Genomic DNA, 223,630 nt, shown 5'->3' with positions numbered 1-223,630 from the left:
TATGCAGATAACACCACCTCTTATGGCAAAAAGCAAAGAGGAATTAAAGAGCCTCTTGAAAGTGAAAGAGGAGAGTGAAAAAGCTGGCTTAAAACTCAACGTTCAAAAAATGAAGATCACGGCATTCGGTCCCATCACTTCATGGCAAATAGATGGGGAAACGATGAAAACAGTGATAGACTTTATTTTCTTGGGCTACTGCAGATGGTGAGTGCAGCCACGAAATAAAAGATGCTTGCTCCTTGGAAAAAAAATCTTTGAGAAACCTAGACAGCATATAAAAGGCAGAGACATTACTTTGCCAACAAAGGTCCATCTTGTCAAAGCTATGGTTTTTCCAGGAGTCATATGGATGTAAGAGTTAGACCACAAGAAAGCTGAGCACTGAAGAATTAATGCTTTTGAACTGTGGTGTTGGAAAAGACTCTTGAGAGAGTCCTTTGGACTGCAAAGAGATCAAACCAGTCAGTCCTAAAGGAAATCAGTCCTGAATACTCATTGGAAGCACTGATGCTGAAGCTGAAGTTCCAATACTTTGGCCACCTGATGTGAAGAACTGACTCATTGGAAAAGACCCTGATGCTAGGAAAGATTGAAGGCAGGAGGAGAAGGGGATGACAGAGGATGAGATGGTTGGATGGCATCACTGACTTGATGGACATGAGTTTGAGCAAGCTCTGGGAATTGGTGATGGACAGGAAAGTCTGGTGTGCTGTGGTCCATGGGGTCACAAAGAGTCAGACATGATTGAGCAACTGAACTGAACTGAACAGCCCCTAACCCAGGTCCTCAGCTCCTCAAGCTGGGATTACATTGGAAGAACCTCCCAAATATCTAACTACCTGCAGGATTTTCCTGATCCATCCTGACTTGTACTCTGACTCAGTCTGTCACTGATGTTAATCACATGCTCACCTTTTCAGTCTAATTTCACACAGCTCCCCTGTTTCAAGCATACAAATTCCTTCATCTGTGTTCAATTTGGGTCTTTCAGGCTCTTCACAGCCACTGTATGGGCATTATTGGGGTCTCCATCCATCCAACTGCCTCCATCTAAGTCACCTTCTGCATGTCCTTCCCCATTGCTCTTGTCCGCTGACTTTCATCTGGTGTGACAGGAATAACTGACTGTAGGCACTGGGAGGACCATCCATCACCTCCCATGGATGACCATAGGAACTTGGACATGCTGCTCTTCCTGCCTGCATCTCAGCTTCTTCCTCAGAAAAATTGGGAGCATAATGTCTATCTTATCTTCCAGAAAAAACCACTGAGAAATGTTTTGCAAGCATACCACATTCTTTAGTTATCTCTGTGCTTGTGTCCACACCATAGAGACATATCCTCCATGATATCATGAATTCCGTGTTGCAAAGAGTCAGACATGACTGAGTGACTGAACTGAACTGCTGAGCTATCAGAAATCGTATCTTAAACCCAGCCCTTTTTATAAACCAGTGTCTTAAAGATTAAGGAGCTCAGTTCTTAAGTTAAAAATGTTCCTCAATTGTCACATTTCAAGTGCTTTGTCACCATCTGTGGCCTGTGGCTACACAAACATATTCAATAGAGCATTCTCAGCGTTATGGAAAGTTCTCTTGGATGGCATCGAGGTAAGCAACCACTTTTTTGGATGCACTGGAATTGCCCTCCCAGAAGGGTAACAAGGGTGGCAGAAGGAGCCCTGCATGGTCATCCTAGCAAAGCTCGAAGCTGCATGTGACACTGACTTCCCCTCCTTCAGTTCTATTCTCTCTTTATCTCTTGGGTCTCCTCCCACTTCTGTAACCTGCTTTGTTCCTTTAGGAGGAAGAATTGCCCTGCCTTCTCCCCTCTCCCTTTGTTCTTCTTGCCTGGATTCTTTCACTCCCAGCAGCCCAGTGACAGACCTTCAACTATGGGCTTGGCCTGTCTTTAGGACCAATCTCTGCTGCCTGCTGAGCGCCTCCACTGAACATCTCCCAAGCCCCTCAAACAGCCTTTTGAAAATCAGTGTTCCTGGTCTTAATTAGTGGCTCCTCTGACTTCCTTAAGTCTTTCAGGCTAGAAGCCTTTAGTTGTATCAGTTCTCCTGCTCCTTCCTAATAAACCCAGTCACTTCCAGTCCTATGCATCACCATCACCACCCACTTCTCTCTCCTTTTGTCATAATTTAGACTCACCTCCCTTTCTTTTTTTAATTTTGTAGTTACAGCCTCATTGCTAGTCTCCCTGCCTCAGTTGTCCTCTCCAAATCACTGTATATACCACTTCCAAAATACAAACCAAAATGCAAGTTGATCAAATATTTTACCTTCCAAAAGTCTTCAGGAGACAATTACCTGTAGAGTGGCCTATATTCCTGAGTTTGGCAGTCAGGGTATTCATTATCTGGCTCCAACTCTCCTTTTCTACTCAGTATTCCTAAAAATAAGCCAATATTTTATTTTTAAATTTTATTTAGTTTTGGCTGTGTTGGGTCTTCATTGCTGTGAAGGCTTTTCTCTAGTTGCAGCAATTGAGGGCTACTCTAGTTGCACTGCACAGGCTTCTCGCTGAGGTGGTTTCTCTTGTTTTGGAGCACCAGCTCTAGGCACACAAGCCTCAGTAGTTTCTGAATGTGGGGGGCAGCTCCTGGGTTCAACAGCACAGGCTCAGTAGTTGTGGCGAAAAAAAAAAAAAAGTAGTCGTGGCTCACAGGCTTGGTTGCTTCAAGGCATGTGGGATCTTCTGGGATCAGGGATCTAACCCATGTCTCCTGCATTGGCAGGTGGATTCTGAGCATCAGGGAAGCCCAAGTCGATATTTTCTAAATCTTTACTATTTTCTCAGCCTGGAATCCCTTGATCTTCTCTTGTCAAACAAATCCATGTTTTCCTTCGTAGGCTTCTCTGGTGGCTCAGATGGTAAAGAATCTGCCTCCAGTGCAGGCGACCTGGGCTCCATCCCTGAGTCAGGAAGATCTCCTAGAGAAGGGAATCTACCCACTCCAGTATTCTTGCCTGGAGAATCCCATGAACAGAGGAATCTTAAATTCAGTTCAAATACTATGCCTTGCACAAAGCCTTTGTCTTAAAACCAAGTTCCTCTTGGTTCCTACAACACTTTGCTCACAAATCTATTTTAAGGTTTATTTCCTTTTGCTTTGTATGTTATAGCTGGTTATTTCCTTGCATTTCATCCCATGAATATAAACTTGAAGGCAGTAAATAACCTTATTAAATATACCCTTAATTGTACATTTTGTATACCTTTTAATTTCTGGCTTAAATATTATGTTTTACATACAGAAGGTGCTTAATAAGTATCACACTACTTAGCCGTCTCTTGAATGGTGCCTCAGTGAATATTTGTTAATAGAAGTCAGTGGAACAGACTTTCTTTATGGTCATGGCAAAAAAAGAATTTGATTTCTTCAAAGGCAAAGAAGTGGCATTGAGGGAAAGAGGCCTTATATAGAATGACGGGAAATACCAGAAAGTCAGAATGCCCAGCATTTGAGGTGTGGCTCAGTGATGTGACTGCTCCTCTCCTACCCCTTTCCTGATCACCTAGAAATAGGGCCCAGACTGAAAGAAAATGAGCCATGGGGTGTGGGGGCGGTGGTCACAGAAAGGCTCAGCTACTGAAAACTGACCTTGCACTGATGGTTGCCTGCTGATCATGTGCCATATTTTCTAAAGAGCTTTTTCTTTTTTTTCTGATTATAAAAGTAATGCATGCTTCTTTTACAAAATTTGGAAGAATGCAGACAGATGCAGTGAAGAAACCCAAAATTGCCTGAACCCTGCCATGGCAGTATGTTTTACAACCATGGCCGTAGCAGTGTCTCCTATCTCACGGGCTCTCCTGGCCTGTGACCTTGCCACTGTCCCATGAAGAGATGGGGTCTGTTTCTCCACCCCCTTGAGTGTGGGCTCTGTGACGACTTTAACCTGCAGAATGCGGTGGTTCTCTGCTAGTTCTGCACAGAGCCCCTTTGTGGCCTAGAAGCTCACGCTTCCTGCCTCTTGGAAGCCAGCCACTGTGTCAGGAGTGCAGCTATTGGGAGACCAGCATTTTGTGAGATTTACAGAGCACACAGAAGGTTCCTGGAGGATGAGGGAGCGTGTGGAGATAGAGTGAGGCCAGGGAGTACTGAGGCATCCAACTTGTGTGTGAAGAGGCCATTTAGGGAGTGAAACCTCCAGCCCCCATCCCAGCTGATGCCTCGTGGATTAGAGACAAGCTACCCCACTGAATTGTCCCCAGATTCCTCAGCAAAATTAACTTTTTTAAAGCCATTACATTTTGGGGTGGTTTTACAACACTACTGAAGCATCCATCACCCCAAAGTAACCAGTTTTACCTTGTATTCTTTATAGCTTTTTCTAAACATGTATTTTTTTTCTTTTTAAAAAAATTATCAAAAATATTATGGATGCATTTTTGTTAGAAATTAAAAAAGCACTTAAACAAAAAATATAGACAGTGGAAATGCATCTTAATCACATCCTACAAAGAAGGTAAGTAACCACTATTAACAATTAGATCTATATTTTTCCAGGTTTTTTCTAAACACATAACAGCATTATTCATTTAAAATAGAACTCATTAAACACAAAATTAGGATAACTTACATACAGTTTGTATGATCTCAACTAATATATTGTGGATATTTTCTCTTGTCAAATATTCTTCAGAAACATGATTTTAATAGTATTATAGTATTTTCTTGTAGAGGTTCATTTATTTGTTTCATTCAAAAAATACTTATTGAGCATATAGTATAAGGCAAGCACTGTTCTAAGAAGTGATAATAAGGAGGAGCCAAGATGGCGGAGGAATAGGACGGGGAGACCACTTTCTCCCCTACAAATTCATCGAAAGAACAATTGAACGCTGAGCAAACTTCACAAAACAACTTCTGATCGCTAGCAGAGGACATCAGGCGCCCAGAAAAGCAGTCCGTTGTCTTCGAAAGGAGGTAGGACAAATATAAAAGATAAAAAGAGAGACAGAAGAGCTAGGGACAGAGACCCGTCCCGGAAAGGGAGTCTTAATAGAGAAAGTTTCCAAACACCAGGAAACCCTCGAACTGGTGGGTCTGGGGGAGGTTTTCAAATCTCAGAGGGCAACCTAACTGGAAGGAAAAATAAATAAAACCCACAGATTACGTGCCTAAAAGCAACTCCCAGCCGAAAAGTACCCCAGACGCCCGCATCCGCCACCAGCAAGTGGGGGCGGAACGGAGAGGAGCGGGCAGCATTACTTAGGGTAAGGATCGGCGGAAGGCCCTGAGAGCAATCAGAGGGAGCTTTCGTGAGATAGAAGTGATAATACAGTAGTGAGTAAAACAGAAAACATCCTTGCCCTCATGGAGTTTACATCTTATTGGGAGAACTGGTAATCAGTAAGATATGTGGAATATTAGAGAATGATAAGGAAGAAAAAGAATACAACAGGGAAGGGCACCAGAGGGTAAAATTTTAGAGAAGCTGGCCAGTCTTACTGAGAAGATGACTTTGATGCGCTATTCATATGAACAATCCAATTTTCTTGGATATTTGGGTTGTTTCCGTTTTCATTTTTCAATATGTTGTCTTAAAATTTATTTTTTTTGATGGAGGAGAAAAGAGTGGCTTTATTTCTTTGCCAGGCAAAAGGGGAATGCATTAGGCTAGTGCCTTAGGAACTGTGCCTTTTAAAAATTTTCAGTTTTCACATCACCATTTAGTGCTCTCCCAGCTCATAATTCCCTGAATCCAAATAGGTAGAGCGTGCTAACTGCTCTAACCAGCCAAGCTTTGAGCAACTTATCACCATGACCACACACCTGTCCCAGAGCAGTGTTGTGCTGGAGCTGTGGAGTGAGAGTCCTGCTCCTGTAGTCACTCTGAACCCAGGCTTCCTCCCTCCAGTCATTCTGCCGACCTCTAGACCTCAAAGTCCTCAGCCAGCTCCTCTGTGTAAGGCTAGTAAACCAGAGAGGAAAGAGCATGGAATGTTGAACAGGAAGCTTTTGTGGGCCCTGCCTAAGGATGGTATATATTGCTTCCACTCAAATTCCGTTGGTTAGAACTCAACTTCTGTAGCTGCACCTAGCTTCAAGGGAGGCCAGGCAGTGTCTAGCTGTGTGGCGAGGAGCTGAAAACTGCTTTGAGGACAAAGCAGCTTTGGCAAACACCTAGCCACCTCGGCCGCAGGGAATTTGTGACCTGGCAAAGCCTGTTTCAAAGTATAGAAACAAACTACTTGTCTCAAAAAATCCTCTATTTCATAATAGGTATTGATTTATCATGTTTTAATTAAGGTTTTAAACATAATGATCCTTATAACCTATCAATGTTTTCACCTTCGACTGGGAGCGAGAGTACTCAGATTATCTGAGCACCAGTGTGCCAAGCACTGCAGAGGCACCTGCAACATGACCTTATTTAATTTTCTCAGTTATTATACTGGGTGGTGGTGGTAATAGTCTAGTTGCTAAGTCGTGTCTGACTTCAGACTCCATGGACTGTAGCCCACCAGGCTCCTCTGTCCATGGGATTTCCCAGGCAAGATTACTGGAGTGGGTTGCCATTTCCTTGTCCAATTATACTGGATAGGTGTCATTAAACACATTTTTCTGATGAGGAACAGGTCCATGGAGATTAAGTTCTCTCAGGTCACACATGCAGTATGTGGTAAACGACACAGAATTCAAACCCACATGGTTTGACTCCAACTAATGGTGGTCCTCTTTCATCTCACAATTGACATTGTGAGTCAATTGCTTGTGAAGCCTCAGTTGCTTCAGAAATAAATGCACATGCTGGACCATATGGTCTCTAAGATTCCTTCCAGCTACAATTCTTTTTTTTTTTTTGGTCACGGCCACCCAGCACACAGAATCTTAGTTCCTTGAACAGGGATCAAACCCTTGCCCCCTGCAGTGGAAGTGTGGAGTCCTAACCACTGAACCACCAGGGAAGTCCTTCCAATTCTGGTTACTGTTGATCAAATACGCCCTGAAAACCCTGGGTTCTGGTAACCTCACTTGAAGCATAGCTCCAGAACTGCGTCCCTCCTCCTAGCTCCCACCAGGAGGATGAAGTGTTTCTGTAGGCAGGCAGTCACCTCTTTCCCTAGGAGCTTCTCCCGCTCCTGCTGCTGTCTCCTGCCTGAGCCCAGGCCAACTCCCACCCGCCCCCTCAGGTGGACTCAGCATAGGAAGATAAAGCCAGCTGCTGCCAAGTGAGAACAGTCAGCACTGGGAACTGGTCTCCCACAGCCCCCTTCCTGAAGAGAAGCCCCACCTCTCACCTGGGACTGGCCCAGTGCCAGCCAGGGAGACACTGTGGGCACTCTGTTTTGGGGCAGAAACACTCATCTTGCCCAGAACAGCTGGTTCTAGGGGCTGAGGGACACTGTTCTGACCTGGGACAGATGTCCTGACAGCGCCTGAGCTTCCTTTGTGTCCTGGACAAAGAATCTAGTAGGCTGCGGTCCTGGGAGCCAGTCTAACCACTGATGACAGAAAACGTGTCCCTTTCCCATGGGCCTGTGAGAGACCTTCCCTCCAAGCCCTCAAGGATGGCGAGCCCTCACTTCTCATTCCCGTGTTACTGACCCGGCTGCTCTTCCCTCCCAGCGTCCCAATACCTGAACTCAAGCTTCTACCAGATTCTTCCCACCGCCCCACACACCCTCCCCACTGGGAAATCTGTTGAGCGCTGGAGATCAAAAACAGACATAGGGAGTTTAGCTGAAAAAGAAGAAACAATGTCTCTCTGTCTCTCTTTTTCCCTCCCTCCCTCCTCTGGGATCCTCTGCTCTTGCTCCAGGCAGCCAGCACCGGAGAGCAGCCAGCACCTTTCATCACCGGGGAGGTGCCTGGACCAGCTCTGCCCTGGGCTCTACAGACACCCTTTCCTCCTGTCAGCACTGTTCTTTACCTTGAGGCCATGCATTCTCACCTTGAATGTGGAAAGATCTAAAGGTCTAATACAAGGATGTGAGCCCAGGACCTCGCCAAAAAGGCCTCTGGGTCCCCCCTGAGACCAGCCACAGGAGTTCCCTGCCCCAAAATGTCCAGACTAGCCCACCAAGCTGCCTCGCAGAGGCGAAAATCTTGAAGCAATCAACGGAAGGGTTTTCCCCAGAGCCATGCTGTGCTCAGTCACTTCAGCCGTGTCCGACTCTTTGTGACCCCGTGGACTGTAGCCCGCCAGGCTCCTCTGTCCATGCCATTCTCCAGGTAAGGATACTGGAATGGGTTGCCATTTCCTTCTCCAGGGGATCTTTCTGACCCAGGGATTAAACCCACATCTCCTGTGTCTCCTGCATTGGCAGGCAGATTCTTTACTTGCCTAGAGGAGCCTTGGGGCCTATTTCCTTGGTGCTCAGCAGTTGATCAGGACTGTAGGCACTCTGTCCTGGCCACACACCATGGGATACAACCACTGGCATTCATAGGTAGATAAGAAAACAACGCTTGCCAACACATTGCAGGGAGCTTGCCTGAGATAAGTGATACCACCCATCCTTAGGTGTGGCCAGGTTTTCCCCGTAAATCACGCTGCCTGAGGTGAGCCGCCTTGTACCCACAGAGAGACCACCTCTCTCTGCTTTCAGTACTTTGTCCTTGGTCAGTACTGGAGTCACCCTTAGAGCTGGGCCCATGAGGAAAGCTGCTCATCTTCCAGAAAATCTCTGTTGACAACTTTGTCTACTAGGTAGCAGACTCAGGAAACCCCTTTCAGAATCTGCTACTGGGAGGACTCTCGGCTTCTCGATGGAGTTTCTGGAGCACAATGTGTCTCCACTCTTACTCCAGCTCACAGGAAGCTCAGGCTCTGTCAGGACACCTGTCCCAGTTCATTTCCAGTGTCCTTCATAAGATTTTGGATCTTTCCTTTTGACTGCTTAAAACACATTTGGTGTTTTTAATAAAAACTTTCCTAAATCTTGTTTGCATGAAAGGAATAGGCTGAGTCTAATAAAGACATTGGTCCAGTTTGTGAGTAATTCACCTGCTCCCGGAGCTCTGTGGAGGCAGAGGGTACTGGATGTGGGTGTGCGCATGTGCTTTCCTGTGAGGAGGGCATTGACTGCCCTTTGCCATGCTCTTCAGACACCAAGCCTCCTCCTGAGCCCTGGGATCCTACACCTGGGCAAGCAGTGGCATGGAAGTGTCTTTTGCAGCTTCACTCACCCTCTTCAAATTGAGGTTGAAAGAAAGCAACTCCCCGTGGGAACTGGAACACTGAGTAGTATTCTCAAGGCTGAGACTTCATTGTAGTGAGATGTCACGTCATCATTTCCCCACGTGCAAAGCCTGGAGACTTTCAGAGTTGGAGGCTGGAGGCTGTTTGCGGGGAATGGTCAGACAGGGAACCTTTGGAGAATGAAAGAGACATTATTATTATTATTATTATAACATGCAAAGCAGGGCATATCCCTGAGGGCTGGCCTTTGCCCAGGTTGCCTGGGTCTGGTCTTTGAGTCTGACCCTCCTTTAGTTAGGGATCTGGGGGTCTCCCAACCTTTACCAGAAATAGTTCCAGTTCTTTGGGGACCTCCCCTAACTTCCCAGAGCCCACTGCATTTGTTCCCACTCACTTTCAGTGGGCACCAGGAGCATTGTGCAAATTCAAAACAAATATCAGAAGCACAAGTCCCTCTCTTTGTTCATGTATACAGCGATAAACTTAGGGACCTCTCCTCCCTCACCTCTTCCCATTTCTTTTATATCTCGTGGTCTCTGTTCCTCCTTATTTTTGTCTCCTCCCCTCTAGAGTGGAGGGAGAGGTGGGCCTGGGGCTACAGATAGCCCAGACCTTGCTGGTGTGTGTGGAGTGTGTCTGTGAAGTGGAACACCCTCCAGGCGCTGAGTGCAGGTTAGGCCCGGGTTTGGGTGGATCTAGAGATGAAAGCAGTCTTTTATCTGACATCTGTCACATTGCAGGGAGCAGTCTGTTTTGGGAAATAGCTCCTGCCTGGGGCACAGGGCCCTTAGCTGAGGCTGTGATATATAGTCCTTATCTACTTTTCTTCAAAAGGCTTTGAAGGCGGTCCCCCTGTATGGGGGAATGCAGGGAAAGGAAGAGTGAGTGGAAAGGGCATCTTAGTTCCGAAGAAAAGGTTTCTGGGTGTAGCATAAGACAGGATGCAGAGGCAGGCCTGGGGCCAGCCTGGTCCTGGGAGGGAGGCCTCTACAACTGCATCAGGACCTCTGGAAGTGTGACTGCCTCAGAGATTCTCACTTCTGTTTTTCTCCTGGCCTTTAATAAACTTCATTTTGAGTGTGTTGGCATCCTGCCAGATGGGAGGCAGCTGTGGAAAAAGAAACCTGAACTTGGAGACAGAAACCTGGGTTAGAATCGTAGCCCTACCACTTTCTTGAGCAAATCGGTTCATCCTTTCTTTCTTCAATCTTGAAGCAGAAGCAGTAAACATTAGCCCAACCTGGGTTTGCCTTGTGGTGGCTGTAGAGCCAAAAGATACAACCCAAGCCAAAGAGCAGGAGAGGAGAAGGAGGTGTTAACTGCAGAAGTAAGGAGAACACTGGGGAATCTTTCCCGAAGCAGTGTCTCCTCAACAGCAAGACTGGGAAAATTGAAGCTAAGGATACATGCAGATTCATGAAGGGGCTTGGGTGGTCCTCAGAGTCCAAGCTTCAGTTGACTAAAGTCACGAGGGTCAGGAAAGGGCAACATCATGGTCCCTCGGGCTTCCATTGATCTGGTGGTTGAGCCCCTCAGGCTAGTGTTTACCATCAAAACAGAGACACAGAGCTGGGAGTCTTTACAACCCATATATTACCACTGCTATTTATACTTCTCTTGCCTGATAACACTTGTTTGTTTCTGTATTCTTTTGTTCCCCGTAGATCATTAATTACTGAAACCTATTCAAGGGCCAGTGTTGTGGCCAGGCTTAGACTATAAGATGGCTTAGGCCAAAACTGGCTTCTCTATGTCAAGAAAGCCATGCTTGATTTTCTTTCTCTGGGGATTCCATACCTTAATTGCTAAGTGGAACATCCTCCATAGTACTGTAGAAAGAACTGGTTTAGGGATTCGATGTGCAAACACCTCACAGAGGGAAGGTGCTTAGCCAAGACATCTTTAGCTGATTTGAGTTGTTCATAGAGGAACAAGAGGCAGGAGTCTGAGTTTTGTCCACCCTTGGCTTAGAATTCTAAAAAGGAAACAGGGAGCCTGATGGCCTGGGTGGCTATGGTGACTGGAATCATATGGAGGCCAGTTAGGAAGGTACAACTTGAGGGTGGTTTACCACAGGGTCAGACACTCTGCGTGGAAACTTCCTTCTAAGTGGGAACCTCCTTCCTCCATCTTCCTGGGGAGCCCACACCCCACAACTCAACACTGAGGACCTGGCTGAGCACTGAGAAAGGGGTTGGTGCCCTGGGCCCGCCTTGCCTAGAATCTGACAGCAGTCTGGGCCCCTTGCTGGGTGTGTCTCTTCCAGGAGCCGCATCCCCCCTCAGGAGCCAGGGGGTTAGCGGGGGAGGGAGGGGAGTTTGTCAAAGTTCAACACACTTAGGAATGTTGGCCAGGCAATCTCCCATCGGGGGAGGTTGTCTGTCTCTTAAATAAAAGCCTTCAAAGGATATATCTGATGTCGAGGAGGCTCTGAGAAACATTCCTGGCCAAGACACCCAGAATATATCTGGACCTGACTGGACCCAGAATATATCTGGAATGTGGTCAGTGGGTCACAAGGCAGATGACAGACCCATTTTTCTATCCTACCACCATTTCCAAAACCAGAGCCACCACCACAGCCACTGACCAACTCCCTGCATCTGTGCAAAAGCCTCTGCTAAAACCCTCATGACCACCAGCACCACCCACCACAGCCACCCCCAGAACACCACCCTCACATGCCCAAACTGCCAAAACCACCTGAATTCACTTAGAAGGGAGTACTAGGTTACATGTGAGGTACTCCAAGCCCTCCCCCTAACTGCAGTAGGGAGAGAAGGGAGTGAAGCAGAAGTCTAGACGTGTGTGGAAGGACCACCATGGAGGAGCTGTCCCACCATGCAGGGGACACTGGTGTGCTCACACACAAGAACGTTAAGTGCCATGGGACTGGCCTCGGGGGCCGCCAGTCCTTCTGTTAGTGAGTCCACACCACCTAATGGCAACTCGGGACTCTGAGCAATCAGGTGACACTGTTGGAGAAACCCAAAGAGGGGGTGATAAGGCACCTGCCCTTAGGAACATGTCATATTGTAGAAAAACTGGAGTGGATGTCCACTTAGTTAGCAGAGCCAAGGAGTCAAGCCAGAGCAAGATGAAGACCATCGTGGGCAATGGTTGGGTATCTGGAGGGAGTAGATAAGAGACTAGGGAGGTTGGTTCAAGAGGCATTTAGAGAAGTATAGTCTCTTAAGCAATAATTTGAGAAAGAAGGAACGTGACATGCTGGAGAGGGGAAGGCAATGTATAAAAAGCAGAAGGTGATAGTTTTGTGGAAACTGCAGCAGTAACAATATTTGTACTGGCATGTACATTATTCACAAGCACTTTCATCTCACATTGTCTCAGCTCATCCTCCTAACAGCCTTGTGGGGGGAGCATCCTTGTCATCATATCCAGATGAGATAGTCCTTGAAGACAGATGAAACTTCCAGAGGAGGAGACATGGGGGAAGGGCCTCCAGGCAGAGGGAACTGTGTGAATGAAGGCATAAGAGATGAAGAAGCACTGACTGTGGGGACGGAGTTAGTGAAGGGTTTCCATGTGCAGAGTGAGGTCTGAGGACCATTCATCAATTGATGGATCATTCATCATTTTGGGTCATTACAAATGATGCCGCCATGGACACTTATGTACACATCTTGGTGTGAACAGATGTTTTCATTTCTTTGGGGTATATATACCTAGGGAGTGGAATTGCTGGATCATACAGCTATGGCAAACCATTTGGGGACCTACTAGATTGTTTCCAAAGCAGCAGCACAATTTTACATTTTCTACTGGGTTTCTGGCTCTACAGTTTTTAATTGGATTTGACCAATGGGAAACTGGGAGGCACATTACTTTATAGACATCAGAGGGTGGAGCAGAGTGAGGATGGGGTATTTATTTCCTGCAGGGTTGCCATAAACCAGCTACACCCCACTACTGAAGGCCAGAGCTCTGGTCAACGACCCACCAAGAATTACTGGGGGGTCTCCACCAAACGATGGGCCCCAGGATCTGCTCATATCTCCATCCCTTGACTTTTTTTAAAATTGGGGTAAGATGTACACAACATAAAGCTTACAATTTAAATCACTTCTAAGTGTTCATTTCAGTGGCATTAAGTATATTCACACTGCTGTGCAGCCATCTCCCCCATCCATCTCCAGAACTTTTCCATCTTCCTGAACTCAAAGTCTGCACCCGTTATTCAAGGCCCTTCTCCTCTCTGGGCTCTAGTGGGCAGGACTCCCCCACGTGGCTGCCCTGAGCACTGCACTGTGCCTTGTGATTCCCCTAACCCCTGCCCACACACTTTTGTAAATCTTTTTTTAACTTTTTATTTATTTTTAACTGGAAGATAATTGCTTTATAATATTGTGTGGGTTTCTGCCATACATCAACATGAGTCATCCATAGGTATATACATGTTCCCTCCATCTTGAACCTCCTTCCCGCCTCCCACCCCATCCCACCCCTCTAGGTTTTCACAGAGCACCTGATTTAAGGTCCCTGCATCATCTCTTCATTAAACTATCCTCAGTTTACTCGAGCATACCATTTATCTCCTGCCTCACCTGGCACAACAATTCTCTGAGGCAGAGCCTAAAATTAACATCTCCATCCTATGAATGAGAAAACCAAGGCAGGGGGAGGCTGAAAACTTGCCCAAGGTCCTCACCTAGTGAGGGAAAGACTAGGATTTAGACTCCACCATCTGACCCCAGGATAGCTGAGATAAAAGCAGAGGTTACAGAACACGACAAGTGACAAACGTGGTCACCCCTGGGCAGGTAAAGAGTCCCAACTGACTAGAGGATGGAGCTGGGATTGGGAGGTTGGTGGGGCCTCCAGAGAGGCTGCTTAGCACCTGGGCAGAGGGGAGCAAGACAGTCAAGGCCCAGTTGGTGGCGTGCTGAGCCAGAAGAGCATCTCCTGGGGGGGAAACCATGCCGCAGCCAGTGACTGCCCTGTCTTTCTTGGATTGACCTGGGCAGTCAGCTGAGAGGGGCTGAGCTCCACAGGCCAGGGATGAGGCTGCTCTGGAATGAAGGTGTCCCAACCTGTTGCAGGCCAGAGCCTTGTGGCCCTGCTGAGTAGCGGGCCGGGTGTGACCGGTGTGACCAAATGGATTTATTCCATCGTGAGAAGATTCCTGGGGTTGCCTCCCTCCATGACACTGCCTGAGAGTGCTGGCATAAAAGCAGAGGTCAGGCAGTGGAGAGAGGAGGATGGCCAGGGAGGACTAAAGAAACAGCTGGGGCGCACTGCAGCCAGGGCTGGAGGACAAGGGGAGAGGGGTTCCAGGCTTGAGATGTGCCCCCTGCTCAGTTGGCTGGCTTAACTGGCCGCCTCCTTCCTGCTCCTGAAATTCAGCACCATCTACTGGGAAAGGAACCACCTTCCTCCTGGTCCCTTCTCCTTCCCCATCCTTGGAAACCTGTGGCAATTAAGCTTTCAGCTGCACCCAGCAATGCTGCTCCAGGTAGGGAATCTGTCCTGAGTTGGAGGCCCTCTGGAGGGGTGGGCTCATGGACCCTCTCCCTCAGCCCAGGGACACTAGAAGTAAGGAACTGGGCTCAGACACCCATCAGGGTGAATCCTGCTCCTGCCATTCACTCGCTTTATGGCCTCGAGCCTTGGTTTCCTCATCTATCCAGTGCAGGGTTGTTGAGGGACTGCAAACACTGACTATAAGGACTTTGCCCAGAGCTCACCCAAGAGGATTCTGAGGCAGAGCTCCACAGCCAATGTAACGTGGTAGAGAACACTATCTCACCAGACTCTGCTCCAAGGGGGCGCTGTTTGTGGCTGGAAGCCATTTTCTGAAAAGCCACTTGGGTTGGGAACTGGGGAGATTGGGACCCCCAAGGGTACACTCAAGTAACGCTGTGGCACTAAGGCCCTTTCCAGGTTGGGTGGATCCCATCAGTAGAAGGGCTTCTGTTGCAAGGAGAAGGGTTTGAAATCCAGGCCAAAACTGATTTATTGCTGAGAGCTAGAGTTCAGTTCAGTTCAGTTTAGTCGCTCAGTTGTGTCCGATTCTTTGCGACTCCATGAACTACAGCACGCCAGGCTTCCCTGTCCATCACCAGCTCCTGGAGCCTACTCAAACTCATGTCCATTGAGTCGGTGATGCCATCCAACCGTCTCATCCTCTGTCATCCCTTTCTCCTCCCGCCTTCAATCTTTCCCAGCATCAGTGTCTTTTCAAATGAGTCAGTTCTTTGCAACAGGTGGCCAAAGTATTGGAGCTTCACCTTCAGCATCAGTCCTTCCAACGAGTACTTCCAATGAGAACTAGAGGGCTGGAGACAATTCCCTTCTCCATGACAATGCTCAGCTCTCATCGATAACAACTGAGTATTCTTTAAAATTCTGGTTGAAGATATGAGATGACCATGATTCCCAGACTCCCCAAAAAGCACTGCACTGAGAGTCATGGGGCCTGGGTGTGAGATTCTGGTCTTTTGCTTCTTTATTGGCCTCCATTTTCTTTTCTTTCTCCTCTTCTTTTTTTAATTGGCTGTGCTGAGCAGCTTGTGGGATCTTCATTCCCCCACCAGGAACTGAACCTGGCCCCCAGCAGTGAGAGCATGGAGTCCTAACCACAGGACCACCAGGGAATTCCCTGGCCTCCATTGCCATAAAATAAAGATAATGATATGTACCTCATACCCACATTGATGGTACGCTAAAGCTAAAGTAACCTGTGTAAAGGCCACACTGGACACTAAGCTCTGGAGAAAGTATAGTGATAATTTAATACCATCTGTGAAATGGGTGGAACATACCCAACTCCCAGGGTCGTTGAGGTTCAACGATCAGACACCATGTGTGTAAGTCCTGGGCCCTGACTAGGCTAAGCCCACAGGGAGCCTGTGACGTGATCCCCGCCGGCACTAGTGCCAACTGTGGGAACCTGGGGTTTGGCTTGTCTGATGAATGGGTAGTGAGCGCTCTGAGAAGGTGAGTACTGGGTGTGAGAAGGGGGTTCATGCCAAAAGGAAGGTGCAGGGAATGGGGTCAGCTGAGCTCTCTCTGCAGCCTGGGACCCCGTCTCTCTGCAGCTGGCCCAGACTCAACGGCCATGTGTTCACAGTGTGGGTGGGCCCCGCGCCGGTGGTGGTGCTGAGTGGCTTCTGGGCGGTGAAGGAAGCCCTGGTCTCCCACTCAGAGAAGCTCTCAGGCTGGCCCCTCACCCCACTCTTCCGGGACCTAGTTGGAGAAAGAGGCAAGGCTGCTCTCTCTGCTGGGGATGGGGTGGCTGGGTGGGGACTGCACACGGGGCTCCAGTGGGGTGACCCAGAATTGTTGGCATGGAGGAACCTGCTGGGAGGACTCGGCTCTCCTCAGATAACCCTGTGCGAGGGGCAGGCGTGGCATGGGGAGGAACCAGCTCCAGGGGTTAAAAAGACCTGGGTCAAGTCTCAGCTCTGCTCCAGATGAGGCACTCACTCTCTGTCCCTCAGTGTACCCGTCTGTTAGATGGGGAGACTGACTGCTCTCACCTCCCAGGGACAGGGTTGGGGGGAGGTTAAGTGAGCCACTCAGCCGAAGGAGCCCAGTACAGCACCTGGCTCAGCGAACGCCCTCCGCCCCCTGTCTCCCCTCCAGGCCCTGTCCTCCGTTCCCTTCTTTATCTCCTCCTCCAGTTCCTATGGGAACTCTTAAAGGCAAAATCAGGTTGGCAGCCTGGGAGGAGGGCACAGCTGAGCCCACCTGGACGGCACCAGGCTTACGGACCCCACGAGCTGCAGATGCCCCTCACTGGCCGGCTGGCCAGCCAGAGCACCATCCCAGAGCTGACTGGGAAGGCCGCCAGGGGTCTGCCCTCCCCACTGGGGTGCGGGCCGGGCGGCCTTGGCCAGGGAGGCTGGGAGGGACTGCTGAATGTGCCGCACCCCTGGTCCAGGGGTCATCTGCAGCAATGGGCACACATTTGGCGGCAGTAGAGATGCTTCTGCCTGGTCTGTGGGGGCTGGGCCGAGGCCCACTGGCGCTGGAGCTGAGGCTGCAGGAAGAGGCGGCAGAGCTGGTCGAGGCCTTCCACCGGGAACAGGGTGAGGAGTGGCCTGGACAGCCCCCCAATCCCCACAGCACACAGCACACTCCTGCAGGGAGGCTGAACCGTGTGTGTGTGGTGTGTGTGTGTGTGCACGCGCGTAAGGGTAGAGGAGTGGACCCTTTGCAGGTCCAAGAGGGGACTTATGCTACATCAGTAAATCGGAAATTTCTATAGTGTGGGCAGGTGAGTGGACACAGGCCCAGAATATCCAGTCCTTGAGGAAGCCTGAAGCCCTTCTCTACAGATGGGGAAATGTCCTCCCCCCAACATCTCGGGCCTTTTACACCACAGACCCTTTGCACATGCTCATCCTCCTCTAGAATATCCTAATCCACATCCCTTCCCTCCCTCTGAGAAACCCCAGCTCCTCTCAGACCTGGCTGACATCATCTGCTAAGCAGCCCTCCCCGAATCCCAGGTCCCTGCATCCTTTGCTCCCAGCTGGGACACACCTACCCCACATTCTAGTGTGTTTAAAGTGGTGTGTGTCTCCCACCCCTCTCCTTGCAAACCCAGCACCTGTATCACCAAGCCTGGCCCGTAGACGGTGCTCAGTGATCATTTTCTGAGTGAACAGCTGAGGACTGAGAATGAATGAATAATGCAGTGAGCAGCTGTGTACAGACTGGAGGAGTGCTCAGGGCAGAGCTCTCTGCCTCTTCACCCTGAGCCCTGCCCCTCTGCTCTCAGGTGGACCCTTTGACCCTCAGGTACCCATTGTCTTCCCGGCTTCCCTGGTGGCTCAGATGGTAAAGCGTCTGCCTACAATGCAGGAGACCTGGGTTTAATCCTTGGGTTGGGAAGATCTCCTGGAGAAGGAAATGGCAACCCACTCCAGTATTCTTGCCTGGACAATCCCATGGACGGAGGAGCCTGTTAGGCTACAGTCCATGGGGTTGCAAAGAGTTGGACACGACTGAGTGACTTCACTTTCTTTTCACCCATTGTCATATCCACAGCCAGAGTCATTGGGGCCCTTGTGTTCAGCTGCCACTTCCTCTCGGAGGATCCCTTCTTCCAGGAACTGATTCAAACCGTCAACTTTGGCCTGGCCTTTGTCGGCACCATTTGGTGCCGGTTAAGTTGGCGCTTAAGGAGGCAGGTGTGCGGGTCAGTGGACCCCTGAGGGTCCGATACAGGCATGGGCCTCAGCCAGGGCATAACCGGGTGAGTGTCACTTAGGCAGGGGGAGGGCCACAGGGCCTGTTTCTGGGTTCCTCCTGGGATGCCCACCTCAGAGGTCTCAGCCCCCTTCAGCGTCCCCAGCAACGTTCTCAGTTCCCCTGACTCAGTGCTGGCACCTGAGTGGCCCCTGGGCGGGCCTCTTACCCCACAGCTAAACGATCTGTTCCCCTGGGCCTTCTGCTGCCTGCCTGGCCCCTACCAGGAGATGTTTAGGTACCAGAAGGCTGTGTGGGGCTATATCCACCGGGAGCTCAGCAGGCACAAACTCAGGACATCTGAGGCCCCCAAGGACTTCATCAGCTACTATCTGGCCCAGATCATCAAGGCAGGCCTGAAAGGGCTGCAGAGGGCCAGAGGTGAGGGGGAGGGCCAGAGCAGGGGGAGGGGCCGGGTGGGGGGAGGTACGGAGGGGCAGTCTTCCCAGCTGCATCTCGTTTCAAAGCCATAAACTCAGTTCCTCACCCTGGCCTCAAATCTTTCAGAGCATGCCAAAGTAGCAGCCGTTTGGGTTTTTCCTCCGTTCTTCTCCCAGGCCAGCGCTGGCTCCTGCAGACATGGGTAGGGTGGGAAGCAGGGGACCTAGCTGATGTCAGAGCCAGCACCCCTGGGGCAGTTCCCTCTACCCAGAGAATTCTGGTCACAAGTCTAGGGACTGGCCAGGCCTCTCTCAGGGAGACCCCAGGGCTCTGTTAAAGGAAAGCTTTAGACCTGGAGCGGCTCTCCCCACCGCCTACCCACTAGGCCACGGACGACCCTGTCTCCACATTCAATGAAGAAAACCTGATCCAGGTGGTGCTCGACCTGTTTCTGGAAGGCAGACACCATGGCCACCACTCTGTGCTGGGCGCTCATCTACATGGTCCAACATGGAGCCATCCAGGGTAAGGGGGCCAATGGGTACACCCTACTGACTGCCCTGGGCTGTGGGCCTCTGGGCTGAAGGCACCAGCCCCTGTCACTGGCTTTGGTCTGTAGCCCTGGGAGAGGGGCCTGCTCTGACCCCTGTGATATGGGAAATGTTCATGGCTTTGAATCAGAAGGGGGAGAGGGGGCAGGGAGGGGATTTCTATTCCTGGCTACTTAGTGAGTAATCCTGGGTAAGTAATTCAACCACTTAAAACCAGTGTGAGATGAGGTGGTATTATTTCACTCATTCAGTACTGATTCAGTACCTCTAAGTGCCAGGCCCTGTGTTAATGCCCACTCAAGATCACAAAGAAAATGTGGCTAGAGTTCTCTCAGGGACCGACTAGCCATGACCTAAGTTCACATCCTGGTTCCACCAGTTTTGTGACCTTCAGCAGAGTACCTGTCTGGTTGCAGCCTCAGTTTTCCTGTCTGTAAAACGGAGAAGACAGTTCCTACTCCATAGGACTCCTTGCATATAGGAAACCTGGTACACAGTGGGTAACCACATATGAATCCTTCTCCTTCCCTTGGAACCGCTGGAGAAGAAACCCTGCAAAATCTTGTTCAGGAGCTCTGCCTTAGAGAGAGCCTGTCACTGTTGGGATCAAGGGTGGCTGAGTGAGGTGGGGCGACCCAGGAGCCCCGAGCCTCCGCGGTTATCTCCGGGTGTGGACCAGGACGGTCGGGAGGCTGAACTGCAGCACCTTCCTGGGACCCACGTGGAGCTGCCGGCAGAGAGGGTGCAGCAGGAGCTGGACGCCGTGCTAGGCACCTCCAGAGCCACCCGTTGTGAGGACCGCAGCGACTGCTCTACACCCGCGCTGTCCTCCAGGAGGCGCAGCGCCCCAGCAGCGGCGTGACGGTGGGCGCCGTGCGCCAGTGCGTGACCTCCACTCGCGTGCACGGCCACCCTGTGCCCAAGGTAGGTGGCCCCCGTGTGACCTCACGACCGATCCAGCGCCTGCAGAATACACCTTTTGCGGGGCAGCCACCCGCTCCAGCTTCTGCCTGTCTGCCGGCTGTCAATCATCCATGCATCCATCTCTATCTATGGCATTCCAGACAAGAGGGTTATGATTGTGAAAGAATATACTCATTTAGGGATATTTTTAAATGTTCTGTACTGTTCAGAAGTAACCCCTGCACATATTTTAATGTTCTTCTTTCCAATCTTTTCTGTCCACATATCTTAAATGTATCTATGATTATGCTGAATATGTAATTCTGAATCCTTTATGTCATGACCATTGAGTCGGTGATGCCATCCAACCATCTCATCCTCTGTCGTCCCTTTCTCCTTTTGACTTTGATCTTTCCCAGCATCAGGGTCTTTTCTAATGAGTTGGCTTTTCACATCAGGTAGCAAAGTATTGGAACTTCAGCTTCATCAGCAGTCCTTCCAATGAATATTCAGGGTTGAGTTCCTTTAAGATTGATTGATCTCCTTGCAGTCCAGGGGATTCTCAAGAGTCTTCTCCAGCACTACAGTTTGAAGGCATCAATTCTTCGGTGCTCAGCCTTCTTTACTGTCCAACTCTCACATCTGTATGTGATTACTGGAAAAACCATAGCTTTGACTATAATACAGACCTTTGTTGGCAAAGTAATGTCTCTGCTTTTTGATATACTGTCTAGGTTTGTCATAGATTTCCTTCCAAGGAGCAAGCGTCTTTTAATTTCATGACTGCAGTCACCATCCTCAGTGATTTTAGAGGTTAAAAGGACAAGTACTGAATAAGAAGAGATAGAGAAATAAAGTTAAAAACTACTTAGGTTGAAAACAGCTACTGTATATGTACATAACTTGAGTCTGAGCTACCTTGGGGTCAAGGCAAAAGAGGAAATCCAAATTAGTTATGACTCTCATGTAATTAAAGCAAGCATACCCGTATGAGGAAAACTTTGGCTTATCACCCTCCAAGAAATTATTATGAAGCTCATCATTCATAACACACTTTTGAAGGCCAGTAGACAGTATATATTGAGTGGTGCCTTAAGTAGGAGTTTTTAAAAAATACAGGAATATTTTTCCAAATGGTAGCTTCTTACCTCCAACTCATTTTAAATGATGAAAGTTGACATGAATACATTTTTGTATGGAGTAAAAAAAAAAAAAAAGATAAGAGTTGAGGTTTATAGCTCTCTGGTGATCCAACTTGAGACAGGTTTCTGACATGAAATGGGTTCTAATAATTTCTAAAAACTAATAACCTGCTCTCTGCCAAGCCTCACTGTGTTAAGGGATTTGTGTCCACTACAGCATTCAGTCTTCACAATGACTGACTGCTATGCAGATCCTAAGTAAAAGATGTTTATTGAATTAACTGTCTACCTCTCTTTGCATGCTCATTGCTTCAGTCTGTTCGACTCTTTGTGACCCCATGGACTGTAGCCCACCGTGCTCCTCTGTCCCTGGGATTCTCTAGGCAAGAATACTGGAGTGGGTTGCCATGCCTTCCTCCAGAGGATCTTCCTAACCCAGGGATTGAACTTGTGTCTCTTATATCTCCTGTATTGACAGGTGGATTCTTTACCACTAGCACCACCTGGGAAGCCTACCTCTCTTGTTGTGTAATAAATTACCCCCAAACTTAGCAACTTACAACAATAGCTTTTCTGAGAGTCAGAGATCTGAGTGTCTGTGGGTCAGGGGCCTAGGTGCTGCTTAGCTGGATGGCTCTGATTCGGTATCTCTCATGATGCTATGATGAAGTTTTTGGCTGCAGCTGCAGTCTTCCCTGAAGGCTCCATAGGGAGGTCCCACATCTTCAGGATTCAGTTGATTCTGGACAGTTGGCTGGAGGCCGCCCTCAGTTTCTTGACACTGGGAATCTACAGAGGGGAGCTTAAAACAGCTGAACTCCATTAGAGCAAGTGAGAAGACAGAAGCCTTAGTCTTTTTGTAACCTAATCCCACATGATATCATGACTTTTGCCATATTCTATTTGCCAGAAGCGAGTCACTAGAGCCAGCCCACCCTCAAGCAGAGAGGGTTTCACGGGGAGTGGATGCCAGGTACCAAGAATCATTTGGGGAGTGGGGTGTCATTTTAAAGAAGCACAGATGGTAAGGCTGCCGATTTTAATGACGATGTGGCAGAGTCTCTCATCTTGGCACCCAGTGCATGGAGGTGATGATCAGAGCCCCAAGCCTTCACTCAGAAAGGGGCTTTGGCTCAGCACTGATGCTCCAGCCTGTTCTTGCTAGAAGCCTTGGTACAAGATGGTACACCATGGAAATGATGGCTAGAGAGAAGGTATGGGAGCCCAATCTTCTCCATCATGAGATTCTTTGTTCAACTCTTACAACCGTGGTTCAGGGCAGATTTGATTGCAAGGGCCTGGTAGGATGTGATCATTAAATTCTTATTAATTTGATCAGACTTGAGATCCCTGCCTCCATACATTTTCTTCTTCATAATAATCCTGTCCTTTTGATGTTGTTGCTATTGTTATTATTTTTTTAAACAGATAGCTGATGAGAGCTCATGTAACTGCCCCGAACATACAGTTAGTAAGAAACTTAACTGAGTTTAATTCATGCCCTTCTGATTCCAACTTTTTTTTTTGTCCCTTTTATCATACTCCTGCCATTCATATTGTTCCAAAAACCCCATTTTAGTAAAGTAAATGAGCCAGCATGTTGGATGGAGATGCTTTGCATTGTCTGTTGTTCTGTTAGGTTGGCTAATACTGAACAGTCTTTGGCAGTATTTGATCATCATGTTCAGAGGTTAAATGTCTCCTGGATTGTAAGGATAGGACCATGTCATCAACTCATTCTGCTGTTAGTCTGGTAGGAGGCCCCAGGCCCTGGTGGTCTAAGAGTTATACCAAATTAGGTCAAGTTGACAAAGAGGGAACTAGAATTCAGCTCTGTTTTATGCCATCTGGGATTAGAAATTTCCTTATTAATAGCCCATTCTTGCCAATTGATTCTAAGAGTTTTTTCTGTGATAAGAGCTCCAGGGAACCATTAACAGCCTGGAATCAATATCCAGCTTTCCCAGCTTGGGCAAGAGATGTCTCCTGAAAGCAGAATTAAAGCTTGACAGTAGATCATTAAATGTTACAGATATTCCTAAACTGTTCTTAACCATTCCAACAGTCGAGTGACAGTGATAACAGCAATGGCCCCTAATACAGAGGTGGCACTTCAAGCCCATTTCCTCAGACATTCTATTTGATTATAAACTCCAATCTGCCATTTACAGGGAAGAAGTTGGGCTAGAGTCCTCAGGAGGTACCCAGCAGGCAGATGGTTCTATAATTTGGAGGAGAGGGAGGGTTGCCCTTGTTGAGTACTGGCTATGTCTGAGCCAGTCCCACGAGTTAAGGTCGCTCAGTCACTTTGCAAGAAGTCCAGAACATCACCCAGAACAGGACATAAATAACTCTGAAGGGAAAAGAGCATCTTGCCCAGAGCCTTTGCATCCAAAGGAGATTGTTAAGAACTGCCGTAACGCAGAGGTTTCTTTATCCCAGGGAGGGAAAACAGAGTGTGGGGTGGAAGTCCCAGGACGATAACTAGGAAACAGCTTGCTCAGGCAGCAGCAGGAACATGTGCTTCCCATGTAAAAGCCTCTGCCTAAAGCCGTGGAGTGAAGAGGCCTGGGTACCTGTCGGTCTGGATGGCTAGGGTCAGGCCCCTCCCTTTAGGCTTCAGTAGATCAACTAAAAAAAGAGGGGAGAGGGCTTCTGAAAAGATACATGTTATCTCTTTTCTGCATTCCTCATTGGCTTCTCTTTGATGTGCAGGCTTCAAACTGCTGGGGTTTTGTCTTTAATTTCAAGATGTCTTTGTCAAAGCCAAGAATCATGTGGCCAGTTATCTAGTCCCCCAGGGGTGACCAATTTGATTCTCTGGTGTTGGTTAAGGAGCCGCAGAATAAGAGGCCTGCTTCAGAGCCCTGGGGCTGTGTGTCCCAGGTCCCGGGGCCACAGCAAACTCCTTCCTGCCTCCTCTGGGGCCTCTTGCTCAGCCCAGGGCCTGCGAGGTGTGGAGCAGAAGTCACCAACAGGAGGCAGGGGCTCCCATCTGCTCCCATCTGATCAGTCTGATTCTCTTTCCAGTCACTCTTCTTTGCGGTAGAGTGAGGGCTTGGGTTAGGGTTAGAGGTCACCCTCTCCTCTCCCTAATTCTAAGGAGTGAAACTTTCTGTCTCTTCTCTCTCTGCCTCCTTAGTCAGTTTTCCTTATGCTTTGTCTGTCTGCCATTCCATTTCTCCTCTCTCTCTCACGCACACACCCAGTCTCTCTCACACACACCACCACTGTTTGTTGCCCTGCTCAAGGACTTGGTCCCCTCTGGTCATGCCCACCAGCCACTGGCCCTCTTCCTCGGAGGCGGGAACTGTGTCTCTAGCCCGGGCTGGGAGTCTTTAGGATAGAGGTGGGTGCCCCTTAGCCAAGAGAGTAATGCCCAGCAACTTCACTGCTGTCAGGGTCTCTCTGCTGAATCTCTTTGGGGCTCCCTGGCCCTAGATGACTCTCACCTGCACACCTAGTGTTCCCTGAGCTCATGTCAGCCCAGCATCAGGGTTGGGTGCTGGGTCAACTAAGCTCCTTGAGCTACACCAGCTCATCTCTGCAGGGCACCATCCTATTGCCCAACCTGGTCTCTGTGCCCTGTGCCCCTGAGAGTTGGGAGACCCCCTGACAGTTCAACCCTGGCCACTTCCTGGACAAGGATGGAAACTTTGTGGTCAAGGAAGTCTTTTTGCCATTCTCCGCAGGTATGGGGTGTAGCACTGGTCGTGGGTGGTGGGTGTGATGGGACCACTGCAGGACTACCTGCTACCTCATGACCTTTCCTTCTGCTTCCAGGGCATCAGGTGTGCCTAGGGGACCAGCTGGCTCAGATGAAGCTCTTGCTGATGTTTGCCATCCTCCTCAGGACCTTTTCGTTCCAGCTGCCAGGGCGGAGCCCAGGGCTCAGGCTGGAGTACAACTTTGGGGGCACCCGGCAGCCCCAGCCCCAGAAGATCTATGCCGTGCCCCGTCTAAACTGCCCCCATCCAGGTCCTAGAGAGGAGGTCCTGTAGCAGACCGGAGTGTGGAGGCTTGTCCCCCACAAAGACCTGCCTCAGTTTCTCTCAGCTCTTGAAAAGTTGGAGAAGAACAGAGTTTACCAGCTTAGTGGCCTGTGGTTCTCCCTAACACAAGCTCTGATGCGTGACATTGGAGGGTATACTTATTAAGGATTCTACCAATGTGGTTCAGTTTTGGTAGCTCAGTCCCTAGGATTTTATAAAGTTGGTTAAGAGGTTTGGCCTTGAATCATGTCACAAGATTAATCTGGGGAGTCAAGTCTCACGAGGTAGCCTCCCAGGAGTTCACAGAGAAAAACCATAAATGCAGTGAGTGAAGTCGCTCAGTCGTGTCTGACTCTTTGCGGCCCCATGGACTGTAGCCTACCAGGCTCCTCCCTCCATGGGATTCTCCAGGCAAGAGTACTGGAGTGGGTTGCCATTTAAATGCAGTAATGCATCTCAATACTATTGATGCAGCCCCTGACAGTCAAAGCCTGGAAAGCTCATTTTCTGTCCTCTCCTGCCCTCTCCTGACCAGAGGCAAGAAGTGCATGCCCCTGCAGCCACATGACTGGGAGAGATCTCCCCAGCAACCTAGGATGCCTCAAGTTTTAAAACATTGTGTTTCCAGGGACTTCCCTGGTTGGCCTGTGGTTAGGACTCCATGTTTCCACTGCAGGGGTCATCTCTTCAATCCCTGATCGGGTAACCAAGATTCTGCATGCCTCGTGGCACAGCCAAAAAACAAAAAAACACCCCACCGTGTCTCTAGACAAATATTGCCTATTAAAATAATTTGATTAGAATTTGATTAGAATAATTTGATTAGAAAATTCAAATTAAAGTCAAAATGAGATACCACTACACACCTATTTGTATTGCTAAAAACAAAGTCTTGAACCTAAGTACTGGAATTCTCACACACTGATGATGGGAATGTAAAATGGTTCAATCACATGGGCAATTTCTGGTATAATTAAACATTATACCATACAATCCAGCTGTTTCACCCCTAGCTATTTAACCAAAAGAAATGAAAATATATATTCACAACAAAACATACTATATGATTCCATTTCTATGATATTCTTGGAAAGGCAAAACTATAGGACATAAAACATAAGTGGTTGGCAAGGTCTGGGAGTAGGGTTATGGGTTGACTATAAAGGGACACAAGGGAACTTTTTGGGGTGAGGGGAATGTTCTGTATCTTGATTATGGTGACAGTTACACAACTGAATGTGTTTGTCAAAAATCACTAAACTGCATACTTACAAGGGTGAATGTTGTATATAAATCATATCTGAATAAATCTGACTTCTAAGAAAGAAATATCTTTTATCCTTTGACTTATTTAAAAGATGTACCTATGACTGGTAAACAAAGTACAGATATAGAAAACTTATGGTTACCAGGGGATAAGGTGGTGGGGAGGATAAATTGGGAGATTGGGAGTGACATATATATAGTACAATTTATAAAATAGATAGCTAATAAGAACCTGCTGTATATCACAGTGAAGTCAGTACTCTGCAATGGTCTGTATGGGAAAACAATCTAAAAAAAAAGTGAATATATGTATAAGGGTGATTCACTTTGCTGAACACCTGAAACTAACACAACATTGCAAATTAACTATACCCAATAAAATTATTTTAAAAAGAACAAAAAGTGTCACTCATCATCTCCTTATATAAAGGGTTAAGTCAAGACCCACTTACAGTGGGTAGTGCAGTCACCAGTGACAGTGCACCCTGAGGGGAATTCAGGATAGAAAAACAGGAGGATGCATTCTGCCTTTTGGATGTAAGGGCCCCTAGGTAGTTAAGATGCATATCTAAGGAAGGATTTCAATGACCCCAGATGCTTTCATCTTCCCTTACATAGACAGATAAGCACTAAAATCATTACCTTGAGATATCTATTCTTTTTGATTAGTAGTAAACTTTTCCTGCTTCACTACCTGTGTTTTCCCCAGTAGCTCAGGGGTAAAGAATCCACCTGCAATGTCCGAGAGGCGAGTTCGACGCTTGAGTCAGGAAGATCCCTGGAGTAGGAAATGGCAAACTGCTCCAGTATTCTTGCTTGGAATATTCCATAGACAGAGGAGCCTGGCAGACTACAGTCCACAGGGTCTCAAAGAGTTGGACACAACTGAGCGTGTGCGTGCACACACAATTTCCCACAAAAAAATGCGTGTACATACTGACCCCTCCCCTACCTGTTAGGAGCAGTTCCTTGAGGCTCTCTGAGAGGCTGTCTTCTGGGCCACAGTCCTCAGTACTGTCCCTGAATAAAACGGAAACTCACTGCTCTTATCTTGTGTTTTTTCCAGTGGACAAAATGAACCAACATTTCTAATTAGTAGCATATCAGTCATCACTGTGATTAAATAAAATTCCTATTTTATGGCAAGACAGGAAAAAATTTAACCAAAAAATTTCCTTGCAGCTTTCAGTCTCCCCACTCCCCTTGAGAGTGTGTGGTGCGTCGGCAGTAACCAGACCTCCTTAAGAGATAGCTGTCCTTCTTAATCTTGTAAAGGGCCATAATGACACAGGACCCACAACTCCCTTCATAGGTGCAGATCTGCACTATGTAAATTGTCAATAATACATCATTTGATGTACATTTGTCTCAAAAGCTTACATAACTATGCTTTGACCTCTAACGGGTGGAAAGTCCTCAGAGCTTTCTGAAAGACTGTCTCCCAGGTTAGAATCCTCAGATTGGCTCTAATAAAAGTTTCCATTCCTTTCTTAGATCAACTATTAATTTTTTCATCCACATCTGTTAAACTGAGCTGGGAAAATTGCAGCCTGAAATGAGGAAACTTGTATTAATTAGCCTCTAGTTTTTCTGCAAGCAAATGTACAAGTTCTTCTAGGCTTTTTTTTCCTTCTTTTTTGAAAATTGAAGTGCAGTTGATATACAACGTTTCATATGTACTGCAAAATGACTCAGTATGTGTGAGTGCCTGTGTGCGTGCTCAGCTGTATCTGACTCTTTGAGACTCCATGGACTGTAGCCCATCAGGCTCCTCTGTCTATGGAATTTCCCGGGCAAGAATACTGGAGTGGCTGCCATTTCCTACTCCAGAGGATCTTCCCAAAGCAGGGATCAAAACCGCGTCTCCTGTGTCTCCTGTGTTGGCAGGCGGATACTTTACCGCTATGCTGCCTGGAAAGCCCATCAGTTCAGTTCAGTTGCTCAGTTATGTCTGACTCTTTGCAATCCCATGGACTGCATGGGAAGCCCATATATGTGTGTATATATATATTTTTCTCAGATTCTTTTCTGAAAAAAGATGATCACATTATAGGTTATCACAATATATTGAATCTAGTTCCCTGTACTATACACTAGGTCCTTGTTGATTATTATATGTATATAGTAGTGTGTATGTGTTAATCCCAAGGTCTTAATTTATCCTTTCCTACCCCGTTCCCATTTGGTAACCATGAATTTGTTTCTGTGTCTCTTCAGTCTGTTTCTGTTTTGTAAATAAGTTCATTTGTATCGCTTTTTTTAGATTCCACATACGAGTAATATCATGTATTTCTCTTTACCTGACTTCACTTGGTAAGATAATCTCTAGGTCCATCTATGTTGCTGCAAATGGCAATATTTCATTCCTTTTTATGACTGAGCACTATTCTCTTACAGGCTTTTTGAGATCTTGAAACTTTCTTGCAGACATGTTATTTTCTGTGTGGAACCATACCCAGGGCCTGGGGAGTCCAGAATGGGCCCCATCGGGCATGCAGGGTCCCAGAAAGTGGCAAAAAGCCTAGAGTTCTCTTGCCTGGATGACCCCCTCACAGGGCTGGCAGCTGTTTGTGACCCAGCAGCCTCTAAGGTTGCTTACTGGCCTCCTGAGAAATCTGTATGCAGGTCAAGAGGACACAGTTGGAACCAGACATGGAACAACTGACTGGTTTCAAACTGGGAAAGGAGTATGTCACCTTGCTGGATAAAGCACAAGCTGGAATCAAGATTGCAGGGAGAAATATCAATAACCTCAGATATGCAGATGACACCACCCTTATGGCAGAAAGTGAAGAGGAACTAAAGAGTCTCTTGATGAAAGTGAAAGAGGAGAGTGAAAAAGTTGGCTTAAAGTTCAACATTCAGAAAACTAAGACCATGGCATCTGGTCCCATCACTTCATGGCAAATAGGGAAACAATGGAAACAGTGACAGACTTTATTTTCTTGGGCTCCAAAATCACTGCAGATGGTGACTGCAGCCATGAAATTAAAAGACATTTGCTCCTTGGAAGAAAAGCTATGACAAACCTAGACAGCATATTAAAAAGCAGAAACATTACTTTGCCAACAAAGGCCCATCTTGTCAAAGCTATGGTTTTTCCCGTAGTCATGTATGGATGTGAGAGTTGGACCATAAAGAAAACTGAGAGCTGAAGAATTGATGCTTTTAAACTGTGGTGTTGGAGAAGATTCTTGAGAGTACTTTGGACCGCAAGGAGATCAAACGAGTCAATCCTAAAGGAAATCAGTCCTGAATATTCATTGGAAGGATTGATGCTGAAGCTGAAGCTCCAATATTTTGGCCACCTGATGTGAAGAACTGACTCACTGGAAAAGACCCTGATGCTGGGAAAGATTGAAGGCAGGAGGAGAAGGGGACAACAGAGGATGAAATGGTTGGATGGCATCACTGACTTGATAGACATGAGTTTGAGCAATCTCTGGGAATTGGTGACGGACAGGGAAACCTGACGTGCTGCAGTCCATGGAGTCTCAAAGCATCGGAAATGACTGAGAGACTGAACTGAACTGAACTGACAAAAGCAAGGTTAATTTATTTTAGTTTTTAAAGTAAGGCATGCCCTGGAAGACATCACAAATGCTATTCTCTCTACCTAGAATATTTCAGCCCTTCTCTTCTCCTGGTAAACTCCATCATTTTCTCTGGGAAGCCTTCTGCCCTACCCCCCATTTCTTATCCCTTGACTGCATTATTTCTCCCTCCTCTAAACCCCCAGAGAGCCTTCTCCTTCTCTGACCATAGCACTTCTTCCAGTGTATTGCAATTGCCTGTTTATTGCCTTGCTTCTTTCTTCCTCAGTAGAGCAGGATCTCTGTGAGGTCAGAGATAGTGTCTTCTAAAATATATCCCAGATTTAGTATACTGCCTGGCTTTACCAGCTGAGCCACAAGGGAAGTGCAGGAATACTGGAGTGGGTAGCCTATCTCTTCTCCAGTGGATCTTCCCGACCCAGGAATCAAACCGGGGCCTCCTGCCTTGCAGGCAGATTCTTTACCAACTGAGCTATCAGGGAAGCCTATACTGCCTGGCATTATGTGTTTAATAAGTATTTATAGATTGAATGTGGTGTTATTACAGCACTCAAGGTTACCTAAATCAGAGTGAAGGTCTAAGAGGAAGGACTTAATGGGAACCAAAATGTCACCTCTAACTATGACTCTTTGACATAAAAGTTATTTTGAGCTGAAGGCAATTAAGAAGCAGTAAATGCAAATATAAAATATAACATAAAAGCAGCAGCAAATGCAGACCCTGCCCCCCTCTTTTTCTTTCTAAAGGCAGAAAATAAATGTTTCCTTTCAAGGAGACAGATCCTTATCAGTCCAAAGACTAGACCAATGTGAAAGTAAAATCAAAATGGATTCAGTATTGCTAAGAGACCTCTATAGTTTAGAGAGTTGGGAAATCATTGAGGAAGTGTGACCTATGCACTTTTCAGCCTTCTCAGATTCTTCTTAGCCAAAGAATCTGATCTTTGGACAACTTATTGTCTTAATGGCAGGATCCAGAAGATCTATTCAATGTTCCAGAAACTCAAGATAATTATTTGACTCAGCCTAAAATTAACTCATGACAGCCTACCTGTTTATTAAACTCTTACCCTAAAATAACTAGCAAGAGTCCATCCCTTAAGGAAAATTGCCTTATTGGGGAAAATCTCAGTTCCCCAACCAGGTGTTGAACCCAAGTCATGGCAGTGAAAACCCAGAATCCTAACCACTAGGCGACCAGGGAACTCTCTAATTCTTGAACAACCTTGCAGCTTTTGCCTTTATAGGCCTCTGATTCCTTCTCTTACCTGGAAGATGTTTCATTTTACCCTAATCTGTGCCTCTGAATTGCAATTCTTGAGACCCTAAATAAAGCTCTTTGTTCTTTGCAGCCTCCATATTGATAATTATGAGTATTTATTACTAATAATTATTAATATTATTGTTCAACAAGAGACACTGGTGCAATCTGCAACAAACTCTGTTAACCTAACATTTCTCTTCCTACTAAGGAAGATAAGCACTACCTAATCCTGGTTGGACTACCCCTAGCCCAAGCCCCATCATCTGGATAGTTCTTCACAGATTGTTTCTTTGTAGTTGTTGCTGTGTTGTGTTAGTCGCTAAACTGCATATGACTCTTTGTGTCCAGTGGACTGCATCCTTGTCAGGCTCCTCTGTCCATGGGATTTCCCAGGGAGAACACTGGAATGGGTTGCCATTTCCTTCTCTAGGGGATCTTCCCAACTCAGGAATCAAATTCACCTCTCCTGCATTGGCAGGTGGATTCTTTACTGCTGAGCCACCAGGGAAGCCCTGTTTCTTTGTAGAAAAGGTATAAAAACTTCCTGTTCTAGCCTCTTCTGATCTTCATTCCTTTCTGAAGACTTCCATGAGCATGTAAAAATTTAATAAAATTGGTGTGCTTTTGTCCTGTTAATGTGTTTGTCACTTTAACTTTCAGACCTGGCCAGGATGGAGGAGAACTTTTTCCTACAGCTTCCTAGAAGAGGTGATGCTCCAAGTTGGTCTGAAGGACAAATTATTTAGGTAGGAAGAGAAGGGAAAGGTGGTTTGGGCAGTGAGGATGGTAACAGGAACTCCAGAAAAGGAGGGACTGGAAAAGTTGTGCTTTTCAGAAACTGCAGATGATTCAGTATGATCACAGCTAGGGTAAGAGGGAGGGATGGAGTGGCAGAAAATAAAGTTGACAGGTGGGAAAGAGCTGATCAGGAAGTTTGAGTTTTATTTAGAATCTAGATTTTCATGCCAGATTTGGACCTTTTGTTACATGCACAAACTCTTCAGTGTAACATTACATGAAATGGTGAAGTGCAGTAAAAAGAGTAGTAATTTAAGAAAACTTGGGTTGCAATATTGGTTCCTCCACTCACTTCCCTTCGGTAAAAAACAACAAACCAACAACAGTAATAACATCTATCTTAAGTGTTTTGCAGTAATTTTAAGTAATAAATGCAGTAACTTAGGTAAAGTGCCTGGTCCATGGCATCATTCAATAAATTCGTTTTCCCTCCTCGTTTTCCCCTGGGCCTGTAGGCTGTAGGCCCGGACGCTAGACCACGATCCTCCCAGGTCCAGACCGAGCGGTGCCAGGAGACTGACTGTCGGCTTGCGGGTCCTTGTCTCTCCGTAGGTCGAACCTGGGCTTCACCGCACGGGGGCGCTCTAGGCTACTCCTCGGCACTCTATGGTTCTCCCTCGCCCCGGAAGTGGTTTCCGGCTGGGGTTGGTAAGGTCGGGCCATGGTGGGGCAGAGGTTGGGAAGATGGCGTGGCGAGGCTGGGCGCAGAGAGGCTGGGGCTGTGGGCAAGCGTGGACTCCGCCAGCGGGCGGCCGCAGCTACGAAGAGCTCACTGCGGTCCTGGCCCCGTCGCGGCTGCTCCGGCGCAGGTAATGACCGACCTCTGGGCTTCTCGCGTTTCAGAGCTGCGATTCCGGCCGCGCATCCTCAGGTGTGGAGGCCGTGTGGGCCTCTTGTGCCTCCCCTGCCTCACCCCCTCTTCTCACGCGTCCCTCCTCTCTCTCTTCCCCGTATCTGCTCCGTCCAGTCTTCGCTTCTCGTCGTGCCACCTCGCCCCGGGTCCTCAGTGACCAGCCCCGGCCCAGCTCTCCGTGAGCCCGCTGTGGCCTCTTTCTCGGGAGGGGCGTGTCGGGAAGGGGAAGTAATCTGTAAAGGGCAGATTGGGCACTATACCTCATAATCCCGCGAGCAAATAATTAACACAGCTGGTAGAGTGGCAGGGCCGAGATTTTATTCTCTTATCAGGCTTTATAAAAGTTTGTTTTTCTACAGAATACTTCTTTAGAGGAATTTATAAGGGAAGGCGGAGTCAGAGGAGGGCATCACTTTGCCTCTTGCAAAGTTGTGGGAGAGGCTTTTCTGTTAAAAGGGTTGAGACAGTGGAGTATTTGGTTTTCAGATGACTTGGAAAGAAATACTCGATTTTTCCTGAGTAGCAGCTGTGTGAAGAGTATGGTCTATCAGTATTTGCTGTTTTTGTATTAGAATAGTTCAACTCTAAATTGAGAGAAATCCCTTAACTAAGGTTCTAGTGTGTATTTGGCTCTGAATTTTCTTTCTGTTGTTTAACAGAGTTTTAATTCCCCGTTTTCTTACTTGGTCAGATGAGTGCCTGAAGTCTACCTGATAGATGATAGCAAGAAGCCTTGTGTTTAGTTTAATACCAGCTCTAGCCAGTGGTAAATAATTGAGGCTCCAATATGGTGGAGCCATCCTTGATTTTCTTTCTTTTTTTTTTTTCAAACACCACAGAAACTTTATTTACACAATCCATGTGAGATTTCTGAACCTGTGCCCCTGAGGCAAGACAAGTCCTTTTCTCTCAGGCATGTAACTGACATGTAAATTAACACAAATGCAAGTCAGACCTACACACTGTTGACAAATAACTTGTAGTACCTATTTTAGTATTATCATCAGGGGGATGCTCAAAGGGCATCCTTAATTTTCAAATCATCTGGAGTGTCTGTAGACTGTATTTCCCAGGCCTTACCTCAGTCCTGTCGACTTGCCCGGTGGGCAGGAGGTGGGTTGGAGGAAAGGATGTGGGTTGTGGGAGAAGCGGGAAAGAACCTGTAGTTCTAAACAAGCCCTGAATGCAGGATCGGAGATTAGTGGTAAAATGGCTTACATTGTACTTAACTTCGTGATACAGGGGAACGTGGAGCCTCAGCACTAACCTAAAACTCCTAAGGAGATGGGAGAATGAGGAGGTCAGGTGGAGGTGGTAATTTATATCAGTGGTCCTGATTCCATTCTTTATTCCAAACCCCAGTTGAAACTGCATAGTTTGAGAGGGAAGAAGAGTGAATATAGCTATTAGGAACCAACAAGTGTTCAATATTCAAGATCTGTGTTAGGAAGGGAAAGGAAAAGAAGAACAACTTAGTTAAAGAGGAGGCTCCAGTAAAAATTGGAGACCATTTGAAACAAATACATGTGGTGTTGAAGATTACCATCACAAGTTTTTAGTTTGTCATTCATATGCAGAGTTTGAAATTGACATTTTTTGCGGTGACATTGAAAAAGAGATTGTAGGTAAGCCTGAAATCTAACTTCTAGACAGAAGCAAGTTTCTTTGTATGTAACTTTATTAGATCTGCTTTCACTTCTCAAGGTTCTAAAATTAGTATATGGAGGAATGAAGTCAGTGATATGGTTAAAAAACAGAGGTCTGGGCTTAGTGCTTGTGGTTTTTTGTTGTAACAGGAGTGAAGTGTGGCTGAGAATTTGCTTTTTTTTTTTTTTAACAAGAACTACAGGTGGTGATATTCCTCAAAATTTCTGCAAACTATAATGGCAGGCCCAAGACAGCCTGCCAGCCAAAAATGGTTTCTGTGCTTTAAAAGACTAAACAGTATGCCACAGAGATTTAAGTTGTTTTCACAAAGACTGAAATATTTATTGTCTGGCTCTTTACAGAAAATGAAGAACATCTCACTTAGAGTTTTTAGAAACTTTACCATCAGCAAACTATTGGCAGCACTTCTGAAAAATGGTTTAGGCTTGAAAGAAGCCTAAAAAAAAAAGGAAAGAAGCCTGCATAATTTGTCAGTTGTATGTATCATTTATACGGAGCATAAATCTTAAATTTAGACTGAGATGATAGTCTTAAGATATATTTAGGTTAAATACTTGACAAATTAGTAAATCTGGTATATTTATTTCCCTTTTAATTTTCCACCTATTAACTCAAGATGAGTTTTAAGAAAATAACCGTGACATGCTTACGCCAGTCAGGAGCTTGGTGTACCTCCTCCAACCAAATGGCTGGAAATTCCAGGGTACTCTTTCGAGAGAGAGAGTGTGGATGCTATGCTGGGAATGAGCCAAAGAAAGAGGGTGTGGATGCTATGCTGGGAATGAGCCAAAAAATGCTCACTGTCAGTCTAGTTAAACTTTTGTATTGGAATTCTTCGTTTGGTTACAAATCCTATTTTTTAAATTCTAGTCAGTTAGGATTAACCTGTAGATAACTATTGTAATTTAAGTGGAAATATTGTTGGAAGAGTGGGGGATTAGGTTCTAGCTCCTGCTATTCAAAGTGGTTCATGAACCAGCAGTTTAGGACAGGGGTTTGTCAGACTTATTTTATAAAAGTCTAGATAGAAAATAGGGCCATGTAGGTCTTTGTCAGATATTATTTTTCTTTTAAACAACTCTTTAAAAATGCAAAAGGTATTTTAAGCTGGAAGACCAAATTCTCTCTGCAGGCCATAGTTTGTCAGTCTGTAATTTAGGAGCTTGTTTAGAAATGCAGCATCTCAGACTCACCCTAGACCTACTGAATTAGAATTTTTTTTTTAACAGGACCCCCAGGTGATTTGTGTAGAGACTAAAGCTTTCCTGACATCTATGGTAAATCACAACTTTTCAACCCTCCCACACTTGAGAATTACCTGGGAAGCCCTTAAAAAATACTGATGCACTGCTCCCATCCCTGGAGATTCTGATTTAATTGGTCTGATGTGGAGCCATGGTGTCCTATTTTAAAGAGCTTACCAGGAAATACTAAGGTATAATATGGGAAAGGAAAAGCTCTTTTCCCTCTACCAATCTTAGATTTATTGGCTGGGACCCTGCCAGACTAACAAAAAAACAGGTTAACAAGGGGAAACCGTGCTTTGCACGTATACCTGGGAGCACTCAGTGATGAGTAACTGAAAGGGATGGTTAGAACTTGGTCTTATATGGGATTTTAACAAAAGAAAATTTAAGTTGTAGAGAAATGAGAATGCAAAGGGAAAGGACTTTGAGTTTCTAGGGCAGCAAATAATGGGAAGTTAATATGGGGGCGAGTTAGTAAAGATTGTTATGTAGATTCCTCTGATGCTTTCTCTGGATTCATAGGGTCTTGAGTTGTCTTATGATTAACTTCTGTCCTTCCTGGTAGAGACGGTGGGGTTGGGGGGGGGGGGCGCGGGGCAGGGAGTGGGTACACCTTTACAAGTGTGTATCCTGCTTCTAGGCCTATAGGGGCAGGGCAGAGAGTTTTTCTTCTATCTGCTGCTTCTCAGTTGCCTTCAGCTCAGAATAATCCCCATGCCAAAGTGGCATATTTGGGGGTGGAGTATTCTACTCCTCTTCAGGAGCCAGGTGTAAGAATTACTGTTCGAGACTACGCTTTCAGAGTCATAGCTGCCTCTGCCACAGTTAATGTGGTAGATTTTAAAACATGGCCACAGTCATTTACAGCTTTTCTCATCTGGAGCTGGAATCTATTTCCCTTTTTCTTGAAGCAGGGTTGGCCTTGTGACTAGCTTTGACCAGTGGCATGTGGAAGAAGTACTGTCCAAGGTTCATAGTCTGGATCTCAAGAGGCCTTGCAGCTTTATCCTTTTCTGTCTTGGAACACTTTCACTGTTATGGTTAAAGCTCTTGTTAGACTAGACTAGAGATTACTGAGACCATTTAGAAATAGAGAACCAGCTAACAGCCAATATTGAGGCTCCAGATATGGCAGGGAGGCCATCATAGCCTCTCCAGCTCCAGTTAAGCAGCCAGACGACTGGCTGCTTGAGTGATTCCAGATGAGACCAGCAGAACTGCCCAGCCAAGGGCAGCTACCTCACAGAATCATGAGATGTCATTACGCTTTTAGGACAGTGACGTCTTGGGGCGGTCTGTTATGCAATAATAAATGAGGCAACTGGGGAAGCTGCTACTAGATATGAATCTGCTGACCAGAGTAAGAACTGTGTCGCCTCCACCACTCCACAGGAGTGATGCCTATGTCCTGCCTTCTCACCGAACCCAGTTCTGACCCAGTTCTGGCTAGTGAATCTGATGAGAAGGCATTGGTCACATCACAAACTCTAACTGAAAGGATATCTGGAAAATAGTTTTTAGCTTCCCAGTCCCTGCATCATGTGAATGTACCTTAGGTGAAAGGAATAGGTGTTCAGTGAGCCAAGTCACAGTACTTAATTCTCTCCAAGTTCTGTATGTCCACCTGTAGCATATATATTCTGCATCTGAACTGTCCCTGGGGCCAGTTTGTGTAACATGTTCTTTGTGTCCTCAGCCCCACACTTTTGTTGAGATTCTCAAGATAAATATTATTCTAGGCAAAAGGTCTGGCTTTGTGTTAAAGCCAGATTCCCAACCTGGCATGTTTGTGTTCCTTCTCAGGCATTGTGCTTCAGAATTGTAAATGAGTTGAAGAACTGTTGAGGTAGTCTTTCATTAGAAGTGATTGAGTACATATCCTGTAGTATTAAGCTATTGGAGATATAAAGAAATCTCATCCTTCATATATCATGGTCTAAAAAGAGAAAAATGTGGCCTGGTGGTTAGGTTAGGATTCCAGGAGCTCATTGCCATGGTGTGGGTTCAGCCCCTGAACAGAGAGCTGAAGTTCTGGAAGCCTCCTGGCACAGCAGGAAAAATAAACAAAACAGTCACCAGCTACACTGGGTTACAATTTGTAACCATTTACAAGGAAACATTTAAAGGAAATGTATTCCTATGATACATAATTCCTTTATGTCACACATTTTGTTTCTTGACACAGAGTGGTGTTAACTTTGTTTACTAGACTTAGCTCTAAATTAGGGATTAAACCTGGTAGCTCTGACAGTAAAGAATCGGCCCACAGTGCAGGAGGCCTGGGTTCAATCATTGGATCAGGAAGATTCCCTGGAGAAAGGAGTGGCTACTCCAGTATTCTTGCCCAGAGAATCCCATGGACAGAGGAGCCTGGTGGGCTGCAGTCCATGGGGTCATAAAGAGTTGGACACAACTGAGAGACTAAGCACATTAGTCTACTTTGGAGTTTTAAGAAAAATCAAATCCAATTGCAAAGGATTAACACACTTTTAAAGGTGTTATCAGTTAGGAATGACCTTGGTTGTAAGTTAATTGTTGCTTAAATAAATGAGAGAAGTACTTAGCTTAAAATGATTGGAGGTAGGTAACTGTTGTCTTTGCTCAGTAGCTCAAAAAATGTCAAGGTTAGTACCTGAAGTCCTTGGCCTTTCTCTTGACATTCAAGATGACTGCCCTGTCTCTAGAGACTTAGGTCCTTTTTCAAGGCAAAAAGAAATGGGAGGGATGTGACGTTAGTGATACCTCCATTTTTACTGGATAAGCAAAACCTTTTCAAGAGGTTTCTAAATAATTAAGTCTCATTTTGTTAGAGCTGTGTAATATGGCCACCCCTAGCCATAGGAGAGCCTCATAAAGTGAAGATATTTATCTTTCTTAGCCTCTGCAGAAAAAGCAGGCAATAGAACAAGAAATAGAAAAGTAGATTTGCAATTTACCATTCAATAGTTATTTGCTAAAGGATATGGTTTTCCCAGTAGTCAAGTATGGATCTGAGAGTTGGGCCATAAAGAAGACTGAACACTGAAGAATTGATGCTTTCAAATTGTGGTGTGGGAGAAGATTTAAGAGTCCCTTGGACAGCAAGGAGATTCAAACCAGTTAATCCTAAAGGAAATCGACCTTTAATAGTCACTGTAAGGACTGATACTGAAGCTCCAATACTTTGGCCACCTAACGCGAAAAGCCAACTCAACTGGAAGAGACCTTGATGCTGGGAAAGATTGAGGGCAGGAGGAGAAGGGGCCGACAGGATGAGATGGTTGGATGGCATCACTGACTCATTGGACATGAGCTGGAGCAAACTCTGGGAGATGGTGAACGACAGGGAAGCCTGGCGTGCTGCAGTTTATGGGGTCGCAAAGAGTTGGCTACTACTTAGCAACTGAACAAACAACAAATTCATAAGCCTGTTAACAGATTCTGAAGTCCAGAGCCATTCTGAGTAACAATTGGCAGTGTTTGAATAAGTGCATTGCTTTCCAACATAGATTTTGTTGAAAAGAGTAACCCTTACTGTAAGTACAAATCTGACTGACTAGAAGTTTTAAGGTGAATTACTTTATCATTACCCATCCTCACAATGTGATGTCTGAGAATTTGAGCTGTGGTGTGGACTCAGCATTGAAGAGCATGTTAGATGAGTAATAGTAGTAACAGTAGCTATTCCATTTTTCTGAGTTTCGTGTTTCCAGATGCCTGCTAGATATCACCTGGGTGCTTAGAATACTTTATTGCAATATAACTTACATATGGTAAAATGTGTAAGTATTAAGTGTATAGCTGTTAGTTCTGACAAATGTATACACCTGTGCAACCGTCACCTAAAAATAAAGTCCATCGTTCCAGCAAGTTCCCTCTTGCCTCTTTCCAGTCAAGTCCCACTTTAGGCAACCACTATTGATTTTGATCACCACAGATTATTATTTTTTAACCACAGATAATTTTTGCCTATTTTTCAACTTCGCATATATATATATACATGCAATCACACAGTCACATTATATGCTCTTTTGTGTTTGACTTCTTTTGCTCAGTAGTGTTTTTGAGATTCATCTGTGATGTGTGATCAGTAGTTTTTCACTGAGTAGTTCAGTTAGCCATGTGTATCTCCAGGTTTCTTATCCATGGATTCAACCATGTTGATGGGGAATGTCAGCTATATTTTCTATAAGGGATTTGAACATCCAGAATTTGGTATCTGCAAGGGGTCCTAGAACCAATCTCCCATAGATACCGAGGGACAACTGTATTCTGTCATATAAATATACCAGAGTTTCTCCTTCCCCCAGTTGATAGCAATTTAAGTTCCAGTTTTTTAGCTGATAGAATTGTGCTGCAATGACTGCAAGCATTTTAAACAGTGCCTAAGATGGAATTATTCATCTCTCCTTCTAGTTTCCTATTTTGGTGCTTCTGATTTTCCTTGTCTTAGTGAATAGTACCACTTTCCTTTCAGTTATTCAAAATAAAACCAATAATTATTCTTGATCCCTTCTTTTTTCTGAAGTAATTGTTGACCCTTTCTTTATTAGGGATTGGCCTTGGTGGTAGAGATATAATGAATACAGAGGTGAGAATCTAGTTACAGTACAGCCAGTGAATGAGAGAAGGTTAAGAGTATATACAGGATATTTTAGGACTCTAGGAGTACGAAGAATACACTCAGCCTGGGGGAATTTAGGAATGCTTCTTGGAGGAGGACATACATGAACTGAATTTTGAAGGGCACAGAAAAAGTTAGAGAAGTACATCCTGCAACAAAGGAGTAGCATTGCTAAGTTTAATAGGATGATGAGAAATTTACTATGTGGTTTGAAGCAGGGGAATGATAAATATATTTGTGTTTAATAAAATGTGGAGGGTGAATTGGAGTAGGGCGGTATTAAAAGCAATGAAATCTGTTAGGAAATGGTAAAGTATTCCAGGCCAGAAGAGATGAGCTAAGGGATTGTGTTGGAATTAAGGAGAGAATGTTGGTCCTCTGAGAGAGCATCTGAGGAGGCGTTGAATGTTTGTGGAAGAATAATATGAGGAAAGAAAAAGAAAATGCAACATGTTAAAATGTTTGAACTTAAATAAGCTGTTGACATAAACTAGGCATGAGATAAAGGACTAAATGAAGAATGGAAAGAATGTTATTTGCCAGAGTTGATTTTTAATTAGATGGTAAGAATTAAGGAGATGGTAAGAATTAAGGAGAGAGAATAATAACTTTTAGATTTTTAATCTTAGTGGTTCATAGAACTGTGGGACCACTGAAGGAGTAACGAAGTTGGAAAATGGAGCTGTTTGTAGAGGGGGTTGAATTCCCTCTTGAATATATTGGTTTTTGAAGTAATGAGGAGCATGCCTGCATGCTTAGTTATGTCCAACTCTTTGTGACCCCATGGACTGTAGCCTACCAGGCTCCTCTGTCCCTGGAATTCTCCCGGCAAGAATACTGGAGAGGGTTGCCATTTCCTTCTCCAGCCAAGTAGAAATATTCAATATACAGTTGGAAATACAGGGTAAGAAAATTGAGGCTGGGACTCGAGACATATATTTGAATCACTTTCTTGTTTGGATGTCATCCAGGCCACAGAAATGAAATTTTTCTTTTTACTCAACCAGAGTGTTTCAGGGTGTGGGTTACAAAGATGAGAAGACCTGTCTGATTGCTTTCAAGCAGTTTTATGAGTGTAGAAAGGTAGTATGTTTAGAGTATAATGAGAACAGTCAGGAAGAGGCCTCTGCCTGGTCTACCTGGGAGAAATTACCATTTGACAAAGGAAAAAAGCTTTTTATAGGATTGTAAACTGTGTGGAGGATGAGTACAAATTGTTTTATTTATTGATACACAGTAATAACCCAAACATGCCCTGTAAAGCTGCTGTAGTTGGTCTCTCCTTCTCCAGAAGAGCGTAGTTCATTGTCTTGACTGAGTCCTAGCTGGGAGTAGGCGTCTTGGTGGCTTTGGGGCTGCAGAGTGAGAATGAACTGAGTCGGTGATTTGCAGGTGAAGAGGGGAGGCTCGTAGAGGTTGCTGTTTGCAAGATGCAGTTCAGTTTCTAATCTGTCATTTTCTTCTGTAGGTTTAACTTTTTTATTCAGCAAAAATGTGGATTCAGAAAAGCACCCAGGAAGGTTGAACCACGAAGATCGTCTGATCACTACACAAGTAGTGAAACATACAAGAGAAGTGCTTTGATTCCTCCTGTAGAAGAAACAGCCTTTTACCCTTCTCCCTATCCTATAAGGACTCTTGTAAAGCCTTTGTTTTTTACTGTTGGGGTAAGAGCTCACATTACTACTAGTTACCTGCATTGCTTCAGGTGTGGTGGTAAAGTACTATTTGCCTTGTTTGGGCTCCCTTAATGACACATGGAGGGGCATCAAAAGGATCTGGAGCCATGATTATAAGAGAACATGAATTCAGTAATTGCTGTTAGCACATGGTTCACTCATGTCCGCCCTGGAGAAGAAACTCATGGGCCTCTTATTTGGTATAACATTACAGGTAATACTGAGTTGATATTTTGAATTTGAAAAAGTTCTCATTGTAAACAGGTCCCAGGGTACTGTGAAGTTAATAAAATGGGAAACAGTGAAATGTTCACCTAATAAGTTCCAGTATACCCGATGTTCCTTATGTTCATAAAAAGCAATGAAAATGAAATAATATCCTTGAAACTATGTATAGGTCTATTTCTGAAAAAAATTTTTTGTAATATATTTGTTTTATGTAGTTTACAGGCTGTGCATTTGGATCCGCTGCTATTTGGCAATATGAATCACTGAAATCCAGGGTCCAAAGTTATTTTGATGGTATAAAAGCTGATTGGTTGGATAGCATAAGACCACAGAAGGAAGGAGACTTCAGAAAGGAGGTAAAGATACACATGGCTTTTGTTTATTCTAGTTGATAAGTTTTTGAAGTCTGGTTATTATGAAGTGTGTTTAATAGCAACATTAGGTCAATAGATATGATATCATTGCACTTAATATTCTTCTTTATTCATTGTAGTAGTTTTAGTCACTAAGTTGTGTCCAACTCTTGGGACCCCATGGACTATAGCCCACGAAGCTCCTCTATCCAAGGGATTTCCCAGACGAGAACACTGCAGTGGGTTGCCATTTCCTACTGCAGAGGATCTTCCCAACCCGGGGATTGAGCCCTCGTCTCCTGCATTGCTGGCGGATTCTTTACTGACTGAGCCACCAAGTACTAACGTTTTATATGGCTGGCACTGTTTTAGTTAAGTGTTCCAAGAAGTTTGTCTCTCTACCCACATATATCAAGAATCACCACAAATAGTTGTTAAAAATTACTGTTTTGAATTTTCTTCCGACTCTACTAATGGCCACTGTTTTTACTTGCATCATCTGGATGGATGATTTTGGAATATATATTGGAATCAGAGGGCGTTTTATGTTTGAGGGGTAGAGATACTGTGTGGATTTTAAAAACTTCATAGTGACATGATGTTTATATCTCTCTGATAAATACCTACTGTTGATGTTTCTAACTGTGCTTGGATTGAGGATGCAAGAAGGGTATAAATGCAGAACTTTTAGAACTTTTCATTACTTTGTATGCATGTTAATGGCCTTCCTCGCCTTTTAGAGAAAGCATATATTTTATTTCATTTGACAGTTTATTGAGCAGAGCCCATAGGCTAATTTGTGGATCTTTCATTTTCAGACACCTCCTTTTTTTTTTTTTTAAATGACAACACACTGCCCTTCCAATTTGGAGATGAGTCAGTGTCCTTTTCCGTTTTCTTCCACTTTTTTCCTGGCCAGTGAGAAGTTGAGAGGTCAACCATAGGTTTTCTTTTTCTTAATGATAGTTGAGGTTACTCTGAGTAGGGAGGATTCTTTCCTCCTTGTTTCCCCATCAACACAAGAAGCATGAGCCCTACCTGTTCTAGAGAGGCTTTATGTCAGAAGAACAATTGATGTAATTTTGTAGGTAAAACCTGCAATAATGAGCAATAGTTTTTATTTAGTACAATATGTTTGAGAAGATAGTAATGCTGACCTATTCCACATTTCTGGATCCCTTTAAAAGCTACAGGCTGCTGAACTATAAAGTTTTGGTATCCAAATTGTTCCTTGAAATGGTGAAAATGACACAAATGGTATACATAATCTTCATCCAAAGATGAATTTGTTTGAGATAGGTAAATGATAGGATATAAAATGTAAAATCCTGTTAAAGTTGAAATAACGCATAAATAAAACATGGGAAACAAAAGTCTGGGGAACCCATGCCTCACTACTACATATGCAGCAAGTAAGGTGTGAGAGCTCACATACATTTAATTTTACAGTTGATCCTGGAACAATACAGGGGTTGGGGCACTGATCCTCCACATAGTTGGAAACGTGCATATAACTTTATAGTTGGCCCTCCGTAACAGTGGTCCCACATCGGTGGGTTCTGCCAACTCCAGATGGTATAGTATATATGGTGTAGTACATATTTACTGAAAAAAATCTGCGTTTAAGTGGACTAGTGCAGTTCAAACCTCTGCTGCTCAAGGGTTAGCTGAATTACAAAAATGAAATCATTGTTGAATATGGGTCAAATATATACTGATCTGTAACTTTTTTTTAACCTTGGATTTCTTTCAGTATTAGTATACAAAGTCTGGCTCAAGTTTCATAGTGAGAACATGTATATATTTTTTTAATTAAAAAGCTTTAATCATGGAGGGAATTCCCTGGTGGTCCAGTAGTTAGAACTTCAAGCTCCCTCTACAGGGGACATGATTTCAATCCCTAGTCAGGAAACTAAGGTCTTGCATAACACATAGTGTGACCAAAAGTCAATAAATAAATTATACATGAATAAAACTTTAATCATGGAAAATTTCAAAAGTAAAGTAAAAGAGTAAAGAAGATAAAGAAAATAGTATAATGTACCCCTGTCATCCTGCATCAAGTTATTGACACACAGGAACTTTGTTTCATCTAGTTCCCTTTCTCTCCCATCCTTCCCCACCGCTGATTACTGTAAAGCAAATTCTGGACATCAGCTCAGCATGCTCAGTCACTAAGTCTTGTCCAACTCTGTGACCCCATGGACTGTAACCTGCAAGCCTCCTCTCTCCATGGGATTTCCCAGGCAGAATACTGGAACTGGTTGCCATTTCCTTTTCCAGGAGATCTTCCTGACCCAGGGATTGAACCCGCGTCTCCTGCATTGGCAGGTGGTTTCTTTACCCACTGAGTCATTGGGGAAGCCCCATTCTAGGCATATGTCAATTATAAAAATTTCACCGTGTGTCCCTGATAGATTAGGATTCTGTCTTTTTCTAAACCTCAATCTAGTATTATACCTTAAAGTAAGGTATTTTTTTGGTAGAAAATATTCTTGGTTGGAATTTTAAAACTAGATTGGGCCTTGGTGAATAATCACTTATTTGATAGTATGCTAGGTGCTTTACATATGTACTGATATTCCTCACAATAATACTGCTAGGTATCTGTTACTATCTCCATTTTATGTATCAGGAAACTGAAGTTTGGAACTAATTTGTCGAAGGTCATAGACGTGCTCAGTGGTTCTGTGTAGAGAATGCAGGCTGTCTGACTGTAAAACACCAGTGCTTCCCACTCTACCACATATTTATTACATCTGTTCAGTAGAGATTTTTACTGATGAGGACTCTCATTTATGCACAAAGCATTTTCATTCTTGCTTTTCATTTACATAGACTGAAAGTATTTACCATATGGTGATAAGCAATTTTCCTTCTGTTTTAGATTAACAAGTGGTGGAATAACCTAAGTGATGGCCAGCGGACTGTGACAGGTTTGTGTTAGCTTACACGTTTTAGCCATTCAAGGGAAGAGAAATCAAACCAAAAGGTACAGTATGTCATAGTCAATGGCTTTTGTACCATGCTCATCAGTGGTTTAGAAGACAGAATTTCTGTACCTTCAGGCTAATGTAATGGTTTGAAAATATTGTGGCATAAAGGTACTGTATATATGAGGCTCTGGGTTATTTTCTAATTTTGATCTAGTATGATAATTATCAAATGATCTCTGTTGTAAAGTCCTAGCTTGTGAATAGCTTATGAGTAATTATTACTGTCCTATTAAAGTACTCAAAGGGAACACTGATTTAAGTACCTTATTTATGCAGCAGACTTTATACATATTGTCTCCCTACCTCACAGGGTTGCTTGCAGGGTAGTTATCTCCCCTTTTACAGATAAGGAAACTGACTTTCAGAGAAGGAACTTTTTGAAGGTCACACTACTAGTAAGTAAGAACTGAGTTTCAAAATCCAGGTCTGTCTCATCCTAGAGCCAGTTTTCTACACCATGCTGTTTATAAGATCCTCTTTAAATGAGAGCATAACATGTATATCACCATGATAATTTCATTTGTTTTTGGTAAGCTTTTATGGAAGACAGCTGGAGAAGGAAATGGCAACCCACTCCAGTATTCTTGCCTGGAAAATCCCATGGACAGAGGAGCCTGGTAGGCTACAGTCCACTGGGTTGCAAAGAGTCAGACATGACTGAGTGACTTAACTTTATGGAAGACAGTTCTGGCTCTTCAAGGTAAAACTTGTGCAATATTTAAAAAATTGTGAAAAAAAAATTGTGCAATTAGTTATTTGAGAAATTCAGGAAGTGGATTTGTAAGTTAACAATTGTATAGATAAAGGAAAAAAATCTTCCTAGAGAAATAGCAAAACACTGCTTTCCCTCAAATATGGTTAGACTTAGTGGTACTCTTAATTTTTGATACCTACTTTAGTGGAGAAAAGATGCATTCGTTTCTTCATTCAGACTATTTCATATGTCTGGAAGGTTTAATTTTCCTGTCTCTCTGGTGGAACTGATCCAGTCTTCAAGCTTATGGTTTAGACATTACTTCCTGCAGGAAGTGTTTTTTTTCTGAACTCGTTGCACTTTTTAATAACTTACAATGCATGCAGATGACACCACCCTTATGGCAGAAAGTGAAGAAGAACTAAAGAGCCTCTTGATGAAAGTGAAAGAGGAGAGTGAAAAAGTTGGCTTAAAGCTCAACATTCAGAAAACTAAGACCATGGCATCCGGTCCCATCACTTCATGGCAAATAGATGGGGAAACAGTGGCTGACTTTATTTTGGGGGGCTCTAAAATCACTGCAGATGGTGATTGCAGCCATGAAATTAAAAGATGCTTACTCCTTGGAAGGAAAGTTATGACCAGCCTAGACAGCATATTAAAAAGCAGAGACATTACCTTGCCAACAAAGGTCCGTCTAGTCAAGGCTATGGTTTTTCCAGCGGTCATGTATGGATGTGAGAGTTGGACTATAAAGAAAGCTGAGCGCTGAAGAATTGACGCTTTTGAACTGTGGTGTTGGAGAAGACTCTTGAGAGTCCCTTGGACTGCAAGGCGATCCAACCAGTCCATCCTAAAGCAGATCGGTCCTGCGTGTTCATTGGAAGGACTGATGTTGAAGCTGAAACTCCAATGCTTTGGCCACCTGATGCGAAGAGCTGACTCATTGGAAAAGACCCTGATGCTGGGAGGGATTGGGGGCAGGAGGAGAAGGGGACGACAGAGGATGAGATGGCTGGATGGCATCACTGACTCGATGGACATGGGTTTGGGTGGACTCGGAGTTGGTGATGGACAGGGATGCCTGGCGTGCTGCAGTTCATGGGGTCACAAAGAGTCAGACATGACTGAGCGACTTAAGTGAATGCAACCTGCTTTATATAATTGTACATGTGTCATCTTTGAGAACAATGTTGAGATTTTTCATTTTTGCTGTAACTCCTAGCATATATCTGGCACACAGTTCAGTTCAGTTGCTCAGTCCTGTCCGACTCTTTGTGACCCCCATGGACTATAGCACGCCAGGCTTCCCTGTCCATCACCAACCTCAGAACTTGCTCAAACTCATGCCCATCAAGTCGATGATGTCATCCAACCATCTCACCCTCTGTTGTTCCCTTCTGCTCCTGCCTTCAGTCTTTCCCAGCATTAGGGTCTTTGCCAGTGAGTTCTTCCTATCAGGTGGCCGAAGTATTGGAGCTTTAGCTTTAGCATCCATCCTTCCAATGAATATTCAAGACTGATTTCCTTTAGGATTGACTGTGATCTTCGTGCTGTTCAAGGGACTCTCAAGAGTCTTCTCCAACACTACAGTTTAAAAACATCAATTCTTCAGCTCTCAGCTATCTTTATGGCCCAGCTCTCACATCCATACATGACTACTAGAAAAACCATAGCTTTGACTAGAAGGACCTTTGTTGGTAAAATAATGTTTCTTCTTTTTTAATATGTTGTCCTGGTTTGTCATAGCTTTTCTTCCAAGGAGCAAGTGTCTTTTAATTTCATGGCTGCAGTCACCATCTGCAGTCATTTTGGTGCCCAAGAAAATAAAGTCTGTCATTGTTTCCCCATCTATTTGCCATGAATGATGGGACCGGATGCCTTGAGCTAAGTTTTTTGAATGTTGAGTTTTAAGCCAGCTTTTTCACTCTTTCATTTTCATCAAGAGGCTCTTTAGTTCTTCACTTTCTGCCGTAAGGGTGGTGCCATCTGCGTATCTGAGGTTGTTGATGTTTCTCCCAGCAGTCTTGTTTCCAGCTTGTGCTTCATCCAGCCCAGCATTTCACATGATGTTCTCTGCATATAAGTTAAATAAGCAGGGTGACAATATATCTGGCACATAGTAAAGACATTGAGTTAAAATCTGTTGAGTGACTCAGTGTTGATGAGATCTTGAATCAAAAGGTTGAGATTTTTCAAAGTATATTGCCAGCTGTATAATTGATTAGTCAGTGAAGTCTTAATAATTAATAAATGATAACTTGCAAAAGTAGCTCTCCGGTAACACTTGGGTTTCCATTGGAACTAATTGGGATTTTTGGTTTGTTTGCTTGTTTTTTTAAAAATTAATAGCCTTTAGGGTAGCAAAGTTTTGATTTCTTTTAATATTTTTAGAGTGCCTCACAGTTGATACCTACTGTTCTTTGAAGATTATAAAGATTTTGTCATTTAACATTTGAGGAAACCTGGGATCAGAAATTAAAACCTCTTTCATGCCAGGAAATAGTTTATTCAAAGAAATTGGTATTTGGAGGTAGTTAAAAATCAGAATTCTTTCCCTTAGATGACATTGCAGTCTGACTAAGAGCTTGAGTGTAAAGTACTTCAAATCGAATAAATGTGAATGGTCATGCTAAAGACCTTAAATATTTCTTGTCAGGTTCATTAAGTGACTTTTAAAGGCTGAGGAAATGCTCTTTGATCTGTTCAGTGTTATCTCAGACTCCTCTTTTGGGACCTAATTATGCTGATAGCAGTGAATCTAGCCTTGCAACACTTGTTCGTGGCGCTTTATAATCGGTTAGCTGCATACTAGGAGTTCAGTGGTTAATAAACTTATGCTTTAGTTATATCTTGTCTCTTTTCAGAGGTGCCAGTTCATTCCGCTGACTTGCTTATTTAGTGCTTTGGTTGCTTCCTTTAGGTTGATCTGAAGTGAGGTTGGCTCAGCTGGCTTTTATTGAGGATTGATTTATGGGGTGACAGATTTATTCTGTGCTACCTTTTCCTTGAATTGTGGATGTTCTCTGAGTGGTTTTCTTTTTTCTTTTTGTGTTTTGAAAGAACTTAAGTCCTTAGGAGGCCAGTGACCTAGGGAGTCTCAAAGGTCTGTGAGACAAGTGTGCTTCTTTGCTCTGTAGTATTCATACCTAGACACTGGTAGCTTGAAATCTCTAGCAGGTTAAAGGTTTTGCAGTTTTACACCAAATGTTTCATGTAAGAATTCCTTGCTGTCTGAATCTGGGTGGCAAGATTTGGGTTATAGCAAATTCAGACAGCAATATGTTTTATCCAGATGCATTTGTTTCCTTAGCTTTAGATGTAGCAAGGGGTATCTCAGGTTTATTCACATCTGTTTGGATTCTTAGGTTTGGATAAGAACAATTTAAATCAAAAGGGATTTACTTTACCAATATGTACTTTATCACTGAGGTGAAATTCAGTGGCGAGGTGAGAAACCTTCCTTAGAGCCGATCGCAGCTGATGGCTGGCTGCCCCTGGCTTTTGACCCTTCTACCTCAGTTCATCCCGGGAGTCACTGTGTCAGTATCTACCAGAGAACTGGTCTTAATCCCTTAACTTTTTTTTTTTTTTTTCTTATCTACTTTAGGACTTTTTTTGGGTCTTAACAACAGTTACATCTTAACACAGATACATCTCCCTAAACTTCACATTGCTCTGAAAAAATTGTTAAAAGTTCAGTTGGTGTTTGTAGGATGAAGGGGGTTCAAGTAGCAGTCTTCAAAGTTAGACTCATCCCTGGTGCTTTTATATTTCAGCTCCTCTCCTGTATTGCCTTACTCTGCAAGACTTTTAAGCCTGTACCCCAGGCAACCCCCACAGAGAGTATTTCCCCTCCATTTCTAGCTTTTAGAGGTGCCTGTGAGACACTTGTCAGGTTTTCCTGTTAGCTCAGCAGAATACTGACTGTTGGGATTCAGGTAAAGCTGAGAGGGAAGAACCCACCAAATTATTGTATCTGAGCGAGGAGGGGACAGGGAGAAGGAATATGGGGAGCAGAATCTCAACAAGATGGTGGCCAGTTCCTTTACTAGTTCATATCTACTGTCAGCTCCAAAGTTTAAGCACGGCTGCACCCCAGGCCCTTGATCCTTGTGTCCCAACCTCTAAAGTCTATTTTTTTCTTCTTTGCTCTTCTGTTTATACCAGGATTAGTTTATTTTTTAGTTTTAGTTCTAGGGGAAAGGATAACAAAATTAATGCTCGAGTGCCAACTAAGCTGCAAGTACCATGTTAGTAGGTACTTTGCAAATACACATATTATTGTCAGCCCTTATTATTAATCTTAAGTAGAAGTGTCCTCATTGTTCAAATGGGGTAACTGAAGCTCAGAGAGGTTAAGTAACATGTCTGAGATCACACAGCTAGAAAGGCTGGAGATGGGAAACAAACTGTTTAGTTCAGAAAATATGGCTTTTATTACGTCCTTTCACTTTCTGCTATAGCAAACCTCCACTCATTACTTTTCTGATAAACCACACAGCCTTCCCTGATCCCAGGTGTCTGGATGCTGATTCATAGCCCAGATTGCAGCAGATTGTCCCAAGGCAGCAAGCGTCTATCATTGTGAAATGAATAAATGTGCATGGTAACATTAGAATAGTGTTAAAGAATATGTAAAATAAAAAATAAATCTCACTATAGACTTCCAGTTCCATTCCCCATCCATAACTATTGCCTTTTTAGTTGCTTATGTATTCTTCCAAAGCATCTGTTTTATACGCATTTATGTTTACATCTAACTATGGCTTAAACAATAAATAGTAGCATGTAATACATGTTACATCTTTTTTTTTTTTCACATAGTATTTTAAAAGGACGTTCCTTACTGATACAAGTAGATCTATTGTATGCTTTTAAAAAACATTTTATTGAGCTATTTTTATACCACTTGCCCAGTTGTTAATTAAGCTGTTTCTCTCTTAGTGATATTTGTGAAATTTGACATTTTCACTGTGAGATATGTATTATAAATATTATTACTCAATTAAAAAAAATAAAAAATAAAAAATGTTTTATTGAAGTGTACCCAGAAGAACATGCACATGTCAGATGTGCAACTAATTTTCACAAACTGAGCACATCTACATAACTAGCACCTCGATCAAGAAATGGAAATTACCAGCATCCCAGATCAGTCTTTTGAATGGTGCTTTGGTAGTCCATGCAAATGAATACTATTGTAACAAGTTTTCTATTAATGGATATTTAGGTTGTTGTTAGTCTTGCTTTCATAGGAAGATGGAAGATGGATAGTCTCTTTGGATTTCCCCTGATTCCAGGATGCTGTGGGACCAGTGCTTAATTTGTTTTGTGGATATTTTCCAGGAGGAGAAATTATAGCCACTGTGTAAGGCCGACAGAATGATGCTTGTGCCTGTAGGCCTGGTTATCAGGGAACCTGAGGTAGGGACTACTGGAACTCAGTTCTTTGGCTGCTGTGGATGTATGTGCTTGTCAGTGTCTGGGCTGGCCACGTCTGGCTTCAGTCAGATAGGAGAGCTATGGAGGGGTGAACTGGCCCATCTCAGAAACAGAAGGGATGCTGTAATTAGCTACTGAACTCCACTGGGATAGTCTTTTTTCAGGAAAATAGAGAAAGAGGTTGTATCCCCTTCCTTGGCTAAGGAGGAAGATAGACTTGAAATCATTGAACCCCAAGCAGTGCTTCCCAAATCAGTGTATCCTTTTTTAAATTCATCATTAAAAATAAAAGCACAGTTCGTCCTTGGACACCAATGTAGAAGTTAGGGTGCTGACCCTCCACAGAGTCAAAAATCTAGGTATAACCTTATAGATGGCATTTTGTTGGATGTTCTGCATCTGTGGAGGACTTCCCTGGTGGTTCAGATGATAAAGAATCTGCCTGTGGTACAGGAGATCTGGGTTTGATCCCTGGGTAGGGGAAATCCCCTGGGGAAGGGAATGTCTACCCACTGCAGTATTCTTGCCTGGAGAGTCCCATGGATAGAGGAGCCTGGTGGGCTACATACAGTCCCTGGGGTTGCAAAGAGCCAAACACAACTGGAGCAACTGACACAAACACTCCATCCGTGGATTCAACCAACCATAGCTCATGTAGTAACATCGTATTTATTGTTGAAAAAAATCTTCATATAGGTGGATCTGTGACGTTTAAACTCATGTTGTTCAGGTATTACCTTGAACACAAGTCAGTGGTTTTTATTATATGCACAAGTTTGTGCTACTATCACCATCACCTAAGCCCAGAATATTTTCATTATCCCATAAAGATACCCCATAGCCAGTGGCAAGTCTCTCCCTGTTCCTCTCCTCCATTCATCCTTAGACAGCCACTTTCTTTCTCTGTGGATTTGCCTGTTCTGGACACTTCATAAAAATGGAATCACATAATATGAGGTATTTTGTGGCTGCTGCTTTCACTGATGTATAATGTTTCACTTCTTTTACTTACGTGTAATGTTTTCAGAGTTCGTTTACAGTGGCATGTGTCAGTATGTGCTTCTTTTTATGGCTAAATAATATTCCATTATATGCATATATCACATTTTGTTCATTCATCTGTTGATGGACATTTATTTCCACTTTTTGGCTTCATATTATGATAATGCTGCTGCCGAACTTTCATATATGTGTTTTGTGTGGACATATGTTTTCATTTCTCTTTGAGTATACCTGGAAGTGAAATTGTTGGGTCATATGGTACTCTGTTTAACTTCTTAAAAATTGTAAAAAAAAAAAAAAAAAAACCACATAAAATACACCATTTAAACCATTTTTGAGTGTACAGTTCAGTGGAGTTAAGTATGTTCACATTGTTATGAAGCATCTCCAGAACTCTTTTTTGTTTTGTGAAACTGACACTCTGTACCCATTATACAATGATTTCCCTTTATACCCCTTCCCCAACCCTTGGTAAATATCATGCCACTTTCTGTTTCTATAATTTGACTACTTTAGATACCTCATGTAAGTGGAGTCATACAGTACTTGTCTTTTTTGACTGGTTTATTTCACTTAACATGTACTCAAAGGTCATCCGTGTTGTAACATGTGACAGGACTTCCTTTTTTAAAGGCTGGAATAATTTGTTCCAGTGTGTGTATGCACCACATTTTGTTTATCCTTTTGTTCTTTGATGGCCTTTTGCTTCCACCCCTTGACTCTTGTGAATAGTGCTACCAAGAACGTGGGTGTGCAGATCTCTTTGTGTCCCTGCTTTCAGTTCTTTCGGATATATACCCAGAAGTGGGATTGCTAAATTATATGGTAGTTCCATATTATTTTCCTTACTGAGTGGACCATTTTACAATTCTACCAAGAGTGTACCAGGTTTCTGATTTCTCTGCATCCTTGCCAGCACTTGAAAATTTCTGTTTATGGTTTTTTTTTTTTTAAATGGGTGCCATCCTAATGGGTGTGAGGTGACACATTATTGTGACTTTGGTTTCCATTTCTCTAATGGTGTTGCATGTCTTTTCATATGCTGGTTGGCCATTTGAATGTCGTCTTTGGATAAATGTTCAAACTCTTCTCTCACTTTAATCAGTTTGGCTTTTGTTGAGTTGTAGGAGTTCTTTATATGGTCTAGATATTAACCTTTTATCAGATATGTGATTTGCAAATATTTTCTCTCATTCTGTAGGTTGCCTTTCATTCGTGTTCTTTGCACAAAGGCTTTTAGGTTTGTTGTCACATCTGTCTATTTTTGCTTTTTTGTTTGTGCTTTCCGTGTCATATCCAAGAAATCATTGCCAAATCTAATGTTATGAAACTTTCCCCCTATTCTCTTCGAGGAGTTTTATAGTTTTGGTTGTAGCTTTAGGTCTCTAATCAATTTTTAGTTAATTTTTGCATATGGTGTAAAAAAGTGAGCAAAGTATTTGAACATTTATCCAAAGATGACTTTCAAATGGCCAACCAGCATATGAAAAGATGGTGTAAGGTAAGAGTCCAGATGCATTCTTTTAAGTGTGGATATCTACTTTTCCCTGTATTCTTTTTGTAGAATTGCCAGGTTGTTTTCTAAAGTGAGTGTACCATTTTATATTCTCTTAGCAATGTATAAGGATTCCATATGTTATTACTTGTCTTTCTATGAGCAACTGCAGTTTTTTTGGTATTTTTTTATTGTGATAAAATATACAAAACATACAATCTATCATTTTAGCCATAAAGTGTATAATTCATTGGTATTAACTGCATTCAGTGTTGTGCAACCATCATCACTATCCATTTCTGGAACTTTTCATCATCCCAAACAGAAATTCTGTACCTATTAAACAATAACTTCCTGTTGCTCTACCCCTTAGCCTTTGGTAACCACCATTCTACTTTCTGTCTCTATGAGTTTGCCTATATTTCATATAGTGGAATTATAAAGTATGTTTTTATGTATGGCTTCTGTTTAGCACACTGGTTTCCAGGTTCATTCACATTTTAGCAAATATCAAAATTTCATTCTTTTTTAATGCTGAATGTTGTTTTTTTTTTTCAATTAAAAAAAAACTAGTTGATTTACAATGCTGTGTTAATTTCTGCTGTACAGCAAAGTGATTCAGTTATATATATATCTATACACATACATTTCATTTTTAAAATACTCTTTTCCATTATAGTTTATTGTAGAATATTGAATACAGTTCTCTGTGCTATATATACAGTAGGATGTTGTTGTTTATCCCTTCTGTATACTAAAGCTTACATCTGCTAACCCCAACCTCCCAGCCCACCATCCCTCCTCTAGCTTCCTCCTGCTTGGGAACCACAAGTCTGTTCTCTATGTTTGTGAGTCTGTTTCTGTTTCGTGTGTGTGTGTGTTGTTCAGTCATGTCCGACTCTTTGCAGTCTCATGGGTTGTAGCCCAGCCAGGCTCCTCTGTCTATAGAATTCTCCAGGCAAGAACACTGGAGTGAGTTGCCATGCCCTTCTGCAAAGGATCTTCCTTACCCAGGGGTTGAACCTGGGTCTCCCACATTGCAGGCAGTTTCTTTACCTTCTGAGTCATCAGGGAAGCCCTCAATAGGTTTGTCAGGTGAGTGTATGCTCCTCGGTTTTTGTCTCGTCACAACAAAGATTTGGAGTGACGGACATTAAACCCCCTTGGCGTGTCACAGCTCTCGGGTCTTGGACAGACTGTGTTATAGCTCTCAGGTCTCGAACGGACTGTGTTACAGCTCTTAGATAAATCAGTGTTACAGCTCAGTGTTACAGCTCTATTTTATTTAGATAATAGCAGGAAAATCCATCTTCGAGACATGAGGGCATGTCGACCCAAAGACGCGAAGAGAAGGATGCCCTAGCGCACGGGAGAGAGAGAGAAGAGAGCTTTGGCTCCTCTTTTTATATGTTTCTCTCTCCCTGGGCCTGTCCTATGTAAATTGGGCCAGCCAGGAGTTCTGTTTGTTTTACCTGAGGTTCTCACTCCAGTCCTCGGACCTTCCTTTGTTCTATTTTCGCGGGCTTTTCCCTTCCAGGTCTTTTAGCCACTGCCATTCTGGACTCCTTTTCCCTATTGTAACTACCTAACAGGTTCATTTGCGTCATATTTTAGATTCCACATGTAAGTGATACATCATATTTGTCTTTCTCTTTCTAACTTTGCTTAGTTTGATGATCTCTAGTTGCATCCATGTTGCTATAAATAGTGTTTCATATTTTATATCTGAGTAGTATTCCATTGTATATATGCACCACATCTTTATCCATTCATCTGTTGATGAACATCTAAGTTTTTTTCATATCTTGGCTATTGTAAATAAGTGCTGCTATGAATATAGGGGTGCATGTATCTTTTTTGAGGTATGTCTGGGATATATGCCCAGGAGTAGGATTGCTGGATCATATGGTAATTCTTAGTTTTCAGAGAAACATCCATAACTGTTTTCCACAGTGGCCGCAACATCTTACATTCCCACAAACAGCATAGGAGGAGGATTCTCTTTTCTCCACATACCTTTTCCAGCATGATGACCATTCTGACCAGTGTGCAGTGATACTTTTTTATAGTTTTGGTTTGCATTTCTCTAGTGATTAGCAGTGTTGAGCCTCTCTTCATGTGTCTGTTGGCCATCTGTATTTCTTTGGAAGTTAAGCCCTTGTCAGTTGCATTGTTTGCAGATGTTTTCTCCCATTCTGTAGATTGTTTTTTTTTTCATTTTGTTTATGGTTTCCTTTGCTATGTAAAAGCTTGTAAGTTTGACTAGGTCTCATTTGTTTGTTTTTGTTTTTATTTATTGTTGTTGCCTTGGAAGACTGACTTAAAACATTGGTATAATTTATGTCAGAACGTTTTGCCTGTGATCTCTTGCAGGAGTTTTAAGGTGTCGTATCTTATGTTTAAGACTTTAAGCCATTTTGAGTTAATTTTTGTGTATGATGAGAGGGTGTACTCTAACTTCACTGATTTACACATTGCCGTCCTGCGTTCCCAACACCACTTGAGACTTTTTCCCATTGTATTAAGGCTGAATAAGATTGCATTGTATGGAAACACCACATTTTATTTATCCAGTCATCTGTCGATGGACATTGGTTTGTTTTCACCTTTTGTCTTCTCATGAATAATGCTGCTAAGAACATTTATGTGTAAGTGTGTTTTAGTCCCTGCTTAGTATCTTTTGGCATGTATATTTAGGAAAGAAATTGCTGCATCATATGATAATTCTGTGTTTAACTTTATGAGAAACTGCTGACTTTCACAGTAGTTGCACCATTTTATATTCTCACCAACAGTGTACAAGAGTTCGTTTCACCTTATCTTTGCCAATGCTTGTTAGTTTCCTCTTTTCTTTCTTTTTTTTTTTTCTTCTTTCTTTCTTTTAATAACAGCCGTCTTAATGTATGGCAAGTGATATCTCATTGTTTTGACTGCATTTCTCTAATGACTAGTAATGCCGAGCATCGTTTCATATGCAATTGTCCATTTATTCTTTAGAGAAATGTCTGTTTAAATCCTTTGTCCAGGGACTTCCCTGGTGGTCCAGTGGCTTCGACTCTCTACTCCCAACGCAGGGGGTCCAGGTTCAATTCCTGGTTAGGGAACTAGATCCCACATGCCACAACTATGACCAAGCACAGTCAAATTAAAAAAAAAATCCTTGTGTAAGGATTTTTTTTTTTTTTGGCTGGACCATGCTGGGATCTTAGTTTCTGGATCAGGGATCAAACCCTTGCCCCCTGCAGTGGAATCGTGGAGTTCTCATCACTGGTCTGCCAGGGAAGTCTTGCTTTGTTCATTTTTTGAATTGTCTTTTTGTTGAGCTGTAAGATTTCTTTATATTTTTTGGATATTAGATCTTTTTTAGATGTATAATTTGCAAGTATTTTTCCTATTCTGTGCATTGTCATTGCTTTAATAGTGTTCCTTGCAGCACAAACTTTTAATGAAGTCCATTTTATTCATTTCTTATTTTATTGTGCTTTAAGTGTTATGTCAAGGAAACTGTGGCCTAATCCATGGTCACAAAAATTTCCACCTTTTCTAAGAGTTTTATAGCATTTAGGTTTTTGATTCACTTTGAATTATAGTTTGTATTCAGTTTGAGGAAGGTGTCCAAATTCATTCTTTTCCTGGTGGATAGCTACTTGCTTCAGCACCATTTGTTAAAAAGACTGTTCTTTTTTCTTTTTTAAATTTTTTATTTTATGTTGGGGGATAGTTGATTAACAATGTCGTGATAGTTTCAGATGAATAGCCAAGGGACTCATGTTATACATATAAGCCACCACATAACATTGAGCAGAGTTCCATGTGCCATACAGTATGTCCTTGTTGGTTATCCATTTTAAATATAGCAGTGTGTACATGTCCAACCCAAATTCCTTAACTGTCCCTTCGCCTCTTCCTTCCTCCCAACCATAAGTTTGTTCTCTAAGTCCTTAAGTCTGCTGGTAAGTTCATTTGTATTATTTATTTTTAGGTTCCACATATAAAGGACATAATATGATATTTCTCTTTCTTTGTCTGATTGACTTCATTCACTATGACAATTTCAAGGTCCATCCATGTTGCTGCAAATGTCATTATTTTATTCTTTTCAGTGGCTGAGTAATATTCCATTGTATATGTGTACCACATCTTCTTTATCCATTTCTCTGTGGATGAACATTTAGGTTACTTCCCTGTCTTGGTTATTGTAAACAGTGCTACAGTGAACACTGGGATTCACATATCCTTTCAGCTCATGTTTTTCTCCAGATATATGCCCAGGAGTGGGATTGCAGGGTCTGTTTTCAGTTTTTAAAGAAACTCCATACTATTCTCCATAGGAGCTGTACCAGTTTACATTTCCACCAAGTGTAAGAGTATTCTCTTCTCTCCATACCCTCTCCAGCATTTGTTTGTAGATTTTTTATGATAGCCATTTTGACTGGTGTGAGGGGATATCTCATTGAAGTTTTGATTTGCATTTCTCTGGTAATTAGTGATGTTGAACATCTTTTCATGTGCCTCTTGGTCATCTCTGTGTTTTCTTTGGAGAAATGTCTATTTAGGTCTTCTGCCCATATTTTGACTGGGTTGTTTTGATGCTATGAAGCATCATGAACTGTTTATAAATTTTAGAGATCGCTTCTCGGCCTTTTGGCTAAGATCAAGTATAAATTTTAGACTAATCCCTTGTCAGTCACATGGCTTGCAAGTATTTTCTCCCAATCTGTGGGTTGTCTTTTCATTTTATTGTTTCCTTTGCTTTGTAAAAGCTTTTGAGTTTAAGTAGGTCCCATTTGGTTATTTTTATTTCCATTATCCTGGGAGATGGGTTGAAAAAGATATTGCTCCAGTCTCACATTTAGGTCTTTATTCCATTTGAGTCTTTATTTTTGTGTATGGAATTCAAAAATGATCTAATTTCTTCTTCTTTTTTTTTTTTTACATAAGAAACTATCTTTTCAGCACTGTGTAGTCTTGCTTCCTTTGTCATTAAAAAGGCTATTCTTTTCCCATTGAATTGTCTGGGACCACAATTAAAAAAAACAAGGCAGTTGACATAGATGTATGGATGTACTTCTGGACTTTCATTCTGTTCCACTGGTCAATATGCATATCCTTTGGACATACTGTCTTGATTACTGTAGCTTTGTATTTTAAGTTTTTAGACTGGGAATTGTGAGTCTTCCCATGTTGTTAACATGGAATATTATATTGATTACAGTATGTTGAACCAGTTTTGCATTCTTGTAAAAGTTTCACTTGGGCATGGTTTATAATTTCTTATATTCTGCTGAATTTGATATGACAGTATTTTCTTGAAGATTTTCTGTCTGTGTTCATAATGGATATTGATAGTTTTCTTGTGATGTCTTTGTCTGGTTTTGATGTCAATGTAATATCCACCCAGAAACTCAGAGTATTATTTGAAATAGAATAACCCAGAAACTCAGTGTTATCTTAATTGAAATAGTTAGTGAGATCATACTAGATTAAGGTACGCCCTGAATCCAATGACTTATGTCCTTATAATAAGCGAAGAGAACAGAAAGACACCAATAGAAAAAAAGGGCCTGTGAAGTGAGGGAGCCAGAGATTGGAGAGGTGCTGCTATAAGCCAAGAAATGCCAAGAACCATCAGAACCTAGGAAGAAGGAAAGAATCTTTCCTAGATTCTTCATGAGGAAGCATGACCCAGTTGACAATTCTGTCCTCCAGAACTGTAGGAGAATACATTTTTATTGTTTTAAGCCATCTAGTTTGTAGTAATTTATTATAGCAGCTCTTGGAATGTAACATACCAGTTAAGTCATCTGGTCTTGGGCTTTTCTTTTTTCCTTTAAAAAAAATTTATTTATTTATTTATGACTGTGCTGGGTCCTCATTGCTGTGTGGGCTTTTTCTCTAGTTGCAGTGAGCAGGGGCTACTCCTCGTTGGGGTATGTGGGCTTCTCATTGTGGTGGCTTCTCTTGTGGAGCAAGGGCTCTGGGTGTGCAGACTTCAGCAGTTGCAGCTCCTGGGTCCGAGAGCACAGGCTCGGTAGTTGTGGTGCATGGGCCTAGTTGCTCCACAGCATGTGGGATTCTCCCGGACCAGGGATCGGACCTGTGTTCCCTGCATTGGCAGGCAGATTCTTTACCGCTGAGCCAGCAGGGAGGCCTCTGGGCTTTTATTTATGTGAATTTTTTGATTGTTGTTAATAATTCAATCTCTTTACTTCTTATAAAGGCCTATTCAGATTTTCTCTTTCTTCTTGAGTCAGTTTCAATGCTTTGTCTTTCTGGGAATTTGTCAGTTTCATCTAAGTTATTCTCATTTGTTGATATGCTATTGTTCATAGTATTCTTAGAATCCTTTTTATTTCTGTAAGGTCAGTAGTAGCATTCTGCTTTCTTTCCTGATTTGGGGGATTTTGAATCTTTTTTTCTTTGTCAGTCTAGCTAGTTTTGTCAATTGATGATGTCAAAGAACCAGCTTTCAGTTTCATTGATTTTTCTCTAGGTTTCTAGTCTCTGCTTCATCCAAACTCTTTATTATTTCCTTCCTTTTACTTGCTTGTGTTTACTTTATTCTTTTTTTTCTCCTAGTTTGTTAAAGTGGAAGCTTAGGTTATTGCTTTGAGGTCTTTTTTAGTGTGGGCATTCACAGCCCTGTTTCTGCTCTATCCTCTAAGTTTTAGTATTGGCTGAGCATGATCTGCCGTAACAAAATATTACACCATAGACCAGGTGGCTTAAGCAACAGAAATTAATTTTCTCATAATTCTGGGGTTCGAAGTCCAGCATGGTCAGTTTCTGGTGAGATCTTTCTTAGCTTACAGACTGCCACCTTCTTGCTACGTCTTCATATGGCAGGTAGAGAGAGCAAGAGCACCTGTGTCTCCATATGGCAGATACAGCAAGAGCATGCTCTCTTGTATCTCTCTAATAAGAACATTAATCCCATCATGAAGGCCCCACCTCTAACTACCTCCTAAGGTCCCATCCCCAGATACAATCCTGTTAAGGATTAGGTCTTCAACATATGAATCTTAGGGGGACACAATTTAGTTCATGGCAGGTATGTTCTATTTTTTTTTTTTCATTCATTTCAAAGTACTTCCTATTTTTCCTTGTAATTTTTTCTTTGATCTATTTATTGGTTATTTAAGAGTGTGTGGTTTTCACATTTTTTTTAATCATTAGCATTTATTAATAGGATGGATAAATATAGGTTGAAAAACATACTTGACAGCAAAATATCAAATTGATAGCTGGACTATAGAATGTATGTGTGTGTGTGCTAGGTTGCTTCAGTTATGTTTGATTCTATGTGACCCTGTGGACTGCAGCCTGCCAGGCTCCTCTGTCCATCGGATTCTCTAGGCAAGAATACTGGAGTGGGTTGCCATGCTCTCCTCCAGGAAATCTTCTCGATCCAGGGATTGAACCCTGGTCTCTTAAGTTTACCTGTACTGGCAGGTAGGTTCTTACCACTAGGCCACCTGGGAAACCCATAAAATGTATACATTTTTAGAAGCATAAAAAAATTTTTTTTTACAAAGAGCATTTACTATAATAGTCACTTACATCTTGTCATTCACATAGCAACAGTAGAGATCCCAGGGGTAGCATGCAGAACTGAAGTGCCCCAAGGAGGACAGAGTCAAGAGCAGAATAATATGCTGAGAAAAGACTCTTAAGAGCAATACAAAAAAAAAAAAAAAAAACGGGCAAAAATATCATCACAAAATTGTACCTGAGTGACGAGAAGCTCTGTTTCAAATTCAGAAACCTAGGTTAACAAATTAGTCTGCTTCATTCTTTTCTTTGGATGCTTAACCCAGCCAGCACTTCCGTCTTATAACCAAATCCAGTGTGATCAATCACTAATCAGTTAAGGCCTCAGCTTTCTGCTGAAGAGTTCCTGATAACCTGATGGAGACATACTTGCTCTGGCTTCAGTTAGCATGCTGTCAAGCATCCCTCTCTGTGCCTAACATGCCAACAGAGAACCCAAGTCTTCCTCTTGTTATTTACCATGAATACGCACTTAGAAACAGGAAGCGTTGACACCCCTTTTTAGTAAACATTCCTTTAGAAACGTTAAAAGGGGAGGACCTCCCTCTTACATTCCACATATTTTTTAATTTTACAAATGGATTATTGACTTGTAATTTTATTCCATTGTTGTCAGAGAACATACTTTTATAATTTCAGTTTTGAAGTTTTCAGTTTGAAAATTTATTGAGACTTGTTTTGTGGCTGAACATACGGTCTATCCTGGATAATGCTCCATGTGTGCCTCAGAAGGATGTGTATTCTCTTGAGTGGTATATTCTATAGATGTATGTTAGGTCAGGTTGATTTATAGTATTCAAATCTTCTACATCCTTGCTGATCATCTAATTCTATCCATTGTCACGAAATGAAGTATTGAAGTTTCCCAACTATTATTGAGTCATTTATTTTTCCCTTAAGTTTTGTCAAATTTTACTTCATTTATTTTGGGTTTCTATTGTTAGGAGCGTGTATGTTTATAATTGTCATATTGTCTTTGTGGATATCGAGTTTTTTTTTTTTTTTACCCTTTTGTCGTTATGTAATATCATTCTTTGTCTCTAGTAACAAATACCATCTTGAAGTCTATTGTTTTTTTATTCTTGTGACTTTCTAGATCCCAGGAATATGTGAGGTTTTGTAAGCACCTGTGAATATCTCATTAATAATATTTTCCTTTTAAGATTTTTGTTTAGTCTATATTATCCATCACCTCAGCCAGCTGGGACTTAAACACTTGCCTATAATTGCTTTTGACAGATTCCTCCTGGGGAATGAGTTTTGCACTTGAGCTCCCAGTCAGATCAAATACAGACATCCTTGCTAGTGGGGTCTTCTAAGAAATTATTATCAGATAGGTCAGATAATGATAGTTCTTTGGGAACAAGGCTTTAGAAGAGATTCAGCTCCATTCTGCAGTCTCTGGTGGTTGCCTGGCAGCACTGGGAAAGTGGATTGTTTTCATGTAACTTATATCTGAAAAGTGAGGCCTGTGACTAGAGCAAATTAAAATGCCTCAAAGCTCACTATTCTTACTGAGTTTCATCCATTTTTCTTAAAAAACAAAAAATAAATGCTGGATTGCTGCAGGCCTTTGGCCAGTTGCCAGAGTTCTGAAAAAGTTGATTCTAACATTTTTTTTTTTTGGCCAACTTTTTCACTGCTTTTATGAAGGAGAGAAGTTTGGGAGGTCTTTATCCCATATTCTTGCTGATAAAATCAAGTGCATCACTTTTGGCAAAGGTAGGCACTGAGGCATCAGCAACCTTTCCAAATCAGTAGTGCCAAGCTAGTCCTAGGCATGACTGAGTTAGGAGGAGGCAAGTAACCCTTTTCCTAGATGGAGATACAAACAGAGACCTTAAACACTTCTACCTCTAAAAGGAAAAGGAGGGGGAGGGAACCATTTTCCTGGCACATCTACATACTAGATGTATGTACTATGGGGCTTCCCTGGTGGCTCAGATGGTATAGAATCCACCTACAATGCAGGAGACCCAGGTTCGATCCCTGGGTTGGGAAGATCCCCAGGAGAAGGGAATGGCTACCTACTCCAGTATTCATGTCTGGAGAATTCTATGGTCAAAGGAGCCTGGCGGGCTATAGTCCATGTGGTCACAAAGAGTCAGTTATGACTGAGTGACACATACACACACACGTACCTTTATGATGTGTAGCAAGTTTTATTCTCACTTTACAATGAGGAAACTGAAGTGAAGGCCATGAAATGCCACAGGCCACAAACCTTCTAAGGGCATACCTTTAGGATTCAGACCTAAAAAGGCTATTCCCTTTATACCGTAATTTTCACTTTTTGAGTTATCACTGTGTGATCACTACATTTAATCATATTTTCTCATCTAGTCATCTTTCTTTGAGGTAGTTTTTTTTTTTTTTTTTTAACAGAAGAGAAAACTGAGGCTGAGATGTTAGGCCTCTTGCCCAGGTTATAGTGTAAGCAGGACAGAGTCCGTCCTGCTAGTTTTCTTTACCCCTAACTTTAGACAGTGTGCACTGCTTCTTCAGAGGATTGTCACCTCCTTTCCTGCTGACTTGCTTCTAGGGACCAGCCTATACTGTTTCCTGGTTAAGGAGCTCTTTGGTGTCTGAAGTCCTAGAGCGACCAAGGTCAAAAGAAATCCCCTTGGCTATCCATGTCTCTGTCTAGTAGAAAGAGCACTAGATTAGAAATTCTGGCTTAGCAGAATGTTGCTAGAATTGGTCCTTATCATTGAAGAAGTTGAAAGGGCTAGTTACTTGTTACTTAAAGAGATTGGAGGAATGAATACATGTTTAAATTTCTTTAATTCAAGTTGATGTGTGCCTACTATGTGTAAGGAGTTGTGGTACCTAAAATTAATGCATTTTTTAAAGTTTGCAGTTCTTATTAACTTAGTTCTTCCCTAGAATTAACTATTGTGTCATAAACCTACTAGTTAATAGACTTTTTAACTATTTAACTATTTTGTCAATAAGCTTACTTAATTTAGTGGTAGTTCTGGCAACTTCAGTTCTTGCAGAAAAATGAAACAGTCACCTGACTCCCACATGTAAACACATTTTCAAAAGCAATTGCAAAATTCTTCCAAACTATTCCTGAATTCTTAAATAATGAGTATTTTTATCAGACCTGTAGATCTTCGTCTATATGGATGATCTTTTTTTTTTAACTTATTCTTGGGCTGTGTTGAGCAGTATGTGGAATCTTAGTTCCCGGACTAGGAATTGAACCTGCATCCCCTGTGGTGGAAATGCAGAGTCTGAACCACTGGGCCACCAGGGAAGTCCCTACACAGATGATTCATAGGTGTTTCCGAAAGCTGTCAAAAGTTAAAGAAGCATACCATTCCCTTTGGAGAAAGGAGTGATGTTTTCTAACTTTTTTACTCTTGGCCAAAGAACCTAATTCTGTACATTATTCTGTCTTTGACTTGGCTGTTTTCAAACAGTAATTACAGATCTGATTATTTATTGAGAAGTAAAATATGGAGCTGAGTGAAGGAAGGTAGCTCCTAGAGCATTTGCAGTTTTACAGGAATTTTCTGATTTTACCAACCCATGACAGTTTTGATACTCAAAAACATTGATTTCACTTACTTTTCTTAACTTACCCCCTCTCCCAAGTATGTAATACTTTTTTTTTTGTGATACTCTTTAATGTGGTATAGAAAATCTTATTCATGTGGACTTTTGATTAGACTTTCTTTGTTTTTAATTTCCTAAATTAGAAATGTTTATTTTGTAGGTATCATAGCTGCAAATGTTTTTGTATTTTGTTTGTGGAGAGTACCTTCTCTGCAGCGGACAATGATCAGATACTTCACATCCAATCCAGCCTCAAGTAAGTCTAACTTGTGTGATTTTTATTTTGAGGTAGAGGTAATATGAAGGAAATATGCTTTATGGTAATTGAAGTGCTATAAGGAAGATGACTAACTTGTCAGTAGTTATAAGCAAAATCTGGAGGACAGGCTATAAGCTTGTAGCAGACAGGAATCTCATTTCTCTTATAGCTGTATCCAGGCACCTAAAATGTACCTTGCACATAGTAGATTTCCATAAAAATTTTTTAATGACTTAAGATCAGTGATCACTACAAGTTTACTCTTTAAAGAGACTATTATATACAGTTTTATTTCTGTGATTTAAATAATTTACTAATTATTTTTTCTAGCTAACTTTTTCCATAGTTGCTTTTGTTGACCTGAGAATTTTTTTTTTTTACCTGAGAATTTTTATTGGTTGCTATAGAAAAGAGATTTAAGGTAGCTTTGTACCACTTTGAAAAATGCTATCTTAAACCATCTTATCCAGTCTTTTAACTGGCTCTGGTTTGTTGTGCATGTTTTTTTCATAATGATAATGAAAAAAGTCTAAAATGGATCATTTTTCCTGGCTATGTGTGCACAATTACAGGACGTTTTCTTTCTCTTATAGAGGTCCTTTGTTCTCCAATGTTGCTGTCAACGTTCAGTCATTTCTCCTTGTTTCACATGGCAGCCAATATGTATGTCTTGTGGAGCTTCTCCTCCAGCATAGTGAACATTCTGGGTCAGGAGCAGTTCATGGCAGTATACTTATCTGCAGGTAATCAGCTTTCATCTTGGGGCTGTCCAGAGTTTAAGTGCTCTCATCTATCTGGAGAAGGAACAAAGGGAATGATTATAGCCACATTCTATATACAGTAACCCTAAGTGCATATTTGTTTCTCAGATTGTATATATAGAGAAGGATACAAGCTGGTGTAGTACTTAAGCATGTGATTTTTGTTTCCCAAGGCCTTGGTTTCTTTAGCTCCGGCCCACCATTTTATAGATGAGTGGTTCCCAGACTTCTCGGCTGCCTTAATCATGTGGGTCTTTGTTAAATAACTTTACACTCATTTCCAAAGTGTGTTCAGTTTCCAGAAAGCTTTTGATTAGAGCTCTCCAGTAAAATTGTCAAGAATGAGTTCGTTCATTTTGTTGCAAGCATACATTAGCATGGAACCACTCTAGTCATTCTGGACTTAGCAGCATTTCCTTATCTCAGCTTGAAAATGATAACTCAGGATTCCAGGTTCCTAAATGCTGCTAAATTGGCAGTTGGTTGATTAAAGTTTGCTTGTCTCAAAAAACTGTGAGTCTATGGCCATACCACCCTGAACGTGCCCGATCTCGTCAAAAAACCGTGGACTTCCAGATGTTCAAGCTGGTTTTAGAAAAGGCAGAGGAACCAGAGATCAAATTGCCGACATCCACTGGATCATCAAAAAAGCGAGAGAGTTCCAGAAAAACATCTATTTCTGCTTTATTGACTGTGCCAAAGCCTTTGACTGTGTGGATCACAATTAACTGTGGAAAATTCTGAAAGAGATGGGAATACCAGACCACCTGACCTGCCTCTTGAGAAACCTGTATGCAGGTCAGGAAACAACAGTTAGAACTGGACATGGAACAATAGACTGCTTCCAAATAGGAAAAGGAGTATGTCAAGGCTGTATATTGTCACCCTGCTTATTTAATTTATATGCAGAGTACATCATGAGAAATGCTGGGCTGGAGGAAGCACAAGCTGGAATCAAGATTGCCGGGAGAAATATCAATAACCTCACATATGCAGATGACAGACACCACCCTTATGGCAGAAAGTGAAGAAGAACTAAAGAGCCTCTTGATGAAAGTGAAAGGGGAGAGTGAAAAAGTTGGCTTAAAGCTCAACATTCAGAAAACTAAGCTCATGGCATCTGGTCCCATCACTTCATGGCAAATAGATAGGGAAACAGTGGCTGACTTTATTTTTTGGGCTCCAAAATCACTGCAGATGATGATTGCAGCCATGAAATTAAAAGACGCTTACTCCTTGGAAAGTTATGATCAACCTAGACAGCATATTAAAAAGCAGAGACATTACTTTGCCAACAAAGGTCTGTCTAGTCAAGGCTATGGTTTTTCCAGTGGTCATATATGGATGTGAGAGTTGGACTATAAAGAGGACTGAGCACAGAATTGACGCTTTTGAACGGTGGTGTTAGAGAAGACTGTTGAGAGTCCCTTGGACTGCAAGGAGATCAGCCAGTCCATCCTAAGGGAAATTGGTCCTGTGTGTTCATTGGAAGGACTGATGTTAAAGCTGAAACTCCAGTATTTTGGCCACCTGATGCGAAGAGCTGACTCATTTGAAAAGACCCTGATGTTGGGAAAGATCGAAGGCAGGAGGAGAAGGGGTCGACAGAGGATGAGATGGTTGGATAGCATCACCAACTCAACGGACGTGAGTTTGGGTAAACTCCCGGAGTTGGTGATGGACAGGGAGGCCTGGTGTACTGTAGCTCATGGGATCACAAAGAGTCAGACATGACTGAGCAACTGAACTGAACTGTCGCAAAAAAAATGTATTTTGTTTGCAAAATGTACTTAAAGCTGTAAAGTATAAAAATTCATTCCTAAAATCCTTTCATTCCTAAAATTCTTTCATTTAAAAACAGTATATCTGCCAGTTACGTGTAGTGAAAAGGCACTCAACTTGGAGATGGAAGACCTAGGTTCAGATCCTATTTCTGCTACCAGCTGTGTAATGTTGCAGGAAAGACTGTACCTCTCTGAGGGTAATGGTACTCACTCTCATGACATAGGGTTGTAGAAGGGATGAAGATAGAAGCATCTGCCACAAGGTCCAAAGTGGGTACTTAATCATTGTTAATTACTCATGTGCGGGGTCACTGTGGCGGGTAGATTGCTGTGTGGACGCTACCTGAGAATGCTGTCCCGGGTAGTACTTTCTGCCGCTGCCGCAGCAGCCCCCTCTCTGAAGAACGCAGACCTCCTCGGTCCAGGGGCATTGCAGGCAGCGAGGATCTTGCACACAGGGCAGCCAAGTCTTGCCCCTGTACCACCTCTTCCTGAACATGGCGGAAAAGTTCGTTTTGGGCTGATCCCTGAGGAGTTCTTCCAGTTCCTTTATCCTAAAACTGGTGTAACAGGACCCTATGTGCTTGGAACCGGGCTTATCTTATATTTACTCTCCAAAGAAATATATGTGATAACTCCAGAGACCTTTTCTGCCATATCAACAATAGGGTTCCTTGTCTACGTGGTTAAAAAATATGGTGCCTCTGTTGGGGAATTTGCTGATAAACTCAATGAGCAAAAAATTGCCCAACTGGAAGAGGTGAAACAGGCGTCCATCAAACAAATCCAGGATGCTATTGATATGGAGAAGTCACAGCAGGCACTGGTTCAAAAACGCCATTACCTTTTTGATGTCCAAAGGAATAACATTGCTATGGCGTTGGAGGTTACTTACCGGGAACGGCTGCTAGAGTATACAGGGAGGTAAAGAATCGCCTGGACTACCACATCTCTGTGCAGAATATGATGCGTCAGAAGGAACAAGAGCACATGATAAACTGGGTGGAGAAGCATGTGGTGCAGAGCATCTCTGCACAGCAGGAGAAGGAAACAATCGCCAAGTGCATTGCAGATCTAAAGCTGCTCGCAAAGAAGGCTCAAGCTCAGCCAGTTCTATAAACACATCTATCCCCATTAAGACAGCTAGAAACAGTTAACTGACTAAATGGAAACTAGTCAATGTGATAAAATCTTTCTATATTGCTATCTACTGAAGTTACAGTTTACTATAAATGAAAAGTTTTGAGTCTGATATAATGAGAGAATTAAAACAATCTGTTGGCCAGTAAGATCTTTCTCTAATCCATCTTGCTGTACATTTTGAGTTGTCCTGTGATCACTTTTAAATAAGCAGTTTCTTTGAATAAAATTTGGTACCTGGCTAAAAACTGTCAAAGTTATAGTTAAAATTTGTAATTAGTTCAGCCAGGTTAACAATAAAATGACAGTTGAAACAGACAAACAAAAAAAATTACTCATGTGCATCTAGTCCCTCAAAACAGAAGCTGAGTAATATCTTTGGCTTGTGTGTGTAGTTCTTTCCCCTGAGCACTAATGTTGTTGTAATTACAAAGAGTCTATTTCAAGTGCCATTAATTCCTGCTCCACAGAAAGTTGTTTTTCGAAATTAGCCACACTCAAGGTCAGATGACATTGGTGCCAAAGGGACCTAAAAAGTCATCTAGTCTAGATCTGCAGCACATTCTTTTGGCAAGCTGGGTAAAATACAGACTCCCTGGTCCCACTCCAGAGATTCTGATTTAGTGTATAATGTGTAATCCAGAGAATTCCCAGACAGTTGGTGAGTTTGGGCCATAGTCTTTCTTCATACAGTGTAGATGAGGAAAATGAAAATTAAGAGGTAGAGTGAATGACCCTGTGTTACTTAGTAAGTGATGCAGTGGGTCAGACTTTGCTTTCCCTATAATATATCCGAAGTGATAGGCAGGATAAGTATTTATGCCTGCACCTTGACTGGGGAAGAAACCCAACTGTTGGACTTCATGGGGTGGAGGTCAGAAATGGAAGCCATTTTTATACCTCACTGAAATTAGTGAAATGTGATTTATTTCTTAGGTGTTATTTCCAATTTTGTCAGTTATGTGTGTAAAGTTGCCACAGGAAGATATGGACCATCACTTGGTGCAGTAAGTATTTCTAGTTAAAATTTTTCACTTCATTTTGAAATAATTTTAGATGTACATGAAAGTTGCAAAATTAGTATGAAGGTTCATACTACCCTTAACCCTGTTATTAACTACAAAACCACAGTACAACTATCAAAGCAGGAAATTAATATTAATACTACTAACTAATCTGAGTCTAATATAGAATGTATACATTTGTAAAGCCTTATAAATTTCAGGCTGTAGCTTTTAGTCATCTATATATACTTAACTGGCACAGAGTACATATCATGAGGAGTAGTCAAAATAGTGGGTATCCAATCCCCATAAACCAGAGAGCCTCGTCTAGCATTGAAAAATTCTAAATAGAGATTTGAATCTGGTACTGTATCCTCTTCTTTATCAGTACTTGTGTGCTATGCAGGTTGGACTACTAGGCACTGTACTTGCTGGAGACTGGGAATGCATCCAGTGAGCAAGATCACAGTTTCCTGGTCTCAGTTATGTTCCAGATGATTTTGTAAAAATTATAAGTCTGTTTTCTTTTGCATTTAATGGCAAATTTCTAGACATGTGGAAATCTTTACATATGTCTTTAAAGACTACACATTTAATTGTGCATAAATACTAATGCAGTTAAATGTTTTCAAATAGAAATGTCATGTTTAAAGAAACTCTACAAATGTTTAATTTCAGAAAAGCACCCTTATGTAAAATACTCATGCCACAATTTGTCAGTTCCTCAGATTTGTGTCTACTTAATTTTCCTAATGAGGCCGGTATCTTGTCCTGTGACCTTTATACTTTAACTTTAGCCCTCTACCCTTTTTTCTTTGTGGAATGTTTTCTATATAAAATTTGGTGCCAATATAATTTATATATCTCAAATCTGTTCTGTACCTCATTTGTCAACTAAGTACCTGTTTTGTGAAGACCAATTGGATGAATCAGACATATACTTTGACTTCAAATTTAGTTTAGTTGGGGAGCAAACATTACACACATCAAATAAACACTGAAAGGGCTGAGTTGTCTTTAGAGGACATTAGAGGTTCTGTAGGTGGGAGTACTTTTCTCATTAGTTCAGGGATCTGGGAAAGCATTTTGATGTGCCCTCAGACAAATGTTATTCCCATTTTACAGACAAGAAAGTGAAGTCTGAGATGAATAGAGTGTGGTAGCATGGCATTTGGAATTAGACTGGGTTTGAATCCCAGCTCTGCCACTCATTTGTGATTTCTGGGACTTATTACTTTACCTCTCTGAACCTGTTTCTCAATATAAAGTTGTGATAACATACCTATTTCTGACTCGCAATGCAAATGTTTAGAGAGCTTTTAGCATAGTAGGAAGCATAAGGTGGAAGTGTTGGTTTCTGTTCAGTCATCAAAATCCTGTCGAGTCACCGCAGGATGTAATTATCATGCCCCAATACTTTTATTCTTTTTTGGTTAAAATGAAAGAAAACCAAGTCATCAGGTATATAGTATGCTGCTGCTGCTGCTAAGTTGCTTCAGTCGTGTCTGACTCTGTGCGACCCCATAGACGGCAGCCCACCAGGCTCCCCCGTCCCTGGGATTCTCCAGGCAAGAACCCTGGAGTGGGTTGCCATTTCCTTCTCCAATGCATGAAAGTAAAAAGTGAAAGTGAAGTCGCTCAGTCGTGTCCGACTCTTCTCTACCCTATGGACTGCAGCCTACCAGGCTCCTCTGTCCATGGGATTTTCCAGGCAAGAGTACTGGAGTGGGGTGCCATTGCCTTCTCCAGTATATAGTATATTTAATGAGAAATGTGGAGAAAAAAATACTATTGACAGAATTGTGATAGAAAATAAAAAGTACTGGCCTTATTGCCTTTGAAAGATGAAGATTGCTAAAGAATATTTGTCAATTAACATGGGCACAAGGGAGCAAAAATATTGACTAGATTTTGTTGAGGATTTTGTTAGAGCCTTGCATGTTCTGAATCTTTTTTAAAAATGGAATTTCTAAATAGTTATTGGCAGGAAGCTTTTCTAATTTTCTGATTTTCAAAAGTTTGTTTGCTACTAAATATACCCTTTGTCTTGAGATGGAAAAGATCAGTGAAGTATTTATTGTAGGAAGTAGCATATGTAAAAATGTTTGAATTTTTTTCCCTTGGAGTTGTGAATAGTTTTTTTTAATTTTTAAAAATTTGATTGAAGTATAGTTGATTTACAATGTGTTAACTTCTTCTGTAGACCTAAGTGATTCAGTTATACATATATACTTTTACATATTCTTTTCCATTATGGTTTGTCACAGAATATTGAGTATACTTCCCTTTGCTATACAGTATGATCTTGTTGTTTATCCATCCTATATATAATAGTTTCTCTGCTAATCCCAAACTCTTACTCCTTCCCTGCCCTACCTCTTACCCACTTGGCAACCACAAGTCTGTTCTTTATATCTGTGAGCCTGGTTATATTTCATAGGTAATGTTGATTTGTGTTGTATTTTAGATTCCACATGTTAGTGATGTCATATGGTATTTGTCTTTTTCTCACTTTGCCTAGTATGATAATCTTTAGGTCCATCCTTGTTGCTGAAAAATGGCATTATTCATTCTTTTTTACGGGTGAGTAATGCTCCACTATCCATATGTACCACATCTTCTTTATCCATTCATCTGTCAGTAGACATTTAGGTCGCTTTCATGTCTTGGCTATTTAAATAGTGCTGCTATGTACATGGTAATGCATATATCTTTTTGAATTATAGTGTTGTCTGGGTGCGCAGAAGTAGGATTGCTGGATCATATTACAACTCTAGCTTTTTTTGAGTGATCTTCATACTGGTTTCCATAGTGGCTGCACCAGTCTACATTCTCATCTCCACACCCTCTCTAGCATTTTTTTATCTGTAGACTTTTTAGTGATAGCCATTCTGACCAGTGTGAAACGTTACTTTATTATAGTTTTGATTTGTATTTCTCTAATAATTAGCAGTGTTGAGCATGTTTTCATGTGTCTATTGGCCTTGTGTATTTCTCCTTTGGAAAAATGTCTATTTAGGACTTCTGCCCATTTTTCAATTGGGTTGTTTGTTTTTTTGATATTGTATGAACTGTTTGTATATTTTGGAAATTAAGCCCTTGTCCATCACATCATTTACAAATAGTTTCTCCCATTCTGTAGATTGTCTTTTTATGTTTATGGTGCCCTTTGCTGTGCAGAAGCTTTTAAGCTTGATTAGATCCCATTTGCTTATTTTTGTTTTTATTTCTATTGCCCTGAGAGTCTGACCTAAGAAAACATTGGTGTGATTTATGTGAGGGAATGTTCTGCCTATGATCTGGGAGTTTTATGGTATCATATCTTACATTTAAGTCTGTAAGCCATTTTGAGTTTATTTTTGTGCATGGTGTAAAGGTGTGTTCTAATTTCATTGACTTACATGCAGCTCTGCAACTTTGCCAGCACCGCTTGCTAAAGAGGCTATTTCCTATTTTATATTCTAGCTTCCTTTGTTGAAGATTAATTGGTGTGTGGGTACCACCCCCCACCTCTCTGTTTTGTTCCATTGAGCTGTATGTCTGTTTTTGGGCCAGTACTACCACACTGTTTTGATTACTGTGGCTTTGTAGTATTGTCTGAAGTCTGGAAGGATTACGTCTCCTGCTTTGTTCTTTTTCCTCAGGATTGCTTTGGCAATTCTGTCTTTTATGGTTCCATGTAAATTTTAGGATTATTTGTTCTAGTTCTGTGAAAAATGTCATGGGTAATGTGATAGGGATCTCATTAAATCTGTAGGTTGTTTTAGGTAGTATAGCCATTTAAATAGTATTAATTATTCCAAGCCTAGAGCATGGGATATCTTTCCATTTCTTTGTGTCATCTTTAATTCCCTTTATTAATATTTTGTAGTTCTGACCATATATCTTTCACCTCCTTTGGTGAGGTTTTTATTATTTTTTATGTGATTTTAAAGGGCATTGTTTGTTTACAGTATCTGACATTTCATTGTTAGTGTAAAAAAGGCAACTGATTTCTGTATGTTAATCTTGTGTCCTGCTACCTTAACTGAATTCATTTATCAGTTCTAGTAGTTTTTGTGTGGAGTCTTTAGGATTTTCTGTTGATATATATAGTAGCTTGTCGTCTGCGTTATAATGACAGTTTTACCTCTTCCCTACCAATTTGAATACCTTTTATTTGTTTTTATGGTCTGATGCTGTGGCTTGGGCTTCCAATACCATGTTGAAGAGAAGTGTTAAGAGTGGGCATCCTGGTCTTGTTCCAGATTTTAGCAGGAAGGCTTTCAGCTTTTCACCATTGAGTACTATATTGGCTGTGGGTTTGTCATAAATAGCTTTTATTATGTTATGTTCCCTCTATACTCATTTTTGTAAGAGTTTTTATCATGAGTGGATGTTAAAATTTATCAAATGCTTTTTCTGTATCTATTGAGATGGTCATGTGGTTTTTGTCTTTTCTCTTATTGATGTGTGTCACATTGATTGATTTGCATATATTGAACCCTCCTTGTGACCTGGGGATGGTACACCAGCTTGGTCATGGTGTATGACTTTTTTTGTGTGTCATTGGATTCAGTTTGTTAATATTTTGTTGAGATTTTTTTGTGTCTATATTTATCAAAGATACTGACCTGTAATTTTCTTTTTTGGTAGTGTCTTTGCTTTTGGTATCCGGGTTATGGTGGCTTCATAGAATGTCTTTGGAAGTGTTCTTTCCTCTTCAGTGTTTGGGAAGAGTTTGAGAAGGAGCAGTATTAAGTTCCTCTTTGTATGTTTGGTAGAATTCCCCAGCTAAGCTATCTGGTCCTGGACTTTTGTTTCAGAGATTTTTCTTTAAATTTTATATTCTGTTTCATTTCTAGTGATTGTTCTGTTCAGATTATTTATTCTTGATTCAGTTTTGGTGGACTGTATGTTTCTAGAAAGTTGTCTGTTTTTTTCTAGATTGTCAAATTTCTTGGCATGTATTTGTTCATAGTATTCTCTTAATGGCTTTTTGTGTTTCTGTGGTATCAGTTATGATTTTTCCTCTTGTATTTCTTATTTTGTTTATTTGGATCTTCGCTCCTTTCTTCTTGGTGTGCCTGGCCAGAGATTTACCAGTGTTGTTTACCCTGTCAAAGAACCAGCTGTTTACTGTGTTGTTTTTTCTTCCCCTGTTATCTCTATTTTATTTATTTCCTCTCTGATCTTTAATGTCTGTTTCCTTCTGCTAGCTTGAGGTTTTGTTTGTTCTTCTTTTTCACATTCTTTTGGGTGGTGGGTTAGGTTTGAGATTATTTGAGATTTTTCTTGTGTCTTAAGGCATTGTATTGCCATGAACTTCCCTCTAAGAGCTGCTTTTGCTGCATCCCATAGATTTTTTATGGTAGTGTTTATAAATAGTTTATCATTGGCTGGATTTGCATACCAATATTATGATAACCTGCTTGCTGTAACTTCATTGATTTAGCTTATCATTGATCTAAACTATACATAAACTGATTTCTCATGCTTAGTTAGGAGAGTATCTTCAGTCTCTTTCTTACAAAGTTGCAAGTGAAACAAAACAATCGCTAGTGCAGATTCATTTGGCATTTCATTTTGACTTATCTATAGTGTTCTGGCCAAAGTATTGGAGTTTCAGCTTCAGCATCCACCTCATGCGAAGAGTTGACTCATTGGAAAAGACCCTGATGCTGGGAGGGATTGGGGGCAGGAGGAGAAGGGGACGACAGAGGATGAGATGGCTGGATGGCATCACCGACTCGATGGACATGAGTTTGAGTAAACTCCGGGAGTTGGTGATGGACAGGGAGGCCTGGCGTGCTGCAATTCATGGGGTAGCAAAGAGTCGGACACGACTGAGTGACTGAACTGAACTGATAGTGTTCTGGAGGGACAGGGAAGCCTGGTATGCTGCAGTCCGTGGGGTCACAAAGAGTTGGATAGGACTTAGCGACTGAACACCAATAGTGTTCTGGAGTATATCTCTTTGTATAACTTTTTGACGATTGCTTGGAGTACTACCGGAGAAGGCAATGGCACCCCACTCCAATACTCTTGCCTGGAAAATCCCACGGACTGAGGAGCCTGGTAGGTTGCAGTCCATGGGATCACGAAGAGTCGGACACGACTGAGTGACTTCACTTTCATTTTTCACTTTCCTTTATTGGAGAAGGAAATGGCAGCCCACTCCAGTGTTCTTGCCTGGAGAATCCCAGAGATGGCAGAGCCTGGTGGTGTGCTCTCTGTGGGGTCACACAGAGTCGGACACGACTGAAGCGACTTAGCAGCAGCAGCTGGGTACTACAGTCTGTGTATATCACTACCACAATCTACTTGTGGTATCATTTTACCAATTTGAGTGAAGTGAACCTTACCTCACTTTTTGCCCTATACCTTCTGCAGATTTTAATTGTCTTAAATATTTCCTCTGCATACATTTATGATTTTTGCTTCAACCAATAACCATGAGTTAGAAAATTCCAAGATAGAAGGACAGTCTATGGTATTTACACATAGTTTTTACTTTTTCCTTGATTTGTTCTTTCTGATGTTCCAAGATTTCCTCCTCCTGTCATTTCGTTGTGTAGAAAACTTCTCTTAACCATTCCTTTAGCCACTAGCCAGTTATGTCTGCTGTGATGGATTCTCAAGTTTTCTTTGTTCTGAGAGTGCTTTAATTTCCCTTTCATTTTTTTTCTTCCCTTCATTTCTGAAGGATATTTTCATTGGATATAAAACTCCAGGCTCAGTTCTTTCAGTGATTGAAAAATGTTGTGCCACTTTTTTTTTTTGACCTCCATAGTCTCTGAAGAGAAATTCTTTGTTGTTCAAGTAGCTTTTCCCCTTACAGGTAAACCTGATGTCGTTTTCTAGTACCACTTTCTAGACCTTTTCCTTTGTCTTTAGTTTCAGAAGTTTGTCTGTATGTCTCGTCATGGACAGCTGTGTTTATCTTGTTGTGGTTCACTCGGTTTCTTGAATATTTAGGTTTATGTCTTTTGGGAGTTGGTCAGCCGTTTCTTCAGATACCTTTTCTGCCTTGCCCTTTTTCTTCTCTCTTTCTGGGACTCTGACATGATGTTAGATAGTTTATTATCCCTAAAACCCCAGTAACTTTTTTTAAAGTCTATTTTTTCTCTGTGGTTCAGATTGGGTAATTGCTATTCTGTCTCAAGTTAACTGATTATTTTCTGTCCTTTCCATTCTTCTTGAACCATTCATTTTTATTTAGGTTATTACAGTTTTTAGTTTTCATTTTTCTTGATATCTTCTATTTCTTTGAGCCTTTCTATTTCTATGCTATTTTTTTTTAACTTGTGTAAAGCATGTTTGTGATTGCTGGTTGAACCACTTTTATGATGGCTGCTTTAAAATGCTTGTTGAATAATTCTAACATCTGTGTCATCTTGATGGTTGGTATCTACTGATTGTCTTTTCTCATTCGAGTTAGATTTTTCTGGTTCTTGGTATAATGGGTGACTTTAATTGTAATGTAATTTAATTTATTTTTTTGGCCAGGCCATGCTACTTAGGAGATCTTAGATCTGTGGCTAGAAATTGAACCTGGGCCCTGGCACTGAAAGTGCGTCCTAACCACTGGACCTGCAGGGAGTTCCCTGATAAGTGGTTTCTAAGTGAAACCTGGACATTTTGGATATTACATTATGAGACTTTAATCTTAATTAAATCTGTTTGGCAGGCCTCCTCTGACAGTGCTCTGATCACTACTGCCGGGTGAGGTTGGTGGTCCAGATTCCTCACTCCAGCTCCTTTGACAGTGGCGGGGAATGGCTCTTGCTGCTGCAGGGTGTAGAGTTCGAGCTCCTCAGTAGACCTCTGCTAGTACCCCTTTGCCTAGGAGGAGCAAGCGTGCCTTGTTACTGCTGCGTGAGTGACCTCCACTGACACCACCCTGTCAGAGGGTGGGGTGCCTTGTTAGTCTTTAAGAATGGAAGTCCAGACTCTACTCAGCTTTTGCTGATGGGGATCAGGTAATGATTGTTTCTGTAGTATTTGTCTGGAGTAGAGTGGTTGTTGTCTGAAAACTTTTCTGTCTTGCTAGAATGCTTTCTTGGTCCTTTGGCTAGAGTGAGCATTTTTGGGTACAGACCTATTTTGTCTGAGTTCATTGGTGTTTCCATGTTGTGAACTTCGCCAGGGCCCAGTCTGAGCATCATGAGGCCAAAAGAAAACTCACCACTATGTTGTTCGTTGGCTCCTAAGGTTCCTAGCTGGGCTGCTTTCCTTTCTCAGCTTTTCAGAATTGTCTTTTGTTGTACATATACCACCTGGGATTTTTAGCAGTATGTAGCTTGCAGAAGCAAAAGGCTTCTTACAGCAAATTCACTTAAAATTCATAGTTTAAAAAAACACATAAAAAGCTTTTGTATGATAACATACGTGAAGATTAAATAAAGAAAAGTACTTATGAAAATTTGTTTGCTAATTAATAATGAGTTGACCTTTATGCATAACTTATAGGCTGTATAATCAAGTTATGAGTGGAGAATAAAGGATCCTTACCTCTAACCAAGGAGGCAGACCTCTAGGGTCTACATAGGTTTGAATTCATGACTCCCTGAAAGATTTGTTCTGGCTAGAAGTTCAACATCTGCCCCCATAATCTATTAGCTTGGTGGTGGTTTAGTCACTAAGTCATGTCCGACTTTAACGACCCCATGGACTGTAGCCCGCCAGGCTTCTCTTTCCATGGGATTCTCCAGGCAAGAATACTAGAGTGGGTAGCCATTTCCTTCTCCAGTCTATCAGCATATACTGTATTAAAAACAGTGGATGTCAGTGTCACTGAGAATTTGAAAGTTAAAGAGTAACCCCTCACCTTTCATGCTTTATAGCAGATATGTAACTTCTGTATCCTAGATTTTTAAATAAAACCTTAAAAAGTCAACAAAACTCAGAAGAAATCAGGTTGAGACCTTATTTTCTGAGAGAGGAAAAAACCAGTAAAATTAAACTTTCTCTCCAATGAAACAAACATAACTTGGTTAGCTGAATTTAAAGATGAGCATTAAAATCCTATACCATCTAAGTTGCTTCTCCATTGTTGTTTGTTCAGTTGCTCAGTCATGTCTGACCCTTTGCAGTTCCATGAACAGTAGCACACCAGGCTTCCCTGTCCTTCACAGTCTCCCAGAGTTTGCTCACTCATGTCTACTGAGTCGGTGATGCTGCCTCTGTTGCCACCTTCTCCTGCCCTCAATCTTTCCCAGCATCAGGGTCTTTACCAGTGATTTCACTCTTCATCAGGGGGCCAGAGTGTTAGAGCTTCAGTATCAGTCCTTCCAGTGAATATTCAGGATTGATTTCCTTTAGGACTGACTGGTTTGATCTCTTTGCAGTCCAAGGAACTCTCAAGAGTCTTCTCCAACACCATAGTTCAAAAGTATCAATTCTTCGGTGCTCAGCTTTCTTGTGGTCCAACTCTCACATCCATACATGACTGCTGGAAAAACCATAGCTTTGAATAGATGGACCTTTGTCAGCAAAGTAATGTCTCTGCTTTTCAGTATGCTGTCTAGGTTGGTCATAGCTTTCCTTCCAAGGAGCAAGCGTCTTTTAATTTCATGGCCGCAGTCACCATCTACAGTGATTTTGGAGCCCAAGAAATTAAAATCTGACACTGTTTCCATTCTTTCCCCATCTGTGTGATGGGACCAGATGCCATGATCATAGTTCTCTGAATGTTGAATTTTAAACCAGCCTTTTCACTCTCTTTCACTTTCATCAAGAGGCGCTTCAGTTCCTCTTCGCTTTTTGCCATAAGGGTGGTGTCATCTGCATATCTGAGGTTATTGATATTTCTCCCGGCAATCTTGATTCCAGCTTGTGCTTCATCCAGTCTAGCATTTTGCATGACATACTCTACATAGAAGTTAAATAAGCTGGGTGACAGTATACAGCCTTGACGTACTCTTTCCCAATTTGAAACCAGTCTGTTGTTCAATGTCCATTTCTAACTGTTGGTTCTTGACCTGCATACAGGTTTCTCAGGAGGCAGGTAAGGTGGTCTGCCTTAAAGAGATTCCCATCTCTTTAAATTTAAGAAAATTTAAGAATTTTCCACAGTTCGTTATGATCCACACAGTCAAAGGCTTTAGCATAGTCAGTGAAGCAGAAGTAGATGTTTTTTTGGAATTCCCTTGCTTTTTCTATGATCCAGTGGATGTTTGCAATTTGATCTCTGGTTCCTCTGCCTTTTCTAAATCCATCTTGTACATCTGGAAATTCTCAGTTCATGTACTATTGAAGCCTAGCTTGAAGTATTTTGAGTGTTACCTTGCTAGCCTGTGAAATGAGTGCAATTGTGCAGTAGTTTGAACAGTTTTTGGCATTGCCCTTCTTTGGGATTGGAATGAAAATGGACCTTTTCCAGTCCTGTGGCCACTGCTGAGTTTCCCAAATTTTCTGGCATATTGAGTACAGCACTTTAACAGCATCGTCTTTTAGGATTTGAAATAGCTCAGCTGGAATTCCATCACCTCCACTAGCTTTGGTTTGTAGTAATGCACACTTGACTTTGCACTCCAGGATGTCTGGCTGTAGGTTAGTGTCACACCTTCATGGTTTCATGGGTCATTAAGACCTTATTTGTACAGTTCTTCTGTGTATTCTTGCCACCTCTTCTTAATATTTTCTGCTTCTGTTAGGTCTGTACCATTTCTGTCCTTTATTGTGCCCGTTTTCTATGAAATGTTCCCTTGGTATCTGTAATTTTCTTGAAGAGATTTCTAGTCTTTCCCATTCTGTTTTCCTTTGCTTCTTGGCATTGTTCACTTAAGAAGACTTTACCCCTCCTTGCTATTCTTTGGAATTCTGCATTCAGATGGGTGTATCTTACCTTTTCTCCTTTGCCTTTTGCTTCTCTACCTAGTTGTTTGTAAGCCCTCAGCAACCATTTTGCCTTTTTGCATTTCTTTTTCTTGGAGGTGATTTTGGTCACCGCCTCCTTCCATAGTTCTTAAGGCACTCTACCTACCAGACCTAATTCCTTGAATCTATTTGTCACTTCCACTGTTAATCATAAGGGAGTTGATTTAAGTCATACCTGAATGGTCTAGTGGTTTTCCCTACTTTCTTCAATATAAGTCTGTATTTTGCAATAAGGAGCTCATGATCTGGGCCAACTTCTGGTTTTGTTTTTGTTGACTGTATAGAGCTGCTCAATCTTTGGCTGCAAAGAATGTAATCAGTCCAATTTCTGTATTGACCATCTTGTGATGTCCATGTGTAGAGTTGTCTCTGGTGTTGGAAAAGGGTGTTTTCTATGACCAGTGCATTCTCTTGGTAAAACTCTATTAGCCTTTGCTCTGCTTCATTTTGTACTCCAAGGCCAAACTTGGCTGTTACCCCAGGTGTCTTTTGACTTCCTATGTTTGCATTCCAGGCCCCTATGATGAAAAGAACATCTTTTTTTGGTGTTAGTTCTAGAACTAACACCAAACAGTCTTCATAGAACTGTCCAGTTTCATCTTCTTCAGCATTAGTGGTTGGGGCACAGACTTGGATAATTGTGGTGTTGAATGGTTTGCCTTGAAAATGAATGGAGATCATTCTGTTGTTTTCGTTATTGCACCCAAGTACTGCATTTCGGACTCTTTGATTGACTGTGAGGACTACTCCATTTCTTCTGAGGGATTCTTCCTTCTCCATTGATGATTATTTTCTCCATCTAAAGTGCTCATTGTTTTTGTTTAGTTGCTAAGTCTTGTCCAACTCCTTTGCGATCCCATGGACTGTAGCCCTCCAGGCTCCTCTATCCATGGGATTTCCCAGGGAAGAATACTAGAGTGGGTTGCCATTTCCTTGCCAGGGGAATCTTCCCAACCCAGGGACTGAATGCAGGACACCTGCATTGCAGGCCTTTTGCAGTTCCAGCGGATTCTTTACTACTGAGCCACCTTTCTGGAAAGCCTAAAGTGCTCATTACAGAAATTTAAATATTAAAGAAAATTCTTAATAGCCGTTCTATGTAAAGCCAGTTTGTTTGAGACTAAGTTATTGGACTTATTATTTTAAAGATAGGCAGTCCCATTATCCTTCTAAAATTTTCTTAAAGTGACCTTTATCTACACAAATTTAGAAGTATTTATGTGTTTGAATAAGTGGCAACTTGCTTTTTATTTTTTTAAATGACATTTTATTATATTTTTTGATCGTACTGCACAGCTTGCGAGATCTTAGTTCCACAACTAGGGATCAAACCCTGGCCCCTGGCAGTAGAAGCATAGAGTCTTAACCACCAGGCCACCAGGGAATTCCCACAACTTGCTGTTTAGACAAATGTATGGCCTACTTTATTTTCACCTTTTTTAGTCAGAGGCTTTTAATGAAAATGGAGCCCCCCTCCCTTAAAAAAAAAACAAACAGGCTGTCAAATGGTCCAGCTTTTAGGAGAGCAAAGAGACAGGACAACTATATGCAATAAGTGGGGGGAAACAGCTACAAGGGCACTAGTGGAACAGTTAACAAAACTAGAATATGTTCTATAGATTAATGAAAACATTGTATCAATATAAAATTTCTTGAAATTGAGAACTATTTTGTAGGATATATTAATATAAGGAAGTATACACTGAAGTATTTAGGAGTAAAAGGGTCTGATATATGCCACCTACTCTCAAATGTTTCAGGATAAAAAATTATTGTATAGAGAGAAAATAAGTGAAATGTGGCAGAATGTTAAAAATTAAATCTAGTTCAGGAGTATTTTGAAGTTTTCTTCTAAGTGAAACACAGACCTTAATGTAAAACCAAAGATAAAAACGTTTAGAAGAAAACACAGGAAAAAACTCATTGTGATCTTACATTAGACAAAGACTTCATAGTTGAGACACCACAAAGCGGGACCCATAAGAAAACAAATGATAAACAGGCTTCATTTAAGCTAAAAATTTACACTCTTCCAAAGGCAGTGTTAAAAGATAAGATAACATGCTAAAAGAAAATATTTGCCTGTCAGAAATCTGATAAAAGATGTGTGTCAGACTATATAACGAAATTATAGAATGGACAAAAGTTTGAACCGATGCTTTGAAGAAGATATATGAATAGCAAATAACCACATGAAAAGATGAACATCATTAGTCATTAGGAAAAGGAAAATAAAAACCATACTGAGATATCATTATATCTCAAAGATGATCAGTCTTAAGGTGCTGGTGAGGAGGACATGGAGAAGCTAGAAATCTCATATAACGCTGATAGAGTAAAACACTAATACCACTTTGAAAAGTTTGGCAGTTGCCAAACTTCCCATCATAGCTGATCATACTTTGTTGCTTTTACTTATTTTAGTCTTTCATGCCAATCTGTCAGCTCCATTAAAGCAGGAGTTGTTGACTTTATTCCCTCTGTATCCTCAGCGTCTAGCATAGGGCCCAACTGTTTGAATGAATCATGATCTTGAGATTTAATGTAAACAAGGGATTATGATCCAGTTTCTCAGTTATTGTACCATCCAGAGAAATTGAGAACATGTGTGACATTAAGAAAGTTTAGTTAAATTATCATAATTTATCAAGCAGGTATTTCATAGCCATCATCAATTTAAATTATGAAGATTTGTAGCAATGTGGAAAAACACAATAGATGATAAAACTATAGCGATTATAATTTCAGTTATAACAAGAGATGGTTGACTTACTCATCATAAGGTTGTGAAGTTTCGATTATTTTTATTCTGAGATACAAAGTTGTGAAGGAAAGTGCTTCTCAAGCAGACAGATGCATGTGTGTCCCTGGGAGGATTCTGTGAGGGGTGGGTCATGGAGAGCCATGGGATAAATTTGGCATGCTTTCCTGGAGCAGAACATTTGTCAAATTCTTTTAAGGAAAATATTTAGTGTTGTTATGAAGTAGGATGCAAAGTTCACATGAGTTATGATAAAGCATTAAATTTGGGAGGAATTTCACACACTTGAGTATTTGGGAGAATTCATGTTCACTCGCTGATAGGAGTTCTGTTGAGGTTTGAGAAGTGCATTTTTAGTCACTGAATACAGTGATGCATGTGACACAGGTAACACTGTTCCTGAAGTTTGTTAAGTGCCGACACGCTGGTTGTTACATCTTACTGCCTGTAGTTTAGTCCTTGCCAGGTGGTTACTGTATCATGGACTTGGAGCCCTTTTGCTTGTTATTTTGTACATTAGTAATGGAAAGCTGTTTAACTATGTGCTCCCCTAGAAATGTATGGCTTATAAGTGTTCTGGAAGAAGTATTTCTGCTTTAGACTCTGTAGTCCTAAACAGTTGCACAGTGAGAGTTTCACATTTTCCCCTATGTGTTGGTTTGCAGTCTGGTGCAATCATGACTGTCCTTGCAGCCGTCTGCACTAAGATCCCAGAAGGGAGACTCGCCATCATCTTCCTTCCAATGTTCACGTTCACGGCAGGGAATGTGAGTATTTTTATGACGTGAAGTGCTGGGGACAGGGTGATATTTTTACATTGACTGAATTCTTGCCCTTAAATTAGAAATGTCAGTGCTGGAACAATCAAAGTTGTATCAGTTCTGTTCTCTCTTCTGGCTTTCAGGCCCTAAAAGCCATTATTGCCATGGATACAGCAGGAATGATCCTGGGATGGAAATTTTTTGATCATGCAGCACATCTCGGGGGAGCTCTCTTTGGAATGTAAGTCTGAGTATGACTGACTGACATTTCTCAGGCCCTCTCCTTCCCTACCCCTGAAGAAGGCAGAGTAGAGTAAGGCAGTTAGTTCAGGTATGGAAGCAGGGCAGGTAGCATTGCGAGGGCAAGGAAATCGCAGTGTGGTTTGCTTTGGTCTTGAGCCGCTTCACATGTGCGATGGGAATGGGGGCCTCTTGGCCCTTCTCTGCCTTGGTCATTTGTGCCTTTACCCTACCCTTAACCTCGTATCACCCCAACTCATGACCTGTCACAGTTCCTGGTCCTCCTGCGGTGAGTGTGCTGGTGCCCACAGCATGAATGGAGTAGAGGCCAGACGTCATCCATGAGCGTTGACTGCTTACTGAGCATCTGTACCCAGATCCAAAGCCTTCCCGCCCGTCACACCATAGTGATTACAGTTGTCTTGTGGTTCCGGCCCAAAACATAGCAGTGCTGTAGCGACGCCACCGTAGAACTTCAGACAGATGAGAGGCCCTACAGATGAGAAGCCCTTCAGCAGACCTGGTGTCTGTCTGGTGTGCTGGATCCATGACCGCCCCTGTTTTGTTGCATACCTGTTACCTTTGGCCTTTATTTGATTTTTACTTTATTTCACGACAATGGGAAAACTTAGGTTTTTTTTTTTAATTTTAAAAAAAAGAAAAATCTATTCTTAGTGGAGCAGTTTTGCCCAGTAGGCGGTGGAACTAAATGCCATTATGCCATTTATAATTTTCAGTGATGATTAAAGAATAGCATGTGTGAGTTCGAGCTTTAACAGCAGCACATTATAAATAGTAGAAACTGACCTGATATTACAGTATGAGAAACATAGAGTGATGAGAGGGGTTCTGTTTTATGAACTCTAAATTTACCTGGATACTTAAATGTATACTTAAAGCTTTTCCTCAGCAGTTTTTTATTTTTCTCAACTATAATTAGATGACCTTTTTCTGTTCTGAAAACTGGATCAGGTGCATTTTAAAGTCCAGGATCTGAAAGGCAGAGGAATCCTTTCTTTTTGCTGTTTCTAATTTCAGCTCCTTTCATTTACTCGATCTCAGTCATATCCAGAATTCATCTTTTCTGGCATCTTTAATCTAGATTGAGAAATATTTACAAAATGGGACAGATTCTATTAGTAACCTTCTACACGTTTCTTTGACTTTATGTCCCTGGAGCACATTTTATGGTCTTCACCTTGTACTGCTATAGTAACGATAGCTAATGTATATTGAATATTTGCTATGTGCCTAAGCTAAGGTCTAATTTAATACTCTTAAAATCCTGTGAGGTATTCCAGCTTTTAGAAAGGAAGCTGTTGAAAGGAGGAATTGTCCAAGGTCACACAGCAAGTCATTGCAGAGCTGGAGTTTCAGACTGAGCACTAGACTGTGAGACTGCTGCCAAAAAGAGGCAGAAGTTAGTTAGAAATACTTTCCTAATTTTAATTTAACCAAGTGACCAGTTACATTTGAACTTAGAAGTATAATCTAAACAATGTACCCATAAGATTAAAGTATTTCTCTTTGCTTGAAATAAGGTTAAAATGATTTGAGAAGACAGCTTTATTAATGGAAAGTCCTAATAAGTGTTTTGTTTCTTGTAAGAGTTTTATAATTGCATTTGAATCTTAGGGTGGTCTTCTTTTAAGTTCACCAGAGGACTTCACACTAAACCGAAAATAATTTTGTTACATGCCTATTAATGAATTTGTATGTTTTTAAAGCACCTTTTTCTTTCTGTAAATTTGCTGATTATTTTTCAGAATTTTAATGGTGACTGTTTTCGTGATTAAATTTTAACTATATTTAATGAGTATTAAGGTTCAGGTACAGTTTAAGCCCTTTGTAATTAAAAAAAAAAAAAATGTTCCAAACATTAAAAAAAGCGTTAAAAAAGTAAACTGCTATTCTGATACTAAATTGAATAGAGCATTTTTCCCTGTTAGGTGACTGAGATGGAAAGATCAACAAAATCTGGTTTCTGCCCCAGGGAATGAAATTTGGGGGAGCCAGGGCAAAAATAATAGTTTCAATAACAGAAGCTTTTAATCATAGCCATTCCAAGTCAATCCCCTCTCCACACCTTCCTGCCACCCGTGAGGGGAGGCAGGTGCCTGTGTGTGCCCCACACAGCCTGTGCTGCCCTCAGGTCAGGGGCTTGGTCGTGCAGACCCTGGGCCTGTGGGCCTCTCAGTTGTCACTCCTTGTGTGTTCCTCAGCTTAAGCATGTGCTCCCTAGATGCTGAGGTATAGCCCCGTGGTCAGAGCACAGGTTACAGAGCCAGATTTGGGGTCTATCTAGTCTCAGGTCTGGTGCTTCCTGCTTGTGTAGCCTGAGCAGGTTCAGTTGCTGCACCTCTCGGTGTTTGAGGTTCCTCAGCTCATTGCTTCAGGCTGCTTTTAAAAGGCGTCATTTAACAGGAAAATGGGGATGGGAGCTGGCAGAATTTGGATCCTTTTATGTAGCCAGGCAGAAGTTGATGAGGGGCATGTAAATATCAATTTACATCATTAAATAGCCATCATTATTAGTAAATTCTAACTCTTGACATTTCTTACACTTGACATAATAAAAAAGAGTCCAGATTTAGAATCAGTCTGACCTGTGAGTGAGTCCTTGATTGACCACTTAGAAGCTGGTAGCGTTTAGGCAAATGACTTTCTTTCAAAATCAGTTTCTTCATGTTTGTAAATGGGAAAAGTGATAGTATTTGACTTGCAGGGTTGTGGTGAATTAAAAGTAGTATGTGTGTGGTACTTTTGGAGCAGTCACGTTTGGTTCCATTCTACTTCCATCTTTTATATAGTCTGTATATTAAAGGTAAGTCTGATCTATGTTAAGTAATCAACTATTTTAATATGTTGGATAGCAAGTGACAATGGCATTCAGTTTTTAAAATGTCAACTTGGTATCATCATGGTTCTTGTTATTTGTATGTCATACTGTTTGAATGTTGGACCTGGTTTGTTCTTCTTCTCCCCAGATGGTATATTACTTACGGTCATGAACTCATTTGGAAGAACAGGGAGCCTCTAGTGAAAATTTGGCATGAAATGAGGACTAACAGCCCCAAAAAAGGAGGTGGCCCTAAGTAACTGGGGCTGGATAATACTGGCACGTCTGGTCTGTGCTGCCTGAAGGCCCAGGAATGCAGCGGCCCTGGAGTGACCACATCTTTGCTCCTGCCTGGAAGATACTCAGCATCTAGCTTTCCCAGTATTTTAAACTGTCCCCAGAACATGTCTCATTAGAAAGTGAATTATGACAAAGTTGTGAAATAAAGGTTTATATCTCTATAGTTTGTAAACAGAGGGTGTGTGTCTCTTTTGAAGAGCACTAGTGCTGGCCTGGAATCTTGCTGTTCGTTGTTCTGTTTAACATGCGCCTGGACCTGAGGAGTGTGCACGTGGAAAGGTCAGAAGTGCTTGGTTTTAATGTAGGCCTTCTGGCACCTCTGCTGAACATTTACTCTTACTTATCTACCCCTTTCCTCGCTTGGTTGGCAGGTAAAAATTAAGAACATCTTCTCTTTGGCATGGTCTGAAATAACAGCTGCAATATTTTCTAAATTTTTCCCAAGAAAGGTAGGTAATACTTTGTGGCAGAGTGTCCTATACAAAAAGCTATTTTTAGGTTTTGCTTTATAGGTTAAAATTATAGCTAGATTAAGAATTAGAAGGAAGTATTTTGGATAAATTCAAACTTGAATCTGAGCCTAATTGCATCTTATATTGAAAAATGTACATTCTTTGAAGTGGAGCATCTTACTGACTTAGCAGACAGGGGTTGTTGTCGTAGTTTCACTGTAGTAGAACAGCTTCTCGTGATTGAGAATAATTTCTAGGAAATGCAATTTGAGAATTTAAAAGGTTTTCTTGAAAGGATTTATAGGGGAGTTTTTGGGTCTTTTGGTGATCTCAGAAGGTTATGCCAAATTTTGCACCTTGTGCTGTAGAGGGCCGGGCTTGTGCAGTGGTGGCCACTGAGTGTTGGGTTTCGTGATAATTAGAGGAAGCGGTGCCCACCTCACACGATGTTAGGAGCCAAATGGCAGTATGTGCCCAGCATCTAGGAATTGTTCAGCTATGGTGGTTCTTCATCTTTTCCCCACCAGCCCAGACTCTTCTCTACTGTGAAGTACTGGTCATTCTTACCAGGCAGGGGATTCTATTCTAAACTAATGTCACTTCAAGGCAAGAGAATTTTTTTAACCTAGCCCTCATCTTGCCGGTAAGGAGCCAGGGTGGTCGAGTGCGGGAACCGCCCAAGGTCATACTGCTGTGCCTTGACCTTTTTGAATATGTAGCTAATACTAACAACCCTGTGACTTACAGATGAAGCAAGAAATGTTTTTCAGAGATGGGATGGGAGGCTGAGATCATATGGACCTTCCATATGGAGTCCAAAATGAGATTCATGTCTGTGGGCAGACCCAAAAAACAGGCAATGAAGACATGTCTCCTCTTTCTGATTTGTGATGGTCTGAGAAGGAATGTTTAGAAGGTCAAGTATCTACCTATGAGAGGCCTTGAAGGTCAGTGTCCAGCTCCAGAAGCACAAGCCTAACTGTCCAAGGCTCTGGCAACTGTCCCTACTCTCCTGTTTGCCTGCTGAGGTACCTTACTTCCTCATCTTGGCTTCTTTGCTGACATGTGATCACCCCAAGGCCATGCTCCGCCTGGCTCATGTGCCTCAGCCTGTGCTACCTCTACTGCCTTCTGCAGTGTGGGGTCCCAGAAGTGCAGCCTTGGCTCTCTCCTCTCCACTTCTGCCGCTTCAGTTATCTCCGTTAAGTTGTCTTCTGAGCTGTGTCACTCTGTACCTGGGTCTACTGCATGTCAAACAGAGTTCTAGGTCCTGGATGCCACTGTGCAGGCATGTCAAATGTCACTCCTGGCTTAAGCCAGAAACCTGGGCCATTCTAGATTCCCTCTCTCACCTCTTGTTTAGAATCCAGCCCCTCCTCTCCACTCTCAGCACCTGTGCGTTAAGTCCCAGTCCCTTGTCCCTAACCTGACTGTAAAGACTGTTCTCCAGCTGCTCTCTAAAATGTCCTGTACTTCTCCATATGGCCACAGAGTGCTGAAAGCACTCTAGTCATTTCCTGTTGTCGCCTATGAAAAACTGCTTCTGAACTCTGTAGTATGGTTACCAAGGCCCTCTGTGATTCAGCCCTTACTACCTGTGGCTGAACCCTTGGGCCCTGACCCCTGCATTCCCACCCAATCCTACTGTCCACCCTCACTACAGGTGGTGAGTCCAGGCCCCTGGCCGTCTTTCCGCTGTTGGAAAGCTGTTAGACTGGTTTTCATGTCTTGTCACCCACTGCTCTGTAAACCTCCTGAAGGCATCTGGCATTATTCCAGGTACACAGCAATAGTAAGTGCTCTTTAACTGTTTAATTAATGAAGGAATCAAAACAAGAAGAGCTGCTCTTTTTTTCTCCTGCAGGATGGAGTGTTTTAGTCACGAGTCTCCCGAGTGGCTGACCGACGGCCGTGGTGCATGGCGGTCACACGGAGCAGGTGGGTATCTGAGCAGGCCTCCCAGTGTCTCCACTGGCAGCGGGGCTGCCCTGCTGCTGCCTCAGGTCATGGCCTGGCCCAGGCAGCTGGACTGCTGCCACTTCGGGCAGTCGTCGTGTCACATCACTGTGCCTCCAAGCTAAGACTGGCAACACAATGGTTTAGGAGAGGAGTCTCTCTTGACTGGCCAGGGCTGTACTGCGGTTCTTCCTCTGAGGTGCAGGCTGGATACCGTCCAGGTATATGCTTGAGATGGTGCACTGGGTAATTAATGTTGTTTCGATAGTTACTAGTAACTGGTGTGCAGTGCACACTGAGGGCTTGTGTCAGTTTAGGAAGGTGGTGTGGCCAGGGATGGTCTGATTCCCTGTCATGCCTGAAACAGACTGACCTTTAGCCTGGAGGATTACCTTAGCTCTGCATAGGAGGGAGAGGAACTTTTATAGCATAGCAGCCAAAGATTTGTGGCAGTTTTATAAAGCTAAATCAAGCCTTTGGAGCCATGCTTTAAAATTAGGGATTTTAGACCTCAGGAAATGTCAGTTGAGGGCTAATGCCAATTCTCAGTGGAAGGCTGAATTGGTTGTCACAAATTTGGCATCATAAAGGCTGATTCAAACGCGTGTTCTCCGGGAAGTACAGCCGCAAGTCTTCTCTCTCATCCCCTGATCGCTACATCTTCTCGTGCTTGCCTGCAAGCCCCATGTGCAGCCTCGCACAAATCTGGCAGCCTGTGGGCGGGGCCCAGCACACTGTTCACTCAGTACCAGCTAGGAGTGTTTGCCATCCGGCCCCTGGCCTCTGCGAACCCAGGTTCAATTTGTAGGATAGCACTTGGGGAACTTTGGATTAAATCAGGGAACATTCTTCAAGTTGGAACGTGCCTCCAGCCGGTTTCAGTTCCTCCAGCCCCAGCCCCGCTTCTGCACCCCTCCAGCGCCGTCCCCGCCCAGTCCTCGCTCCCTGGGTGGCGGTCCCCAGGCCAGGGGCGGGGCTGCGGCGGCGCGGGGAGGGCCGTGGGGGCGGGGCCGCAGGCGGGGGCGGTGCGGCCCGGGAGCGCGGGGAGCCGAGCGGCAGACGCCGGGCCGGCATGGCGTGGCCCTGCATCAGCCGCCTCTGCTGCCTGGCGCGGCGCTGGAACCAGCTGGACCGCTCCGACGTGGCCGTGCCGCTGACCCTGCACAACTACTCGGACCTCGAGAGCGAGGAGCCAATCCCGGGCGTTGCTCCCTCGCGCAGAGGCCCCTCTCCCACAGGCGCCCGGGACCCTGGCCGGGACGTGCCGCTCACTCAGTACCAGCGGGACTTCGGCGTGTGGACGGCGCCCGCGGGGTCCAGAGATGCAACGCAGGGGCGCGGACAGGGAGCAAGCAGCCGCAGGGCCAGGCCCCCCGCACCCCACTGCCGGGGGGTCTACGTGCTCCCCATCGGCGACGCGGATGCGGCTGCAGTGGCGACCACATCGTACAGGTATGAGGCTGGGGGCAGGGGAGCGCATTGTACCCAGACCCCGTGGTCCCAGGAGACTGAACCGCGGAACCAGGAGGACCAGGTGGGCAGGAGCGAGGAGGCACCCGGATCCCCCATCTCACCCCGCTTCGAGAGCTTCAGGCAGCCTGTGAGGTCACCCCTTTGATTGTCCATTGATGCTCCCTGACCAGTCCTGACCAGACTTGGAGTCAGAGAGCAAGCACCTCCCTGACGGTGAGCTCACTACCTCACTCTCTGGGGCAGTCCTGTAAGAAAGGCCTGCCTTCGTTGGAGTTAAAATCTTAATTTCCGTCAAGGGCCCAGCCGTGGAAGGAGTGCTCGCAGGCCAGCTGCCAGTGCCCTCTGGGGGCTTTGGTGGTGAGGACCAGATGCAGGGCTTCTGGGTGGTCCCCTCAAGATCCCACTGAGGGCAGCTGACTTGGCTCTCACTGACAGGCCTGTGCTCCTCTCACGGATAAGTGAGGGCTCTCTCTTCTTACTACAACAGTGAGACATAGTCACTGTAGAAAAACTGGAAATTACAACATAAAAAATTAGTATCCCTCAGTCCTACCCCAAACTGGTAGTTCTTTCTAATCCTTAACATGCATTTGAGGGCATATCCATTTGTAATTCTTACATGGCTAGATTTGTAACTACATTTTTTGTTTCACGTATGTGGCTGTTGGTCCCTGTTACTAGATGCTCTTCTACAACATGAGTTTTAATGGATGTGTAGTGTTTTCTCTTATGGGTATATTAATATGGGTATATGAATACATTACCCATATATTGATATATACCTCCAAATATTACCCTATTCTCATGTCATGAAATATTTAGGGTGTTGCTAATTTGGGGCTATTAAAAACACTATTCTTTGATCTAGTTACTGCTCATAGAGAAAATTTCACTACATGCATGTAACCTTGAACATGAGGTGGGAGTTAAGGAGTAATAAGGTACATGTCAACAATGTACAGAAGACGGAAACAATGGCATTGTTCTACTGATGTATGGGACCTGTTAATTATAGCTCTGCCATAGAAGGGGCTAAAACAGAAAATGTCAAAAAAGATGCAGAACAGTATGTCTGCTACTATCTGTGTTGTTAAAGGGTTATTGATATATACATATCTGCTGAAATAAGCGTAAAATGTCTCTGCATGGATGTGTGAGAAAATCGTAACCTTTGGGGAAAGGAAGGAGGAAAAGGAGTTGTAGATGCTGCTAGGAGTAGATGGAGCCTGAGGGACTTTTCACTCTGCTCTTTTGAACCACTGCTTTGTTTTGGGGGGTTTCTTTTGGTCATGCCATGCAGCTTGCAGGATCGTAGTTCCCCGAAAGGGATCAAACTCATGCCCCCTGCAGTGGAGGTGAGGAGTCCTAACTACTGGGCCACTAGGGAATTCCCTGAATCACTGCTTAAAAGAAAAAGAAAGTGTGCATGTATTACCTTTAGCAACAAAAAAAAATTAGAGGAAAAAATAACTTACAAGATCATCATTCTTACAGTTAAATCTTTGCATATACCCTAATTTCTTCAATATGAATTCATACCTGTCAAATTAAGGGCCAAAAGGTATGAACTTTCCCCTTCAACTTTATTACTTTTAAAATCAACTGTTTTGGGGGAGGGGAAAAAATAATCAACTGTTTTGAGGTATAATTTCCATCCAGTAAAATCCATCAGATGGATGATTTTTGTATACACCTGAACATCACCACCAAGATCCAGACACTAGACCATCCCATCTCCCCAGAGATTCCTTAACGGGCATGCAGGTTTTAAGGAACTTAATGAGGAGTGGCTGTTGCAGGGTGGTCTTGTGCTCAAGCCGAGCTGCGCTGCAGAAATGGAGCCGGGAATGTGAGGGGCAGAGCACTGAGCTGCAGCACTGGTGCCCTAGCCAGGCGGTGGAAGGTGCTGACTGCTGCATGACGGGGCCCTGGCCCGAACCAGGTGGAAGGAGCTGACCAGTGACGGGCCCTGAAAGCCAGAGGTCCTGGGTGTGCCATGCCTTCACATGGCTGATGTTCCAGGTATAGGGCGGGGGCGGGGGAGCTTGCAGGGAGATAGCTTCGGCTCTGGGAAGGACTCACTTTCTAATAATTAGAACTGACTGAGATGAGTAAGCTTGCATGGTGCTGAGCTCCTGCTCACTGGGAGTGTCCAAGCAAAGGCTGAACTTTCAGAAGCAGTCCCTCACACGTTAAAGAGATGGCAGGTTTGAATGTCCTGCTGGGTCCTTCCAGTTCCTGTGATACTAAAGGTACTGCTTAGCACGTACCAGACCTCAGGCTTAGGACATCCCATAGATTATCTCCCCAAGACTTCACAATAACCCCCTGAAATCACTTCAGTTTTTGCTGTCCCCATTCTATAGATGAGGCTCTGGCAAGAGGTCATGTAGAACAGAGTGGAGTTCAAGTGTTTCTTGTCCTAGATCAAATTTGTGCCCCCAAACAGGCTGCCATCCCCTAAGATGCTGCCTCCGCTGAATTAGATAGTTGCTTGACCTATGTCTGGCAGTGGTTGGGCAAAAGTTGGGACTCACTAGAGCTCTCCTTTCTGGTGTATAAACTTGGGTCACTTGGTCCCTCTGACCCTTTCCTCATCTGTAAAGCACAAATAGTAAGAGCTTGACTTGCCTGGGTCACCTGGCAGAGACACAGGACTGCTGCTGAACCTGGCTTTCCTGACCCTGCAGACTGACTTCTGAGACCCTCTACCTCCCAGCTCTACTACTGGTATGAGCAACTCCATCCCGCCTGCCTTCTTGCAAGATGCATGTTACCTAAGAAAACCATTTAAATAAATTAATAAAGATAATGAACAGATCATGAGAGCCCAAAGATATCAAGAGTACTCATGGCTGCTCCTCTCCACCCCAGCAGGTCTCACCTCACCTGGCCCCTGGTCTCCAGATGAGAACTGATCTGCCTCACTCGCTTGGCCAGGTGGGCAGTGGGTCCTGCCCCCTGCCAGCCCCTCCCAGAGCCTTCTTTGCAGAATTGTGTGTGTGTGTGTATCAGCACTTCTGGCCCAGGTTCTAGCTCCGCCCACTTCTGGCAGTTCTCCTTCCTGTCATCTCTTTCTTTCCTTGGTGAGTCAGTTAAAGAGCTAACCGTCAAAGTGCCAGACTTGACTCCCACTTTTTCAGGTGCCCACCTTGAAGGCTTAGGGAAGTTAAGGGATTTGTTTGAAGTCCTGTTGGGCTGAGAACCAGGCCCCAGTATCCTCAGACTGGGCTCTCTGCAATGCCCTGGTAGCCCCTTGCCCCTCAGCGGGAAGGACTGTGGCCATTGAGTCCAGCTGAGGCTCACATGAGGTGGATGATGGTGAAAATTGCTTGGTGAGGGAGGCGCAGTTCAAGTTAGTCCTGTATTTTTATTATCTCCTGCCCCACAAACAGTCATGGGGACTGCTCTAGCCACTGGGTCAGAGCAGTCCTGCTTTGGGACCTCTGCAGCCACCCTGGGGCAGCTGGCTTGGGCTGCCTGACCCAAAGCTCAGCTCAGCGTGGGGACAGAAGGGCACGCCCAGGGGAGGACCTGCTTCCCCGGGAGATGCAGAGCAGCAGATGGTGCAGACAGCTGGTCTTTGAAACCTTGCAGCTTTGGAAGCAAAAATGATCCGACAGAGCCTTGGTCTGATTCTCTTCCTAGTATCCAAGTGCTGACCGTGGACAGACAGAGCTGTACCACGCACACGGGGCCTGCCCAGTGGAGCCCAGCTGTGCTGCAGCTAAGGAGAAAAGGCTGCTTTGTTGACCTCAGGGCCTGAAACCTGGCCAGGGCTGTGGAGGGGATGATAGGCACGGACCCAGCCCACATGTGGGTGCTGCCCTTGGCCAGCTGGACACTTTTCCCCTTGGCCAGGGGCTCCTGTGGGCACAGGAGGTCTCAGCTATTTAGTAGGGGAGTTGATAAAAAAAAGACCTATTTCAATTCTAAGAGGAATTAGTTTTTGTCAAAAGAATGCAACTCTGAGCACATGGAGCTAGGCTGTGCCAGCCTTGTCACTTCCCTCCAAGCAGCCAGCAGCCCCTACCCCCATGCAGACCACCATCCCTCCCTGCTCCCGTGCATGAGTGCCCAGGTGCACAGTGCCATGCAAAAGCCAGGCAGTCTTTACTTTCTTGAGGTGGTCACTATGATTTACCCTTTTGCAGGAGTTAATAAGACAGGTTATAGAGAACTAAACTAAACTAAACTGGGCCTCATCTTCCTCCTCAGCTGTAACCAGGGATGACCATGCCTTGTGCACGGTCCAGGCCGGACTCTCCCTGGACGTAAGGGCCACACTGACATGGGCTGGAGGTGAGCTGGTTCCGGGTTTCTAGGGCCCCTTGAAGTGGGCCAGAGACAGTGCAGGGAGCCCGGAGAGCAGGGCGGGAACGCGTCGTCTCTGAGGCCCAGCACTCACCAGGCGCTCACGGTTTAGGACAAACAGGATGCTGCTGTTGCCCGAGTTCTCTGCTCACTCCCAATGCAGCGAGTGCCTGTTGCTCCCTGGCAATGTGGGAAAAAGTTTCTGGTGGAGCTGTTTGGGGTCCACTTCCTCTACTATTTCTGCCTCTGTGAGAAAGTAGCATCTGCAGCCAGAGCAGCAGCTCAGCAGTGGACACTGGCCAGGAAGGTTCCAGAACACAGGGCAAGAGCCGAGGCCGGAGAGATAGCCAGCCCTGTGCAAGGCTGTGATGTGTTCTGTTCCAGACAGGAATTCCAGGCCTGGACTGGAGTGAAGCCATCAAGATCCACGAAAGTGAAGCCCGCCAAAGTCATCACAACCCACAGCTCTGGATGGGACGGCAGCCCCAGGGCCGGTTTCCAGGTCAGTGGGAAGCTGGTGCCTGGCTGCGGGGGGTGTGAGAACAGCGACTTTTCTGTCCAGGTTAGGGACTAAGTGTCAGCTGTGGATGGTGTCAGATGGCACTGTGGCAGGGGCAGTGGCTTCTGAACCCCTGTAACCATCGCTCAGAAACTGAAAGCCAAGGTGCTGCTTTGTCATTAGCCACGTGTGTTCCCCTAGCACTGGCTTCTCTGGGAGCAGGGTGTTGCCTCCCTCCTAAATCCCAGCCTTACCTTTGACCACTGACTTGCTTAGTGCAAGCCTTCCAAGTCCCTGAGTCCATGTAAGAGGAGGGGCTGGAAGGGAGGTATAGGGCTGTTCAGTTTCTGACTCAACCCAAAGGCTTCCGGAAGCAGAAGGTAAGGTCCATGTGGACACCCCCGACCCCGACCCTTCAGGTTAGCAGTCTGGAGCTGCTGGGAGAGGGAAAGTTGAGGAAGAGCTCCACTGATCTGTGGCCAAATTTAATTTTTCAGGCCCCTGAGGTGAGGAAAAAGTTTGCCCCTAACCCCTCAGCCATCTTTCAGGCCTCGGCTTCCCGGATCCTCAACGTGTGACTGCCCACGGAAGAGTGAGCCACGGGGATCAGGACCCACCCCCGGGACTGTGGTGAGGCCTCAGGACGGGACGGCTGTCAGGGGCGCCACGCCTCCGCAAGCCACACGGTGCTTCAAGCAGGACAGAGGCGCCACCCAGCTCAGCGCTGGGCCCCCGCCACCCTCTCCTTCCTTGGGAAGTGTGCGGAACGCTTCAGATCTTTTCTTAATTGCCTCTTTAGGGCGCTCTTCAGTTTTTAAATCTGAAGACCTTGATCAATTCTATGTGAACTGAATTGGTCTCTGGGGGTTGAGGAATATGGACATAACAGATCCTTGAAAGATCCAGTAACGTTCAGGCTGTATGATAATTTTATAACCTATGGTAACTCAAGGTAATGTCCTTGGATAGTCCCACCAGCGGCCCCTCACAGGTTGTAGAAGAAATCTTAGGTTATCACCTGCATGTGATTCATGATAATGCTAAGTAACCAGGAACAAGTTTCCCAAAGGAACAGAAGAATATCAATCATAGGGTTTCTTTTTTAAAAATATAATTTCTTTATGGCCAAGATGACCCTGGTTTTAACAAAACATTTCTTGGGATGAATGAAGTGCTGAATGAAGGACATTTATCTTGTTGGTTTCTGAGCCCCACGTTGTATTACTAACACCAGTTTTGTTCCCTTAGTGTATTGATGACTAGATGGGAACTACTATATACTAAGAACTGGGAATGTCTTTGGGGCAAGGGTGGCCCAAAAGGCCTTAAAATGTCATCTCATTACAGGGAGCTCACTAGCTGCTGAGGAACCAGCTCATTTTGGTTTTGGAAGTCCCTCTGCTGACTTTATCGATAAAGTCCAGCCGGTGCAGCCACCTGGAAACAGCCTGGTTCTCCTCTTTGCAAGCAGCCCTTGAAACGTTTGTGTCCTTTTAGAGATTACAGGCACAGCCTAAGGACAGTTTTGGTAAGAAAACTCAAGGATTTCCCTTTGGATTTTTATCCCTCTCCAGCTCCCAAGTGACAGCCTCATGAGCCTTTACTTTTGCCACAGGAGGTGGCGTTCAGGTTTCAGAAGCAGCTCAGAGTGGAGGTGGGGCCGTGTTTCCAGCTCAGGCTGCGAGGGGGCCGTCCCCTCAGAGGTGCTAGCTCCCAGCTCTGGCAGGCACAGCCTTTCCCCTCGTTCCAGCAAAGGAAATGATCTGAGAGAATCATTTAAAACGGAAAAGCAAAACCATATGCTTACACAAAGAGTTCTATTATTTCAGACTTCATTGGTTTGCATGTTAGATGTTCCTAAGGGAAAAGAGACTGCCTGCTGGGCCTTCTGTGAGAAGCAAACAGATTAACTGTACAATCTCATATTTTACTAAAATGCAAATGTACTATTTCAATTTCTTGTTTATTTATTTATTTAATTGTAAACACGAACGCCTTCTCATGTCTTCCTTTATCCTCCTCTTGATAACAGGACTTTAATGTGCCTTGGCTACCGCTGCTCTTCCTTGGAGGCTTGTAGATTCTGGGAAAGCTCACCCAGGGCTATAATTGCACTGGTGTCGTATGTAGTATTTAACAAGAACCCACATCTCCCCAGCCCCACCTAGGGTAAAACAAGATTATCCTTGAAGCCAGTCTTGGGCACAAACCTTGGTTCTCCACACATTAGCTGACAGCAGTTTAGATTTCTGTTTGCTCATTTGCAAACCCCGCCTCCCCCTAAGAGAACTTGGGTTTCCATGCAGGGTGCTCAGTACAGTAAATGGCGAACAGAGCACAGCTGCTGTACGTGTTCTCTCCTGTGCAGGTTCCCCTTCCTGGGAGCCGGCTTTACTGGCATCTGCTGCTTTGGTCCAGTAATAGCCCCTGTCCGTCACACGGCATAGCCAGATATGCCTCTCCACCCCCCAAGCTTGTCCTAGCAGCCCCATCACTGCCCAAGAGAGACCTGACCTTAGGAAGGCATCCTGCACGCTCAAGAACAGACAGCTTTTCACAAACATCCCAATGCAACAGCTTTCCTTACTAGACTTCATTAATTATTAGATCTGAATTCTGAAGAACCTTGCTCCCACTCACTCTAGGTCTTAATAAGGCCACTCCAGTAACATTATGTTAAGGCCTTAAGAAGCCACTGAGATAAGAGCCTCAACTGTGTGGTCCCAACTCATGTAGGTCATATAAATAATACAAATAAAGACAGAACTTTACTGAAATATTAATAGCAGCTATCTTTGAGAAGGGGAACTATGGGTAATTTAAAATTTTTTACATCTTACAATATTTGCTAAAGTTTCTATACAGTACGCATTTTTGTATTAAATTAAAACAGCTTAATCTGTTAGGTAATTTTAGCTAACAGAGTTCAAATTAATTATTCCATAACCAAAGTTAGCACTGCAGTAGCAGGCTTGATCAGCTGTGAGAAGGCCCAACCAGAGGGAAGGGCCCCAGTCACTGAGAGCAAGACTGATGGCTCCAACTCAGAAAAACCTAAACGCTAACCATCCTTGTAATATCACTAGGATTTTAGGTCAAACTCCAAAAAGCAGCATTTGAGAAAACTTTGGCTGTGCAGCCCACCCCAGGCCGACGGGGGATCCTTTGAGCTCCGCTGGCCACACACACAGGCTCCTCCAGTGAGGAAGAGAGAGTCCTGGAGAAGGTACTGTGACAGTCCTGTGGCTCCTGTCAGAACTGTGGCTGACACACAGAACACTCAGGAGACGGGCCTAAGCAATGCCCCTGTTCTTCCTCCAGACCATTCAACTCCCTAAAGGCTGATACTAAGTGAAGTCTGGTCCCAAGAAAGCTATATACTTGATTGTCTCCCAGGGCCTCCTCCCCAAAAAACTTCTTACCTTTCAAGAACCAGAGCTTTCAAAACAAAGCCTTTAGTTCTTATTAAGGGTGGATATAAATAGTCATTTCTGAAATATTTCTGCAGTTCCTGTAGTTTTTTCTGCGGTAGCAGATGGTCCCAGCAGGACCAGGTCACAAGAGTAACTTTTTCCAGGCCTCAGCAGGAACCCATTCTTGCCAAACGGACCAGTGTGCTTCCTGGTTGGACAACAGGAGCTGTCTGCCTCATTGCCTTGGCTTTGAGGAGGCTCTGAGCTCAATCAGGTTGTTTTCTTTCACTCTAGGCTGTCAGAAATCATATGTCCAGGGCCAACATGCATTCTTCCAAGACTCTTTCAGATTTTTATATAACCGTAATCCTTATATTACTAGCTGCAAATTCTTTTTAGAAAGAAGTGGAAGAATTAAATACACAAACCCCTACACTTTTGCCTCATCCCAGCTCTTTCTGACCTAACGTAAGAAAAACCCCACCCAAGTGCAGTGCTCCAAACTCAGAAAATGCAAGTCGCTCAGTTGTGTCCGACTCTTTGCGACCCCACGGACTATACAGTCCATGGAATTCTCCAGGCCAGAGTACTGGAGTGGGTAGCCTTCCCTGCTCCAGGGGCTCTTCCCAACCCAGGGATCGAACCCAGGTCTCCGCATTGCAGGCGGATTCTTTACCAACTAAGCTATCAGGGAAGCCCCCAAACTCAGAAAAACCCATCACAAATACCAAAAGATTTACTGTAGATATTGTTACACATTATGTTACATATTATGATACAAATACATTTGAAACATTAACATATATGAGGACTGTTAAATCATTTACTATTTCTTTTGCAAAAAGATAATTTCTTGAGGCTTTCCTACCTGTAAGAACTGAATCTGTTCTCATTTGGATCATATCTTCAATCCTGTAGATCTAAGTCATTGTCCACTGGTAAATGAGTCTCCACCTGCCCATTAACCTTGCCTGGAGTATTTTATGTACAGAATATCTGAGTCTTCACCACTAAACTATTTTATTCTTAACCAGAGCATGCCCGATGCCTTACTGAATAGATTTCCTTCTGCACTTGCAGTCCTCAGATGCTGAATTAAAAAGGGCAGATTTCTCATAGTTGCCTCCCTGTCTTCCTGAATTGAACGTCTAGAGGACTCAGGAAAACATGAATTACGTTGCTTGGGTAAGTTTCTTTGACTTGGGTAGGTTTCAGATCTTCTTGAAGCAGATTCCTAACTGAGAACAGATTCTTGACTCACACACGGACTATGTTAGGAAGGTTGGGGTCCTGTGTCTATACTGAAACTGGACATCGTGCAGGTGCTGCTAACCTGCCTTCTATCCACTCCGTCTCCCACGGACGGGGCTCTCCTTACAACCAGCTTTCTCACTGCTTCCGAGCACTGACCTCCCTGTCACCTGGCTTTGACAGTCGTTTCTCTACCTTTAAGGCACTCACAAGTGTTTGAAATACTTTTCTTCTTGGGAACAATTCACTGACAGAGAAGAACTGGATAAGATAAACTGTTTGAGGGACTGTGGGAAGCACTGGCCACTCGACATGGACTCAGCAGAAGCTCCTGCAGACCACACCAACAGCAGGAACCAGCACTCTGCTGGCACATCCTCCAAGCAGCGCGGGTCTGTGACTAACACAGTAAGGGCTTCTCAGCTGTAGTCAAACCTTTTCCTGACCTGTGCTGGACTCTGTTCACCCCCCGACAATGCTGAGACTGGCTGCAGTAATCTCTTGTGTTCCATGAAACAGGAATTCTCAGTCTGTGGTCTCCCAAGCTCGTGTGGTTTCTGCACAGGATCACTGCTTCCTGAGCTGACTCGGAGCTGAGTGCGGATCCTCCCCACCACAGCCACTACTGTGTGCCGAAGCCCAACCCTCCTCCAGATGTTATCAGGGTAACTGTTGGGGTACCTGGAATGCCAACTCACAGAATGGGTAGAACCTCTAGTTTGCCAGACTCATTTCCCACCTCCTGGAGGGAGACTCAAGCCCATGGTGCCCCCTGGAAACCACCCAGAGGACAGAAGGGCCCAATATAAAGGGGCTTGACCCTAGACTCTCATGGAGCCTGCACAGAGTGAACAGATGCGAGTTGACAGAGCATGCATCCACTCACAGCTTAACTCTAGACTCAGGACTGTCCTAAAGGGATTGACCTGGGACTGAATGCTCCGGTGGTATTAGGTGGAGGCAATGGCTTGGCGGCCATGATACTCTGAGGCACACAGGAAACTATCTCTTCTCCAGAAAAGAAGAGTCATCACAGTTCAAGGCTTCGAATCCTGCTTTCCTAGGAGCATCTTCATTCCATTCACTGATCTTCATTCAGTATCCCCATGTGTTTGTTTGTGAGGAAGTCCAGAAAAGGAATGTTGCAAATGGCCTGGTGAATATTACTCACTGTAATTTCTTTGGGAATCCTGGTCCAAAAAAAATAAATGTTAATTCTCTCAAATATCTAAATTAATTATATGGGGATAATAATGAGTGACAGGCATGGCTTGGGGCCACTCTATGGGGAGCCGCTCTTTGCCCTCTGTCCCCCCACCTCTCTTCTTTTCCATTAATTCCTTTGACTCAGGAGATGTGGCCTATCCTCTTCCCGGCCAGCCCTATTTAGGGCTCAAATCTAACTTGTTACTCACAGGCATGAGATGAATTTCAAGAAGTTCGCTGAATGATTAAGGGAAAACAAAGATTTTGAAGATTGAAAAAAAAAGGAATGAAATAGAGCAGAGAACAGAATATTGCTGTAGTTCAGTCTTAGCCAAATGAAAGCTGAATCAAAGCACCACAGAACTTGGGGACCATGTTTCCCATCTCTTGGAAATTATGTCAGACCAAGTTGGGTGATGTTAAATGTTCTTATCAAAAGCACTCAAGTTGCTTTGTGTCTTCACAGTCAGGACCATGGTGGTGAGCAGGGCCGCAGAGGCACTCGGCCCACTCCTGGATCTCTAGCAGGACAAGCAGCAGCAACGTAACTGGAACTCCTTTGTTCCCCACTTTTTGTAAAGAGCTCTCTATACTGCCCACTATGTTATATCCCCGTCAAGTCTGACCTAATAATCCTCTTATTTAGGTCTCTTCATGACCTCAGGTACTCTGTTAAAAGTTTTAATAAATTTACAACAGCCTTTAAACAATAGAATAAATTTGTTTCCTTTGAAAGAAATGCCGGGATGTGGGACAAAAGGAAAATTCAGCATCTCAGTCAGTGACATTTAGGCCACAAAGGAGTGGTCAGCCTGTGGGTATAGAGCCAGTGAGATTGAAGTTTAAATCTAGGTTCTATGATGTATTTCCTAGGAAAGCCAGGCAAGATAACATTTCAGAGCCCACTTTCCTAGGGAGTATGAGTTCTGCAACAAAACACAAATTAGGTAACGTGCAGTGCCTGGCCCCAAGTCTGAAACACTATTATCTTCAATGGCAAAGAATTGGTATATAAACAGTGTCTCTGCAGCGGAGACAGAGACAACACAGACCTCTCACAACCAAGAGATAGACTCAGGGGTCGCTTGGTCATTTTGAGACAGTCTGGCTCTGAGAATGTCCCAAGCATGGATCCCTCCACCTCCTACTGAACTGATTTAAAGTATAAAACATCTTGATGGGAACTGTCAGGAAGTGAGAACTGTACCTGTTGTGCGATGCTGCCTGGTATCCAACTGCCAAAGCCTGTCTCAGGATGTCACTGACCAGCTGCTCTGTAGCCTGTAACAGAAAATGCTGTTATTCTAAAAATGCCACCTGCATGCTGGTCAGGAGGATGCAGCTGACCCCATCCCAGACCCTAAATTTGGGAAACCACTGTATCTAAAGACCCAAAGTCCTTAAGGAAAAACTAAAGGTTTGAATAATAGGCCACAACTATAGAGGCCATGATTCTGAATTGTGAAGGGGGTGATTTTCATTAATCAGACACTGCTTTAATAAAGGAAACAGGTGAGGGCTATTTGTGAGGTATCCCTGCCCCTGGAGGGGATCCACCAGGAAAGAACAGCAGAGCCAGGCTCCGGCTGGGTAAGGAACCTGGTTCTGTCATCCTGTTGCCAAGGGCTGGGACAGTTGTGGCTGTTTCTACTGCGACATGCAAGTCACCTCTGAAAGCACTGAGAGCTTTGACTTTCACTTCAGGCTACTTAGCACTTGAAATGCCATTAAAAAATACTGTTAGTGACACTGGCACAGGAACTCTCGCAGATGCTTTGACACGCAGAGGAACTACAACTGAATTAATTTAAAAATAAGAAGAAAGAAATCATAAAGCCTGTCATCGTTCCATTTCTGTCCCTGTCTTTTTCAAAGCAGCCTGGGATCCAGTGTGTCCTGCCCAGCTGACCCCATGGTGCTTCAGCCCCCGACAGCCCCTCTGCTGCCCACAGGCACCCACCTTCAAAAGCATGTCCTCTACCACCGGCGCATACACGTTCTTATGCAGTGCCACAGGCTGCAGGGTGATCCCAATCTGGAAGAGCAGAAGAAGGCCTTTTGTTTCTATTTGTACATTAAAAACAAGCACATTTCTGATACCCAAGGAGACATCCGAGTGGAAGAGACACTCTACAAATGTCCTTAATAAAACTCACCGAGAAGTAACACAGAACGTAACAAACAGAAGAATCTGTTACCCTATTGTGCCATGTTTCTGAGGGATTGTTAAAAATGCTATTAGAATCCTTCTCTTGTGCCCAAATCTCCTTCATGAGAGAACACAGAATTTACCATGAATTCTGAAAGTGGCAACACCACACTGGAAAGCCTGCATCAGACTCTGAGGCCCTATTTGCAAAAGAAAGAAGATATACTTGGAAACTGCCCCATTTTCCATGTCCTCTGTAGGGGATAAAAAGAACAAGTCTCTCACTTGGGTCCCAGGCAGCCGTGCAGATGCTGCAGTGAAGTTGTGTTCCACCAGAGGTGGGTGGACAGTTCTCTCCTGCACCCCAAGGGAGTCAATGCCACACCCACTCCCTGGCAGGGCACTTGGGAGCTATTTACAATGTCAGGGAAAGCACCTTCTGACATGCCTCTGAAGGAAAGGTGCTTCTACTGAGGCAAATGAGAAAAAAGGGGATGAGAAATACGAAGCTGCCTTTGCTCCAAAGTCATGTGACGAGCAAGCTCTACACGTGATTCACTTTCTTGCCCAAAGGCCCTGACGTGGGAAAGCAGGTGCCAGACAGTTCCCCCAGCTTTACCATCTATCTCCCCAGGAGGTCTGGTGTCAGTTTCTAAGACACCGAGCCCCAGGTTAGGGATCCCACAGCACAGGCCTTAGCCCGCTACCTTCTGTGTGATGTCGCCAATAAATTCAGAGCCTGGTGTTGGTGGCAGGTAGAGTTTCATCTCTTCCTGTTTCTCTTCCTGTTCTTTCTTGATGTTTATCTTTAATGGCTCTGAGACATTCAGGATGTCCACCTCCTCCTCATTCTCCGGCTCCCTCTTCTGAAACTGCTGCAGGTCCTCCAGTTTCCGGCAGAGGTTGTCAGCTGACGAGAATGATGACGGGCACTCTACATGAGAGGTAATCAGTCTTATGACTGTGGTGACCAAAGAAAAGGGACTTTGCATCTCCAAGGGGCCAACAGCCTGAGACCCAGAGAAGAAGGGTTAAGTATCAGGGAGCTGACTTCCTGTCCAGTTCTAAAATTCCATGGACCTATAATTATAAGAACTAGTAATTCGTAAGTGAGACAAGCACCAAGACAGGCATTTGTGTTAAGACCTATGTGCTATTAAGGGCAACCTGAGTCAAACAGCACATAATTCTGACTCTTGCCACTAAAAACGAGGCCATCCTCCCACCCCACTGATTTAAAAAAAATTTTTTTAAACCTGGAGAATTTAGAAATTAACAGTGAAGACATTAAAAATCATCCACGTTCTGCTTAGAGCTGAGTACTACTACCATTTTAGTGTATACCATGCATCCCATCTTCAGCTGATTTATACAGAGCCCAACAGAGTATATATAGAGCTTTAAAGCCAGCAGGGGCTCTGGGAATGTTCTATGCATCCCTTTTACTTTATAAGTGAGTGATGTCGACATGGGGTTAAAGACACCCAGCAGGATGGAGGCAGAGCATCCAACTCCCTCTGTTTTACTGGCAGGATGCTCACAGATTTAATCAGTCATATTAATAAGAAAGCCCAGTACAGGAAAAACACTGTTTTACACACATTGCCAGAGAAGCACAGAAATAATCAACAAGGCCTCTGCTCTCAAAGCGCTTAGCAATAAAAATCTCAGACACCTTCAAGGTTTTGGTATTAAATACCACTGGAGATCGGGGAAAGGGGAGGCCACCCTGCATTAGGGTTCTCAGGAAAGCTTCATGGAGGAAATGAGACTTGTGTTAAGTCTTAAAGGACCCCCCAGACTGTCCCTGTGCTGTGGCCTTCCTCAGACTGGAAGGTGAAAGGTCTGTTTTTCTACAAAGATGGGGTTAAAAGGAGAAAACAATACTTTTTCTTTAAGGTGAAACTCAAAACATTCTCCCATATATCTTTATGCCCAGCTCCCCTGCATCCCCACCCACATACAGTTATTTGTATTTTTATAAAAAAAAAAATTCATTTTATCTGCAACATTATTAGCTGTTTACACCTGTGCCTCCAACACCAGGCAGTGCACCTCCACATTAGGTTTCTAGAGATAAAATAACAGATAAGACATTGTCCCCATCTTCAGGGAAAAAGACTCGTAGGTCTCAAAGGAAGAAGTACTACTTCTGGGAGGAAAGGAGGTGGATTAAGAAAGTTTCCAAAGGAGAACTAATGCAGAGGAGGGGGGCACCTGAATGAATGGTGTGTGTCTGTTGCATGCGGTGGGCTGGAACATTCCTGGCTGGGACACAACCTGGGACACCTGGGCACAAACAGTTTGGTAGGGACTGTCCTGGGAGGTGGATAGGACACATGGTGAGAGGCAAGTCATGACTTTTGTTCTCCATGGCAACCCCTGGAGTCCTCGGGTCCCTTTACCTCGGGTGAAGGAAAGAGCTCTGAGACCTGCTGGAGCTGATGTGGCCTGAGAAACCTGGAGGCTGAGAGATGAGCATGTGCTCCAAGGAGACACCTCTCAGCTGCCGATGGTGCCGAGTACACCCCCCACCGCCCGCCTTGCTTACCTGGCTCACTGTCGATCTGGGTCAACACATCCTCAATAGAGTCCCCATCGCTCCTCAGGCTTTCGGGGTCAGGTGGGGTGTAGCCATGGCAGCGACACCAGTGAGCAATGTGCTTGGTTTTAAGTGGAGTCAGGTGGTGAAATCTTGGATTCTTCTCCAGTATTTCTTGTAAGACTTTCCGCATTGTCATCGCTCTTTGCCACTTAAAAAAATTGGGGGTGGGGGGGTGCATAATGAAATCCTTCAACTTAGGAGCGTGTTCAAATAAATCACCCAATTGCAAATTACCATGATAACTTGCTAGAATAATTTTTTTTTCTGAGAAAAAAAATCTGGTGTTTCTCCTCAGTTTAAAAAAAAAAAAGAAATATAAGAACTTTTACCTAATGTTTATAAAATAACTGAAATTCCTAGGCTTGGCCTATAAGGTGTTTCAGCTGGTCCCAGCCTGTGATCTCCCACTTTCCCGCCCTCCCCAAACCCATCGCTGGCTTTCTCAAAGTTTCCTACGCACGCCTTTGTACTTGCCACTTCCTCTTATAGCTTCACTGTTTGGCAGAGTAGCTGCCACATTGAACAATAAATAGTTGACTTAATTTTAACATATTACAATTCTTTAAAAACTTTTAGAAATTTTTAGCAATGCAGGAAAAGAAAGTAGGTCTTTCAAAGGCTACCTACAAGTCTTTGGAGAATGAGATTTTTAACTAAGGAAAAAGTTCTACCATCAAATATTTAACAAAACATGCTGCAGAATTTATCACTGCTCCATATGACGATGTTTATGGAAGCAGCCAGGATGTACATGTGGTTGATTATTTTCTCCAACAGGCTCTCAGTGGTGGCCTGCATATCAAAGAGGCAGACATGGGATTACCTCAGCAGCTCTCCTTTTCCCAATGTTCCAGCCATAATACTGCTCCACAGATTTTGCAGAAAAACAGCTGGCATCTTCACCTAGAATGCACATATCCAGCAAACTCTGAATAAAGTTAAGATTTAAATAAAATCTTATTTGCTGGAGGCATGTCCAAGAAGTTTCTTTAGACCTCTTTATGGGCTCTGTTCCTTACTAGGCAAGTTTAATGCAACATAATACAGAAGGGCTTGTCCTTAGAAGAGAAGGCATCTCATTCATGTGTACTCAAACCACAGCCCTCCTTGGGAAATCAGCTTCTGTGGTAGAGAAAGCTTCATCATGACAGGAGATTTTCTATTAAAATAAATGGCAATGGCACTCCACTGGGAGCAGACCTGAGAACTAGCCCTGGCCTTGCCATTACCTAAGCTGCCTTGGACAACCTACATCATCACTCTGGGCTTCAGTTTTCTTAACTGTAAAATCAGACTACTAGGAAGATGGCTCCTGAACTGCCTTTAAGCTCAAACATTCTATATTTGTATCTGATTTTTTAAAAAAAGATTAAAAATTTTTTCTGCTGGGCTAGAAGAATCATTGAAAATTCACTTTGAGCTACTTCAAAATGACCCCCTAAACCCTGAGGGGAAAAAAAATAATTTTTGCTATTACAGCTGGAAAAACAGCAGGGTAGTCTGTACTCGGCTCATCATTTCATACTCCCATGAATGTGAAGTGATGATCTGCTTCATCCCTTCCCTCTAAATGTGACCTTGCCCAAGAGCAGACACCTAAGTATCCACAGGCTGCCAGTCATGCCCTCTGTCAGAGCAACCAGGGCTGAGAAGGAAATGGTTCAGTCTTGCTAACAATGGGCAGGGACAGAGGAGACATCACTGTTGGAGGTCTTGATAGTCGTGCAGTTCTACAGAATGAGTGACAGGAGTGTCAGATGAAAGATAAATGACTCTGGAATCAAAACTGCATGACCTATAGCTATTGTGATTTTGAACACAATAACAACCTTGCTTATTCTCAGTTTTCTCATCTGTGAAATGGAGATGACACCATGTATCCCATGGAGACCATAGATAAATAAGGCAGTAAGTATAATGAGCCTGCCAGAGTCTGGTATGCTGCAGGCAAATGCTAATTATTTTCCTTATTAATAAACATTACAAACAAATGTAATTTTATATATATACTACAGATTTATAATTTCTATACTATAACATAAAAAATTCCTTCTGCAGATCACAGTGAAGGTAGTAAAAGACTAACCGACTGACCAAGACAATGTGAATTCCAAACCCTGCAAATAAGCTACAGCTGTAGCTAAACTACCCTCCCTAAGATAACTACCGTCAGTATTAATTACAACACCAAGTGATTCAAACTGACTCAGTACCCCAACCAGGTCACAGCGTTAAACCACGCTCCAGTACACTCAGTGTGGTCTTACTTTTTGCAGTAATTAATGGGATCTTCTTTACTACTGCTGTTAAGAGTTGCTGGATGGTCTCTAAATGGTCTATCCTGAGAAGGACAAAAGAAAATTAGGGTAGCGAATACATACAGCTGCTTCTAACTATGTGTGTGTATATATACGTATGAATTTATGTATGTATTAAATATTTCTCCTTTACAAGGGAATTAAACCCAACTATATCTGCATGTCCTTCCTTCTATATATCACCTTCTTTATAAACAAAGAGCATTTAATGCTTAAAGTCAACACTAAAACAGATGAGACCCCAGAAATGACAAATAATGCAAACTTGACATTTTATATATATTTTTTTCCATTTTGTATTTAAAAATTAAATAGGCATGTAATCTTTCTGTAGTGTGACTGTCACTAGAGCAGAGACTCTATCATGTGAATGCCTATCTTAGTGTTATTACAGTTCATGCTGTCACCTCCGTGAAAGTGGCTAAGTCTCTACCACTTCCAGCAATTTTGAGATACTTCAAAATACGCTAGAAGTGGGTTCCCCCAGTTTGGAAATGAGAAAATCTCAATATTTCTAGAAGCGGCACTGAGTGTGTATGGGCCATAAAAAGGCAGCTGTTTAAGATTGGGCACATGTGTGCATACTGCAACACAAAATGTACACACACCTGAATAATTACATTGTAAGAAATTTCACACCCAAAGATGGAGCAAGGAAACTTCGTGTTGGCAAGCTCAAAGGGAGGGAGATCTGTAATTGCATCCGAGGCTCTTGAGGCAACAAATCTGGTGCCGCTCGGAGGTCACATCGAGGTGTTAAATGAAGCCTTGGCTGTGCGGCAAATGGTAATACCTGTTCACCACACACGGACAGAAGCTTCTACCCATCAAAGGGCTTAACACGTACAGACAGCTCTACACATGCTTGTCACAGTGACTTTTTTTTTAAAGTACCATAACAAACCAAAAGCACAAACCCCTTAGAAAAGACTGAAATAATTACTTAATGACATAGTTTCCCAGCTCAGAATTTTCTTCTGTTTTCACTGCTGTCTGACCATCCTGGGAGGAGCCGCTTGGTGCAGGTGTTTCTGGTTCGGTCTTCACTACAAGGGAATAGAAACAATGAGAGTGCTATTAGGGCTCAATGATGGAAGGACACCTGTGGGCAGAAACAATGGGAACCCAGTGAGGATGCTGCCACAGCTGCAGAGACACGGCCAGAGTGCTGGGATGGCGCCTGTCGTCACGGGATCAGCAGACAAGGGGAGAACTGTTAGCCTGCGTCTCATGACAAAGGCAGGGCAGTAAAATGGCTTTTAGATATTTCTTAGAGGGCTAACCACACCACTATGGAAGACCACACACATACACTCTTACACTTGAACAACGCCACATTAAAATACAATGCTGGCCTGTTCTAAGTTTAATATCCTTTCATTTATTATCTCTCCAGCTAAGTTTATCAACTTTTAGCATTATCTTAGTGTTCTGAGACAGACGGCAAAAAACAAAAAAATCAGATGTTTTGTACTGGGAAAAATCTGAGCTCATCACATGAGGTAAAAAACAAAAAAATCAGATGTTTTGTACTGGGAAAAATCAGAGCTCATCACATGAGGCTTTTAACATCACCAAATCCACAGACGGAAAATAACCGTGTCAGGAGCATGTGTCTTACTTCTGTAGTCTGATCAAAACACTATGCATGCACACACGTGCACACACACACACTTCCTTTGCACCAGCTTCCCTGCTATCAGTCTCTTCCCTTACGACTCATCTTGTACATGAGCACCAGTACACGCACCTAAAGGAGCATGCTAGTATCATTTTCTACTCAACATCCTTCAATAGTTTCATATAAGCAAAAGTCTACAAGTGAGATACACTAGTGTATCTTCTCCCTTTTCACTGATGTATAACTTGTGAAAAAATGCACAAATATTAAGGGTACAGTTTGATAAATTTTACCTACATATACATCCATGCACAAAGCACCCCAATCAAGACGCAGAGTATTTCCAGTCCTCAACCAGGGTCCCTTATGCTTCTAGCATTCCTCTCTGCCAAAGATAACCACCTTTGTCCACTTTAAATTTTATATAACTGGAATCACATCGTGCATACCCTTTTGGGTCAGCATCTTTTTGGCTTTAAAAAAAAAAAAAAGCAAAGCCTGGATATGTCTCTGGGTGCATATATACATGCATTTCCTAGAAGTGTACCTCCTGGAACACATGACAGATAACATGTTTAACTTTATCAGAAACTGCCAAACTCATTTCCAAAGTTATTATGTCAATTTGTAGCCCCACAAGCAGGGTATGTGAGTTCCAGTTGCTTCACATCCTTGTCAACACTTAGCGATACAGTTCTTTTAATTTTGGTGATAGAATAGTATCACTATGGTTTTAACTTGCATTCCCTTGATGACTGATGAGGGTGAACTTTTCATTTCGTCGTATTTCGATATCCTCTTCTGTAAAGTATCTGTTTATACTTCTTGCTCTTTAAAAAAAAAAATCAGTGTCCTTTTCATACTGACTTTTAGGTCTTCTATATTCTGGGGAGAACTGCTTTGTCAGATATATCAATTGCAAATATCTTTCAGGATGTATGTGGCGACTTTCACTCTTAATTTTGTCCGTCTGATACAGTGAGGTTCCTAGTATTAATAAAGTCTAATTTATCAATCTGTTCTTTCATGGCTACTTTTCTTGTGTTTTCTTTGCCCAAAGTCATGAAGATATTCTCATATTTTCTTCCAGAAGGCTTACTGTTTCATCCTTCACATTTAGGTCTAGGACCCAATGCAAATTAAATTTTATGATGTAAGGTTGGGGCCAAGTTTTGTTCTTTCCCCCAAACGGATACATCTAATTAACCCAGCACAACTTACTGAAAAGAACTTTTCCCTGCTGAGCCTGTCATAAATCAGGTTACCATATATGTGTATGTCTATTTCTGGGCTGTCTTTTCTGTTCAATTATTCTGTCTATTTTGTCTCTTAAAATTTTTTTAATTTCAAAACAATTTTTAAAGGTTATTACAAAATATTGGCTATATTCCCTGTGTTGTACATCTCTGAGCCTGTCTTACATCCAATGGTTTGCACCTTCCACTGCCTGACCCATACATTCTGTCTGTTCTTGAACCAGTACTACACTATCTCAATTATGTAGCCTTACAATATATACACATCTGGTGACCCAAGTCCCCCAGCTTTTTGTTCAAGATTATCTCAGCTACTCTAGGCCTATGCATTCCCATATACACTTTAGACTATCCTGTCAATTTCTATATAAACACAAAAACAATAGTAGAGATTCTGACTGGGATTGTATTGAACCCATGTCATTTTGGGAGACAGAATAAAATCAGGTATCTCAGTAAATTTATATAATTAATTATAATTGTATATCCTTCAATTTTTTAGGTCTCTAAATTTCTCTCATAAATATTTAGTGGATTTTTGGCAGTTAATTTCTATATAGAACTCAAAGTGGCTTTTATACGTATACCAACTTGTATTGAGTGACCCTGCTAATTCCACTGTCAGCAAGACGAAGATCTTCCCCCAACCCCTAGTGATTCTGAGACTTCAAGAAACAGAAGGAAGTACTCAGAAAAAGTTCAGACACTCTAGTTCTGTAGATGCAAGTATAAGCTATTTATTTATTTGGCCACACGGCACTGCTTGTGGTACCTTAGTTCCTCAACTGGGGACTGAACCTGCCACAGAGTGAAAGCACCAAGTCCTAACTACTGGATCACCAGGGGATTCCTGTAAATACAATCATTTAATCTGGCACTCAATTACAAAATCATATAATCAGTACTTTCAGGTTGGGATAGCTATTTACTGGATAGGCTCTCTAAGACTTACATATAACAGCCCCAAACTGGAAACAAACCTAATGTCCACCAACAGGAGAAAGGATAAACAAATTTTGGTCTATCCATCCACCCCTACAGTGTGGAATACTACTTAGCAACAACATGGCTGAATCTCAGAAAACAATGAGTGGGTGAATTAAATCAGACACAAAAGAATGCATGTGCTTCCATTCACATAAAGTTAAAAACAGACACAACTAATCTATCGTAATAGAAATTGAAACACTGGCTGCCTACAGGGGATGGGAATTTCTATAGTTTGAATGGGATGCTGGGTTCATGCATTTGTCAAAACTCATCAAATGGTATGCTTAATTAAAATCAAAACAGAAATTCTCTGGGCCCAGTCCAAAATTAACTGAATCAGAATCTGTATGAGGACTATAATATATACCTGCTACTGAGAAGAGATGCTGGTCTAGATTAGCATCTTTCATCATGACTGACATACTTCTTCTATAAGAACTAATCAGTAAATACTTTAGGCTTTGTGGGTCATGTGAACTCAGCTGGAATGACCAAACTCTTGAGGCTGCAGTGCACACACAGACAACATGTAAATGAATTGGCATGGCTATGTGCCAATAAAACGTTATTTAAAAAATGAGCAGCACACTGTAGTCAGCCAACCCTTGCTTTAGATGGTCATGATGCAAGTTTCAAATCCATCGCTTCCCAAGACTATTGTGAGAGATCCTGGAATGCCTGAAAAGAAGTATTTCAAATTCTGACTGCACTGCTTTCTACTTTTCTAGACTTGGGAAGTACAGACTTAGTATTTCCAAATTTCAGTTTCCTCACTGGCAAAATGGGCAATAATAGCTATTTTTAGGTACTTTGATCATTAGTGATATATATATACACATAAATATATATATCACCAAGCAGCTAGCATGGTACCGGGTACATTTTAGACTCTTACACAATGTAGCTATCATTATTGTAGATGTTACAGAGTGTCAAAATGTTTTGTTCTAACACACTGTACTCTCTCCATCCAGTCAAAAGTCCTAAGTGTCCCCACTGCCAGCTGCCAACATCTGACCCTACCTACAGATCCTTTACATAACTGTACATAACTCACCCCAGGTGAGTCCCCTTAATTGGTCTACTCGCCCAAACAAGCCCTCTTGAGTCTTCGTCTTTACTGTTCCCTTAATCTGGCATGCCTCTCCATAGTAAAAAATGCTTCACTCTTATTAAAGTTCTGGTTAAAATCTGTGTCCTATACAAAGTGTTATCAACCTCCACAACCCCTCACGTTCCCTGAACCACACATCCTAGACTGAAATATTTCAGCATTCATTTTTCAGATCATCTACTGTGCATTTATCAATCACTGCTTGCTGTCTACTGCAACTCTCTTTAACCTGATTATAAATTCTTGGAGGGCAAAAACGATGCTTTACACATCTCTGTACTTCCCTCAATGAAGTCTAAATATAAACACCCTACGTATTTTTGAAGCGACTGATTCATGGATGCTGAAATTCAAAGGAGTCTTATGATAGTAATGTCTTGCATAAAACTTCTGGGCAAACATACTGTGGGAAATGACATACCTTTTGTAACAGCTGCTGGAACAGGGCTGGGGACAACTGGAGTTGGGGCGGCTACAGGCAGAATGGCAGGCGATTTGCTGGTAGAAAATGACTGAACCACTAACAGGGAAAAGAGGAGGGGAGGATATAAGAAATACAGAAATTATTTTAATGAAGATAATCTCTCTCCCAGGTGACAGCTCTACTGTAGATGACTAGCACAAAAACAATTTCCTTGTAACAAAAATGGTAAGCTCCTTGCTTTATACACAGATTTACAAGGTAGGCTATTTAGTATCAGTACCAGGGTAACTGAGCTATTCTCGTCAACTGTGGAAATGCAGGCTTGGTCACTAACCCCAGAAAGTAAAAACCCAATTGACCTGTACCATAAATGTTTAAGATATACTCCCCTGCTCAACTTTAGAAATGACCAGTTATTTAGAAGTCAATGGATCACTTGGGTTTTACTTTCAGTCCCAGAGCTGGTGCCAGGGACTATGGTGACAGCTCAAGGGCAGGCTGTACAAGGCAGGAGTGGCCACTAAAGGACAGACCCTCCAGGCAGACAGACTCAGGGACAACCACACCCCACAGGTGAAGGACTCACCTTTATTCACAGGCATCAGTATCGTCTGCACACCTCCAGATGTGTTTACACTGAGTGGTTTGAGCTGGCTGGGGATCGTCAGGACAGCCTGCTGGGGATTGGATTGACTGGAGTGAATCTTTAACAACCCTAAAATAAGTTGGAAGATAAGGCCAAGCTGAAGATCAGATGCTTCCTTAAAGTTCCTGCCCTCTTGAGCATTCACAATTTCTCACAACAGGACGTTCTTAGGACATTTACTCTTTCAATAAAGAAAGAGCCAGAAGCATGAGGCAATGGATGAAGCATGTTTCTCAATGAAACAATGATGCAACAGTAATGATTTGTTTTTACCTTGCTATCATAATACAAAAATTTTTGAAAAAGTGGAAATAGAAAAAAGCCACCGAGTCCTACTGCAGAGACAACCAGTATCATCATTTTGAGACAGTTTTTCTCTATGTTAGTTTTCTATGACTATTTGTTTTACATACAGCTGTGATACATACAAACTGGATGTAAAATGTTGTATTTTCATTTGGATAATTATCATTTTCCTACTTGAAAATCTTCTCTGGCTCTGGTCTGCCTAGAGTATGTTTCCAAAATTAGTCAAAGCACTCGGAGTCCATTTTAATCTGGTCCTAATTCATTTACATCTCCTTCACAACATCTCTACATATCTAATACTTCAATCTATGTACTCACCAGAACTTGTTTCCTATCTCTGTGCAGCCTTTATTTTTCAAACCAGATAGTCTCCACTTAGTTTAGAAAGGTTCATCCTCTCCTACTGCTTTAAAGCAATTTCCATACTCCCATTTCCATCATAAAACTATTATAGGCATTCAGAGGGCCAGTAAAAGAGTGACAAAGAGTACACAAGAAGCAACATAAATGCATGTTATAATAAGAACAGCAACAAGAGGCTAAGGATACTTTAAGGCACTGGAATGCAGTTCGATTTAAGAAAAGGAATAACCTCAAATACTTTCAAGAACAAAGCCTTAAATAAACAAAATCATTCTCTGGAATCAGTGAATGTTAGATCATCAAGCAGTAATTAGTTACAGAGATGTGCCCCCCACTCCAAGAGTACAATTACCTGGTTTCTTCATATTTTAAAAATTCTTATTTCTATTTTAATATTACATGCTTATCCGTTGAAAAGTTACAAAGGACTGAAAGGCATATAACTAAAAATAGCCATCCTTTGCTCTACCGCCCTGTCTTCATCTTGTTCACAGGTAGCATCCACTTTTAACCTGTTTAATTTAACCTGTTAACCTGTTTAATTCTTTTAAAATTGGTCTTTTAAAAGAATGTGTATATTGTAGGCCTTGATTCAATTTGATGTAACATTTTAATGCTACACACCGACTTACTATTAGGGTAGATAAGCTTTAGACCCTATCTTCCCTCTCCTCCAATAATGGCCTCTACTGATCCAAAGAATACCATGATACTATGATTCCATTTCATTTTCTGGAGTTAAAAATTTTCCTCCTTTTCATCTGCTTATTTAGTTTTCTTTCAACAACATACTAAAGTCTTCCCATGTCCTTCAAAAACACTACAAACCTCCCCTTAATACAGAGTTCTCCATGTGGTCAAACCTCTTAAATAATTTACACTTCCATTTTTAAAGTCAGAGCTATCCTTCCCAGGGTGCTCTGATCTGCTCCATCTATACTGCTTGTTTCTAGGCCTGCAGCAAAGGTCTCAGCTGCAGAGCATACTTCATAGCTAACCCTAACCCTTTGCCTTCCTTCTATTTTTGTCCTTTTTCCTGGTCTACATCTCTTAACTCTGATGAAACATATATTTTAATTATGCTCTGAGACAGAGTCATAGAAAATACATTTGAAAGGCTGCCTGTCAGAAAATATCTACCCTCATACTTAGTAAAGACTGGGCCAACTGCAGAACTCTAGACTACAAGAATTCCCCTCTAAAATTCTGAAAGCAATATTCCAGTTTCCAGTGCTGCTACTGACAAACCCAATGATAATGTAATTACTAAACTTTTCTGTTTACTTCTGGAACTCCTTTTAGTCTGATGTTCCCAGAGGTCCCTAATATATCAAAGTTTCTTTCTTAGTTTAGTGTCTACTTCTTGGTCTGTCCCCTGCTTCCACCTTGTGCCCCAGATTAATCTAAATGCCATAGCCAATGACTCATTAAAAGATAAAGGCAGCTCATGTTACTCCTTAGTGGAAGACCCCTACAATGGCTTCTCTTGAAGTAAAAATCAGTATTTTTACAATGATCCACAAAGGCCCTATGTGATTTGACCCCATCACTCTCACTTTACTTCCCAGTACTCTTTCCCTTGCTTACTCTGTTACAGTCATAACGGGAATCTTGTTCAAAATAGTTTGTAATGCACACACAAAAAATAACAAAAATTATAAAGATTATACCTTAATTTAAAACAACAAGAATCCACACACACAAAATTAATGGATAGTAGAAAATAATGAGTCTCTTATGAAAATATTATATACAGCTTCATCAGCAGTATCTCAGGAAACCAGAACTTAAAGCAAGGAGACTTAATTTATTGCATGTTAAAAATCAGAAAAAAAGAGAGGGTGTTCATTTCTTACAATAGTAATTCCTTCCACTTCTATAATTTCTACTCCAGGGTTAATACACTACCTCTTAAACATTCAGTTAGCAGAGAACAAGCACTCCTCATAAAAAAAAAATTGGTCAATCTTAACTGAGGGGTAGAAACCATGGGAAAAAAAATGAGCCTTAATGTTTTGGTACTTAACCATCCAAAAAGCAAATGAAACATAGGGTCTTGATTTGGAGTCATGAATGGAACTTATATGCAAAGTACATCATGTGAAATGTTGGACTGGATGAAGTTCAAGCTAGAATCAAGACTGCTGGGAAAACTATCAGTAACCTCAGATATGCAGATGACACCACCCTAATGGCAGAAAGCAAAGAGGAAGTAAAGAGCCTCTTGATGAAGGTGAAAGAGGAGAGTGAAAAAACTGGCTTAAAACTCAGCATTGAAAAAGCTAAGATCATGGCATCCGGTCCCATCACTTCACTGTAAATAGATGGGGAAAAAATGGAAATAGTGACAGACTTTATTTTCTTGGGCTCCAAAATCACTGTGGATGGTGACTGCAATCATGAAATTAAAAGACTTGCTCCTTGGAAGAAAAGCTATGACAAACCTAGACAGCATATTAAAAAGTAGAGACATCACTTTGCCAAAAAAGATTCATATCGTCAAAGCTATGGTTTTTCCAGTAATCATGTATGGATGTGAGAGCTGGACCATAAAGAAGGCTGAATGCCAAAGAATTAATGCTTTTGAACTGTGGTGCTGGAGAAGACTCTTGAGAGGCCCTTGGACTGCAAGGAGATCAAATCAGTCAATCCTAAAGGAAATCAACCCTGAATATTCATTGGAAGAAATGATGCTGAAGCTCCAACACTTTGTCCACTTGATGTGAAGGGCTGCTGACTCATTGGAAAAAGACCCTGATGCTGGGAAAGACTGAAGGCAGGAGAAGACAACAGAGGATGAGATGGTTGGATAACATCACCAATTCAATGGACACGAGTTTGAACAAAATTCAGGAGACAGTTAAGGACAGGGAAACCTGACATGCTATAGTCCATGAGGTCACAAAGAGTTGGACACAACTGAGCAACTGAACAACAACAATGGAATCTAGTGATAATAGTAATAACAACATGGTCGGTTCTCCCTTGGGCTGGCCCGCTGTTCTAACAGTGTCTCCCACTCTAATAAACTTTATTTCCCTCTCATTCTGTCTCATATCTGCAAATTCTTTTCCAACCTGAGCTTAAAGAATGACATTTTTGGTGGCCCGTACAGGGAACCTGGGGTCTCTTCCCCCACCTCCTCACTTCTCCTTTCCCATAGGGACCCTCTGCCAAAAGGCAAATGCCATGGAAGCAACTGAGGAACTCTGGCCAGGGTTACCCTCTGGTGCGTTCCAAAGGCCCCACTGCTCACTGTGCCCCAGAAGCTGCCACCCGAACGAGTGAGGGTCTCTCTTTTGTCTTCCTTCCAGCTGAGCACTAGGCCAACCAATATTGTGTGGGCATGGGTCAGGCATTTAAAAGCCATTAGGGCACCTGCCACATGAAGACTCCCTTGTGAGGATAAGAGGGACATGGAATGGATCAGGCCACAAGGGCATCTGCCCCCAGCAAGACAACTTCTGTGTAACGTGTCAGGCACAAAGTGGTTGAAACAAAACAGAGACCATTGTCCCCTGGTCACCACCTCCCTTATAGGATTTAAGGCAGATTCCTCAGCCTTAAAAAAAGAAAAAGAACAACAAAAATATCCTCATTAAAAAAATTTGGTCAGTTTAAACCATGGGACAAATAAACGAGAATTTCCACAATCTTTTTTTTGTTAGTTTTGAAAATACCCAAGAGGTGTTAAGATGATTTATTTAGAGTGAAGAGCTCACATGCCTGTGCTTTTATTTTAGCAAACTATATGTAGTAACAGGGAAGAATATTCACAATCTTTATCCAAAGGGACTGGGGCATGTGTTGTTGTTTAGTCGCTAAGTTGTGTCCGACACTTTAAGACCCCATGAACTGCAGCATTCCAAACTTCCCCGTCCTTCACTATATCCCAAGGTTTGCTCAAACTCATGTCCATTGAGTCAGTGATGCCATCCAACCATCTCATGTCGACTCCTGCTCCTCCTGCCCTCAATCTTTCCCAGCATCAGGGTCTTTTCCAATGAGTTGACTGTATGTATGTGTATGTATTTATGTATGTTCCTCTGTATGTACATATGTGTCTGTGTATGATATATGTTATTGTTAAGTCACTAAGTAATGTCTGACTCTCTGCAACCCCATGGACCGTAGCATACCAAGCCCCTCTGTACTCCACTATCTCCCCGAGTTTGCTCAAATTCATGTCCACTGAGTTGATGATGCTATCCATCTCGTCCTCTGTTGCCCCCTTCTCCTTTCTGCCCTCAATCTTTCCCAGCATCAGGGTCTTTTCCAGTGAGTCGGCAGTCCTTTGCATCAGGTGGCCGTATTTAGTAGTATAAATAGCCTGTCAAAGGAGGTCAGATTTTTCTCTAAAATAGTTATGGAGAAGAACGACAGTAAGCAAACCTTTAGTTTTCACAGCTTTTTGAGTTTCAGAACTGTAGATAAGGGAACGTGGACTAACAACGATGATACTAAAAATGACAATAGAGCAATTATTTATATAATGATTACTACATGTCATACAGTACCCTAGGCAATTAACTTCATGAGGTAAGCATTACACAATCCAGCTTCAGGATTTGTGCTCTAGCTTACCCAAAGAAGTAAAAGGCAACACTTTTCTGGGGCCATGCAGTATGGGCATGGAGACAGGATACATTTTACCAAACCTCAAGCATGTCATTCTGACACTAATTAATATAATAACCACTGTTAATCATGTCTTGGAGTCAAAATTTACATCTTTACATTTTAAAATTTTACATTTTATGTACTTTATGAAAGCAAAAAGAGATGTATGATGTTTTGCCATGAGCTCCATTCAAAACTGATGACAAATACCCAGAGGAGTTCCAGATGGCTGAAGTTTTACTATATCACTTAAAAATTGTTATATAATCCAGAAAAACATTTCAGACTTGAAAATTTATACCTACATTTTAAATAAGAATATTTCATCTAGAAGGTAGTTATATGAAAAATGCTTCCAAGTTAATGGTTTTTAATCATTTATTATACAAAACTGGGGGAGGCTTAAGACCTTCCAGAAATATTCTAGACCAGAGAAGGGAAAGGGAAACAAAATGATTATACAACCGACCTGATACTGTGGCCTTTCCAGAGATGGGGTTTGGTGTGGACACCAGGGACGTGGCGCTGATGACAGAGGGGGCAGGAGCCTTGCAGGATCCCACGGTGGCCTGGCTCACACACACTTGCTGCTGTCCGGAAGTTTTCATGACAGAACCCACAGTAGATGATGAACCAGGAGTTGTTCCTTCCGACTGCTAAACCACAGAACCAGAAATAACAAAAATTAAGAAGTAAGTAGTGTAACTTACTTAGAACAGTGACTGTCATGTAGCACACCCAAAATATTAGCTAGTAGCTGTTATTAACTACCTATCCAATGTCATGCCATGGAAAAAAATTGCTTTTTTAGTTTGGCGGTTCCTATGCTTTCAGACTTCATGGACCAGGACATTTTAAAAATTTTAAAATGAGGACGTATTATAGGATTGCCACATTAAGAAATTCACCATCTATTATATCACTTTATAAAATAAGGTCCATCTAGTCAAGGCTATGGTTTTCCCAGTAGTCATGTATGGATGTGAGAATTGAACTATAAAGAAAGCTGAGCACCAAAGAATTAATGCTTTTGAACTGTGGTGTTGGAGAAGACTCTTGAGAGTCCCTTGGACTGCAAGGAGATCCAACCAGTCCATCCTAAAGGAGATCAGTCCTGGGTGTTCATTGGAAGGACTGATGTTGAAGCCGAAACTCCAATACTTTGGCCACCTGATGCGAACAGCTGACTCATTTGAAAAGACCCTGATGCTGGGAAAGATTGAGGGCAGAAGGAGAAGGGGACGACAGAGGATAAGATGGTTGGATGGCATCGCCAACTCAATGGACCTGAGTTTGAATAAACTCCGGGAGTTGGTGATGGACAGGGAGGCCTGGCGTGCTGCAGTCCATGGGGTTGCAAAGAGTTGGGACATGACTGAGCGACTGAACTGATTGACTAATAAAACAATATTTCAACTTATCACCCTCAATTGGACATAATCTCAGAATGTGAAAATGGAATAGTATGACTTATTAAAAACTCACTATAATATTTTAAAGTTTATCATATTTTTCAACAAACATCTATACAGAGCACAGTGTTAAATATTAGGGTCCCAAGATAAAAGCCCTCGAGGAGAGGGTTACCAGACAGTGATGAAGGATGCAGCAGGCAAGGGTACAAGGCAGCATGACAAGTGAGAGGGTTATTCCTTCAGCCTAGGGATAGGGAGCGAAAGCACTGGGAGCACGTTAGGGAGATCTTCAAGACAGGAAAAGGGGGGAGATAAGAGGGTCTTCCCTGGCAGGAGACAGCAAGCAGAAAGTCAGAGTGGTAAGAAAGAACATATGTTCAAGGAACTGCAAAGTAGAGTGGTATGAGTAGGCATGTAAGGAGAAGCAGTAGTTGCAGGAGGTGTGAAGCCTGGGAAGTGAGCACCTTGGAGTGTCAAGACAATTCAAAAGGGAAACAGACTTTTCAACAAATGTTGCTGGCCAACTGGATACTTACAAACAGAAGAATAAAATTTGGCCCCCTATCTCATACTGTATACAAAGGCTAATTCAAAATGGACAAAAAGTTAAATGTAAGGGCCAAAACTAGAAAACTCTTAGAAGAAAACATAGGCTTATATTTTCTGACTTTGGGTTAGGCAATGGTTTCTTACTAGCATAAACATAAGCAATGAAAGAAAAACTGATAGGGGACTTCGCTGGTGGTGCAGTGTTTAGGAATCCACCTGCCAATGCACAGAACATGGGTTTGATCCCCGGTCCAGGAGGATTCCACATGCCACGAAGCAACTAAGCCCATGTGCCACAACTATTGAGCCTGCAAGCTGCAACTACTGAAGCCTGCGTGCTCCAGAGTCACACACCTCGACTAGTGAGCCTGTGCACCTAAAGCCTGTGCTCTGCAACAAGTGAAACCATTGCAATGAGAAGCCCGCACACTGCAACAAAGAGTAGTCCCTGCGTGCCACAACTAGGGAAAGCCCACCCAAAGCAACCAAGACCCAGGGCAAAGAATCCGCCTGTCAATGCAGGAGACATGGATTCAATCCCTTATCTTGGAAGATGCCACATGCCACAAAACAACTAAACCTGCGAGCATGGCCACAACTACTGAGCCCGTGCATCAGAGCCCAGGATCCACAACTACTGAGCCCGTGCATCAGAGCCCAGGATCCACAACTACTGAGCCCGTGCATCAGAGCCCAGGATCCACAACTACTGAGCCCGTGCATCAGAGCCCAGGATCCACAACTACTGAGCCCGTGCATCAGAGCCCAGGATCCACAACTACTGAGCCCGTGAGCCTAGAACCCGCACTCCATAACAAGAGAGGCCACAGTGATGAGAAGCCCATGCACCGAAACTAGAGAGTAACCCCCTGCTCTCCATGAGAGAAAAGCCTGCACAGCAGTGAAGACTCAGCACAGCCAAAAATAAATAATAAAAATTATTTTTAAAAAACTCCATTAAAAAGAAAAACAGGTAGAAAGAAAAACAGGACTTCATCAAAGTTAGTTTTGTGGTTCAAGAAAGTGAAAAGACAGATAAGAGAGGAGAAATTTTTGCAAATCTGGTAAGAGACTTGTATCTAGAATATACAAAGAGCTCCTACAACTCAATAATAGAAAGAGAGTAAATAACCCAACCAAATAATGGGCAAAGGACCTGAATAGACATTTCTCCAAAGAGAATATATAAATGGCCAGTAAGTATGTGAAAAGATGCTCAATATCACTAGCATCAGGGAAATGGAAATCAAAACCACAGTGAAATACCACTTCACACCCAATACAATTGCTAAAACAAACAAACAAAAGCGCCAAACAGAAACAACAAACATGGACAAGAACAATTATCAGCAAAGACTGGAAAAACATTGAACCCTCATACATCGCTGGTGGGAATCTAAAACAGTGCAGCTGCTTGGGAAACCAGTTTAGTAGTTCTTCAAAATGTTAACTGTAGTTACTGTATCATCTAGCAATCCTTCCTAGGTATAAAGACAAAATAAATGAAAACATAAGATTATATAAAACGACTTCCCTCATGGCTCAGCTGGTAAAGAATCCACCTGAAATATAAAACTTGTACACAAATGTTCATGGCACCATTAACCATTATAATCAAAAGGGGAAAACAACCCAAATATCCATCAACTGATGAATGGAGAAACAAAATGTGGTATATCCATAACACTGAATATTATTCGGCTATTAAAAGGAGTAAGTACTAACACATGCTATAAAATGTATGAACCTTGAAATTATGCTAAGCAAAAGAAGCTGGTCACAAGAAAGTAGATTAGAAGCTGCCTAAGACTTGGGAGAAGAAGGAAATGGGAGTGACTACTACTGGGTACTAAGTTTCTTTCTGGAGTAATAAAAACAAAGTTCTAGAATTAGGTAGTAGTGATGGTAATACAACCTTGAGAATAAAAACCACTGAACTGTACACTTTAAAATGGTGAATTTTGTGGTATGTGAAAATTTGAATTTTTTTTAAAAAGAGCAGTTAGTGCGCCCATTAGTGTGCCTGATGACTAGCTTGTTTTTTTTTTTTTTAAACTGATTTTATGCTTCATTATGATTTTCCACTATTGTGCTGCTTCTCACCTGTTGTGCAGGTCCATTTGCTGAGAGGGCTACAGCTGGGGAAGTGGCAGTTGTGATAACCCCTCCTGCAACTCTCAGCATTGTGGTTCCAGGTTTTGAGAGCTGGGACGTAGCTGGTACAGACTTCAATGTGTTATCAGATATTTTCATTAGAGATGCCTGTCCCCCTGGGGCTGCCTGCAGAGACAAAACAGGTTGGAGTAATAACGTTACTCTGGTTAACAGGCACAATTCAATCTTTACCTACATATGCCCCCCACTCCCCATAACACATCCCCAAGAAAGCCTCGCTAATCAAAACTATATGAGGTATTTATTTGTGTACTTTTCAACAAACTCTCAAGTTTATGACCTTTTAATACAAACGTTCCTTTATCCCTGATGTAGACCAAGTAACGGAGAAGGCAATGGCACCCCACTCCAGGACTCTTGCCTAGAAAATCCCATGGACAGAGGAGCCTGGTAGGCTGCAGTCCATGGAGTCGAGAAGAGTCGGACACGACTGAGCGACTTCACTTTCACTTTTCACTTTCATGCACTGGAGAAGGAAATGGCAACCCACTCCAGTATTCCTGCCTGGAGAATCCCAGGGATAGGGGAGCCTGGTGGGCTGCTGTCTATGGGGTCACACAGAGTTGGACACAACTGAAGCGATTTAGCAGCAGCAGCAGACCAAGTAAATGAATGTATTTGCAAGTCACCGTTTGGCAACTGTGCCTTCAAAGATAGAAGACATTTGTTACTAAAAATCTGAGCCCAAAGTGCTCCTAAACATAACACATAATGTTTAGACATGAAAATCTAACCAAGGGCTAGATTTAAATGGGTAATTTAATGGTGCTAGTACAGGTGTAGCATTTAGCATTTGAGACTTGTTCAACAAATTAGTTTTAGAGGTTTAAGTCAGGGTTCAGCAAACTTTTTCTATAAAAGGCATAAGTAAGCATTTTCAGTTGTGCAGGTTGGTTAAATTATTGCTTGGAGTTATGACTAGAATCCAGAAGTAGTACTCATGACATTAATCTGTACTGGGGTCTCACACAAATAAAAACCACAATGAGATATCACTTCATACTCACAAAAATGGCTAAAATTTAAAAGAATGATGATACTCTGTGTTGTGAGGATGTACAGTAACTAGAACTCTCCCACATTACTCATGGGAGAATCAAATGGTACAACCACTTTGATAATGACAGATATAAAACTATCCATCAGTTTCTTATACTTACCCTGCGACCTAGCTGTTCTACTATACAAATGATGTGTACAAGAATGCTCATAACAGTGTCACTCATAAGTCAAAACCTGGAAATAACCCAAGCATCCATCAACAGGAGAGTAGAGTCAAGCAACAAAACATTACTCAAGAATAAAAAATCAAAAATCAATACACACATGGATAAATCTCAAAAACATTCTGTTCAACAACAGAAGCTAAAAAAGACTATGATTTTATTGAGATGAAGCTCAAGAACAGACAAAAGCTACTCTATGGTAATAGAAATAGAAAAATGGTGATAGAAAAAAGTGGAATGAGAAATGAAGGTTATGTTTTAGAGTGATGGAAATGCTCTAAAGCATGACTGGGATAGGCTTGAAAGAGCACAGACATCCATCCAACTCACTGAGCAGTACACTGTGATGTGAGCATTATTCTACGCAAATTATACCTTAATAAAAAGCAACAGCAAAGGTCTTAGCTGTGGCAGAACAAAAAAGAAAGTCACTACATTGGGTGCAACATGAGCAGATTAGAAGAAATCAGCCAAGATTTTAAAGAATTCTGGGGCCTCATATCTGTTTAACATAGCAAAGAGCATCTGATCAAACAGAATTCAACACTAAAGGAAACCAAATGCTGGTAATCTGAAAAGATCAACAAAACTGATAAACCTTCTACTAGACTGATCAAGGAGAAAAGAAAAGATATGTAATTATTAAAGTCTAGAATGAAAAAGAGGACATCACTAAATAACCTACAGACATTAAAAGGATAATGAGGGAAAATCATGAACTAGTTTGTTTTAAGAAATTCAACTACTTAGATGTAGTAAAGGGCTTCTCTGATGGCTCCGACTGTAAAGTATCTGCCTGCAGTGCAGGAGACACAGGTTCAATCCCTGGGTTGGGAAGATCCCCCGGAGAAGGGAATGGCAACCCACTCCAGTATTCTTGCCTGGAGAATCCTATGGTCAGAGGAGCCTGGTGGGCTACAGTCCATGGTCACAAAGACTCGCACATGACTGAGTGACTAATATACACACACTAAAATACACACACACAGATGTAATAAATCAGTTCATTTAAGGATATAAACTACCAAATCTCCGTAAGACTAAATAACCTGAACAGTCAGTCATATGTGTTAAATAAATTGGAACTGTAGATTAAAACCTTCCAAAATTTAGAAAAGCTCCAGGTCACTACCGTTTCACTGGTGTATTCTGAATAGTTAAGAAATAATACCAAGTTGACATAAATTCTTCTCCAAAAAGTGAAAAGAAGGGAGGAGTTTCCAACTCATTTTATGAGGTCAGTACTACTATGATACCAAAATCAGACAGAAATTACAATGAAAATTACTGACCAATATTCCTTGGGAAAATTCGAGACAAAATGTTACCAAATCAAATTCAACAATACTAAAAGAGTATTTAAAAATATCACAACCAAGTAGGTTTTATTCTAGGAATGCACGGTTGTTTTAACATTTGAAATATCAATGTGATTCACTTTATTAACAAATTAACAACAACAAAAAAAGAAAAACCACGTGATCCTCTCAATAGACAGAGAAAAAGCATTTGACAAAAATCTCATGTGCTTTGAGACTGCTGATCTACACACAGATACAAAAAGTGCATTATTTGTTGAAAATGGTGTCACACTGTCTACACCTTCTACACTTTGTTTCATCTGTTAAGTTTTTGAAATTTAGTTGTAGATTCTCCTACAGATGATTATGATACCCCTCGCCCAGTTAAAATTCCCTGTCATTACTCTTCCGCCTATACTAAAGAAGCTATAGAAACATACACCAAGCTTCCTATAGCATTTACTTACAATATGGATAGTGTGGCTGAAATAACCTTAACACTATTCAGAATCTCTGATACAAAGTCCCTGCAGAGAAATTTTCAGAATGAAGGATCAAGAAAATCTTTGTTTCTTCTAAGAAAATATTATGTGGTTATCTTTCTTCCTCTCACAAGTAGTGTGAATTTTACAACTGGTCATCTTACTTAACTTTGGCAAATTTTACCAAATATACAAGACATTACTGTTTGCATATCTAAATAACTCTCTGGTCTCATCTTCTCATGCTACTTATATTTCCCCAAATCTTGATATTTTATTCTTATTATTCTATACTATTTTATCACTTATTCTCTTAGGTAACTATAATTTCTCTGTGGAAAGAAACAAGCTGTAATATTTAAATAAATGCCATACCTATCACATATTTGGTTATGTGTGTGAGTGTGCATTTACCTGAGTAAACAAAGTGGTTTTCTGTCCAGAGATGACTTTTAATGTCTGCTGTCCTTGTGCAGAGGATGTGCTGACTCCCAGTGTTCCTTGGACCACTGACCCCGTAGTCAGCTGTTTCCCAGATGTCTGGGGTGATGGCTGGCCAACTAAAAACGTGCCCTAAGTTACAAACAAAGACCTGATCAGTAATTTGTTAAGTTCAAATGACTTTAAATCACATGGTCCCATATTATAAGTAACAATGCTCCCCTTCAATTCTACTATTCATCAAAACAAACAGAACAGCTCTGATCTCAGTGTCACTACAACAGCTATCCTTACTTCTCAAGCTTTGCACTTGAGTTACAGGGCAGGCTGCTGGAAGCTCAAGTTTTACAGTCTAGTCCTCACAGCTGGATTTAACCATTCCGACTGAAAACTATCCACCCTCTCACTAAGAACCAGGAACCAAAATTCCTTTCCCTTACTTGGAGATGAGCCAACACTAGCCACGAGGGGAAAGAAAGGATTAAGGGAAAGCAAGATGGCAGAAACCTGTCCCTAACCTTGAATCCAATGTTAACTCCAAACCATAACTTGGAGTTATGGTACTATCTGTTTGGTTACTCCCATCTAAGAGAAAATTTTCAACTGCACACTAATACTATTCCAAACCCATGAGAGGCAACAGCATAGCAAACATCTCTCAGAAAGACCTGGGTTTAAACCCAAATTCTACCAACTAGCTCAGCAGAGAGATAATAGATAAGTTACTTAAGTCTTTCTGAATCTCTACTTGCTTGTCTCTCAAAGCACAGCAAGCCCCAAATAATACAAATTTGTAACATGGCTAAAATGTTATTAATAGTACTGACCCCGATTCCAGAGCTGTAAAGGTAAATCCACTACAATTAAAAGCAGTCGTTATAAATAACTAGGTGATTTAGCAGGTACCAGTGACAAACGACCATACCTGAGGGGTTTGCTTGAGGATGTAGGATGTGTATGTCAGATGCTGGGATATCCCTCCAGGGCCAGCAGGGTTCTGGGCTCCACTGGTTCCTCCTGCTCCTCCACTGCTGCCGCCGCCTCCCCCACCACTACTGCTGCAGCCACCGCTGCCGCCAGTTGAGCCAGACTGGAGGTCTGAAAATGCAGTGAATGACAGTATAGTCATAAAAATACTGAGAGAAGGCTTAACAGAGAAAACAGATGAGCCAGAGCAATGTTGTCATGATGGCTGCATTCTTCCCCTCTCCTTCTTTCCTCCTTTTTTGGTGACACAGACTTCTGTGACAAGAGTGAGAATTTCCGGGTGCAAAGATGGAAACATTATTTACTTCTGCCTGAATGGAAGTCGGACTAGTTCAGCTCTGAGTACTGAAATGAAGTACTTATCTTTGCAAGTGTTCTGGCTTAGCTGTGAGAGACTGAGTTGGATACATTTTCTAATCAGGTGTTTTTAATCAACACATAACAGGGTCGCAGAGAGTCAGACTGAAGCGACTTAGCAGCAGCAGCAACGTGCTCAGAAAAGAGCTCCTAAACTTTTTGGCATCTGATTCAATTTCAGTGAAACTGCTGGAATTTAGTGTAATTTTACAATACTCTCTTATTTTCCATCTCACCCTGCTCTGGAAAAAACTAAGACTTTCCTCATATTTATAATGACTATTTTGCTTTTCAAATTCCACTTTAAAGCCTTTGTACTCCTTTTTACTTTCTTTTTGGTGACATACAAAAACTAAACTCTAAGGGGCTCTCTGAATGTATTTCTGGAATTGTCTTCTTACATAGCTAAAATTCTGATACATCACTGCTTAGGTATGAGGAAAAAACACCAGGGTGAGAAAGGGGAAACCACCCATTACAGTCAGTAAACAAAATCGTTGACTAGCTTCTGAAACTCAGTCCCCTGAAACCAAATTTCCCTGCCAAGTTTATGATGCATCTCTCCATCCAAAACTTTATTCCCTTTGACCTCAGTCCTGTGCTAACTGAACATTAATCAACCAGAGTCAGAAGACTAAAACTGCCATTGTTAATAACATCATTCATGTACTAAAACTGCTGTTGCAAATAACATCGCTGAAGTAAAACCTCAGTTTCTCCAGGGCAAGATGAGCAAACAGACCCCTAAGCCTTTGACCACCTGGCCAGAGAAACATAAACTAGAGACATGCTGACTCCCAAAACTAGGACTAAGAAATGTCATGAGATGATTAACCTGGCTTCTCTGTTCTTCCCCTTTAAAAACCCCAGACTCAAAGATCAAGCTGGAGTGGACCTCAGACTTGTTTCCCACTTGCTTGGTTGGTGCCCTGCAATAAACCCTTACTCCGCTGCAAACTCCTCCTGTCAGAAACTGCCTTTCTGTACCATGGGCACACAAGCCCTTGCCTGGTTACAATTACACACTGCATTTTGGCAAGTGGCTAATTTCTAACGAACCTAATTGCTGTACCAATTATGCTTCTGACTCAGATAGAAGTAATTCCTCTTACCCTTTTAACACCACCCAAATTGTTTTTCACTGTATGTCAAAGCAAAAGTTTATATAAGTCTATAAGTATAAACCATTTATATAAGTATAAACCATCTAATTTCCTTGGGGCTTTACATCTTATACACTAAAGCTGAGCCTGTATTTCTCTCGCCATCTCCTAAACTAGCAAATTTAAGATGCACATCTAAATAATGGCAAGCAGAGACACTTGATTCCAATCCTATTCCCATCCCCTTCAAGATAAAAACAGGCATTCAGCAATCTTCTCAGGTGTTACCAGTTTTTAGATACCACTGACAGAAAGAACTCTTCATTTCCAGCTCAGTCTAGTCCCCAAAACAGCCTCAACATCCTCACCTCTTCAGTTTACTTGTTCCTGATCCCAGACTCTTCAGTAGATAAATCCAAGAAAACAGTGTCACCTCCCCCAAGACTATGATTATTTTAAAAATCCATTGCTAGTTAAAATATTTGTATGGTTTAAATCCATGTGGGCAAATGCCACCATGCTACCAAAACAAAGCTAAGAAAATGCTTCCTGAAGCAGGTAAGAACTGCCCCTCTGGTGGATGAGGTGAACATACTCAAAGACCCAAGAACCAAATGATTTAACGATGGACTCACTAGCATTGTTGGTAGCTCGCAGGATGGCTCCCTGTGGGATCAGCAACAGTTTTCCTTTGCCTGAAGGGTTCTTGCTGTTTGTTGTAAGGTAGAGTTTAGTGCCAGGAGGCAAGTTTGCCAAGTTGGCCAAATTAGTAGCTGGAAGCTGCAATGTTGCCATCACTAAAATGGTGAAGGGAATAAAGGGGAAAAAAACAAAGGAAAAACAGTAAGTTAAGTTGGAACTGAAGGCAATGCTAGTTCTAAAATTAAAACACAGGCAGAGTAATAAAATACTTATTCAAAAACATTAATAAACATGGTGGGAACGTAAACTGATACAGCCACTATGGAAGACAGTTTGGCGATTCCTTAAAAAACTAGGAATAAATCTACCATATGACCCAGTAATACCACTTCTAGGCATGTATCCCAAGGAAACGAAAATTGAAAAAGGCACATGTACCCCAATGTTCACTGCAGCACTATTTACAAAGCTGGGTCATGGAAGCAACCTAGATGTCCATCAAAAGATGAATGGATGAAGCAGCTGTGGTACATTTATACAATGGAATACTACTCAGCCATAAAAAGGAATGCATTTGAGTCAGTTCCAATGAGGTGGCTGAACCTAGAGCCTATGATACAGAGTGAAGTAAGTCAGAAAGAGAAAAAATATCATATACTAACACATATATGTGGAATCTAGAAGGATGGTACTGATGAACCTATCTGCAGGGCAGCAACGGAGATGCAGACATAGAGAACAGACTTGTGGACATGGGTGAGGGGGGAGGAATGAGAGGGTGGCATGAATGGAGAGAGAGCATGGAAGCATATACACTACAATATGTAAAATAGATAGCCAGCGAAAATTTGCTGACTCAGAGAACTCAAACCGGGGCTCTGTAAAAACCTAGAGGGGTGGGAAAGGGTGGGAGGTGAGAGGAAGGTTCAAGAGAGAGGGAACATATATACACTTAATGGCTAATTCATGTTGCTGTATGGCAAAAACCAAACCAATACTGGTAAAGCAATTATCCTTCAATTAAAAATAAATTAAAAAAAATAAACTCTACAGTTTGCTTCCTAGATGCACAATGCTTTAAAGGCTGATATTCTTAATTATCTTGCTAATTTAATTATATTTACATTAATTACAATTAATTTACATACTAGAAGAATCTGCTGTAAACTATAAAGAAGTTTATATCTGTATATAAATAGGGTGACCATATATCCTGGTTTGCCCAAAGCAGCTACAATTTATACCCATGTCCCAACTATGGGCTTCCAAGGTGGCGCTAGTGGTAAAGAACCCATCTGCCAATGCAGGAGATGTAAGCGATTTGGGTTCAATCCCTGGGTCAGAAGATCCCCTGGAGGAAGGCCTGGCAACCAACTCCAGTATTCTTACCTGGAGAATCCTATGGACAAAGGAGCCTGGCAGGTTATGGTACATAGGGTTGCAAAGAGTTGGACACAACTCAAGCGACTTAGCACACAGCACCCACTATAAATATTAATAGTGACTCAACTCTCAAAAGCACTATGGTTTAGACAATTAATGAAGTAATCACATTTCAAATGTGAAATAACATTTGTTTAAAGCCCCTTTATGGTCAATTTCTAGTAACGATGAATTTACTGATTTGAAACAAGAATTCTAGTCTCCCTCACTTCCTAAGAACTAAAAAACTCTACAGTCAACTACTGGCACATATACTATGAAACTATAATTCATCTTTCAAAAGTCTCACCTATGTCAAATAGCTTTCACTTACCACTTAGAATTTCCTTCTCAGTGCACATGGCTGTAAAACCTCTAACACGAAAACTTTCTGCAGTTATTTTGCATTAGAATCTCCACCAAACACACCCTACAGAACCACCTGAGCAGCCTCAGGGCAAGGACTCTCACTGCCTCCTCCTGCCTGCGAGAGTATTCTTCTCGTTACCACTTCACTGGGCAAAGCTTTGGGAGGCAGGAACCCTGGAAGTTGCCCCAAATAACCAGGAACTGATACTGAACTGAGGGCCATCTCTCTCCATTATGACCAGAACTAATCTCATCTTAAATCACTGTGTGTAGCAACCACGTCAGAACTGCAAACCTCTCTACCACGCACACCCAGTCCTGTCCCCATGGGGCTCAAAGTCCCTGATCTGAACCCATCCCCTCATACTTTCTTCCTTCACTTCCTCACTTCACCCCCAACCCCAGGAATTCATGCTGTGAATATACCTTCTAGAACCTTAGCCTCCTTGAACATTATCTCTTTTTGTGGTAATTAAAACTGTCAGTCCTCTGAAGATAAGACATCCCCAGGAGTCCCCTAGCTATTTTCTGTTTTACCTCAATATCCGAGGCCAGAGCCAGGAGAGGAACATTTCTGCTCTGTAGTTTGGCTTTTAAACCATTATCACTGCTCACTCCAAGGGAGGAGAAAGAGCCCTGCCTCCTTTGAGATTCCTACTGAGCTATATCTCCCTCTCTTTTCTGCTCTCATTTCCTGAACTCTCAAGTCACTTCCCCTCATTTGCTGAAGGCAGACTCCTGACTCAAAAGTACTGTGCTCTATGCTAAAGATAATCATTCTCAGTGACAGCACTGTAGAAGACTTATTTAATTCTCTGCCTTCTTGGGTGCTATATCTTCCAAATTCCAAAGATCACTTCTTTTCCAGTCCATCTCGAACACTCATTTTTCTTTTTTAATTTATTTATTTTTAATTGAAGGATAATTGCTTCATAGTATTGTGCTGGTTTCTACCAAACATCAACATGAATCAGCCATAAGTTGAACACTCATTTTTAATGCCACAAGTGAACTCTGTCATCAGCAGCAATCCGTCACCTCTGACATCTTCATTTTGGACATTCACTACCCTTCTATCCTCCCAACTCACTGCAACCACTCTTTAGCCTCATCAAAAATTAGTACATATCAAATGCCTTAAGTATATTTCTTCCTGCCCTCACAGAAACAACACATCAAGGACTAAAACATTCGAAGTGTTTAAACTTTTATTTAGTAAAGAATGCTTTAGTCAAGTATCTCCAAATGCTGCTGGCAAATGAATATACCAAGACCTTAAATCTAAAATAGAACCCAAAGTGGAAATGAGGACAAATGAGAATTATTCTTCAGACTTGAAAGCAGTATCAAGAAATATACTCTATTTCAACTGTCTTTATCTCTCTCTTTCACACACACACCTTAAAGCAGAAGCATTATTGATCTCTGTAAAACGTTACATGAAAAAGATAAACAAGTCTTTATAAAACTCCTTACAACTTCAACCTACTAAGTTTTCCTAGAGAGAACCAAATAGCAAATAAAATCACTAGCACAGAGCATTTTGAAAGGGGCTGGTGCCGAGAGGGCCCTCAATTAGTATCAGTACCTGAACCCTGGGATCCACTCTTCTGGGGGCCAGCAGCAGTGACCTGAGCCTTGGTTAAGGTCTGCACCGGCTGAGCGACAATGGTTCCTCCACCTCCACTCACAATTGCCTTGGCAACTCCTTGGGTCACAACTTGCTTTGGACCAACTGCTTTGGCGACAGACGAGCTGGCCTTGGCTACAAGGATCTGACCACCACTGATTGCCACAGCCTGCTTCACTGTTGAAGGCAGAGTAGACCCAACTGGGACCCCAACAACCTGTTCAAAACAGAGAAGAATCCAGCAGTGCTTCTTCTCATAGTCCTCCAAGGTCTTAGAACAGCAGAGTCACTGTGTTCCAGCAAAGAACAAAGCAAACTCCTAGACACAACACATATACTGTCTAATTCAGCTTCTAGGAATGCTATCTATGACGTGAAGAGCAGTATTTCTCACAATCTGGATGTTATTACAATAAAGCGTTACAGCTTTTGTCTTAGCCCCAGCTACTATCTATAACTTAATTACAAAAAGTAGTATATATTAAAAAAAAAATACTTAGAACAAACAGGAATAAAAAGGAAAAAATAAAACTCTACTCACCTTGAAATAATCTCCTAAAATTTTTACTGCAGTATTTATTTACTTCGGATTCTTTTTAATGTACATTTTGAAACAAAGATTAGGATATATATAGTTTTATAATTTTTAAATTTAACATCATGTTACAATGCTATTATTTTTCAAAAACACTTTTAGGAGAACAAAAAATAATGTATTAGGATAGATATACCATAATCGAAGTAAATATTTCACTGCTGTATCATTATTTAGGTAACTTTAAACTTCACATTATGAAAACTGCAATAAACATTCTCATATATAAACTATAAACTCCACTATATACTTTTAAATATCACCTCTTTATTAATTCCTTCTGTGCTTTCTCTGTCTGAAACAATTATTTCTTCATCATTAGAACATCTAGCAATTAATGTCATTCATTATATGGTATAACATGTGACACCTCTTCCAACTGATTTTTAAGAAAAGTTATCTTTTTCTATACTCTCTAATCTTTTCTTTCCTTAAAGGTAGACATTCAGTTAAAAAAGAAAAAGAGTAAGCTAGAAAAACATTTAATTCAATTTTTTTAAAAAAGGTTCCAGCACCCAACAATGAAAGTTAGAAATAGGTTGTCCTGAAAAGACTATAAACTCTTTCAAGTAAGAAAATACTAAAAAAAAAAAAAAAAGAAAAGAAAATACTTTGGAGCTCTTTTAAAATAAGGTCAATAGTAGGATTTTCAATTAGAAGAAACAACTTAATTAATGGAAAACTGGGGCAGGGTTTCCCACTCCCCAGTTCTTTATTTTATAAAAAGAACTCACCAGAAACTAGATAAAAAGACTTCTATAAGGTTATAAGAACAGCAAAAGATCTGCCTTCTAAAAGCAAAAAAGATAAGTACTTTTTGACCATCAGACTGGAGGGGAAAGTTTTAAAGCCTGATAATACCAAGAACTGGCTAGAGGATATGGGGAGACAGGAACTTTTTTTCACTGCTGGTAGAAAGATAAATTTGTCCAGCCACTCCAGAGGTTACTGGGATAGCTACTAAAACTGAAAATTCACCCTATTAAAGCAGTTCTCCTTTTAGGAATATATTCCAGCTGAACTCCAACATCTGTTCTCTGCTTCTCTCTCACAGTAGTAGAACCTCCAATTTCAGGTATGGTCATGGCCACACAGAATACTATTTCCCAGCTCCTTCACGTCTCGGTTTGACATCTCCTTTCTGGCTAAAAGGACAGGAACAGAAGTGATGTGTGCAACTTTTCAGTTCTGCTCTCCCTAAAACCCCTTCCCCTTCCCTCTTCCTGCTGATCAGAAATGTGAACATGGTGGCATGAGATGAAGTGGCCCACAGGATGAAAACCAAATTTTGAAAATGACAGAGAGACACGATGGAGTCTATATTCTTGAGGACTGTGAAACCAACACACCAGAACTGCCTACTGGTCTTTTATGTGTGAGAGAAATAAGCTTATTTAAAAGCTTCTGGTTTGGGAATTTCTGTTCTAGTAGTTGAACTTTTTTCCTAGGACGTCTGTCTTTACATTTCCAAAATATATCACACTTAGTAATCCATTGACTAAGCTAAATTACATATAATCTATTTTCATGTTCCTAAATTAACAAAGAAAACAAAGATCTAAAAGGAAAATAATATATGCATATGATATCACTTACATGTGGAATAAAAAAAAAATACAACTAGTGAATATAACAAAAAGAACAAACTAGTAGTTACCAGTGGGGAAATGGAAGGGAGGAGGGGTAGTACAGGGATAGAGGATTAAGACATGCAAACCATTAGGTACAAAATAAGCTACAAGGGTACAACACAGGGAATACAGTCAATATTTTGTAAGTATAAATAGAGTATAACATTTAAAAGTTGTGAATCACTACACTGTACACCAGTAACATATAGTACTGTACACAAACTATACCTCAATGTAAAAAAAAGGAAAATAATATATACATGCATGTATTTTAATTTTTCTCCCCTATCCCATGCATCTGGCTTGCTTTTCCCTCCTTGTGCCAGCCTCTATCCTCACACTCAACTGCTTCAAAATGTCCAGAATATGATGTACCTAATCTCTCCAAGAGCCAAATAAAACATCACCATGTTGGCCACAGGAGGGCAGTTTTTATTAGCAGAGCCTGTCCATTAAGAACAGACCACTTACAAGATGAACTACCCTTCCTTTTTTCTAAAACACTGAGGAGACTAAGGAAGCCTGGCATTCTACTGGGGAAAACCCTATGCAGGGTTTATGTCTATGACACCACAGCTAAGTCTCTTACGTAGGACACTGTAACCCCAAACTAGCTTAAAAAAAAGAAAAAAACAAAACCAAACCACAATGTTTTGGCCTAGAGCCTGAAATCACCTACCAATTGTTCTCTTCTTCCCCTCCCACAACACTTGTCTCTGCTTTCCAAGTTTCCTTCTATCAACAGTTTCACAAAGCAGTTTCACTTTTGTTCTGTACTGTTACAAACACTTAACTCTGATTCATGCTTTGATTCGGTGTTTTTATTCCTGCCCTCCCTGTGCACTATAGAGACTTCTGCAAGTCAGAAACTAGAAACCTGAAGCTGAGGATACGAATCCTCACTCCAGATGTGATTTTCACTCCAGACACTAAAAAATACAGCCACTTACGATTTAGTTCTCAATGACAGCAACTATTCCATAGTACTCACACATCGGACATCTCACATAACATTATATGCCATCACTGATTTAGCACCTGCTCTGTGTGAGGTCCTCTATATACAATGATCTCTAATTCTCCTACAGCACTGAAAGGCAAAGAAAGGGTAATGTTCCCTTTTATTAGATGAAAAAATAAGGCTCAGAGAGATGAATCCGCCCAGTTCACACAAGTAATAAGTGGCTGAGATCTAAGTGCGTAACAATCTCTAATTACAAAGCTCATGCTCTTTTAACTAAACCACACTGCTTCCTTCTCATGTGAACCACCTGTGACAACTCCTTAGTTGTCTCTTTCTTGACAAAAGCAGCACCTCTATCCCTATGAAAAAACTAACTGTTATTTCTTTTGTGCCAAAGCTGTGTGGAAGGTAAAAGTACCATTCTGTTCATCCTTCTGTTTTCTGGCTTGCTTTCTCTCACTGCACCTCAGCAATAAGAGGGACAGCCTGTATGTGCACACAGCTTCTTATCTTGAGTCTAAAGCAGGTACTAAATTTCTGGAATAGATGTCTTTTCTCATGTTCTGCAGCTTCTCTGCAAATTTTTCACACTTCTGTGGCTTTTCTTATCAGGTGCCTTTACATTTTATTCAAGGCACGGTTTTATTCTAGCACAAACCCATCATCCACTTTCCCTTGTTCCTACCTTGCCATTAGGCAGGTGGCAATGTGACAAAAATGCCAATATTACTGGGTGAACAGATTTGCAAAATGCAAAAGTAGCAAAAAGTGGAAACATCTCAGTTTCTGAGGACAAAGAGCAAAGCTAAAATGATTCAAAACCCAAATCAGAAATACCATGTATTTCTAGGTGAACTAAAATAGATTTTAAACAACATATAGGACATGTCTACATGTCTGAGTATGAAGTCCAGATGACAATAACTGATTCACAAAAGGAATCTGGACAAAATGCTTATCCCTGAGGCCAAAACAACGGAAGAAGCATCAGGAAGTAGCTGGGGGATGCCTGTTTTAGTGATTCTGCCTGTGGAAACCCCCAAGTCAGATGTGATGCTATAGCTCTATGGTTCTTAAATTTGCCTGATTATGAGTCAACAGGAAAGCTTGTTAAAAATCCAAACTCCCAGGGTCCCCAAGAAGTTCTGATCAGTAAGTCTGAGATGGGGGCCTCAATATCTATACATTCTTAATCATCAGTCTTATAAGCAGGTAAGTCTGGGAAAGTAGTTAATGAACTCTTACAGATTTTAGAACCGCCTATAATGCTATGAATTTTTAACTCAATCTACATGCAGCTATCTAGACTAACCAAAATATATAAAACCTTTTCCTATTTTAAAGTTGAAAAGCAAGCACTTCACATACTTGTAATAGCTTTAGGATATATCTGCCCTAAATTAAGTGAAATAATTTTAACTCTGGATGTTCTAAAAGCATGCTGAGGTTACAGACAATGGCTCACAAATTTTAACAGGTCCAGAATGGGGAGTTTTGGAGTCACTGGACCTGGGTTCAAATTCTCTGTCACTTATTGTAATAGCTGTATGCTCTCAAGGAAGTTGCTTAACCTCTCAGAGTCACAACTTCCTCATTTGTAGAACAGCGGTGAAAACAGCCACCTTGCAAGGTTGTCTGAGGATTAAGACAATACATAAATAAAAGCAGGATAAACTCTGGCACTCCTAAGCACCACGGATACAGGGAAACATGCATCTCTGCTTTACAATTCTCCCAATATGTAAATTCCCCAAACCTCCAGATAATAAAGAAAATAAACTCTCTAAGGAGCCAGGAATCACTCAACAGATCACACAGCCAGGACATTAAGAGGTAGAAACTATAGCACTCTCCTATCAGAAATAAACAACAGTAGACATCGATCCTTTCCGTTACCCACTTTAGACATGAATTAAGTATACAGTTGTGTCCACGACATCAATTGCCTTTACTGCCAGAGAGATAACACAGTGTCCCTTCGCCTCTTGGACTGTCCCCGGCCCCTCTACAAAACATGTTCCTGCTCTTGTCAATGACTATGGCAAGAACAGGTAGATTTAACATTGACTTTCATCCACAAGCTTTCCCAGGATCATCAACGATGCTCTCACCCTGAATCTTTGCAGCACTTGGCCATGACTCAGGCAAGCAACGTTCACTGACAGGTTGACTTCCCCACCCTTACCCAACACGAACCTTGGAGGGCTGAATCTTTGGTGACTGGGCCGTCCCTTCTCCAGCAGCTAGAACCTGTTTTTGAGGGGACACAGCTATCATGTGACCCCCTTTCACAGTCACATACTGAGGAAGTGGTGACTGGCTGGCAGCTCCTGTTGTGGGTACATGAGAGGCTTCACCAGGTTCTTGTTTGATGATTACCTTGCAACAAACATGATAATGACACTGAATAAACAGTCCATGAACAATGCTACTAATATTTGAATTTACTCCGTCTGTAGGAATTAACGAAGCCTGGTCTGTAAAAAATGACTCCACTAGGTGGGTAAAAATACTGCTTAAATATAGCCTTAAATCAGCATGCATGCATGCTCAGTAGTGTTCAACTCTTTGCAACCCCAAGGATGGTAGCCCACCAGGCTTCTCTGTCCATGGGATTTCTCAGGCAAGAATACTGGAGTGGGTTGTCATTTCCTTCTCCAGAGGATCTTCCTGACCCAGAGACTGAACCCACGTCTCCTGTGGCTCCTGCACTGGCAGGTATTCCTTTACCACTGAGCCACCTGGGAAGCCTAATACAGCCCGTAATAGTTATTAAAGGGACCAAAAATAGGGTGTGGACTTGATCCAGTGTATCTGCAAACCAATCTGGTCATTTGTTTTAGGCACTGGTGGCAAAATGGCACTAGAGAGAAATGCACTGTTGATGCTCGCTGAAGTTCCCATCTTTCTGAACTCCAGGGGAAGCCTTGTCAATACCACTAAACAAATGGAAGCATGTCCTGGAAGTAGGATCCAGTCTTACAGATGAAACACACTAAAAAAAGTTTCATGCTGTGGGGTGGTAGCATCAATCAACTCCAACGTGACACAAAAAAGATTCTGTAACAAGAACTTATCAACTTGTGGGATAATCCCCTCATGAATACTTACTTTTGTGAAAGCTCCAAGTCCTCCAGTTATAGGTTTGGGGCTTTGAACTTTAGGGTGACTCCCAATTGGGCAAAGAGGTGGCATAGATGCAAACAAAGAATCCTCCTGCTGTGTTTGTAAAAATACGTATTGTACAATTAGGATAAAGTCAGTGATTTCAGACACTCTAGTCACTTATATTTAATACAAGCCTGTGACATTCTCCAGCAAAATACACCAAAAAGCAAAACAAAACCCCAAAACTCTTTGCGGTCTTCCAAGTCCACCTGCATTTTAATTATTGCTTTTGAGGCTAATTCAAAGTAAGGCTATAACTTGGCAAGAACCCACTCATCTGTGCCCACTATAAGCTGCAAAGACGCCTATCATACAATCTCTAATGTCTGGTTGACTCACTGGTTTCATGTCCAGTCCCCTGCCAGACGCTACTGAAGGACAGATACTATATTCTATTTCCTTTTCTATCCCTAGAGTCTAGGCACTGAATAACAAATGAATGTAACAGGTAGTTACACTGTTTCAGTATGCACACCCTTTTAACACTACTTGTAACTTGATGTGTTACCCTTACTCTGGAATAAATACTCAGGATGGAGAGGGCTATTTTTCACTAAGAATTTTAAAAACAATACAGCAAAAAGAACAATTAGCAAGGCAACAAGGGTCAAAATTCAAAATTACTGTTATTTGTCTCTAGTTCTCAAATACAAAGCCAACTCTGAGAGGCAATTTTCCAAAATGTTGGGGACAAACAACAAAGTTAAGAGCACTGCTTAACTGTAATGAAATACCATCAACAAACATGAAAAAATACACTGGTAGAGAATTAAGGCCATTAAGGGAGTTTTTACAATTCAGGTATTCTTATAATACAGTGATCACAGACTACACTGAATTTAGAGAAAAACCTCGCCTTGGATCAGAAAACTATTCAGTATCATCACCATTAAGTGCCTAAATAAAGAAATGCTGTGTTAGCACTAGTCACATAAGAGATGATCTCTGAATTTTCAGGAATTCTCAAACAGGAGTTTTTACCTTAGAGGCTCTAGCCGTAAGGTAGCCAAGGCAATGACAGGCTGAATAACCAATCCAACAGTGCTGACTGTCTCTGCCAAACAGTGAGCAGATAACTAGTGCTATGATCTGAACAAATCAGATCTTATTTGGGGCTCTAAATTTCAAAGGACTTCTTATACTGAAGAAGGTAGGGGAGGGGGGAAATAGACTGTAGAAAGAGAAGAATTATTACTCTATTAAAAAAAAAATGTATAACAAAGCTGTCCAAACAACAACAAAAAAATCATAGGTAAGGGAAGGAAGTTTGGAGTACTTGATTTTTATGATACTTTTTAGCTTGAAGATTCTACTTTATGAGATCTGCAGTATCACCTGACAAATTCTGGCTCAACCCGAATGTACCATTTTAGAAACTAGCAAAGTGCAATAAGAATGTTACCTTGACAGCAGATGTTACAAAACTACTTCCATGAATTTTAGGAATTGGGGAACCTGTTCCTTGGGAGGCCTGAGAGGCAGTAGAGAGCTTGCTGGTAGGACTTCCTGACAAGAAAAGTCGATTTAAAAACAAAATATCAACAAAGTAAAATTTACAAAATGGAATTTTGAAGCCATTTTCCACCACCCTGCCCTTCTCCCCACTATTTACTGTTCATTTTGAAGGGTTAAAAATTTACAACCAGGAGATTATTATAGAAAAAACACTTAAGGAATCATCCCATTAAGTTGACCACTTCATCCTAAAAAGGGACAAGAAGCTAATAAGGAAGTATAGTAGAATAAGTAAACTAAGTAGACATTATGTATCTGTACTTTTATAGAAAGAGATACTGTAACATAATGGTGCTGGTTATTTCACAATGTGCCAAAATGTATGCATTCAACTGAATCCGAGTTCCTTCAAAGTAGTTTCACTAGCAGGTTACACCTATTGCAAAATACTGACAGCATTAAACAGTTTGTACTCTATAAGTACAACTGTCTTTAGAATCTGATAAAAATAAGTCACATTATCAACAGTCAACAGTAGTCAAGACTAAAAACGGACTAATTTGGTCACCTCTTCCATTTACTAAACTTGCCTGCAGAGACTGTCTTATTCCCAAAACTAAACATCCTCAAAGGACACCTTCTCAGCATCTCTAAGTGTATTCAAAAGGGAATCTCTGAAAGTAGCATTTTCTTAAAGGAGTTCTATAATTATAATCACTGTTAAAGAACATAACTTTTCCAAATACTTGCAAAGGCCCAAATACATTAATCTGTGTTAAAAATCAAGTAAGTTTAAAAAAAATATGTCTCATTATAGTCATTCCTCTTATTTCATTTCTCTTAATTAGACGTGAAGGCTACAGGAAAGTTTACACAGAGGAGCATGTGTTTAAACAGTTGATTGAAAAGAATAAGTAAAATGTTTTAAGTACGTCAAAGAAATCTGAAAAGCACTCTATTTACTTGAGGTTACAATAAGCACAGTGAATCCAAAGACTTCTTATTCTTCCCATTACAGTTTTTTAAAAAAAAAAAGTAACTAGAGAGTTCAGTTTCCTTCCCACCTGCAAGTTTTATCTAATTCGCGGAAAAGTAAAGATTACCTTCATCACTAAGGAAAAACACATATGGCTTGGAAAGCTATTCCTGTTCTAAAGCTTATTTTGGAAAATTTAATAACCACATTGTCCAAAAAAAAAATACCTTCTAAATGAGAATAAAATAAATCTACATTTTTCTCTTTTTAGAAAATTAATTATGACTCAGTTTGAATCTTTAGAAAAAAAACTTAATTTCTAGAAACACAACTTTAACAAAAAGTAAATCTCTTGGAAAAAGAGCACTGGAGTCACTCTTATATATTCCCTCCTCCTGTTCATGGTTGAAGATTTCATTCTCCCATTATCTGGCTACTAAGTCACCTTGGGGATTGCATGATTATTGTTCAGTTCAAACACACACCTGCAGTAGGAGTGGAGGCTCCAATAACCTGCCCTGGCTTGTCCACGATAACATAAGGATTATTAATAACAGAACTGGTAGTGCCTTGCTTCACATGGACTGGAGTGGAAGTTGGGGTTCGAGGCAATGGCGAAGGACTTGGGGTTGATATGGGGGAACCTTTATTAATGAAAAAGAAAAACAAAATAAACTAAACAAAAGAGATATATTCAGTCTATCTAAGAGGATGCTAAAGAAAATGGAAGAGGGGCAGAGCCACCAGGATCAAGGTGACAAACTGGGAGAGAGAATGAAATTTTAAGTGTCAGATACTGGGAGCAGCAGCAGCGGCTGAGGCCAGGGACTAGAGTATTTCACTCTCTACACCCTTATCCATGGACCAGCAGAAGCAGCAGTAACAGCAGCAAAGAGCCTGTTAGGAATAGATTCTGAGGTCCTACCCTAGATCTACTGGATATAAATCAGTATTTTAACACTAGTTAAACTCTATATGTGCCCCCAGCAGCACATTGAAGTTCAAAACCAAGTGCTTTAGGTAAGTGTGGAACTGCTGAATCCCTAGGTAACAACAACTTGTTATAATACTGGTTGTTATAATACTGGTTACACTTGAAGACACTACAGTGAGGGAGGAAACCACTAAGTGAACATCTCAACTTAGGAACCAAGTCTTGATTGGCAATGAATTTCTGATAGGAAAATATGAAACTCACACACCCAAAAGTATCTCTCAATACCATGTCACAGACACAATCCAGAGATCCATGTTTCCATAGAACACTCTCAAAGGTTACCAACCAACACGCCATTAAACACCCTCAACTGGCAGTGATCAAATCGGTCATTCACGAGTTTCTCTAAACTTCAAAACAATTTATATATTCAGGCAACTCCATCTCTGAAGCAGCAAGTTCCAAAATGCTTCTAATTGGGGGTGGGGTGGGGTGTAAAATTATACGTTCTTTACCTATCATCAGTTTCAAGGACTTGGATCATAGTTCTGCTTAGCTATTTTTAGCACTGAAGAATATCCCCCGCCCTTCATTTAAGTATTATATAGAGTCCTCCCTCTGCCTAGGTATTTCTATTGACTTTCTTTCATGTCTTCTCTGAGGCGGCACAGCCAAAACTATAAAGCATATTTGTACTAGAAGTTTACCTAACATAAATGTAAAACTTGTGATGAAGTGGACAATTCAACCTCAGTGAAAGTGAAGCCTCAGAACTACCTACTCATCAAAGGAATGAGTAAATTTGTAGTGTGGCTAGTGAGTGTAAAAGATATCTCAACTTCAAACCAACCCCTGAAGCTCAACTACAAACCAAAGGCCACTAAGTTTTCTCTGTTGTCAGTCACTCTGGTTTCCAAATATAATCCTCGAACTTAATTCCTACCTTAGCTTTCCATCAGACATCCTAGCAAACAATTTACCTGTGCTGATTCTAGATGAAAATTTGACTGCCTTAGATTTTCTTTCTTTCCTCATTCAATCGTTTCTGTATGGATGACTCGTTTCTATTTTGTGACACTTCGGCTTTGCAAAGCAATAGTGATTAACCTTCTGGGTTTTCTGTTGCTGTTGTCTGGTTGGTTGTTTTGCCACGCGGCATGCAGGATCTTAGTTCTCTACCAGGGATCAAACCTGTGTCCCCTGCAGTGGAAGTGCAGCTTTAACCACTGGACTGCCAGGGAAGTCCCTAGCTTGCTTGCTAACTAAACAAAAACCCTGCTAAGAAGAAGTTAAAAAAAAACAAAACCAACCAAAACCACTTTGCTTTGTCATTCTAACAATTTTTAAACACACCAACTTCACATACACCATGTATACCTGAGACAATCTTGCAGCTCATGGTGATAGGCTGGAAGGATTTTCCAGGTGACTCAGGGTTAGGAATCTGACCTTGTGGCACAATTTTGCAGCTCGATGCTATTGGCTGAAAAGCTGAATTGCCATGAGAACAAAAGGTAACCTTCTGGGATGTTGTCATTTTGGTGGGTGTTCGTTCCAATGAAGATGGCAAAGAATAAAATGTAGTGTGTCTCTCAGCTTCAGTGTTGGCTGGGAATCCTTCTTGAAATGAAAGAGGCAAATAAGTCATCAATCACTCTGAAATTTCTTATCATTTCAATAACCATTTAAGCCATTTACCAGTAGTAAACAGAGCAGACAGGTATTTAATACTGCTTTATATATTTTGGGGTGAAATGTAAATATCACACCTACAATCATATTTCATTAAAATGCTTCTTTCAAAAAAATCAGAAAATATATTAACAGTATATAATAAAATTTATGCAAGTTCCTTATGTTCTCCCACTTTTTATATATGAATTGAAAAACTGTTCAAAGAGGAAGAACTCAAAAGAAAGCACATGCTTAATCTAATGACATCCTGTTTTATTAAATGCCCATAAAAATGATGCAACTAAAATTTAAGAGGAATAAAATTGAGATTTCTATAAAAGAACTAAAATATTAACACACATTAAAATGTAGGCTTACCAATTAAATCAATATGATTCAGAATCAATTTTATATTGTATTTGTATGTGTTACATAAGTGAACACCTAAATACTTTATTATATGCTTATATACCTATTAAATGAAACGATGCCATGGTCAAAATGCATGATAATAAATCTTATACTGTATTTTAAGTAAGATTAGATACTTAATATTCAAGCTTCTTGTTCACACAATCAGGGTCCAAACAAGAAAGTCTTCCTGTATCTATCAGAGGAAACCATTATATTCATCAAAGAATAAATATGCTTTTCTCAAGTGAGTTCTAGGTTCTATGAAATGTTGACAAAACTTTATGAAAAAAATTTTCTGAGAAGAGTAAGGACTTGGCTATTTTCATACTATGTCTCTGTAGGAGAGCAGCATGCCTACTTATGGAAAATTTCTTTTCCATATATCCTTAACTTGCAGAAGACAGCAGTTCACTATCAAGTGAGAGAAAGGAACGCTCCATACAAGGTAAAATGTATTTCCATACATGGAAAAATATATATTACCTTTCTCCACAGAGGTATCAGGTACTGGCTCATGTGACTGCTTTATCGGTGAGGACGCTTTCACGGGGGCTGGAATGGTCAAAGGCAAGGATGGTGGGGCATCTGAGATGTCTGACTCAGATGACTGAGGATAAACGGAGTCTTCTCCCAGAGAATGTCGATGGAGCTCAACATCCACTACCTACACAACCATGCAACAGATGGGTTCATGAATCCATCATCAATGTCACAGAAAGGCCCAAACCCATCTCAGAACATGGTGCTCTAAGAGATGTGGCAAATGATTCCTAGTTATACTTCAATCTCAATAACTAAAGGATTTACCCCAGGATATAATCTAATCTAGCTTAATAAATAACTCAATGAAACCAATCATAAAACTGGGGACTTTCCAGTTAGTGTTTCTGTACCTTAGAACACTCTTCCCCCAAATCTTCACATGATTGCCTCTTTCTCACCATTAGGTCTCAATCAAAAGTCACCTTCTCAGACAGGCCTTCCCTAACTAACCTAGCAAAAGCAATTCCCTTGTCTCTCAGCTATTCTCTTCTTTATAGAACTCATTTGTAAGTGAAATTATGTTATCTGCATTTATGTTTACTATATACCCTCTCCCCACTCTCAACACAACCAAGAATAAAACCCCTCGAGAATTGTAGCTGCTCTCATTTGATTTACGTGTCCTTAGTACCTGAACCAGTGCCTAGCATACGGTACATGATCAATAAATATGTTCTGACCTAACACAGCACATTTCCATTAAGAGAGTAAGGTTTAACTTAGCTAACTCTCATCATAATGGCTACTGCTGCTATATCATGAACACTAAAAAGTGGGCGGGGGGGGGGGGGCGGCGGGACAGAGATGGGGTGAGAAAACAAAATTGAAGGTCTCATACGTCCTGACTTCAAAAGATATTATTACAAAATTATAGTAATTAAAAGAGTGTGGTACTGGCATAAAGACAGGCACATAGATCATTAGGCTAGAATATACTCTCACACACAAAAAAGAATCCCTCTCACACATATGGCCAAATTATTTTCTGAAGGGTGTCAAGACCACTGATTGGGAAAAGGATAGTCTTTTCAACAAACATTGCTGAGAAAACTGGAGATCCACATGCATTAGAATGAAGATGGATGCTTACTTTATACCATATGGAACAATTAACTCGAAGTAGATCAAAGACCTAAACATAACACTTAAAACAATAAAACAGAAGAAAATATAGAGGCAAAGTATAACACTGAATTGGGCAATGATTTCTTGGGTATGATACAAAATGTACAGATTAAAAAAAAATACATAAACTACATCAAAATTTTAAACTTCCACGCATCTTAGGATAAGAGAGCGAAAAGGAAAGTCACACAATGGGAAAAAAATATCTGCAAATTATATAGCTGATGAGAGATTAATATTGAAAATATTGAGAGACCTCCTAAAAACCAGCTACAAGAAACAAAACAATCCAATTAAAAAGTAGACAAAGGATCTGAATGAACATTTCTCCAAAGAAGATATATAAATGGGCAATAAACTATTGAGTGATGCTCAACATCAATAATCATTACAGAAACGTATACCCAAACCACAATGAAATACCACCTTACACCTACTGGATAATACAAAAAAAAAGAAAACAGCAAGGGCAGACAAAGATGTAGAGAAACTGAAATGCTTATGCACTGCTGGTGGGAAGGTGAAATGGTGCTGCTGCTATGATAAACAGTGTGGCAGTTTTTCAAAAAATCAAAAATAGAATTACTTTATGATCCAGAAATTCCACCTCTGGTTATACACTCAAAAGTACTAAACACAGGGACTCAGATAGATCCACATTCTCAGTAGCATTATTTACAATAGCCAAAAGATGGAAGCTACTCAAGTGCTTTCATTGGCAGATAAATGGATGAACAAAATGCGATATATACCGACAACAGAACATTACTCGGCCTTAAAAAAGGGATTCCCTGGTGGCTCAGACGATAGAGTCTGCCTGCAATGAGGGAGACCTGAGTTCGATCCCTGGGTCAGGAAGATCTCCTGGAAAAGGAATGGCAACCCACTCCAGTATTCTTGCCTAGAAAATCCCATGGACAGAAGAGCCTGGCAGGCTACAGTCCACAGGGTCACAAAGAGTTGGATGTGACTAAGAGACTGTAGCCTTAAAAACAAGAGAATTCTGACGTGCTACAATGTGTATGAGCCTTGAGAACATTGTGCTAAGTGAAATATGGCAGTCACACCACACAAAAGAACATTGTATGATTCTACTTATAAGGTAGAGCAGTCAAATTCATAGACAGAGAAAGCAGAAGAATGGTTGCCAGGGGTTGTGGGCAGAGGATGAGTTATTATGAATGGGTAGTTTCAGTTTTCCAAGATAAAAAGAGTTCTCTGGAGATGGATGGTAGTGACAGCTGCACGAAAATGTAAATATATTTAATACCACTTAACACTTAAAAATGATTAAGTTGGTAAATTTTATGTGTAAATTTATCACAATTTTTTAAAAATAAATAAAAATGGGGGGAGAAACTTTTTTTTTAATTTAGCATTCATGTTTTTCCTAATTAAAAATGAAGATCAATTTTCATTCTACTTGTTCCCAAATAATACCTCAAGAAAATAACCTACCGTCTCCGCTCCAAGAGTCTGCAAGCCAGTGTAAGTTCTGTCCAGCTATTGAAAGAAGTAAGAGTATTAAGTTTTACTATGCTTATTTATAAACCTTAGGATACAATCTTATCTAAAACCCTTTCACTTCAAGTCTTCCTTTCATAATATCTACTTTTGCATAATGTAAACTATCGATTTACCACATCAATAAAAACCTTCAATTTTCTAAGAGAAAAACTGAATAAATAAAACAACCTCAGATATATAAGCAGTTATTATAAAGACAGGCTATAAAAATATACATGCAGTGTGATGGCACAATACTTAGGTTATATTTACTAAGCACTTTCGGAAAAAATGAAGGAAAATTTAGGCAATACTAATAACTACCAGAATATGTGCATCATGGATGATTTATTTTAGAGGAGAGAAGAGTATACATTGAGGGAAAGTTAATAATATAAACAAAAAAGTTTACAATTACATACAAAGAAGGTATGTTCATTTTCTTGCATTTTATATTTTAAATTAAATTAAAAGTTAAAAAAGGATTTGTGGCAGCTTGCCAATATAAACCTTACACAGTAAGATCAGTAGGTAAAAATGATTAAGTGCGGAGGGGAGGGGAGAGGGGAAGAAGGGAAGAGGGGAGCGAAGGGGAAAAATATGAAGCCAGGGATAGGTTAGTAAATATAAAATTTTAAAAGTTTGCAAGAACGTCTCTGATGGCTCAGTGGTAAACAATCTGTCTGCCAATGCAGGAAACTTGAGTTTGATCCCTGGGTCAGGAAGATTCCCTGGAGAAGGAAACGGCAATCCAGTATCCTTGCCTGGGATACACCATGGAAACAGAAGCCTGGAGGGCTACAATCCACGGGGTCACAAAAGAGTTGGACACGATTTAGCGACTAAACAACAACAACAAAGGCTTGCAAGAGGTAGATTTCAAGTTTGGCTGAGTTCCTTAGCATTCAACACAGAGATGACTAGTATTCATAATTTAAAAGGCAATACAGGGTAGATTTACAGTAGCCCCATGGAAGAGATCTGGAGTTTTAATGCTTAAACCTTCACCAATAGGGTGACTGTTATAAAGATAGGGGTAATTTTAAGGCTATATTCATTTTCATGTTCTCCAGAGCACAGAAATAACAGTCTCTCTGTAAACTGCACTGGCCTATATCTTATTTGTGGGACCTTGTTTTGCGAGAGACACTGACAAACAGAACTATTATCAAGATAGCAAGAGAACTGGAAAGCACAGTATATAACCAATGTTACAAGAACAGGTTTTGACTGGAGAAGGAATGATTTAAAGAGAGTTATGAAAGTTATCAATAAACATTTTTAGAATTCTTAATAAACGAAACAAAATCTTGTTCTGTCCTATTCCAGAAATCAAACAATGATAAATGAGATCAAGATTAGAAGAGGGGGGCAGGGGTCATGCAGTTTTAAGTAAATTTAGGAAAGAAGCTTCCAAAAGTTTATTTACTAAATGAATAAATAGAATGAGGAATTAATGTGCTCCGTGGTGATGACTAGGAGAGGTTTAGATGACTATCCAGGGATGCAGGATATGTGAATTCATCCCGGAAATTACAGAACTCTTAAGAGTCTTTAGTATGCAATATAATTATTACAGTATCAAATATAGATTGTTATATACTACAGAATCTCAGAATACAGATCACTGTGGACTTTAATAACCAAGAAAAGCTACACAGGAACTTAAAGAATGGAAAGAATCCACACCGGCATATGAGAAGGGAAGAGGATAAAAGACGACGTCAGAAAAGGCCCAAAGTATCTCTGGGACATGAACAGAGACTGATCTGACTGGAGCAGGATGTTCACACAGGAGATTAGTGTGAGATAATTTAGGGGAAGTATGTCAAGTCAAAATGTGAAGAGTCTCAAATAGCAGGCAGGGGAATCTAAACTTGAAAACAGATATTCAATCAAAGCTTCTCAGAAAGGAATATCATAAAGGCTCTCGTGTTTGAAGAATAATCTGACAGTGGTGTACAGAATGGACTGAGGGGAAGGGAGATAGACTGTAATTAAAAAGGCTAATCAGGAGACAGAGTAGACTAACAGCCAATAAGAGTGGGAAGGGTGAAGGACAGTCTTAAGAAAAATTATGAAGAAAGAGTCATGGTCTGCAAGTGAATAAATATTTAGAACACAGAGGGATGAAACAAAGACGGTTCTGAGAGTTAACAAAGAAACAGCAGGAAATATGATACTCCAGTATAAATAAAGATCAATGATTACAACAGAGGTGCTTAAGTTCTCAAGGCCAATCAATATATGATAAATAGTAAAACTGAGAAAAATCTGGTAACATTTTAAATACTGCTGTTTTAAAACTGTCTCATTCACCAGAAACTCTAAGTGATAAGGACAATACAGTGTGTATAAAAACTATGCAAACAATTCCCTTTATTTTAGGGAGCAGGCTGAGCCCAGTGCAATATAAGATGGCATGTGCGGTGCTTAAAATAAGTTAAGGGGAAAGCAAGATTATTTCAGACCTTCGTCTAAGTGGGAACATATCCTGCCCTACTAAACTAAGTGGCTAAATATTCTTTATTTGGTTTCAGTTCTTCACTGAGGTTGTAAGATGACCCTGTTTAACAGTAATCTCTAGAAAATAACTTAAACATGAAGTTTAGCAGTGCTGTTTACCAACAATGGAGGACAAATTTCAGGTGGTTTTAAGGTTGAAAAGGGTACATTTGTAGAACAAAGGGAACAAAAAGGGAATTTTGAAAATGTACTCAGATTCATCTGAAAGCAATTAATGGGAATAATGTGGTAAACCACAAAGTAAGGGTACATTGGAAGGAGTTCAATATTAGGATTATATCTTACAGACAGAAAATGTACATGAGACTACTACAGAGAGGGGCATAAGGGTATTTTACAAAAATGCTCTGTCTTCTAACTATGAACGCTAAATGCTTATTATATAAATTGGAAAAGAAACACACACATACAGAAAAAAGGGGCAGGAGAAATTGCCCACAAAGTCATTACTTCAATTACTCCAACTTTTTAGTATATTTGTGTTTTTTTCTATCTATTTAAAATCTTGGTTGACCTCATGCTATATATATAGTTTTATACTCTATGCTTTTCACTTACTATAATGGTAGTTTTCCCATGTATAGAAAACACTTTGTAAAATAGATTTATAATGGTTACACAATAAACCATGTGGATGTATCAGTTAAGGATTCCAAAAGTATTACAACCTTGCATAGGACTTTGTATTTTCTCAAATATGTTCACTTCTATCTTTATCCTTAGGAGATAAATAGGCAAGGATTATTATTTGTGCCTCTTTCTACAGAAAATTAAGATGTAAAAAAGTAAAATATAGATTAAAAAGGAGAAGATTTCATTTACTTATTAGCCTCAGGTAACATAGTCATAGTGAGCTCTGATCAGAGATTCAAGTCTTCTGATTATTCAACCAGCTCATCTTTTCAAAGAACATACAGTTTGTTGCAAAGTGACCCTTTCCTCAACATTTAGAGGACAAATGCTGCAGCAGTAAGCAGAACACACTCAAACAGATCTATCCTCCTCTCTGTGGTTAACTTCTCTCAGAAGGTCTAACCTACCACTTCAGGTGCAGGTGAAAAGAGACACTTCATTTCTGGGGAGGGATGCTTTGTTTTGTTACAATACCTTCAGATTATGTATGATATCTATCCGCTTGTTCTGGCTGTCCTTAAAGTGAACTTGAACTCTGACAGGAAACTCACCCCAGCCTCTTCTGGTCAAGTGAAAGGGAGGCTCTCTAGGGAAAAGCAGATATTAATGTATTAGTCCATGTTCACTCTCATTCTAGAAAAGGAAGTTTTCCCATAATGGGTAAGTTAGAACTTACATGTTTATGATGATTATTTATATTTCCTCACTTAATGCTAAATTAATATGCTGAATTTTGCTAAAATTCTAAACTATAAAAGAAAAAAATTCAACTAAAACCTACATTAAACTTTCAACCACTGAATACTTAGAGCTAAGACACTTACACCATATAATCCAGTGTCATTATTTTCAGACAGGGAACTAAGGTGATTTGACAGATGTCACAGTATTAACGCCAGAACCCTGGACTGTTACCTGACAGAGGCTGTGAGGGACACTCCTTACCCCTAAACACTCACTTATTCCTCCACTCTGGCAAAAACAAACCATATTCAATCCAAAGGTGACAAATTTATTTAAACTATCTACTAAGACGACTTAAAAAAATTGTATCTGACTTTACATAATTTTAGTGAATAAGGAGGAATGTGTGTGACTGCTAATCAGATGACAATTTTCAGTCAAAATGTAATTTGTGAAGGAAATAAAAAGGAAGAGTGATGAGAAAAAGACTGGTTTGCTGTTGATAATTGGTGTTGGGTATACGAGGATTCAATGTACTCTACTTTGTCTATGTCTGGAATTTTCCCAAATAAAAAGTTTAAAATGTAACTGAGACCCCCATGTACTTAAGAATAACATGGTTTAAGTTAATGGAGGAAAGAGAGAATGTTTTAAAGTGAAAATGTTCATTATGAATCACTGGCCTGGAATTACTATAATGAGAGAGGATGCCAAGACTGCAGGGAGAAAGGAACTTTCAGTGGGATGTGCTTTTGGAAAACTAAGGAGAGACGTGAATTCAGTAAGGGTAGAGGAAGTCTAAGAACACAACCTGAGAGGAGTCTAGGGACAGATATGAATCATCAGGCACAAGGCCAGAGGCTACCAGGAGAGGCCAAGGCAGGAAAAACCCCTGAGGGCGACAGCAGACTGGAAAGTAAGAGAAAGCAACAGTTGTATTACAAACTAGAAAAAAAAGAAAGCAAAGAAACAAGAGGGCCCTGGATGGAAGAAACCAGCTGAGATACCAAGGGAAGTAGCCATGATGTCAGCATAAATTCAGACAGAAAGAAAAGATAGTCAGCCAGTTCAGTCGCTCAGTCGTGTCCAACTCTCTGTGACCCCGTGAACCACAGCACTCCAGGCCTCCCTGTCCATCACCAACTCCCGGAGTCCACCCAAACCCATGTCCATCGATTCGGTGATGCCATTCAACCATCTCATCCTGTCATCCCCTTCTCCTCCTGCCCTCAATCTTTCCCAGCATCAGGGTTTTTTCAAATGAGTCAGCTCTTCACATCAGGTGGCCAAAGTATTGGACTTGCAGCTTCAACATCAGTCCTTCCAATGAACACCCAGGACTGATCTCCTTTAGGATGGACTGGTTGGATCTCCTTGCAGTCCAAGGAACTCTCAAGAGTCTTCTTCAACACCACAGTTCAAAAACATCAATTCTAAGGTGCTCAGCTTTCTTTATAGTCCAACTCTCAAATCCATACATGACCACTGGAAAAACCATAGTCTTGACTAGATGGACCTTTGTTGGCAAAGTAATGTCTCTGCTTTTTAATATGCTGTCGAGGGTGGTCATAACTTTCCTTCCAAGGAGTAAGTGTCTTTTAATTTCATGGCTGCAATCACTATCTGCAGTGATTTTGGAGCCCAAAAAAATAAAGTCAGCCACTGTTTCCACTGTTTGCCCATCTATTTGCCATGAAGTGATGGGACCGGACGCCATGATCTTAGTTTTCTGAATGTTGAGATTTAAGCCAACTTTTTCACTCTCCTCTTTCACTTTCATCAAGAGGCTCTTTAGTTCCTCTTCACTTTCTGCCATAAGGGTGGTGTCATCTGCATATCTGAGGTTATTGATATTACTCCCCGCAATCTTGATTCCAGCTTGTGCTTCCTGAGCCCAGCGTTTCTCATGATGTACTCTGCATGTAAGTTAAATAAGCAGGGTGACAATATATAGCCTTGACGTACTCCTTTTCCTATTCAGAAGCAGTCTGTTGTTCCATATCCAGTTCTAACTGTTGCTTCCTGACCTGCATACAGGCTTCTCAACAGGCAGGTCATTCAGGTATGACCTATCAAATCCCTTATGACTATACAGTGGAAGTGAGAAATAGATTTAAGGGACTAGATCTGATAGAGTGCCTGATGAACTATTGATGGAGGTTTGTGACATTGTACAGGAAGACAGGAATCAAGACCATCCCCAAGAAAAAGAAATACAAAAAAGCAAAATGGCTGTCTGAGGAGGCCTTAGAAATAGCTGTGAAAAGAAGGGAAGCAAAAAGCAAAGGATAAGGTAAGATATTCTCATTTGAATGCAGAGTTCCAAAGAATAGCAAGGAGAGATAAGAAAGCCTTTCTCAGCGACCAATGCAAAGAAATAGCAGAAAACAATAGAATGGGAAAGACTAGAGATCTCTTCAAGAAAATTAGAGATACCAAGGGAACATTTCATGCAAAGATGGGCTCAATAAAGGAAAGAAATGGTGGGGACCTAACAGAAGCAGAAGATATTAAGAAGAGGTGGCAAGAATACACAGAAGAACTGTACAAAAAGATCTTCACAACCCAGATGGTGTGATCACTCACGTAGAGCCAGACATCCTGGAATGTGAGGTCAAGTGGGCCTTAGAAAGCATCACTACGAACAAAGCTAGTGGAGGTGATGGAATTCCAGTTGAGCTATTTCAAATCCTGAAAGATGATGCTGTCAAAGTGCTGCATTCAATATGCCAGCAAATTTGGAAAACTCAGCAGTGGCCACCGGACTGGAAAAGGTCTGTTTTCATTCCAATCCCTAAGAAAGGCAATGCCAAAGAATGCTCCAACTACTGAACAATTGCACTCATCTCACACACTAGTAAAGTAATGCTTAAAATTCTCCAAGCCAGGCTTCAGTAATACGTGAACCGCGAACTTCCAGATGTTCAAGCTGGTTTTAGAAAAGGCAGAGGAACCAGAGATCAAATTGCCAACATCCACTGGATCATCGAAAAAGCAAGAGAGTTCCAGAAAAACATCTACTGCCGCTTTATTGACTATGCCAAAGCCTTTGACTGTGTGGATCACAATAAAAGACAGACATGGGATCAAATGAGAAGGTTGACTTGAGACAGCAGCCTGAAAAGGAATCCAAAGTCAGAGATACAGTGGGGCCTAGAAACATGGTGGACTTAAGAATAGTTAAAGAAAATTCTATAGATGACAGGTTTAGTCACTTAAACTCCAGTAAAGCTAAGTGAATGGCCTAAATTCATTTTGCAATATTCGTCAATCATACTGTTTGTATGCTGAACTTCTCTTACAAAGGATATAATAAATCACCAGTGCTCCACAATTTATAGGCTAAACTTTAGTGAATGGATATTCCTTCCAGACTGTAGGAAGACAGAAGACAGACAAACCAGGAAAAAGGAACAAGGATTTTAACAGAAAATTCCTCCTTAACCATATTTTTGGAAGGAAAAAAGGAATTTACCAACAGATGAGACATCAGCTACTGAATATTCTACTTTAAAAGACAGTTTGTGTTTCACACAAAAAAGTACTGCTTCCCTTGAAGAGAATTCTGTATTTCTAGATTCCTCACAGGGCTTTCCTGGTAGCACAGCTGGTAAAGAATTTGCCTGCAATGCAGGAGACCTTGGTTCAATTCCTGGGTCAGGAAAATCCCCTGGAGAAGGGACAGGCTACCCACTCCAGTATTCTTGGACTTCCCTGGCAGCTCACACAGTAAAGAATCCACCCGCAATGTGGGAGACCTGGGTTCGACCCCTGGGTTGGAAAGATCCTCTGGAGGAGGGCATGGCAACCCACTCCAGTATTCTGGCCTGGAGAATCCCCACGGACAGAGGAGTGTGGTGGGTCACAATCCATGAGGTCGCAAACAGCCGGACACGACTGAGCAACAAAGCCCAGCACAGATTCCTCATGGGGGGTGAAATGTATCAATAACCAAAAAGAAAAACTCACAGTATACTGGACCTTAAAAATGGCTTTCTTAAAAATACAGAATGAAGCATAACTCCTCGTCCAACTAATTAATTCAAATGGCCAACCAGTCTTTTAGGATCATTTCTAGTGTCCCAAAATCCACTAATGACACTTCCTATTACATTTCTTTTTTTTTTAATTTAAATAAGCTCTGGCCAATTTTTTAATTATTTAATTGGAGGCTAATTATTTTACAATATTGTACATGTGTCCCCCATTTCTTATCCATTTGTCTGCTGATGGGCATCTAGGTTGCTTCCATGTCCTGGCTATTATAAACAGTGCTGCGATGAACATTGGGGTGCACGTGTCTCTTTCAGATCTGGTTTCCTCAGTGTGTATGCCCAGGAGTGGGATTGCTGGGTCATATGGCAGTTCTATTTCCAGTTTTTTAAGGAATCTCCACACTGTTCTCCATAGTGGCTCTACTAGTTTGCATTTCCACCAACAGTGTAAGAGGGTTCCCTTTTCTCCGCACCCTCTCCAGCATTTATTGTTTGTAGATTTTTTGATAGCAGCCATTCTGACTAGCATGAGATGGTACCTCACTGTGGTTTTGATTTGCATTTCTCTGATAATGGGTCATGTTGAGCATCTTTTCATGCGTTTGTTAGCCATCTGCATGTCTTCTTTGGAGAAACGTCTGTTTAGTTCTTTGGCCCATTTTTTGATTGGGTCGTTTATTTTTCTGGTATTGAGCTGTATGAGCTGCTTGTATGTTTTTGAGATTAATTGTCAGTTGCTTCGTTTGCTATCATTTTCTCCCATTCTGAAAGCTGTTTTTTCACCTTGCTTATAGTTTCCTTCATTGTGCAAAAGCGTTTAATTAGGTCCCATTTGTTTTTGCCTTTATTTCCATTACTCTGGGAGGTGGGTCATAGAGGATCCTGCTGTGATTTATGTCAGAAGTGTTCTGCCTATGTTTTCCTCTAGGAGTTTTATAGTTTCTGGTCTTACGTTTAGATTTTTAGTTCATTTTGAGTTTATTTTTGTGCATGGTGTTAGAAAGTGTTCTAGTTTCATTCTTTTACAAGTGGTTGACCAGTTTCCCCAGCACCACTTGTTAAAGAGATTGTCTTTTCTCTGTTGTATATTCTTGCCTCCTTTGTCAAAGATAAGGTGTCCATAGATGTGTGGATTTATCTCTGGGCTTTCTATTTTGTTCCACTGACCTATAGTTCTGTCTTTGTGCCTGGCCAGTTTTATTAAAGAAAATTTGTACACAATTTACTTTTTACCAGTCTGTGCTGGCATGCTTCTAATGATATCAGAATCACCTGGATCAATGATAGCCAGTGTGCATACTCTGGAGTATTTTCCACATGCTGTGCCCAATTCAGTATTATTGCCACTGTGGTGATGGACACCAGTTTTGGCCAATCAGCGTAATACTCTAATTCAGATTTCCTCAAGGCCGGGCAGTTGTTGGTGAGGATGACCAGTTTTGTTTTGCCTTGTCTGATTATTTTCAGAGTCTGCTTGTAGCCCAGCACATACTTTCCACTTTTCTTAACCAGCTGGAGCCCAGAGTTGATTGACTCTAGTGACTCTGTCATTTTCTTTGCAGCCACCACCTTCTAGTCTTAGGTATAGGATGCCCCCAACCAAGAGCAGCTGCCAAGATGGCCAGGGAGCAAGAAAGGGCTTACATTTCTGAAGAGCTCGGTTATAAAAAATATTTCATTTTGCTCCTGCAAGTCATATGCTTTCTGCAATCACAAATAAATTCTTCCTCCATAGGACCTTGAAAAAAATCCAAAACATTCCACTAAGTTGTCCACCCTGAAGTGTAAACACATTCTGTTCCTTGTTAACAGCAGCAGCAGGAAATACTTCTATTATTTAGCATAATCCTACTACTGTTCTAAGCCCTTTATATCTATTAACTAATCTAATCTTTATAACCACAATATGAAATATCCTCTTTGAGACACAGCGAGGCTAAGTAACTAGCCGAAGGTCACACGGCAATTAAGTAGTGAATCTGATATTTAAACTCAAGGAACAGGCTCCAAAGTGCCCCCCCCCCCTTTTTTTAATGATACAATTTGAAGAGGCTCACTAGGACAGTCCTTTGGGGGCCTAGCCCATTGTAGTCTCTCACACACCAAGGCCAGGAATATTCTAACACTGGAACCATGTGTTCTCCATGTTTGCAATCCCTATATCAAGTCCTAAGCCTAGCATACATGTAGTGACTGTCTTGTGCCTAAAAACAAAGTTTACAGTCACAGCTTTTAGAAAGTTGGCTAAGGATGGCCACGGCAACTGAACTTAATGGAAAACAGATGGTTTGTAGGAGCAGAATCTACCCATGCTCTTCATCACGTAATGTGCTCTGACAAGGAGGTTCACAGTGCATGGGAAACTCACATGCACTTTGGTTCAGAGAGATTATCCTTAAGTTTCAAGTCAGCTGAAAAGATCTCACCTACTTATCACATTACTCTAGATACTTTGACACAAGAAACATCTTAAAAGTCTCGTAAGGAACACAGAGTTAAATTAAATCAAGGATACAGGTTAATGTTCTGTCGTACCTGAAGTTTAAAGTTCAGTTCTAAGAAGAATATTTTAAGAATACAGATAAACTGGAATGTGCCAGAGAATATAACCTGGAGGGCAGAGGAACACAAAGTCACATAAACAACTGAAACAAATGTGGATGTCTGGCTTGGAGAAAAACAGAAGAGACCTAACAGTGCTCTAAAAATATTTGAACAGCTATATGGAAAAGAGTTTATAATGATTCTATGTGATGTCACAAAATGTATGGAAGTGTACTGGTTAGCAGTTAAAGGAAGTTAGAACTCTCCTCAATATGATTCAGTTCAGTCGCTCAGTCATGTCTGACTCTTTGAAACCCCATGGACTGCAGCACGCCAGGCTTCCCTGTCCATCATCAATCCCAGGAGCTTGCTCAAACTCATGTCCATCAAGTCCGTGATTCCATCCAACCATCTCATCCTCTGTCATCCCCTTCTCCTTCCACCTTCAATCTTTCTCAGCATCAGGGTCTTTTCCAGTGAGTCAGTTCTTCGCGTCACGTGGCCAAAGTATTGGAGCTTCAGCATCAGTCTTTCCAATGAACACCCAGAACTGATCTCCTTTAGGATGGACTGGTTGGATCTCCTTGCAGTCCAAGGGACTTTCAAGAGTCTTCTCCAACACCACAGTTCAAAAGCATCAATTCTTAGGTGCTCAGCTTTCTTTATAGTCCTCAATATAATTAAAAACTTCCAAACAAACATAGCCACTTACAAATAGAAAGGCCCACATCATGAATTCAGAATTCACTCAACATGAAATGAACATTTACTACATGCCAGGCATGATTCTAAACTGCAGGGACATAAAGACAATTAAGAAAAAGTCCCAAACATCCAGAAGTTCTGAATCCAGTAAGGGAGATATACATGTAAATTAGTAACTGTAATAACAAATTTATATACATTAGTTGCTATGAAAACAGAGGTATGGTTGATCATTAACAAACTGTTTCTCTAGAAACACACAAGCAAGGTTCTCTTTTAAAATACTATTTAAAAATCATAGTATTGTACTTAACAAAATGTACAGTAAAGTATGCTCTTGGGAAAGGTATGTGGTAATAGTGTAATTCACAAGCTGTGAAAAACTGGTCAGATATATCACCACAGCTAATTATGGAATATTGTCAGCGGCATGAATCAAAAAGAAAATGTGAAACCTCATAAATTTCACAAAACAAAGTTCATTTATGATTAACAGAAGATACTCTAGAAGTAAAAGATAAAAGAGAAATTTGACAAGGAGCTATGGCATGATCTCTCCCCTGGATTTCCTCAGACTTAAAATACAATCTGACAAATGTGACCTTTACCTGCAGATTAGTTTAGATTTCTTAGTAAATACAATTTCATATATTATTGCATGATACTTTTCTACAACCTAAAGGAAGCCATGTGTTTCACAAAGTCTAATTCTTGGGATGAGAAATGAGAAATAACATGGGCACTGATTTGGATCATTAAGTATTAGGGTTTTACATAATGAGCTTTTAACCCCATTTTTAGTAAATCAGATGTTTATCATCAATAAAAAATATGATTAATACATTTTAACTGATTCACATGTTTTATATTAAATAAAATGCTTTCCTAAAACAGTGTTGTTGCTGCTGCTGTTTTACTGTATAAGGGAATTTCTTGCCTGGACATTAAGACATGTTTTTTATATTAATATTTATATCTTTATAGACAAAGTGCTTTTTAAACTCACCTACTATTCCTTAACAAAATCACTAAAATATCTGTATTAAACAATGGGCTAATTTGGAGTCAGGATATCTAAACTCAGAAAAGATTGTTAATCTTAAGTTATCTTAAAGTACAAAATATTGTTAGCATTCCAAGAATTCAAGTAAATAATTATTTACTCATATTTTAACCCCTGTAAGAAAGTAGGGTAAAGAAGGAATCATTGAGAAAGTTAATTTCTGAGTTATGTCTTAAAGGATAAACGGCGGATCTTAAGAAAGATAGCTACACTGTGTACATGTATATAGACATAAGCATATGTATGTTTGTATAAGCAAAGAAGACAGACAATAGGAAGATGGTATTCCTAGCAAAGAAAACAAATCTAGGGCACCAGTGGAATTCTAGGTGAGGCTAAATGAGCTGTACTGGGTATTTCTAAAAGGTTTCATAAATCAGGTATAGACTGAAACAAAATCACAAACAAGGTCTTTTCAACTCTAATGTCTGAGAGCCTATGAATGTAATTGCTTTTATCAATCTGTACCATTAGAATAAAACAGAATAGCAACACTTTCCCAAGGTTCTATCAAATGAAATATGTTAAGAAAATACAGGAAGTAAAAGAAAAAAACCTTGTTTGCACTGGAAAACTCTTACACTGATTCATTCTCTTGGGTAGACAAGATAGAAAGATTCAATATCATAAAAAGTGTGAAAATTAATCATTAATTCAATGTGATTTCAATCCATAAATCAACACTTAGATTCTAAAGTAATCTGGAACAACATATGTACTCAAGAATGACCAAGACAAAAATTGTAAAATAATAATAATAATCAGGGGAACTGCTACTGCTGCTGCTAAGTCGCTTCCATCGTGTCCGACTCTGTGCGACCCCATAGACGGCAGCCCACCAGGCTCCCTGGTCCCTGGGACTCTCCAGGCAAGAACACTGGAGTGGGTTGCCAGTTCCTTCTCCAATGCGTGAAAGTGAAAAGTGAAAGTGAAGTCGCTCAGTCGTGTGCGACTCTTAGCGACCCCATGGACTGGAGCCCACCAGGCTCCTCCATCCATGGGATTTTCCAGGCAAGAGTACTGGAGTGGGGTGCCATTGCCTTCTCTGCAGGGGAACATACTCTACCTAAGATCAGCATATTCTATTAAGCAAAACAATCAAAATAGTATAGTATTAGTACAGAAGTCAAAATTATTAACAAAATCTAGCATCGGATCCATGTTTTTTTGAGAACTGAATGCATATGAAAGGACAGATCAGCTAATAATTGATACATACCTAAAGATCCATATGAAGATAAATGTTCTGTACTAGCTACAAAAATCTCATTTCTAAGTATTAGACTTTTTGACCAACAACGCCTATCTTCCAGCTCCATTTCTAATCTATTTATTAGAAATAGATTTATTTTTTGACCCCCCATAGAGATTTTCATTTCTTGTCCACACCAGTTTTCCTACCCATTACTGCTATTATGTAATCTCCCAAGGTAATCTCCTTCTCTCCTTACTCAGCTTAGATTCCATGGTCTATCACTGCTGCTGCTGCTGCTGATCACTTCAGTCATGTCCGACCCTGTGCGACCCCACAGATGGCAGCCCACCAGGCTCCCCCGTCCCTGGGATTCTCCAGGCAAGAACACTGGAGTAGGTTGCCATTTCCTTCTCCAGGTCTATCACTACCATAATCTTATTATTAAAGCAAGGAAATCGATGAACTGGGAGACCAAGGTTTTGGGAGACTTGTCTATCTGCATGTCAAAGTCCTTACAAGTGATGGCAAGAGTACTGGTAGAGAGACTCTCAGCACACTAGGTGCTAAAACTGTTTTGAAAGAGGAATGACTAGGAAATCAGTAAATGATCCCAAAAAGAAGAAGCAGCAGATCTTACGAAATTTCAAAGGAGAAGGAGTTTTTAGAGAAAAGAAGGGGAAATTCACTGATCTGGAAGCCACAAATACGCACAAGACAGACAAGCACCCACCTCTAGAACCAATGGTATACACGGTGTGTGAGAGGAAAAAAAAAAAAACAGTTGCCACTTCAAAGTTTTCTCAGGAGAAGCAGTGTTCTCAGGAATTAGGTTTTAGTTAAGAGTCAGGAGTGCTCTAAAGGAATGTTCTGAAGAAAGCTGAAGATACAGGAGATTTCACTGATAATAAACCATAACCACTTCTACAATACAGTCATATAGTGAACATGCATGTGATAGGTAACATCACATAAAGATGTGAACAATACACCTAATGAAACAAATTTTATAAAAGTGTATATATATAATGTGTGTGTGTGTGTGTATATATATAAAAATAATTCCATCTTTGTGAAATAATCACAATAAAAAATTTCAACAGCTATGCTAGATTAAAAACAGAAAAAAATATCATTAAAGGTTACTTCTGAGAGGGTGAGATCATGGGGAACTTACAACATTAAGTATTTCTATAAAGTCAGAATCCTTTATTAAATTCTAATATATTCTGATAATCATAAAAAGAGTAACATTTTTATAATCTATATCTATATAAACAAGTTATTTCCAGAGGAGAGCAGAATAAGCTGGTATAATTCATATGGTAACAACCTGACAGGCACGGATGGTACCTGTTTGGTGAGACAGAAATCTGCAATAAAGAACCACAGCTAAAATTATATTGTGACTAAAAGCCAAAGCTGAATAAATTATTAATAATACAAGAATTTCAAAGGTGTGTTCTTAAGTTAAATTACTTTCCTTTCACTTCAGTAATTCTGTACTTCTCAGGTTTAAAAACTCAATTTAGCGCTCACCTAACTTCCACAAGGTCATTTGGTTTATAGCTGGGATGAAGAAAGAACCAAACTTTCTTGACAAAATGATTAATACTGGGTTCTCTACGAGAGCCTCGGACATATACCATCCACTTGTGGGTTGACTGGTCGTTTTCTTCTCTCTTATCAGGAGGTATATACCTAGAGTAGGGAGAAAAAAAACGACTTGAAATCTTTGTTCTAACAAACCAATTAACTACTACTTAAAACAAGATTAAAAATCAATTACAAGAAGAAAATGGGAAAATTTACACATACATAAAGAGTAAACAACGTACTACTTACCAATCAATAGGTGAAAAAAGAAATCAAAAGAGAAATAAAAGAATACCTGGAGACATCTGAAAATGGAAATAGAGCATACCAAAACTTAAGTGATGCAGCAAAAACGGTTCTAAGAAGGAAGCTTATAGTGATAAATGCCTACATAAAGAAAAAAGGATCTCAAATTAACAACCTAACTTTATACCCTAAGGAACTAGAAAGAGAAAAACAAATTAAACCCTAAGTCAGGAAAAGGAAAGAAATAACAAAGATCAGAGTGGAAATAAAGACTAAAAACACAATTAGAAAAGTCAAAGAAGGAAGAGTTGGTTTTTCGACAAGATAAAATAGACAAATATCTTTACATAGACTTACCAAGAAAGAGGGACTCAAACAAATAAAATTATAAATGAAAGAGATGTTACAACTGATACCACACAAATACAAAGGATCATAAAAGACTAAGAACACTTACACATCAACAAACTGGACAACTTAGCAGTAATGAATAAAACCTAGAAATAAGAGACCCTACCCAGACTGAATGGTGAAAAAACAGAAATCTGAACAGAACAGTTACTGGTAAGGAGATTGAATCAGCAAACAAAAACCTCCCAACAAAGTACATTCCAGGACCAGTGGTTTAACGGGTGAATTCTACCATACAGATAAAGAATTCATTCCAATCTTCAATCTCTTCCAAAAAACGATCTCATTTTATGAACCCAAATTACCAATAACAGAGCGAAATGAGGATACTACAAGAAAAGAAAATTACAAGCCAGTATTCCTGATAAAGGGCTTCCCAGGTGGCTCAGTGGTAAAGAATCTGCCTGCCAATGCAAGAGATGCTGGTTCAATCCCTGGGTTGGGAAGATCTCCTAGAGGAGAAAATGGCAACCCACACCAGTATTCTTGCCTGGGAAATCCCATGGACAGTGTAGCCTGGCAGGCTACAGTCCATGGGGTCACAAGAGAGTCATACAGGACTGAGTGACTAAACAACAATCCTTGACAAAAGTAAATGCAAAATTCTTCAACAAAACATTAGCAAACAGAATTCAACAGTACATTAAAAGTATCATACAACATGAGCAAGTGAGATTTATTCCAGGCATACAGGATGGTTTGACATCTAAAATCAATGCAACACACCACATTAATGAAATGAAGGCTAAAAATTATATAATCATCTCAAAAGATGCAGCAAAAGCATTTGACAAAATTCAGTACCTATTCATAATAAAAATTCTCAACAAACTGCATATAGAGGAAGCATTTCTCAAAATAATAAAGGCCACACATGACAAGCCCACAGCTAAGATCATACTCAATGGTGAAAGCCAGAAGATTTTCCTCTAAGATCATGAACAAGACAAGGATGTCCACTATTGCCATTTTTATTCAACACAGTACTATAAGTCCTAGCCAGAGCAATCAGACACACACACAAAAAAGAAAAGGCACCCAAACTGAAAAGGAAGAAGTAAAATTGTCTCTGCACAAAACATAATATCATACATAGAAAAACCTAAAGACTCCATCACAAAACTATTAAATGAATTCAGTAGAGTTGCAGGATATAAAATCAACATTTAAAAATCAGTTGTTTCTATATACTGACAACAAACTACCAGAAAGAGAAATTGACAATAATTTCATTTACAACAGCATCAAATACAATAAAACACTTAGCAATATAAGCAAAGAGGTAAAAGACCTATACACTGAAAACTGTAAGACACTATCAACTATACTTCAATAAACAAAAATAAAACTAAAAATCTATAAAACACTGATGAGAGAAACTGAAGAAGGCACAGATATTCTGTGCTCAAGAACTGGAAAAACAGTTAAAATTTTCATACTACAATGCAATCTCTATCAAAATTCCAATGGCATTTTTTACAAATAGAAAAACAATCCTAAAATCTACGTGCAACCAGAAAAGATTCTGAATAGCCAAATCAATCATGAGAAGGAAGATAAAAGCTGAAGGCTTTTTTTCCTGGCTTCAAACTATATTACAAAGCTACAATAATCAAAACGGTGTTGCACTGGAATAAAAACACAAACCAATAGCACAAAAGAGAGAGACAAGAAATAAACTCACAGTTACTGATCATTAATTTCCAACGAGGAAGCTAATATATACAATGAGGGAAAGGATAGTTTCAATAAATGGTGCTGGGAAAACTGAAAAGCCACATGCAAAAGAATGTACTGAACCTCTATCCACACCATACACAAAATCAACTCAAAATGGATTCACAAGTTAAATTTAAGACCTAAAACCATAAAACTGGAAGAAGTATAAAGGGCAAGCTTTTTTATATCAGTCTGGGCAATGATTTTTTGGATCTGACACCAAAAACAGAGGCAATGATACCAAAACAAGTAGAACTACATCAAACTAAAAAGCATTTGCACAGGAAAGGAAACCACCAACAAAATGAAAAGACAACCTATGGAATGGAAAAAAATACTTCTAAATCATGTGTCTGATAAAGGGTTAATATTCAAAACATAAAGAACTCACAAAACAGCAAAACAAAAACAAAACAAAAATACCTAATTTATAAATAGGCAGGGGAACCAACCAAACTTTCAGTTATAAACAAGTCATGCAATGTGCAGGTAATGTATAGCTATGGTGACAGATGGTAACTAGACTTATTGTGGTGATCATTTTGCAATATATAAAAATATCAAATCACTATGCTGTACACATAAAATGAATATAATGTTGCTAGATCAACTGTACTTCAATTAAACAAAAAAAATTTTAAGGAGATAGATAAAGATATTAACACACACATAGGAATATTATTCAGTCCTGAGAAAAAAGTAAATCCTGCCATTTTTGACAACATGGATAGACAGACCTTGATGGCATTATGGTAAGTGAAATAAGTCAAGCAAAGAAAGACAAATACTGCTTGGGTATCACTTCTATGTGAAATCTAAAAAGAAAAATCAAACTCATAGAAGCAGAGTAGAAAAATGGTTACCAGGAGCTGAAAGGCTGGAGAAACTTTTACATTAAAAAAAAAAAAACCCTAAAATTCAGGAAATATTTAACAGCTATATTACCTAACCAAAGTAAGACTTTGCAGTTAACCCTTTTCTTTAAACTTTATTTTTTTGGCAGGGGGGAGGCCCAAAGAGGCATTCCCATGAAGTTTTTGTTTTCTAATTATCATCAGGCAATTAAAAAAATAATAATAATAATCCTGCTTTTCCTGCTAAGTGGGTATACTAGGTAGAAACAAACTAGCATACTTTATTCCTGGGTTAGGAAACATCTAGCCTTTGGGGTGATTTCATTCAGGTTCAAAAGTGCTGGAACTCTGAATTCTTCTGTTTCCTACTCATTGCTGTCAAGGTTGCAAGTGGCTTCTTTGTCTTTAAAGAAAACAAGACATTTCCTTAAGTACTGACCATGGCAAAACTAGAATCCTTAGCCCTTCCTTTTGAGGCTCTGGATTTACTTCATGAAAGAAAGAAAGAAAGTGAAGTCACTCAGTCGTGTCTGACTCTTTGCGACCCCATGGACTGTAGCTTACCAGGCTCCTCCGTCCATGGGATTTTCCAGGCAAGAATACTGGAGTGGGTTGCCATTTACTTCATGAGGCCTCCTTATAACATTCTGTTGGAAAATATGGTCATGGCCTTCTGTACATTCATCTATGTCTATGGTTTATCCTTAGCAATACAGTGGGCCAAGTTGCCTAACCCAGTTTTTCTTTAGGAGTGCTCATGTCCTATCTTTATCTTTGCTCTTCCATATATAAGAGCCAGCCTATGAATTTCATGAACCCTATCAGCATTTTAATCAGAATATTAACATATCAACTTAGGAAGAAGAGATATCTTTACAACATTGAGCTTTCCTATCCATGAACATGCTATACTGCTCTAATCATTTAGTTCCTTCATGTGTTTCAATAAAATTTTTATTTATTTTCATAAAAAGCCAGCATATCTTGTTTTATTTATTATGCTACATTTTTTATTGCTGGAGTAAATGCATCTTTTTAAAGTTGTTTTCTAAGTCTGTCATACAGAAACAATCAACTTCTGTGTACTGATGATGATATTTAGCTGCTAAGTCATGTCCGACTCTTTATTGATCCCATGGACTATATAGCCCACCACACTCCTCTGTTCATGGGATTTCATGCAAAAATGCCGGAGTGGGTTGCCATTTCCCACTCCAGGGGATGTTCCTGACCCAGGGACTGAACCCGTGTCTCCTGCATTTTGGCAGGCAGATTCTTTACTACTGAGCCACAAGGGAAGCCCTCCTTACTACTTTTAAAGTTTAAATCTCTATGTCTTTTCTTTTAGTTGTTATCTTAGATACTCTAACAATTATTCTTAACAAAGTCTAAAGTAAATCAATATTTTTACCCTCTTCCAGAACAAACAAGGACTTTATAACTCTCATGCCAATCATTCCTCTTCATTTATAAAGTCCACAGTCAGTCATTAAGTTCTAGCTGGCCTTAAAGCCCCAAATCCACAAATTAGACATAACTGTTTGAAAATGTCAGTAAATGTTTCTCCCCAGTCTTTTCATGGCCTGGGGAGCCTACCTGAATTTCTAGTTTTGGCCTTTTCTGGGCTGACATGTCTTGTACTATAGGTGAGACCTCAATACTACGTATCAGTTCCCTTAGCTAAATGCATGCTAATTCTAAAATAACTTGTAAAACAGAAACTTAATTGCCTCAGTCATATTTTATGCTTCTATTTAAATTTTTATGCTTCTATTTAAATACTACAAAGACTACTGAGCATCTTTGTATTATCCTGAGATTCTTAATGTACTTCCTGTTTGTTATCAGTGGTTCATTAACTGGGATTTGGAAGACTCCCCTGACATCTGATTCCCCTCCCCAGATATTCAGTGTAATTCAGAATCCTTTAGTTTCAATAATTGAATCTAATTCCAATTTTCATAAATATATCAATTTATTCACCAATCAACATTTACTGAACACCAACTACTTCAAGATACAAAAACAAACAAGATATACTTTCTATACTAAAGAGAGTCCAGTCTGATTTGGAAAAGATGTATGAAAATTGGAAATAATGATATAATGTGACAAAAAGGACAAGCAGCATGGAGGAAATGCCAAGTGAGGAGAAGAGCAGATAAAGTTTTGTGAGGAAATAAACTTCTTAAGCTGTTGAAGATTTATGTCTTATCCATTCCTAAACACTTGGCAAAAATGATGATGCTCCTACTAGATAGCATGAGATCACACCGTTAGATAGCCCTTTATCTTGGAGGAATTCTGTCTTCAAGACATGCTCTACAACCTTTTGTTATAAATTTAAAACATTTCAATTTGGGCAACGAAACAAACATTTTTAGGAATTAGGTAAGGCCCCTAAGGACAGAACTAGGTCAGAAGAAGTCAAAATTCCTCCAAAGTTATCCACACTTGTACGCTTAATAAAATATATAAAAGTGGGACTTCCCTGATGGTCCAGTAGTTGGGACTCTGGACTCCCTATGCAGGGGGCATGGGTTCGATCCCTGGTCAGGGAACTAGATCTCACATGATGCAACTAAGACCTGGCACAACCAAATAAGTGTTTTTTAAAAATACATAAAACTTCATGTCTGCAAAAATTTTTTTACTAAGCACAATTTTATTCCATGTCAAAGATGAACAGACACACTGAAGCAGTCTCAAGTTTCTGGAACTTCATTTACTTTTAAAACAACTAGGAGTTTGGGAAAAAGAATTCCTGAGGCCTATTCCTACTGTAATAATAATATGCCAGAGTCTTACCGAAACTGGATGACTGAAAATGAGACAATTCAACTGAATACTCACTTGGACACATTGCCCACTACTATTGTTTTCTTTACAAAAAGTCGTGAAGTCTCATCTCCCGTAAGATCAGTATTCCGCTGCTCTGTTTTATGGGAGCCAGCAATACTAGAAGTGTCCTAGAAAAAAATCATAATCAAGTTTCATTTTCAATTTGGACAATTTTCAATAGGTAGAAACCACAAAATCATACAAGGTACAAATGGACTAATTCAATTTTTCTTTTTTTTAATTACAAAATCCTCTGATTTTATGGCTCCTCTCAGAGCATGAAAGAATAATTTTACAGTAATTTTTCTATTATAGAAAAAGTCTGTACACTGTTATTCCACATATATGTGTGCTTTTAATAGTCATACATAGAACGGCTTTATATATACAAATAGGATGTAGAAGGATACACAAAAAACTACTAAAAAGGTTACCTCTGGGAAATGGAAATGGGTGGTAGGGTCAATGAAATTTACCTTTTTTCCAATCTTCTGCACTACTACAAATTTTTCAGTAAGAAGCAGTTTACACATAATGGTTAATTTAAAGTTTGACTATGGAGATAGACAGCCAGTGTTTAAGACTTGGACCTTACATTTACTGGATGTATCATCTTGGTAATCACTTAACTTCTCTGTCTCAGTTTCCTCATCTATAAAATAAGGGTGATAATAGTATGCATCTCAGATTGTTTTGTACAGTTCTTAGAAAAGTGCCTGGTACACAGTAAACACTAAGTATGTTACATGAACATGAGCATGTATATTACATAAAAGATAGCAGGTTTCTGAATCCTATGACTAGCATGACCTAAATTCATCTTAATTAAAAAAGAAAACCATACGCAGTATTTCCCCATAAGTTATACAACAACTAAATCCAAATATTAACAGTTCTGATTTGGGGTAGTGGCATTATGAATGACTTTTCTGTAGTTTAAAATTTTCAACAACCAACATAATGAATTTGTAATCAGAATTCTTTTTGGGGGTGGGGTGGGGGGGGTTGGTGGTCATGCCATACAGCATGTAGGATCCTAGTTTTCCCAACCAGGGATTGAACCCATGCCCTCTGCATTGGAAGTGCAGTCTTTTTTTCTTTTTTGGAAGTGCAGTCTTAACCACTGGACTGCCAGGGAAGGCCTCAGAAAATATTTTTATCAAAAATAATCAAATCTTTGATGTCTGAGTATGTGGAAAGCAACCTGGGAATTTCCTCTATCACAGAACATCTGGTTGAGAAAAACCACTGGTTTTATCCAATGAGGATTTGATAGTCAAGTATTATACCATGAATTTCAGAGCAGTGTAAGATCGGAATTTAAACAACAAACTGACAGGATCAAAGAGTAATAAACAAGTTTTCAATTCTACTTATTATTTTTCAAGTTTATTTCAGTTATTAAAGCATCTTAGAACATAAAATTTCAAAGAGGGACCTGCTGAAGAGACACTGCTCTTGAGAGAATAAACCTGATAGAGTAGAAAGACCTTGGGCAAAGTTAAGGTATTGCCAACTCCTCAACGTTTCTTTCCTATCTACATGAATGGCATCTGGGAGTTGGGCGATGCTCAGAGATTTGAATTGTAAAATCAGAAAGACAGAGGTTTAATTCTCAGTTCTGATACTTGTGGACAACTATAACCTCAACCTCATAGAGACTGAGTTTCCCCATCTCTAAAAGTGATAACTAACTTATACCTTATGGTTCCAATGAAATGAAATACTGTGTGCATACTTAATAAGTATTGCTTCCCTTCTCTTTTGGCTCCCTCCCACCCATCCAACTATATACCCTTCCAGTATTTCGGCTTGGTCTCTGCTCCGTGTTGCTTGAGAGTCTTTCTTCTATGTCCATATTGCTGTTAGTGTCTTTGTCAGATAAGAAGTCATTGTGTTGAGATAAAGAATCACTTTCTGAATGATTGGCTGATGGTGTTTCTGATCTCTGATTGGCAGGAGATGATGACCTAGATGGTGATTCCAAAAATTTCTTGATAGCAGGATGATTAAAAACCATTGTATCACATGTCTTTGACCCCTGCAAAAAATGAAAGTAAGCAAAACAAACTTTAAATAATATCCAGCAAAAGTAGGCAAAAATTTGATCTTTCCAAAAACCCTTATCTATTTCGGGATCACGCCTGTGCTGTGCTTAGTCACTCAGTCATGTCCGACTCTCTGTGACCCCATGGACTATAGCCCACTAGGCTCTTCTGTCTATGGGATTCTCCAGGCAAGAATACTGGAGTGGGTAGCTATTCCTTTCTCCACGGATCTTCCCAACCCAGGGACTAAACTCGAGTCTCCTGCACTGCAGGCAGATTCTTTACCGTCAGATTCTTCACCTACCCCCATAAAACAGAGTCCAAATCAACAAAAACTACAGAATGAGAAATAATTATGCAAAAGTCCTAACACTAAAAGCTAAAGATGCAAGTTCTCAGAAGGTAAATGAAAAGTAAAGATAAATATATATTAATAGTAACACATGGAAATCAGATTTGACTTATTAAGAAATAAGTCTCATATTGCTTGATTCAAATACATCATCCGCTCTAAATAAAAGACTCCTGTAAGAAATATAAAGATTTTAAAAAAGCATATATAAAATGACTCCCACATAGGATAAAGTATAGCACAGTCCAGGACTGAAGCCAGCCTAGGGTATTTTTTGTGTTTTATTACTTACGCATAAAATAAGAAGTGTTGTTACTTGATACAGATATACTGTACTACTGATACACTGTAGTTACTTCCAAGAAGCAAGTTTTAGAAATTATTTAATTGAAATTAAAATAATTTTAGTGAGTAAGAGAGTCAGAGAGTAGTGTTTCAGAGTTCAAAGCAACAAAGCTATTATATTTCAAAAATAAAAGTTTACTTTAGAGCTATAAATGTATTTGTTAGAGCAAACTAAAAATAAATTTTAAGTGGCAGATCATAATAGACAAAAATATACCTAGATATCCTTATATAAATCCTAATCAGAATATAACAAAAATCAGTGCATTTCTAGACCATCAAATAGCACAGTTCAGTATTGTTAATAGTTTTTTTTAAAAAAGGGCAACAAAACATCAAATAAATAACCAGCTCTTCAGAGTAGCTACAGTCCTATGTAATACAGCTGCTAGTGCTCAACGTCCATCTTGTTGACCCCAATGGCAAGCTATGTAACAGATGACATTGGAATCTGCCCTGAGTTGAACAGTTATCTCCCAAAAATTCTTGTCCACCTAGAACCTATGAACGTTTCTATTTGAAAATCCATTCTTTTCAGATGTAATCAAGTTAAGATGATGTCATATTGGATTTGGGGAGGCCTCACTCAAATGACTAGTGTACTACAAGAAGGAAAGTTGGACACAAATAGAAAAAGAGAAGACACATAGAGGGAAAAGTCCACGTGAAGTTAAAGGCAGACACTGGAATGAGGCAGCTACAAGCCAAGCACTGCCAGGTACTGCCATTAACCACCAGATGCTAGATGAATTCTTCCCTAGAGTCTTGAGGGAGCATGGCCTACCCAACACACCTTGATCTTGGCCTGCTAGCTTCTAGAAGCATGAGATAAATAATTCCTGTTGTTTTAAGCTATCAAGCTTGTGGTAACTTGTTATGGTAGCCTAAGAAAAGTAGTTCAGACTCTAAAATGTAACTTGTGCAGTAGAAGAAACTACTACTATCTAAGATTAATCTCAAATAATGCTTCAAATTTCTCTAAGTATCATCAAAACTTTATACTCTACAGTTCCACAGGATGACAAGACGACCCATACATGACAGGTATCTCTTATCGGTGGAAACCACAGGGAATGACGCAAAGCAGTATGCCACTCACTCCCCTCCAAGAACCCTGATTGAATCCTGTCAAAAAAAAAACCAGCTTTGAAGATATTTTGGGGACAACTGAGAAAAATCTAAATATTGACTGGTCATCAGATAATATTAGGGCTCATTCTCTTAGGTATTATGACTACACAGAAGACAATCTTAGGGGATTGAAGCATCTTAGGGATGAAGCATCATGATGCTTGGAACTTTATTTTCAAAGGTTTCAGAGAAAAATAAAGATGATAAAGTAAACTTGGCAAATTGTTAAAATCGTTGAAGCTAAGTGATGCATAAACAAGTACTTATTTCACCTTTTCTATGTATTTGAAAATTTTCCAAGAGTAGGCAGGAAAAAAATCGGGACTTCTTGAATAGAGTAAATTTATTGAAACTAAAAACTGCCATTCATTAGCAGTAAAAGGTCAAAGAAAAATCAACCGATCTATAATTTACTCCAAAGCCAACTATAATGAAATGAAGAGGAATAAGGCAAGTTAAAACTGAGTTACACTCATCTTTTTATCTGTACAACCTAGCAACAGTGCTAACAATTAGTTAAAGAAGAATTAAGCAAAAAAAATAAAATGTCAGTTATCATTAGTGACAGTGCAGAGAGGTATAACTGAAGGATATGAGTGAACACAATGATAACTGTGTGTATTAATATATACCCAGGAAGGCAGGCTGGGCTTCTTGAATTCAAAAGGTCAATACAAGAAATATTTGAAGGCAGGGATTCCACATCAACACTAATCGCTCTTCACACAACTATATAGGTGGCCAGAAATGACTGCTTATGAGGAAAACTTACCTCGGAAACTTTCAGAAGTCCTGCAGAAGCATAGTAGTTTGCAACAATGCAGGCACGAAGTTTATCCATCATCCTTCTTGCCTCAATTAGTCGCTAAAATAAACGTTAATTTTTTTAAAAATGGAACTAACAGAATATATACACAAAGAATTCATAAATAAGAAATGCAAATAACCCCGAAAAGTAATCAAAGAAAAACTAATAGAAATGACCATTTCCACTAATTGGCAAAATATTTAAAAGGATGACAAAATATGATGTTTGCAAGAATATACAGACATATTAATAAAAACGTATATTCATTGATAAATGTCCACAAAGACATTTCTTTGTGGTTGTCCACAAAGCACAAGAGCAAAGAGGAATTATTTTTTGGGATAGAATTTCAAGTGATTTTTAATCTTTTTCCACCATTTCATTAAAGAGAAAAAAAAAACATAGGTCTTTCTCCCGTGAAATGAGAAAGTGCCTTTTAAAAGAACATCAAAGGGGAAAAATACACTATAATTCTACTTCAACAGATTTTTAAAAGTTCATTACATACAGTTTTTTTAATAGTTTCGTTTTTTTTCAGTGTTAGATCATTATACCTGGTCAATGACCTCAATTTCATGTTCCTTATTCTTCATTTCAAGTGCAAACTGTTCCTTGATAATAGTCTCAATCTTCTGCACAGCAGCATCTCGAGCTGCACAAAGAACATAAAATAATCCAAGTTAGTATGCAATTAGTCAGTTGCTGTCTTGATTCAAGCAACCAAAGCAATCCAGGAACAGTACCTCTGAAGTGGAGAAGCCTAATGGTGATCACCACAACCAATAATGAAAAGTTAACATCACTAACATTCAAGCAAACTGATCTTATGTTTTCTGACATGATCCACTGCTCTGTAGCACTCCTTCTAAAAATGCTGTCTCTAACCACAGCAAACATCAGACAAACCTAAATTGAAGGACACTACAAAATATACTGAAATATTAAAGTCAAGAGAGACAAAGAAAAGTTGAGGTGACTACAAGAGACTAAAGAGATATAACTACTAAACTAACTGCATGATTCTGGAGAGGGGCAACAGTTATAATACTGGGACAACTAGTAAATCTTGAATGTGGACTGCAGATTAGATGTGATATAAAATGTTAAAATTTCCTACTTCTGATAATTGTATTGTGGTTACATAAGAAATTTGTTCCAAGGAAATACACAAGTGTTTACAAGTGTCTAATATATCTTCTGATGATTTAGAAAAAATGATGTGCATATATATCTGCTTGCATACATGCACTTGTGTGTTTGGGTTAGGGGTGGGAGGAAAGAATGATAAACCAAATGAGGCAAAATGAAAACAACTGGTAAATTAACCTGGAAAAAAGACATACAAGTTCTCCTTGCGATTATTCTGACTGAAACCATATCAAAATAAAATTACCAAAAAAGAAAAAGAAACCTATGATGATTCTGAGAGAAACACGTGGTGACTTCTGAAAAACCATAACCTCAATGGAGAAAGTAAAGAATTAGCTATAAGGAGAGGCAGTCTGTGACCTAAGAGCAGTTCATAAGAAGGCAGAAGTTAAGATCTAGCAAGCAAGTCAGTAGTTTCTGATCACAACTACCTGAAGGATAGAGCAAAAAGGACAACATCTCTGAAAGCAATTCAATTCAGATAATGACTACTCAAAGTAATATGTAATTCAAAGAGTTAAAATATCATACTATGAAATGTAGATTGATTACAAGAGAATAAAAAAAGTTGAATGACTGCTTGAAAAACCTGGGATTTTGTATAATGATCCTGTGTCTGTATGAAAAAACTATCACCCAGGCTTTGGGGTATTTAAAAAATTACAGAGAATATTTGGACCCTTGATCACCCATGTCATTTTCTCCCCATAATATATGCCACTAGACTGTCAATTTAAAACTAGTGCTGGCATAAGCATTCTTGCGGATATGCCTGCATTGAAGCAAATGACTAGCTTTCCTCATACCTGATGAAAAGAATAGTGCCTAGTTTTATGGTATGTATCCTTGTATACATAACCAGCTGATAATCTTAGGGGAGGCTAAATAAAAGTCAGAGACTGTTATCACTGAAGGTGGTTTTATCATAAGCTCCTCAGAAATAATTCTAAAATATCTCTTCCATGGAACAAGGAAAAATAAAGCTAATAAAATATATGGGAACATATGTTGGATTAGATTTAAAGTGAAATTATGATGTTTCCTAAAATTAATCAGCTTTCCAAATTCTTATTTTTATTATAAAAATTGATAGGCCACGCGACGCATTTGAATACTGACTTTAAGTTTCATGATACTTTCATATTTATTGGACTTACTGAAAGCAATAACTTAGCTAATCCCTCTCATAAACGTCTTCAAAATATACATAATAGTGGAAATGCATTTTATTTAATTTCCTATAAATCTAACAGGAAGGCATATGTCAACAAAGAAATAATTTCCTAAGCCAGGTGAACTTCTACCTGAATTCTCAATTGCTTTATGCCGTTTATTCGGAAGGGCCACAGATACATCCTCATAATCGGGGTCAGTTTCTTTGATTGTTCGCTTGATGCCAGACATGATGACATTCGTTCTTCACTGTGAAGCAAATAATACATTAATTAATAACACTGCTTGGTCTCAACACTTACACATGTACACACATACAAAGGGAATAAATATAATACAGAAGCTTGTAAGTCTGTGTAAATACACATACATCCTTTTTAAAATCAAAGGCATAACTAACTTCAAAAGTTCACTGAAAAAAAAATCATCATCATCTGTTACAAAACATGGATTTCCCTTTCAAGAGAAAATACTTTAACAATGCAGCACATTGTTAGGACTTTCCAAAAGAAGCCTGGCTTTCACAGAAGGGCCTTCATAAGGAAAAGGAAAGAAACTAGATTTTCATGAAAACACAGTAAGCCCACACAGTATCCTGGAATTCACAGTACATCAAGTGTATTACAGAATATGAGCAATGTGTCTCTGTAAATAATTTATTATACAAACCCTTTCTCTGGTACTTACACAGTATAGACTACATAACAGGTACTTAATAAATACTACTGTTACTGATTTTTATTATTCATAACAAACTGTATAGACATATTAAACAAGCTTGCAATACAGTAAACAAGTCCTAGGTATACAAGTCTTTGAATAAAACTATCCCATAAATCTTTAAATCTGCACTGTGCCAATACATGAGCCACTAGTCATATGCAGCTCCTTAAACTTAATTCAAATTAAATAAAATTTAAAATTCAGTTCCTTTTCCTACATTTCAGAACACTGTTGTTGTTGTTCAGCCACCCAATCGTGCCTGACTCTTTGCAACGCCATGGACTGCAGCACACCAAGCCACTCTGTACCTCACCATCTTGCGGAGTTTGCCCAAGTTCATGTTTATTGCATCAGTGATGTTGTCCAGCCAACTCATCCTCTTGACACCCTCTTCTCCTTTTGCCCTCAATCTTTCCCAGCATCAGGGACTTTTCCAATGAGTCAGTTGTTCGCATCAGATGACCAAAATACAGGAGCTTCAGCATCAGTCCTTCCAGTGAATATTCAGGGTTGATCTCCCTTAAGATTGACTGATTCGATCTTGCTGCCCAAGGGACTTTCAGGAGTCTACTCCAGCACCACAGTTTGAAGGCATCAATTCTTTGGCGTTCTGCCTTCTTTACAGTCCAGCTCTCACAACGGTACATGACCACTGGGAAGGCCACAGCCGTGGCTATACAGACCTTTGTCGGCAGAGTAATGTCTCTGCTTTTCAACACACTGTCTAGGTTTGTCATCATTTTTCTGCCAAGAAGCAATCAATCGTCTTCTGATTTCATGGCCGCAGTCACCGTCCACAGTGATTCTGGAGCCCAAGAAGAGGAAATTTGTCACTACTTCCACCTGTTCCCCTTCTATTTGCATTGCAGTAATGGGACCGGATGCCATGATCTTAGTTTTTTTAATAGTCTTAAGCCGGCACTTTCACTCTCCTCCTTTACCCCTCATCAAGAGGCTCTTTAGTTCCTCTTTACTTTCTGCCATGAGAGTGGTATCATCTGCATAGTTGATGTTGATGAAGTTTCTCCTGCTTATCTTGATTCCAGCTTGTAACTCAACCAACCCAGCATTTCTCGTGATGTGCTCAGAGTACAGGTTAAACAAACAGGGTGACAGCAGACAGCCCTGTTGTACTCCTTTCTCGATCTTGAACCAGTCAGTTGTTCCATACAGGGTTCTACCTGTTGCTTCTTTACCCACATACAGGTTTCTCAGAAGACAGGTAAGATGGTCTGGTATTCCCATCTTTCTAAGAGCTTTCCACAGTTTGTCATGATCCACACAGTCAAAGGCTTCTGCACAGTCGATAAAACAGAGATAGATGTTTTTCTGAAATTCTCTTGCTTTCTCTATAATCCAGCGAATGTTGACAATTTGATCTCTAGTTCCTCTTCCTTTTCCAAAGCCAGTTTGGACATCTGGAAGTTCTGGGTTCACATAATGCTGAAGCCTAGCATGCAAGATTTTAAGCATGACTTTACTAGCATAGGAGATGAATGAGATTGTCCGCTGGTTAGCACATTCTTTGGTACTACCCTTCTTGGGAACTGGGATGAGGACTGGCCTTTTCCAGTCCTGTGGCCACTCCTGGGTCTTCCAGATTTGCTGACATAATGAATGCAAAACCTTGATGGCCACATTCAAGTGCTCAGTAGCCATAAGTGGTTAGTAGCTACTAAACTGGACAACCGAGATCCAGAACATTTTATCACTTCAGGAAGTTCCCTCTGACACTCCTCCTCTCAATGTGTTTCATTGAGCATTTATAATATTTCATGAGCCAGTTTAGGAAATGCTGTCCAGATCATCACTGTCCAAAAGACACATAATGTGAGCCACAAACAATTAAAATTAACAATTAAAATTTTTCTAGTGGCCACATTTTAAAAAGGAAAAAGAAATTAATTTTAATAATATATTTCATTTAACTAATGTACCCAAAATATTATCCTTCTAATGATATATTCAATATAAACCAATTATCAGTAAGATATCTTACGTTCTTATCTTTGCACTAAGACTTTTACACTTAGAGCACACCTCAATTTGAACTAGTCAAATTACAAAGGCTGAATAAGCACTGCGTATGGCAGGTGTTTCCTTTACTGGGCAGTGAGTCTACTGACATACAGCTAAGAAAACAGGTCCAGGGAGGTTAGAGGAGGTGTCCCTTAGAGGATTAATCTATGACACAGAAAAGACAAGAAGAGCTCCCTGATTTCCAAACCTTTCCTTTACCACTGTCCTGGAGATTGTTTATCTAGCCAAAGACAAAAATATACAATATGAATTTACTAAAGCAATAAAAAGTTTTAAAATAAAATTAATGAAAATAAAACATTAACTTGAAAATTTTTTTTATCCATTCAGAGTTCAAACAGAAATAACAATTTAAAAGCCTCTCAGCTCTTAGTTCAGTTCTTTCACTCATCTCAGAGCTACAAGTGGGAGAGGCTGGGAGAGACTCATTATCTAATTTTATGAATGTAGGTAAATCATAGACCTAGGAAAACATTTTTCCTATCATTGTTATCTTTAAAACAGCCCTAAGCCTAAAAAGACCCTGATGCTGGGAAAGATTGAGGGCAAGAAGAGAAGGGGATAACAGAGGATGAGATGGTTGGATGGCATCACCGACTCAAAGGACATGAGTTTGGGTAAACTCCGGGAATTGGTGATGGACAGGGAGGCCTGGAGTGCTGTGGTTCACGGGGTCGCAAAGAATCGGACACGACTGAGCAGCTGAACTGAACTGAAGCCTAAAAATGTCCTACAGCATTTATAAAAATCCCCCAACATTTATAAACATTCTAAATCAAGCCCTTTAATGTTTGTTCACAATCACCACCTATCAGCTCTAATTTAGAATACAGGTGAGTATTTTTGGAAAGGTCCTGAATCCAACAATTATTTTCTATTTTTAAAGCTTATAAAAAGTGAGAGTAAGGTATTATTCTTCTAGCCTTCTTCATTTGGCCTGAAACTAGTTACAGAAAATCTGAAAAAATCTTAGGCAGTTACACAAAGAATACTTTCTTAAAAATCAATAAACTCCATTCCTTTCCCTTGCATACAGAAAAACAATGAAAACAACCTCCTAGTCTCAAGATAAACCTGGAATCAGAGGGAGATACAGTCCAGCAGATTTCCCGTCTGTTTTGCGCCATACCATTTCCTCAGTGACCAGCTATCTTCTACAGTTTGCCAAGAGTCTTACTGGACTATCCGTAAAGATGAGTGTGTCCAGCACCACCTTCACTCATTCATCCTGTGGATTTCATGTTCCTATTCTCCTCCCATACCTCGTCTCCCCAAGTACTCTCTTGAGCAATGGTGGCTCCTCCTGCAAAGGCTGTGGATTCTTGAAGAAAATAGTCTTTTGTTTTACTGTCACATAAGGGACAAAGCAAAATTCTCTCTTGACTTTTGCTCTAAAACTGGGAGAACAGGAGGAGGAAAATAGAAGAATACGGTGGTGGAGCAGAGGTGGGCTGAATAAGGAAGAAAACCAATGAGTGAACTTATGCTGCCAAGGTAATTCTTATATCATGCAGCCACTGTAATAAAGCTTTTCCTGTTATCCCTGGGTATGGATTTCAGTTCCCGACGAATATATTCAGGAAGATTTGTCTTAATGAGCATTTTTAATAATTCAGATGTTTCTGTTCTAAAGAACAATATTAAAGGACACACATGGCACATTCAAGTATATGCTAGCTAAGGGTAGGCACATGTGCCAAGGCAGGCTCTCACTATGATGCAGTGAGTCGAATGTCTAACAAATGATCCATGTAAGAGTAAGTTTGGGATTCATCTTGTTTAATCCTGAGATTTATGAAAAGGAAATATGAACAGCTGTTAGTGTCAGGTTCAAGTTTGAAACAAAATGTCCTATTAAACCTCTTAAGGTTTTGAATCAAATGAAATTGAAAAGAATGCTGACACATAAACTTTTTTTTTTTTAAATCAGTTACTGCTTATAATTTGTGAGAAAGGGTTTTCTCCATACCAAGGGACCAAATCCAAATACAGAAAAGTATGTAATGCTGAGTCCTCTAATTTAAAATTTTTGTCTCTCTGAAATAGCCTCTTTATAAAAAGCAAACACTATCAACTTAAACTTTAAAAATACACATTTCCTCACCTCCATGTACAATGTAAGAAAGCAAAACTACCCTGTTATCACACCCATTCAAATAAGATAAACAAATCTGAGTTTTTGAAAAAGGTTAAAGACCAAAAAGAAAACACAATCTTTTAATGCTCTATACTTTGAAATAAATGCCAAAATAAAAATAAATTTTTAAAGAAAACTGTGTAATTTAAATACAAAGAAATGATGTAATATAGAGTCACTAGAAATTCTCAGTAAAAGGTTCTCAAAGGTTTACTAAAAGTTCTCAAGCTAGACAAGACGTAGAATCTCTAGAAAGAATCTAGTCCTGGAAACCTGTCTTACAAATACCAAACCATATAAGATAAGGACAACTCTTGAAATTAAATCTGATAAGGTTCTTCAAAACTTTGCTAAATGAGGTACCTTCTCAATATACAGTTCTATGATCTCATGGCATTTGAATCTCATCAGAATTACTGAGTTCTGTGCTTTCACTAAAGATGATTTTTCCTCTCTGATTTAAGAGGGGGGACAGGAGTAGCAATACAATCATTTTCCATCTGCTTCCATACAATGTTCCTAACATGTTAATAATGATTTTGTAATTCTTCAGCCCTGTCCTTTTTATATTTTTCGTTTCAAAAAAAATATCTTCTCCTTGGTAAATAAAACAATCAGTGCTCCTTTATTAAGCATTTGAATGAAAGAATCCATTCTCCCCTATTAACCAAATAAACATTTCAAAAATATCTACAAAAAAAGAAACAGGAGAATGGGTAAACAACTGTAGTATAACTAATGAACTCCTGATCCAACCAACAACAGGAATACATCTCAAAATACTTATGGTAAGTAAAAGATGCCAGACACAAAATTATTATATACACACACATGCAAACAAAAAGATAGCAGCCATGGCAAGATTAATAGCAGAGAGAATAAATTGAGGCAAAAAACATTTAATACAGAAAAGAGTATGTTACTATTAAAAAGACACAATCACAAAGATGTATCAAACTATACATCAAACAACATCATGTCAAGACATACAAAACAAACCAGAAATAAAAGAATTTAAGAAAATCACAATCATAAGAGAATCTGAACATCTCTCTCTCAGAAATTTAGAAGACTGAAAAAAAAAAAAAACAGATAAAAATACAGATGACATACATAATGCAATTTACAAGCCAGACTTTACAACTCTGAACCTAAAGGAATATTCTGTTTGAAATAGCTACAAAAATTCATTAAATTAAATCATGTAAGTCATATGAAGAAATTATTGCAAAATTAGGAAATATTATAACCATATTCTCTGATTTCAATAAAATTAAACGTGACAATAACAAAAACTCACTATGATATGAAAGAAGGAAATTAGAATAACAAACTATTTTTAAATTATCAACAAAAAGAATATATCTAAACCTATAGTCAAAAGGCATCCTTAGAGGGAAAGGACACTCCAGTTTCATTTGTAAATATGCAGAGATACAAAATGAAATCCAGCAGGATATTAAAAGAACAGTTCATCATGACTAGAAAGTTTTATTATCAGCAATAAAGTATTGGGGAGATCCTGAAGCAAGGTGATTTCCACGACATATCTCTAACACTGGACCTTTAGGAATATTTAAATCAATTGACTTTCAGTAATCCAAATACATATCATCCATTTCATAAATTACATTTTGCAAACTAAAAATAGCCAGCTTAAGAGAAGATTTTGTTCTGATATTCAAAGTGGTACTGACAAAAACTCCATCCTGGTTATTCTACACTAGGTTTTATACACAAAACCAAGTACACAGTAGTCTCCCCTTATCTGTAGGGGATACATTTCAAGACCACCAGTGAATGGCTAGAACAGGATAGTACTGAACCCTGCCTTCTGTTCATGTCTGCCACCCACAAATTTAATACCTTTTCCATCTTTAACTCATCTGGTATGGGAAAAAAATAGGTCTTTTTTTTAGACCTGTAACAGCCACAATGTTAACACTGGACCAGAATGGTCGAAAACTGACAGAGGTTGGTTATTAGCACCAAAGTGACGTGAGTCACTCAGTTGATGTGGCCATCCCAATGTGACATGTAAACAGCTGAGCTCAAAAAAACTACTTAGTTATTTAAGCACTACATATTTCAGGTCCAAGACACCTACTTTCCAACTATAAACAAAACTGCTTAAAATACAGAAGTTGCTATATAAGGTCTGTCCCAGGATGGATTCATGACAGAACTCTGTCTCCAATCTTACAAAGTAACAAGAAAAAGAATTCAAGATCAAACAGCTAGTTTAAATTATAGGTGCCCTGCTTCTATCCATTGTATTACTGCAACAATTGGAGAGCTGGCCTGAGGGAGGTTTTACTTTACCCCATCCCTTTGACATACTCCAGACTGAGCCATCTGGAATATTTAGGAGTTTTGAGATACTTACGGTGAATTCTTCTTAAGTGGACAGAAGGTAGGCCATATAACATCCCCGTAACTTCCTTAGAGCCATTTTTGGACAAAAATCATTGGAATTATCTAAAGTGGTAATTCTAACTCATATGACAATTTTTGTTTCAGTTATGAAGCCATAAAAGTTTTCTTTCCAAGAGAAGCCAAAAAAAGGGGATGGGGGAGGGGGGTGTAGATTTGTCTTTAGTCCAGGTTGGAAAGGAAAGGAAGGAACTGAACCAGATCAAGACTGTGTCAAACTCCTAGACACAGTCACTGAGCGTATGTAAATTAAGCCAAGTCTTGCACACTTCACTAAACAGGGATTTTTCACTAGAGCTTTCAAACTGAATAAATCCTATGGGGATAAGTCTCAAGCCTTTCTACTGGGAGCTGAGATTCTAGAAAGAAAACTAGTACCTTAAAACGTAAGACATTTTTTAAAAATTGGTTTTTCTTTAGATAAACACTGCCTAAATCTAGAAAATCTACCTATTTACAAAAATTTATCTATTCATTTTCTGGAATTAGATATAGCAATAGTTGCACAACTTTGTAGGTATACTAAAAAAAATACACTTTAAAATAGTGAATTTTATGGTATGTGAATCAGATCTCAAGAAAGCTATTACCAAAAAAATAACAATGACAAACTTATGATTTATTAACCTTAAACAGAAATCAATTTACAGATTATCCTCCCCCAAATATGCATGTACGTGCTATGTGTGCACTTTCAGGAAAGCAGGACAGTCAGCCAGGGAATCAACATTAGCAAGACCAGAGGCACGGATTGTTAACACTTTAAAATTTAATTTTTTCATCAAATAGTTCAGATATTCAAAAAAGTATAAAATGATCAGTGAGAGGGACACAGGAGGTTCAAAAGTATTAGCGATCTTCTATTTCTTAAGCTCAGTTGTAGCTAAGTATGTATTTGATATCTTATTTGTCTTCTTTAAAACATACCTTCTTATTATATGTGCTCCTTAGCATATATATGATGTATTTCACAATTTTCAAAAATAAGTTTAAAAATAAATTATGTACATATTATGGAATAAATCAGTTCCACTGTAATGTGACATATGCATTCCTAAAAATCATCACACCATAAAATTGCATAATGAAAACCATAAGGGTTATGGGAAAAATGGGTTTTGGCACAACACTCAAAAATTTTGGTAGCAACATTTAATTAAAAAAAAAGATAATCATCTTAACAGACCCATCACAAGCAAGGAAATCGAAACTGTCATCAAAAATCTTCCAGCAAACAAAAGCCCAGGACCAGATGGCTTCACAGCTGAATTCTACCAAAAATTTAGAGAAGAGCTAACACCTATCTTACTCAAACTCTTCCAGAAAATTGCAGAAGAAGGTAAGCTTCCAAACTCATTCTATGAGGCCACCATCACCCTAATTCCAAAACCAGACAAAGATGCCACAAAAAAAGAAAACTACAGGCCAATATCACTGATGAACATAGATGCAAAAATCCTTAACAAAATTCTAGCAAACAGAATCCAACAACATATTAAAAAAATCATACACCATGACCAAGTGGGCTTTATCCCAGGAATGCAAGGATTCTTTAATATCCGCAAATCAATCAATGTAATACACCACATTAACAAATTGAAAGATAAAAACCATATGATTATCTCAATAGATGCAGAGAAAGCCTTTGACAAAATTCAACACTCATTTATGATTAAAACTCTCCAAAAAGCAGGAATAGAAGGAACATACCTCAACATAATAAAAGCTATATATGACAAACCCACAGCAAGCATCACCCTCAATGGTGAAAAATTGAAGGCATTTCCCCTGAAATCAGGAACAAGACAAGGGTGCCCACTCTCACCACTACTATTCAACATAGTGTTGGAAGTGCTGGCCACAGCAATCAGAGCAGAAAAAGAAGTAAAAGGAATCCAGATAGGAAAAGAAGAAGTAAAACTCTCACTGTTTGCAGATGACATGATCCTCTACATAGAAAACCCTAAAGATTCTACCAGAAAATTACTAGAGCTAATCAATGAATATAGTAAAGTTGCAGGATATAAAATTAACACACAGAAATCCCTTGCATTCCTATATACTAACAATGAAAAAACAGACAGAGAAATTAAGGAAACAATACCATTCACCATTGCAACAAAAAGAATAAAATACTTAGGAGTATATCTACCTAAAGAAACAAAGGACCTATACATAGAAAACTATAAAACACTGATGAAAGAAATCAAAGAGGACACAAACAGATGGAGAAACATACCGTGTTCATGGATTGGAAGAATTAATATTGTCAAAATGGCTATTCTACCCAAAGCAGTCTATAGATTCAATGCAATCCCTATCAAGCTACCAACGGTATTTTTCACAGAACTAGACCGAAGAATTTCACAATTTGTATGGAAATACAAAAAACCTCGAATAGCCAAAGTAATCTTGAGAAAGAAGAATGGAACTGGAGGAATCAACCTGCCTGACTTCAGACTCTACTACAAAGCCACAGTCATCAAGACAGTATGGTACTGGCACAAAGACAGAAATATAGATCAATGGAACAGAATAGAAAGCCCAGAGATAAATCCACGAACCTATGGACACCTTATCTTTGACAAAGGAGGCAAGGATATACAATGGAAAAAAGACAACCTCTTTAACAAGTGGTGCTGGGAAAACTGGTCAACCACTTGTAAAAGAATGAAACTAGAACACTTTCTAACACCATACACAAAAATAAACTCAAAATGGATTAAAGATCTAAATGTAAGACCAGAAACTATAAAACTCCTAGAGGAGAACATAGGCAAAACACTCTCCGACATAAATCAAAGCAAGATCCTCTATGACCCACCTCCCAGAATATTGGAAATAAAAGCAAAACTAAACAAATGGGACCTAATGAAACTTAAAAAAGCTTTTGCACTACAAAGGAAACTATAAGTAAGGTGAAAAGACAGCCCTCAGATTGGGAGAAAATAATAGCAAATGAAGAAACAGACAAAGGATTAATCTCAAAACTATACAAGCAACTCCTGCAGCTCAATTCCAGAAAAATAAATGACCCAATCAAAAAATGGGCCAAAGAACTAAACAGACAGTTCTCCAAAGAAGACATACAGATGGCTAACAAACACATGAAAAGATGCTCAACATCACTCATTATTAGAGAAATGCAAATCAAAACCACAATGAGGTACCATTACACGCCAGCCAGGATGGCTGCTATCCAAAAGTCTACAAGCAATAAATGCTGGAGAGGGTGTGGAGAAAAGGGAACCCTCTTACACTGTTGGTGGGAATGCAAACTAGTACAGCCGCTATGGAAAACAGTGTGGAGATTTCTTAAAAAACTGGACATAGAACTGCCATATGACCCAGCAATCCCACTTCTGGGCATACACACTGAGGAAACCAGATCTGAAAGAGACACGTGCACCCCAATGTTCATCGCAGCACTGTTTATAATAGCCAGGACATGGAAGCAACCTAGATGCCCATCAGCAGATGAATGGATAAGGAAGCTGTGGTACATATACACCATGGAATATTACTCAGCCATTAAAAAGAATTCATTTGAACCAGTCCTAATGAGATGGATGAAGCGGGAGCCCATTATACAGAGTGAAGTAAGCCAGAAAGATAAAGAACATTACAGCATACTGACACATGTATATGGAATTTAGAAAGGTGATAACGATAACCCTATATGCAGAACAGAAAAAGAGACACAGAAATACAGAACAGACTTTTGAACTTTGTGGGAGAATGTGAGGGTGGGATATTTCAAAAGAACAGCATGTATACTATCTATGGTGAAACAGATCACCAGCCCAGGTGGGATGCACGAGACAAGTGCTCCGGCCTGGTGCACTGGGAAGACCCAGAGGAATCGGGTGGAGAGGGAGGTGGGAGGGGGGATCGGGATTGGGAATACATGTAAATCCATGGTTGATTCATATCAATGTATGACAAAACCCACTGGAAAAAAATAATAATAATAATAAAAAAAAAAATTAAAAAAAAAAAAAAGATAATCAAATAAAAAGGGAATCTAAAAAAATGGCAGCAGTTTTACACATTAAATGGGTTAAGAAATATATAAATGCTGCAATATGACACTTTACCTTATGAAATTAAGTTTTACTTGTGGAAGTGAGCATTGAAAGGTTACAGCTTATAAGTTACCATGAAGTGGTAGCAGGCTAATCTGAAATCAACAGAAAACTTTAATAATACCAGATGAGGATAGGTGTGGCTCATAACACATAAGTAAACTGAGGCTGCTGGAGGATATCTAAGGTGTGTACCTAGAAGGGGATCTGCATATTTCTGCTGCGGTTCAGCTCAGGAGGGTGCACTTTTTTGCATTTACCTAGCATTTCCTGCAGATGAGACACAAAAATATGAAATGTGAAATCCACATTATACTCAAATAGTTCCCTAACCTATCAACTGCATTAAAACAAACTCATGTTTTCTTCTTTCTTTTTTTAAAAAATATTTATTTATTTTTGGATGCACTGGATCTTCATTGCTGCTTTGTGTGGGCTTTCTCCAGTTACAGTAAGCAGGGCCTCCTCTTCAATGTGGTGCGTGGGCTTCTCATTGTGGTGGCTCTTCTTGTTGCAGAGCACAGACACTAGAGCATGCAGGTTTCAGCAATTGCAGCTCGAGGGCTCAGTTGCTCTGTGGCACGTGGAATCTTCCCAGACCAGGGATTGAACCCGTGGTCCCCTGCACTGGCAGATTCTTATCAACTGCACCACCGGGAAAGTCCAAATTTGTGTTTTCTTATAGCAAAACTGTTTGGCAACGTAGCCATTAAAATGAATGTGCTGATACGGAAATACTTCTAAAATACACTGTAAAGTGAAAGAAACCAAGGTGCAAATGGTTTGTATACTTTCTTTCTATGTAAACTAGAAGAAAGAGCAGAGTGATCCCCCCTACCCCCACAAATGCTGGTAGATGGTGTATAGATTTTCCTAGAAAAAAGGATAAAAAATGAACAACAATAGTTGCCTCTGGGCAGTCGTTGTGCTTTTCATTTTACTCCTGACTACAATGTCTGAATTTTCTAACCGTGTACATGCATTATTTAGGGGGAGGAAAATACCAAAAGGACTAACCTGGGAGATGGATTATGGGTGTCTTTATGCCTTTTTCTGTTTTCTTGTTACTTCTCTGTATGTTGAAAAGACAAAACTACAGATAATGAAGAAAAAAAACTACAGAGAATGTGAAACATCTGGAACTTTCATTCACTGGTAGTGGGAAGGTAAAAATGGTAAAACTACTCTGGAAAACAGTTTGGCAGTTTGTAGCTAAATCGCTAAAGAACATGCCTGCAATGCAGGAGGACCCAGGTTCAATTCCTGGGTTGGGAAGATCCCCTGGAGAAGGAAATGGCAACCTACTCCAGTATTTTTGCCTGGAGAATCCCAGGAACAGAGGAGCCTGGCAGGCTACGGGGTCACAAGTCCATGAGGTCACAAGAGTCAGACGCAACTTAGTGACTAAACCACCATATGACCCAACCATTCCACTCCTAGGTATTACCCAAGAGAAATAAAAGCTCATGTCCATACAAAAACAAATGTTCACAGCAATTTTATTTGTAACAGCCAAAAACTAGAAACAACCCAAATGTCCATTAAAAGGTGAATGGATAAACAAATTGCGACACATCCATACAATATATTCATCAGTAAAAAAGAATTAACTGCTACATGCAACACAACACGAATTAATCTCAAAACGATATCGAGGAAAAGAAGCAAGCTTAAGAAAAAAGAATATACTACAATGATAACATTTTTACAAAATGCAAACGAGTCTATAATGACAGAAACCTGGTCAGTGGTTGTCCTGGTATGAGGAAACAATGGGGAAGGGAGAAAGAAGGATCATGAAGGGACGAGAAAAAATTGGGGGACAATGCATATGTTTACTATCTTGACTGTGGTGATGTTTTCACAGATGCATAAATATATCAAAACTTATCATGTCATACAGTTTATATGTGTGCAGTTTGTGGTATGCCAACTGTCCCTCAATGAAGCTATTTAAACACACACAAATATTAAATATAGGCTGTCAAAAAATGTATAAAGAATACAGTGTGAACCCTCACACATTGTTGGTGGAAATGTAAAATAGTGCAGCTGCTGTGGAAAAGTTTGGCAGTTCCTCAAAAAGTTAAACACAGTATTACTATGTGACCTAGCAACTCCACACCTAGGTAAATATACAACAGAACTGAAAACATATGTCCATACAAAAACTTGTATGTGTGTGAATGTTCACAACAACATTATTCATAACAGTGAAAAAAAAAATGGAAGCAACTTAAATGTCTATCCTTTGATGACTGGATAAACAAAATGTGTAACAGTCATACAATGGATTTTTAAGCAATAAAAAAGGATGAAGTACTGACACAGATCAACTCTGAATATACCATGCTAATTAAATGAAAGAAGCCAAATACAAAAGACCACATTTATTTGATTATAAGATTGATGCAAAAGTAATTGTGGTTTTTCATTGTTGAATTTTGCCATTGGATACTGGAATACATTCTTAAATAAATGTGGTTATGTTATCCATCATTTTAATATGCATTTCTCACTTTATGTTTTTTTTTTAGCTAATAACTTATTACTGTGTATTTTCTATTTATTTTAGACTATGGTAATGATGATAGACAAAAAGCAAATTCAAGTGATTTTCTTATTCATGTTCAAAATAGGTCATAATGTAGTGCAGACAGCTCACAACATCAACAATGCATTTGGTCCAGGAATTGCCAACAAATGTACAGTGCAGTGGTGGTTCAAGAAGTTTTGCAAAGGAAATGAGAGCCTTGAAGATTAGGAGTATAGTGGCCAGCCATCAGAAACTGACAATGACCAACTGAGAGCAATCAAAGCTGATCCTCTTACAACTACACAAGTTGTTGACAAAGAATTCAATGTCAACCATTCTACAGTCATTCAGCGTTTGAAGCAAACTGGAAAGGTGAAAAAGCTCAGTAAGTGGGTGTCTCATGAGCTGACCAAAAATCAAAAAAACTTGATTTTCAAGTGTCGTCTTCTCTTATTCTATACAACAACAACAAACCATTTCTCAATCGGATTGTGATATGCGACAAAAAGTGAATTTTATTCGACAACTGGCAATGACTAGTTCAGTGGCTGGATCAAGAAAAGCAGCTCCAAAGCCAAACTTGCACCAAAAAAAGGTCATGGTCACTGGTGGTCTGCAGCCCATCTGATCCACTACAGCTTTCTGAACCCAGCGAAACTATTACGTCTGAGAAGTAACGCTCAGCACATCAATGAGATGCACCTGAAAACTGCAATCCCTGAACCAACAATGGTCAACAGAAATGGCCCAATTCTTTTCCATGACAATGCCTGACCACACGTTGCATGACCAACTCTTCAAAAGTTGAACCAATTGAGCTACGAAGTTTTGCCTCATCTGCCATATTCACCTGACCTCTAACCAACTGACTACCACTCTTCTTCAAGCATCTTGACAAGTTTTTGCAGGGAAAATGTTTCCACAACCAGGAGGAGGCAAAAAATGCTTTCCAAGAGTTCATCAAATCACAAAGAACAGATTTTTTAATTTATTTTAATTGGAGGCTAATTATTTTACAATATTGTGGTGGGTTTTGCCACACGTTGACATGAATCAGCCATGGGTATACATGTGTCCCCCAGTCCCGAGCCTCCCTCCCCATTCCACCCCTCTGGGTTGTCCCAGTGCACCAGCTTTGAGTGCCCTTTTTCATGCATTGAATTTGGATTGGTCATCTATTTCACATATGGTAATATATATGTTTCAATGCTATTCTCTCAAATTATCCCACCCTAGCCTTCTCACAGTCCAAAAGTCTGTTCCCAAAGAACAGATTTTTACACTACAGGAATAAGCCAACTTATTTCTCACTGGCAAAAGTGTGTTGACTATAATGGTTCCTATTTAGCCTTGATTCAAATTCACAGTCCGAAAGTGCAATTATGTTTGCACCAATCCAATATTTCCAGGAAATACCCAGAAACAGGCAAATCCCTAGACACAGAAAATGGCTGCCAGGGGAGGAGGGGTGGAAGGAACCGGGACTGACTGCAAATAGGTATGGGGCTTCTTCCTGGAATCAGGAAAATGCTATGGAATTAGATAATAGTAATGGTTGCACAGGCCTGCCCAGGTGGCTCAGTAGTAAAGAAATTGTATGCCAATGTAGGAGACACAAGTTCAATCCCTGGGTCAGGAAGGTCCCCTGGAGGAGAAAATGGCAACCCACTCCAGTATTCTTGCCTGGAAGATCCCCTGGACAAAGGCCTGGCAAGCTATAGTCCAATGTGAATTACATCTCAATAAAAAAGGGTATATACTCTCCAATAAACTAATTAAAAAACAAAATAGATAACAATCACTAATGTATGCACAATTCTGTAAATAAAACATTACAGATAAAGTTTAAGGCCCTGCCTGCTCAGCATTCTGGTCACCATCAGCCTTCATTACCACCACAGAACAGGTCTCTCCCCACACTTACCCCAAACTCACTCTTGAGATCAACAGAATAAACAATCCTTGGTTAGTAGAACTAGTTCTTCTACCTCTCCTTGTCTGTAGTCATCAAAGTTCACATGCCTGAACTTCTCCTTATTACCTTCCAACAGGTTCATGTTTCATCTCTACCTTCTCTACACTTACTGAAATGCTATTCATCCTTCATTTCATCTATGAAGTGCACCCCAGCCTTCAAGAAACTTTTTCTTCCTAACTCCCATTCAACAGATACTATAGAAACAATCTGCTGCATAAGTCTTACTTTCTATAAAGGAAAAGTGCACCGAACCTGACTCTCACCCTCCATTCAACAGCAGTGTAGAAAACAGGCTGAAACGGGGGCAGGTTTAAAGGCAGAGAGGTTGGGGCCAATTTAAGGAGATGGCAGTGAAGAATTCTATTCTCTATGACTGAATGAAAAGAGAGAAGAGGATCAAGTATTTCTGAGAATCTATCCTAAGGAAAGACTCTCAAGCCTGGTGACACACATACATGGGATGTTCTTACAGATTTAAAACTTAAAAGTATTAAGTATTAGTTCTCCTCTATCTGTATATTTTATAATTAAAAAAACTGGAAATAGTCCATAGCAAATTATAGTGTATTCACTGACTGAATATAAGGGAATTTTAATATGGGGGGATATGACCTTATATGTAGAAAGCTCTAAAGATGCTACCAAAAAACTTAGAATAAATGAACAGCAAAAAGCAAGATACCAAGTCAACACATAAAAATCAGTTACATTTCTATATACAAATAATCAACAACTGAAAAAGAAATTATAATATGTTCCATTTATAAAAGCATCAAAAAGGATAAAATACTTAGAATTAACCAAGAAAATAAACTTACACAATGAAAACTACAAAATATTGCTTAAAGAAATTAAACAAGACAAATAAATGGTAACACACTTTATTTTCATGGATTGGAAGACTAATGTTATTAGTCAATACTACCCAAAGCCATCTACAAATTCAATGCAATCCCTATCAAAATTTCAAAGACATTTTTTGCGAAAACAGAAAAACTCACACTAAAATTTATATGTAATCTCAAGGGACCCTAAATAATCAAAACAATTTTGAAAAAGAACAAAACTGGGAGTCCTCACTGGAGGACTCGCATTTCCGGATTCCAAAACTTAACAGAAGCCACAGTGTGGTACCCAAAACAATATGGTATTAGCATAAAAACAGATATATAAACAGATGGAATAAAATACAGAGCCCAGCATAAACTCTTGCATATATGGTCAAATGATTTCTGACTCGGGTGCCAAGACCATTCAGTCGGGGGAAAAAAGGCTTTTCAATAAATATTGCTAGGAAAACTGGACATTTATATGCAAAAAAAAAAAAGAGAGACGTTGGACCCTTTACTAATGCCTCAATTAACAAAAATTAACTCGAAATGGATCAAAGACCTAAATACAAAGCTTGATTTAAAATGGATAAAAGAATTTGAATTGACATTTCTGCAAAGATATACAAATGGCCAATAAGCACATGAAAAGATACTCAACATCACTAATATCAGGGAAGTGCAAATCAAAAACATAGAGATTATCACCTAACACCATTAGGATGGCTACTATCAAAAATAAATAAATGGAAAATAAATAAAACCCACCAGAAAAGTGTTGGCAAGAATGTGAAGAAATTGGAACCCTTGTGCACTGCTGGTGGAAATACAAAATGGGGCAGCTACTATGGAAAACAGTGAGGAGGTTCTTCAAAATATTAAAAACAGAATTACTGTATGATCCAGCAATCCCACTTCCAGGTAAATAGCCCATAAAACTGAAAGCAGGGACTCAAACAGGTATCTATGCACCCATGTTCCTAGGAGTATTATTCACAAGAGCCAAAAGATGGAAACAAGTTCATTAATAGATGAATAGATAAAATGTGGTACATACAGACGTACATATGGCTCCTTCATGGATCACAGCCTTGTCATGACAAAGGGGAAAGGTCAATTTTCATTCCAATCCCAAAGAAGGGCAATGCCAAAGAATGTTCAAACTACCTCACAACTGCGCTCATTTCACATGCTAGCAAGGTAATGCTCAAAATCCTTCAGGCTAGGCTTCAACAAGATGTGAACTGAGAACTTCCAGATGTACAAGCTGGATTTAGAAAAGGCAGAGGAACCAGAGATCAAATTGCCAACATTCCGTTGGATCATGGAGAAAGCAAGGGAGTTCCAGAAAAACATTTACTTCTGCTTCATCAACTAAACAAAAGTCTTTGTGTGGCTCACAACAAACTGTGGAAAATTCTTAAAGAGATAGGAGTACCAGACCACCCTACCCGTCTCCTGAGAAACCTGTATGCAGGTCAAGAAGTAAAAGTTAGCACTGGACATGGAACAATGGACTGGTTCAAAATTAGGAAACAAGTACGACAAATCTGTATATTGTCACCCTGCTTATTTAACGTATAGACAGAGTACATTATGTGAAATGCCAGGCTGGATGAATCACAAGCAGGAATAATCAAGATTACTAGAAGAAATATCAACAACCTCAGATATGCAGATTATACCACTCTAATGGTATGGAACTAATGAAGAGGAACTAAAGAGCCTCTTGATGGGGTAAAAGAGAAGAGTGAAAAAGCTGGCTTGAAACTCAACATTCAAAAAAATAAGAATCTGGTCCTGTCACTTCATGGCAAACAGAAGGGGGGAAGAGTGGAAGCAATGACAGACTTTATTTTCTTGGGTTCCAAAATCACTGCGGATGGCAACGGCAGCCATGAAATGAAAAGACGCCTGCTCCTTGGAAGGAAAGCTCTGACAAACTGAGACAGCATGTTAAAAAGCAGAGACATCACTTTGCCAACAAAGGTCCACATAGTTAAAGCTATCGTTTTTCCAGCAGTCATGTACGGATGTGAGAGTTCGGTAAGAAAGAAGGCTGAGCCGAAGAACTGATAATTTTGAACTGTGGTGCTGGAGAAGACACTTTAGAGTCCCTTAGACTCTAAGGAAATCAAACCAGTCAATCCTAAAGGAAATCAATTCTGAATATTCATTGGAAGAACTGATGCTGAAGCTCCAATACTTTGGCCACCAAAGACCCGGATGGTGGGAAAGACTGAAGGAGAAAGGAGAAGGGGGCGGCAGAAGATGAGATAATCATATAGTATCAAGGACTCAACTGACAAGAATTTCAGCAAACTCTAGGAGATAGTCAGGGGGCTTCCCAGGTGGCACAGTGGTAAAGAACCCACCTGCCAATGCAGGAGATGCAAGAGAGAGGGTTTGATCCCGGGGTTGGGAAGATTCCCTAGAGTAGGAAATGGCAACCTACTGCAGTATTCTTTCTGTGATAATCCCATGGACACAGGAGCCCGTCAGGCTACAGTTCATGGGGTCTCAGAGTCAGACACGACTGAACAGTAAGAACAAGCATACAGACACTGGAATATTATCTAGCCTTAAAAAGGAATGAAATCCAGACATAAGCTACAACATGGATGAACCTTCAGGACATTATGCTAAGTAAAATAAACTTGTCACAAAAAGACAAATACTGTTTGATTCCACTTATATGAGATATTCAGAGTAGTCAATAACACAGAGACAGAAAGCTGAATGGTGACTGCCATAGGCTAGGGGTGAGGGGGAAATGAGAAGTTATTGTTTAGTGGGTACAGAGTTTCAGTTTTACAAGATGAAAAGAGCTGTGGAGATCTATGGTGGTAATGGCTGCACAATGGTATGAATGTATTTAATACCAGTGAAAAATGGTTATGGTGGTAAATTTTATGTTGGGTATTTTACTACAATTGAAAAAATGTATACATAAAAGTTAAATGGTTAAGTATGGTTTTTCCACTAATAACTATGTTCTTCCTGATGGAGTACAGATAATAAATTCATTTATTCTGGGGGAGACACATAAGGGGGACAATTCTGTAAGCTCTACACCAGGCTACATATTTTTAGAATCTACAGAGCTTCTGATAATTAGAAAATCAATTAGAAAATGACAAGCACAAATAAAAAGATGCACAGAGGACAGGAAGAGAAATTCACAAATGGCCAATAAAAGTGAAAAAATGTTCAAACATACTAGTAATAAAGGAATGAAACATGAAACAAGACACCATTTTCAACTATCAAATTTAGTTTGGGGAGAGATGAAAATAAGGTGTGTTGAACAAGGGACACTTGCTCCTAATTGACGCTCACTGTCTTCTCTTCCTCACTCCCATTCAATTACTTCCATCTGTTTCCACCTCCAACTTCCAGTTTGGTTAGTAACACCAATGACCAAACTAATAACCTCTGTGTTGCCAAATCCAAGTGAGCACCTCATTAAACATCTCAGAAGCACTGAGGAACCAAGACTCTGTGGACCAGAAATTTATTTCTCATGGCTCCCATGATACTAGTTTTCTGCTTTTTCTCCTACCTCACTGGCTATTCCTTCTGTCCTGTGCTCAATCTTCTTCCTCTATGATCTTCAAGCATTAGAATGCCTGAGCCTTACTCAATTATTCACTTTTCTATATAGTTTTTACCTAAGTGCTCTCTCAGTTCAGCTGCTCAGTCGTATCCGACTCATTGTGACCCCATGAACTGCAGCACGCCAGGCCTCCCTGTCTATCACCAACTCCCGGAGTTCATACAAACTCATGTCCACCAAGTCGGTGATCTCATCCTCTGTTGTCCCCTTCTCCCACATTCAATCTTTCCCACCATCAGGGTCTTTTCAAATGAGTGAGTTCTTCACATCAGGTGGCCAAAGTATTGTGGAGTTTCGGCTTCAACATCAGTCCTTCCAATAAACACCCAGGACTGATCTCCTTTAGGATGGACTGGTTGGATCTCCTTGCAGTCCAAGGGACTCTCAAGGGTCTTCTCCAACACCACAGTTCAAAAGCATCAATTCTAAGGCGCTCAGCTTTCTTTATAGTCCAACTCTCACATCCATACACGACTCCTGGAAAAACCATAGCTTTAACTAGACGGACCTTTGTTGGCAAAGTAATGTTTCTGCTTTTTAACATGCTGTCTAGGTTGGTCATAACTTTTCTTCCAAGGAGTAAGTGTCTTTTAATTTCATGGCTGCAGTCACCATCTGCAGTGATTTTGGAACCCCAAAAAATTGTCTGCCACTGTTTCCCCATCTATTTGCCATAAAGTGCTCTCAGGTGATCTCATAACTTTGAATATCATCTATATACTGAGTACTCCCAAATTTTTATCTCCAACTCTAGGCTCTGTTCTGGAAGCTCCAAACCTTTACATCCAACTGCCTCCTCAATATACCGACCTCATATCTAACATACATTTCAAATATAATACACCCAAAACAGAACTCATGATTTCTTCCACCTCAAACTGCTCTCTTCCATTCTTCTCAGTTGAATGCTGCCATCTACTCGAAGTTGCTCAAAACAAGTATCAAAAAGCAGAGTTCTCCCTTTCCCTTACCAATTCATTTCCAAGTCCTGTTGATTCTACTTCCAAAATATCTGTTAATCTTTCTACTCTCCTCCATCTCCAAACCATGGACCTAGTCCAAAGTACTGTAAACTAACCGACCTTCCAGCTTCCACTCTTGCTCTCTTCCTCCACACAGCAGTCAGATTATGCTTTCCTTCTTAAAACCTTCAAAGAATTCTCATAAAAATGAAATTCCTAAGAACAGCTTCACCTGCTCCTATCTTTGAAAGAACATCCACAACCGAAAATACAATGATAATAACTCCACACAATAAAACTATAGGTACCTTTCCTCATTTTTCTTTTCCCTATTTTTAAATTTTTCTATGAATGCCTGCTCCTTGCTCATTAAGAAAGTAAATTATATTGCTAAATAGTACATAACATTACATTGCATTTTAACATGTAAACGAGAAAAGGGAATGCAAAATGGTAGTTAAAACTCGGTAACACTTACAAGCTTAAAAGAAAATACAAGCAAACATCAAAATTCTAAGAATGAGGAGCCAGGGTTGTAGAATTACTGGTGATATTTTCTTCCACTTCTATTTTTTTTTTAAACATAATTACACTCATTAAAAAAAAAAAAAAAAGACTATGAGATAAACCTGTCTTCTGCAATCTGGCCACAACCCACCAAACCAGCCTTTCTTTTTCCCAAGTACTCATTTTCCCAAGCTTTTCACCCCAACCCCGCGCTGTCTCATAGCTCTGATGCTTTAACGCGGGCACCAACCCTGGAATATCCTCCACCTTTCTAAATCCTACTCATCCTTCAAGGCGGAGAGGAACGATAGGGAAGGTGACAGGTTGGAGGAAGATTCCAGGATTCTTGCTGATAAATTCACAACTTGCCGGTGCTGGGGCCAAATTTCGTCGCCAATCCCACTGCAGGCCACCAGGTTTAACATCCTAAAAGCTCCCGCCACTGGGGCCCAGGGAATCCATATCCTCTCAGAAAGCGCGGTGCCCCTCAGAAAGAACACCCCCTCACACCCATATTCCGGGTTCCCGCTGCGGAGACTCCCCAGACACACACACTCACCCTGGACCCAGTTTCCTCCTCCGGGGCCTCTCCCCTCCACAGTTACTCGCCCCCTCCCTTCCCTCAGCCAGGGGGCCGGCGCCTCAGGCGGGGTGGGGGAGGGGCGCGCACGTGCCCGCGCCGCCCCCGCCCAGACAATGCCCGGGAGAGCGGAGCGCGCGCCCGGCGGTCCCATCTCGCTCCCGCCAACACTCACCCTCTTTCTGGGTCTCCGGCTGAAGCGCAGACACCGCCGGGTGCCGCGAGAGGGCACGGGGGAGGCGAGGAAGCGGGCCGAGCCCCGCAAAGCCGCCCCACCACGAGGCCCCAGCGACCCCGAAGCCCGCGGAAGCACACGGCTCGGCGGCGCCCGCCGGGCCCGTTTGGCCCGGACGTCAGCACCAGGGACGGGGCGGGGCGCGCGCCGCGGCGGCGGCGGCGACGCGCGAGGTTCCGGGGGCGGAGCTCGAGAGGTTGTGGGCGGGGGGACAAAGCTCGCAAGGTTGTGGGCGGAGCCGGGGCCGGGGCCGGGGCGGGAGCTGGGCTGGGGCTGTGCCAGACTCTCACCGTGACCTGCACTGCCCTTCTGCCTGGGGAGAATGGGCGTTTGTTCTGGTGAAGGCACCATCATATATAATTTTCTCCTTAGAGAAAGGAAGCAAGTTGCAGCCCCAAGAAAATATTCTGCCGGCATTTATGAAGCTTCCACAGCAAAGAAAACAGTAGCTATGATTTTCGTGTGTGTAATCGTATACCAAGCTTTGTGCTAGGTTAGGGATACATATAACTATAGTTATTACTAACCTGTTTTACAGATGCAGAAACGAAGGCTCAGAAAGGCTGGATCTTATCTAGGTCATGAAACTAGTGAGTAACAGTCCATCAAGTACTGTTTTCCACCTAAACATCTCTTGAGCTCATCCTTCCCTTTCCTTCTTCCTCTGCCCCAGTACAGCAAATCCCACATCTATCTGCCCAAGTCTGCTATAGCCTCACGTCTGGTCTCCAGGGATCTATTTCTGTCCCCCTTCAATATGTTTTCTTCACTAGGTAAAGATTGACCATTGAAATTACCAAGGTTTAAAGGGTAAAATGTTACCCTTTACATTTTTTTTTCAGTTTACATATATGTTATCAACTTTTTGGATGTGTTTGATGTCTAGTAAAAACGTTTTAAAGGATTTACTCCTATATTGTCAATAGCAAGCCCAGTGCATTACACATAGTATGCAGTCAAAATGTATTTGTGAATAAATGAATAGTGGGGCCAGGAACTTACTCCAAAGCCCTGCATAATAAGGGAATACAGGGATTTATAAAATGTCATTGTTGGCCTCCTGATCTTAATGTCTATTTAGGGTAAAGGCAGATTAAAAATATTTGTTCAAGACTTCTCTTGTGGTCCAGTGGCTAAGACTCCGCACTCCCAATGCTGGGGGCCTGGGTTCCATCACTGGTCAGGGAACTAGATCCCACATGCTGCAGCTAAGAGTTTATGTGCCACAACTAAGAACTGGTGCAGCCAAATTAATAAATATCTTTTAAAAGAAAGCAATATTTGTTTAGCACATTTTTTGTGTATTTCTATTCTATGTCCTGGCACTAGGTTAGATACTGCAGATCGTAAATGAACAAAACAGTTTCTGCCCTTGTGAGATTGACTGTCAATCTAATCTGAAAAGCCAGGAAAGAACTCACTTAGCCTTACGCTAAAACCCAAAAGAGAATGGGAATTGGGAGATAAAAATAAATTTCACAGAGAAAGAGAGAGGATAAGTGGTCAGCATGGACATATCTATATTTTCCTACTTTGGGGATCTAACCCTGAGGCAGGAGATTAGAAATATCCAGCTAAGTGTGAAGGAATCTTGAAGCCCACTGCCTCTGGCCCAGCTTGGAAGGCTGCCCAATTCTGGCAGAAGTCTCACATTGATCAGGGCTTAGGAAAAGACAGCTGCGTTAGAGAGAATAAGGAATCTGAAATGGTGCTGCTGCATGTCCACAATTTGCAGACGGTGTGTCAGAAACCCAGACTTCTCTTATGCCTTCTGCCAGGCAAGAAGAAAGTAGCATGAGAACCATGCAGGTAATGGCTGGAGAATGTGGCTAAGACCCCCAAGGATGGGCAAAGCTGAAAACCCCAACAAGAGGTGAAGTGCTCCCAGTCAGCTGATGAGAGGAGCAGGGATGGGAAGGTGAGACATAAGAGTCTCAAGGTACTAAAGCAACAGATTATGAGTTGACAGTCAACAACCTCAGCAGCTGACACGGGCCCTGGTGACCAGGTATGATTAGGGACATGGCTGCGAGGGACAATGAGGACCTAGGCTATAGCTCACAGCTCTGCACACAGACCTAAGACTCCTCTGGCCACTGCCTCAAAGCTTCCCTTTGGTCCCACAGGCCATCTTGGGAAGTCAAGAGTGAGGAGGGGAAAGTTCTGATAGGACTGTAACTTTGAATTGACTCTTCAACCAAAATGAGATGGTTTAAGACCATACAACTTTATTGGCAAGCTATCTTTTTTGTTTTACTAGAGTACTTTTTTTAGATTGAATGAAAGAGTCTTTAAATTCTATAGTGCTTTTGCAGTTTTTGAAAGTTTCACACACATGATTTCATGTGATTCCACGATAACCCTTTCTTTCCTCTATGCCTGTATTCCCGCTCTTCACTCCCTCTCCCCACGGGTAACCACTAGTTTGTTCTCTATGTATGTGAGTCTGCTTCTTTCTTGTTTCATTCACTAGTTTGTTGTATTTTTTAGATTCTACATATAAGTGATATCATACAGTACTTGCCTTTCTCTGACATTTCACTTAGCATAATGCCTTCCGAGTCTGTCCATGTTGCTGCAAATGGCAAAATTTCATTCTTTTTTTAGGCTGAGTGGTATGGCAAGCTTAAATTTAGCCCAGTCCCCAATAGGAATGGGAGCCCATGAGAAAGTTGTCATCACTTGAAGAGAAATAACAACTTCAGATTTTTATACATAATCACCCGGTGTGTACAATTCAGTAACGGGAATAAGCTCTAGGAAGTAAATGGGCAGGGTGATAAGAGAGCACAGCACAGGGGGACCAAACTTAATATGGAGGTAGAAAAGGCCTCCCTGAAAAAATATTAAGTAAAACCTGGAAGCAATAGGAGCTGTCAGATCATGGTAAAACCTAAGACAAAGTGAGAGAAGTCCAGGATAATTTCAACGAGAGCAGAGTGCCTGGGTTTGGGGCTGAGAGTCAGATAAGAATAAGACTGTGCAGGGAGGTGGTGTTAAGATTTTGATCTTTACCTAAAAGCAACAGGAAGTCATCAAAGGGTTTTGAGCAGGAGAGTACTGTACTTAATTTGACCTTTTAAAGTAATGTATTTGACCTGGCAAATGGGTGCGGAATGACTAGAGGGATGTGTGAACAGAGAAGCAGCCACACAGTTGGAAAGCAATTTGATCAACTAGGTAAAAAATGAGCGTAGCTTAACCTGGGTTGTGGACACGGAAGGAAACAGAAAGATTCTAGAATGGTGGAGAAAGTACTGAGAGACTTGGTAATGAACTGGGAGAAGACTGGGGAAGAGAGAAAGGGATTGGCCCCTGCTAGGCCAAATGGCACCTGAGAAAAAATCGCCCCAGCCTTCAAGCAGGCCTGCCTTGCACAGGGGCCCACAGCTGGAGGATGGATTTCAGGCCCTTCCTTGTCCAAGCCTCCTAGGCAGTGTTCACCTGCACTGGAGCCTGGAAGGAGAAGATTAGAAGATAAAGGACTGAGAGGGACTGGTTTCTGGAACTGGCAGATGGTGGAGAGTGATGCCATTTACTAAAGGGAGAACAGATTTTCAGTGTTGGGGGTGGTGGTGAGTGAATCAAGAATTGTTGGGAGGGGGCTCCCCTGATGGTCCAGTGGTTAAGAATCTGCCTTCCAAAGCAGGGAACGAAGGTTAGGATTATACCCTTAGTTGGGGAACTAAGATCCTACATGCTGTGGGACATCTAAGCCTAAATTCCACAACTACCGAGCCCATGCCACAACTAGAGAAGCCCTTGTGCAGCAAAGAAGACCCGATACAGTAAAAAAAAAAAAAAAAATTTTAAATTATTCTTGGACTATTTTAAGTTTGAGACATCCACCTAAAGACATTAAACAGGTCTGTGCACAAATTCTGGGGCTCGGAGAATTGGTGGGTGATGCCGTCAACATACCCTTATCAACAGGTGGATCTAAGGGCTGGTGAGATTGCTGAAGCGATAGCACAGTTCAGAGGGGTTGCATGGTCACAGCCCACAATGTCACACTTGGCTTTAAACAGGCCACCATTTCAAATGTTGGGAAACATCATATCATAACCTGGATTTCACCTTCTATGAAAGAGGCGACCCACAATGCTATAATTAGATATTAGCTAACACTGTGAACCAAGGAGTGTTCCAAGCACTTCACAAATTTAATCTAAGTAGCAACTTGATTATTATTGTATGTACTTCAAGGAAGAGAAAACTGAAGCACAGTAAGGTTGAGTAACTTAGCAGACAGCTAAGAAGTGGTGGACTTAGGTTGCAGACCTAGGCAGTCTGGCACCAGGGTCTGAGAGCTTAGATACCTTGGGTGCGAGGAAGTTACAACCCCGTTAGAAAAGGCCTATTGCCTGCGGGACATGGTCCGCCCAAACCCCATCCCAGTCTGAGCATCAGTTGCCACTTACTGTTTTATTAACACTGCTATTTTCTGATATTGAAGAATTATTTCTCTATACCAAGTAGAACATTAAAAATACTAAAGTCATCTAAATTCTATGGGTAAGCATTTTACAATTATTATTTTATTTGTGAAATTTCTGTTTAATGTTATCTGATCAAATAAAATTGATAAAAACAGGTTAGTATTTGGATGAAATATGTATGAGAAACTCATGACTATGTTTCCATGCTTCTGATACAATCATACTTCTGAGGGAATCTATCATTCCCAAGTACATGAGATGAAAACAACACAGAGTCAAGGCAACAAAATGTTAAATAACTTTTAAATTTCTTTTTTTAAATATTGATTTTAACATTTAATATGTATTTATTTATTTGGCTGCACCAGTTCTTATTTGCAGCATGCAGAATCTGATTCCCAGACTAGGGATTGAACCCTGGCCCCATGCTTTGGGAGCATGGAATCTTAGCCACTGGACCACCAGGGAAGTTCCTAACTTTTCAATTTCAACTTTATTTAGGTAAGGTTGATATGAGACTGAGGTGGGAGAGACTTTGACAATATGCTTAAACTTAATTTCAAGTCTTGGGGTAAAATAGAGTTTAAATCAGTTTGGGGTCTTATAGTCCCTTAACTGGGAGAGGCAGGTGGGATGATTTAGATTACTCACAAGTCTCTTAGTAAGAGTGTGAGAGGAGGGAGGAGGGGCTGGGTGTTAAATGTACAACATTAATGAAAGGAAAACCAATAATTATTAAAGTTTGTCAAGAAGGTTCTAGGAATAATGGCACTGATCCAGGAGAAGGAGCTGGTATTTGGGAGGTTGGGCTCACTCTGGGAGCTGCAGTTAACAGCTTCTTGCAGGGATCTGGTGGAGGGACCAGAGTAGGGGGCAGGAGTAAGCAGACTGAAAGCAACCAGAGAACCAAGGGCAGGAGTAAGCAGACTGAAAGCAACCAGAGAACCAAGGAAAGGCTCAGAAGGGTAATGAGCCCCAGGCTCTGAGTGGGAGGGCACTCTGACTCAGATGGAAAGTTGTTGCTAACCTCTGCCCCAGAGATCCCCACACCTGAGGTGTCTTGCCCTTCTCCCTAAGAAGACTAACCACCCTTCCTAAGATGAACAGGAGTGGGACTCCTGGAGCCCTTATAGTAATGAGGTAACCAGGTTGCAGACCCCAGTTAGACTTTTAAAATGAGAACCTCACATGTACAGCCCCAAACAAACTGTTAGTCAGTGCTTGGGAATTACACACTCAGATAGTTAAAAATAAATGATTGCCCCCAGCCAAGTCCAAACAAGAAACCAAATGTTTAGTTGATGTATTTGGATTTTACAAAACTATATTCCACCCTTGTAGATCTTACCAGACTCTATCCTAACGCACAAAGAAACCATGCATTGGGCTTCTCCTCTGTGGATTGGGAAGTCACCATACATATGAATTTGGGGAGTGGAGGAAATGATGCAAGACATTTTCATTCATGCCCCCTAAAAGGGGGTTATTTATCCTAAAGGAAACTTTTTATGGCTGGAATCAGTTGAGTTCTCTGTATTTGTTTCATACAAAAATAAAGTCTAAAATAAATAAATAAATAAATAAAGTCTCTAGATGAGGAGAACTTGGAGCTTTCATATGTTGCTAATGTAGAAAGGTACAGGTGTTTTGGCAGACAGCTTGGCAGTTTCTCAAAATAGTAAACACAGAGTTATCATGTGTCCCTGCAGTTACACGCCTAGGCAAATCCCAGGAGAAATGACAGCATATGTCCACACAGAATTTGTACAGAAATGTTCATAGCAAAAGTATGTATCTCAATAAAGTTGTTTTAAAAAAAAGTGCTCGCTTCAGCAGCACATATACTAAAATTGGAACGATACAGAGAAGATAAGCATGGCCCCTGCGCAAGGATGACAAGCAAATTCGTGAAGTGTTCCATAATTTTTTTTAAAAATGAAAAAAAAAAATAAAAATTAAAAAAATTTTTTAAAAGGTCATGTGACCATAGGCTACAAGTATCTGAGAATTAATTGTAAAGTTAAGGTAATATACAATTTCAGCTGTAATACGATTTGATTGTGATGAAATCTAGACAATGTAAAAAGGGAAATGTATAAGAACAGTTCTCCTTTAACTTCTGGGTCAAGTTTTAAAGACTGAAGACTTCTGATTTTAATTTGGTTACATTTCCTTATGTCTTTCATCAGCTGCTAGGTGTCTTTCATCAGCTGCTAGGTGTCTAGTTAATATAATACTGTGATATTTTCATTTATTGTTTACTATGTTTAAATTGGTTTTCCACACTATCGCTCTCTGTTATTAAAGATAATGATGTGAGTGCTGAATTTATTTATTTGTTGACAGAATTATTTATATCCTTTAGTTTTCTTGATAATATTTACTTGTATTATCCTGTTAGCTTTTGTTTTGTTTTGTTTTTTTAGTATTTGTTTATTTTATTTGGCAGCGCTGGGTCTTAGTTGTGGCACACAGGATCTTTAGTTGAGGCATGCAAATCTTAGTTGTAGCTTGTCAAATCTAGTTCCCTGACCAGAGATCAAACCCAGGCCTCCTGCATTGGGAGCATGGAGTCTTAGCCACTGGACCACCAGAGAAGTCTCTATATCAGGTTTCAGAAATCAGTCACTGCCCAGAGTGCTATCCTGTTGATGCAGATGTTAGCAGTCTTATTCAACCTTCACCTCAGCACACCCAAAGGCATATTGTGGAATGTTGTCCCTATAATCAGATCTCAGATTCTTTCAACATCAGTGAACAGGGTGTTTTAGTTGGGAAGAGAAATCTTGTATAGGATTAGCTTGGCAGTGAGACATACCATGTGCATAATAACTTTTATTCTTCAATCATTTCCAAACTCTTATACTTGTATGGCCATTATGTTTCTCCTATTTTTACAAAATGCCTTATTCATATGTTCAGAGTAAACTCATCCAGGTTTGGTGTCCCCAGCTGAGCAGCAGATAATGTCAGAACAGTCATAAATGTGCCTAGAGAATAATTGTGCCCATTATAAAAGGAACAAAAGTTGGGGAAACTGCCAGGATTTGCTGAGCTGCTTTGTATTCTATTCATTATAGATAACACCAAGTGGAGAATTTGAGTAGTCAGAGTTTGTGTTTAGAATGAGCTTGGATCTTCATGGCCCAGAATGAAGGCAGTCTGTTTTAGAGTTTAAAAAATAATAATAATAATAATGGAATGATAGCTGGGAGCTTTTTTTCCCCCTTAACTCTTAATCCTATACTGCTTGTACAATGTTGATGTTTATATTTTGTGTAAAAGATTTATTTATGCAATAGCATAAGTCACAGAGAGAAGCTGTGCCTCTCCTCAGCCCCCACTTCATCACTGGGTCTCTCTCCGTTTAGGTGTGGCATGTACAACAGTTTGGCAGATGCACTTCCACTCCCAACCCTTCTCCCTTGCCTTCTTCTATTGAAGCCAGAGTTAAACACTCAATTTCCTCCCCTCCCTTGCAGCCAGGAGTGACTGTGTGACTCAGTTCCAGACAAAAGAACTTAGCCAAGTTCAAAGAATATAAAGAGAGACTCCCCAAAAAAGGGCAGAGTTGTAGCTAGTCCTGCCTTGGCCTCTCTGCCCTGTTCTTCCTGCCTTGAATTTGGATGTCATGTCTGAAGATATAGTAGCCATCCTTCAACCTTGGAGTTACAAGCCAACACCTTAAAAATGGGACAGAAAGAAAGCAGGAGCCTGGGTCTTCTATGATGGTACCAGGCCTGGATTACCAACTTGCCATATAAGAAAAATAGCACTTGTTTCTTTAAACAACCTGTGGCCAGACTTTCTGTTGTTTTAGCCAAACACATTCCTATATGACACACATTCGTATATTCCTATATGAGGTTTCTTCAGTGTGCTGCTTTCCTATTTTCCTCAGCTTCTTGGATAGCTCTTTCTCACTCTTCAGCCCCAGCTGCTCTTTCTTTGCCTATGCCTGAATGCTGAGACTTTTGTATTTTCTGTCTTTGGTCTGTTCTCATTTCTTGAATGATTTTTCTCCATGGGCATAGCTTCAACTACCCCTTATGTACCAACAAGTTCCAAATCTAGATGATGGACTTAGGCCTCCAACCTGAACCTGGACCATTATTTTCAGCGCATTTACAACCTTTCCCCTTATATGACCGTGGAGCAAATTGAGCCTATTCATGATTAAATTCACTTCCCCACCCCATCCCCCATCCAAGGCTTACTTTCCTTCTTTCTCTTACTATTTTGATTAGTTTCACCACCCTCTCAGTTACCTGAGATACACACTTTGAAACCATCCACTCCTTTTTTAACCTCACAGGTAATACCCAATTAGTCTTTAGGTGTAACTAAATCCATCTCCTAAATTCTTCTTAGGTCAGCTGTCTCCTTTATTTCTTCCGCCATTGCCCTTGTCCAGGCGCCCACCCTCTGCTCCTGGACTTCCTCTCCTCCTACTTACTTGTGCGGCTTTCCTACTCTCCCTATCTACTATGTCTCAGCTGCTTGGGTCAGCTTTCTACTACACAGGTCTGATCACTTCATCCTACTGTTAAATATACCTCCCGGTGACCCAGCCCCTTTACCTAGAGCCCATGGTTCTCAAATTTAATGTGCATCCGCATTACCTAAAAGACTTGTTTGAAAGTAGATTGCTGAGCTCCTGCTCCAGAGTTTCTGACTCAGTAGGTCTGGGGTGGGTCCTAAAATGTGCATTCCTAACAAGTTTGGGGAAGGTGCTGATCAGGAACCGTGTTCTGAGCACCACTGGCCTAGGTTAAAATTAAAACTCATTAACGTCTGGTTTAAAATTATTTACAACCTACTCTCCCGGTTTCTGGCTGTTGCTTACCACATTCTCTAAGTTTGTTTTTTGACCACACTGCATTTGGGATCTTAGTTCCCTGACCAGGGATAGAACCCGTTCCCCTTGCAGTGAAAACACGAGTCTTGACTACTGGACCACCAGGGAAGTCCCCATAAGGTTCTTCTGAAGTCATCTTCCACTATTATGTCAAGGTTTTAATTGTTCTCTGCTTCTCATCTAGAATGCACACCCCCTTCCCATTCCTGGCAAACTCTCTACTATTTTGTCAAGGAAAGTCCAGCTCTGGCCTTCCTGTCTGAAGAATTAATTTACTGCTTCCTCCTCTACACTCCTTTGATACTTCATACAAAGGGTATGAAGACTTCATAGTCCTAGTACCTAACCAATGGTCCTCAACCAATACTGGGGCCACCACTTGGGAGCCTGTTAGAAAAGCAGAGATTCAGTCTCCATCCCAGACCCACTGAATCAGAATCTACAATTTAACAGAATCTCCAAGTGACTCCCATGCAACTGAAGTATGAGAAACAGTGCCCTGCAGGGCCTTGCCCTAGGCATTCTGATAGATGCTCCAGTGACAGTATTTCCTTAAATTCCTTCGGGAATCCCATAGCTCATTATTATTGTCCATGATTTATAAAAGAGGAAGTGGAGGCTGGTAGTAGCAGAGCTGGGATTCAAACCCAGGGCCATCTGGCTTCAAAAATATGTGCTGGCTTGACTTACAATAACCATTGTGCCTGTTATAGGTCTTCATATGTAGTATTGTAATTACCTGTCCATAATCTGCCTCCCTGTCCACATAAGGAGATGCTGAGCAGGGTAAAATCCTATTGCTTCTAGACTCAAGGAAGAAAATTGCACTGGAAACAAGGAAGAACCTTTGTTCTTTATAACTCTCAAGTACAGCTCTAATATCAACTTGGGGTAGGATGAGGTTCTTGAAAGAAAGAATTTATATAGTTTTTAAAAAATATAGTGGCTTTATTAGATAGAATTCATATATCATGTAATTAACTCATTTTAATGTGTACAATTCAATGGTTTGTAGTATATTCACAGAATTATGCAGCCACCACCCCAAAACAAACCACATGCCAATCGGCAGTCACTCTCCATTTCCTGAGACCCTCCATCTCCAGGCAACAACCAATTGACCTCTGTCTCTGTAGATTTGCCTATTCTGAATGTTTCATATGAATGGAATTTTACAATAAGTGGCCTTTTGTTATTGGCTTCTTTCACTTAGCATAATGTTTTTAAAATTCAGCCATGTTGTAGCATGAATCAATTCTCTGTCCCTTTTTATTGATGAATATAATTCTACTTTTTATTTATCCATTCATCAGTTGATAGACATTTGAGTTACTTCCACCTTTGGGCTATTACAAATAATACTGTTATAAGCATTGATGTTTAAGTTTTGATGTGGATATATGTTTTTATTTCTCTTGGGTACTCACCTAGAAGCTGGGTTACATGGTAACTCTATGTTTGACTTTTTGAGGAACAACTAGACTGTTTTCCAAAGCAGCTGTACTGTTTTAAATACTCAGCAGCTGTGTATGAGAATTCCATTTTTTCTACATGCTTGTCAACGTTTGTTATGTCTTTTTAAAAAAATCCAATTTGTTTAAACTAAAAGCCCCCCCAAACCCAAAAGCCTGTCTTTTTTTATTCCTTAAAAACTAATGATATAGAGCACCTTTGCTTATTGGCTATTCGTATATCTTCTTTGAAGAAATATCTACTTAGATCTCTTCCCTATTTTGAAATTGGGTTTTTAATTTTATTTTATTGAGTGGTAAGTTCTTTATATGTTGTGGGTTGAATTGTGTCTCCTCCAAAGTATATGTTAGTGTCCTAGCCCTCAATACCTCAGAATATGACTTTATTTGGAGATAGGGTCTTTACAGATGTAACCAAAATAAAATGGAGTTTTATGGTGGAGGTTAATCTAATACTATGGGTGTCCTTATAAAAAGGGGAAAACTTGGACACAGAGAGACATGCACTCAAGTGGAACATTATGTGAAGATAAAGGCAAAGAACAGGGTGATGTAGCAGAGGGTAAGGTATGCCATAGATTGACAGAAAATACCAAGGCCCTAGGTGAGTGGCACAGAACATTATCGTCTTCAGAGTCCTTCGAAGAAACCAACCCCACCAATTCCTTGATCTCAGACTTCTTTCCTCTAAAACTTGAGACAATAAATTTGTGTTGTTCAAGCCTCCCAGTCTGTGATACCTTCTTATGGCAGTCTTAGGAAACTACCACACTATATAAACTAGATACAAGTCCCTTATCAGATAATATGATTTACAAACATTTTCTCCCATTCTGTAGATTGCCTTTTCAATTTCTTCATGGTATCCTTTGAAACACAGAAGTTTTAAACTTTCATGAAGCTCAATTTAGTTTTGACTCCTTTGCACTGTTGGTTTTTGAGGCCAGCCTTTTAGATTTATTCTGATCCCTAGCGGGGTCTTCTTAGCTGTTTTTCGCCCCCTGATTCTCACTGGTAATCTAGCTGACCTCTCATGTCATCTGTTGATATCTTGGCACTACCAGCATCCTTTTAACTGTTTACCTCCATTGTTTTCTAAAGCTCCCTTAGGCTTGAACATCCCCATACTCTGTTAGAAATAAAAAAAAAATCAGTCAGCTTTACAAGTCAGGTGCTTGGCCTGATTTTTTGGCGTAGACCCTCTGCCATAGACATCGGGGCTGGTTGGAGGAAGGATGCTTCTGCCTCTCAGCAATATTCACCTGGAAATTAGCGATATTCACGAAGACACAGAGCTGTAGGGAATGAGACATGCTGGTGGTCTCCCTCTCACATGGAGGCCTCTTTGCCTGGGAGCAAGTGAGCCCCATCTTCTTTTTAAAAAAATAATTTTATTTATTTGTGGTTGCCCTGGGTCTTCAGTGCTGCGCGGGCTTTCCTCTAGTTGCTGGCCAGCGGGGGCTACTCTCTAGTTGCTGCGTGCAGACTTCTGATCATGGTGACCTCTCTTGTTGCAGATCATGGGCTTTAGGGCACATGGGCTTCGGTAGTTGCAGTACAGTGACTCAGTAGTTGTGGTTCCCAGGCTCTAGAGCATAGGCTCAATAGTTGCAGCACATGGGCTTAGCTGCTCTGCGGCATGTGGGATCCTCCTGGCCCAGGGATTGAATCTGTGTCTCCTGCATTGGCAGGCGAATTCTTACCCACTGAGCCACCAGGGAAGCCCAAGCCTCATTGTCTTGATCACATCCACTTAGAGTGTAGCTTCTCTGATACTGAGTTGGGGGGGAGAGGAGAGGTAGAGAATGTATAATGGTTTAAGTGCTACAGACTCTGTTCTTACAAAAGAACAAAGTTTCAGCAAATTTTCTTGAATAAGTTTTTATTCATGCCCTTAAAGTATGCCCTTAGAATATTTTCTAGAGACTTTAAATGTTTTTTAAATAATTTTCACCAGTTACAATTGTTTTGCTGAGGTGGGGGTCCATGGAATTCTTCACACTATTCTGAAATTAATTTATATGCTTTTAATAAAAATGGGACCATTGCAGATGTGGAGGTAGATGTACAGATGCGGGTTAGGGATAGCAGTAGTGGGGTAAATCAGGAATAGAAGATTGGGTAACAATCCATCAGGACTTCCAGTTAGCATAGCAAGAAAGAAGAAATAAGTATGAACCAAGCCAGGGATCGTTAAAGAACTTTGGAGGCTTTATAGCTTCTCTATTCCTCTATTTTTCAAATTAGTCTCTTCTGCTTCCCATAGTGATTATCAGTTAAATAAATATTCATTACCTACTCTGTGCCAGGCACTTTGCCAGGTCCTAGGGATAGAGTTAGGTTAACAAGACAGACTTAGTCCTTGCCTTCAATAAGTGAAAAATAAATCCATTTGGGGAATCAGGAAAGGCATCATAGATGAAGTAGCATTTGATCTGGACTCAGAAATAAGGAGAAAGTTACTACTGAACCTATATTTAGACAGAAACCCAAAACCTAATAATAAGGTCAGGGAAAGTCACTGTTATGTAAGATGACAGGAAATCATTAAAAATATTATTTAGCGCATATGGATAAGACTTTTTAGTTCTACGCAAATTCAAAATAGGCCATTTGTCATTGGCACCACTACCTTCTAGCCACTTTCTCTTTTTCACTTTCCAGTGACCTCAGTCTTTCCGAAACTACCTACTAAGGCAGCTTACCCGAGCTGGTCCTTTCCTTTAAGCTGGATTTTTGGCTAGATTCTTAAGCCTCACCAAACAAGAGGTGGTTCTTGATTTTAAAGAGTCCATTATCTGGGAGAGGGAGGTAAAGAGTCAAGTAAACAGAAAAGTACTCTCATGGATACATGTAAAAGAAGTAATGGGGGCACATAAGAGCTCACCTGGGATTATTACCAAACCAAATTTGGGTCTGCTTGCCTGTGTGCCGTCAAGCCACAGACTTATTGGCACTGGCTGGTGGTGAAGGAAAGTGCAGCATTTATTACAGGGCCAAGCAAGGAGTCCAGGACACATTAGTGCTTAAAAGAACCGAATTCTATGAGGGCTTTCAGGAAAAAGGCGAGCTGTGTGGTCAGCTTGTGGACAGTCTTCTGATTGGTTGGTAGTTAGGTAAGTGGGAGTCAACATCATCAACCTGGTACCAACTGCTCTGGGGTCTACGAGCTTGTGGGCAGCATACAGTTAACTTCTTCCACTTGGTGGGGGTTTCAGTATCTGCAAAACAGCTCAAAGGACATGGCTTAGAATATTATCTATAGCTCTTGGGGAAGGAAAGGTCCTTGACTTTGTTTATTGCCTAAACTATTGGTATTTTGTCTTGCTTGACTGTTTTCCTTTCTGCATTTCCTCACCTGTCTGATTAAATTTATTCTTTGATTAAAGTTTCTGGAGAGGGAGGGAGTTCCTGTTCTGGGAGGGCCCCATAGGGTCCTCTGCTTGGTTACAGGATGGGAAGAGGGTGATCACAGAAGCTCCCCTGAGGAAATGAATCCTAGTTCTTTCAGAGAATATGGGGGAGATAGCGAGAGGCCAGGCATTCCGGGAGTAGGAGGCTAAGGTGCACAGATGGGTAAGCCCATGAAGCATTCCTCCTCTCCCTCCACCCCACCCAAGATTTTGGGGATTCCACATTGCATTTATTTTGACAAGAAACAAAGCTTTCCTCTCCGTAAGGAATTCAAGTCTCTCTTTCTGTGTGTGTCTCTCTCTTCATATGTGTCTTTGTCTTTGTCTCTGCCTTTGGCCTTTAGCAGCCAGTGAGGTATTTGAACTGGTGTCAGCTAATTGAGTGTTTCCACCGGGGATTTCAATCGAGGAGTCTGTGAGGTAAAGATACATTTATTAGCAGGGTGGATAGTTAGGGATGTTTTATCCTGATTATTTCTGCTTAAAGAACATTTTGTGTATCTTGCTTCACTGTTCTCTAGAGCTGCCCCAGTTTATACCTGTTTTCCAGGTATGACACGGCTGTTTCATCAACTCTGTGAGCCTCAGCTATCTTTCAATAAACTCCCTATTCAGATAGTATTGTTTCAGTTGCATGGCAACAGGGAATTTTGATCTTAGGCAAAACACTTGGAAGGCGCTTCCATACAAGGAATGATGAAGGCTTGAAACTAAGGCATTGGTAGGGAGGATGGGAAGTTAGACAGATAGATTTAAAGAGGAAGAAATCCTGGCACAATGTAGGTACTCAATGTTTGAAGCATGGTTGAGTAACAGGAAAAATTACTCCTCGGTTCCTGGTTTTGATAAGCAGTCACTTTTGTTGCTATCAACCAGAAAAGGAAATATAAATCTTTTTGGAAAAAGAGGTTTTTGAATTTCAGGTTCTAGTAGTTCCATATTATGGACTCACACAGAAATCTCTAGAAAGTATTTGGGTGAAAGTATCCTGTCTGAAGATAGATTTAGGATCTATCTAATTTAGATTTAGGATCTAACTAATATAGTTGTAACTGAAACCATAGCAGTGGATTATTGACAGGGTAAGAAGAAAGCCAGATGATTGAGAATTTAGGGCAGAGGTGGAGGAAGAGCCCATGAAAGAGAAGGAAAAGTATGACTACAGTCAAGATAGGAAAATGTTATCAGGAGCATCTAATTTGTTAAATAAGATAAGGACTTAGAATTTAGCAACAAAGATGTAATTGGAACTCTTGGCAAATGTGATTTCTGTATTAGTGATTATGTGAGCCAGATGGTGGTATATTAAGAAGTGAGGCAAAGGAGAGACTTTAAAAGTTTAAAAGTTCTTTTAAAGACTTTTAAAAGATTTTAAAAAGAGGGTAGAGTCAGAACGGCTTCCTTGGTGGCTCGGCTGGTAAAGAACCTGCCTGCCAATGCAGGAGATGCAAGAGACACTAGTTCAATCCCTGGCTTGGGACGATCCCCTGGAGGTGGGCATGGCAACCCACTCTAATATTCTTGCCTGGAGAATCCCCATGGACAGAGGAGCCTGGTGGGCTACAGCCCATGGAGTTACAAACAGTCAGACATGACTGAGCACACACAGAGTCAGAAAGGAACTTGGGGCTACAGAGGGATTTTTAAAATGGGAAAGGCTAGAGTATGTTTAAATGGTATGGGAAAGTGCTCATAGAGAGGTTGAAAATCAGAGAAGGAGGTAGAAGGAACTCCTTAAGATGCTAGATGAATGAGATTCAGAGTTCAGATGAAGGAGGGACACCTAAATCGTGACAAACAGAGAGGACAGGAAGTAAGTAGGGGGGAGAGGTTCTACTTCATGTCCTTTGTCTTTGAAGGAGAAAGCAAGATCAACTGCTGAGAACAGAAGACAGTGGCATACATCAGGAGAGTGGTGAGTGAGCTGTTATACAGAGAGGAAAGAGAAGGGAAGGGGTCCGTATTGACGTCTGGCCAAGAAATCTTGCCCAGTTGAAGCTGGAGATCACACAATTTCAGAGGTATGAATTAGCTGATGTTCTCCACTTGTGATCAATAGTTTGGGAGAAGGAGAGGAGAAGGCCAGTCATTGGGTTGATATACTTGGAGGTGGTAGAGTAAGTGGAATGGGAAATCAAAAGGGTGAGTAAATTTTGAGTGCTGGTAAGAGTGTGGGAATGACACTGTGATGATGGAATGCAGGCTGGGAAGGGATAATGAGTAGAACAGGGGCTGCATGAAGAGACTTTAGAAGACCGGATGTCTAGATAAGCTCACAGGAAAGTTATAGAATGAGAGAGATGGAAGGAAAGGAGGACTGTGGCAAAAGACAGACTTTATCATATTTTATTTCTTTAAAATTAATTTTTGTTGGAATGCAATTGCTTTACAATGTTGCATTAGTTTCTGTTGTATAGCAAAATGAATCAGTCATACATATACATATATCCCCTCCCTTTCGGACTTCCTTCCAGATCACCACAATGCATTTGAGTTCTCTGCACTATACAGCATGTGCTAATTATTTTATACATAGGCTTCCCAGGTGGCACAGTGGTTAAGAATCTACCTGCCAATGCAGGAGACTCAAGAGATGAGGGTTCGATCCTGCTCCAGTATTCTTGACTGGAAAAATTCCATGGACACCGTGCTGTGCTGTGCTTAGTCACTCAGTAGTGTCTGACTCTTTATGACCGCAAGGACTGTAGCCCGCCAGGCTCCTCTGTCCGTGGGGATTCTCCAGGCAACAATACTGGAGTGGGTTGCCATGCACTCCTTCAGAGGATCTTCCCAACCCAGGGATCGAACCCAGGTCTCCCACATTGCAGGCAGATTCTTTACTGTCTGAGTCACCATGGAAGCCCAAGAATACCGGAAGGGGTAGCCTATCCCTTCTTCAAGGGATCGTCCCGACCCAGGAATGAACCGGGGTCTCCTGCATTGCAGGCTGATTCTTTACCAGGGAAGCCTGAGCACAGAACATACATAGTATCAGCAGTATATATGTGTCCGTCCCAAGCTCCCAACTCTTCCCACCACCACCCTTTCCCCCTTGGTATCCAAACATTGGTTCCCTATGTCTGTGTCTCTATTTAATCTTTGCACACAGGGTCATCTGTACCATTTTTCTAGATTCCACATGTGTGTGTTAATAAACAATATTTGTTTTTCTTTGTTACTTCACTCTGTATGATACTCTCTAGGTCCATCCATGTCTTTACAAATGACCCAATTTTTTTCCTTTTTATGGCTAAAAAAAGGCTTTAGAGTTTAAGGTTTCAGAGGAAGAGGGCGATGAAATGATCTAAGGAATGGCCTTGTATGTTACTTGGAGTGAATGGGAGTGAAGGTCTGTTGACTAGAGGTCAAAACAACCCGAGGCTAAAACAAAGGGATAGGTCCCATATGCTTAAATGCCCCAGGATAATAGCAGAGCAAGATTATGCATCAGAGGTCAAATTTGCTAACAATCTTATGAATGGTAGGTATAAGGAAACTGAAAGCTGAGAAGTGGAAAATGCAACAAACTAGGTCATTAATTGTAATGGTATTTCCCTGTCTCAGTGAGCAGCCCTTCCCTGACTGCTGTTTTTCCTCACTTGACAGAAAGCTCTGGAGGCCAGGGCCTGCCTTCTTAGGTTAATCCCACGCTACCTTACCCAGTGGTTGGCAGCAAATGGAAAGAAGAGACCATACCATCTCTTTACAAAGTGCTGGTTTCATATTTCCATATACACAGTTCTCAGTCACTGGAATCCTATAAGTTCCTCTATCATACTATATAGAATTTGTCTGTTCATATGTCTGCTTCTCCCATCCTTCTATACACTTTGAGGACAGGGACTGTCACATTCAGTAGTACAATCCCAGAGGAAATGTTCTGCCTGACCCACATTAACAACTTCAGTATTTGTCAAATAAATGAATGAATGCATAAATGAAAGAATCTCTCAGTTGTTAAGGATGACTATTCCTGGTTAAGCACCATTGCCAAGTGACTAGGCTATGGTCTCTTCTTCCCAGTTGCTGCCAAGCACAGGGTAAGATGCTATGGGATTAATCCAAATAAGACAGGCCCTTGCCCTCTAGAAGCTTTCTATAAAGTGAGGAAATACATAGCAATCAGGGAAGGGCAACTTGCTGAGATATTTCATGCTTTTATATTCTAATTTAATCCTCACAACAAGCCTAAGTAGGAAGAGGGGACACTGAAGCCCACAAAGTTTGAATATCTTGCCCAAAGATACCCAAGCAGTAAATGTTAGAGCTGCCATTTGAATACAGTTTTGACTTTAAAACATGTTTTCACATTGTGGTGCCACCAAACTAATTTAAGTGTAACAACTAGTACTTTTTAGAAAACCAGGTTTAGTGAAGCACTCCACATGCATGCATGCTGTCACCTCAGTCGTATCTGACTCTTTGCAACCCCATGGTCGGTATTCCACCAAGCTCCTCTGTTCATGGGGTTCTCCAGGCAAGAATACTGGAAGTGAAGTGAAGTGAAGTGAAAGTCGCTCAATCATGTCCAACTCTTTGAGACCCCACAGACTATACAGTACATGGAATTCTCCAGGCCAGGGTACTGGAGTGGGATCTTCCCTTCTCCAGGGGATCTTCCCAACCCAGGGATGCAGGCGGATTCTTTACCAGCTGAGCCACAGGAATACTGGAGGGGGTTGCCATTTCCTCCTCCGGGGGATCTTCTTGACCCGGGGATCGAACCTGTGTCTCCTGCATGTCCTGTGTTGGCAGGTGGATTCTTTACCACTGACCCATCTCATTTGGAAGCCCAAATCACTCCACAGTGATAACTTTATCTTTTTTTCCTTTATAACTTTAACGCAATGATTCCATAGGGAAATTTTTTTCCCAAATGCCACGTATGTTCGCCCTATGTCCTCTGAGAAGCACATGCCAAGATGAGATCAAATGTGTAAGAATTTTAAAAACCTGCCCTTTGAGGGAAAACAGGGAGGAAAAGAGAGAAAAGGGTGGGAGAGCTGTTAGATTCCAGAAGCAAGTGAAGGAGGGAAAGAAGGTTGGATAGCAGCATCTTACCTTGCCAGGTAGTCTAAGGAAGGTTGCACAAAGAAGGGAAGTCCTGGAGCCCAAACCCACCATCAGAAGAGATCTGTCTCCCAGAAACAAGGATGCCTTCAAATCCCTATTGCAAGTCATTGGCTGAAAGCAGCTGGTAGGAGGTGTAGCCTCAGTGCAAGTGCAAGATGGATTTCAAGGCCAGCAACTGCAGCATCATTTGGTCAGTTATGCTCTCTGTGGTTGGAGGTCAGTCAGGTCTATTTCCATAGCTGTCATACCACGCTGGAAAGCTTCCTGGAGCACTGTCTGTTTCACCTCCTATTTACTCACCTGCAGACACTGAATTCCTACTCTGTTTGGTATCATCCACATCTCAGTAGAATGGAGTGTATTAAGCAATATGACCTTCTAAAATCCTTTTTCCTCCTTTATCACACAACTGTGTTTTTTCTCTAAATAAAAAGATATGAGTATTAAAAGTCTTGACTCTTCAGAGTGATTGGCACTTTGGTTATATTTCATACTGTATGCATTGATTATTATGTTTATAAAACTATGACTCAAAAATCCTGTTTTAAGGTATATACAGGCTCTTGTATAAAAACCTGAATTGGTGGTTTTGTTTACTAAAACATTAAGTATTAATAGCCTGTACCGAGTATGCTATTAAACCATAGAAATGAACACGATTTGTGAGTCATTATAAAGGTGACTGTATGACAAGTGATCAATGCCATTCAAAGAAAAGTTCAGTGTTATTCACAGCTTCCCTAGAAACCCTGTGTCACACAGGGTCAGAATGGAAGCATCAGTGTCAGTCAGGAGGCAGAAAGAAATGGGGAGAAAGTGGAGATCAGTCTTTACTGGGGCTTCCATGGGAAAGTCAAGGCATGGCAGGGTAAAGAGTTTAGGATTGGCTAGTTTGAATAATTCCAGCTGGTTTGGGAACATAGTGGGTGGTTCTTAATCATCTGGTATCTGGACTCAGGGTGATTTAGGGCACAGGAAATGTCAACTTGATGTGTGAGAGTTAAAGGAGGCAGTTGGAGGTTTGGATAGGAGATTGGTTGGTCTATGTATGAAAACTGGGCTCACTGACAAGCTGTTTACTTGCCTCTAGGAATTAGGTAGTCCTGGGAGGAACAGTCTCTCTCCAGCCAGCAAGGTTCCCCAAAGATGTCAAAAGATCATACAGAAAATTAACAAGACCCCAACATAATTAGGAGGAAAGCATGCCTTTTTATTTTCTTGGTCTCCAGTAACAGTTAATAGCAAACATCTTCTTCCAACAACACAAGAGAAGACTCTACACATGGACATCACCAGATGGTCAACACTGAAATCAGATTGATTATATTCTTTGCAGTCAAAGATGGAGAAGCTCTATACAGTCAGCAAAAACAAGCCTGGGAGCTGACTGTGGCTCAGATCATGAACTCCTTATTGCCAAATTCAGACTGAAATTGAAGAAAGTGGGGAAAACCACTAGATCATTCAGGTATGATATAAATCAAATCCCTTGATTATACAGTTGAAGTGAGAAATAGATTTAAGGGACTAGATCTGATAGAGTGCCTGATGAACTATGGACAGAGGTTCATGACATTGTACAGGAGACAGGGATCAAGATCATCCGCAAGAAAAAGAAATGCAAAAAAGCAAAATGGCTATCTGAGGACGCCTTACAAATAGCTGTGAAAAGAAGTGAAAAGCAAAGGAGAAAAGGAAAGGTATACCCATCTGAATGCAGAGTTCCAAAGAACAGCAAGGAGAGATAATAAAGCCTTCCTCAGTGATCAGTGCAAACATAGAGGAAAGACATAGACATAGAGGAAAACAACAGAATGGGAAAGACTAGAGATCTCTTCAAGAAAATTAGAGATACCAAAGGAACATTTCATGCAAAGATGGGCTCAATAAAGGACAGAAATGGTATGGACCTAACAGAAGTAGAAGATATTAAGAGGTGGCAAGAATACACAGAACTATACAAAAAAGAACTTCATGACCCAGACAATCACGATGGTGTAATCACTCACCTAGAGCCAGACATCCAGGAATGCCAAGACAAGTGGGCCTTAGGAAGCATCACGAAGAACAAAGCTAGTGGAGGTGATGGAATTCCAGTTGAGCTATTTCAAATCCTGAAAGATGATGCTGTGAAAGTGCTACACTCAGTATGTCAGCAAATTTGGAAAACGCAGCAGTGGCCACAGGACTGGAAAAGGTCAGTTTTCATTCCAATCCCAAAGAAAGGCAATGCCAAAGAATGCTCAAACTACCACACAATTGCACTCTTCTCACACGCTAGTAAAGTAATACTCAAAATTCTCCAAGCCAGGCTTCAGCAATACGTGAACCATGAACTTCCAGATGTTCAGGCTGGTTTTAGAAAAGGCAGAGGAACCAGAGATCAAATTGCCAACATCCACTGGATCATTGAAAAAGCAAGAGTTCCAGAAAAACATCTATTTCTGCTTTATTGACTATGCCAAAGCCTTTGACTGTGTCGATCACAATAAACTGTGGAAAATTCTGAAAGAGATGGGAATACCAGACCACCTGACCTGCCTTTTGAGAAACCTGTATGTAGGTCAGGAAGCAACAGTTAGAACTGGACATGGAACAACAGACTGCTTCCAAATAGGAAAAGGAGTATGTCAGGGCTGTATATTGTCACCCTGCTTATTTAATTTATATGCAGAGTACATCATGAGAAACGCTGGGCTGGAGGAAGCAGAAGCTGGAATCAAGATTGCTAGGAGAAATACCAATAACCTCAGATATGCAGATGACACCACCCTTATGGCAGAAAGTGAAGAAGAACTAAACAGCCTCTTGATGAAAGTGAAAGAGGAGAGTGAAAAAGTTGGCTTCAAGTTCAGCATTCAGAAAACTAAGATCATGGCATCCGGTCCCATCACTTCATAGCAATAGATGGGGAAACAGTGGAAAGAGTGGCTGACTATTTTGGGGGGGCTCCAAAATCACTGCAGATGGTGACTGCAGTCATGGAATTAAAAGACGCTAACTCCTTGGAAGAAAAGTTACGACCAACCTAGACAGCATATTAAAAAGCAGAGACATTACTTTGTCAAGAAAGGCCCATCTAGTCAAGGCTATGGTTTTTCCAGTAGTCACGTATAGATGTGAGAGTTGGACTATAAAGAAAGCTGAGCACCTTAGAATTGATGCTTTTGAAGTGTGGTGTTGGAGAAGACTCTTGAGAGTCCCTTGGACTGCAAGGAGATCCAACCAGTCCATCCGAAGGAGATCAGTCCTGGGTGTTCACTGGAAGGACTGGTGTTGAAGCTGAAACTCCAATACTTTGGCCACCTGAT

General features: G+C 40.9%; 4 protein-coding genes, 1 non-coding gene and 2 pseudogenes across 13 annotated transcripts; 5 read left to right on the top strand and 2 right to left on the bottom strand.

Moving 5' to 3' along the window:
* Positions 1–18,448: 18,448 nt before the first annotated feature.
* LOC133074067 (cytochrome P450 2J2-like) lies at positions 18,449–25,361 on the top strand (annotated as a pseudogene).
* Positions 25,362–32,879: 7,518 nt separating this feature from the next.
* PARL (presenilin associated rhomboid like) lies at positions 32,880–88,493 on the top strand. Its single transcript, XM_061166685.1, has 10 exons — positions 32,880–33,043; positions 42,074–42,272; positions 42,728–42,868; positions 45,753–45,801; positions 65,773–65,868; positions 66,465–66,614; positions 70,493–70,563; positions 84,847–84,948; positions 85,086–85,183; positions 88,170–88,493. The coding sequence occupies exons 1-10, from the start codon at positions 32,919–32,921 to the stop codon at positions 88,279–88,281; spliced, it is 1,143 nt and encodes a 380-aa protein (XP_061022668.1). The 5' UTR covers positions 32,880–32,918; the 3' UTR covers positions 88,282–88,493.
* LOC133073363 (ATP synthase F(0) complex subunit B1, mitochondrial-like) lies at positions 68,697–69,887 on the top strand. The gene is given in 2 exon segments (XM_061166686.1): positions 68,697–69,321; positions 69,324–69,887. Coding segments are annotated over 2 exon segments (819 nt in total). The 5' UTR covers positions 68,697–68,714; the 3' UTR covers positions 69,536–69,887.
* A 3,284-nt stretch (positions 88,494–91,777) lies between the features above and the next one.
* On the top strand, positions 91,778–98,629 carry MAP6D1 (MAP6 domain containing 1). Of its 4 annotated transcripts, XR_009696961.1 has the most exons (4): positions 91,778–92,181; positions 96,901–97,018; positions 97,513–97,645; positions 98,363–98,629. XR_009696961.1 is itself a non-coding variant. In XM_061166689.1 (3 exons), exons 1-3 carry the CDS (start codon positions 91,802–91,804, stop codon positions 98,372–98,374), a joined length of 510 nt encoding a protein of 169 aa, XP_061022672.1. In that variant the 5' UTR covers positions 91,778–91,801; the 3' UTR covers positions 98,375–98,629. The 4 variants fall into 4 exon arrangements, 3 of the variants coding, with proteins under 3 accessions (XP_061022672.1, XP_061022671.1, XP_061022670.1); XM_061166689.1 differs by lacking the exon at positions 97,513–97,645; XM_061166688.1 differs by lacking the exon at positions 98,363–98,629 and having other exon boundaries at positions 97,564–97,727.
* Positions 98,630–101,140: 2,511 nt separating this feature from the next.
* Positions 101,141–201,183, bottom strand: YEATS2 (YEATS domain containing 2). 6 transcript variants are annotated; one of them, XM_061166679.1, is made up of 31 exons: positions 201,005–201,183; positions 178,534–178,651; positions 176,635–176,732; positions 176,045–176,137; positions 173,192–173,437; positions 171,409–171,524; positions 165,269–165,430; positions 154,021–154,132; positions 150,340–150,384; positions 147,697–147,877; positions 146,503–146,745; positions 144,674–144,832; positions 143,160–143,263; positions 141,701–141,808; positions 140,786–140,968; positions 135,358–135,616; positions 131,972–132,133; positions 129,815–129,987; positions 128,863–129,021; positions 125,368–125,544; positions 121,770–121,956; positions 115,949–116,077; positions 115,360–115,458; positions 110,901–111,003; positions 109,907–109,980; positions 108,463–108,542; positions 107,586–107,787; positions 105,742–105,968; positions 104,846–104,920; positions 104,093–104,166; positions 101,141–102,869 (listed from the first exon to the last, which is right to left on the bottom strand). In XM_061166679.1, the coding sequence occupies exons 2-31, from the start codon at positions 178,631–178,633 to the stop codon at positions 102,761–102,763; spliced, it is 4,239 nt and encodes a 1,412-aa protein (XP_061022662.1). In that variant the 5' UTR covers positions 178,634–178,651; positions 201,005–201,183; the 3' UTR covers positions 101,141–102,760. The 6 variants fall into 6 exon arrangements, 5 of the variants coding, with proteins under 5 accessions (XP_061022662.1, XP_061022664.1, XP_061022663.1 ...); XM_061166681.1 differs by having other exon boundaries at positions 146,503–146,742; XM_061166680.1 differs by lacking the exon at positions 201,005–201,183 and adding an exon at positions 200,809–200,896.
* LOC133073816 (large ribosomal subunit protein eL30-like) lies at positions 159,010–161,499 on the bottom strand (annotated as a pseudogene).
* Positions 201,184–207,323: 6,140 nt separating the features above from the next.
* On the top strand, positions 207,324–207,430 carry LOC133074359 (U6 spliceosomal RNA). The gene has a single exon (XR_009697192.1). It is a non-coding gene; the product is annotated as a U6 spliceosomal RNA (small nuclear RNA).
* The last annotated feature ends 16,200 nt before the right edge of the window (positions 207,431–223,630 follow it).

The sequence above is a fragment of the Dama dama genome, chromosome 19, assembly GCF_033118175.1.
Source record: "Dama dama isolate Ldn47 chromosome 19, ASM3311817v1, whole genome shotgun sequence".
Taxonomy (NCBI): Eukaryota; Metazoa; Chordata; class Mammalia; order Artiodactyla; family Cervidae; genus Dama; species Dama dama.
Note: the sequence above shows the minus strand (reverse complement) of the source record. Positions and strands in the feature narration are given on the sequence as shown.

Coding starts and splice junctions, on each gene's coding strand:
- PARL (XM_061166685.1), top strand. CDS start 32,919: ATGGCGTGGCGAGGCTGGGCGCAGAGAGGCTGGGGCTGTGGGCAAGCG. Junction 70,564..84,846: donor ATGGACCATCACTTGGTGCA/GTAAGTATTTCT, acceptor GTTGGTTTGCAG/TCTGGTGCAATCATGACTGT. Junction 84,949..85,085: donor TCACGTTCACGGCAGGGAAT/GTGAGTATTTTT, acceptor TCTGGCTTTCAG/GCCCTAAAAGCCATTATTGC.
- MAP6D1 (XM_061166687.1), top strand. CDS start 91,802: ATGGCGTGGCCCTGCATCAGCCGCCTCTGCTGCCTGGCGCGGCGCTGG. Junction 92,182..96,900: donor GTGGCGACCACATCGTACAG/GTATGAGGCTGG, acceptor GTTCTGTTCCAG/ACAGGAATTCCAGGCCTGGA. Junction 97,019..97,512: donor GCCCCAGGGCCGGTTTCCAG/GTCAGTGGGAAG, acceptor TTAATTTTTCAG/GCCCCTGAGGTGAGGAAAAA.
- YEATS2 (XM_061166679.1), bottom strand. CDS start 178,633: ATGTCTGGCATCAAGCGAACAATCAAAGAAACTGACCCCGATTATGAG. Junction 129,022..129,814: donor TCCTCAAGCAAACCCCTCAG/GTATGGTCGTTT, acceptor TTTGTAACTTAG/GGCACGTTTTTAGTTGGCCA. Junction 104,167..104,845: donor TAGAGGACATGCTTTTGAAG/GTGGGTGCCTGT, acceptor TTTCTGTTACAG/GCTACAGAGCAGCTGGTCAG.